The sequence below is a fragment of the Amphibalanus amphitrite genome, unplaced genomic scaffold (assembly GCF_019059575.1).
Source record: "Amphibalanus amphitrite isolate SeventyFive unplaced genomic scaffold, NRLGWU_Aamphi_draft 000131F_arrow, whole genome shotgun sequence".
Lineage (NCBI taxonomy): Eukaryota > Metazoa > Arthropoda > Thecostraca > Balanomorpha > Balanidae > Amphibalanus > Amphibalanus amphitrite.
This window is the reverse complement of record NW_024881626.1, coordinates 25,848-275,648: the sequence shown is the minus strand read 5'-3', so window position 1 is coordinate 275,648 and position 249,801 is coordinate 25,848. Positions and strand designations below refer to the sequence as shown.

General features: G+C 47.9%; 6 protein-coding genes across 14 annotated transcripts; 4 read left to right on the top strand and 2 right to left on the bottom strand.

The window, feature by feature from the left end:
- The first annotated feature begins 38,622 nt into the window (after window positions 1-38,622).
- On the top strand, window positions 38,623-39,970 carry LOC122381987 (probable G-protein coupled receptor No18). Its single transcript, XM_043366811.1, has one exon. It carries the CDS (start codon window positions 38,633-38,635, stop codon window positions 39,770-39,772), a length of 1,140 nt encoding a protein of 379 aa, XP_043222746.1. The 5' UTR covers window positions 38,623-38,632; the 3' UTR covers window positions 39,773-39,970.
- A 25,957-nt stretch (window positions 39,971-65,927) lies between these two features.
- Window positions 65,928-117,355, top strand: LOC122381975 (acetylcholine receptor subunit alpha-type acr-16-like). The gene is made up of 9 exons (XM_043366783.1): window positions 65,928-66,241; window positions 74,881-75,011; window positions 75,756-75,800; window positions 76,771-76,880; window positions 78,109-78,319; window positions 80,859-81,045; window positions 105,148-105,303; window positions 107,889-108,052; window positions 115,409-117,355. Exons 1-9 carry the CDS (start codon window positions 66,166-66,168, stop codon window positions 115,580-115,582), a joined length of 1,254 nt encoding a protein of 417 aa, XP_043222718.1. The 5' UTR covers window positions 65,928-66,165; the 3' UTR covers window positions 115,583-117,355.
- Window positions 117,356-127,868: 10,513 nt separating this feature from the next.
- Window positions 127,869-201,280, bottom strand: LOC122381969 (26S proteasome non-ATPase regulatory subunit 4-like). The gene is made up of 9 exons (XM_043366767.1): window positions 201,099-201,280; window positions 200,257-200,397; window positions 197,645-197,756; window positions 178,926-179,081; window positions 178,408-178,539; window positions 177,474-177,719; window positions 172,386-172,497; window positions 154,056-154,114; window positions 127,869-128,305 (listed from the first exon to the last, which is right to left on the bottom strand). The coding sequence occupies exons 1-9, from the start codon at window positions 201,122-201,124 to the stop codon at window positions 128,135-128,137; spliced, it is 1,155 nt and encodes a 384-aa protein (XP_043222702.1). The 5' UTR covers window positions 201,125-201,280; the 3' UTR covers window positions 127,869-128,134.
- A 3,401-nt stretch (window positions 201,281-204,681) lies between these two features.
- Window positions 204,682-216,991, top strand: LOC122381970 (very-long-chain 3-oxoacyl-CoA reductase-like). 6 transcript variants are annotated; one of them, XM_043366773.1, is made up of 8 exons: window positions 204,682-204,782; window positions 213,014-213,186; window positions 213,542-213,588; window positions 214,034-214,109; window positions 214,388-214,559; window positions 214,868-215,030; window positions 215,663-215,878; window positions 216,224-216,991. In XM_043366773.1, the coding sequence occupies exons 2-8, from the start codon at window positions 213,036-213,038 to the stop codon at window positions 216,344-216,346; spliced, it is 948 nt and encodes a 315-aa protein (XP_043222708.1). In that variant the 5' UTR covers window positions 204,682-204,782; window positions 213,014-213,035; the 3' UTR covers window positions 216,347-216,991. The 6 variants fall into 6 exon arrangements, with proteins under 6 accessions (XP_043222708.1, XP_043222707.1, XP_043222706.1 ...); XM_043366772.1 differs by lacking the exon at window positions 204,682-204,782 and adding an exon at window positions 205,174-205,192; XM_043366771.1 differs by lacking the exon at window positions 204,682-204,782 and adding an exon at window positions 205,795-205,832.
- Window positions 216,992-217,224: 233 nt separating this feature from the next.
- On the top strand, window positions 217,225-239,433 carry LOC122381978 (probable E3 ubiquitin-protein ligase HECTD2). 2 transcript variants are annotated; one of them, XM_043366786.1, is made up of 18 exons: window positions 217,225-217,381; window positions 221,932-222,013; window positions 222,345-222,475; window positions 223,281-223,397; window positions 224,363-224,520; window positions 226,668-226,770; window positions 228,404-228,493; window positions 228,810-228,874; window positions 229,077-229,232; window positions 229,523-229,671; window positions 230,257-230,444; window positions 233,048-233,188; window positions 233,505-233,627; window positions 234,421-234,584; window positions 236,281-236,377; window positions 236,818-237,087; window positions 237,313-237,428; window positions 237,750-239,433. In XM_043366786.1, the coding sequence occupies exons 1-18, from the start codon at window positions 217,280-217,282 to the stop codon at window positions 238,012-238,014; spliced, it is 2,517 nt and encodes an 838-aa protein (XP_043222721.1). In that variant the 5' UTR covers window positions 217,225-217,279; the 3' UTR covers window positions 238,015-239,433. The 2 variants fall into 2 exon arrangements, with proteins under 2 accessions (XP_043222721.1, XP_043222722.1); XM_043366787.1 differs by lacking the exon at window positions 217,225-217,381 and adding an exon at window positions 221,739-221,846 and having other exon boundaries at window positions 237,750-239,426.
- Window positions 239,434-239,470: 37 nt separating this feature from the next.
- On the bottom strand, window positions 239,471-249,067 carry LOC122381979 (protein PBDC1-like). Of its 3 annotated transcripts, none has more exons than XM_043366790.1 (5): window positions 249,046-249,067; window positions 248,672-248,878; window positions 242,228-242,287; window positions 240,970-241,110; window positions 239,471-240,142 (listed from the first exon to the last, which is right to left on the bottom strand). In XM_043366790.1, exons 2-5 carry the CDS (start codon window positions 248,768-248,770, stop codon window positions 239,924-239,926), a joined length of 519 nt encoding a protein of 172 aa, XP_043222725.1. In that variant the 5' UTR covers window positions 248,771-248,878; window positions 249,046-249,067; the 3' UTR covers window positions 239,471-239,923. The 3 variants fall into 3 exon arrangements, with proteins under 3 accessions (XP_043222725.1, XP_043222724.1, XP_043222723.1); XM_043366789.1 differs by lacking the exon at window positions 249,046-249,067 and adding an exon at window positions 248,981-249,036; XM_043366788.1 differs by lacking the exon at window positions 249,046-249,067 and adding an exon at window positions 248,996-249,036.
- Window positions 249,068-249,801: the final 734 nt, after the last annotated feature.

The following is a 249,801-nucleotide window of genomic DNA, read 5'->3' as shown; positions in this document are numbered from 1 at the left end:
ATTTACCCGCACGAAACCGATACCAAGTGGTACTTGGCAAGTTCTAATTATTATCTTATTGATGTTTCGTTGGTATTGTGGATCCTTGCTAATGCATTAGACGATTTAAATTTGGCAAGGAGTTGGCATTTCCTTCAATTTCCCAAGGTGGTTTGGTTTTTGGTATTTTTCAATGATTTTGTTTGGTATTTGATTTGGTATCGGTTTCTCAATTGCCTGCAATTGACACCACTGCTCTCGATATACAGCATGGTGATGCATACGCTCCTTTCGAGTAGCAGATGTGACAATGGGTACAACTACAAACCACTTTCTAGTTATAAGCTACACCAGTAGTTATATAGTTACATGACAACAGTATAAGGTTATTAACTATCCCTAACTAACTCATTTTCACAGCGAATGTATTCCACGAACAAATGGAAACAAGAAAATAGGATCTTCTGGAGAGCATCCGCCTTCTGGCTAGGAGTCAACTTAATAGGGATATAGTCGGTCTGACTGTTTTCTGGACGAGTGAAACTTAATGCCTTTCTTTTTTCGTTAACCCTCGCACGACCAGGCCATTTCTCATAACACGAACGACCAGGGGGGGGGGGTTGTTACGACCCCCCCCTGTCGTTTCGAAACGGAAGGTCGTAGAGCTTAGCGGAAAAAACCAACGGATTGCTCTCAACGAGATCTCGCGATTGGTGGTATATTTTCTGGTCCTAGGTCAACATTTGACCTACTTTTGACCGGTCAAAGGTCAAATTTTCGGAAAAATAGACTTTTTCAACTTTCCGCGGCGATTGCGGCAAAACGGTGAGAGATATCGACTTGAAACCTTCACTATCGTGTTCCTTGATCAATTCTCTATCGTTTGGTATGTATTTCGTTTCCCTAGCTCTAAAAATGGCGCGTTGGGAGCGCCGGAAGTCGGCAAGGTCACAGTCGGCGGCAGAAATTCGAAAAATCAAAATTTAATTTTTTGAAATCTGCTTGTATTTTCGGATTTGGGAGGTCCATTTGCTCCCTATAGAAGCTAATATTGCTGCATATTCCCATTGAGGTGACAAGAATTAGCAAAATAGTGGTTCGGGCGCTTTTCAAAAATAGTACCGGACGCTGTTCCTCTTGTGACGTCATAGCTCCGTGACCTGACCTGACCCGGTCAATTTTCTTGCACCACACGATAGCCAATGCTTGCCCCAACATGCATGGGAAGTTTCATCATGATCCATCAAACAATGTGGGTATCACCGGCAGAAAACCTAGGGATTCGGCGCACACGTTTGGTAACTGTCGGCCGGAGGCTGTACCTCTTATGACGTCATAACTCCGTGACCTGACATGACCCGATCAATTTTTTTCGGCAAAAGATGCGCAAAGGTTGCCCCAGAGGGTATTGAAAATTTCAGCCCGCTACGACAAGCCGTTTAGCGTGCACTTCGAAAAAAAACCTCAGGGGGGGGGGGGGTGATACAACCCCCCCCCCTAGGCGTTTTAGGGTTAACATACCCAGCTTATCACCGGGGGCAGAGATGGAATTTTGAGCGTGTTTTAACTCGCGCCGTGCTGGTGGCCTGAACTTTCCGCCTTGTGCTGGGGGGGGGGGGGTGAGGGCTGTTCTCACCCCCCCCCGTCTAACTCGGCTCCTGGGCCATTTAACGACACGCGGTAAGCGGCAATCGAAAGAGCGTCAAAAATAAGGAGGAAAACACCTCAGTCATTCTTTACGTCAGGTCAAAGGTCAGGTCCTCAAAGGTCATCAAAGGTCAAATTTAGTCAATTTCAATAGTTTGAGCCACGACATTACTTTTGGCAGCGTCGTGTTTCTCGTCGAGACGCGTCGAATGAGCTATTTGTTCACCTTGAAAGGTCATTTTGAAAATTTGACCTCAGTTCAAGGTCATGACCTGACCGGAAAGGGTCATGCTGCATATCAGTCGATCCGTATCATCGAGCTGAACACATCTGACGTGTTTTTACCGCTCTAGCACGTCTCTATCAAAAGGTACAGTAAAAAAAAAATGGTGGTGACCCTTCATGACCTGAGATGACCTCAAGGGCATACAGAAGGGTAACAGGTGCATTTTTCCGGTTCAGTGTGTCATGTTTACCTGTGAACCGATGTTTGAGAGCGTTTTGAACGACATTTGTCCAAAAGAGGCGCGTTTCAATTTTCTCCCATTATTGGTCGCAAAGTTGACATGACCTCAGGTCACAGATAAAAAAATCCGAGATATGCATTTTATACATACTGTTACTAATATCAACCGCTGAAAGTTTCAAAGTGATCGTTCAGCCGGTGTAGCTAAAGCGAGCCTTTGAACTTTATCTGAGGAAAGGTCACTTGACGTGACCTGGTGACCTGGCCTTGAACGACCTGGGTCTGATACAGTGGTCGATAAAACTTCCAACGTGCCAACGCTCGTTGGAGCAAGATATCAGCAATTAGTGATGTCAATTTCAGAAAACATATGTCCAATGTCTGTCCAATGTCCAATACTTACGTCGACCGTCCGTCCAAAAATTTCCAAGCCAGCCATTTGTCCAAAGATGTCCGACATCTACGCAGTAATTTACACTCAAAGTCAACACCGTCATTTAATTTGCTTTTAATGTATCGTTACCAGCTCAAAAGTGGTAATCATATCGAAAGCTGAGCTTTCTAATAGCCAATCAATGATAAACACGATTCCTTTATAAAAATGTTGAGGTGTAGCAAGCGATTGTCCAAAGTTGTCCAAAGCCTGCTGTCATTGTCCAACCGAATTCCGAATTGGACATTGGACAAAATCGGAATTCCGAAGATTCAAGTTCCGATTGACACCACTATTAGCAATACTTGGAAGAGCTGGAGACAGTCCGCCCGTCTACATGGATGCTTCCTTACGCCTAAAATACAGCATTGACTTATGACTTTCATAATCGTCCGGTGCTGTTATCGGCTGCTCGGTACCGCGTGTATGCTCCCTCATTCACTCCTGGTCACCCTTCGGTCACCCCTCGCTGGGTCGGGCCAGTCGGCTATTTTTATCCTCTTTCCGGCTAGGCCACCCGCTGAGCTCCCGCCGTGCCGCGCCGTCTGCGAGGGACCTGACCCTTCTGCCGGCAGAGGTTTCTCCAGGTGTCTCCAAGGAGCCATCGTAGCGCTAAGTTGATTTTCGCCCTTACTAGCAGGGCCGCTGGCACGCGTTGGCAGCGCCCTGCGGGCATTTTTTCGCTTAGGGTCATTTTGTGGTAAGGAGGATCAGAAAATCACCCTTCCAACTTTCTCCAGGCATGGGTGTTTTATCGAGCGCGCCTGAAAACGCACAGTGGACCGGAATCACACTTCGATTGCGTTACTTCGTATTAGGTAATACGATCAAAAGTGCGCTCTTTGTTCAATCAATAAGGACAAGTGCGTTAAAGTACACATATAAACGTTTAAATTAAAAGCTTTAAAATCCTAAATTTCAACATCTCTACGCTGATGATAATCGTTAGTTGTTTCAGACTTTGGCGCGAAAACGTAGGCATTCAGATCCACCGTGTGACCGGTCACCGTATGCAGTAGTGTGATGGTGTGAGTTGGGGAGTCAAGGCCGTGTGGGGAGAAGGTGAGGAGATACCGGTGTGCCGACGCGGCGGATGGCAGTGATTAGACAGTTGTGCATGTAGCATATTATTTGCTTGGGCGAATCTATAGGCATGGCGCCTGTTTATCCGTCTAACTCAAAGGAAAGGTGTGAGTACCAATAGGTACTGGTCGTACTTTTCATAGTCTCAAAGAGAGCCTGAAGAAACACACGGAAGGATTACATAAGGACCGGCCTATTCGGAAAGAAAAATGCTGGCGTCGGCATTGTTGGGGCACTAGCCAATATCAGTCTGGGATACAACCATCAGGTAAGAAGGACGTTTAAATCATCGTTGGTTGTATACGTGCATTCTTGCATTGTTGTGTTTTGTAATGATGATCATGCATGTTAGTGTAGTTGTGATGCTTGTATGCTGCTCCAGAACGCATCGGTACCCAAGTAGATATCTTGGTCGAAACGGCACCATCATTCAGGAATTAGTCATGTCTTAATTAACCCTCGCACTTAGAGAGGTGGGGCCTGAGGGGTGTGTCGAAAGCCCCCCCCCCCCCCTCGTTTTTTCGCGAATAACTCGTGCAAACAGTGGCTGATCGCGACAAAACTTACAACATCTACAAGTGAATTCATTTTGTACATACCATAAATATGTCATGACCATGACCCAAATGACCTTTGACCAGTCACCTGCTTCTTCAGATTATTCAGGCCGGAATCGAGATTAGCGCATATGTCAGCAAGCACATTCCGTGTGTTTTCTGTCTTTTTGTAGCTATTAACGTTTTAACATGTGAGATGCTGTTTGTGCCATGGGTCACTTGAAGGTCAGGTCAAAGTCATTGACCATAGTTGACTTAGATTACTTTTCGATGTTTGTAAGTTAGTTTTTGGAGCTGATTTCGAATGAATCGCCCATTCGAACATTTAGGAAGTAATTGTGGTGCCTATGTAACATGTCACTATAAAGTTTGAGCCCGATATCGTTGAAAATAGCTAAGGTATACGCGTCATAGTCAACATTTCACTATAATTAACTTTTCAAATCAATTTGTTCGTACGTTTTTGACATCGTACACCAATATAAAAAGGTACTGGCGTGTTACTGAGCATAAATACCATCCAATAGACATCCTTTTTGTTGAAAATTTTCAACTGTAAAATTTGACCTTTTTAGCCGAAAGTGACCTGACCTCAGCTATACCTATTAAGCTGAAGATGACCTCCAATGACACAAACGACACTTATTTCAAAATCTATGGCCTGAATGAGCCATATAACATGTGTCCCGTGACCGAGTCATGATTCGACAATCGACAGTCGACCTCCGTCGACCTCAGTTGACCCGACCTTAGTGTTCTTGCAGCATGCAAACACCAACTTGATGAATACTAAGGATCACAACACAAAAACGTTGAAATCGAGCATATGTCTCTCATGTTTTTACGATTGGAGCCATTCGGGAAAATTTCTTTAGACTTCGTCATGACCTCTATATGACCTCAAGTCAACCGAATCAAGAAAAAAACGGGATGTATGTGATGGTACGCGGTGAGCTTAGCATATCCTGCAAGTTGGAATACATCGATGAACAACTCTAGATTTTATGGAAAGAAATAGTGTTTTTTTTTCGCAGGCATTTTGACAATGGACCGGTTTTTACCTTGGGATTTGACCTGAGGTCACCGGAGCTCAATGCTCCCAGGACACGTGTCAAAGGAATGCTTCAAATTGTGTCTGATATTTGGTAGCGCTACGTTCCACGGCACTCACGTCGAAAAGCTCTTCATTCGGTTTCCGCTCAATATGTCCAATTTTAACCCTCGCCGGCACATGCCATTTTGAGTCCTTCGACGGCACGGGGGGGGGGGGGTTGGTACGACCCCCCTCGCGTTTGGCCCCTGAGTGAGCTAGAGCTTCGCGGAAAAAACGAGCGCGTTGCCCGTCACGAGAGAAAGCCAATGATACCCAATTTTAAGGTCCTAGGTCATCGGTTGACCTTCCAGGTCAGGTCAATGACCCAAAAATCGGGAATATCGGGACCTGTTAGAAAGTCGTAAAGCGTGGCTGCTAAGGGGTTTTCCGGGGTGCTGATCACGAATATCGTGTTAGTTTTGATCACAGATGATGCCGTCAAGCGTTTAGACCAGGTCGGGTCAGGTCAGGTCAGGTCAACCGGTAGGGGTCGTGACGGGTATTCGTAGTACCTGTCATCCGCCTCTGACAGCTTCGTAACATGTTACGAAGGCACCAAAACTACTTCGTAAATGTTCAAATGGTTGCTAAATTCGACTTCAGCTCCAAAAACTAGCCTAGAAACATCTAAAACTCGAAAAAGTGAACCGAGGTCACAACAGGTCAATGACCTGACCTGACCTTCAGGTGACCTTGACACCCACCCTAATGCATGGGAGCAACATTAAATCACATGTTTGAACGTTTGAAACGACGAAAAGCTTACAAACGCGCGGCTAATGCGAGCCGACATACGCCGAATCGCGATTTCGGCCAAACATGGTCACGGAAAAGAGGTCACAGGTCAAAGGTCATTGGGGTCAGGGTCATGAAATTTTCAGGGTAGGTATAAAATTGATCAATGCGAGGGTACTGCAAGTTTCGTCGCGATCAACCGCTTTTTACGCGAGTTATTCGCGAAAAAACTTAGGGGGGTTGCATCAGCCCCCCCCCCCTGTGCCGGCGAGGGTTAACCTGACCTTGTACCGATTTGTACCGGTTTTTGTGACCTGGTGCCCTGAGCTGAAATGACTGACACCTGAAATTTTCAGGATAGGTGGCAAAAGGCTCATTCCCAGACGTTGTGCCAAATTTTGCGGCGCTACGCGACACCAACTTTTACGCTATTCGCGAAAAAAAAACTTAGGGAGGCTGCTTCCCCCCCCCCCGCCATGCGACGGCTAAGTTGGAGACAGTGATGGGACTAAGATGTTCGTTGGAGCAACTCCAAGCATTTTATCGACCTCTGGTCTGATATTTTCACAACATGTGCGAAAATGATGTATGAACACGTGGCCGCCATTTTTGAGATATTTGCGAAAAACTCCCCTTCCCCAGCACGGCGCGGTAACTAAGTAGCAGTATCATGTATTGAAAACCTTCCACAAAGTGGAAGGTTGGTCGATATTAGCCGTTTTCACGACGACCATCTGGTACACATTTGGTGCACCCTTGGTGCAGATTGGGTGCAGATTTGGTCAAATAAGGTGCATTCGCCGGATAGCCCGTCGTGAAAACGGCTATTATAACCAATTTAGATCAGTCGGTACCTTGCTTTCCACCCTTTCTTAACCCTCGCCGGACCTACTAGTTTTCTACATACGCACCGGCCGAGGGGGTTGGCAGTTATGACTAGAGGTGGAAATGACTAACGTTTTCCAAAATCTTGACTAATGACTGACTAATGACTAATGACAATTTTGGTTGACTGACTTTTGACTGACTAATCTTTGGTCTCAAAAGGCTTGATTGACTAATGAATGACTAACGCCATTTTTCTTGATTTTGATTAATATTTGACTAAATTTCGGAATTTGTTAGCACTGCGTAAATAATTCCGATCGACACCGGAAAAACACAAATCGATCCCAAATTTTCTCCCTAATCATTTTATGGCCAACGCGATGCGAAGCCACCGCAAGATATCTTGTCGGCCGCTACGACGCCTGGTTAGGGAGATAACAGGCGGGGAGGAGGGGGGGGGGTAAAATTTATCCCCCCAGCCGAGCGCATTCGGCCGGCGACCCCCAGTGGGGCGCGGGTTAACCCTCGCCCGGCCCTGGCAGGGCATTTTTCGTAACGCGGCCTGGCGGGGGGGGGGGGGGTCGATGCGATCCTTCTGGCGTTTCGAAACTAAGCGTCGTGGCGTTTCGCAACAAAGACCAGTCGATTGGTCTCAACGAGTACTCGCGATTGGTGGTATATTTTTACCATGGGTCAATATTTGACCCAGTTATGACAGGTCATTGGTCAAAGGTCAAATTTCGTGGAAAAACTATAATTTTCCAAATTACTTAGCCAATATTGGCGAATTTATGAAAGATAGCGTCATGAAACTTTCACGACCGCGTTTCGCAACGAATTAGCAACAAAATGAGGAATAGTTGACTGCATTTCAGTCATTACTGGCGTGACGTATTCCCCGGGAACATTGGAGGCCACGCCCGCCGCTGGCGAGGACGTTTGCGAATATCGAGAGCTTTCCAACTAATCGAGTCAACATTGGTGCGTCTATGAAAGATAGAGACTTGCAACTTCGAAGAGCGTATTCCTCAGAAGAGCGTATTCCTCAGCTGCAAAATTACATATTGTTGACTTTTTATGACTTTTTATGGTGATAAAAAAGGTTTTCAATGACGTCACGTACCACGGTACCTGGCCCAAAAAGCCGCAAGGCTATGCTCGCTGACCGGCAGCAGCAGCGGCCGCCCGTCAACCGGAGACCTGGGAAGTGGGGAGTTCACTGCCACTTGTAGGAACAGTTTTGAAGGCGTTTAGGTGGAAATTGAACCGCAGATTCGGATTCAGGACCTCAAGAAACCCCACTACGGACACTAAACACAGCTCATATCACGGAGGTCAGCGTGTGAACATGCGAGATCATCTTGGTTGACCTTAGAAAGGTCAATATACGATGTAAAGATCATGTCCAGTCAAATTCTGACATAAACCACACGGAATAGCTTCGTTCTTGTCGATGAGATCACGTCCAGTTACGGTATGTACGATTTTGTCAAAAACGGTCGGAGGTTGTACTTATTATGACGTCATAGCTCGGTGAACTGACATGACCCGATTTTTTTTTGTCTAGCAAAAGTTGTGCAAACTGCAAAGGATACCCCAGAGGCTATTGAAAATTTCAGCACGATCCGACTAATAGTTCAGCGCGCATCGCAAAAAAAAACTCAGGGGGGGTCGCATCCCCCTGTCAGGGCGAGGGTTAAGTCACCTCACGAATCACGACAAATTAGTCGACTAATATGCAACAAAATCATTGACTAATGACTGACTAATGACTAACAAACATTTTGGTTGACTGACTTTTGACTGACTAAAAAAGTGCTTGACTAACGTTAGTCGACTAATTTTTGACTAATGACTAATATTCATTTCCACCTCTAGTTATGACCCCTCGCCGTTTCGCCCCTGATGGAGCTAGATCGTCACGGAAAAAACAAGCGTACCTATGCGCTGTTACAAGACGCAGTGACTGGTATCCGATTTTAAGGTATCAGTTCAATCGGTCACCTCTGAGGTCAGGTCAAGTGGCCTAATGCACGTGTTCAGTTCTTTATTACGGAGCGAGCGAAGCTAGCGGAGCCTTTCCCATATATAACGGTAATCCCATAAATATCAGTACCTATGAGCGGCCCGGCCTGGCCCGGCCCGGCCTTTAACGCTTTTGCGAGGCTTATATCTAAGCAACCACTTGACCGATTTATATGTGGTAATTTTTGTATAGGGTAGCTTTATTCCTTCTACCAAGTACTGGACTGCTCCCGATGTATGTGGGTGACGCCTTATGCACGTGCCACGTGCAAAACGAAGAGGTGTCAGTTTTGTAACAATTGCAATATCTCGGGACGGTAACTACTGCGCCGATTGCGCTGGAAATCGGCATGTACGTAGGCACCCACTAGGCAGTGCGTATCCATGTGCCGCAGTTGGGGTGCTGCTGCACGTGTGCACGTGCAGGGGTCGATTCCAGATCTCTAGAACGGCTGAGCCGATTGGGCTGAATTTTGGTATATGGTTAGGGACCGGTTAGTAGCGTGCTGTGCAAAAGTCAGTTGGGGCCCATTTTGCACGTGCGCACGTGCAGGGTGCCACTTCCAGATCTCAAAAACGGCTAGGCCGATTGCGCTCAAATTTGGCACATTGCTAGAGACCGGCTAGAAGGGTGCCGTGCACAAGCCAGTTGGAGGTACCCCCTCACAATTTCGCAGGTGCAAGGTTCACCCTCTCGCTCGCTCCGTTTGTCGCCCTATAAGACGTTTTACTGGTTAATAACTTTGCAACAACAACAACAACAACAACAACAACAACAACAAAAAAAAAACGATTGCAGCGCCGCGATTTTAGCGTCACCGTCTTTGCCTCGCCCAGTCGCGTCGAAAGGTATAGTTTTTGTTTGGGTGAGGTCAACTTGAGGTGTTGACTTCAGGTCAAGGTCAGGTCTGAGCCCCCCCCAGGCCACGAAGCTGGTCGAAGGAGATCATATTGCATATCATTCGATTCGGTAGGTCTTCCTGAGTCCATTGGTGGCCTTCCCGACTCGCTAGCTCACTTTGATCGGGAGTTATTGACGAACAACTTATGACCCAAGTGACGTCATAAATGACGTCACGCAAGGTCAACAATGCTAAAGTGAAGCAACTGACCTTGCAAGGAGTGCATGAAATCACGATTCCGTGTGCTTGAGATACTTTGAGATTGTTAACCCGGCGCTAAAATAGCATGGTTTTCACTTTTACGCATTGATTTAATGATCAGGTCACTTGACCGACCTGACCTCATGTGAATTTAAGGAAAAAATCTGAGACATTTAAGTTGTGAGACTTCTCAGGAGGACACTACGTCCTGTAAGTTTCATCCCCCTGTGAAAGTTCCTCTGGCACTGAGGGCGTTGCAAAGTTGCAACAGCTGAGGTCCTAGCAGAGGTTCAATTATGACGTCATAGGTCAATGGAAATCCATTATCGGCAAAGGAGCGTTCATACCAGTTCATACAGCATTTTTGGCTGGTCACAGGGCGCTTGTCGGAGCACCTGCTGTAAGCATTCACGTAGGGCTATTACCGGACCATTGCCATGTTTCCTAACGGCGTATCGCGGCACATAGAATACGGCATCAAGCATGGCGCTTCCAAACAGTACGGTAGATGAATGGAAACATGCCTCAGGATTCGTATAGGCTTTTTCAGCATAAATCATCAGAAATCTCCCCTAAGGGATTTTTTTCCATACGAAATTTTTACATGTGTTGTTCGAATCTCTCACAATTCACAGGGTCTTACAGGAATCCTTCATAGCGTCTGCGAAGGATCTTGCAGTGCGTATCCACAAACCACACCACAAACACCACAAACTGCAACCACTTAAGATCAGAACTGCGTCAGACTGCAGGTTCTGTACATATTTTATGCAGATTTCGTTGCCCTTACAAATAATTTTCTGAAAACTTTGCATAATCCTGAAAGAGGGACTTTTTGGCCCTCACAAATAGTTACACGACTGTCAAGTCCTCAAGAACAATCGACGAAATCGGACACAGACGAAGGACCCCTTCACGTAAACCCTTGAGGGCGTGAGATGCACAGGATCCTAAAGGACTTTAACCCTCGCCCGCACATGGGGGGGGGGTTGCCATCCCCCCCCCAGGTAGTCTTTCTGCTCTGCACTCAACATTTTTAGAGCTAGAAGGCTGATTTTTCGTTTATTGCTCTTCTATCCTTTCTTGATGTCCACTGAAAATTTCAAGTTTCTGTGATTTTTGGTTTCGGAGATATGACCTTGTTTTTCAGGTCATGTCATGACCCAAATGGCCATTTCTCAACATCTTGCGTTTGCCATGGGCCTTATGAGCTTTTGACACCCTGATTTCGGCTTTTTTTGCCAGTCTTACCTCCCACCTATCATGGAACATGTTGTTCGACGATGTACAGGGGTCAAGGTCAGGGTCAAGGTCAACCTAGGTCATCTAAGATAATTGCGTTTTAGGCAAGCTGAATGTACTTTTTTTGAAGTTTTTTGACTGCATTGTTGGTAAAAGCTTCTCAGATCATGATTTCATGTAATATGGACCCAAAAACAATCGGTGCACACATCAGTATACACACAGACACACACAGACATACAAACACATATAATTGACCTTGACCTAACTTGACCTGAAATGACCTCAGCAGCAAAATTCTGGTCGGGTAGTGTGACAAAGAGGTTCTAGCTGGCTTGGCACCAGAAAACAGCATCGTCATCGGTATTTGATAAGCAGCACACTTGATATCCAACGGTGACCCAAAACAGCAACATTTTTTAGTTTGACCTGACCTGGAAGGTCAATGACTGACCTGAGAAGGTAAAACTGGGTATCATTGGATTCGTCTCTTCCCAAAGAATCTTTTTGGTCTTTACAGCTAAGCTCTATCTCCAACAGGAACGAAATGGCGCGGGGGGGGGTGGCAACCACCCCCCCCCATGTGCGTTCTAGGATGGGAAAATGGCATGTGCGGGCGAGGGTTAAAGTTTTGTAGTCCTACAGAGCTTCTTCATCATTGTGATCCTTTCTGAGCATTATAAGCATGTACTGTGTAGTGTGTACCTATATACTATGTACAGTCTGTCTTAAAAGTACCGCGCAAAGTGACGGTGGATCCATCAAGCCTAACCGAGGTAGGGCCTGCTATAATTTGAAAGTCACCGAACCAATTGACTTGGGAATGGATAAGGATGTCAATTGCTACGGTGACTCAACTTTAGCAGGCCCTTCCTCGGTCAGGCTTGATGGATCCGCCGTCACTTTGCGCGGTACTTTTAAGACAGACTGTACACCTCGTATGTAGGGGAGACCCGGGAGGAATGGGCCGGTTTTGTAAAAAGTCAATTTTCTTCCAGTGGGCAGTGGCTAGACCCGGTTTTTCACTCTGTGCACGTGAAATTGCCTTTCGCCTGCAAAGTGTGCCTGATATTAGGCATCTGGGATCAACTATTTTGTCTCGAGATAACTTTCAATAAATAATGTGCTTTTTGGATCCATCAAAATACACCGGGAGGCATGGACCATGGCCCGGGAGGTATGAGCCGGTGCCATGTTTCATATTCTTTTCTCGACAATGAGAACAATACTCGTCGTTGGTATCTACCTTGATATCTCTTAGAGCCCAGGAACCGCATAAGCAGCCAACAGCTTACTTCATGAAGGTCACTTGGGCACATATGTATTTTGATAAACTCAATCATGCCCCATGAAATAAAATAAATAATTTTTTTTTCTGTTCGAATGAAATTTGAAGTTAAATTTTCAACTTTGCGCGACAAAAATAAAACTTATTGAAGATGACACTCAATGAAAGCATCTTTTTCTTGATTTAGAATCAACGGGGTTTGGTGGCCCGAACCTCCCGGCTAGGACTCCAGAATTTGCATAGCATCTCAGCTCATAATCTTGCAAGAAAGCTTCAAATTGTCTATCCAGTCTTACTTTTCATGCTTTAAACTTTATGCTAGCATTGGTCTGACATCATAAAACGAGTCTGGTTCAAATTTACCACGAATTTTCTGTAGTACAGTATTTCTGTATTTTACTCGAAGATGGCAAAAAAGCGCTTTATCATCGCTCATTGCCAAAGAAGACTGACGGAGTTTTTTTTTTAATCACGTGGGTTGTAGGTATTTATTCCGTTATAACGGAATGGCTGCTACCAGTTTACGCGGTCAAATGTGTAAAAATACGCAATACTTCTTCAAAACTCCGATGGCTCCAGGGGGCCCATACCTCCCGGGTCTCCCCTATAGGTACCTGCAAAATAGGTATGTATTTAACTATACGAGCTAAGCCAGGATGTACTCTAGTCTCTACCTAATACTTTTTGTGTGTTTTGGCAGTTTTAGATCTTATTTTATTGTGAAATATTTTGTTTCCACACTTTTTGCCCGGCAGCTATAGCACAGTTGAGCACCGATCAATATGTAGAAGCGAGGCGTAGGTACTGCCGCTCTTACATAATACAATACGCGTCCACAACAGTCCATGGAAAACTGTCAGCAGATGAATATCGACATCAGAGCGCATGGACGGTTGCCCTGAGGCCAGCGCCGATGAGCTATATACTGACAGTCGATCATCAGCCGCTGAAAGTTTACTGAAGGCAAGGCTCTGCGGATATATAGATTGATATTGAGCTGAACTTATGGATTCATTACGCGTCGATAAGGAACCGAACATTCTCCCATAGTGTATCCGCGTGTAGCCGACTTCCTTTAACCCGCGCACCGACGGGGGGGCGGATATCCGCCCCCCCCTGAGGTTTTTCGCGAATAGCGGAAAAACCGCGGCGCGTAGCGCCGCGAAATTTGGTATGACTATAACCTCATCAATTTTACACATGGTGTGCAAGTTTGAACTTCCCACCTTTTAAGGTCAGGTCACCAGGTCACTTTGAATGACCCAACCTCAAGTCACTTTTTTGCAACTTTGTCACCGTGCCACAGCTACAGTAGATGTCGGAGGCCTTTGAAAGTCGCAGGATATTATTAGGTCATTAGTAGCTACAATTTGTTTATCTCGGAATTTTGATATCGGTGACCTAAGGTCAGGTCAATTTCGCGACCTCCCCATTATAAGTCAATGGGGGAAAAATCAACTCCCTGTTTTTACCACTAAAACGGGTCGGAATGGCCCCATATACTTTACATGACTTCATATACGATCAACCTTCACTACCTTGAGGTCTGTTTTGCTGTTGGGCAGCTGTGAGGTCATGTGACGTCATCAAAGGTCACCAAAGGTTTTTGGCCAATAACTCCGTACAGGAACAAGATACAGACGCGTGGATGGTCTCATTGTGTTCAGCTCGTCAAGACGCATCGAATGATATACATGATGACCTCGAGGTCACGTGACCTGAGGTCAACCTTTGACCTTGACCTTTCGAGGTCAACATATATATCATTCGATGCGGATTGACGAGCTGAACACAATGATGCCCTTAGTTTGTTCCTATCTTGACTAATTCGAAAGTTATTCGAGAAAAAAATCTCTCCATATCTAGCGCCGCCATTTTGACTTTTTCGACCCCTGTGACGTCATCTTTGACCTGACCTGAAAATGACCTTAGTAAAAATTGTGGATCTTGGCCGTGCGTATCCGATGCCGTTTACCGCTTGTCGCTATGTTGCTTCGTTCTCGAGATCTCAGGGGGGGGCGGTCATCCGCCCCCCCCCCGTCGGTGCGAAGTTGGCGCAGACCCCCGTCGGTGCGCGGGTTAACCCGCGCCCTGCTGGGGGGGGGGGGTGTTTGAACACCCCCCTTGTGGTTTTTCGCGAATATCTCAAAAATGGCGGCGCGGAGCGCCACCGTTTTTGGTACACTTTATCATACATCAATTCAACACATGTTGTGAAAATTTCAGACCAAGGTCATTCAAGGTCAGGTCACCAGGTCACTTGAAGTGACCTCACCTCATAAAAAGTTTCAATGTCTGTCATAGCTACACCGAGTGACCGATCGCTTTGAAACTTTCAGCGATTGCCAAGAGCAATAGCATGTACAAAATGTATATCTCAGAATTTTAATATCGATGACCTAAGGTCAGGTCAATTTTGCGACCTCCCCATTATAAGTCAATGGGAAAAAATTGAAATGCGCCTCTTTTGGACGAAAGACATTATAAACACTCCTAAACACTGAATTACAAGTGGTTTAGACACACTAAACATGAAAATGGTGTCCGTGACCCCTGTTTATGCCCTGAGGTCATCTTAGGTCACGAATGGTATCTAACAGTTTTTCGCATATAACTTTTGATAGAGGCATGCTAGAGCGATGAAAACGCCTTAGATGTGTTCAGCTCGACGATACGGATCGACTGATATGCAACATGACCCTTTCCGGTCAGGTCATGACCTTGACCTGAGGTCAAATTTTCAAGTTGACCTTCCAAGGTCAAGTTATAGTTCATTCGATGCGTCTTGACGAGAGGAACACGATGCCGGTAAAAGTAAGCTCGTACAAGGCTTGGGTCAAAAGTTATTGCAGGAAAACTGTTTCCGAAAAAAAATCTGCTATTTTTGCAGTTTTTGCCCCCTGCAGGCAAAACCGTTGACGTTAGGTCAAATCTGAGAAAATTACTCAGAAAGGGCGTTAATAGGGCTATCGAATGCGCTTTTCCGCGGCGCTGTAGCTCTATTGGTTCCCGAGTTATGCGTTGGCTTCTTGGAAATTGTCGACATTCGACCTGGAAATCGGCGAAATTTTGCCTTCAATGACCTATGGTGACCTGACCTTTGACCTGACCAAAAAATTGACCGAAATGATTTCCTCATTATTTTTGACGCTCTTTCGAACGCCGCCTTCCGCGTATCGCTACGTGGCCCAGGAGCCGAGTTAGAAGGGGGGGGGGGGTGTTCAAACACTCCCCCCCCCCCCCACTAGCAGGGCGTGGAAATCCAGGACCCCCAGCCGGGCGCGGGTTAAGTTGCAAAAATGTCGAGCAGTGAAACTCGAGCTCATTTCCATTCGAATCATTATACGAGATTTGTTATTCGGTTTTCCTCTTGATCAGAGCATAGCACGCTGCTGGTCTAGCATCCGCGTGGGCTGTTTGTGGGCTACCAAATCTGGGCTACCAAAGTTGACCCCCAGCTGGGCGCCCATCACACACCCATCTGGGTCCCAACATGGTGCACTTTTGGGGCTCATATGGGATGAAAGCTGGCATGAATGACATATTGGATCAACCGCAGTTTCGTGCATTACATTAAATTTGATAGCTACCTGTAAATGTAGTTGTTTGTTTGCTTTGTTTGCTTGACTAAAAAAAAGTCATAGATTTTCATGTTCGTCTTCGAACAAAAAGCTATGTTACTATCTCTCATTGATAAGACTCTGTGGAGTTTTGATTTTCACATGGCATTTGCGGTTAGACATTTCGTGGTTACCTAGTTGGAAGTTCAACGACAAAAAAACTGATGTTTTAATTAAATAGCTTCATTATAAGACTACAAAAAAACACCATACACTTACTTAGCTCAACGAAGGATGCCATCTTTTAACCCGCGCCCGGCTGGGGGTCCTGGATTTCCACGCCCTGCTGGGGGGGGGGGGTGTTTGAACACCCCCCCTTCTAACTCGGCTCCTGGGCCACGTAGCGATACGCAGAAGGCGGCGTTCGAAAGAGCGTAAAAAATAATGACGAAATCACTTCGGTCAATTTTTTGGTCAGGTCACCAGAGGTCATTGAAGGCAAAATTTCGCCGATTTCCAGGTCGAATGTCGACAGTTTCCAAGAAGCCAACGCATAACTCGGGAACCAATAGAGCTACGGCGCCGCGGAAAAGCGCATTCGATAGCCCTATTAACCCCCTTTCTGAGTGATTTTCTAAGATTTGACCTAACGTCAACGGTTTTGCCTGCAGGGGGCAAAAACTGCAAAAATAGCCGATTTTTTTAAAACAGTTTTTCTGCAATAACTTTTGACCCAAGCCTTGTACGAGCTTACTTTTACCGGTATCGTGTTCCTCTCGTCAAGACGCATCGAATGAACTAGAACTTGACCTTGAAAGGTCAACCTGAAAATGTGACCTCAGGTCAAGGTCATGACCTGACCGGAAAGGGTCATGTTGCATATCAGTCGATCCGTATCGTCGATCTGAACACAGCTAAGGCGTTTTCATCGCTCTAGCATGCCTCTATCAAAAGTTATTTGCGAAAAACTGTTAGATACCATTCGTGACCTAAGATGACCTCAGGGCATAAACAGGGGTCATTGACACTATTTTCATGTTCAGTGTGTCTAAACCACTTGAAATTCAGTGTTTGAGAGTGTTTATAATGTCTTTCATCCAAAAGAGGCACATTTCAATTTTCTCCCATTGACTTATAATGGGGAGGTCGCAAAATTGACCTGACCTTAGGTCATCGATATCAAAATTCTGAGATATACATTTTGTACATGCTATTACTTTTAGCAATCGCTGAAAGTTTCAAAGCGATCGGTCACTCGGTGTAGCTATGACAGACATTGAAACTTTTTATGAGGTGAGGTCACTTCAAGTGACCTGGTGACCTGATCTTGAATGATCTTGGTCTGAAATTTTTACAACATGTGTAGAATTTATGTATGATAAGGTGTACCAAAAACGGCGGCGCTCCGCGCCGCCGTTTTTGAGATATTCGCGAAAAACCACAAGGGGGGTGTTCAAACACCCCCCCCCCCAGCAGGGCGCGGGTTAATCGCGACGTCTGTTTTTCAACCAAAGAGTAAAAAGGTGTGCTCTTTTCAGAATTCAGATGCGCTGTTCCCTAGAAAATAGGCACGCTTTGCTGTGGCTTCCACATGTAATCTTTTGTGCTAATCAACCAGAGATAATGCTCTGTGACAAGCTCTGTGACGTGTGTCCGTAGCTGATGGCATCCGTCTGCGCCACGGGACGGCGCGTGATCGTCGCGGCCGGTGTCCTTTAGATGACGGGTGACACCGATCGGGACCGCCGGTGTCACTGACGGTGACACCGGTCGCCGAGGCGCGGGTGTTCGAGTAGGACAGGTGGTCCGGGTCGGTGGCCACGTCGGTGCGCCTGTTGCAGAGGCGCCGAGGAGCGGCCGCGCTGCGCGAGTCGCTCCCCGCCAGGTCGGCCGGTTGGTGGGTGCCGGGCCGGGGTCAGTCGTGTCAGGAGACGGCGCGGTGCGTCCACGGCCGCCAGCCGTCTGAGCACCTGCCGCCCGCCCTCTGAGCCTCCCTGCCGCCAGCCGTCAGCCACGGCCAGAGGTGAGCCAGCCCAGCCGAAACAGCTTGGCCCGTTTAGCCGCGGCCATCGACAATGCTATGCTGTGTGCCACTGCTCACTGGCACGTTGGGGAGAGTTGTGTGAACTGACTGCCTAAGAAAATGATGCACTTAAAAATTTACTGTATATTTCAGCTCCATTTTTCCATGGCTTGTCTTGCATTCATTGCCCCCAGAGCAGTGAGGATTCAACATAGAATAACTAGGCATTCGTGATAGAATTATGATGCGCTACCAAATTCAGCAAGGCGACCAAAGCACCTCAACAGAAGGCCAAATTGGCCGTTGTTAGTTGGATGCCGTACTCCCTAATATCGTCCTCACCTCCACCGCCATCAATGGTGAATATTTCACACGAATTTTCCAGGTTGATTCATTGTCAGACTTTCTTTGTGACTATGTCTTTAACCCGGGGCTGGTTCAAGTGATTTTAAAATTTCGCCCAAGTCTCAGGGATCTATTTCTGCATCCTTTTGTAAACTAATGAAATCGCTTCATCTTTCTGCAACGATTTTTTAAAACCCATTAAGTATACTGAGTTACGATTGATGAAATGACCTTGCTTTAAAAGCTTTAATTATTTAATATAAAGCTTGATCAAGCCAACTAAGTTGAACGCTAGTTACTGTTTACATTGCTGTAAAATGTGAATGCCATATATCTCTCATGGAAAATCCAAAAAGGCCTTCCCACTACTCACATAAAGCCTTCCGGTTACCTTCCCATTCCCACCACCATGGATTTCGCTCTTAGGCAACTCGTTTTGAAAATGGCAGTGGTCTGCTGAGATTATGGTACGTAGACTTATTCCCTTGAAGATAGGCTATGTCACAGTGGTATTGCCCCAGCTAGATCGGCACCACAAACTTAGCAACTCAGCATTTGCAGCGAAGGCTCTGAACGTATACCGGCCAAGTCATCCCGCTTGGCTTGGTAAAATAATCCCGTGGTGACATTAGCCGTTTTCACGACGGCCATCTGGTACACGTTTGGTGCACGTCTGGTGCAGATCAGGTGCAGATTTGGTCAAATCAGGTTCAGTGTGTCTCTTAGCAGCTATCAGCTAGGGTTGCACTAATTGCTTATATGCCTGCTTTGTCATATTATCAGAGAGCATCATCGATTAAAACACTGAAATAAATTCAAAAAAAAAATGAAGATATTTGCTGTAAAAGAAATTAGGTGCAGATTTGGTCAAATCAGGTGCATTCGCCGGAAAGCCCGTCGTGAAAACGGCTATTATGGGTCATTTAGCCTATGAAGCCGCCACAATAAAATAAGGGATGCATATCCTGTTTGATACTTGTTTTGTTAGCAATACATGATGATGATGATGATGATGATGATGATGATGATGATGATGATGATGATGATGAAGGGACATAAAATCCCTCTCAGAGTCTCCGAATCCACCTGCACATGATGGACCATTTGTGCGGTTTGTTTTCAACTATGATATCTATGTCGTGCAGCTTTTTGTTGCAATAGGAAACTCGAAATGCTGTTGTTCGTCGAAATTCATGCTTATTATTCTTTAATAAAGATACGAGAGGCAGCGTTCACATAACAGAGTACTTTTTCACGTGGTAGGCACTACCACTTACTGGTAACGACAAATCATCTGATAAATAGTTGAAGAGAATATTCCGCCTCCCAGAGATTATTTTGTAACTATGATATAAATCAAGCCCGCACTAGCAATTGTGGAATCATTTTCTATATTTTACGATTAAAGAACTGAACGCAAATAGACGAGCAACCAATCAGCTTCAAACACCACTACTCATGTATCGATAAGGCGCTCTTATAAGTTTAAGTAATGTTCTGCCACGGCTAACAATCCCCGATAAGGTAGTTCAAAACTTCAGGTTAGAAGTGAAATAATCCCTTTAGTCCACTTTCGTTGGGTATCGCACAGGTAAAGACAGCCAATGTACCACGACGGCAAAACCATCCAACTCTCCGTTACATGCATCTAAGTGATTATTACCAAGGATATTTGTTGATTGTTGGAGTCTGCAGCTTCCCTTTTTCGTAGACATTATCTTATTGGGCTATAAATAGTAATAAGTGAAATTTTTCTCTCTGAATGGCCAGCCATGGCAGGTGTGTGAATGGACTGTTATCCTGCTTTGTCATGCCTTCTCATTGCAGTTGCTCCTATTCTTAAAAAAAGCGCTAGATGCTCGACATTACGCATTCAGCTGCCGAGTTCATAAGGCTCAGTGGTATTTTATGTACATCAAGGTGCATTTTACGCCTTTAGAAACTACACCCTCTAGAAATGAGCGGCTTTGTTAGGATCGAGGGGCTTATCATGTGCCATTTGTTATCTATGTTTTTGTTTGTTTTGGACTGTAGGCATTTGAGTACATCGTCGACTACTAATATCATAATAAGTGACATTTATTATTATATCGTTGGACGCGCAATTCCTCTTTGAAACGATTTGGGCGTGAAATGCGGCAAAAGCTGTGGAGAATTGCGTCAGTCGTAATTTACACCCTTTTATTAAATCAGCCGCAGTTTGCGAGGCCATGGCAACATAGCTTGCTAGTCCGCTAGCAGGTACTTGAACCTTTTTTTGCCGATTATGCACTTGAGCGGCAATCAGTCGATGATGGGAGGCGTTAAACATCGGGAAATACACCGCAAACATATGGAAAGTGACGCTATCGTCTGTTCGCGTGGAAAGCTGTAATAGTTCCGGTCACGAACAAAGGGTACCGCGTGAAAGGAATTACATTCCATCATAAGTCATGAATGTCAAGCATCGTACGACGAGCATCAGCTTCATGTTGTTCGTCGGAGTATTTCAGTTATCGTTTTTGTTTTTCGATGTCGATGTTTCATTGCTCTTATCATTTGGTGTTCGATAGTACCTTCTACGTAGTTGCAGGCATTGCCGGGAAACACGAGAACACCCAAACAGGGACACAAGCACAAACAGAGCCGGACACGAGCGGACACGGCGGACACAGGCAGGGACACGAGCGGACACGGACATGGGGACACGAGGAGGGCAAGAGTGTGAGGAGTGCTCATTCAGTACTGAAACCGGACGCGCTCGAGAGTCTCTGGCTGCGGCTCACACTCAAGTCACCGATCGTCGTCGGCGCAGTCTACCGGCCACCATCGAGTCCGATGACACCCTCCCTCGATGACATGCACAACCAGCTGACGAGCGTTCTCGGCCGTGACCTGCCAGTCTACTTGCTCGGAGACACCAACATCGACGTCTCTCGGCCGGAGAAGCAGGGTGTGACGTCATACCTGCAGCAGCTGAGTGACCTGTCGCTGACACAGCTCATCACCGCACCAACTCGCCCCGGACAGAATCCTACGCTGATAGACCACTTCATCACGAACAAGCCAGAACTAACTTCAAACGCGCGAGTCGTGTCGTGCAACATCAGCGACCACGACCTCATCGCCGCGACGGTCTCTGTCGTCAAGACGCGCCACGTGGTGAACACCATCAACGTGCGGTCCACCAGGCGCGTCAACACAGACGCCCTGTGTCTGGACCTGCTCCAAGCAGACTGGTCACCGCTGTACGGTGCCAACTCCACGTCTGACAAGTGGAGCTGCTTCCTGAGCACATGGAGCCCCATTATCGACGCCCATATGCCGATGCGTGTAATCAAGCTGAAGCACAGACCGTACCCGTGGTTGCAAGACGACGACGTCAGAGAGGCGATGGCTGCGCGTGACCAGGCGCGTGTGGACCGCCAGCTGACTCCATGTGACGCCACCGAGGCCGAGTTTCGGTTACGCCGGAACGCCGTCAAGGTGGTGCTAAACCGGGCGTGCGCTTCATACTTCCAGACATCATTCAGGAACTCGAGATCGAAGACATGGCGTGATATCCGTCAATTTCTCGTCTCGTCAGGGAAGGCAGCGCCCCGGGCAAGCACCGAATCGGGCAAAGACTCGGAATGGAACAGCCGTCTTAACAGCTTCTTCGCGTCAGTGGGGGGAGACGTGGCGAGGTCGCTGGCGGCCGCCGACACCGGGGAGCCGCTGCCGCCGCGCCCGCCGCGGGTTTGCAGTGACGCGTTCTCGCCGCGGCCTGCCCAGCTACCGGAACTGTCTGCCGCGCTGCGACAGATGAGCTCGTCCCGCGCGAGTGGCCCCGACGGCATAACTGTCGATATGCTGAGGAAGACGTTTGCTGTTGTGGGGCCCCATCTGCTACACCTGATTAACTCTTGCGTCACTAAATGCGACATGCCTGACCAGTGGAAGTCTGCCGTCATCATCCCACTGTATAAGAAGGGCGACCGGCAGGACCCGAGCAACTACCGGCCGATATCTATCATTCCTGTTGTTGCCAAGTTGTGTGAGCGCGTGGTATGTTCCCAGTTGACGTCGTACCTAGACCGCAACGCTCTGCTCTGCCCGCAGCAGTATGGCTTCAGGCCCGGCAGGTCCACGGGGGCGGCTATGCTTGACGTTGTCACGTATGTCACTGACAATATCGACAAAGGCCTCGTGACGTCACTCGTGACAGCCGATACGTCCAAGGCGTTCGACAGCGTCGAGCATGGCCGCCTCCTGGACAAGCTGGGCTGGTACGGGATTCGAACTGACTGGTTTTCTGACTGGTTGAGTGGGCGCAGTCAGGCTATCGGGTCGTGTCCGCTGAGCGTGACGCACGGCGTGATACAGGGGTCCATTTTGGGACCGAGCCTGTATTTGCTTTTCACCAACGACCTGGCCCAACATCTGTCAAATGTCAAACTAGTGATGTACGCTGATGATGTCCAGATCCTTGACGCTGACACTCCCAGTAACGTCTTGGCTATCAAAAACCGCATCGAAAGTGACCTATCTGTACTCGTGCAGTGGTTCACTCAGAATCGGCTGAAAATTAACCCATCCAAAACTGAAATGACCATTTTGAAATCCAGTCGTCAAAAAACTAACACCAGTTTCTCGATCCACTTTGGCGGTGACGTAGTTTCACCTTCACCGAGCGTCAAGGTTCTGGGCATCACCATCGACTCTCACCTGACGTGGGATTCACATGTCACGTCTGTCGTCCAGCGCTGCAACATGATACTTGTTAGCCTAGCGAGAATGCGGAACAGGCTGCCGACGGAGACTAAGCGCCTGCTTATCGAAGCGTTAGTGTTTCCGCACATACAATACTGTATAAGCGTATGGGGTGCCTGCTGCATCGCTCAGAGGAAACGCATCCAAAAGGTGCTGAATTTCGGCGCACGTGTCGTGTCTGGCCTCAACCGAAGAGATCACGTGACTCCTGTGCTTAACGAGCTGGGTTGGAAGTGTGTGGACGACTTGATTCGTGACAGTGACGTAGCTGTGGTTAGTCGCCTACTTACTTCGGACAGTGCACCACAAATCCTGCGGAGCAAGTTGGTGCTCAGCTCCGACGAGTCAGCTCGCACCACGCGTGCGACCGAGCGGGGACAGCTGCGTCTGCCCCGGGTCCGAACCGAGTTCGGCCGTCGTGGATTTTTGTTTCGCGCCAGCCAGCACTGGAACGAGTCCTCAGGAGCGCGTCAACAGTAGGTGTGGTCGACTGGTTAGTGTACCGGAAGATGTCTTAGATGTGTATTTTACTCTGTGGTTTCACTTCTATCCGGTTTTACTGCAGTGTTTTATCCAGATGTGTTTTCGCATGTATGTATACGACGTGGTCACCACAAAACCCATGTAATGGAGGGACCTAATAAAATTGTATTGTATTGTATTGCTCGGTCGCACTGCCCTCGGACCGCTTTAGCGTCGCACAGACCATCGGTGGCGACCGCGACCGCTTCCGTCGAAACGGCCAACGCCTGAGGCCAAAACATGTTTTGATTGCACGCGGCGTCGTTGGCGCGTTGCGATGTGAGTGTGTGTGTTTCGCACCCTCGTGCCAGTCGTCATTTCCCTGGCCAGACCACAGGCCCGACGACACGGAAAAACACGAACGGCGCGTGGCACGTCCGGTGCTAGGCAAAGCCTGGCGCATCGACAGACGGTGCACTACACGGTGAATGGCACGGGCGTCAATGTTGTTCTACTTAGCGCACGATTTGTGTGCGCCGACTGATTGGTGATGCGACTGCGGATATTTTATTACGCAATACGCATATGGGTAAATGGTTCATGTTCATCAATTATCTTTTCATTTTGAATCAATGGTATCCTCTCCAGCTCATGCTGGTGAAATTGCTGAGTTGTTGGTATCTATGGCCTTTAGAACTAGGCAGCTTTTATCGTTGCCAGTTTTAGCACTGCTGGAATCAGACGGTGGTAGTATGTACCTGCGCGATTCGGGGGTGGATACTGCAACACTCATCCCAGATTAGCAGTTTACAGGGCAACTAGCATTGTGACATCGTCTATTAGAACTGAGGTCACGGCTACCCCTTAGATCGATGCTCTGTCTAGGATGGCTGAAAACATTTTATTACTGATTAACAGTTGCTGTTGAACGAAACGAACGGTCCAAACTCAGTATTGTAACATGCAATGATCGAAATGATGTTTTGTAACTGTTGTACATATACCTATTCACTTCACTACCTAGCATAATATAAAACTAAACATAAGTCCTTCTCACTACTAATGAATGGAGGACCAAACTATTTTTATCCCGTCTGGCAATACCATTAGTTTATTGGCATTCCTGATTTAAAGGAGCATTGTGTCCCATAGAGTACAACGTTGGCATGCCGATAGCGAGCTCATAAAGCGTCTAGCTACATAGATAAACGATAGATGCGATCACTGTGGCATCAATTGATAGCTCGGCATCAATAATCTCACGTAACAGGCAAGCTGATCTTGATCTAACAGAATGCAGCTGATAATCGTTTGACTGTCTCAGATAGAATCTTTTCTGGATTCAATAAATATGTGCACAGATAACAGTAGTACTACTGTTATCTGTGATATGTGTATAAAAAATAGGTACCGAGAGTTCCCGAAAAAAACAAACGGATTTGGAAGACCAAAGTCACACCAAACGATGCTATTTTGTGGTGTAGTACTCAATTGCGTGCTCGGTGCCGACTGCCGTCCACACTGCACAATTTTCATGAGGTTACCAAACTCTCCGGGTACAAAGACGCGCGTTGCGTCACTTACGCCACCAGCAGATTCCGGTCACATGCCCCAAATCGAGCACTTAACAAACACTTTCAGATCATTGCTGATTTCCCTTTTCATCTGGTGCACTTCTGCTAACGTCCACACCCTACACACCCTAGGGTGCATCTGGTTCGCTCTATAGGGTGTGAAGTCCGAGTAATGCGCGGGCCATGTATTCATATCCAGCTGAGAAAAGGGGTGCTCCCCGAAGCGCATCGCAGCCAGTTACGGGCTGCGGCGGCGGCGTTTGTGCGGTTGTTCCGTCCTGCTGCGTCCCCTATCAGCTGGATGTCACGTCCCAGTTTCTTATTGAGCGCCGTCTAAAACCTGGACAGCCTGTCAGGCGTTGATTGCCTCACTCCTGACCTTCTCATGCTCAAACTAAGGCAGTCCAAAACTCTTGTCCTCCCAGCTGTTCTGTGCATTCGCTATCGACAACTCTTTGCGTTGTAAATATTACGTTGCTTCCCTTCATTAAAATGAAATGTCTACACCAGGCACATAACTGCACTTGATAGTGGTGCTACTGGTGCTTTATACAAATTACAAAGTTTTTGTTCTTCTAATTTTCCAGTCGGCTGTCACAATATATTTCGCCTCGAAGTATAAAGTGTCTTGGTCTTACGCGTTTCTTTGTAAGGCTTCATTAGTGAAAGTGATTAAAAGTAGCAGCAAACAAAATAGCATTGCACTGCCTTTCAGTTGATGTAATAATTTTATCGAATCGTACTTCAAAGAGATTTTAGGGGGTAAGGAAAAGCGTCTGTTTTTCCCAGAATCTTACTTTTGGTGTGCGTTTTTCTTGAGGCAAAATTGTCGATGCTCCTTTTCCCATGTAGAGGTTTTCAAAAAGCATGCATCTATATCCTTGTTCCTTAGCATAAACATATAAGTATAATTGTAATTTGATAATAAGAAGACGAAGTTTATGAAAAAGGATGGTATGCTCTACTTCGCCTATTTCTCATGCTTTCTCAAGACTGGATGGCACATTCCTAGCAACTGGGACGTTATTCTCTGGATTCTGCGGCGTCCGGCTCAACAACGTCGTAACGATGTCCACACAACGATGCCGTAAAAACAGATCTGGCAGTCGTAAATGAGGTTCTCATTTAAAAACACGAGACACCACTGGTATCTCATGTCGGCAGCACTGCAGAATTGGGAAGTGTTCCATGGAAGACGTCTCTCAATCACGACACGTTCCTATATGGGTCAGTGCGGCGGCGGTGGCGGCTCAGTCGCGCGGGTGGCATTTGGTGGCCGCTCGGCCCACTCCATCATGTTCCGGGGGATGGGGGGGGGGGGCGAGGCGGCCCATTTCCCGCCTCACCTCCCGGCGTCATAGCCAGCGACAGCCGGCCCGCTCGTCCATCGCTCGTCCGTGCGCCGCGGCATCCATCCGCATTCAGCATACCTCATCTGAGCCGCGGCGGACTGCCCGCGGCGCGCCGGCGCCGGCTCCGGAGTGATATTACTACACGGCCGGCACCGCGGCACCGCGGAGCGCCCGCTGGACAGCGCGTGATAGCTCCTGTCATGGCGTCATACCACCTAATCTACTAGCGGCCGATGTCCGCTAATAGATGACTTAGAGACGCTGCCCAGGGCGAGACGCCGCAGTTTGTGTGACTGTGACAGAGACTTTAGCGTTGGTATTTACGAATGCGCATGGCTATGGCCAAGCAAATGCTTGTCTCTATAAATACCTACTCGATATAAATACTTTCTACTTATTACAGACGTAGGCATGCGCGGCTCGTCGTCTAGAAATTCTCGCTTCCTTTTAACAGCTTCTGCACGTTGATGAGAATAGGTATAGTCGACTACAGAATGATGTTCCACTTTTCACAGGTAATTATTTGCCTGGAGTGGCAGGCTGTGCCGCATCACACGGGCTGAGTTCACAAATTATAGCTTTGTCCGAATGCTCACAATCGACACGCTTAATTGCGTAATAAACGGCACAACTTAGCGCTCCGGTCAACTGATAGCTTCTGAGGAGTGGAACATCATTCTGTAGTCGACTACACAAAGATTACTGCCCGATTTAGCCCTCGCCCGCACATGCCATTTTCCCATCCTAGAACGCACATGGGGGGGGGGGGGTGGTTGCCACCCCCCGCGCCATTTCGTTCCTGTTGGAGATAGAGCTTAGCAGTAAAGACCAAAAAGATTCTTTGGGAAGAGACGAATCCAATGATGCCCAGTTTTACCTTCTCAGGTCAGTCATTGACCTTCCAGGTCAGGTCAAACTAAAAAATGTTGCTGTTTTGGGTCACCGTTGGATATCAAGTGCGCTGCTTATCAAATACCGATGACGATGCTGTTTTCTGGTGCCAAGCCAGCTAGAACCTCTTTGTCACACTATCCGACCAGAATTTTGCTGCTGAGGTCATTTCAGGTCAAGTTAGGTCAAGGTCAATTATATGTGTTTGTATGTCTGTGTGTGTCTGTGTGTATACTGATGTGTGCACCGATTGTTTTTGGGTCCATATCACATGAAATCATGATCTGAGAAGCTTTTACCAAAAATGCAGTCAAAAAACTTCACAAAAAGTAAATTCAGCTTGCCTAAAACGCAATTATCTTAGATGACCTAGGTTGACCTTGACCCTGACCTTGACCCCTGTACATCGTCGAACAACATGTTCCATGATAGGTGGGAGGTAAGACTGGCAAAAAAGGCCGAAATCAGGGTGTCAAAAGCTCACAAGGCCCATGGCAAACGCAAGATGTTGAGAATTGGCCATTTGGGTCATGACATGACCTGAAAAACAAGGTCATATCTCCGAAACCAAAAATCACAGAAACTTGAAATTTTCAGTGGACATCAAGAAAGGATAGACGAGCAGCTATACGAAAAATCAGCCTTCTAGCTCTAAAAATGTTGAGTGCAGAGCAGAAAGACTGCCTGGGGGGGGGGGGGGGTGGCAACCACCCCCCCATGTGCGGGCGAGGGTTAAGAGCTGTCGTCTGTTATTCGGGCCTCTACCAGCCATCAATGGGCGACAACTTTGCTTTAAAAACCTTAGGAACGGTGTTGGCTTATGTAATATGCCAACACCGAATCCCAATATATTTGTAAGGAATCCCTCAGGCTTTATTATATAAAAAAGCTGATCGCTCAAACAGGCTCCGGCTCCGGTGGCAATATCCGGACATTGATGCCCACATATCACCTGGCTCGCTGCCAGAACATATAATGATGCTTTGATAAAAACGCTGGGTCCAAATATTCGTCATGCTGAACATGACTTTCCTTAGATATAATAATGCATAATTCTATATAATAATATAATAATAATAATAATTCATGTTATCTATGAATAATGGTTTTCGATGCATTATATTGGTATGTGTGCACTGTGCATGCATATGCCATTTGCACATGCCAGGTATGAAATTTATCCATGTCCGTATGTCTGCCTAGCTCTTCCTATCTTTCTCTCCCTCCCTCCCTTCCTCCCTCTCTCCCTGTCACTCTCTCTCCCTCTCTCTCTTTCTCTCTCTCTCTCTCTCTCTCTCTCTCTCTCTCTCTCTCTCTCTCTTCTCTCTCTCTCTCTCTCTCTCTCTCTCTCTCTTTCTCTCTCTCTCTCTTTTCCGCTCATATACTCGCCATGGCTATTCCCTCAAAAGCGATATGCAGTAGCAGCGAGCCGCGCTGCACGCGCCACTGACCTGGTGACGTGGGCATCGCTGAGTGCCTGGACAGCCGTGGTTATCATGGCCGGCCGCGTCCGCCGCAGTTAGGCGAGGGGACAGTGGACGGAAATGGCGATCCTTTCTTATACTGATATCTCAACGTCACAACATCTGACTGACACCAGCGTCACATCCACGCCTCCTCACCGACGCCAGAGCCACGCCCACGCCCCTCTGAAGGACACCAGGGTTTCGTTTTTCTTACAGTAATATTATGCTTTTTTTAGGTTGATTCTACTTTCGCAATCATCCATGTCTTCGTAATCGATTTGCTTGTGAACGATATGCTCACGGCTGTGCGAGCGAAGGGTTCAAACAAAAGTCCAGGGAATGCAATGAGGAAAAAGATGGCCTGAAATATTGTATTGTACTTACACATACATAAACTGTGTTCCAAAGAATAGATTTATGAGTTGTTCGCTTTTGAAAGGACAAAAAAACGTCAAAATGAACGGAACGTACGTTATGCTGGTAGTATTTATGCAGTGTTGACAACTGCTGTACGGTGTCCAATTTTGCCATGTTGTACTTCCCAACATGACATTTCTTAAAAAACGAAGTGAGCCGTCTGATTCGACCTCCTTGGTAAACTTCATTTTTGGATGCTGACCATTCAAAAAATCGAGGAACTTATCCACATGTGAAATGTCATTGAAAATCAAAAAGCAATCATCCACATACCTCTTGTAGTACTCGTATGATGGACGAAATTCTGACGGGCACGTACTTAACCATTTTTTCTCATGGAAACAAAGGAAGATGTTAGCAAACGTTGGACCTAAGGGTAGACCCATACCCACACCATCAGTCTGTCTGTACAGTTTACTGTTGAACAGAAAGTAAGAGTTTGACACAGCTAAGTCAAGCATAGCACGGAAAAGCTTTTTAGGGATGCCACCTATGCTATCGCAACCACTCATCAAGGAATTGACAGCTATATCTATGGTCTCCTGGACGGGTATGCTTGTAAATAGTTAGACTTTCAACATCAAAACTTGCCATTATCATGCTACTGGACAGCTTCATATCATTTATGTTTCGAGCGAATTCATGACTGTTCTTTACAGTGTACTCGTTTTCAGTGATAGGTGCCAAAAGTGGGACGAGAAACTTCGCCAGAGAGTATGTGGCGGTTCCACACGCTCTAAATATGGGACGAAAAGGCAGGTTTGGCTTATGGACTTTGGGAAGACCATAAAGAACACCAGGCGCTGATCCAGATACATGTAGTCTACTGTACGTTTCTTCTGAAATGATTGCATCTTTTTTAAGTTTGTTTAATAGTCTGTTTACTTTATCTTCCACTTTGAGCAAAAGCTTGTGAAGAGGTTCAGTTACAATAGAGAACTTAGAACGGTCTGCCAGAATTGTCTCGACTTTATCAACATATTGGTCTCGATCTACGATAACTACGCCCTTACCTTTATCAGGACGAGTTACAACAATTGATTGGTCAGAGGCAAACCTCTTCAATAATACTACATCTGACTTGGAGAAAATGGGAGAAAACTCTTTGGAAGGTCTAAAACCATTGTAAAATCGAAAGGCTACTGATCGTAAGTTTTGTTTGACTTCTTGAAAGGTGAATCTTGCGGCGAGCGGGAGGTGAGCGATCGACTGAGCCAGAGTTTCAAAATGTAGAAAATATTTGTAGAAGCTCAGCCTCCAAACAGGCAGTCTGAAATCCAGCCCAAACGCCAGCAGTGTCTTGATGCGTGAGGGAATGGATTTTGAAGAGAAGTTGAAGATGACCTTGTTTGGATCACAAGGTTGAAGCGAGTTCTCAATTCCGAGCCGAGCGAGCTTTCTTGCGTGGATTGATTCATGTTTTCTTTTGAAGGTGGCCAGAACATCTTTACTGACGTTGATAGGCCAGTAAAACTTGAAAAAAGATAGAACTTGATAAATGCTTTTCCGAGTTTCTGTACATTTCTTCTCAATATCGGCATGTCGTCGTTTCTTAAACTTGATTTCGTGGTTGCGATCAAGGCCCTAAATACAGCATAGGTGGCATCCCTAAAAAGCTTTTCCGTGCTATGCTTGACTTAGCTGTGTCAAACTCTTACTTTCTGTTCAACAGTAAACTGTACAGACAGACTGATGGTGTGGGTATGGGTCTACCCTTAGGTCCAACGTTTGCTAACATCTTCCTTTGTTTCCATGAGAAAAAATGGTTAAGTACGTGCCCGTCAGAATTTCGTCCATCATACTACAAGAGGTATGTGGATGATTGCTTTTTGATTTTCAATGACATTTCACATGTGGATAAGTTCCTCGATTTTTTGAATGGTCAGCATCCAAAAATGAAGTTTACCAAGGAGGTCGAATCAGACGGCTCACTTCCTTTTTTAGATGTCCGGATAAGACGATCTGGAAACTCGCTAGTGACATTTCTTATTCTAAGATAACAACTCCTGGCAAAGGACGTGGTAAACAGTGTGTGATGATTTACTCTGTGAGAGACTGAAAGGTCGCACACGGCTGCCTTTTTGTGTGTCGCACGGCATCCGGCAGCCCGCCGGAAGGGCTGATGGTGCCATACTGGCGCCCTTCCACAGCAAGTCATTGTTCTAATGCGACTGCGAGCGCCGCCCATAACGTCGACGTGTCAGCGCGTCAGGGAGGTGGTCTGCGGGCGAAGCACGTGTCTGAGGAGTACAACCAGTATAACGCCTTATGGGGCGACTAACGGAGCGAGCGAGAGGGTGGGCCTTGCACGTGCGAAATTTCGAGGAGGTACCTCCAACTGACTTGTGCACGGCATCCTACTAACCGGTCTCTAGTGATGTGCCAAATTTGAGCACAATCGGCCCAGCCGTTCTCGAGATCTGGAAGCGGCACCCTGCACGTGCGCACGTGCAAAATGGGTCCCAACTGACTTGTGCACGGCACCCTACTAACTGGTCCCTAACCGTGTACCAAATTTGAGCGCCATCGGTCCAGCCGTTCTCGAGATCTGGAAACGACCCCTGCACGTGCGCACGTGCAGCAGCACCCCAACCTTAACACATGCAGATGAATTATCTGATGGAGACCTAACTGTGTACCGAGTTTCAATTCAATCGGCCCAGCCGTTGTGCCGTTATTGAGGTTGCAATTTTGGGGGTTCTTAAAAAATGTCCAACTTTACCACGCGCCACGTGCGGTGGTTGGCAAGAACGCATGGTGGCCATCACACACAGAACTTTTACGTCCAAGTGACATTCAGTAAAGAAGACCGCTTGTCAATCGGATGTCCCGTTCCTAAGATATTAGCTTTTGAAGAGCGTCCCCACGGCCGGCCGGCCGGCCGGCCGCTCATACTCAGGATTTTCCCTTAATTCAGTATGAGACTCCGCTCGCTTCGCTCGCTCCGTAACAACGCACAATAGCTCCCCCAATGCTGCGCTTATTGATAAGGTGAATTCCGTAGTCCTTCCTAAACGGATGGTCATGGATGATTTCGGAATGAACAACCTCCAGTTTTGATTCCTATAGCTTTTTGAATGGTGAATGGTACATACTACATACATATGTGTTCTCAAATTTGATATACCTATGTCATATGTGAGTACCTATTAGGAATAAAACCAATAGGTACTGAGAGCCTGCTGCAACACACAACATCCTACCATCCAGCCCATTCTCATTTCTCACTCATAAAGTTATGATTAAAATTTACTGAAACATAGGTACATTGCAGACATAATACATATTTTGGTTGGATCGCATTCGGACCGCGGACCAATGGTAATGCTCACTGGTACGGCACAATGGTGGTCTGCTGTTTGCAAGCGGAGCCGTGTTTTCATCCACCGTTTTGCCGTGTGGTGTTCATATTACATTCTCTTATTATTTAGTTGATTACAGGGGAGACAAGATACTACGCAATGTATGCATGAGTCGTTTTGTAATTGTTAAGTGTACGCTTTGTAAACACGATACCATAACCGACTCTGGAACACGGTAAGATTTTATGTGGACTCACCAACAGCAGGAAACCTCTCACACGGCTTAGCCGATGCTTTCAGACGTCTGATACGCCGCAGAGTAAAAGAAAAACACTGAACGTAATAAACATTTGGCAATATTATCCAGTGAACGCCAATTCAACGCCCGGCGCACAGATGCCTTTGCAAGGGTATTGTCCGGCATGGTGGTTTTACAGTTTTACTGACAATACGGAGGACTCTCAACTCGAAATCCTGGCCATAGATAAAACCGAGTCTCGTCGTTAGCTCGCACACCGAATGTGATCAGAACTACCAGTGGGAATAACACAGTATCAGTTATTAGCGAGGACTTCAGTGGTGTTACAAGGGATGGCATAACGGTGACGGTCTGTTACAGGGCACCATCCCCTGCCCGGTTCAAGTATGCGTATATGGCACGTGGCCGTTCTGTGGCAACCTAAACATGCTCCAAACAAAAGAAGCTTTTCTTTACGACACAACCTAGAAACTATTCTTGTCTATAGACCGTGCTTTCATGACAAGACGGTATCTCCTAATATCATGACAATGAGCTTCGTTAATTATTGCTCGGTGGTTGCGCTGTACGTCTTTTTCTGTATTTCATGGTAAATGCAATCAATCGTTTGCCTTCAGGCGGCGTCTGTTCTACCGTGACATCTTCTTTATTGCTGAGCCATGCTGGCGTCACTTCATTAAGGGTATTGAGCCCATTGATCTGCGGAGGGCATCGCAGCTGCAGGGGGCCGCCCCTGTTCTGTGAGCGTGCCATCCCGGGTCTGAATGGGAAAACTTATGGCTTTCCTAAGTTACTAAGAATTTGTATTTAAGAATAATATAATTTTAAGAAGAATAATATAATTATAATAGGAAAAAGAAGAATTTTCTTGGTACGTTCTAAGAACTACATTGAATAAAAGAATAGTAATAGAATTGTAATGGGAAATAGAATAATTTTTTGGTACGTTCTATTCTAAGACCTACATTGAACGTAAAAACGAAAATCTTTTAACCGGCGGCCGCTGGGACTACCCCCGACCGCTGGGGGGGGGGGGCATACTCGTATAGCTGCCCCTCACTTTTTCGACGATATCGTCGCAACGTGAAAAGATAGAGAAACGAAACTTTGCACACATGCTCCTGAATATCTAGCTGAGGTTTTGTTGGTGTCGATCCCAATTGAAATTACGTCACAGTGGTGTTAGAAGTCAAATTATAGATTTGCGATTCTCAGTTTCCTCACGATATATCCGATATATGACACCGAATATTAAGGACCAATTATAATGGGTCATTAACCAATAATTATTGGTCTTGACCAATAATTATTGGTCAGGAACTAGTTGCAAGCATACTTAGATGTTTAAGGATGACAGCAGGTGCTGTCTAGTTCATTAACAGTTGAGTTTCATGCTCAGCGACATCAGGAACGGTTCATATCGGAAAACGACAAAAACTTATAACGTCGCTGTGACGTCATCTCAAGTGCTACAAGCACCAAACTTCTCAAACATTGCCTCGGTATTCATTTGAAGCTATGCCAAGTTTCACGTTCGTGACTTTTCAGGTCTCGGAGATATTCCCCAAAACGTAAAGGGGGCAACTAGTTATATGTCCCTCCCCAGCGGCTCGTGGGTTAAAATATTGTGATATATACTTATAAAACTCGTGCACTATTTGCAATCATAAAATAATATGCATGGTAAGTTATGCCCTTCCTGCTGTTGCTACCAACTAGAACTGTGTTTCGCAGCGTGGGCGACTTTGAAACGTTTAGTAAAACTGTAAGGAACGCTACAAGTGCGAATACTGTGCCTATCCTGCGCTCGCCATGCTTGAGGCTAGTGTTAGGCTATGCTAGTTCACAAAAGTCATCACAGGGAATCACAAGAGATGTGTTTCATATATACATGTTTTCCCCATTCCGGTCATGGAATCAAAAAATAGCGTCTGTCTCTGCCGTCCGAGACAGTTTGTGGTCAATTGCACTGATGGCCAATGGCTAGGTCGGGTTCAGGTTAAAAATATCCAGTTTTGAACTGAAAAATCTATTAAAAAAAAGGTTGGTGACAGATGTGAACTGAGCCAAAGCATCCAATGGTGTATTATTGTTAAACAACATCAAGAAGCTGCGAAAAAAATGCATGTGAATGCTGGTCTTCGTAAGTGCCTGAATACAGCAAAATGAGAACAGGAAGGCTTAATATTTTCCCGTTTCATTAAAACGAATAGTTTATATCAGTTTTTTTTTCACAATCAGACACAACGGTAGATATGGTACCCTCTTTTTCTGGGTTATGTCATGCAAAAATGCGTCCCATGGTAAGAATTGCTACGTGACCGCGACTACCTATTTTTTTCTAAGAATCGCAAAGGGAGGGGGTTCTATTCAGTCCAAAAGTCTCGCGAATCGAGCCTTTCAGCAGGTCCTTAGTAACCATTCTTGATGTCAGTCTCTGTCGAATCGTGCTACTCGCTGGGCCCGCCCATATTCGCAGTAAATCATATTCTTTCATTGCCTTTTATGAGGCGTCACGGGCTGCTGGCGACTGGTTGGCAGTGGTCCAGGCAGCTTTTCTGGCTAGCCGCGGAACCGTATCAACACAACACCAAATATCTTTACCTATTCGGCAGCCACAAGCTGTGACTATGATGCATAATGCTGCATTAGCGTTTTATCCATAACATTGTACCTCCTATTTTTACACCTATAGTTAGATAAAGACAATCAGCAATGAAATTAAAGTAAAACTGCAAATGAAGAACAGTTGTGTCATGTTACACGACTTGTTTGCCATGCACTCGTTTATTTGTGTCCCCATTTTCGAAACAAAAACGTTTGATCTGCGTGTGGAGGCAAATACATAGAAGCTGGATAAATCCGGATCTCTGAGCGATGTATCTCGCTGATCATTCGTAGCACAATGGGCGACGTAGCTGTCTGGAGAAGCTAACTAAGGTTAGAGTGTCTTCTTAAACATACATGAATAACGCACTGCACATTGAATAACAGGGTCTAATGCGGATAAGCGTTTTAGCTAACAGGGCGTTTCAGTTAGGTCATCTCGCTCAGATCACCATCTGTCGCAGGGGGTGCGTATACTTTGTTCATCTGTGGGCCACACTGGGCCACCCATAAGGCGACAGCTTCTGTCTCTAACCCCCATCACGCAAGGGCGCACACAAGGGGGGGGGCACACGGGCCCGTGCCCCCCCCCATTCGAGTTGGGGGGGCCCAACTCGAAGGAAGGGGCCCATTTGAGGCGGCCGAAGGCCGCCTCAAATGGGCCTCTAACTAATCCTTAGACCACCGAAGACCGTGTACAAAGGGCCCTCAAATGGCCTTAAAGGGCCCTCAGATGGTCTCAAAAAGCCCTCAGATGGCCTCGAAGGACCCTCAGTTAGCGCCATAGGACCCTCATCTGGTGTCAAAGGGCCCTTAGATGGTGTCAAAGGGCCCTCTGATGGCCTTAAGGAGCCCTCAGATGACCTCAAAGGACTCTCAGATGGCCTTAAAGGGCCCTCAGATAGCCTCAAAGGGCCCTCAGCTAACGTCAAACGGACGTCAGAAGGCCTTAAAGGGTGTAAAAGGTCCCTGAGCTGGCGTCAGAGGGCCATGCCCTTGCGTCGAACGGCTCTCCGAAGGCTCTAAAGAGTCCTTTGCTGATGACAGAGGGCCCCCAGCTGGTGCCAGATGGCCCCCAGCTGGCGCCAAATGGCCATCAGAAGGTCTCAAACGGTCCTCAGCTGGCGTCAAGCGGCCCTCAAAAAGCCTCAATGGGCCCTTAGAAAACCTCAAGGGGCCCTTAGAAGATCTCAAGGGCCCTCAGAAGGCCTTAAAGAGCGTCAAAGGGCCTTGAGCTAGCGTCAGAGGGCCCCCAGCTAATGCCAGAGGGCCCTGAGCTAGCGTCAAACTTAAAGTGCCCTTAGCTGGTGTCAGAGGGCCCCAGTTGGTGTCAGAGGGTCATCCATTGGCGTCTAATGGCCATCAGAAGGCCCAAAAACACGATCCTCAGCTGGCGTCCAACGGTCCTCAGCTGACGTCAAGAGGCCCTCAAAAGGCCTCAAAGGCCCCTCGACTGCTCAAAGGGCCCTTAGAAGGCCTCAATGGGAACTCAAGAGACGTTAAACGGCCCTCAAAAGGCTTGAAAGGGCCCCCTGCTGATGGCAAAGGGCTCGCACCTGAGTCAATACTCGTAAGAGCCTTGTCAAAAAACGGACCTGAGAAACCTTGCCGGCCCTTCTGCGGGACTCCTACACTTACCTGAGAGGCCCCCGTTTACTGAGGGGCCCTGGTTATTGATGGGGTTCCTCGTTACTTAACGCCTGGTTACCAGAGGGGCCTATGGTTACCTGGTGGGCCCCTGATCAATTGAAAACCCCTGGTCATCTGAAACGCCCCTGATTACCTAAAGGGCCCCTAATCACTTGGATTCAGTGACATAGCAAGGGAGCGAGGGGGTACGTGCCCGTTCTCGGGTTTAGGGTTCCTTCAAAACCGAGGGGCCCTGCGGCGCCAGTTGGTAGCAGAGGGTTCGCGCTGGCCGCACTTCAACTCGGAAGGACACCACAGGGCTTGTGGGGGCACGTTATTGGCTCCTATGTAGCCACAATTATCTTCATAAAGGCCCAATGCCGGTTTCTGAGAGACCTCGCCGGCCGCTCAGGGCCCTAGTAACGGCCAACGAGGGATTGGCTGCTATGGCTCCACATCCGTCTGTGATAGACACACGGTCCACACCAGTGTTTCTAAAGGCACCCACAACGGCAACTGCGAGGCCCCTCGCCCCACCTCCAAGAGACCCCCACCAGCGCATCTTAAGGGCCTACATCGGCGGCTCTGAGAGTCCCCACACCGACGCCTCTGAGGGCCACGTACCAGTGACTCCGAGGGCCTCTTACCAGCCTCCGAGTGTCCTTGCCAGCCTATGACGGACCACTTTCCACTTGCAGGCCATTTTGCAGGGCCACACACATGCCAATGATGGCCCCACCAGTGTCTCTAAGCCCTAAGACCCCGCAACGGCGCCTGTGAGGACCCAACACCAGAGCATCTGACGGCCTTTCACTGGCACCTCTGAGCGCGCCACACACCGGTGACTCTGAGGAGCTCGCTCGCTTCGCTCGCTCGTAAAATACCATGTAAATTAGGCATTAGTGTACATTAGGCACACTCCTCGGGCATAAATGATACTTTCGCTTGCCGATTTTCCACATTTTCTCATGCAAAGACCGTTTTAAAGAGACCCGTCTGCCAGTGAGACTGGACCCACCGTGCCTTCCTCCTCCCATCGAAAGGTCCTGAATACATCCTTGCCTGAGCTGACCCCGGGCCACCGGGTGACTCGCGGTCCCGGGGTCCGCGAAAAAAAGCTAAAAAAACATGCTATAGCGTAAAAATATATATGTTTTGAAAATTAAGCTGGTACCGAAATAATTGTTTTACCTACCAAACCAATTGCTCAAGCTTCAAACCAACCGAAATATAGCCCCGTGGGCCGTATTTTTTTTTTTTGGGGGGGGGGGCCTTCGGCATGGGGGGCCCAGTTCGAAGGTCGTGCCCCCCCCCCATTCAAAAATCCTGTGTGCGCGCCTGCCATCACGCCGCCATTATCTCCCCATCTCACCGCCTCTGACCGCATCCCTGCTGTTTCTGGCCGGCGCGGGGTTTCACCGTCGGCTAACCTTTTCTAAGCCTTGTCTCGCTGTCTCTGACAGGCCTCTCGCCGCCTCTGACCCGCTGCTCGCCGCCGGTCCGTTCGCAGGTGACCCCGGCCGAGACGAGGCGTCATGTCTGGCGGCGAGGCGTCCATCACGGGCCGGACGGCGCCCGAGCTGAACGCCTCGGCCGCGCCGCTCGACGACGAGCGCGAGCTGGGCGAGACGGTGGCCGCCACGGCCCTGCTGCTGGCCATCATCCTGGTCACCATCGTCGGCAACTCGCTGGTCATCATCTCGGTGTTCACCTACCGGCCGCTGCGCTCCGTGCAGAACTTCTTCGTGGTCTCGCTGGCGGTGGCCGACCTGACGGTGGCGCTGTTCGTGCTGCCGCTAAACGTGGCCTACCGGCTGCTGAACCAGTGGCTGCTGGGCAGCTACCTGTGCCAGATGTGGCTCACCTGCGACATCCTCTGCTGCACCAGCTCCATCCTCAACCTGTGCGTCATCGCGCTGGACCGCTACTGGGCCATCACCGACCCCATCAACTACGCCCAGAAGCGCACCATCCGGCGCGTGAACACGATGATCGCGGCTGTGTGGGCGCTGAGCCTGGTCATCAGCGTGCCGCCGCTGCTCGGCTGGAACGACTGGCCGGCCCAGTTCACCGAGGACACGCCCTGCACGCTCACCCAGGAGCGGCTGTTCGTCGTCTACTCCTCCAGCGGCAGCTTCTTCATCCCGCTCATTATCATGTCGGTCGTCTACGCCAAGATCTTCTTCGCCACCAAGCGGCGACTGCGCGAGCGCACGCGCAAGCTGGGCACGCTGGCGGTGCCGGCGCCGCCGCAGCGGACCAGCTCCCGGCCGCTGGCCGAGCTCGAGTCGGTCGCTAGTCAGGAGGACGAGACCGAGCCATCTCCGGAGCCCGAGCCGCTGTCCAGCCGCGCAGACAAGCCCGCCAACGGCATCAGCGTCCACCAGTTCATCGAGGAGAAGCAGCGCATCTCGCTCTCCAAGGAGCGCAAGGCGGCGCGCGTGCTGGGCGTCATCATGGGCGTGTTTGTCGTCTGCTGGCTGCCCTTCTTCCTGATGTACGCGATCGTGCCGTTCTGCACCAACTGCGCGCCGCCCAGTCAGCGCGTGGTCGACTTCGTCACCTGGCTCGGCTACGTCAACTCCAGCCTCAATCCGATCATCTATACTATTTACAACAAGGACTTTCGCACCGCCTTCAGCAGACTGCTGCGCTGTGATCGGCGAATGAGCTGAAGAGGTTTGATGGTAACCCAAACACATGTCAGTTGACTGCTGTCAGTACTGGGCAGACGTCAACCGATAAAACTGATCGACAGACATGGGCGATGCTATGAGATACAATATTATAGTGCAATGACACTGATAGCTAGAGTTAGATGAGTTTATTCATCAGTTAGGTGAAATGACCAGGAAAGGCATGCTGGGTCCCGTGACCGACGCCAAAAGTAAGACACACACTAATTTAGCTACCAATGAAATGCCAATACGTGAAAATAAACATTGAAAGTGTTGTTATGTACTGTGCTGTTGGTGTCAAAGAGACGTCGATCCCGAGAAAGACGGACATGTGTCTCCGAGGTGTGTACTTGTGCGTGTCATTAACTCCTGCATTGCTCGGAAAGGTGAATGTACAGGGAACCGACCACATAGCTGTCCGTATAGGGCCGGCGTGTTCGGGCGAGTGTAATGAGAAGCGTACCTGAGATCACTCACGGTCAGTTATGTACGTACAGGTCTCGCGGGTTTTAGCGGTAGGTTTTGCACCTAGAAAATTTAGTGTACTTCAGGCTATATCTTCGTCGTCTTAAGCTTTTAAGTGTTGAACATGCGATCGACTTGTTGGGTAACAAGCCGGCCATGATCGTGTAAAATGGCTTCATCGTAGATCGATTAGTTTCTGAGATATAACCGGAAATGTAAAAGTGCAAAACCTACCGTTTAATCTCGCAAGACCTGTACGCTGGTGTGCACGTTGAGCACAGCACAACTGCGTCGCACATTAACCGCTGCGTACTCGGCAGCTTGCTGGTACAGTGGCATGCTGTCGTGTGTTAACAGACACACACCGGAGCTAGAAACATTCGTTTATGACTGTCAACGTGACTGTGACGCATTGTGCTCTCTGTGATATGTGATTGATCTTGGAGTGCATGTATTTAGTTTGTGCGTATCTTTTATGTTTTTATTCAAAATGCTCATTGACCACTTTGTCACCCGTGTTTTCCTGCTCTGCCCTTCCTTTTTCCCCGTCTTAGCAGGCGCCGACACATTAATTTTTGTAAATCAATAATAGCTGTTTTCTAATGCAAAAATATTTGCGTACCTTCAGCGCCGAAAAACGTTCACGGATCATATCAGTTACAGTCGATGTCGAGCTGCTTGTTTGCTTTAAGTGTTGGTATAGTGCACTCGTGATGTGTTTCAAAGTGTTAAGATGTGGTAGATATTTAAATTATAAAATTAAGGCAAGAGAATAACAATATTTTCATGTTTAAATGTATGTCTTTTATGTCCATCTGTCTCAATTGTTGGAGCAATTGTGATAGTTATACCATGTTTTAAGTGTTGCTTGTCGCTAGTGCATGTGTTTACAATTATTTCATCCTCATTTTGAAATTAGGGGACTAAATCCTGAGCCCTACTGATCCTAAATATGCCATGATATTTGATATGAGTTGGCTTTTTAGGATCAAAATAGCTTTGTGGACGGCAGACGCCTCATCACACCTTGTTGATGCTCATGAAGGCCTCCCAGTCCACAAGGTGAAGACTTAGTCCCCTACTTTCCAAATGTTATCGTATGAGCATAGGCAGGTGTATAAAGGCTCACGTGTTATGCTTTACATTAAAACGCTAGACTTCATGATTTGAATTCCGAGCTCTCGGCAATGGTTTAACTGTAAACTGCTGTAACATGCATAGGCAGTAGGCACTGTCTATTCCTATTGCATTCCATCATCGTGCATGTTACGTATTTTCGTGGTCTGGATGCTTTCGATGAAACCAGTTGCTGATGACAGGAAATACATACATTTCGTTACCTTAGGTTGGGCTTTCTCTCTGCTGGCATACCACTCACTTTTCAATGATTACGGAGCGAGCGAAGCAAGCGTAGTCTTCCGTAGATTAACCCTCGCTGGCCGAGGGGGGGAGCGGGTGCCCCCCATAGGGTTTTTTCGCGATAGCTCCAAGCACGCTGGCGATAGAGAGCTGAAACCTGGCATACCTGACCTTTTGATTCAAGCCGGATATTTTGACACCAACCCCATTTTCGGGTCAGGTCAGGTCACTGACCTATGACGTCATAAGTGAACCTCTGCACGGTCTTCAGATGTCGTAACTTCGCAACGTCCTCACTGCCAGAGGAGCTTTCACAGGGAAATGAAACTTGCAGGATCTAGTATCCATTACGAGTCTCACAATTTGTATATCTCGGATTTTTCCTAAAGGTCATATGAGGTAAGGTCATTTTCGTGACCTCACCATTATAAGTCAATGGGGAAACATAAAAACTGCTATTCTGGCGCCGGGAACGATCTCCAAACTATCTCAAGCACACAGAATCGTAATTTAATGCACTCCTTGCAAGGTTAGATGCGTCACTTTTGCAATGTTGACCTTGCGTGACGTCATTTATGACGTCAAGGTCATATTAGTTTTTCGTCAATAACTCCCGATCAAATTGAGCTAGCGAGTCGGGAAAGCCACCACTGGACTCAGGAAGACCTGCCGAATCGAATGATATGCGACATGACCTCTTTCGATTAACTTCGTGACCTGGGGGCGCTGACCTGACCGTGACCTGAGGTCAACACCCTAAGTTGGCCTGACCCAAACAAAAGGTATATCATTCGACTCGCCTGAGTGAGGCGAATACGACGCTGCCAAAATCGCGGCTCTGCGGCCGCTTTTTGCGAAGTTATTCACAAAAAAACTGAACCGTACCTTGGGGCACTTGACCTGGCCTCAGAGGTCACCGGTTAACCTAGGACCTTAAAATCGGGTACCAATCTCTGCGTCTCGTAACGGCGCATACGCTTGTTTTTTCCGCGATGCGCTAGCTTCACCAGGGGCGAAACGGCGAGGGGGGTCGCACCCCCCCCCCCGTCGGCCGGCGCGTATGTGGAAAACCAATAGGTCCGGCGAGGGTTAACGGAAATTTCTGAGTATGAGCGGCCGGCCGGCCGTGCGGACGATTATGCGAGGCTTATATCTCAGCAATCACTTGACCGTTTTACATGCGGTAATTTTTGTAGGGTAGCTATATTCCTTCTACCAAGTATTGGACTATTCCCGATACATGTGGGTGTGGGTATTATGCGCGTGCCACGTGCAAAACGAAGAGGTGTCAGTTTTGTAGCAATTGCAATATCTCGGTAACTAACACGTGACACGTGAATCCTTATCCAACCAATCCAGTTGGCCAGTGTCATACACTGTTCAATGTGTGATCCCAAATGATATTCAATTTAAACGGAACGGAACGGAACGGAACTACTGGGCCGATTGCACTGAAAAATGGCATGTAGGTAGGCACCCACTAGGCAACGCATATCCATGTGCCACAGTTGGGGTGATGCTGCACGTGCGCACATGCAGGGGTCGATTCCAGATCTCGAGAGCGGCTACGCCAATTGCGATCAGTTTGGCACATCGCTAGGGACCGGTTAGTAGGGTGCAGTGCACAAATTAGTTGGAGGTACCGTCTCGCAATGTCGCACGTGCAAGGCCCACCCTCTCGCTCGCTCCGTTGGTCGTCCCAACAGGCGCTTTAGGTACTGTTTTTAGTAAACTCGACAAAACATAAAATCAAATTGTGGCATTTTGGTTTCTTTATGTAAATTAAAAGTGTATTTAGGGCCTTGAATCAATGACGAATTACATACTTTTTCCAGCTGTATCGTTTGTTCACATTACCAGCAAATCAAATGCACTTTTCCGCGGCGCAATTGCTCTTTTCGTTCCCATGCGATGCGCCGATTTGAAGAAAAAATGACTGAACTGGCGAAATTTGACATGTGATGACATTTGGACAATGGGCATTTGAATTGACCTAAGCAACGGCAAGCGAATTTTTCACAGCCTTTTGACATTCTGTCTAGCGCTGCCTGCCGTGTATCGCTACGTGACCCAGGAGCCTTAGTTAACCCGGCAGGTGGTGGGCCTACCGGCCACCTTCCGCGGGGGGGGGGGGCATTTTTCCCCCCCCCCCCGTATCTCCGAAACTACTGAACGGATCTGGAAAATTCAAACGGTGTTCGATAGTCCTGTCAAATTTGTCGAAGGAAACCAAAGTTCATTGAACTCGGGGTCACCGATGACGTCACAGGTCAGGTCAAAGATAAAATGTTTCACCGTTCACGGGGCTTCTAGGGAAAGCGCTATAACACCGAGTAAAACGCATTTCGTCGAAAATCAGCGATAGGGCGTCAGTGGTATAGTACATATGTTGCTATTAGAGGTCACTGGTCATATCAGGACAGGTCACAGGTCAGGTCACCAAAGGTCACCAAGGGTCACCACATGAACCCAACTTTACTAAGGTTGTGCGATGCATGTTTTATGGCCAGTTTTTTATTTCCAACTCAATGGTGTTGGTTATAAGACCATCAGGTACGGTTTAGGTCACTTTCTGGTGGAGGTCAGGTCAAGGTCAGGTCAAAAAGGTCAAATCTCAAAGTTGATATGTTTGCATAAAATGGGTATTGATTCGATGCAGCTCGTCACGGGGAGTCTGGTGGCCTTTGTTTTGCGCTACGAGGTCTAGAATTGCTAAAAATTGAGTTTGAAAATTTGACGTCATCACTTTTGAACAGTTTTTTCGCTATAACTTGGCAAAAAAAGAGGTGTCGATCTCAAATTTGGTGTGTAGGGGAAGCCGGGGGAAGCCCGGCATAGTAAGCTCTTTTTCATTTTGTGACATACCTTGCGTGATGCATAAAATGTTGATATCCTGTTAGCTAGATTAGTTAATTGCCCGTGTTGTCCCAAAAACTTAGTTTTGTGGAAATAGCCATGGAAATAGTATAAGGTTGCGAAATTCAAATTTTAAAAAAGTATTAATTTTTCTGTGGTAAGCCAGTCACAGGGGTAACGCCGGCCACCTCTCCAGCGCATTACAACGAGTTGATGAAACCATTATGTGTCTTCCAAATATTGACGGAAAGTGAAATATTAACCCTCGCTGGCCGAGGGGGGGGGGGGGTGCCGCCCCCCATAGGGTTTTTCACGATAGCTCCGAACACGCTGGCGATAGATAGCTGAAACTTGGCATGCCTGACCTTTGATTCAAGCCGGATCTTTTGACACCAACCGCATTTTTGGGTCAGGTCAGGTCACTGACCTATGACGTCATAAGTGAACCTCTGCACGGTCTTCAGATGTCGCAACTTCGCAACGCCCTCACTGCCAGAGGAGATGTCACAGGGAAATGAGACTTGCAGGATCTAGTATCCATTATGATTCTCACAGCAAGTATATCTCGGATTTTTCATAAAGGTCATATGAGGTCAGTTCATTTTCGCGACCTCACCATTATAAGTCAATGGGGAAAAATGAAAACTGCTATTCTGGCGCCGGGAACGATCTCCAACTATCTCAAGCACACAGAATCGTGATTTGATGCACTCCTTGCAAGGTAAGAAGCGTCACTTTTGCCAGTGGCGGATCCAGGGGGGGGGGGGCAAAATGGGCATTTGCCCCCCCCCCCCAAACGGCATAATTTTAACCCTCGCATGTGTGCGGTGTTTGCCAGCTTCTAATGTGTAGGGGGGGGGGGGGGTCGGTTGGACCCCCCCTTGCCGTTTGGCCCCTGATCGAGCTAGAGCTTCGCGGAAAAAATGAGCGTGCTGCTCGTGACGAGAGGAAGCCGATGATACCCAATTTTAAGGTCCTAGGTCATTGGTTGACCTTCCAGTTCAGGTCAATGACCCAAAGTCGGGAAAATCGGGACCTATTAGAAAGTCGTAAAGTGTGGCTGCTAAGGGGTTTTTCGGGGTGCTGATCACGAATATCGTGTTAGTTTTGATCACAGATGATGTCTTTAAGCATTTAGACCAGGTCGGGTCAGGTCAGGTCAGGTCAACCAGTAGGGGTTGTGATGGGTATTCGTAGTACATGTCAACCGCCTCTGATAGCTTCGTAAGATGTTACGAAGGCACCAAAACTATTTCGTAAATGTTCAAATGGATGCTAAATTCGAATTCAGCTCCAAAAACTAGCCTAGAAACATGTAAAAATCGAAAAAGTGAACCGAGGTCACCCGAGGTCACCAAAGGTCAATGACCTGACCTGACCTTCAGGTGACCTTGACACCCACCCTAATGCATGGGAGCAACATCAAATCACATGTTTGAACGTTCGAAACCACGAAAAGCTTGCAAACGCGCGGCTAATGCGAGCCGACATACGCCGAATCGCGATTCCGGCCAAACATGGTCTCGGAAAAGAGGTCACAGGTCAAAGGTCTTTTGGGTCAGGGTCATGAAATTTTCAGTATAGGTGTAACATTGATCAATGCGAGGGTACTGAAAGTTTCGTCGCAATCGGCCGCTTTTTACGCGAGTTATTTGCGAAAAATCATGGGGGGGTCCATCCGACCCCCCCCCCCCTACACATGCGAGGGTTAACATTACGCCTATGGACGATGCATGGAAAGAATCGATAAATTGTTATGGTTTGCCCCCCAAAAAACTCTGAGCTGGATCCGCCTCTGACTTTTGCAATGTTGACCTTGCGTGACGTCGTTTATGACGTCATCAAGGTCATATTAGTTTTTCGTCAATAACTCTTGATCAAATTAAGCTAGCGAGTCGGGAAAGCCACCAATGGACTCAAGAAGACCTGCCGAATCGAATGATGTGCGACATGACCTCTTTTGACCAGCTTCGTGACCTGGGGGTGCTGACCTGACGTTGACCTGAGGTCAACACCCTAAGTTGACCTGACCCGAACAAAAAGTATATCATTCGACGCGCCTGAGCGAGGCAAACACGATGCTGCCAAAAGCGGCGCTCTGCGGCCGTTTTTTTTGCGAAGTTATTCACCAAAAACTGAACCGTACCTTGGGGCACTTGACCTGACCTCAGAGGTCACCGGTTGACCTAGGACCTTAAAATTGGGTACCAATCTCTACATCTTGTAACGGCGCACACGCTCGTTTTTTTCCGCGACGCGCTAGCTCCACCAGGGGCGAAACGGCGAGGGGGGGTCGTACCCGCCCCCCCCCCTCGGCCGGCGCGTATGTAGAAAACCAATAGGTCCGGCGAGGGTTAAGGTACTGTTTAGCTCTGGACATCTTAGAGCTTATGTCAATACTGGTATTTTAGCTAGCGTCTATCACATATAGAGCACAGGTCGATGAAAATCGTGATGCAAAATGGACAAAAAATGTGTATTTCAAAATTCCTTGAAATTTATTTTTTTATCTACCTAAATGCATCATATTGCATATCATTCGACTCGGCTGATGAAGAAGAACACAACGACACCATTTTTGAAGCTCTAGCTTCATTGTCTGTCGCGTTATCTGCAAAAACGTAGTTTGACCCTAGTTGACCTCAAGTGACATGACTGTTCTTGTAGCATACAAACATAAATTTAGTCACTTATTGATATAAACTGATGGAGGGTGACTAAAAACCGTTACAATGGAGCGGATATCTCCCATATGCTGCAGTAAAAACCAGGCAAGCAATCGCCCTTCGTCCATACCTGATAGCTATAGGCACTGGAATAGAGCGACAGGCCGAAGAGGCTTTGTCTATGATAACATGTTTATTTTCGAAATTTATCTTTGGGCTAGGTGGCAGGTGCAAACCAAACCTACTCAGTAAGTCAGTATATATCATCTCATATAAAATAGTGGTTTAGTAGCATTGCTCTCGGTTGGGGGTAAGCTCGCCCACTCGCCCGGGGTTACCCAAATGTGCCAATTTTAATTTAGAACAGCGATATTTGGAAACAATGTCATACTTAGGCCAGCCTGCCTCATCACCCCTCACTACAAACACTTAAACGATCCTTTCATAGCATTCGTATAAATATTAGGGTTGTATGGCATAACATAAACAGTGCAATCTCTCTATCTCAGTTTTTAGCAAAAAAAAAAAAAAAAAACCTTAACCCGCGCCGTGCTGGTGGCCTGAACTTTCCGCCGAGTGCTGGGGGGGCGTTTTCACGCCCCCCGTCTAACTCGGCTCCTGGGCCACGTAGCGACACGCGGTAAGCGGCAATCGAAAGAGCGTCAAAAATAAGGACGAAAACACTTCAGTCATTTTTTGGGTCAGGTCAAAGGTCAGGTCACCAGAGGTCACCAAAGGTAAAATGTTGACTATTTCAACATTTTGGAAACTGCCAACGGCTATCTCGGGAACCGATAGAGCTACAGCGCCGCGGAAAAGCGCATTCGATAGCCCTTTTACAGACCTTTCTGAGTAATGTTCTCAGATTTGACCTCAGGTCAACGGTTTAGCCTCCAGAGGGCAAAAACTCCAAAAATAGCCGTTTTTACGAAAAACGTTTTTTCGTCAATAACTTTTGACTCATAAGCGCCATGACATTACTTTTGCCAGCATCGTGTTCCTCTCGTCGAGACGCGTCGAATGAACTATTTGTTGACCTTGAAAGGTCATTTTGAAAATTTGACCTCAGGTCAAGGTCATGACCTGACCGAAAAGGGTCATGTTGCATATCAGTCGATCCGTATCGTCGAGCTGAACACATCTGACGTGTTTTCACCGCTCTAGCACGTCTCTATCAAAAGTTATAGCCAAAAAACTGCTGGCGACCGTTCATGACCTGAGATGACCTCAGGGGCACACAGAGGGGTCACAGGTGCATTTTTCCTATTCAGTGTGTCATGTTTACCTATGAACCGATGTTTGAGAGCGTTTTGAACGATATTCGTCCAAAAGAGGCGCATTTCAATTTTCTCCCATTGACTTATAATGGAGAGGTCGCAAAATTGACCTGACCTTAGGTCACAGGTATCAAAAATCCGAGATATACATTTTATACATACTGTTACTCATATCAATCGCTGAAAGTTTCAAAGTGATCGTTCAGTCGGTGTAGCTATAGCGAGCCTTTGAACTTTTTCTGAGGTAAGGTCACTTGACGTGACCTGGTGACCTGACCTTGAACGGCCTAGGTCTGAAATTTTCACAACATGTGCGGAAATGATGTAGGAACACGTGTACCAAAAACGGCGGCGCTGCGCGCCGCCGTTTTTGAGATATTCGCGAAAAACCTGAGGGGGGGGGGCGTAAAAACGCCCCCCCCCAAGCACGGCGCGGGTTAAAATATCATTTTTGCTCTATTACTATAACAATACCTATACAATTTTTGTTAGCCGTTACTTATACGCTGGCGTTACCTCAGCTGCCACGCTGAAGGACAAACACTTTAGCATTTTATTGTGAATAATTTAGCCGGAAACGGGGTGGCCGGGCTTCCCCCGCGCCCGGGCTTCCCCCGGCTTCCCCTAGATAGAAGACGGTAGGGACTATCACATATCTGCCGTTTTTTCGAAATTCAAAACAGTTTTTAGATTTTTCGGCTATGATATTCAAAAAATCTATTTTTGATTTTTGGGGATCTAAATCCAACAATTTTAAAAATCCGAGATAACAGTTTTGTAGTTCTCTAAATTCTACACCTTTTATGTCGAAGTATTTTTCTGTATCTCCAAAGCTGTAGGCCTGACAGCTCTTCTCGCGAAACCTTTTTTTGGGTCGAAAATGGCAGAAATGACGTCACTCTGACGTCATTAGCGTCCAACCTATCATAGCCTTTGGAAAAATTTTTGGTCACTATGTGCAATAGCTATTCACGGGAGCGTACTGAAAGTTTGGTGACGATCGGCGCAGCGGTTATCGAGATATATCGAAAAACTAAAGGGGGGGGCAAAAAAATGTCCCCCCAACCGCCTGGAAGGGTAAAAGGGAGAGAAGGGGTTTCAAACACTCAGCAGGGCGCAGAAATCCAGGAGCGCTGAGCAATCAATAATGCGCTCTACTCATTCATTTTTTTCAAGTATGTATTAACGAACGATCGTGACATATCACAGTCACTTCACCGCGACCCGAGCGGCCATCACAGCGTAGTCGTTGGCTTCATCGAAGAAAAACCGCACCCGTAAGTGACCGAGGGCGGCACCGTTGTAGAGCAGCCGTTCTGCGAAGCCAGTGAAACCACAAAGCCAGCCGAGGCAATCACGCAGGCCCACAGAAGCAACAACAGCCAGTACTTAAAAACTAAACTTACAACCTAAGGGGGCAGGGTACACACTACCTGAGCAAGAAAAAAAATGGTAAAAGGGTTAGAGAGGTAGAGGGAGAGAGTTTCTCCCCCGCTGACCAGCGGCTGCCCGCAGCCGGCGCTCCAACCAAACGACTACACGGACATCTAGCGCTCAGTCACACTGGTCGACCCAAGGCCCTAAAAACAGGTCGACCTCTCTCCCATCACCTCAGCACCGTACCCGCCATCACGGCGGCCGGGCCGACCGGCCGCGCCGCCCTGCATCACGTCTGCAGTCACAGACCGTTCGCGCTCGCTGTGGTAGACAAAACACAGGACAGCGATGTGACATGTGTCGTGACATAACAGTGACATAACAGTGACATAACAGCCGGCGCGCACAGCGGCGCGCCGCAGCAGCAGCCTGCAGCAGACGCAGCAGCGGCAGCCGCAGCCGCAGCAGCAGCAGCGGCAGCGGCGGCGGCGGTTGCGGCGGCGGCGGAGAAAAAGAGAAATAAGGTGTAGGAAATAAGGTGTAGGCTCTACTCATTCATTGTTATTCAGCCAATGTTAACGTGTAATCAGGTAATTACCACAGCCACTATACATGAGTATGATTTTGACCAATGGTATCAAATAGCGAAGTTTGTCTTTATGAGCATTGAGCATCTGGGATCACCCAGGTGAACAAACTATCTTTTGAATTTCGACTGAGCAGTTCATAATCAAAAACTAACACGCGCACCGACGGGGGGGGGGGGCGGATATCCGCCCCCTGAGGTTTTTTTGCGGATAGCAGGAAAACCGCGGCGTACGCGAAATTTGGTACGACTATTCTCTCATCAATTTTACACATGGTGTGCAAGTTTGAACCTCCTAACTTTTAAGGTCAGGTCACCAGGTCACTTTGAATGAACCAACCTCAAGTCACTTAGTCACCGTGCCAGAGCTACAGTAGATGTCGGAGGCCTTTGAAAGTCGCAGGATGTTATAAGGTCATTAGTAGCTACAATTTTTTTATCTCGGAATTTTGATGTCGGTGACCTAAGGTCAGGTCAATTTCGCGACCTCCCCATTATAAGTCAATGGGGGAAAAATCAACTCCCTGTTTTTACCACTAAAACGGGTCGGAATGGCCCCATATACCATACATGACTTCATATACGATCCACCTTCACTACCTTGAGGTCTGCTTTGCTGTTGGGCAGCTGTAAGGTCATGTGACGTCATCAAAGGTCACCAAATGTTTTTTGCCAATAACTCCGTACAGGAACAAGATACAGCCGCGCGGATGGTCTCATTGTGTTCAGCTTATCAAGACGCATCGAATGATATACAATATACATGATGACCTCGAGGTCACGTGACCTGAGGTCAACCTTTGACCTTGACCTTTCGAGGTCAACATATATATCATTCGATGCGGATTGACGAGAGGATCATGATGATGCCCTTAGTTTGTTCATATCGTGACTAATTCGAAAGTGATTCGAGAAAAACTCCATATCTAGCGCCGCCATTTTTCGACCCCTGTGACGTCATCTTTGACCTGACCTGAAAATGACCTTTGTAAAAATTGTAGATCTTGTCCGTGCGTATCCGATAACGTTTACCGCTTGTCGCTATCTTGCTTCGTTCTCGAGATCTCAGGGGGGGCGGTCATCCGCCCCCCCCGTCGGTGCGAAGTTGGCGCAGACCCCCTTCGGTGCGCGGGTCAAAAAAATATTCCTGACTAGAAGTGCATCACATGATTCATAATAATTTATCAAACGGACTTCCCATGCGTGGAGCTTTTCCAGGGAAGTTGGTGGGGCAAAAAGTCGTCAAACCTGCAATGTCCTCTATCAAGTTTAATAAAATGCGATTCTGATAATTGCAGAGATAATCTTTTGCATTACCGAGACCTTCCAAAGCTTATCAATGCGACAATAGATTGACTTGCCACAGCCACAAAGCCACAAAGTACAAATGAGCTACGAGCTACAAATGGAGCGTTGGTGGGGACAAACGCTAATTGGTGAGGCAGAATGGCAAGTTGGTGAGGCAGCCGCCCCACCAACTATAAACACACGTATGAAGCTCCGCCCCTGGGACGTCTTTTCATTTCTGTCCCTACTTTCAAGTGCTTGTGATTGTCTATGAGGCATTATTTCAAATCTGCATGTCATAACTTGACACCACTATTGCCAGGAATTCGCTGGTAGGAACTCACACACCAAGTGCCTCTTAGCCCGGCTGGGCCCGCGGGGTAATCCCAACCACCGCAGCCCGGGGAGGGGCGTTTTTCGCCACCCCCTGTCTAACTCCGTAAATAAGTGAGCTACGGAAACAAAAGTGGTACCAAATGAAAGGCCCTTACGAGACGATTCTAAAGCATCTAAAAATGTTGACCTCAGGTCAATTTTCAAGGTCAGAGGTCAAGGTCAAAGGCAGAAACCGGCACATGTGTAATAATCTCAATGTAGGCGTTCTGGAGGACGGCAGGATGCAAAAAAAAAAACGGCATAATTGGGTGTCAAACAAAACAAAAGAAGAGAATCTGAGGATTCCGAAAAAGTGCTCAAAACCAAAGGTCAAGGTCAAGGTCATACTCAAAATTGACTTCAAACTTTGCACTTTTTCGTACATCTTGCGAGCTAAATTCCAAGATGTTTTGAAATGTTATGAGGCTTATCAGGTCCCTATTTATGGTTCATCCTACGATACAAGGCTGCTCAAAGGTCAAGGTCACAAAAGAGTATCCTTGCTAGAGGCTATTTCACTGATTCAAGTTAGCAATAATAATTAAGACAATTTTGCCATCTGGAGGCTTTTAATGAAGGTTTAGAGTAAAATAGATGCCAGATTCGTGATCAGCGGCTACGAATCCATCATAAACGGCCTTTCATGTGTCAAGGTCAATCAAAGGTCATTCGAGGTCACATGAGGTCAACATAAAACTTGACCTTTTCCAAACAAAATACATATCATTAGACGCGGCTTGACAAGGCGAATGCGTTGGTACCACTGCCGTACCCTAGGACAATTTCTGTTGAAGTTAGTTGCGAAAAACTAAAACCACAGCTCAGGGTCGTTGACCTGACCTCTGAACTCAGGTCACTACAATTATTTTTCTATTTTCTCTAGATCAAACGCTACACAACCGTGCTCGTAATTAGTTTTTATCTCTAAAACTCTATTTTTAGCAGCCATTTGAAGTTCGCCTCTGTGACGCCAAAGTTTGCCGTGCAGGGGTCTAGAAAAATCAACACTGTGACGTCAGCAAAGGGGCTAGGTCCAAATTGTTCACTTCAGAAGACATTGAATTGACAGGAGAAAAGGAACTGAAAGTTTTGCTTTCCTATCCCTAAGCGTTCGGGACCTATCATTTGCCAGGGGGCTAAAAAAGCCCCCGGGCCCGCGAGGGTTGACTTACGCATTAAAGTGACCATCCCACCTTAACATTAGTTTTGAGTTGAGATAGCCTAAATGGGACCCCTTACCGGTTTGAGCACTCACAAGATCGAGAAATGTCTCAAATAGAAAATATCTCATTTCAAAGTTGCAGCACTTCGATTCAGAGGGGCTAATGCATTAGAATGCCCCCTCTGAATGTGTGACGTCAGCGCAGTTCTAACGATTTTAAATCTTTTAACTAAAACGTTTGGCAGCACGCGGTGGTATATGCTGCTTTGCGCGCAACAAGTGCTGCACTTTCAAATAAAGTCGCTAGGGACAGCGGAGATCCCAAAAAGTAAACAAAAGTTAAAGTATAATATCTTGAAAACCGGTGAACATTTTGCGACTAAATTTGGTAGATATTCGTTTTCGCCCTCTCTGAACCGAGCGACTTCAATTTCATGTCAATTCATTAGCTTTTTTGATGGTGGGAGGGTCCCTTTAAAAGAACGTATTTTTTTTTTCGTAGAGTAGGCAAAATAATGTTTTAGAAAAAGTCTAAAAAAGTCATGGGCGTTTTCGTTTTCAGTTGTTAATGGAAAATATGACGGACAGATTTCGTCTTCTGCCACAAAATGGTTAAAAACGAAAGAAAATCTGGTGTCGGAGCGCTGTAGGAGCGCTGACAGGGTGTCAGTGTCGCAGCACGGTCAGGGGTGTCAGTGTCGGGGCGATGTCCCGGGCTGGCGGAGACTGGACCGAGCCGCGGCGATTGGTTGGCGGCTCGGCGCCGGGAAAGGTGATCCGTGCCAATACCGTCGGAACAGAGTGACGCGCCACCGCCGGTAACCGAGGCGCCACGGCCAATTATACAACTGCCACACGATACGGGTGCTCTTCTATGAACGCGCCCGGGGACATGCCACCTGTTAACTAGTATAGATGAACAAGAAAATAAGCAGTACAAACGGGTTTTCTCTTGCCCGTAGAATGTTAATTCCTAAAACACATTTCCCTGCTCAAGTAATCCTGAGCACTGATTGCATTGTTGCTCTTAGTAAAAGATTTACAAATGCGCGAAAGGCGTCAATTTATCTTATTCTGTGTGCTCTGCATATGGCAGGCGGGGACTTATAATTTGTTTAAAAATATTAATTAATCGATTATCGATATCATTTTTGGCTCGGAAACTACTTTACGTAACAAGGATACGTAACAAACTGATAAACCAGAAAGAGGTTTTTTATTATTTGATTGCGGCAATGCTCTAGTGTTGATGAAGTTCAGTAAGACCAATGATTTTTCGGAATAGATAAATTTATGCAAAATAGCACCCTCATCTGTTGTTACACTTAACCCGCGCCCCACTGGGGTCTGTGTATAACACGCCCCACGGGGGGGCACATTGCCCCAAAAGACGGTACGGTAAATAGCTTGTGATTACCCATCTCCAATTTTAGTGTTTTCTGGACCAAAATTTTGCGAGGAATCTGATGGTGTGGTCCCCGAGATATGAAAAGTTTCCATTTTGGAGATAGCACCTATTTTTGTGAAAAATAAATATTCGTCAGGCATAATAGTCAAATAAATTGAAAATATAATGAGTCATTGTTTGTATAAAAACACTAGAATGTGTTGAACATGAATTAGAGATATATATTTAGCTGAGATGATACTATATCTGCGCAAACATGTTTCAGCTGTCACCCTCATCGGCCGAGAAGGGGTGGGGCGGGTGCCGCCTCATAGGGTTTTTCGCGATAACTCAAAACACGCCTAGGGTAGACAGCTGAAACTTGGCATACCTAATCTTTTATTCAAGCTTGATCGTTTGACACCAACTGCGTTTTCAGGTCAGGTCAGGTCACTGAGCTATGACGTCATAAATGAGCCTCTGCGAGGTCCTCAGATGCTGCAAATTTGCAACGGCCTCAGTGCCAGAGGAACTTTCATGCAGGAAGATAAAACTTACAGGGCGTAGTATCCTTCAGAAGTCTCACAACTTGTATATCTCGGATTTAACCTAAATGTCACATGAGGTCAGGTCGGTCACGTGAACTTACCATTATAAGTCAATGGGGAAATATGAAAACTGTTATTTTGGCGCCGGAAATGATCTAAAACTAATACCAAGCACATGGAATCGTGGTTTCATGATCGGACCTTACAATGAATGCATGAAACCACGATTTCATGTGCTTGGGACAGTTTTAGATCATTTCCGGCGCCAAAATTACAGTCTTCATATTTCCCCCATTGACTTACAATGGTGAGGTCACGTAACCGAACTGACCCCATGTGACCTTTGGGAAAATCCGAGATATACAAGTTGTGAGACCTCTGGAGGATACCTACGTACTGTAAGTTTCATCTTCCTGTGAAAGTTCCTCTGGCACTGAGGGCGTTGCAAGTTTGCAACATCTGAGGACCTCGCAGAGGCTCATTTGTGACGTCATAGGTCAGTGACCTCAGACCTGACCTGACCTGAAAGGGTGGCTGGTGTCAAAAGATCCAGCTTGAATAAAAGATTAGGTATGCCAAGTTTCAGCTGTCTATCCTCAGCGTGTTTTGAGCTATCGCGAAAAACCCTAAGAGGTGGCACCAGCCCCACCCCTTCTCGGCCGGCGAGGGTTAACCCGCGCCCCGCTGGGCTATTCAGCCATACGCGCCCTGCTGGGGGGGGGGGGCAGATTCTGCCCCCCCTGTCTAACTTCCGAACCGATGGTCGTAGAAAGACGGGGAAAACGGCAATCGAAAGCTCTCAACAAGGCGGATCTTAAGAGCCCAAATTTTTTTGCTTAAGTAGGTCAGAGGTCAGGTCAAGGTCAGGTCAAGGGTACAAAATGCAAGTTTCTACAGTATCGGCCTTGCACCGTAGTTGCCGAAGAATGGACTGAGACTGATTGCCCAAAACGTGTTCTTAGACTACCAAGACAATATTCGTTGCACACAATGTCATTCAAAGGTCAAGTTCAAGGTCAGGTCAGGTCAGGTCAGGTCACCAAAAACAAAATATAGAAAAGGGCATGTGCGACACATGTTTTATGGGTCATTTTACTCATGGAATTCAATAGGCACACTCAATAAGTAATATGGACCACCTCTGGATGAATTTCAGGTCGAGGTCAGGTCAAGGTCAGGTCAAGTGAGGTCAAATTTTGAAGTTGGTTGTTAAGGCCTAAAAAGGTGTCTATCCGATGCAGTTTTTTCACGGCGAATCGAATGGTGCTATTTTTGTTTCCGTACGAGGTCTAGAACTTCCAAAAAATCATTTTTCAAAAATTTTGTGTGTCGTGACGTCATAAAATTTTGAATAACTCCCACATTTTTGAACCGATTCCTCTAAAAATTGGTATGTAGGTGCACATAGACCTCTTCTTTGACATATATTCCGGTTTTTTCGATAACCTCAAAATTTTGGATTTTATCAATATTTTCCCAAAAAAGTCAGTTTTTTGGAAAAATTTTGGCCAAAATCCAAAATTTTCAAAAAACCGAGATAGCCATTTGATAGACAAAGTAGAATCACGTATAACCTTTTTTGTTATGTCTTGATTCCTTTAAAAATGAAGATGTTAGCGGCGTTTGAAATTTTGCCGTTTTTGAGGCGAAAATGGCGAACATGACGTCACTAAAACGTCAATTTCTCAAAAAATTTCCGACGGATTTCGCTCAAGTTTTCAGGGAACGTGTCAAAGTGATGTATGATAAGGTACTGAAAGTTTGACGTCGCTGGCGTAACGCGTTTAGAAGTTATTGGCGAAAAACGGGAGGGGGGGCAGATTCTGCCCCCCCCCCCCAGCGGGGCGCGGGTTAATGTACTATAGTTCGTTTTTCTTAAGTTTGCCCCTCACTGTAAACGTCTTTTTGAACACAGCACGAGAATTGCTAACTGAATCACTGAGAAAACTGGTTAGTGCACATTGTATTGTAGATCTGAATAATATTTTGAAAAATAAGTTTTGAACACCGACGATTTAACTTTATGCAATGCGCCTTAACTTTATGCGCCGTGCAATTCATTTATTAGCTCAGACATAACTCCTGAGAAGTCGTCTATCCCTGTGGGGCTGTAGGTATTGGCAAATACAAGCTAAGAGTCTGTGTAATAGTAAATAGTAAAATAGTAAATATAGTAAATATAGCAGGCACGTACCCAGGATTTCGCCCAGGAGGGGGCCACCTGCTTTCGAAGGGGCCCCCCACAGTGCATAGGGCCCCCAGGTTCCCCGGGGGCCCCCGGGAGTCATGAAGAACCTTTCGATGGTGGGGGGGGGGGGCATAGTGGGTCCGGTCTCTCCTGCAGACGTAGGTGAGAAAATGCCACGTGTGTGGGAAAACGCAATTCAGTTCTTTACAACCTAATGTAGCATTTGGTTGTGATTTCTCGCGTTCAACTTCATCAAAGTCAATTAAAACGGTCTCTGTAACGGTCTAAGCCTTGAGAAAATGTGGAAAATTGGAAAGTAAAAATATTTTTGCTTGAGGAGTGTGCATGAAACGCACGGCATTTTATGAGCGAGCGCTTCAATTACTGAACATCCTCCAATTCCGGATATGTAGGTAGGTATATAATATAATAGTGGGGAATAAATGTCTCGTTATAGGAATTCCACTATCTGGCAACTAGCCCTATGTAAACGCGGCTATTATATGTTTCACTAGGAATCGAGCGCAATTGTACTTTTAGCCAGAAAATAAATGTTTGGGTAATTCTGGGACACTCTGTATTAATTGGAGGAATAGGACTGGAGGAAATGCGATTGCAAATCGACCCACATCCCTGTGTTATTCAATGACGCCTTTGGGGCCAAGGTTGGAGGGTATTCAGTTCAGCCTTTTTGTTTTTCTGTGATATCTCCGGCACCGTGAAAGATATTGGCTCCTTCAGATGAGTGCCTACTCCAGTCACTACTTATATCCAGTAGCCAGTAGCCACTCAAATGATTTTGGATCAATCAGGTGATAAGCGTACTTTCAGACGACCAGGGGCCCCCAGTCGACCAGGGGTTCCCAGGCGACCAGGTCATCCAGATGACTAGGGGCCCCACTGCCCCAGGCGACCAGGGCCCTCCAGGCGACCAAGGGCCAATGCGATCAGGTCCCCAAAGCGATCAGGGGCCCCCAGGCGACCAGGGGGCCCCCATGCGACCAGGGGGCCCCATGCGACCAGGCCCCCGGCTACCAGGGGTCCCCAGGCGACCAGGGGCCCTCTAGGTGACCAGCGGCCCTCAGGCGATCAGGGGCCCCCAGGCGACCAGGGGATCCCAGGCTACCAGGGGCCCAAGGCGACCAGGGTCCCCCAGGCGACTAGGGGCGACCGGGGGCCCCAGGCAACCAGGGGCCCCCATGTGACCAGGCCCCCCGGCTACCAGGGGCCCCCTGGGCGACTAGGTACCCCCAGGCGATCAGGGGCCTCAATATCATGCAATCAGAGGCCCCCCATGCGACTAGGGCCCCCTAGGCGACTAGGGGCCACAGACTATCAGGGGCCCATGCGACCAGGCCCCGGGCTACCAGGGCCCCCTAGGCAACTAGGGGCCCCCAGTCGATCAGGGGCCTCATGCGACCAGAGGCCCCCCATGCGACCAGGGCCCCCTTGGCGACTAGGGGCCACAGGCTATCAGGGGCCCCCATGAGACCAGGCCCCCGGCTACCAGAGGCCCCCTAGGCGACCAGGGGCCCAGGAAACTGGGGGCCCTTGGATGACTGCAGGGGCCCCTCGGGTACCCAGGGCACATAAATGAAACTTTAATATCAATTTTTCTTCCGAGTAAAAGACGTTTTATCCAGTGTTTAAAAAAATATCCTGGGCCTGAGGGGCCCCCTGAGCGCCTTCGGCGCTCAGGGGGGGGCCTTGGCCCCCGTGGCCCCCCCTTGGGTACGTCACTGAAATATAGTAATAATAGTAAAATAGTAAATAAATTTGATGACATTGATCGTCTGTGAAATCTGGTCAAATCAATGTGCGCCAACCAGTTTTCTCAGTAATTCAGCTAGCAATTCTCGTGCTATGTTTAAAAAGACGTTTACAGTGAGGGGCAAACTTAAAGGTAGTGTGCCACCTTTGAAAGATTTCCCATTTTATTTTTCCTAGGATAAGAAGCTTCTGTTTTTACCTAATATCGCAAAAAAATCAAAAATGGGCCTGGAATAGTGCCTTTTTCGCCTAAAAGTTTTTCGGTTTTTAGATATGTATAACAACTGTAGTGGGCTCACCTGCAAACAGGCGTCGGGCAACAATCGCGAATGCGGCGCACTTGTGACAATAAGCAAAGGTCATTATAGTGTTACGACCATACGACGTACGGGAATGAGTTATCAGCTGTCTAATCGTAGACAACACAATGTCGAGCCTTAAACTGTAAGCCCGTATTGGTATTGTTTCTTTTATTTGGCTGTCGAACATTATTTATGGTTTGAAATATGATTTTATGTAAAATAATTGATATGAAAAAGCCGTCTTATAAGTTATGACCCCATTTCACCACACGCAAGTGGCAGAAATGACAATGATCAGCTGACGCATTTTTCTTGGCCGAAGTCAGAGCGCGCGGCCCGACGCACCACGCGTATTTGGAAATTCCGACCTCGACGAGCATCAGAAGCCACCTAACAGGCGTGTTCGAAACCGCAGGAGATGATGATGAACGGGTTTATCGAAACTTGATTGGATGAGCATATCGGTAATAGCGATTTCAGTGTGTGCATTTATTGTTCATAGTGGTGTGAAATGTGGTTGGGGTACGACCGACAACCCGTCGGGGCGAATTTCGCACTGGGGTACTCAAAATTTGAAGAATTTAAGACGTTTCCATGAGTTTTGAAGGTATGGATAAGTTCTAAAAATCCGGTTCTCCTTATCTGGGCCATTAACTCCATACGGTCCAAGAAAGCTGGCACACTACCTTTAAGAAAAACGAACTATAGTTTATGTACATGTATGAGCAGATATAGTATCATCGCAGATAAAATATACAGGGATGCGGAGCCGTGGAAATTTCAGACGGCTCCGGCTCCGGCTCCGGCTCCGGAGAAAAAAATCGGCTCCGGCTCCGGCTCCGGCTCCGGGTGAAATGTCATTGCGGCTCCGGCTCCGGCTCCGGCTCCGAGTAAAATGATCCGGCTCCGGCGGCTCCGGCTCCGGCGGCTCCGGCTCCGGCTTCTACTCAGTATATCTCCTATGCGATCAATTAAATATGGGTGGAAGAAAAAAGGCGATGGGATTGGTACACGTTGCTTCTGTATTTGTATAACAAGGCTATTTTGAATACCACATTGTTTTACGCCTTGTACTGTCAAACCGAACTAAGTAAATAATTGTTTCCTCGTAAGAAAAGGAGCCGGAGTCGCCCCCTTTTTTAACGGCTCCGGCTCCGGCTCCGGCTCCGGGCTATATTGTTTCACGGCTCCGGCTCCGGCTCCGGCTCCGGGCAAAATATGCCGGCTCCGGCTCCGGCTCCGGCTCCGGCTCCGCATCCCTAGTTATTTATGTTCGACACATTCTTTTGTTGTTACAAATAATCACTCATTATATTTTCAATTTATTTGACTTTTATGCATGACGAATATTTACTGTTAAAAAAATAGGTGCTATCTTCAAAATGGAAATTTTTCAAATTTCGGGGACCACACCATCGGATTCCTCGCAAAATTTTGGTTCAGAAAACACTAATATTGGAGATGGGTATTTTCAAAAGTTATTTACCGTCTGTTGGGGCAATGTGGGGGGGGGGGGTGCTATTCATAGCCCCCCTCCTAACTCCGAAACTACTGGGCCGATCGTCAAAATTCAAACAGCATATGATAGCCCTGGACAAACTGTAGAGCGAAACCTTATTTCATTGACCTCGAGGTCATCGATGACGTCACAGGTCAGGTCAAAGTAAAAATTATCGATATTCGGCTTGTTCACTTTTTGGGCTCTGACTGCCGTCTTACAAGTCAGATCAGGCTGATTTTTGGTTTACACAGTCATGAACAGATGCTTTAGATATCCTGAGGGTACCAAACTTGTACTTTGATTTTCAGGTCAGGGTCAGGTCATCATAGTTCACGAAAATCTTATGTCATAAGTCGGTTACGTGACATATGTTTTATGGTTCATTTAGGCCATAGATTTTGAATTCGGTGTCGCCTGTGTCATTTGAGGCCATTTTCATCTGAATATAGCTGAGGTTAGGTCACTTTCAGGTCAAAAAGGGTCAAATTTCAAACTTGAAATTTTTCAACAAAAACATGTCTTTCGGATGCAGTTTGAGCTCAGGAACACGATGGCGCTATTTATATTGTTGTACGATGTCAAAAACGTACTGAAAAATTGATTTGAAAAAATTTATAATTGTGTTTTTTTTTCAATAATGTGTATAACTTGGCCATTTTTTCAAGATATTTAGCTAAAACATGCTAAAGAAAGTCATAAGCATGTGTTCTATCACATATTCTGGTTTTTCGAAAAGTCAAAAAATAGAAACAAATATAAAAATATAAATTTTGAATTTTATTATATATAATTTTCCAAATTTTCAGAATTTTGAAAAAGAAGTTTGATAGCGCAGTCTATTCACAGTCCTCTCATGCAAAGAAATTGGATCTAGCTTAAAAACTGAGCTCTTGGGAGCGATTGCCATGGTTTAATGTTTTGCGTCGAAATCGGCCGAACATGACGTCACTCTGACGTCATTTTCGGCCGACCTATATTAGCTACGAAGTTCATATTTTGACAAAAAGTGTCAAATTGATGCAGCCGAAGGTACTGAAAGTTTGGCGTCGATAAGTCTAGCGGTTTGGAAGTTATTGCAGAAAAACGGGAGGGGGCTATGAATGCCCCCCCCCCCCCCCCAGTGGGGCGCGGGTTAAGAATTAGAGCAATTGCTTATTTTAAAGGGACAGTATCACCATTTTGATGAAATTTGACATTGCATAGGCCCCACCTTTCTGGTCCGGGAACTGAAGACCGATCCTCGAAGCTCCACACCGTTATCCCGCTATCGCCGCTCAAAGTACGAAAGGTGTACCACACTTTGAATCGTGCTTCACTATCTTCACTGTTTAAATGTTTGCGCCGTTTTGAATTGACCGCCAGTAATAAAACTTTTACCCTGGTCATTTCATCAAATTTTATAAAGCCAAAACGTTTTTCGCACTTATTCATCACCGTTAAATTCATTAAATAGTCGTAGGCAATTTCCGCTGTTTCCTTCGGATTCTAGCGGCTCAACAAAGGAATTCCTCCAGCTTGAATCACAATCTCCCTCCAATGTATGACGTTTATCACGTGATTGTCACGTGATATTTTCTCCCATTGTCAATTGTCACGTCCAATTGTCACTCCCTCCAATTGTCACGTTATATTTTTATAGGCAATACCTAAGGCTACCTCTCCCTAAGGACAACTCAATCAGAAGAACGACCGCGTAAGCGTAGCGTCAATAATGTATTATCTGCGCCAGTTCTGTAGTAATTTTGCATGCTTCCAAACTGGCGGCCATGCTTGTATAGTGGTGGTTCGCTCATGAAAATGAATCATGAAAATGAAATGTGGTTGCAATATTTTTCACCGAGTTCGGTCCTCAAACTATGTTTTTCTGATTCAGAAAAATAAGAAATGCTAGTAAAAAAAAAAATCAGCTCCATACATGGATTTTTTTTTCGATGATACTGTCCCTTTAAGAAAAAGTCATTGAACTTCGATGTCCCCCGATTGGCTTCTATGTTTTACTGGTTTATTCTTTGAAGTGCATTTGTGCGAAGGTAAGGTCGGAAAACTGTAAATAAACCTTTTTGAATTAAGCATTCATTTGAATGTTTGAGAACTATGTATGTACGAGTATGCATACATACAGGGTGACACAAAAAAAGCGGTCATCACCAAAATTCGAATAACTTCGGAAGTTGTATTCAGATCATCACCAAACTTCGGCCACTTTAGGTCACACCTATGTAGCAGACATCCACCAAGTTTCTAGTCTTCACTACGAATACTTTTAGTACAGTGTGTGTTCTACGGACGCTCCACAATGTGCTCCAGGTGAGCGCCCCGGCGCTGCAGGGCGTAGGCACACCTGCATCCGGCGGGCAAAGTTGCCGATAACCCGATAAGAATAACGTTTCAGGGGTAGCACACCCCCTGAGCACTGTCTCCAGAGGCCATTGCACTCTGTAAAGTGCACAGCCATCGGGTTATCGACAACTTTGCCCGCCGGATGCAAGTGTGCCTACGCCCTGCAGCGCCGTGGCGCTCACCTGGAGCACATTGTGGAGCGTCAGTAAAACACACACTGTACTAAAAGTATTCGTAGTGAAGACTTGAAACTTGGTGGATGTATGCTACATAGGTGTGACCTTAAGTGGCCGAAGTTTGGTGATGATCTGAATACAACTTCCGAAGTTATTCGAAATTTGGTGATGACCGTTTTTTTTGTGTCACCCTGTACTATGTATGTATTGACATCGCGTCTCATCCACTGGTGTGGCTTTTCATGAGAACAGGTAAAGATATAAAATGTTAACATGATGAGTGGGAACACAATCACATCACACTGACCAAGCACTCCATTGACACACATGATGTTCAAACATTCGGTCGATCTAGCATCCCTGCGATTGTATCAAGTGTTCTTTCAGCCGTCTTTTCGACCTCTGCGAACAGACTGGGACAGCGCATTGTTATACGCGGAGACAGTCCTGTATATAAACTGCCGCCGGCCAGCTTCTGTTCTGATCATCGGCGGTCGCAACTGTTGCCGATAACTGGCACGTGGGCTCCTGTCGTGGACCTGGCTGGTGGTCGTGATCGACTGGGCGATTGTGGCTGGCTCGCCGCTGACCAGTGCTTGACATACATATACTAGCAAGCAGACACAGCGATACATACATAGGTTGTGAGCGGAAAGCCAGCTTAACTGTGAGAGCACGTCACTGATGTGGTCATGTTTTCTGCGCCCAGATAAAACTCGGGCACAGAAATTCATAGCCTCCTGAATGCGTTGCAGAGCCTGTTTTGAAGCGCTACCATAGACGAGAATACAGAATCGAATGATGGAGAGCAGTAGCACTAATCAGTTGATGACAGTGGGCAATGGGCATGCCATCATCCGAAAGCCTATGCTTGGCGTGATGCAAACCAATCAGCAGACCGTTACAACGATTGACAAGCCCATAAACATGCGGCTGGAAAGATGGGTGTCTGTCGAAAACCACTCCTAGATTTTTGGCTGTCTCTGGCTCGGCAATGCGCGCCTTCAATGTGGACTGTGGAGCGTGACGTGGGACAGACCACGAAGCATTTCGTAGGTACCAATCACTAGAAGTGTTGTTTTGCCGGCGCTGCTTTTCATGAGGTTCTGACTAAACTATGCGAACAGATCCCTCAGGGCGTTCTCCACACGGTTCCCCAACTACTTTTATAGCCCACTTAACCCGCGCCCTGGTGGGGGGTGGGGGGCTATTTTTTGCCCCCTCCAGACTTTTCAATGTAGCTTCAGAACCGTTTCGCCGATCGTCACCAAACTTTCAGAACCATCCCGGTTATCCATTTTACACATTGTGACAAAAAAAATCACAAGGCTATGATAGGTTGGTCGGAAATGACGTCAAAGTGACGTCATGTTCTGCCGTTTTCGACAAAAAAAGGTTTCGCCCGAAGAGCTGTCAGGCTTATAGCTTTGAAGGTACAGAAAAATGACTAATACATAAAGGCTTTAAGCACCCACTGTGTCATGATTTTGCCACCACCGTGTAAAATTTTTGAGTTTTGACTCCAAAAAGTAAGAAACTAGAGTATTGGATATGTTAGCCAAAAAAAAAATCCAATTTTTTTCGAATTTCGGAAAAAAAACCGGAAACTATGTGATAGTACCTACCGTGCTCTATCTACATAGCAAATGTCAGATCGCTATCTCTTTTTTGGCCAAGTTATAGCAAAAAAAAACTGTTTAAAAATGATGACATCAAATGTTCAAAATCAGCTTTTGGCAATTCTAGACCACGTAGCGCAAAAAAAGACCACCATTAGACTCCCCCCCCCCATGTCAATCTACACCGAATCAATAGGTACCCAATACCCATTTCATTCAAAAATATCAACTTTGAAATTTGACCTAATTTGACCTGACCTTGACCTGACCTTCACCAGAACATAAGCTAAACTAGCTCCAAAGGCTTGCTGACCAACATGATCGCATTTACCATGCAAAATGGACCATAAAATATGCATCGCATGATATTTTCATATTGTGACCCTCAGACCTGACCTCTGTGACCTGACCTGGCATCAGTGACCTCAAATAGCAAAATATGTGCTTGACGAACAATTCCCCATCGATAATTTTCAATGAAATACATCTTACTCGAGTTTACAACGCATTTCTTGAAATGCCTGTAAACGGTGAAAATTCGAAATTTGACCTGACCTGTGACGTCATCGGTTTGACCTAGGTCAATAAAATTGGGTCACGAGGTAGTTCCTCGCTGGGGCTATCCAACACCGTTTGCTGCTTGTCGCTATGTTGCGTGGTTTTTCGAGATCTTAGGGGGGGGGGGGCAAATTTCCTACCCCCAACAGGGCGCGTTCGGCCCGGCAGACCCCGACGGAGCGCGGGTTAGTATTTATCGTAACGTATCTAGGCATTACGAGTGAGCAGCGGGCATTCTACAAGAATGAGTCAAGCTGCGCGCCGTAGCCTGCCCAAATCCTCAGCCCGGGGCGGCTGTGGCCACTCGACGGGCGGCGGCCTCCGACCGTGCTGCGCCGTAATCTGACCCACCAGCACTCAGGCGTCAGATTTCGGGGGCGTGACAGCTCCGCCCCGACACCACGAGGCGGAGAGCGGAGAGCGACGATCGGGTGTCGGCACCGGCCGGCCGCTCCGCCCTGCAGAGGGACGCGCGACGCGTGCCGGCACCAGCAACGGCAGCAACGGCACAACCGCGACCGGATTGCAGCGGTAGCCAGGGTGGACAGACCGTGATCTGCAGGACACGCAGGGACTGGAAGCGGGCGCAGCATGTCATCTGCCACTGGACAGCGTGTCCTTCTAGTTGCTGGTCTGGTGTTCTTCTTGGGATGCGCGGCGCAGACAGGTGGGTCCGGGGCCGGGAGGGGTGCCTGGTGTGGGCAGGATCTCGGTGGGTGCTCTTACTGGTAGTGCAGTGGCACATGAAGGTCGACGAGGTCCCGGGGAGCCTCTTCTGAGGAAGACTTGAGCCCACTTGGGAAGTTCTTAGTTTACTTAGGTAATCGTGCAAGATGTACATATTTTGTCGCTACATGCTGTCGGCCGAGATCTGTCAACCAATCTAAAATTCAGCCATGAGGATTACGCATCGCGTTTTAGAGTGTGTAAGTTCAGTGTATGTATGTATTGTATGATCGGTAGTACACTTGTATCTACTGTGTTCAATCTGCGATATTGGGCACACAAAAAGCGAAATATGGATGCGCCTCCCCATGTTTGAGGCTGGATTGTGGCACCTTTCCAATATTAACCATAAAACACTGTACCGATTGTTAGCACACATCATATCAAGGCTTCATCAATTAACCCGCGACCCGTTGGGGGGGGGGGGGGGGCAAAGGGCCCCGTGTTTTTTCGCAGATAACTCAGAAACGGCTGCGAATTTCGGCTTGAAACTTTCAGTATCTCTCCGGACATCAATTCTACACAACTCCTGAAAAAACAGGTCCCAGGTCATCTCAGGTCACGAGCTATAAAGGGTCAAACTGAGCTCATGCTCGGCGATTTTTCGTCGAAAAAGTTGTTTACGAAGAAAAATCGCAGAAAATCAGGATTTCAACTTAGCGATTCCAAAATTAAACCGTAGGTATAAAAAAGCATGGCAAACAAAATGGTTATCTGGAAATTTCCAAAATGTAAAAATTCCTAGATATAGGGATTTTTTAACTCAAAATTTATTTTTCTTAAGATTTTTTTTTGAAATTTGGGGAAATTTTCAAAAACCGGAAGAAATGTTAGAGAACCCTGACTGACCTTACACATACCAAAAATTAACAAAATATCTCTAAAACTGCCTGAGATATAGCCATTTGAAGGACTGAAAAAGTAGCGACTGTTCTTATGACGTCACAAAATTTTCGGTATTTGTGCTTGAAATCAGTCAGGAGTAGGTAATATTTATGACTCTTATCGATCTCTTGCTGACTGAATATGATCCTTTACGTGAGTAAAATCACTTTTACGTAAAAAATGTTTTTCGTTGTAAACCGATACCATTTGACCTTTTTTGACCTTCCTGAGACGTCATAGGTCGATAAAGATAGTCAAGGAGTTTTCTGTGGTTGCATATATATGACATATATTCATAAAGACTCGAATATTCACAATTTAACATGTTTTTCCTTACGATTCACGAAAGTGTTTTCTGATTGGTCGAGGCTGACCCCTGTTGTGATGTCACAGGTCATCATCCACTATCTACATGTCAGATCTATCATATAAATCATATCCAGACTCATTTTGAAAACTTCGATTTCATTTTATGACCGACTTCTCGTCATTGCAAATTGGACTGATTTGACTTTGTTTGACCTCCCTGTGACGTCACAGGTCAAATATTAATGTCATCTATATCCTATCTTGTGCATCTCGGTGACTTTTTCGAATACCGTTTGAATTTAGCCGATCTGGCTATTGGTTCCAGAGATACGACGGGTGCCCTTTGCCCCCCCCCCACCCCCCACCCCAACAGGACGTGGAACCTGCCAGACCTCAACGGGGCGCGGGTTAACTTTGAGTTGGGGCTGCGTTAGGCAGCCTCTGATGATGGTATGAGCGAGTGCATAAAAAGATTAATCTAATGGCTTCATTTAGGCAGCACCAGATAGCAAAGGATTCTAATTTGATTTGAGCGCCAAACGGTACAGCTTGGGTCAAGAAGGCAAAACGCTTGGAACAAAAAGGCGTGTGTTTATTACGGAGCGAGCGAAGCGAGCGTAGTCTTTCCTTAGATTAACGGAAATTTCTGAGTATGAGCGGCCGGCCGGCCGGCCGTGCGGACGCTTTTGCGAGGCTTATATCTCAGCAACCACTTGACCGATTTACACGCGGTAATTTTTGTAGGGTAGCTTCATTCCTTCTACCAAGTATTGGACTATTCCCGATGCATGTGGATGACCCCTTATGCACGTGCCACGTGCAAAACGAAGAGGTGTCAGTTTGGTAATTGTTGCAATATCTCCGTAACTACTTGACCGATTGCGCTGAAAGTTGGCATGTAGGTAGGCACCCACTAGGCACTGCATATCCATGTGCCAGAGTTGGGGTGCTGCTGCACGTGCGCACGTGCAGGGGTCGTTTCCAGATCTCGAGAACGGCTGGACCGATGGCGCTCAGATTTGGTACACGGTTAGGGACCAGTTAGTAGGGTGCCGTGCACAAGTCAGTTGGGACCCATTTTGCACGTGCGCACGTGCAGGGTGCCGCTCCCAAATCTCGAGAACGGCTGGGCCGATTGTGCTCAAATTTGGCACATCGCTAGAAACCGGTCAGTAGGGTGCCGTGCACAAGTCACTTGGAGGTACCCCCTCGAAATTTCGCACGTGCAAGACTCACCCCCTCGCTCGCTCCGTTAGTCGCCCCAAAAGGCGCTATACTGGTTATGTCGACGGTACCAATAATATCGGCTTTGAACGCGCAACAACTAACAAGTCGACGGCTAAGATCAAGTTCAGGCGCAACGATAATCCAGTATTGTTTGCTCTGTTCAGCGCGTAACACCTTTCAGCACCACACATCTTTCGGTCTGGATCAAAGGACCAGTTCAGGACCATGGGGATGCCAAAGGAAGGGAAAAGTACAATATTGGCCTGATTCGACCACATTCTGGCTAGTGTGCCACCGACGGCTGAGCCCGTTCCGTCGAATAAGTTGGTATATACTAGGTATAGTCTGATAGGTTAAACCACCCAGCCGCGCGAAAAGTCAATTGTCAGGGGTATTAGCCGTTTTCACGACAGCCATCTGGTACACATTTGGTGCACATCTGGTACAGATTAGGTGCAGATTTGGTCAAATCAGGTTCAGTGTGTCTCTTAGCAGCTATCAGCTAGGGTCGCACTAATTGCTTATACGCCTGCTTTGTCATATTATCAGAGAGCATCATCGATTAAAACACTGAAATAAATTCATAAAATGAAGATATTTTCTATAAAAGAAATTTGGTGGAGATTTGGTCAAATCAGGTGCATTTGCCGGATACGGGATAGCCTGTTGTGAAAACGGCTAGGTATTGTCCTGCTGGACCTGCCCTCATAGAATGTCCATAAAGAGGAAACCTGCAGCCCGCAATAGGGTCAAGCGACTAGTGACTAGTAGGGAAATGGAAAAGCAATGAACATTTATCAGTAGACATCTGGTGACTTACATAACATGCACCAGTGCGCACACAATGTTGCGCGAAGAAGCTCGAACAGTGCTAAACATTGTGTCCATGCATTTTTGCTTTGTACAGGTCGATGTGCTTGAAAATAGACCACTCATGCAATCGTTCTATATGTTTAGCAGGGTACCAGAAATTTGTTTATATGAACTGTTGTGGAGGGGGGACGCGGACTACCAGGTACGACATTGATTAGACTAGGTTGCTGTTAGCTCTACAAGGAAGCGCGGTCAAAATGAATCGGGTCTCCGTTGTACACATTCTTTGGGATTCATTGCAGTCAACGTGACCGGACCGCCAGCAAACATTAATGTGATATGTCTCTTACCGGTGAATGCCGTCTCCTGCGGGCCTGCACACTATTACCATGGATGAGATAATAATCTCATCCATGTTTTCTCATCCATGCTATCTGTTATCTCATCCATGCTATTACATAGCACTAATGCCGAATCACGGCAAAATACGTCGCATTTTTGGTTCTACGAACGATTGCGGCTATGAATGAGGTATATCCCGTGAAAGAGAAAATTCAGGAAAGGCAATGGTAAAGACTTTGTAAAGAAGGCGAATTTGCATTTTAATCAAGCATGAAGGATATGTATATTGTACCTATAGTATATCCTAATTGACACCAATGCGAGTACAACTTTCTGACGCTAAGTGGAATGAATGCATATTGCATTGGATGGATTATATGCATGTTCTCTTGTACCTAGATTATTTACACATGATATTATGTTCTGTCTGGTAAAAACGCGTTTATTCATTTGGCAATTTCGAGTCCACCGTATTTTGCGGTACATGTGAATGGTTATTCCGTAAAATTTCAGTAGGTACTTCTTATTAACTCAATCGCAGAAGGACCAAACAAAAGGCACTTGATCTTTGTGACGCACTAAAGGCGTTGGACTCCAAAATTCATGACTCCTCAATCATCCAGTTTATGAGTCACAGACTGACAGATTTGTTATACCTACCTGAGGTTATCGGTCACTTTGTCCCACTGCTCGTTGAAACCACCTTTTTCTCAAGCATCGGGGAGCCTTAGCCCTCGCCGGACCTATTGGTTTTTTACATACGCGCCGGCCGAGGGAAGGGGGCGGGTACGACCCCCTCGGTAGAGGGGGGGGGGTAGAGATTGGGACCCGATTTTAAGGTCCTACGTCAACCGGTGACCTCTGAGGTCAGGTCAAGTGTCCCAAGGTACAGTTCCGTTTTTGGTGGATAACTTCGCAAAAATTGGTCGCAGAGCCGCGATTTTGGCAGCATCATGTTCGCCTTGCTCAGGCGCGTCGAATGATATATTTTTTGTTTGGGTGAGGTCAACTTCGGGTGTTGACCTCAGGTCACGGTCAGGTCAGCACCCACAGGTCACGAAATCGGTCAAAGTAGGTCATGTCGCTATAATAATTCGATTTGGGAGGTCTTCCTGAGTCCATTGGTGGCTTTCCCGATTCGCTAGCTCAATTTGATCGGAAGTTATTGACGAAAAACTAATATGGCCCTTACGACGTCATAAATGACGTCACGCAAGGTCAACATTGCAAAAGTGACGCATCCAACCTTGCAAGGAGTGCATCAAATCACGATTCTGTGTGCTTGAGATAGTTGGAGATCGTTCCCGGCGCCAGAATAGCAGTTTTCATTTTTCCCCATTGACTTATAAAGGTGAGGTCACGAAGCTGACCTGACCTCATATGACTTTTAGGAAAAATCCGAGATATACAAGTTGTGAGACTCGTCAGGGATATTAGATCCTGCAAGTTTCATTTCCCTGTGAAAGCTACTCTGGCAGTGAGGGCGTTGCGAAGTTGCGACATCTGAAGAACGTGCAGAGGTTCACTTATGACGTCATAGGTCAGTGACCTGACCTGACCCGAAAATGCGGTTGGTGTCAAAAGATCCGGCTTGAATCAAAGGTCAGGTATGCAAAGTTTCATCTCTCTAGCTCCAGCGTGTTCCGAGCATCGCGAAAAAAAAAACCTATGGGGGGCGGCATCCGCCCCCCCCCCTCGGCCGGCGAGGGTTAACCCGCGCCCCGTTGGGGTCTGCCGAGCAACGTTGGCGTCTTCCTGCTGAGTGGGGGGGGGGGCAATTTGCCCCCTCCCCCTAAGATCTCGAGAACCACGCAACATAGCGACAAGCGGCAAACGGTGTTGGATAGCCCTACCTTGTTACTCAATTTCATTGACCTAGGTCCACTGAACTCTATAATGCCAAGGTCAAACCAATGACGTCAAAGGTCAAGTCAAAGGTCGAATTTTCACCGTTTACAGGCATTTCAAGAAATGCGTTGTGAAATCGAGTAAAATGCATTTCATTGAAAATCATCGATGGGGAAATGCTGGTCAAACACATATTCCAGAATTGGAGGATCAAAAGCATGCGATAGCATGCTTTTGCATCCGGAAATTCCCATTGGTGGGTCGCTGAAAAAAAGTTCGGCTGAACCTGTTTGTCAGTGAGTGAGTATGTGAGTGAGTTTGTCCAAGCTTTTTTGGACCTGGAGTCAAAATGGGTGGACCGATCGGGACGAAAGTGGGACCGTTTGATTCGTCTCCGGCGAGGTAAACTTTTGGTGCTGGCCTCGGTTCGCTCGGTGCTTCGTGGCACATGCTATTCCGCTTCAAAGTTTCGGTGACACGAATTTTTTTTGTCAAGGTTTCAGGTCAACCCGAGGTCACGGGCAAAGCCATACTGGCGGGACACATCGGTAACACCTTGAACCAGTTTCCAGGGGGGTCACCGTCTGCGAGGGGTGCAGGCTGCACGTGCTGGGGTCGGAAAACCGTTTTGACGTGAGGTCCTCTGGCTCAAATAAATTTTAAGCTATCAACCTCAAAATCGGTTCAATGGTAGTCCCAGGCAAGGCCTCCAAAATAATGCACATTTCATTGGGCTATGAATCCTCCAATTCTGGCCCAAGGCAACGCACGAGCGCTGCCGGCATCTAGTTTGCTATTTGAGGTCACTGATAGGGGAGAGTGGGGCTATTTGTTACAGGGGTAAGTTGTTAAAAAGCAAATATCATTGAAGTTAGTTAACCCGCGCCCCGTAGGGGGGGCCGAAACGCCCCCCCCCTGTTCTTTTCGGTCGATATCTCCTAAACGGCTGGAGATATCGCCACCAAACTTTCAGGACCCCTCCGGGCATCGATTTTACACATTGTGACCAAAAATTTTTCCAGAGGCTATGATAGGTTGGCCACAAATGACGTCAAAATGACGTCATGTTCTGTCATTTTCGACCGAAAAAAGACCTTCGCGAGAAGACCTGTCAGGCCTACAGCTTTAAAGATACAGAAAAATGATCAAGACACAAAAGGTGTAGAATTGACAGGACTACAAAACTGCCATCTCGGATTTTTGAAATTTTTGAGTTTTGACCCCCAAAAATTAAAAATGCATTTTTTTGGATATATAAGCCGAAAAATCCAAAAAGTTTTTTGATTTTCGAAAAGCCCGGAATATATGTGATAGTACCTACCGTCTCCTATCTACATACCAAATTTCAGATCGATACCTCGTTTTTTGGCCAAGTTATAGCGAAAAAACTGTTCAAAAATGATGACGTCAAATTTTCAAACTCAATTTTTGGCAATTCTAGACCTCGTAGAGCAAAACAAAGACCACCATTGGACTCCCAGTGACAAGCTGCATCGAATCGATACCCATTTTATGCAAAAATATCAACTTTGAAATTTGACCTAATTTGACCTGACCTTGACCTGACCTTCACCAAAACGTGATCTAGGCTGGCCCCAAAGGCTACCTAACCCACATAATCGCATTTGTCATGTAAAATGGACCATAAAACATGTATCACACGACACTTTCATAATGTGACCCCCGGTGACCTGACCTCGCTGTGACCTGACCTGGTATCAGTGACCTCAGATAGCAAAGTATGTGTTTGACGAACAATGTACCATCGATGGTTTTCAATAAGTTACCAATTTACTCGATTTCACAACACATTTCTTGAAATGCCTGTGAACGGTGAAAATCTGACCTTTGACCTGACCTGTGACGTCATCGGTTTGACCTAGGTCAATGAAATTTGGTCACAAGGTAGTTCCCGGGTGGGGCTATCGAACGCCGTTTGAATTTTGAAAATCGGCCGGTAACTTTCCGAGATCTTAGGGGGGGGGGCGAAACGGCCCCCCCCCCCCCCCCTACTGGTGGTAGGGTCCGCCGGTAGCCCTACGGGGCGCGGGTTAACTGAATAGGTTGGCCGCTAAGAGCAGAAAACCAAAAAGTGTAACGCATAGCCCCACTCTCCTCTAGTAGCGCGATATCAAGAGCATTTTCAAAGATATTTGCTTTGTAACAACTTACCCCTGTAACAAATAGCCCCACTCTCCCCTACCAGGTCATGTCACAGAGGTCAGGTCACTGAGGGTCACAATATGAAAATATCATGTGATGCATGTTTTATGGTCCATTTTATATGCCAAATACAATTATGTGGGTCAGGCAGCCTTTGGGGTCAGGTTAGATTATGTTCTGGTGAAGGTCAGGTCAAGGTCAGGTCAAATTAGGTCAAATTTCAAAGTTGATATTTTTGCATAAAATGGGTATCGATTCGATGCAGCTCATCACGAGGAGTTCAATGGTGGTCTTTGTTTGGCGTTACGTGGTCTAGAATTGCTAAAAATTGAGTTAAAAATTTGACGTCATCAATTTTGAACAGTTTTTTTTTCGCTATAACTTGGCCAAAAAAAGAGGTATTAATCTAAAATTTGGTATGTATATAGAAGAGCGCAGGGACTATCACATTTATTCCGGTTTTTTCGAAATTCGGAAAAATTGGGATTTTTTTCGCGTTTTTCTAATAAAATCAAGTTTTTGAATTTTTGGGAGTCAAAATCCCATATACTTAAGAAAATCCGAGATAACAATTTTGTAGCGCCGCCTTTTGGCTACATGACCATGAAAACTTTGAAATTGCTTGGTAACTGTAGCGTTTTTGGGCGTTTCAAGATTCCACGTTTTTTGCTCATTTTTGCTTGAACATGACCTCAGGTTGACCTCAATAACTTCTGGCCTAAGGTCTCCTTAGGCCAGAAGTTATTGAGAAATGCTGTGGTGTAAAATTTCAATTCTTAGACTTGAAATTTTGTGTGAAGGTGTCAAATTGATTCCCGGGAAGGTACTGAAAATTTGGCGCCGAACAGTATTCTTGCTATTCAGGAAAAAAACTACAGGGGGGGGGGGCAAATTGCACCCCCCCCCCCCGACGGGGCGAGGGTTAATTCAAGTAAAGCGATAACTTTCAATGTGATAGCTTGCTAAACGTTCATTCATTGCCTGCCGTTTCAGATGACAATGAAGCCGCTATCAAGAAGGCCATTCTGCGCGATCGGCACTATGACGTCACGACCCGGCCACCCAACAATCGACAGGGTCCCACGGCCACCTTCATCACGCTCATGATGCGCAGCTTTCAAATTGTAAGCTAAGTACTCGACGGTCGTCTGCCAGGTCTTGTCATCCCTGGGAGCTGGTGCTTCTGTCACATCAAATGTCACAGTGTTTATATGGAACAGCAACGTAATGGACGGTCGAGGTCAACTACGAAACGGGAGATGCTGAAAAACAGACGTTTTTGGAGTGCTCCGTAATCTGTATCATTGTAATAGTTTCAACATTCAAGGTAACGACATGCAATTTAAGAAGCATGGATTGAATTTGACGAGTGGTAGTGTTAAATGCAATGCGAGTGGCAGTTAAATGCAATCCAATTCAATGGAACTCGTCAGTAATGGCAAATGTCAATCAGGCTAAACTTTGACGAAACATGTCACCTGAGAAATTGGTTAAAAGACGCTTTTTCGCAAGCCTAAAATTTGGCACAATACCCACCAAAATGTTCATTGTTCATTATCTCGTTAAATTTCACCCAGCAAACTCAGCCCGTTCATTCATCACACGAATGCAGAGACCAGCCAGCGTGAAATCAAATGCCCGCCCTACACCAGTTCTATCGTTGAAGCTTTGTAACTCATAAGCATAGGCACACACAAGCACTTTATAAGATACACTCCCAGCGCCCCAGTGGATGACCCTAAGTTCTGCAGCCGATCGGGCTGGTTCTGTGAGAATTTGCCACGAATATAAGCGGTCTTTTCGTTCTTAAATTATATCTGGGCGTTACTGGACATTCCTTTCACGTCGGCCCCGTTTGTGTTTCCTAGGACGAATATCAGCTGACCGCAACCATCAACGCCTGGACTGTTATGGTGAGTAGCAGGACGTCGGGGAACAACGGCGACCGAGAATGGGGACCACCTGATGCGATCCGCGGGACTGCTTTTACTCTCCGCATGTAAAGCCATGTCGACCTCACGGACCCATACACCACAGCATTTCCAAGAATAATTCTTGGATAAAAATGAAACGATGGTCTATAGATTTTAACTTCGTTGCTAGATTAGGTCAATAAACCCGCCAAGCACAGTTACCTTTTTTATTCATTTCACATGAAGCTTGTTGTCGATTTCTCATAGGCATTTAACAGCTTTCTACTTTCAACGAAATACATTTGTATCTTACGAGCATTAAATATGTGTCGTCCTCCGTGGCCGGACGGCGGAGTGTGTTTCACGGTCCGGTGACTTTTCTGTTCCGCGCGGCCGGCTGGGCAGGAACCGTGGCCGGTCCGGCTGGCTCATTGAGCCCAGAGCGCCCCGCCGACCGGCTCACCGAGCCCCCATCGCTCTGCCGTCACTGAGCCCAGAGCACCCCGCCGACCGGCTCACTGAGCCCAGAGCGCCCCGCCGACCGGCTTACTGAGCTCACATCGTTCTGCCGACCGTCTCACTGAGCCCCCATCGCGCCGCCGACCGGCTCACTGAGCCCCACTGAGCCTCCATCGCGCCGCCGACCGGCTCAGTGAACTCACATCGGCTGGCTGAGAGCTCTGCCGAGTGGCAGAGACTGTCCCCAGCCCTGCTCTGTCATAGATCCACATGTTCCCTAGGTCATCAGGACTGTTCTGTCAAACGAGTAGAACCACATCTGCCCCTGGTCCCGAGCAACGCTATATCATAGAGCTATACACACAGCTTCGTGACTCCTTCCATCAGCCCTGGTACTACCATAAATCATAACGACATGAACAGTGACTGTTGGGTGTGTCACACGTCCTTTCTGTGTTGATATCCAGGACATATCTCCAACGTAGATTTTGACTCTTTGTTTTTCTCACAGGTTTGGATGGATCGTCGACTCACTTGGCAGCCAAGTGACTACGGAAACACCAGAGTGGTTCTCATGTACAGCTCACAGATATGGCTGCCCGACATCTATCTCATGAACGGGTGAGACCTGACAGATGACCGCACACATTGGACTGAAAGGCAAACAGATGCTCTTGTGTCAACTTAGATAGGCATTTTCAGTATTATTTCCACAAAGACGTAGTTCAATTCTAATCACATCACTCCTGTGCTGTGATGAATACTACGAGTATGTCCAAAAAAACTTTTTCTTACTCTTAACCCGGCAGTTGCTGGGGTATTTCGCCACCCACCGTTTGCTGGGGGGGGGGGGGGGCGTTAAACGCCCCCAGCCGATAACTCGAGAACCAATAGGCGCAGCGAAACGCACGAGGCGGCAAACGAAAGAACGCGACGAGACGCTTCAGATGAGTACTTTAAAGTTGAATTTTGAGGTCACAGGTCGGGTCAAGGTCAGGTCAAACACCTGAAATCGGCCTTTCAGTAGCATGGACTTCAGGACCTCGCAATGGGCGCCTCTCGTCATAAACTCTGTCAAAACGGTGCACAATCCATCATATAAGGCCTACAAGAGTGTCAACTCCATGTAGGGGTCAGTCAAGCATAGGTCAGGGTCAAGGTCAGGTCAACCGGGTAGGCACATATCCCCGAAAATCAAAACTGATATTCGCAGCCTGTGACACATGTTTTATGGGTAATTTGAGGCGTAGAACACGATGATGACATTCATTTTATCATATGTGTACGTGTTTGGCTAAAAAAGTTCAATTTAAGAAATTCATGTATATAATGGTCATGAAGTAGTCACGAGAAATTGTCTAGATTCAGTTCAAGATTTTGGAAAATGTGGAACGATAATCAATAATCGAAGATAGCCATTTGATTGTTCATGGTATTGGCAGTCTAATGGCGGTTACGGCATGTCTGTATGTCTATTCTGTGATTTTATATGATTTTTTGAACATATGCCGTTTTTGGTCGAAAACTCAGAAATCATGACGTCACTAAAACCTCGATACCTCAAAAATTTTCCGACCGATTTTTTTTTTTTTTTGAAACTTTGTCACAATAAACTTCAATCAATTCCCTACAGGTACCCGAAATTTGGCGCGCCTGCGGCGCGCCGTTTTTTTGCTATGGCCCGGCGAAAAAAAGTGGGGGCGTTTAACGCCCCCCCCCCAGCAATTCGCGGGTTAAATATGACTTGGACCCGGGCCCGAGCGACCGTTTGCAGCTGACGCGCCGGTGGCCGGAGCGTCCTGACGCCCTGCTGACCCCTGCTGACCCCTGCTGACCGCCTCTGCCGTAGTGTGACCCACCTGGAGCCGATCTACATGCACGCGCCGGTGCCGGTCAACAGCACCGGCCTGGTGGTGTGGGTGACACCGTCCACCTTTCGCGTGCGCTGTCAGAAGGAGATGGCCAACTGGCCGTACGACCAGCAGAAGTGCACCGTGATACTCTCCTCGTGGTCGCTGGACAGAGACACGCACGAAGTTATACCGGCTACCCACGACGGGGTAAGTCGGCCAAAAGCGCGGCGCGGTATCGGAATACTGCCTGCTAGTAGAGAAGCGGCAAAAACAAGTTGTTTGTCTCGATATCTTTTGATTGAACTTGATGTTTGATCAGCAGATGACTTTCAGGCTCGGTCTTTTTTTAGTGATGCTTGGATTTGGCTTTCAGTTCACAGCAAAGGCTTAAACATCTGTTTCTAAGAACAGCCACAAGAAGCCTTGACAAAGTTTTGCGGGCTGCGGCCATTTGAAATTAGATGACATCGATGTAAACATTGCTTCAATTCCATTCCAACCGTCTCAAACTGGGCTGTTAGGTCCTGATAAATAGCGTTATTGAACTTACGGTGAACTTGGATTGACATTAACCCGCGCCCCGTTGGGCTCTGCCGAGCAACGCGCCCGGTTGGGGGGGGGGGGCATTTTGGCCCCCCCCCCCCTAAGATCTCGAGAACCACGCAACATAGCGACAAGCGGTAAACGGCGTTGGATAGCCCCAACGGGGAACTACCTTGTGACCCAATTTTATTGACCTAGGTAAAACCGATGACGTCACAGGTCAGGTCAAAGGTCCAATTTTCACCGTTTACAGGCACTTCAAGAAATGCGTTGTAAAATCGAGTAAAATGCATTTCATTGAAAATCATCGATGGGGAAATGTTCTTCAAACACATATTTTGCTATTTGAGGTCACTGATACCAGGTCAGGTCACAGAGGTCAGGTCACGGGGGGTCACAATTAGTGGTGTCAATTTCAGAAAACGTATTTCCGAAGTCCGTCCAATGTCCAATGCTTACGTCGACTGTCCGTCCAAAAATGTCCAAGCCAGCCATTTGTCCAAAGATGTCCGACACCTACGTAATAGTTTACACTCAACACTGTTATTTAATTTGCTTTTCATGTACCGTTACCAGCTCAAAAGTGTTAATCATATTGAAAGCTGAGCTGTCTAACAGCCAATCAATGTTAAACACGATTACTTTTTTTTAAATGTTGAGGTGTGGTAAGCGATTGTCCAAAGTTGTCCAAAGCCTGCTGCCATTGTCCAACCGAATTCCGAATTGGACATTGGACAAAATCGGAATTCCGAAGATTCAAGTTCCGATTGACACCACTAGTCACAATATGAAAGTGTCGTGTGATACATGTTTTATGGTCCATTTTACATGACAAATGCGATTATATGGGTCAGGCAGCCTTTGGGGCCAGCTTAGATCACGTTTTGGTCAAAGTCAGGTCAAGATCAGGTCAAGGTCAGGTCAAATTAGGTCAAATTTCAAAGTTAATATTTTTGCATAAAATGGGTATCAAATCGATGCAGCTCGTCACGGGGAGTTCAATGGTGGTCTTTGTTTTGCCGTACGAGGTCTAGAATTGCTAAAAATTGAGTTCAAAAATTTGACGTCATCATTTTTGAAGTTTTTTTCGCTATAACTTGGCCAAAAAACGAGATATCGATCTGAAATTTGGTATGTATATAGAAGAGCACTGGGACTATCACATGTTTTCCGGTGTTGTCGAAATTCGGAAAAATTTTGGATTTTTTCAAAGTTTTTCTAAAAAATCATTTTTTTGATTATTTTTGGGTCAAAAACCAAAAATTTTGAAACTCTGAGATAGCAGTTTTGTAGCGCCACCTTTTGTCTACTAGACCATATAAAGAACTTTGAAATTGCTTGATAACTGTAGATTTGGTGAGCGTTTCAAGATTGCATGTTTTTTGCTCATTTTTGCTCGAACATGACCTCAGTTTGACCTCAATAACTCCTGACCTAAGGTGATCTAAGACTTGAAATTTGGTGTGAAGGTGTCAAATTGATGCCCGGGAAGGTACTAAAAATTTGGCGGCGCTGCGCGCCGCCGTTTTCTTGCTATTCAGGAAAAACCACAGGGGGGGGGGCCAAAATGCCCCCCCAACGGGGCGAGGGTTAACATAGATAACATGAATCGTTAAAAGACGTTAAAGACGTTAAATTACGTTATTAAAAAGATGTTAAATCGTTAAAATGATAACCTGATTCATGTTATCTATGGCATTAACTATATGCGTGTAATTACTAATGCAAGTCGCCATAGATATTAGGAACGCATCTACTTTGCTCGTAGATTGCGATAATAGGAAACTTGTAAGTCGTAGGTCTCATTCTCTGGATGTTGTGTAACTGATGCTCTAGGTACTGGCATCTAATATCTAGTCCTGCCCCTTTGGTCGCTAGGTTGTACTGATCTCCCATCTATCAGGCGCCCTGTTGTACTGATCTCCCATTCACCAGGTGACCTCTTGTGCTGATCCAGCACTGTCGCACTGATGTCCATCCCCTTGGTTATCATGTTGTACTGACGCCACCCTAGGGTACCCTGTCGTTCTGATATCAAGCCCATAGAGCTATGGCCACTTTTAACTGATACTTTATTCCGCAGTCCCTGCCCCGTAGTGCTGATGTCTCATCCCGCTGATGCCCTGTTCGGTTGAGATTCCACTGCACCGAGCCCTATCCGGTGCACCGATATACCCAGCCCGCCGGTGCCCCCTTGCCTCAGAAACTGGTGCTCAGTAACGACATGGTCAAGACGGACTCACACTGGCGCGTCACCTCGGTCGACGGCTCGCTGGTGAACACCACCTACAACTGCTGTCCCGGCTCCGTGTGGCACGAGCTGCACGTGGAGATGCACGTGGCCAGAGTGTCGCTGCTCTATGCCATGTCTTTCATCCTGCCGTGCCTCGGTAAGTAGGTATCGCCACGGTTCACTGACTGGGCGCAGCGCGGTTTTCTCTCGTCTTGCTCTGGTGTTTCGCCACTAAATTGGCAAGCAGCATTGTAAGTACACTGTATGTAGTATGTAGAGTGTTGTGGATTCGGGATTAACTCTAAGGCGAATTTTGCACAGTAAAGTAAAGATGTGACAGGTGTTTATCTATTATTTATTTATTCAATTATTATCATTTATTCGTTTAGTTGTATTAAAGGGACTATCCCACTTTTAACATGGGGTTTGAGTTGAGATAGCCAAGTTTGCGGCGAGGTTCAGAAACCACTATCTATCTAGGTTGGAACCCCCGCGGCCTCTTGGTGTTGAAGAAATTCGTTCCCTTCATTTGAAAATGGGCCTTGTACAAGGCCCTAACTTCAACATGGAGCGACCGTTAGTGTGACGTCACCTCGTTTAGTCATTCTGATTTAAATGGGCTTGTTCGTTGAAAAATCGCTTAAAACTTGGTCTGAACTTTGTTGTGGTGCCTACAGAGTAAAAAGAATCAGCTTTATGACAGTAATGTGGCCTGAGGAAGGAGGTAATTTTGGGCTGTGACGTCACATATTTGAAAGTTTGTGTTTGGAATATGGGAAGCCTAAGATCAGGGGTGTCGATTTTTCAAAATGGTTGGGGGTGCTCAACCCCTGCACCGGGTGAAAGATTGTAGCTTTGCCATGGGGCACAACCGTACCTACAAGGCATGGTTGTGTATCCCCATAAGGTACTGATAATCCCGGGATTTCCACTAATATTTCCCAAAGGTTGAACGTTCTTCAAAATCATTCTGCTCGTCCTAGTACTTGGCTACCTCATTACATAAACATCTTTCCGAAAAAAAACGCGTACATTTGCCGGCAGCTCGGCAGCAGCCCCGGCACCTCTGTAATAAGGTGACAGAAACCGATGACCGCGATTAGCACCGGTGCAGCAGCCCCTGCGGTCCGCAGGGGCGGACATTGCGCGGGAGGCAACGGTATAGCTACGAGGCTCTGGCGTTTATCAGACGATCACAATAATCGCTGGAAAAAAATAACAGGTGATTGCATTTCGATATTTATGGGTTTACGATTTTCCTCAGTGGCGTAGCCAGGTGGGCCCGTGAGCCCCCCCCCCCCGCCCCATCAGGTTCAGGGGCCCATCGGATTATTCGGGTCTGAGGGGCACTGCGGCGCCAATTGGCCATTGAGGGTCCACGTTGGCTATATTTGGACTCAGAAGGGCCCCACAGGGCTCGTAAGAACACCTCATGGGCCCACAAGTACTAACATTAAGACCTCCATAAGGGCCCCAAGCCAGCCTCTGAGGGCCACTTGCCGGCCTCTGGGGGTCTTAACCGGCCTCTAGGGGGCCAGCTCTAGGAGCTGCACACCCGCCTGTAATGGCCCCACAGTCCACACCCATTTCTCTGAGGGCCCCTATAACGGCGACTGTGAGGGCCCTCACCGCCACACCGGCGTCTCTGAGGGCCCCACACCCCTAACTCTGAGGCCCTATACCAATGCCTTTAAAAACCCTACATGTGCGGTTCTGAGGGCCCTTGACAGTTACCAGCGACCCTGACGGCCCCACACAGGTGACACGGAGGGAGGGTCCCAGCGGCGTCTGAGCGCACCATGCCAGTCTCTGAGAACCCCACAAGGCTCCTGAAGGCACCGGTGACCTCTTGATATCTTCTTGTCGGCCTATGAAGGATCCGTTCCGTAGCAGCAGTTCTGAGGGCCCAACGCGCGCCTGTGATGGCCCTAAACCAGTGTCTCTGAGAGCTCCCACACCGGCGCCTCCAGTCCGAGGGCCCCACATTGCCATATCTGAGGGCCCCACACTAGTGCCTCTTAAGGCCCTATATCGGCGGCTCTGAGGGCCCAACATCGTAGCTTCTGAAGGCCCCACAAGTGCGCATGTGACGGCCACCCTGCCACCGGTGACATTTGAAGGCCCCACACCGGCGACTCTGAGGGCCCCATCAGCGCCTGAGCCCGTTCCGGTCTCTAAAGATGACCCCACAGGGTTTCTGAAGGTACCACCGGCCTCTGATGACCCTTTGCCGGCCTCTGAGGGCCCGTCGCCGGTCTCTGGAGCCCCCTGCCGGCTTGTAAAGGGTACGCGCCAGCAGCTCTAAGGGTCCGACACCCGTGTACGACGGACCCACACCATCTTTGCAACTTAACGTCTTTTTTCGCCCTTCTTCTTAAATCTAACTTTTCTTTTCTTTACATCTTTATTTCATGCCTTGTAAATTGCGTAATTGTTTTATTTTTAGTAGTGAACTACTGCAGAACAATTATTTTCCTCAAGCAGAGTTAGTGGGAGTTATTGAGGGACAAAATCATTGGGGGTGCCCGGAAAACCATTGGGGGTGCTCATTTGAGCATTGGGGGTGCTGCAGCACCCCCAAAGGTATACAAATCGACACCCATGCCTAAGATGTTTAATGAAAAATAAATGCCAGAACCGTGTTCCTGGTCATCCAATCTATAAAGTCGGGCACAATTTAACTGGTTTTAACAACATTTTAGAAGGTGGGATAGTCCCTTTAACCCGCGCCCGGCTGGGGGTCCTGGATTTCCACGCCCTGCTCCGGGGGGGGGGGGGGTGTTTGAACACCCCCCTTCAAACTCGGCTCCTGGGCCACGTAGCGATACGCAGAAGGCGGCGTTCGAAAGAGAGCCAAAAATAATGACGAAATCACTTTGGTCACTTTTTTGGTCAGGTCAAAGGTCAGGTCACCAGAAATCATTGAAGGCAAAATTTCGCCGATTTTCAGATCGAATGTCGACAATTTCCAGGAAGCCAACGCATAACTCGGGAACCAATAGAGCTACAGCGCCGCGGAAAAGCGCATTCGATAGCCCGTTTACAGACCTTTCTGAGTAATGTTCTGAGATTTGACCATAACGTCAACGGTTTTGCCTGCAGGGGGCAAAAACTGCAAAAATAGCCGATATTTTCGGAAACAGTTTTTTTTGCAATACCTTTTGACCCAAGGCTTGTACGAGCTTACTTTTACCGGCATCGTGTTCCTGTCGTCAAGACGTATCGAATGAACTATAATTTGGCCTTGAAAGGTCAACTTGAAAATTTGACCTCAGGTCAAGGTCATGACCTTACCGGAAAGGGTAATGTTGCGTATCAGTCGATCCGTATCGTCGAGCTGAACACAACTAAGGCGTTTTCACCGCTCTAGCATGCCTCTATCAAAAGTTATTTGCGAAAAACTGTTAGACACCATTCGTGACCTGAGATGACCTCAGGGGCATAAATAGGGGTCACGGACACCGTTTTCATGTTCAGTGTGTCTAAACCACTTGTAATTCAGTGCTTGGGAGTGTTTATAATGTCTGTCGTCCAAAAGAGGCGCATTTCAATTTTCCCCCATTGATTTATAATGGGGAGGTCGCAAAATTGACCTGACCTTAGGTCACCGATATAAAAATTCCGAGATATAATTTTTATAGATACTGTTCCCCTTATCAATCGCTAAAAGTTTCAAAGCGATCGGTCACTCGGTGTAGCTATGGCAGACATTGAAACATTTTATGAGGTGAGGTCACTTCAAGTGACCTGGTGACCTGACCTTGAATGACCTTGGTCTGAAATTTTCACAACATGTGTAGAGTTGATGCATGATAAGGTGTACCAAAAAACGGCGGCGCTCCGCGCCGCCGTTTTTGAGATATTCGCGAAAAACCACAATGGGGGTGTTCAAACACCCCCCCCCCCCCAGCAGCGCGCGGGTTAACAGCGTGTCAATTGGCATGAACAATTTGCTTTAATTTGTGTTTATACTATATAATATGCTAATATATCAGTAACATGCATGTTGCATACATATTGCATAAATGCATACATAGCGCTAGTTGACAGTAATCCAGTCATAGTGAATATATTAAGTCATGAGTGTTTACCTTAGTGTTCTTATATAGTGTGTGAGGGACACATTCCCCACAGCAACCAGCAAACAAGTGCGCAGAATAAACATGCAAGCGTCCTTCCCCAATACTTCAAAACATTTCAAGCAATGTAATCAAATCATCATTTTATTACAAATCTGAGAGGCTCGTTGTATGCGTCGTGTGAGCGCGAGCAGCTGCAATTTTCCGCATGAACGCTGTTGGGTCGCTTCTGTGAAAGCCGTCCCCCCCCCCCAAATAGGCTCAGTGACTAGGTGCTACGTCAGTCGGCGGCTGACCGTGGCCGAGGTCGGGTCGCCCGTCCGCGGCTCCAGTCATGGCAGTGGCGTGAGCGCTGCTCAGTGCACGCCCGGGCAGCGGCCAGTGTTAAGTGAGGTTGGCGGCAGAGCGACTTTTTGTGAATTGCTACCGAGTGCTGTGTGCTCGTACATAAGAGGTGAGGAAATATCTATTGCGCTGTTCACCGGATCCAGTCGTCTTCAAACACCATGGCTTCAGATTCGGACAGTGAGGGAGCCTTTTCCACCGACTGTGCTACTTCCGGCACAGAAAGTGGTCGTCGCAAGCGTCGATCTTCCGTTTCTGACATGGTGAGACGCGTCGAAGAACGTAACGCAAAACGTGCGGCCCGGGGCAGCAGCCCTCCCGTCCCGGCGGCGCTGGACGGCCGGTCGTTGCCCCGGGCTACAGGGCTGGCCGCCCCGGCGTCCGGTCCGGCCGGGGTGGGGCTGAACACCGAGACGCTGAGCGCCATACAGCAAATGATCGGCGACGGCATACAAAAGGTTATTTCTGCGTTTGAGGCCAAATTTGATCGGCTTGAAAAGAGGATCTCCATTCTTGAGGGTGAAGAAATGAATCGCGACATAGAAATCAGAAGATTATCTGAACAATTAGAGATGCAAGTTCACGTCAATATTGAGCTGCAGAAGCAGGTAGAATCCATGGACATGAACGGGCGGATGACTTCGCTGATTTTCACCTGCTCGGACTTCGGGAAGCGTCGGCCAAATGAAGAGATCGAACAACAAGTCGTTGATGTTATCAACAAACGCGACCCGGACATCCGCTTGACCGCTGCGGACTTACAGACCGCACATCGCCTTCAGGGCGACGACAAAGTGATCGTGAAGTTCGCGAAACAGCGGGTACGTGACTCTATTTATGAACGCCGCTTCTCCATGAACTCCGGCAGTGCTCACTCAGCGCGCAAGGAAAGGCTGTCACCTCTTTATGTAAATGAGAGCCTGACCCCGAGCAACAGAGCAATTTATAATGAACTCCTCGAGGCTCGTAAGCCCTGTAACGGTGCGAAAATCGCGTCGGTGTTCACTCGACGTGGCGTTGTGTTCTGTCGGCGTGTGAAACGTGGCGACAATATCATGGTTGCTGATCAAGCCGCCCTCCGGCGAGTCTTGGACGGCTCCCGTTTCCCGACTCGGCACCGTGGCCGTCCGCCGCCGCCCTCTGTTCACTCGTGCGTCCTCCCTGCGGTGGGTGCCTCCGGCGGAAAAGCGGCGTCATCGCCGTATGTACGTTCGGCCGGGCCCGGTAAGGGAACATCAACGCCTTCGTCTTCATCCGGTGCCCCACAGCCGGGTTCTACTGCAGCGCAATCCTGTGCCGCGTCAAACTCCGAGCCGGTGTCGGCCGCGAGGCCGTCGACGGAGTCGCGCGGTGAGGTGCCGAACAGTCCGGCGGTCGCCGCTTCTGGAGACCCGGTGACGTCAGTCGTCTGAGCCCGGTGAGACCGGTGCGCGGTCACCGGAAACCGTTTCCGGTGCAGGTCTTCGTCACCGGGTTCGGTCCGTTTACTGGTCGTTGAAGTAAGTGCTCCTAAATAGCGCCTTGATGATTCTTGGTAGATGTTTGTCTTCTAGCATTAACGTACAGCTAACCAATGACGCCTGTATTAGACGAATTTCTTGTGTCTTGTATTAGTGAACCCTGCAAGATAATATAGAAATGCTTTTTTCATAAGATATTCATTTTTATTATTCATTTATTTATGTATTTAGTTGTTTACGTGTCATCTCAATTTTCTACGTATATTCTCGTTTGGAAAAGTTTTCTGATCTGTAACAGATAGCTTAGACGTATCAGACTTTTGACTAGACGCATTTAACCTGTTGTGAGAAGTTATCTGCCATTATGCGTCGATAATTGCTGCCCGGAGCGGCACGCTCGTGCACTGCTGTGTCTGTAGAAGGTCCATATGACTAGCCTGCGGACGGCCGTAATGTTAGGGGAATGGGAAGTGTGGGGTCTAGAGGTATTGAGTTCTTTTTTCATTGTAAATGATGGTTTTACTGGTGATATACGTGTTAGGTTTCCTTTGGCGTGCATATACTGCCATATTTGTCTGTGCCGCGCGGTGGTGCCGGTACAACCAAGACCTCTTAAAACATATAGCCTTGCTGTAAATCTACCGGCTGGTTCATGAAGGAAGTTTCGGTGGTTTCCTTTAATACGAGAGGCTTACGCAATCGCACCAAAAGACGATCCATTTTTCGTCATCTTCGAATAAAGTACAAAAAATGTATCGTTGTTCTTCAAGAGACACACTCTAGACCGTCGATGGAAAACACATGGAAGAATGAATGGAAGGGACAAATTTTCTTCTCACATGGTTCAGAGTCAGGACAAGCAGGTGTTGCTGTGTTGGTTCCGGGTGGATTTGAGTATAGCGTCAATGAATTACTTGCTGATCATGAAGGAAGATTAGTCTGTGTGGAAATTGGATCTATACCGAATAAAGTAGTGTTGTTAGGGGTATATGCACCTGCCGTTGACGATCAAAACGTAAAATGCGATTTCTTAAATGAACTGAGACAAGTCTTGACTGATTTCAGTTGTGCTAAAATAGTTATGGCGGGAGACTTTAATATTAGATTAAGTTCACTCGACACTGACAGTCATTCCTTCCGGGAAAGCAGAGCTAGTAAAAAACTAGGAGAGTTGATAGGAGAATTTTCTCTGGAAGATGCTTGGAGAACACTGCACCCAACGGAGAAAAAATTTACTTGGAGGAGAATAAACCCTCTGCAGCAGTCTCGAATTGATATGATTTTTGTAAGCAGCTGGATAATCAACAACAATGTAGTAAAAGCCCATATCGATACCGGCATCCTGAGTGACCACAGCTTTATTACGTTAACATTTTGTTTTTCGGATGAACCCCGAGGGCCCGGTCTGTGGCGCTTCAATAATTCCCTTCTTTTAGATGATGAATTCATTAACGCAGCTAAGTCTGAAATAAATAAAGCTTTGATAAAAACTGAACCTTATCATCAAAACATTCAGAAAGGAGTGATAATCGATATGCTATTAAGCAACATAAGAGTGCTTGCGATAAAAAGAAGTAAGAAAATTGCGTACGAGCTACGTCGCACAGAAAATCTTTTATATGACGCATTAAGTAAATGCGAGTCAAAGCTCGCCAGTTCGCCGACAGAGGAACTGGTCAAAGAGTACGAAAATACCAGACAAAGATTAGATGAGATCAAAATTAACCGTGGCAAGGCAGCAATTTTGAGATCTCAAACAGTATGGACAGAAGAAGGGGAAAAGCCAACAAGGTATTTCATGAGAACTGCACAACAGAGAGCGATGCAAAAAACGATAAGCACCCTCCAAACTGATGACGGATCGCTAATACAAGGTAATCGACCTATTCTCAACATGTGCGTTGAACACTTTCAATCGCTTTATTCAAAACAATTAACTAACGAAGAATATCTAGATGAGTTTGCCTTGAGCGATGAAGACCCAAGATTAACGGAGGAAGAGAAAAATAGATGTGAAGGGTATATAACGAAAGAGGAATGCAGTGCGGCATTACTTGGCATGGCTAAAAATAAAGCAGCAGGAATCTCAGGATTTTCTGCCGAATTTTTCTCTTTCTTCTGGAATGAGATTGGGGACATAGTTGTGAGCTATTTTAACGATGCCAAAGATAACGGTCAATTATTCATAACTCATAGAAGAGGGATTTTGACGCTAATACCTAAGAAAGGTGATCAAAAGTTGCTGTCAAATAAGAGACCCATTTGTCTCCTAGATGTTATTTATAAATTGATTGCCAAAGTGATTGCGATAAGAATAAAGAAAGTTGCTGACAAATTGGTAAACAAAGATCAAAGTGGGTTCTTGAAAGGGAGGTATATTGGTGAGAATTCGAGACTCATAGCAGATGTAATAAACTATTGTGAGTCAGATGACTTAGGAGGTGCAGTATTAGCGGTAGATTACAAAAATGCCTTCGATTCAATCAACCACGAGTTTATTTGGCACACATTGAAAGCATTTAATTTTGGTCCTGAATTGATAGCATGGATAAAGCTTTTATATAACGGCTCACTTCTGGCTGTTTGCAATAACGGTTTTACGTCAAATTGGTTTGCGTGCGGTCGCGGTACTTTTCAAGGTTCTCCGCTGAGTGGTTTACTGTTCAACTTAGTAGGAGAAATACTAGCGAACAAGATAAGAAGAGATAGGCTAATCAAGGGAATTACCATTGCTGGCATCGAAGTAAAATTGAGCATGTATGCCGATGATACAACGGTATTCTTGAACTCTGAAGCGTCGGTGCATAGAGTATTAGAAGTATTAGACAAATTCAGAAAAGTTTCTGGACTTGAAATAAACAGAACGAAAACGAAATTGATGTGGGTAGGATCAGCTAAATTTAGGAAGGAGGCCGTGGAAGGAATTGAAGCTGTCTCGAAGTTGAAAATCCTTGGCATCACCCACAGCGCCGTCGCTGACTGTGCGGAAGAAAACGTAGCACCTGTTATTACAAGGATTAGGAATGTGCTGAACAATTGGTCTCAGAGGCACTTAACGTTAAAGGGACGCATAACCATTTCAAAGACGCTTGTCGCATCCCAACTAGTGTATCTAGCTTCCTCTGTGAGCATCCCTAAGGTAGACCTACAAACGATTCAAGGTTTGATTATGAAGTTTTTATGGAGGGGAAGACCCCCGAAAGTTGCCGCCAGTGTCTTGTGCCTAGGTATTAGAGAGGGTGGCTTAAAAGCGCCGGATACATTGAAGTTTTATGATGCATTAAGGTTGCAATGGGTTAAACGAATGTACACAAATGTGGACTCGCAGTGGAGAAAGATTATTCAGGCTCGCATAGGAAAGTATAGCATTGATGATTTGCTAAGGAACCGTAACGCTAGGCACTTAGTTAAAAAGTCGAACATTCCTGATTTTTATAAACAAGTGGTCGGCCAGTATCAAGAGTTATTTTATAAAGAACCTTGCGAAGCCCTCCAAGCAAGAGCTGAATCGATTTGGTATAATGACACGGTATTAATTGGAGGGAAGCCTGCCTTTCAAAAGGAAATGTATGAAGCTGGCATTAAAATAGTAGATGACTTAGTTGGGCCCGATGGAAGTATGCTAAGCTTCAGTCAACTGAAGGAAAAAATGCCACAATTAAGAGTTGACTTCCTCACACTGCAGAGCATAAAAAATGCAATACCGTCCAAATGGAAACAAATGGTTAGGCTAAACACCAGGGCTATGCTGGACCCAGATGATAGAAAATGTTGCCTTATTAATGTGAGTGCCACTTTGAAAGTTTGTTTGAGGGCACTCATGTGTAATCACATATACAGAAAGTTGTTAACGATTAAAACACCTACCGCTCAATGCAAATGGGAACAAGAGGGCATTTCTTTTGATTGTTGGGGAGATATGTACGAGATACCGTACAAAGTAACAACGTCTACTAAATTACAATCATTGCATTTTCGCATTATACACAGATATATTCCAACACGTAAATTCCTATGTTCACGAAACATTATTGGTAGCAGATTATGCCTGAAATGTTTTGAGGTAGATACGCTCGAACATTTCTTCTATCGCTGCACTGATGTTCGCGAAATCTGGGATAAGGTGCTAGGTAAGATAACGGCGGCCTTTCGACTTCCAAACAGTTTCGTAAACGCCAAAACGGTGCTTCTCGGTAGTGCGTCCAGTCCAAATATAATTAACTTAGTAATTTTATTGTGCAAGCAGTATATCGTAGCATGTAAATTACAAAACAATTCTACTCAACAACCAAGTGTAGAAGGTGCGATAAAAATGGTCATGAACCAACACGAAATTGAAAAAGCGATTGCCAAAAAAGATGATAAGCTCGACCAATTTTGGGAAAAGTGGGAAAAAGTCGTATACAGGAACCACGGAGGCTTGTTTCAGTGAATATTGTCCGCAAATAAATTCACATGGTCGTTGTGCCGGCACTTGGACGTCGCGTGCATACTTTATGGCATGTGTACGCAGTGCGGCGCTACACTGTGCGCAGAGAAATCAGCCTCGACGCACGAAGCGTCGACGCGCGACGCGCGCGTCCGTTATCCGCCGGCCATCGGTCGTGACCTGCCGCCCAAAGCCTGTGTGGTTGGTGTCGTGAATGTGGGCCAGTGTCATGTTTATGTCCTTCTTTGATTGTGATTCGTGTAGCTTGTGTGTGTTGCATAAGTGATTTGTACGTCCTTGTGTTTCGTTAAATTTAATAATAAAGAGGTGAGAGGAGAAAAAAAAAAAAAAACTAGGTGCTACGTAAGTTAGTTCGCCAATGACACGCAAGAACCGCGCAATTCACCATGAGAAAATAGTACAAGTAAGTAGGTTCTATATATGGCAGTACCGGAAGCATGCTGCTAATGACGGAAGATCATCGTACAAACCCCTGGAGCGCTCAGTGTGGCGTAGCCGGACCTTACCTTATTTGTCGGCAGTTTCTCTGAAGGTGACTAAAGGGAATTTGCCATTCATCCGCCTATATAGTACCTATGTATAGTACCTAATATTGCATGTCTGGATAAATTCCAGCTAAAAGGTTGATGTAGCGATGTTTTTAATTGACTTTCTTAGTATTGAAATGGTTACCAAAATACCAACAGTAAAACGAATCAAATGGTAGTTAGCAATGACCTCCTTTGATCAATTCTGGGACCTGAGTGACTTACACCTGACCTTAGCCTGAGGTCAACATCTTAAATTGACTTCAGCGAAACAACAATGTGCGTGACCTTGACAAACACGACAGCGCCAAAATCGGGGCTCTGCAACCATTTGTGGTAAAGTAATTCAAACAAAAAACCGTACCGTAGGGCACCTGGTCCTGAGCTGACCTCAGCGGTCACCGGCTGACCCAGATGAGGAGAACTTGAAATTGTGTACCGCCGCTGCGCCTCGTACCAGCACGCAATCTTGTTTCTTCCGGGAGTCTCTAGTATGATTGGGGCGAATCGGGGGTGGTCTCTACTCGCCCTCCTCGCCGTATGGGCCGTATGTAGAAAATCGATAGGCCCGGTGCGGGCCAAGTGAGAATATATATTACTGACCGGGCCGACGAAATTATTTGGAAACGAGGTTTGCAAAATTGACGGAGGCCCGAGTGCGGAGCACGAGGGCTGGAGTCAAACTCGGCTTGCTAAATCTGACTCCAGCCCTCGTGCTCCGCACTCGGGCCTCCGTCAATTTTGCAAACCTCGTTTCCAAATAATTTCGTACGGCTTAGGTCAGTAAGATTTTTCCTACATGCCGCATGCCTATTAAAACGTTTTGACAGGTTTTGGTGACACTTATACAATTGTTTTGTCCATAAATTCCTAACAATGATTGGGCTACTGCTGTAGATAAAGCTTTGAAGGAAATTCATAGAAGAAAATGCATCAAAATACCTTACTTCAAACGGAATCGTCTCTGAAAATATTACCTCAGAATGGCATAACAACTGGATATCCAAATTCCAAGGAACATAATACATGAATAATTTGCCACGACATAAGAACAAGAAGAAAGCATAATATTTCTAGTGATTAAACGTTGAATTTTCCAGTGCTCTTGCAAGAATCTTTTCTTTATTTATGTAATCGTACTTTTTTGATGCCCTATGGCTAAACTTTCGTGAAATACATTATATTTTCCATATTTTACATGTTTGTTTCGAGGAAAGGACTACAACTGTCAAATAATACCGCAATAACTTAGGCCCAAGGTATCAGAGGACATATCAAACGAAGATCAGACAACAAGCGATAAACGGATTTCGATTATAGGCGCATATCTTACCATAATTTCGGCTTTGTAGCCAATACAAAATATTTCAAAACCCTTGATAAGCAGAGCAGATATTTTTATCAAAAAATGTTAATTTTCTAATTTTACGCGGCAAATATCATGCATTAATGATGTCAATTATACATTCCCTGTCAATTATACCTCTGGGCTAATGCGATACACTGTAGTTTAGAGGTCATTGCCCTGGGCAGTAAACCCGGGCAGGAAACTTTTGTTTCCTGCCCGGCCTATCAACTAACATGGCATTTTGACACCGACAGTTTCTTGGTCATAGTTTTACTGCCCGGCTCGTGCTTTGCTTTTCCCATACCTGCTACATTGCATGATTAAATCGAAACATCCAGGCATTTTAATGGCACGTGCACTGTACCACACTTTTCAAAGTTTAATGCAGTGCTTTAATATTGTCAGCCGTGTGGTTCAAGGGGTGTGGTTAAACGCGTTGAACCACACGGCTGCTGACGTCACTATCAATTATAGTTGTGAGCTTTTTGGCAGGTATGGGAAACACCTTCCAGCCCTAAGGCCGGGAATTCAATAAATGTCACCTCGCTTTTTTAGCGAAAAGCACCTCAAGCCTAACGGCCCTCGGAGTTTTCGCTGAAAAACCTCGGTGACATTTATTGAATCATCCCGGCCCCGGGCAGGAATATATCAAGACATACCCCGGCATGTAGGAAAGCTTCTTCATCCAGTATCAATCCACCTCGTTTTTTTTTAATTTAGTTCGAATGTTTGAATGGACGGATTGACAGAGCCGAGGCCCACGCTAAGCAGAGCTTGTTGCGTAGACCCCGACTCCTACCGCCCGATCGCGCAATTCCTGGTAACGGGAGAATTTAGATGCCAAAGTTTAACGTGCCCTTCAAAGCCGGACACGGCCTGTCCCACTCAACTGACTTCAACTGGCTGCGGATGCTCCCACCAACCGCAGACCATCCCCGTCAGGAGTCTAAAGTCAGGAGTCCGTCAGGAGTCAGGAGTCTAAAGGAGCCGTTTGAAAAGGTGTCAAGGCTATGTATTCTAGGCTAGCCCGACTAAACCTCGTGCCGCAAATAATGATTAAAGGAGACTTTGTTACGAAGAAGGTTCTTCTTCTTTTGATGTTTTTATATCAAGATAATTTACATTCTGATGCACACGCCAATAAACAGCACTCATTTGCATTCCTCTCGCTGTGGCCTTTGTCAGCCCAGCTTCGCTGAGTGAATACGAAGGAGCCTGAGGCGACCTTTCGATAGTGATCAGCATGAGTGCCATTCTTTATTTGTCGTCATTAGGTAATTTTCCAATGATATGCACCAGTTTTTACTCATTTTTATGCCAAATCGTTTCCGTAATAATTTGATATAACTATTTATAAGTAACTAAAATGGAATTTAGTATATTTGGGCAGAAAAACCTGCAGCAATTTGAACAATGGCTTTTGGTTTCGAGCGATATCTATGCAACCGTTTCAACATAAAACGCAGTTGAAATTATATGTCTATGAAAAAAGGAGTCAGTTTGTCATTTATATGGTTTAAAAATGAACATGTCAACGGAAAAGCATTAGCCATTAACCAACAATGAGGAGTGATGTAGATACGAACGCCTAAATATTGACTACCGGCTGGACTACGTCAAACACCATATTCTCACGAAAATGCGATCGGAAACAAGTTCCCTTTTCGGTGAACTCTTTCCGGTGTTAGGACTTCTAAACCTAAATTTCTAAACTAAAATGTGCATCGTTAAGGCTCCCTTATACCAAAATGCCACGTTATACTTAAACCCTCACCCATCTTGGCGTTTTTTACAAGGAGGGCTTCTGCGGCATTTTTGTATTTCACAAATTATGAGTTTTTGCGTTTCGGAGAGGTCGGGTAACGTCAGGTCAGGTCGATTATTAGGCGTCCTACCGGTTATGCGTAAGGCGAGTCTTACCTTTGTTTCTATCGATTCAGAGCGCAATGAGCATATTATTTCAAACTATTGTATCAGGATTCAGGTATACCTATATTTATTTATATTAGTATGATTTTCAAACTTTTGTCCGTTTGTTAGTAGATAAATGGAAACACGACATCCATCATTGCTCAATGTTCATGCGTACCCGTCGTAGTCAGCCTTGGGGCCTATACTGTCCGGCACCTCGCCAGAGTGCTGTGACCTTGACCTGACCTCGTCGGGGAGACCGTGGCGTGCCTGGCGTCGGTCGAGCGCCGAGTGAGCGAGTCTGGGTTCAGGCAGACCTCGCGGGCGGCGAGCGACGGCTGGGGCTTTGTGCCGCCGCGCCGCGCCGCGCCGGTGAGCCGTGAGCGTGTCTCAGCCTTCCACTCCAGTCAGCCATCGGCTTCCCTCTTCATTTTACCTCCCTCCCAGGTTCCATACCATCGCCCTGAAGTCGCTCTTTAATCGCCATTTAGGTAAATGAAAATGTACGGGAGGATAACATCGTGAAACTAAGGAACTCAAATGTTGGATTTAATAACGCGTGAAATTGATGAGGTAATCAAGATTGATTAAATCATTTCGCAGCAGTATACTGAATGCTTTCACCTAATAGCGAGCGCCATATATGGAATCGCATCACTTTCCTGTTATCGTTAACGCAGCTTTTTAGGATCACTCACTCAGAATATTCATGAGGGCTAATCTTCTCATGATGAAATGACCCAGTTATATGAAATAGCCGGAAACAAGTCAGGATTTGACTACCATTGTTTCATTAATTTAACGATGCATTAAAATGACAACGGTGCTAAGTCGTCCTTGATAAAAATGACACATTACACACTTCATAGTAACAATAGCTTATGGCGGACTAAAAGAACAGAATCTAGTCTGAAAAAAGGAAACAACACCAGCTCAAAATAAATGCTGGGCTTCAGAATGCAGACGATGACACCTCTCAGCAGCTCAGAAACTTTAATATGAGATTATGTTTACGGGGAACTGAGCTGGAACCCCACGATAAACACGTTCCGAAGAAAGAACATCAGAGCTGGGATGAAAGCCAGCGTAACAAAAAGACGTCTGCTTTCATTTGGTTAGCATTTTAAAGACGAATAAGATGGACGCAGGCTTGAGCGGCCATACTGTAGGAAACTGTCCAGCCAAAGCAGGCTAATTAAGGGTGCGTTAACTTCGGAGGTGGCTCCGCTCAGCGTTGGTGTCCGAGCACTACTACTCCGATTCTCAGCCAGTAGATGTCACCAGGGTAGAACGCTTTTTTCCCACGTTAATGACCTTCTCCCCCTCCTCATTTCACGGCCCTTACGATAACGACGTTTGGTTACTGCGCCGGCGCGGCGGGCGGCGCCGACTGAGGGAGATCATGGTGTGTAAACACCGCGCGGAAGGAACACGTCTCTCGACAGGCCTTCCCGGCGCCGTCCTTAGCCTGGTGTAGGTACGTCCTACCCAGTTAGAACGAAACTGATTATTTGATATGGATACATGTTATCGAATATTGAGTCTGCCGCAGCTCTAGTCACAAGAATGCGTCTGATATCCTCACATGATTGACCTGACGGCATTGTTTTAGTGAAATGCAGTGCTAGATTCCCATTGCTACACATACTACCAGTAAAACGCCTTATAGGACAACAAACGGAGCGAGCGAGAGGGTGGGCCTTGCACGTGGGAAATTGTGAGGGGATACCTACCTCCAACTGACTTGTGCACGGTACCCTACTAACCGGTCTCTAGCAATGTGCCATATTTGAGCGCAATCGACCCAGCCGTTCTCGAGATCTAGAAGCGGCACCCTGCACGTGCGCACGTGCAAAATGGGTCCTTACTGACTTTTGCACGGCACCCTACTAACGGATCCCTAACCGCTAACCAAATCTGAGCGCAATCGGTCCAGCCGTTCTCGAGATCTGGAATCGACCCCTGCACGTGCGCACGTGCAGCAGCACCCCACATGAACTGTGGGACATGAAAATGCATTGCCTAGTGGGTGCCTACTGCCTACCTACATGCAAAGTTTCAGCGCAATCGGCCCAGTAAGTACCGAGATATTACAATTGTTACAAAAATGACCCCTCTTCGTTTTGCACGTGGCACGTGCATAGGGGGTCACCCACATGCATCGAAAGAAGTCAAATACTTGGTAGAAGGAATCAAGCTACCCTACAAAAATTACCGCAAGTAAATCGGCCCATCGGTTGCTGAGTTTTTTTTTTTTAGCCTTTCAAAAGCGTTACAGCCCGGGCCTGGTCGGGCCGGGCCGCTCTTACTGAGATTTATCCGTTATATGTATTGAAATGACTTCGCTTGCTTCGCTCGCTCCGTAACAACAACGGGAAGTTCAGCATCTATTTTCTCATTTGAAGCTAAGCCCCATGCGCACAATCTTATTTTAGATGGAGCAGACTATGAGCTGGAAGATTCGTATTCCATTTCTCATCTATTTCTCATTTGAAAGCATGTCGTTTGAAGCTAAGCCCCATGCGCATATCAAGTAGACTCTGGACTGGAAGTAGGTACAAACTACCTACAAATATTACAAAATATCAATTTTACCTATAGGTAAACGGGGCATTGGTATGCTTGCTTGCTTTTATAGCAAGCTGTATTTTATTGACTGCTAGCAACCATGTAATATGTTCCTTGGGAACTTCACAGATGGAGCAATTATCTATACCTACCAACCATCCACCTTTTTTCAAACGGCTGCTATACTTATGGAAGGGATGATTATTTAACTTGCTTCTCCGGTGCCACTGCCAGTGCTCTACCTCCTCCCCCTCCCCTCCCGGACGCCATCCACTCCGTCCATTCCATAACTGACTACCTCCAACTGGTCAAGCAGACAATGGATCCTATCGTCAATATTTGGAGTCGGCTTACGCCGCCCGTGACCTCAGTCACAGAGTGCACAACAGCATACAGTGTCCTAAATACCAGGGTTTCGGGGTTGGAATCGTCCGGGGTCGTGGCAACAACTGGGGAGTCAAAGTCGGAGTCGTCCAAACTCTATCGACGTCGACTCTGGAGCATGTAGTACGTATGTATTCTATGTAGTCTAAGAGCATGATTTGCCCATGCAGTCGATAATCAACACTTCCGTCTTGGAAATAAATGTTGCATATGACTTACCTTTGTCCTATCTGGTTTGCATGACAACCCAGCCCTGTGCAACAAAAGTATAGAAGTCTTGTCGTTTACAACGCTACCAGCAACCTAGCCGAAAACTTGATGTCGCAGGTGGCAAAAACCCTCGGCGGTAAACGGGTAAACCACTACCAGAAACGTGGGTACCATGACCGCTGTGCCGCAGCAGCTTTAGCCTTCCAGTCCGGCAGCCAGATGCACATCGATGTTTTCAAACAAAAATATCAAAAAAGTCCAACAAAGATCATGAAAAAATATGTCAATGTCGCTCAAAAGAAACGTCTCCAACGTCCCAACGATCCGGCCAAAAGGGTTAGCAGATACGTCCGGCGTTCTCTCGCGGGGACAGATGGGGACTACGGACCCGGCTGTGCAGCACCCGAGAGGACCGCGATATTCAGCAATATCAGCTCAAAACAAAGGAGTTCTTAGACAGCCTTGGAAGCACTGCTGTGGAGCGTGCCCAAATCGCTGAGAACACTGCTGATGACAAGGAAGAGTGGCACCACGAGCGACGCAAACGCGTCACTGCGACAACCTTTCACCAAATAGCGAATATGCGAGACTCAACGTCAAACAAAAACATCATGAACAGACTTCTTAACGATACAACAAAAGATTTAGATACACCTGCTCTGCAGTATGGCCGCGTCAACGAGGAGCTAGCTATACAAGCATATGAAAAGCAAACAAACACTGAAGTGAAAAGACCAATTGGGCTGGTAGTGCACCCGAAGCATCCATTTTTGGCCGCCACTCCTGATGGAATCGTTTCTAAGTAGAAGTGAAATTCCCAAAAGTGCAGAGAACACTTCACTGGAAAGACTGGCTGCGTCTTCTAGTAGACCAACTAGTTTTTTTCTTGACGACAAACTTGAGCTAAAAAAGTCACCAATATTACACCCAAGTTCAGTGCCAGTTTGCTTGCACTGGTGCAAGGTTCTATGACTTTTTTGTCTGGACACCAAACGAAACGTCATGTCAGCGCATAGCTGCTAACGAAACGTTCATCGCAAACAAACAGACTGGAAAAAGTGAAGGCATTTTATGATGAGTGCATCGTGCCTGAAATGATAGATCCCCGCAAAGCACGATAGGTACATGCCGTTCCGTGAGCGGTCAAGGTATAGGGAGCCCAAGGGCAAAGACGTGAAGAGAAAAAGCATGTTACAGGATGAGGCGACTAGCCCTGCCATACATCTAACAAGCTGAAACTGTTTTTGTCACTCATCCCATCATGGCAAAAAGGGTAAAAAAGGGAGCGACTCACAACAGTGCATGAGACTTCGATGTAACATATCATTGGCTCAGATGTCGACCACGCATCGGCTAAGGTAATTTCAGCAATCGTGTCAAAACTGAAGCATTCGCTCAGCATCATGCCGATCTCATTTTGTGCTCCTTGTTCTGTGTCAGTTTCGTGTCATGTACGAATGCAATATGTCAATGCATGCCATGGATGCAATATTATGTACCGGTTATACTGGTATGTTTTCATTGGCTTCGCCTCTGCACTGTGTCAGCAGAGCAGACGCCATACTGGGGATATACATGTGTGATGCATCGCTGATATATAACTACTGATGCACTGTTTTATTATTTTCCGTGAGTATTACAATACATAGTAGAACTGGTTCTTCCTTCTTGGTCTTGAGCTTCACCATGTGGTTGCTATATACCGATACCACATTATTTGCCGACGTGTTGTGAATTGTGATCGCTATACAAATGCAGCTTCAGAGTAGGTACTATGCGATTGTAATATTACTGACGTATGAAGACAGACTGGCCACAATCAAATTCAAGCATGCCATCACAGTTCACATGCAATACCCATGTTTATTTAGGGGAGAAGGTAAAGTATAGGCGCCATGGTTGGTAGTTGGTAACCTGTGTATCGATATACTACTTATATAAAATCCACTTATCTCATTCAATCCACCCACCATCCGTATTTTCCTCCGACAACCCCGAGTTCGCTTCTGTTCCGGCAGAGTTTCACGGCCACCGGCACACGCGGGAACCCCAGACCGTAAATCACCGTGTGTTGACAGTCCCTTCCCGCCGCGCCGGTCGGCGCGACTCGCGGGTTTTATTACATGGGGGAACGGCAGGGACCGAGGCGGAGACCCATACGACATCTAGCGGCACTCCCTTGAACCAACAAAACCGTCAAAAAGTGGATATGAATCGGGCTTAATTCCAGTCACAGTTCAGATATTTCTGAAAAGTAAACTTCATTTTCGTGTGAAGAAATGTTCTGTGCACATTTCTATGTAGCCGGTTTTTTATTTTATGCCTCACACAAAAAATGAAAGATGAGCAAAGTTTTGCTTTCATTTTTTGCAACATTGCAAAAAGAAAATGGAAAATCGGAGTACATAGAATTGTTGTCCACTTTGAGGAGATGCGGGTGCCATTCATTTTTTGCGCCTAGTTTGAATGACATTTAATGAATTTCGGCTCAAACTTTTCAGTTTTTCCACCTTTATCGTGCAATATCAACGTGAATATTGCACGGAATCAAACAACTTGTCCAAAGTAGGCTTTGTATACCCATGGAGCAGGTACATGCCAAATTTGAGGCTAATATCTCTATCGGTTTTCAAGATATTGCGGTTTTTCACCTCCCATTGACTTAACATTAACATAATTGTCACTTTCATGTGCTAATATTACCTAACTTACTATTTATTTCTGATCAATTGATACGCATGCGATTTAGCCAGCTAAGGTGATGTAAGTTCCTACACTTTTCTTTTGTCATGTTTTCTTTTGTTACACATGTTATGCAACGTGCATATCATTGCAGGCGTTAGGAAAACGAATTTTGAAGAAAAGCTGGGATCAGGTGGTGCTGTATAACTCGTATCTTATGTTGCGGTGCTGCGCGTATCTGTATCTATTTCTCAGACCCAGACCACATTAGTATGTGATTGTGTGAAACAATACCTACTGAGTGCTTTTCTTTTGTTTGTGTTGTGTAACTACATGTTCTTTGTACTCGTTCTATGCCATTGCGCCTCCCTGCATGCATCCCTAGGAAATTGAAAGCAAAGCTATCATAATAATGTGAGCATCGGTTGTTCTCCGTCAGGCAAACGGGAGATATACCCAGTGGAGATGTCAATCGGATACCAACTTTTTGGTGTACCGATGCCAAACCGATACCAACTTGGCATTTGGTATTTCAAGGCTGGTGTATTTTGGTGTTCTGCTGGTATTTCATGAATCCTCAGTTATGTAAAAGAGGCTGTGAATTTGGTAAAAAGTTGGTATTTACCTGATTTTCCCGAGATGGTTTGGTTTCAGTATTTTCCCATGGTTATTGTTGGTAGGTATTTGGTTTGGTATCGGTATCACGGTTTTCCGAAACTGACATCACTAATTGCCATCGTAGTAGCGCATATCAGCCCAAAGTCGCCGGGTTCGCATTACCGAACTTAGAATCGACGAGCAGCTGTCGTCCTCCTTACCTCCCTCCCCCTCTCTCTCTCTCTCTCTCTCTCTCTCTCTCTCTCTCTCTCTCTTTCTCTCTCTCTCTCTCTCTCTTTCTCTCTCTCTCTCTCTCTAACTCCCTATTTTCATCGTTTCATTTTCAATCATCGATGATCGAAATACCCTTCGAAGAAATATAAGAAATATATTTTTGGACGGAGCGCGTTAAGCACTTAACCCGCGCCGGGCCGGTGCTCTGAGATTCCGCGCCGGGCCGGGGGGGGGGGGTGTGTCTGAACACCCCCCCCTTCTAACTCGGCTCCCGGGCCACGTAGCGACACGGGGTAAGCGGCAATCGAAAGAACGTCCAAAATAAGGACGAAAACACTTCGGTCATTTTTTGGGTCAGGTCAAAGGTCAGGTCACCAGAGGTCACCAAAGGTCAAATGTCCACTATTTCAACATTTTGGAAACTGCCAACGGCTATCTCGGGAACCGATGGAGCTACAGCACCGCAGAAAAGCGCATTCGATAGGCCTTTTACAGACCTTTCTGAGTAATGTTCTCAGATTTGACCTCAGGTCAACGGTTTAGCCTCCAGAGGGCAAAAACTCCAAAAATAGCCGGTTTTACGAAAAACGTTTTTTCGGCAATTACTTTTGACTCAAAAGAGCCACGACATTACTTTTGCCACCATCGTGTTCCTCTCGTCGAGATGCGTCGAATGAACTATAATTTGACCTTGAAAGGTCAACTTGAAAATTTGACCTCAGGTCAAGGTCATGACCTGACCGGAAAAGGTCATGTTGCATATCAGTCGATCCGCAACGTCGAGCCGAACACATCTAAGGCGTTTTCAGCGCTCTAGCACGTCTCTATCAGAAGTTATTAGCGAAAAACTGTTAGATTCTGTTCGTGACCTGAGATGACCTCGGGGACATAACGAAGGGTCACAGTTGCCATTTTCCGGTTCAGTGTGTCCATTTTACCTACATCTCGATGTTTGAGAGTGTCTAGAATAGCGTTCGTGCAAAACAGACGCTTTTCAATTTTCTCCCATTGACTTATAATGGAGAGGTCGCAAAATTGACCTGACCTTAGGTCACCGATATCAAAATTCCGAGATACACATTTTGTAGATAATGTTGCTCTTATCAATCGCTGAAAGTTTCAAGGCAATCGATCAATCGGTGTAGCTATGACGAGCATTCTTATTTTGTCTGAGGTGAGGTCACTTGGCGTGACCTGGTGACCTGACCTAAGGTGACCTGGGTCTGAAATTTTCACAACATGTGCGGAAAAGATGGAAGAACAGGTGTGCCAAAAACGGCGGCGCTTCGCGCCGCCGTTTTTGAGATATATGCGAAAAACCGCAGGGGGGGTGTTCAAACACCCCCCCCCCGGCCCGGCGCGGGTTAAATAAGCGGCCCAAACCAATAAGGTGCAGCTGTGTGCATAAGAGCTATGCTGATTGAGTATATGATAAATAGTAGCATAGATAACATGAATCATGCTATCTATGATAGTACGCCTCTTCAATTATCTGTATTTTATTGTGACGGCCCTATTACGGATCCTATTACTCCGGCCGCGCCTGATGCGGCAGTTCTTTCACGACCCTGTGGTCCGCGGGACAAACTTCTCTTCTTAGACAGTAACAAGCAAGAATACTCTTGAAATAAACGGTAACTCGGTGAAAGAGAGACTCATCTCTATCACAGCAGACGGCGAAATAACCAATTTCGCGTCAAACGGAACGAACTATATTGCAATCCTTTTGATGAAGCCTATTGAGAAAAGAGCCAGTCCCCCGCCTACCGCCTATACATCCCATAGACGAGCACAGAAATCCAAAGTAAGCAGCAAGGATGTCCATTGTTTAACCCGCGCCCCAGTGGCGGTCTCAGCCAACTTCGCCCTAGTGGGGGGGGGGGGGGGGCATATGTTACCACCCACCTCTAACTCAAAAACTAAGAGGGCTAGAAAGACGCGGTAAAAAGCAGTCGATAGCTCTCAATGCGTACGTTTGAAAGTATTTCGGCCATTTTTCACCTTAGAGCAATAGTGGGGTCACCAGGGGTCATCAAAGGTCAAAATTTGCCAATTGTCATTATATTTTTCAGAAAACATGCCGCTATCTCAGGAACTATGGTAGCTAGAAAAACGCATGCAAGAGCAATCGATAGCTTTTGATCTCTTTCTTTGAAAAGGTCATAATCAATATTGACCTCAGGTCAACGGTTTAGCCTCCAGTGGGCAAAAACTCCAAAAATAGCTGTTTTTACGAAAAGTGTTTTTCGACAATAACTTTCGACTACAAAAAGCCACGACATTTCTATTGCCAGAATCGTGTTCCCCTCGCCGAGACGCGTCGAATGAACTATAATTTGACCTTGAAAGGTCAACTTGAAAATTTGACCTCAGGTCAAGGTCATGACCTGACCGGAAAAGGTCATGTCGCATATCAGTCGATGCGTCTCAACAAGACAAACACAATGCGACCATCCCCAGCGTTCTATCTCTTTCCAATCGCGAGTTATTGGCAAAAAAACTGTTTGTAGCCTCAAATGACCTCGGATGACCTTTCTAGAGGCTATTAGCAAAAATGACACCTTGTTCATCACGAGTGGACTAAATCATTGTGATTCTGAAATATTTGGACTGTTCCTATGCGTAAACACGGATCTAGAGGCATATTCATTTTTCTCCATTGACTTGTAATGGAAAGGTCACGCCACTGACCTGACCTTAGGTCACGGATATAAAAATCCGAGATATACAAATTGTAGGCGCCCATAACAGCATGCAATCCACCAAGTTAAAAACCTTTCTGACAAACACTGCAGGCTGGACATGATTGCAAACTTTTTTAGGCTTGGTCAGTTAACTTGACCTGGTGACCTGACCTGGCATGACCTGGGGTCAAAAATTTCACACATTGTCCAAAATTGCTGTACCAAATTGATGTACCGCGGTTTTTTATTCATACGCAAAAAACGCGACAGGGTGGTCACATATGCCCCCCCCCCCACTGGGGCGAAGGTTAATGTTCATATCTGGGTGAGTGAGTTTCAATTTGTCTCCCAGCAACATTTCAGACTCTCGCTGGAGATCGATTTGATCTCGGAGGAAGTCTGAAGAGAGATATTACCTGCCGGAAGTAGCAATCATTGGCATTGAGCGGCCCTAAATCGACTTGACCTGCGTTCCATACATCAGTGAGAGAAACTCGCTCAATGCCTTTGCATGCATTGCAGCACTTATGTAGACATCACTTCTGTGCATTGGGACTATTGCTGACAAACTGATATTTTCAAACATTTTGTGCTTTTACGGAGCGCATGGTCATAGAAAACGAGTAGCTTTCGAACAGGAGTTGAATTAACAATACGTGTCATGCGTTATGCGTATGTGTTAAACCAGCGACGAATGCAATGACAAAGCCCTTTGTCAAAGTAGGTAATAGGTATCCCTGGATGTCTGCGATGATAGATGACCGTTATTCCCTTTTTCAGGGCTGACTGTCCACGTGCTGCTGGTGTTCTGGATACCCCCGGACTCGCCCGCCAAGGTGAAAGTGGCCACCATCCACTCGGTGGCGCTAATATTCTTCCTGTTCAACCTCTTCTGGTGGATGCCTCCTGTTGGTGGAACCTCTGTACCAAAACTCGGTAAGTGCCTCACAGGAATAGCGCGTATGCATTGACATTTCTGTTCACTTTAACCTCTTCTCAGTGATTTCAAGGTAGCTTTCGAGTTAGATTAGCAGTTTTCACGACGGCTATCTGGTACACATTTGGCACACATTTGGTCAGATTTGGTGCAGGTTTGGTCAGATTGGGTTCAGTGTGCTTTTTTCGTAGCTATTATCTACGGTTGCACTAATTGCTTATATGCCTTCCTTGTCATACTATCAGACATTATCATCGACTAAGACACTGAAATGAGTTTATAATTTACAGATATTTGCTATAAAAGAAATTTGGTACAAATTTGGTCAAATAAGGTGCATTCGCCAGATAGCCTGTGGTGAAAACGGCTACTATCTACATTATGACTGCACCGGTAGTCACTATGACCATAATCAACTGAACACACTCGTTGTCCAGGCATTACATGGAATGCCCAAGTGACGACCGGCTTTTTTGCAACGATTACTGCAGATGTGCGCAGGGCTGGAGTCGACGAATTTTCTGTGACTCCGATTCCGACTCCGGCTGTCAATAACCAGATCCGACTCCGACTCCGACTCAAGACAGAACTTTCGAATCCGGCTGACTCCAACTCCAGGTCCGACCTCGCAGCCTTGCCAGATCTGCGGAGTCGATAAGATTTTCGGTGACTCTGACTCCGGTTGCGAAAATCGACTCCGACTCTGACTCCGGTTATAGCTGTCGACTTTACCGGCTCTGATTCCGACTCCGCAACCCTGGATGTGCGAGTCCCCGCGCCTTTTACATATTCAAGTGTCACCGGTGGAACGGGATGGTGGTGCATGATATTGGACGTTGAACTCCGTGGCGATATGGCGGGTTCAAATAACGTCTGGCCAAATTCATTTCTAACTCAAACATAATCTAACCTAACCTAGCCTAACATATTGCGTAAAAACTACTTTCAACTACATAACAAACGCCTATAATCAACCATCACCTGACGTGTTATGTGAAAAGTAGACAACTTAGGTTAGATTAGGGTTGGGCTGGGTTAGCTGTGTTGGTTAGGTTTGTGCTGAGCCAGGGACAAACAGCTCGTACATCTGCAGTAATCGTTCCAAAAAGTGCCGGTAGTCACGTGGGCATTTCATGTAATGCATAGGAAATGGCTATGCTCGGATAATCTCGACCATAGTTCAGCGACTGCCGGGTCTCCACCTGGCATTCCATGAACTATGACTAAAAGTTTCAGGCATTCGCTGTAACGCGCGTATTTCTACGAATAGTTCAGCCTTTGCCGGCATTCCACGTAATGCCTAGACATTGCATGAAATTCCGGATTTCACCCGATGCCTTCGACATATACACTGGTGCTAGATACCGTATGTATAATATAGAGATCTTCAGGCAGGCAAATAGGCCAGATAGTCTGTGGTACACATTTACATAGGTACGGTATCTATCAGTGTATGTATGTAAAGTGATGGTACACGCCTAAACTGGTTCGCTCGTGTGACGGATCCGCTGTAGTGACGAACCCGCTCGTATGACGGACCCGCTCGCACTGAGCCGCTCGTGTGACGGACCCGCTTGCACTGACCCGCTCGTGTGACGGACCCGCTCGTACTGACCCGCTCGTGTGACGGACCCGCTCGTACTGACCCGCTCGTGTGACGGATCCGCTCGCACTGACCCGCTCGTGTGACGGACCCGCTCGTACTGACCCGCTCGTGTGACGGATCCGCTCGTACTGACCCGCTCGTGTGACGGACCCGCTCGCACTGACCCGCTCGTGTGACGGACCCGCTCGCACTGACCCGCTCGTGTAACGGACCCGCTCGTGTGACGGACCCGCTCGTGTGACGGACCCGCTCGCACTGACCCGCTCGTGTGACGGACCCGCTCGTGTGACGGACCCGCTCGTTAGACCCGCTCGTGTGACGGACCCGTTCGTGTGACGGACCCGCTCGTGTGACGGACCCGCTCGCACTGACCCGCTCGTGTGACGGACCCGCTCGCACTGACCCGCTCGTGTGACAGACCCGCTCGTGTGACGGACCCGCTCGCACTGACCCGCTCGTGTGACGGACCCGCTCGCACTGACCCGCTCGTGTAACGGACCCGCTCGTGTGACGGACCCGCTCGTGTGACGGACCCGCTCGCACTGACCCGCTCGTGTGACGGACCCGCTCGTGTGACGGACCCGCTCGCACTGACCCGCTCGTGTGACGGACCCGCTCGCACTGACCCGCTCGTGTGACGGACCCGCTCGTGTGACGGACCCGCTCGCACTGACCCGCTCGTGTGACGGATCCGCTCGTCAGACCCGCTCGTGTGACGGGCCCGCTCGTACTGACCCGCTCGTGTGACGGACCCGCTCGCACTGACCCGCTCGTGTGACGGACCCGCTCGTGTGACGGACCCGCTCGCACTGACCCGCTCGTGTGACGGATCCGCTCGTCAGACCCGCTCGTGTGACGGACCCGCTCATGTGACGGGCCCGCTCGTTAGACCCGCTCGTGTGACGGACCCGCTCGTGTGACGGGCCCGCTCGTTAGACCCGCTCGTGTGACGGACCCGCTCGTGTGTGCCGGCTGCAGTGTCGTTCGTCAGCGCCAGCCTGTCGCTGAGCGTCGTGTCGGCCGTGGCGGCTGTGGTCGCCTCCAACCTGGTGACTCGGTGCCAGCCGCCTCCGGCACCGGTGCTCGCCGTCTTCACTGGACTCGTCGGCACCGTGCTGCGGCTCGGCGACCTCAACCAACAGGTAATGCATCCTCAACGAACAGCAGAGGCCCCACTAGGACCTCACCCAGCAGGTAATGGCACACAAGGATCCCAAACAGCCGGTAGAGGCCTCACGGACCTCAACCAGCAGGTAATGAAGCAGCGGCACCCCAACCAGAATGGAATGACCATTGAAAGACCCAGGACTAGAAAATGCGTAGCTACAGAGGATGCTGAGCATACTGTCTGCAAAATACATCTAAAATAAAAGACAATAAAATGACTGATATTATACATTACCAGCGATATCAATTTAAGAAGCGACATGGCTGATGCTGCTGCCGACTAGACTATGGTTGAGAATTGAGATGCTAAATATGAAATCACATTTTTCTGGGACTGGTGAAAACCTGCGATGAAAAACGTCTACCGTGCGAACAGAGTTCAGGAACCTGCTGCATTGATGGAGTATCCTCATAAATATGCTCGACTTTACAGTGCTCACCCTGGCATAGGGAACATGAAACAGCACTTGGTTTTGCAGAGCTCGAGGAGTAGCAGCAAGTAAAATAATTCTAGTAAAGCAGGCTCATCTCTAAATAGTAGAGGATGTTTCGAATGAAGATAAGGTCGTACTGCCGTCTCCTCGCAGCGATACATGTTAGACCGAAATGACAAGGGAGATTTTCGCATTGGAGAGGTCGTGGCACCATGGCAGCGTGCTCTAAGCCAAATAAGAGGTTTATGTTGAAGTTTGTCGGTTTTGATCAAATGGGTTTTGGCATCCCCTCCTCCCATAACGCAGCTGTGCTGTGTGCAGTACTCCAAGATCGAGCGTACGTTCGCACAATAAGTGAATGTAATGGCTTTGGGGTTAGCATACAATGATCGACCATTCATCCCCGTGATGAATGATCGGTCTTGGTTTAACATTTAGTTTATAATGAAAATATCAGAATTGGACCCCGCATTAGTTTGGAAACGGTAGGATAGCAATAAAGCTGGTATCCAATTTACATCTAGTTGGCACTCACCGGCCACCGCATATTGTTGGTTGTTGTGGCAATGTTTACAGCTGGCAACGAAACAAGGTTTTTCAACAAAGCCCGCTTCAAATTAAGAACCGGCCTACACAGGACGCCATCTTTCCAAGCAGAAAAGGGAAAATTACTGTGTGCACGATGTAAGTTTCTCGTCAGACATCTGAGCTATGTGTTTCTTTGCAGTTTGCAGTGGGTCACTGTTCGTTGACGCACTGGTTAGTCTGGACTAATAGAGTCGATTAGTCTGGACGAGAAGAGCCATTAAGTCTGGACTAATAGGGTCAATCCTGAAAAGCAAGAGCTCTCAAGTGTCCAGTCCTGCCTTGACCGTATGCCTGGCGAAGATCAAGTCACATACGGGTACCATACAGTGCAGTGATTGGAACGCCCGACGCCAGCCCGACGCACATTCACAGAAGATGGGCTGTGGACAAGGTGTACTAATATTTGAACCACGCGTGTCCTGTTATGCAGTGATAACCTAATTACCTGATAATATTGACACTGCTTACTCTGAAGACATTTCAAAGGAAAAGCAAGGCTGCAAGCGAACAATCTGATTGATCGGAAACTAAATGGGAGAGCTCTGGTACACCGATCCGCTGCTGTATCAGGTAAAAGAAAATTCAACTCGTTTTTGAACAGTCTTCTTATACCAAATATACCTATTACCTATTTGGGTTTCAAGCTATGCTTTTCCTTTCTCATGATCAATATTTATTGTGTTTAACTATACCCAAGATCAGTGGACACTGATCCCTCCTATCAGAGGCCTGTTTGGTGAGCGAATGTTTGCTACATTGTTCTCAAACAAAATGCTGTTCTTCCTCAGCGGCACGCCATCCCTCAATGGACTGCGCCCCTCGGATGTTCGATGACGACGGCTCATTGACACGTCAATTTGTGTCAACTTCTGTGCAGTATCAGCCGTGACGCGTAGGAACACCGCACTCACACGGGTGCCGTATTGTGTTACCGGCGGCACACACACGCGTCGGATTGTGGGCGGGACCGCCGCCGCGACCGCCCCACGCCACGCCAGTGTGATAGATTTCGTGACCGATAGTCCACTGGGGGAATCGATGACATGTTGTTCGAACTCCGCCACCCCGAGATCGCAACTGAACAGAGAAAACCATGCAGCCTCATATTGGTCGGCACGCTGGACCAGCGATCCAGGAGATAGCTGGTATACCTAGGTCTCTATCAGTACGACTTGAGGGTTGAAAGTATGTAAGAAACTGGGAATGAGCTAAATTGTAAATGTTTGTCGGGATATGTTGGACGTACCTAACTTGATGAAATTTCGTTGAGCATGATGGAATTTCGGTTTTCATGCAATGTAGAATGTATACTTATTTTGTATAAATTGCGCATGCTCTACCTACATAGAATCTCGGCATGCGGCTTGTTCTCGCTTTCGACATTTTGTTGTCACTCTCGCCATTTTGTTCCTATTTCTCACCTCTCGTCATTTGATCTCACTCCTCGCCAGTTTACCCTCACTCTCGTGACTATATCGTCGTTATCCTTGCGAAATAAGTTTGAACTTATAGTCGGAGCTTCGCGCTTAGTAACCATAAAGGCAGGTGAAAGTGACCGTGCCTTTATGAGATCATGTATAAAACAGCAATTTTAAATGCCATATGAGAACGAAAATATTGTATTAGCGAACATATGTATTGTTTATGTGGACGTGACAGATTACTGTAGTTTCTAAGCGGTACATCACCATCTGCACGTTTGCAGCTGGACTCAGCGGTCGCCATTAAACCACTGGGGCCACTGGGTTGAGCCTGTAGCCTGTGATTTACGGTCTCACACTTAGGACACGTGATTGAGTTCCCCCTGCCACGTGCGTGAGTCGGATGGACGTGAGGCGGCGTCTCTTGTCTGTCGTTTCTGGCGTCGGTGAGCAGAACGAGCCAAGTTATGGGCTGCCGCTGGCCTAACGAGCGCCGCCGGCACTTGGCGTCGGTGCCGTCCCACGCTCGGACGTCGGTGCCGTCTCACGCTCGGACGCCGGTATAACCGTCCCACGCTCGGACGCCGCCTCCACTCTGGGACGCGGCCGGTACCGCCCCAGCGCTATACCGCCGCCGATAGGTATACTGTCCCAGCGCCTGGACGCTGCGACCGTCAGCGGTGGTGTTACTATACCTCAATACCGCTGAAAAGATCACCTTAACCAGCAACGAACCAGAACGCCCGCCATGTCAACGGATGCCTGAGACCCGTTCCGATGGAAGGACGACCGAGTTTCTGCGGCGGGACACACTGTCACCGCAGTGTCACTGTACGTACCATCAGCCACTGCAGTGTCCGTACAGTGACGGTCCAGCATCACTGAGGAGCTAATGGAGTGCCATAGCGTGACGAGCGTGACATTCCATTGTCAATTAAAGTGTGGTAGCTATAAATGTCACTGCAATGGAAGGCCCTCGGTATCAGTACCGAGGGCCTTCAACTGGACGTAAGTGCCCGAAGTGACGCTGCAGCCACCGCGCTGGGAGTCGAAGACCGACACCAGCTGCCTGCCGGCGATCCATAAACTGCCTTAGGCCGACAGTGGACCGTCAGCCGGCAGCGCCGCAGACTGGTGGCGACATACGCCCCGACCGAGGAGCTTTTCTTAATAAATCAAATTAGTTAGGCAGCAGACGAGGTTTTGTGCAGTCACACGGCCAAATCTAGGAACAGTTCACTGTTGAATTGCTATTTTGAAACTGAAAAATGCTTTTATCAAAAGTCTCATTCTGCAAACGTATCTCATACTTATTGAAAATTCATGATTGAACATAAGGACATGTAATGCATCTTATGAGCTTATTAAGCTCAAACAAGTTTTTGTGGTGTTTTTCTACTAAGCTCATAAATATGAGTTTAATAGAAAAGCAAACCACAAACATGCCCACACAAACATGCACACACTGGCGGGTGACTGAGCAAACAGTCGTGGTCAATAGCCGGTAGCCCCACTGTCCTCGGCGGGATGTTTGGATGCACAATATCTACCATTTGTTTGACAAATAGAGCAGTGTTGGTCACAACGAAGCCTATGACCAATGTTGGTGCTGCTGGTAGATAATTCGTCTTGAATAATGACCCTTGTTCTGTGTAATAGGTACCTATGTGTTTTTGTGGCAGCAAACCGTCTTTTGCTATTATTTTCCAGGGGACTATAATTTGCCAAGGGGTTCTTGGATTGCTAAAAGCTTGCGGAACTCGCCTTATCCACGTCATAGTGCGTGACAGCGAAGTAGTGAGGACAGCGTAGCATCTAATAGGCTTGTCAAAGAAATGAGTTAGCCTAGTCTGTCCGTTATTAATAGTCTCCAAACGTTTGGTCGCACTTATGGAATTCCGCTGGCTGAAAGAGGTGGGAACGATTTGTTACGACAGCGTTTTAGGGAGCGACTTATCACTCTCTGATTAATGGATGGAACTGATCATAAAACTGATGATAAAAGATATGTGACGTGTAATATTTTCTTTAAGAAATCCTTTAGTTCATTGTGGAGAAACATCAAAGGAAGCGGGAAAGTTCTGCATCATTTCTAGCTCAGCAGACTAAGACAAACAATTTTTGCTGTATCTTTTTGTGGCACTTCCTGAGTAAAAGCGTTCAAATGTTTCAAGGTTGGCATCTGGTCATAAAGCCACATCAATGTAATTGATTTCTGAATAACCCAGGAGCCGAGTTAGAAGGGGGGCGGGGGGGGGGGGGGTGTTCAACCCCTCCCCCCAAGCAGGGCGTGGACTTCCAGGACCCCCAGTGGGGCGCGGGGGTGAGTGGAACTCCTGCCAAAATTTCCGATAGATATGCATTATAGTCCATAGTCATACTGAATACTAAAGCCGAAGACAGCAATATCAGTGGAGATCATTGTCCGAAATAGTCTCCGTATGGCTTGAAAAAATTCATCTGACGGAAATTGCCCTAATCGCTTGACCCCTTTGACGTGCCATTACTCCGTGCCGTGAATGAAGATCCCAAGCTTGACCCAGTTTCTTTCATCTTCACCATAAGGGTGATTCCACATGATTGCACCATTCAATTTGAGTCGATGGGTGGGCACCTTTAGAAAGGTAAGGCGGGATAATTCGTTTGGTTTTGAACACGGTGTAAGGGAGTTCCGTATCAATATAATAACGTCAAACGTTGGCAATTGGAAACTGTTGAAGAAAAGAAGGAAGCGGACAGTTCTAGCAGTCAAATTTGCGATAGCAAAGCGTTGGTATGTTACAAATTTGTTTTACATGCCTGATTATATCAAACGCCGTTCAAATAATGTATGTACCTACCTATTTGCCGCTTACGGAGCTGACCCTTTTGACATTTTAACCGTCGTCATTTGACCTCTCCCAGTAGTCTCCCTGCTGTTAGGTGAGTTTACATGGCTGCTTGTGATGGCAAGCTGAGGAATGTTTGACGACGCATCATTCAGCTCACTCGATTATCATGGAGCGGTCTGTGTTCAGCGTTCTTCAGTCAAGCTGAAACAGCACACGACCAATCTGTACTCGGCGACAGCCTCGCCAGCAGTGCAGCAGTGACTTTGTGATAGGACAATGTATTCCGGTACAGTATACCCGTTTCCCATAAGCGCGAACCACCAGAGCCATCTAGCGGCAGCAGTCTGCGGACGAGGAGCGCTGCGGCACAGCATACCTATTCAGGCACTGACAGCCAGCGCCACCTAGCGACGGGACGATAAGTAAGCATTTGCATGACGGTTGCGAGCCTACCGCTTGATATAGGCTGTTGGGAACGATCTGAAGTTCTTTTTTATTTCATGGAGCAGATACAGAAGCACAAATCATTCTCAGCATCTCATCCCCCTGTTCAGGGCGGTATGGTCCCCATCATCCAACTCGAGTGGCTCCCATCCGGAGCACGCTCACTGGCGGTCAGGTGGCCGCTTGTGCGGCTGAGTAACTTGTCCCTGGGGACGGGCTCGGCCTCGGCGGCGCACTATGATGGCCTCCCAAACCAATGCCACCCTGGTGGTCTCCTTAAATCGAGAGGGCATTGCCCAACAAAATAGAATAAACCCTGTTGAAGGTAGGTACTCAGGATTTGGCATAGGCGCGGGAGCCGGGGGGGGGGGGGGAGGCAGTGGGGGCAGCTTGCCCCCCAACTCTGGGGCCGTGAGGGCGTTGCCCCCACAGCTTTGAGACGGGGCCCGGACACCTGGTGACTATGCCCGGAGGGCTGCTCGGCGGGCTGCTGGCGGGGCCGTCGTGACCTGTGGCCAGGTGGTTTTATTTTGCACTTAATTTTCGTGTTAATATTTCCTTTTTTGTGTGTTTATTTGTGTTTATGTTTTGTGGGAAAGGCGCTTTGATTTAAGCATTTTGCTTTTGCGCCGATCCGCGATTATTCTCTCCGATGTTCTTTTGTTCTTGGTAACCAAAATACACAACTGAACTGAACTGAACGGAATACCACACTTTTTTTGCAAATGTTTTCTTTTTTGTTGAAAAAGCCAAGGGATGAAAAATATGTGGCCTAAAACCGGTGAGAAAACTAGATTTGGGGGTACCCTAGGTTGATCTCTATTATGGTGTGCCCCCCCCCCCCCAGTCTGAACGTAGTTCCCGCGCCCCTGGGATTTAGAGAAAATGCTGACTGACGATCAAACGGCAAGTTTCTAATAATTTTCACGGGACAGACAGGCAAGGAGCGCTGATGCAGCTCTCTCTCCGAGTGCTGCCCAGGAATTATGGAGTGTTTTCCGGTGGTGCGGGCGGTGCAGTGGTATATCGACCACCGACGGTCGGCACTGGCGGCACATCGGGCGCCAAGGACGCCGCTCAACTCGGCCCATTGTTGTCTCTCGCTGCCGTCGCGGCCTATGGCCCACGGAGAATGGCACCGATTGGCCTCCCACTCCGGAACCGAGTCGCTCAGCGCGGCGGCCGCGCCGTCTGTCAGCAGTTCCGAAAGCCAGACCGCCAGCTCTGAATGTCACGCCGTCGGTACCCAATGCCAAACCATCGACTGTCACCGGTACCGAATGTCAAACCGCCGCCTGTTATCGGTACCAAATGCATAGGAAGTTATGACCGGGAGACCGCCGCCCTTCACCAGGGCCTTTTCGGCAACTAGGCCAGACCATGGACTTTCCCTGACCGATAACGTCATTACAGGCTCTGACGGGTGATGACGTCTTTACAGGTTCTGACAGCCGCTGACGCAACTACAGACTCTCGCCATGTTTACAGTAGCTGACACTCACGTTACATACCGTAATATATCAACGATTGCGTCCAGTGTTGCAGACCTCTGTGCCTGTCGCCAGTGGCGCCCTGTTCCGACAGTCGCACCCGCCCCGTTCCTGTGCCGGCAGTTGCAGAGCACGCGCGCGCCCTTCGCCGAGGACGGGGCGCCCGTACAGGACAAGGAGGCCACGGCGGCGGTGCGCCGCGCCGAGTGGCGACTGGTGGCCGCCGGCGCCGACCGCTGCCTCTGCCTGCTCCAGCTGGCCGTCTTTGTGTTCCTCTCGCTCGCCTGTTTGACGTAGACGGCGCGTGGCCGCCAACTCCGCTACCTGCTACATAGACGGCGTGTGCACGGTCCTCCAAACAGGCGGAGCTGCGTCTCTCTCACCCAGGCGGACGCTTAATTACAACCAATTTGTGTACTTGATGAATGATTGACACTTACCAGTACGTACTGTGTACACCTCGAAAGTTAGAGCAGAACTAGTTACTTGACCTATGAGTGTATGGAGATACAGCCCCGTCCCACTGCACGGTACACATTCCAATTTTGGCAAAACGGAGAATAACTCTCAGGATAATTAGCATTAATTCGGAAATACCAACCTCAAGATGTACGATAATTTGTGCCCCAGATTGAGCCCATCATTGACTTAACTTTCCTCGGTTTGGCAGCAATATCCAAAACTCTGCAATCTGCATTCTGGCGAAACACAAACTTCGGCCTGTTGCAGCCAAACAGTGCAAGAAACTAAGTCGACTTGGGATGGAGCTTAGGTGTGGAGCATCACACCTCCGCATTATGTCTTCCGAGCGGCCGATAAATTGGCCGCTGAGCTGTGCTCCGCTTTGCAGAAACATGGATCGCTAGCGGCAGTGTGACGGAGCCTGAATATTGCACCATGGCACATGTGCTCCATGTGAATACCTATTTAAGAAATACTACTTACATAACTAAGCCATGACACATCTTGCTGTCTCTTGTATACGTTGACATAATTGTATCTGTCCTACTTACCAATAAACTGGAATACATGTAGCGTAGGTATCCACTTAAAAACGTTGCATCTTTTGTAAATATGTTTCTAGTATTTGCAACGATAAAACCCATCACTTTTATCTCATTATAAAGTAAGGATGGTCTATCATTACTCTTCGCAGTCCATGTTTCAATGATTACAAAAAAACGACCGAGGAAACGATAAGTTGCGCTTCTTATCCATAAACTAAATGATGTTCAGCACACAGTTCATATATGTACTCTAACTACAATGATGGACTCAAAGAGAGCGATAGAGATAGAGATGGATAGATAGAGAGATAGAGAGAGAGAAAGACAGATAGATAGAAAGACGAAAGGATAGAGAGAGAGCGAGAGGGGGAGGAAGAGAGAGGGAGAGAGAGAGAGAGAGAGAGAGAGAGAGAGAGAGAGAGAGAGAGAGAGAGAGAGAGAGAGAGAGAGAGAGAGAGAGAGAGAGAGAGAGAGAGAGAGAGAGAGAGAGAAAAGAGACAGAACCAAAGCATAGAGTCCAATCGGAGTCAAAACATAGAAGATTGTCAAAGCAACAGAAACGTTTTTCCTTCCTATGTCCAAGTCCTTAGGCCTGTTGTCCGATGTCGCCTTGAAATTATTGCGTAGTGAAGTAACGCGTTTCCCTACAGCTCTGCAACTATCTGCTCTCTGGCATCCATATGAACATGGGCCAGCTTGACAAGTAAGCACAGCACCCACTAGAACAATAGGCATCATGTGATGTGACCTATTGAATCTCAGAGACTGTATGTACTATGAAGCCATTGCTCAAGCAGCCTCAAAATCCCTGATTACCGGTCCTGAGCTGCGTTCATACTGCATGATCGAAGCCGTGTCTAACATCTACTTCGTACCTACCGTGGACTCTGAACCTTCTGTGTAATCTGAAACTGTCCTTGCTATTTTGGTCGGTGCAAACGATGTTAGATGAATGGCTCGTGCACGCCATTGCCAGCTTGATTCAGCAGCGCGCCCCTTTCAACAGTAACACATCTGGTGTAAGTTACATGTTCACTTCTATAATACATTATGCTGAATTATTTCAACTATTTAAGTCTGTTGGTCGGCGTTGAATAATTACTTTTTATTTGCATTGCATGCGAATAAAAACAATGCGAATGGCATTGTTATTATGATGGTCCCTGATGGAGAAACCACAGGCATCGCAGCGTACCTATACCCGTCAACGTTTATCGTCAGTGTTCACAAACGCGACGCTGATGTGCACGCGAACGGAGGGGGAGGGGCGGATCGAGGGCCCTTTAAATAAGGTACAACTGACCCGTCCTTGAGTGGACACATTGAAAATTGTGATCTCGTATTTGAAAAGATGATGTTACCAACGGCCGATTTCATAACAGAGCGTATGTACACTAACGTAGTTTGTCACCCATTCGGTTGCAATTTGCGCCCAAACGGTTTCACAAAGAAATTGCGGACGCAATCGTTTCATGTTATTAACTACACAAGTGAAGGGGAAAACGAAAACATACAACCAGCAAATAACACAGCCATAGATCATTATCGAACCATCCAATACAAAGAGGGTGTGGTTTCAAAGGCCGTAAAATACACCTTGCTTTAAAATACCTGCTGACGCTGTATACTACCACACTTTATTGAATGGGCCGCAGGTCACGTGTAATCATCTGATTTAAATTGGTTAACTTCTACTCATAGTAAGATACCGACTTGAAGTGACGCAAGTGCTGACCCCTCACCGCGACTGTTCGTTTTCAGCATACCGAGAGACTGGCAACACCCCTATAGGTACAGTCACCAGCAGTTGCTACCCATCACCCCCGGACGGCGGGGGAGCAAGCTACCACCGCCCCTGCGAGACTAGCGCCGCCATGCGCCAAGAAGTGGAAACACCACGTGACTGAGGCCACGTGAGGGCAGGGTCACGTGATGGAGGGGCGGAGCATAGTAGCTTTTGCGCCCGACACTAACTGAAATGCGGCGCTGTGATTGGGCGCCTTAGCATGAATGAAGCCCCGGCGCCAGAATCAGCCGTTCGCCTTATATGGAAAGTGAGCCTGTGCGTCTCACTGCTCTGTGTTGGTTTGAGAGCCACGGCACCATACGAATTGTGAGCCCCTTTGAACGGGTCACCGCCCGAGGCACTGAGGCGACGGCTGTGCCGAGCAGTCTAGCCTGGCTGGAGAGGTGGGCCAGGGCTCAGGAAAATTGCGATCGAGCAGCCACTGGGACTTGGATTGGTATTTGGTATTATTATCTAATCGCGACAAACGATGTCAGCAGCCTCTACTCTTGTCATAGACAGACAACGTGGGCAGTGCCCAATCAAAAGCTCATAAACGATTCAGTCAAGAAGTTGGCGAGGTAACCAGACCCAATAAAAAAATTAATTCCATTTTGGTTGACAAATGACATACAAGCCCGCTGTGATGGACCAAACAAGGAGCTGAACAGTTCATACAACTTCTAAAAAGCTCAACGGTTTGAAAAGTGTAAAGTTTAATGTTAAAATTCAGCCTGAATGTTTGAACTCTGGTCCGGCGCTGGCAGGAAGCTTATATCGCCACTTGCAATTCCACTGCGTTGTAATATAACCAAGAGTTCTGTGAGAGCAGCAACTGAAAGCCTCGAGCCTCGTTGGGGGGGGGGGGGGCGCAAAACGGCCCCCTCTCTCCTTTTCAGTCGATATCTCCTAAAGTGTAGCAAAAGTCGCCACCAAACTTTCAAAACCCCTCCGGGCATCATTTTTACACCTTGTGACCAAATTTTTCCAGAGCTCTTAAAAGGTTAGTCACAAATGACGTCAGAGTGATGTCATGTTCTGTCATTTTCGACCCAATAAAAGGTTTAGCGGGAAGAGCTGTCACGCTTACAGTTTTGAAGATAACGAAACCTATTCAGAGTCAAAAAGATGCAAAATAAACAGCGCTACAAAACTGCTAAGTCTGATTTCTGAACAAAAATTGATTTTGACCATCAAACTATAGAAGTAGGTATAACACCCCGAAAATACAAAAAAAAACTTCAAAATTTGAACTGCATTATATGTTATAGAACTATCCGCTCTAGCTATGCCAAACTTAAACTCGATAGCTCCATTTTTAGCAAAGTTATTGCAATAAAAAACTACTCAATTTATTACGTAAAATTTTCAAATTCAATATTTAGCCGTTACAGAACACACAGACCAAGCCGAAGACCACCATTGGATTTCCCGTGATGAGCAGCATCGAATAGATACCTACCCCCTTTATGCAGAATATCAACTTTAAAATTTAACCTTATTTGACCTGACCTTGACCTGACCTCCACCAGAACGTAATCTAAACCGGCCCCAATGGCCGTCTAACCCACACCATTGAATTTTAAATGTAAAATTGGTCATAAAGCATGTATCACACGACCCTAGCATAGTTGGATTCATATTTTGACCCTTAGTGACCTGACCTCTGTGACCTGACCTGGCCTCAGTGACCACTTTAGGCAACATATGTATTAGGCAACCAACGCTCCATCGATGTTTTTCGATAGCATGCCTTTTATTTGATGTGTTAACTGACTGTAACGCATTCCTTAGACTAAATCGGTGAAAAATGCTACCTTTGACCTGACTTGTGACGTCATGGGTTGCACCTAGGTCAACGAAACCTGGTAACAAGGTAGTTCCCTGGTGGGGCTATCGAACGCTCTTTGAATTTTCAAAATCGATCGGTAACTTTCCGAGATCTCAGGTGGAGGGCGAAACGGCTGCACCACCCCATCAGGTGGTAGAGTCCGCCAATAGCCCAAGGGGGCGCGGATTATTTATTCACTCATACTGTGTCATTTATTTTGAGAACACTTTTCTCAAGCCATGACATGGTCCTCTTGTAATAGATCGAGATGAGGAGAGTGTTTTCACGCCTCCTTATGCACGGCTCTAGTGTCATTGAGCTATCAACTGTCGGCGGTTTTCGGACAATGAAGGAAGGCTTTGGGTCGTTTTTAGGTCAGATCTTGGGTCAGATCATTTTGCACCCATCTCAATTCGAATCCTTCAATAAATTTTGGTTAAGTGTGTTATTACAATTTCACGTCTTATTTTTTCACATCCGAGGCGCACTTTTCGTGAAAGAACCATGCTGCTCATCATCTGATCTGTAACGATGATATGAGCACATCAGATGTCTTTTCATATGCCTTTTTATACATTGGATAAAGAGCTTATAATATGCTTTGAACACGAATCTGGCGTATGTATTTAAAATTGCAGTATAAACAATCGCTCATGATCTTTCCTGACATTAGATGACCTAGGATGTAAAATAGGTCTCTCTCTCTCTCTCTCTCTCTCTCTCTCTCTCTCTCTCTCTCTCTCTCTCTCTCTCTCTCTCTCTCTCTCTCTCTCTCTCTCTCTCCCTCTCTCCCTCTCTCCCTCTCTCTCCCTCTCTCTCTATCTCTCTCCCTCTCTCTCTATCTCTCTCCCTCTCTCTCTATCTCTCTCCCTCTCTCTCTATCTCTCTCCCTCTCTCTCTCTATCTCTCTCTCTCTATCTCTCCCTCTCTCTCTCCCCCTCTCTCTCTCTCCCTCTCTCTCTCTCTCTCCTTTCCTCACAATATTCTCGACTGCCACGCCACAGCGTTGTAGAACTTGTTTCCAGACAGGTCCAGGCGCTCCCCACTCCGCAGGCCGAAGCCCAACCGCCCAAATACCCTCCAGCGGATGACCTCTGACCTCGGTGACCTGACCCCAACCGACCGATCGCGTCCCTCTCCACGCCTCCGCCCCGCTTCCCCCACTACAGCTGCGTAGTAATTGTAGCGTGTGCAAAAGTCACGTGACATTATTTACTTCTGCGGTTTGTTCGGCTGACAAGAGATGGCACTAGTGGTCTGTGGATCAGAGGCGGGGCTAGGTTCTACGACTTCTTGGGGCACACTTTAGGGCAGAAAAGAGGTTTTTTGGCTCCTCATCCCAAAATGCTTCGAATGTACAAAAACAAGTTAGATATTCGAAAATCAGAGGACCAAACCGATCGTTTGACGCATCTTGCTCGACTGAGAATTGATCGGTCTTCAAACTACTGAACAAAAACGAGGTGATTAGTAGCAAGTGCTGGTGACTGTACACCGTTTTGTTCCTCACTGAGCTAAAATTCCGTGGAAAGAAAGGAGCTGGTGCAACGTTACGAGAGGCAACGATTGGTCAGTAATTTTAAGGTCTCAGGTCACACGACCTCTGAGGTCATGCCAAAGAACCCAAAGTAGGTAGAGGGTCCGGTGTTTGCTAAGTCACTTCGCTAAAAATGGTCGCAGAACTAGGATTCCGGCACCATTGTATTTGTCATGCTCAGTCGTGCCGAATGCTGGACAGCTTATGCATATTAGTAGCTCAGCAGGCAGCGGCAAGAATTCCGAGAGGACCGCCTACATTGCTATTTCTCTAAGTGCTGTAGGTGCCATATGTCTAACGATGAAAGTTGAAAGCAAACCAAATGCGAATGTCCGTCTTTCGAAGGCTTGATATTGAAAGCATGCTACGTGTTACATCTTGACATATTCGCGCAACATAATAACCAGTAAAACGCCTTTTGGGCGAAGAACGAGCGAGCGAGATAGTGAGCCCTGCACGTGTGGAAGGGCGAGAGGGTGCTTCCAACGGGCTTGTGCAAAGCACCCTTCTAACCGGTCGCTAGCGGTGTGCCAAATTTGAACGCAATCGGCCCAGCCGTTCCTGAGATCTGGAAGCGGCATTCTGCACGTGCGCACGTGCAAACGGGGTCCAAAATGACTTTTGCACGGCACCCTACTAACTGGTCCCCAACCGTGTACCAAATTTGAGCGCAATCGGCCCAGCCGTTCTCGAGATCTGGAAACGCCCCCTGCACGTGCGCACGTGCAGTAGCACCCTAACCGCAACACATGGGAATGCATTGCCTGGTGGGTGCCTACCTGTATGCCAAGTTTCAGCGAAATCGCCCCAGTAATTACCGAGTTACTGAAATGGGAACAAAGTTGGCACCTCTTATTGTTGTATTTTGCACGTGCACTGGGGGTGACCCACATACATCGAGAGTATCCTATTTTGGGTAGAAGGGATGCTGCTACCCTACAAAAATTACCGCAAGTCAATCGCCCAAGCGGCTGCTGAGATATGAGCCTCTTAAAATCACTACTTTTGCAAAACAGCTTGAACACCCTTCACTTTTCACGTGGCACGTGCCACCACGGTCACTGAGATGTATCAAAAGTAGTCAATTACGGGGTAGAAGGGATGGGGCTACCCAACAAAAAAGACCGCAGGCCAATCGGTCCAGCGGTTGCTGAGATATAAGCGTCTCAAAAGCGTTACAGGCCGGGCCGGGCCGGGCCGGGCCGCTCATACTGGGATTTTTCAGTTATATTGAAAAGACTCACTTCGCTCGCTGCGCTCGCTCGCTCGTAACAACATAATAACCAGTATAACGCCTTTTGGGGCGACTAACGGAGCGAGCGAGAGGATGAGCCTTGCACGTGCGAAATTTCGAGGGGGTACCTCCAGCTGACTTGTGCACGGCACCCTACTAACCGGTCTCTAGCGATGTGCCAAATTTGAGCACAATCGGCCCAGCCGTTCTCGAGATCTGGAAGCGGCACCCTGCACGTGCGCACGTGCAAAATGGGTCCCAACTGACTTTTGCACGGCACCCTACTAGCCGGTCCCTAGCCATGTACCAAATTTGAGCGCCATCGGTCCAGCCGTTCTCGAGATCTGGAATCGACCCCTGCACGTGCGCACGTGCAGCAGCACCCCAACTCTGGCACATGGATATGCAGTGCCTAGTGGGTGCCTACCTTCATGCCAACTTTCATCGCAATCGGCCAAGTAGTTACCGAGATATTGCAACAATTACAAAAGTGACACCTCTTCGTTTTGCACGTGGCACGTGCATAAGGGGTCACCCACATGCATCGGGAATAGTCCAATACTTGGTAGAAGGAATGAAGCTACCCTACAAAAATTACCGCATGTAAATCGGTCAAGTGGTTGCTGAGATATAAGCGTCGCAGAAGCGTGACCACGGCCGGCCGGCCGGCCGGCCGCTCATACTCAGAAATTTCCGTTATTCTACAGGGTGACACAAAAAAAGCGGTCATCACCAAAATTCGAATAACTTCGGAAGTTTTATTCAGATCATCGCCAAACTTCGGCCACTTTAGGTCACACCTATGTAGCAGACATCCACCAAGTTTCAAGTCTTCACTACGAATACTTTTAGTACAGTGTGTGTTTTACGGACGCTCCACAATGTGCTCCAGGTGAGCGCCCCGGCGCTGCAGGGCGTAGGCACACCTGCATCCGGCGGGCAAAGTTGCCAATAACCCGATAAGAATAACGTTTCAGGGGTAGCACACCCCCTGAGCACTGTCTCCAGAGGCAATTGCACTCTGTAAAGTGCACAGCCATCGGGTTATCGACAACTTTGCCCGCCGGATGCAAGTGTGCCTACACCCTGCAGCGCCGTGGCGCTCACCTGGAGCACTTTGTGGAGCGTCAGTAAAACACACACTGTACTAAAAGTATTCGTAGTGAAGACTTAAAACTTGGTGGATGTATGCTACATAGGTGTGACCTTAAGTGGCCGAAGTTTGATGATGATCTGAATAAAACTTCCGAAGTTATTCGAAATTTGGTGATGACCGTTTTTTTTTGTGTCACCCTGTACGTAAGACTCCGCTCGCTTCGCTCGCTCCGTAACCAGTAAAACGCCTTTTGGGCGAAGAACGAGCGAGCGAGATAGTGAGCCCTGCACGTGCGGAAGGGCGAGAGGATGCTTCCAACGGGCTTGCGCAAAGCACCCTTCTAAACGGTCGCTAGCGGTGTGCAAAAATTTGAACGCAATCGGCCCAGCCGTTCCTGAGATCTGGAAGCGGCATTCTGCACGTGCGCACGTGCAAACGGGGTCCAAAATGACTTTTGCACGGCACCCTACTAACTGGTCCCCAACCGTGTACCAAATTTGAGCGCAATCGGCCCAGCCGTTCTCGAGATCTGGAAACGCCCCCTGCACGTGCGCACGTGCAGCAGCACCCTAACCGCAACACATGGGAATGCATTGCCTGGTGGGTGCCTACCTGTATGCCAAGTTTCAGCGAAATCGCCCCAGTAATTACCGAGTTACTGAAATGGGAACAATTTTTTCACCTCTTATTGTTGTATTTTGCACGTGCACTGGGGGTGACCCACATGCATCGAGAGTATCCTATTTTGGGTAGAAGGGATGCTGCTACCCTACAAAAATTACCGCAAGTCAATCGCCCAAGCGGATGCTGAGATATGAGCCTCTCAAAATCACTACTTTTGCAAAACAGCTTGAACACCCTTGACTTTTCACGTGGCACGTGCCACGACGGTCACTGAGATGTATCAAAAGTAGTCAATTACGGGGTAGAAGGGATGGGGCTACCCAACAAAAAAGACCGCAGGCAAATCGGTCCAGCGGTTGCTGAGATATAAGCCTCTCAAAAGCGTTACAGGCCGGGCCGGGCCGGGCCGGGCCGCTCATACTGAGATTTTTCCGTTATATTGAAAAGACTCACTTCGCTCGCTGCGCTCGCTCGCTCGTAACAACATAATAACAAATGCGTGCACTGAATACTGTAGGTATTCAGTGCACGTATTTGCTATAAACACAGTATAAATAACATGGTGAATTCAGATGGTGAGGTTATATAGGAATATAGGCCCAATGTTGAGTGTTTTCTGCGGAGATGAAGGCAGACGGGCGGCGATGGAGCAGCGCATGGACCGCAGGCTGACCGGGCCCGGGGACAGTCGCTGCTGTCCGAGCCGTGCTCCCCGCCCTTGTCCTCAATACCACGCCGACGAGCCCGGTCAGGTCGCCGCGCCGCTCCACCGTCCATCCTCGGGCGCCGCTGGGGCTCGCTCATTAAGGTCATTAGAGCGGTAATCAAAGCTGAGGCCGGTGGGGCTGGCGGCAGCAGTGAGCTGCCCGTGACGTGCGCTGCCGTCCAGCTCACTCGCCCAGACAGGCGGAGAAGGGCGCCAGCGCTATGACCGCCTGGAACCAGCCGCGTCTGTTTACCAGTTCCAAAGAGCTGTGACCAGTTCCAAGAAAATCGTCATTGAGCCATCTCAGATTTCAGTTCAGCAGCTCATTAGCGAAATGGCCGGGCGGCGATAACGCAGGCTCCAGTGATCCCGAAACAAACCTGCCCGCGCGACGGGCATGGCAGTAGTTGTTAAATTCAGTCGCTGTGCGTCATTAAAGTCATTCAAAACGAGATTTGTTATACATTAGCCTGATCACACTAAAGAGCTCGAACGCCAGCAACACCGCCTTGGGAAGCATGCTTCAAAGTTCTTGGAAGAATAATCTGTGCAATGTGCATCTTTCTGGATGGGGATTAAAAGCAATTCGCAACAGTTGGTCTCGTATGGAAAATGGGAAAGTTTTAGCTTCTCTGCTGGGCGCAGTTTTTATTGTTTATGTTTAATTGTTTACCTATCACTTTCTCTCTTTTAAAGGGACCCTCCCACCTTAACATTAGTTTTGAGTTGAGATAGCCAAATTGGTGGCCATGACCTGCAAATACCGATTTGGACACTCACAACATCGAAAAATGCTTTAATTCGAAGATATGGAATTTCAAACTTGCAGTTTTCGGATTCTAAGGGGCTAATGCATTGGAATGCCCCTTAGAATTTGTGACGTCAGCGGAGATCTAACGATTTTTAAATCTTAGACTAAAAACATCGTTAACACGTGGTGGTATACGCTGCTTTGCGCGCAACGTCTGCCGCACTTTAGGGCTGCCAAATTATTGCTTCCAAATAAAGTCGCTAGTAACAGGGGAGATCCCAAAAAGTAAACAAAAGTAAAATAATATCTTGAAAACCAGTGAATATTTTTCGGTGAAATTTGGTAGATATTCGTTTTTGCTCTTTCTGAACCAAGGGACATCACTTTCATGCCAATTCATTAACTTTTTTGAAGGTGGGAGGGTCCCTTTAAAACTCCTTATCTAATTATATCTATTTATATCTTTATCTATTCCGATATCACCAGTATAGCGCCTTTTGGGGCGACTAACGGAGCGAGCGAGGGGGTGAGTCTTGCACGTGCGAAATTTCGAGGGGGTACCTCCAACTGACTTGTGCACGGCACCCTACTGACTGGTCTCTAGCGATGTGCCAAATTTGGGCACAATCGGCCCAGCCGTTCTCGAGATCTGGAAGCGGCACCCTGCACGTGCGCACGTGCAAAATGGGTCCCAACTGACTTGTGCACGGCACCCTAGTAACCGGTCCCTAACTGTGTACCAAATTTGAGCGCAATCGGTCGAGCCGTTCTCGAGATCTGGAAACGACCCCTGCACGTGCGCACGTGCAGCGGCCCCCCAACTCTGGCACATGGATATGCAGTGCCTAGTGGGTGCCTACCTACATGCCAACTTTCAGCGCAATCGGCCAAGTAGTTACCAAGATATTGCAACAATTACAAAAGTGACACCTCTTCGTTTTGCACGTGGCACGTGCATAAGGAGTCACCCACATGCATCGGGAATAGTCCAATACTTGGTAGAAGGAATGAAGCTACCCTACAAAAATTACCGCATGTAAATCGGTCAAGTGGTTGCTGAGATATAAGCCTCGCAAAAGCGTCCGCACGGCCGGCCGGCCGCTCATACTCAGAAATTTCCGTTATTCTACGTAAGACTCCGCTCGCTTCGCTCGCTCCGTAATAACATAATTATTTCCGCCATCATAATAACGATGTAGTGCATTCTGAGATTGACATGTGACTCACCACTTCACTGAAATCGTGCGTCTGGCATTTGCTGCACACATTAAATGCTCCCACAGAGTGCGCTTTTATATCGGACTGAAAACAAACGAGCACAATTTACCTGGAAGCTTTGATAAAATAAAGAAGCAAAATCGTCGAGAAATCACTCCGCGTAATTACAGCTCGGATGTTAAACTACCTACCATCGACTAGTAATGAATAAAAATTCCCAGGGCGGGTACAAAATTAAGGCACTTGCGATGGCTCTCAGAACCGCCTGAAGAGGGTTGTGTGGTACTGACTACTGCCATACTACATAGTCGCCCCGCAGTCTTCGTGGGTTCTGCCCAAGGTACGTACACGCCTGCCCAGACGCTCACCAGCCGACAGCCGTACACGCAGTCAGGAAACGCATTAGGCGAGTGACTGAGCCGCGCTCGACCGTCGCGTGGTCCCTGCACAGACGATGGGCGACACATAACGGCACCTGTCGTAGGTCAATTGTCACACGGAAGGCGGCCGATGAGAAATAAATGTAACATTGACCAAGAAACAGAACAATGAGTGTGATGCTTGCCAGATCGATGCATGAGGCGGACTGTGGTTAGCTTACCCGCCACACTAGGGATAGGTGGCTGCTATGGGGATACGCCTGTTTGCATTTGCATGCGCATTACTAACGCCCAAGCTTCAGCACACAGCAACCAGATAGCAACCGCTTACTGTATTGAATTCCGCGTGCCTCTATTCATAAGCATGTTATCGCTTTAGTCTGAGCTTCCACTATATGTATAAAGCCTTTTAGTGCCAATAATAACCGTGTATTGTCTCGATCAAATTCTCCTCGGCTTCGGCCGTTCCCCGTTCGGTGAGACAGAGGTCACACATCTCCAAAGAAGGACCACGAGAAAGAACAGCGAGAAAGTCACCGGCTGTGATGCGCTAGGGAGAGCTGTTGATCAGTGCCGCGCCACTCTGCCGTATTGGGGAGCGGCAGAGACCACCGAGACAGACCGGGGGCGCGCGGTGGGGGCCGGGGCGCGCGCCGCGCAGTGGACCGGGGCGGCGCGCCTACTTTTGTTTGTCCTTGTCGTCCTCTTTGGGCGGCGGCTGCTGGCGGGCGATGTTGCCCATGGCGCGTCGGACGTCTTCCGACTGCGGGTCCACGCCGGGCAGGTTCTCCAGCACCGACTGCAGGAACGCCGGATCGGACACCACCTCTAGGTAGTCGTCGTCGCCACCCTGCCGCGCACAGAGCACAGGGCGTCAGCAGGCGCCGAGCTCCCCAGCGCAGCATTGTCCGGGCGTCTGCGGCCGTGATTGAGTGGTGGTGCATCACGCACGGGAAGAATCGCTATTACAGACTGCACAGTGGTCGTAACATCCGCAGCAGAGCGGATAGCACCGACGGCACAGACCAAGCACGGCGCAGCCACGACCACAGTGCTGCCACGTATAGCAATAACACAATAAAAAGCGTACTGGGAGCACGCCGACCAGCAATATTGTCAATTATGCATTAATATGGCTGGAAAAATCGTGGAAAGCCACAATTCATAGCTCAATCAATCCAATGATTGCCAACGAGTCAATTTGTGTCAATTACGTTATTATTGGGCTGATTACTCCACGTTTTCTGTGAACATTACTCATAACATAGCGTGGAAGACGTAATACGCGCCCCGCTGGGGTATTGAGACGAGCGTGCCCTGCTGGGGAGGGCGGGGGGGGGGGCAGATTCTGGCCACTGTCTAACTTCGGATCAGATAATCGTAGAAAGACTGGGAAAAGAGCAATCGAAAGCTCTCAACAACACAGATAGTTGAGGCAAATTTTTGCCTAACTGGAGTCACAGGTCAAGTCAAGGTCAGATCAGAGCCCAGAGGGGTGTTCACGGGCAACGCAAACTGCTGAGTGCGGTGTGTGCGGTGTGTGCAGCAGGCGTGGGGGTAGGGGATGGGTAGGCGGTACTGACGTCACGGCTGCGTGCGGTGGACGGTTCCCTGTGGCCGGTCCCGACCGACCACAGCGGTCGCTGTGTGCGGTGACGGAAGGCTTACGTAGGGACGCATGGACGGAGCTTACAGCCTGTGTACGGTCCGACCGCACACAGGGCCCGCGAACAGCCCTCAGGTCAAGAGTAAAAATACAACTTTCTACACTATTGACTTGGGAGCGCAGTTAGCGAAGAGTAGATTCAGATTGATCACCCAGAACGCGTCATCTACTATACTATTTGTGAAATGAAACTCTGTCTGTCTGTCTGTTTGCACCGTGCAGAGGTGTGCTTTGACGCCGTGCGCAGGTCAAACGGTACGGTCGAGGGGGCTGAAATTTTCGCAGCGTGTTGATGACGTCACGCGCACGTGCAGTGTCGAGGTTCGAGTCTCGAGGGGTGGATGGTTCGCACGTGGCACGCCCTAGAAAAAGGTGCATTTTCTCACAAATTTGCTCGGTCTTCAAGGCATCGGCAGCCGGGTTCGATGGGTTCGATGGACTTTGCAACTAAAATGCATGGCAAGCGGAGGCAGGTGCTTCTGATTTGCGGACTGCAGCTTATTTATTTTGATAAACAGATGCGAATGAAGGCGTTGATTTTCATTGAATGGGGACAGTTTTCAATGCGCTAACACAAATGCACCGGGTTTGCCGCAATGCGCCACATTTGTCGAAAGGCGCCATTTTTGCCGGAAATTGCACAACTTTGTCAAATATAGTCCGATAAAGGTGCAATTCGGTGAAAGGATGCATGGCAAAAGGACTGGCATAAATGCGCCACTTTTGCCGCAATGCGCCACATTTGTCTCAAGGCCCCATTTTTACCAAATGCGATAAAGCATAATGGAGTGAAACGTGTAGGAGCAGTTTTAAGAACTCTTTTTTTAGTTTATCAGTTTGTCTGATAGTCTGTGACCTCACTTGACCCAGTGGTAGTGGTAGGTGTAGTGGTTACGAGCGAGCGAGCGCAGCGAGCGAAGCGAAGTCTTTTCAATATAACGGAAAAATCTCAGTATGAGCGGCCCGGCCCGGCCCGGCCCGGCCCGGCCCGGCCCGGCCCGGCCTGTAACGCTTTTGAGAGGCTTATATCTCAGCAACCGCTGGATCGAATGGCCTGCGGTCTTTTTTGCTGGGTAGCCCCATCCCTTCTACCCCGTAATTGACTACTTTTGATACATCTCAGTGACCGCCGTGGCACGTGCCACGTGAAAAGTCAAGGATGTTCAAGCAGTTTTGCAAAAGTAATGATTTTGAGAGGCCCATATCTCAGCAACGGCTTGAGCGATTGTCTTGCGGTCATTTTTATAGGGTAGCTGCATCCCTTCTACCAAAGGTCGGATACTCTTCATCTATGTGAGTGACCCCCACTGCACGTGCAAAATACAACAATAAGAGGTGCCAAATTTGTTCCCATTTCAGTAACTCGGTAATTACTGGGGCGATTTCGCTGAAACTTGGCATACAGGTAGGCACCCACCAGGCAATGCATTCTCATGTGTTGCGGGTAGCGTGCTACTGCACGTGCGCACGTGCAGGGGGCGTTTCCAGATCTCGAGAACGGCTGGGCCGATTGCGCTCAAATTTGGTACACGGTTGGGGACCGGTTAGTAGGGTGCCGTGCAAAAGTCATTTTGGACCCCGTTTGCACGTGCGCACGTGCAGAATGCCGCTTCCAGATCTCAGGAACTGCTGGGCCGATTGCGTTCAAATTTGGTACACCGCTAGCGACCGGTTAGAAGGGTGCTTTGCACAAGCCCGTTGGAAGTACCCTCTCGCCCTTCTGCACGTGCAGGGCTCACTATCTCGCTCGCTCGTTCTTCGCCGAAAAGGCGTTTTACTGGTAGTAGTATTGGTAGGAGTAGCGGTAGGGGTAGTGGTAGGGGCAGTGTTAGGGGTAGTAGTAGGGGTAGTGGTAGGGGTAGGGGTAGTGGTAGTGGTAGGGGTAGTAGTAGGGGTAGGGGTAGGGGTAGTGGTAGTGGTAGTGGTAGGGGTAGGGGTAGGGGTAGAGGTAGTGGTAGGGGTAGTGGTAGACTGGTAGGGGTAGTGGTAGGGGTAGGGGTAGTAGTAGGGGTAGTGGTAGCGGTAGTAGTAGGGGTAGTGGTAGGGGTAGTAGTAGGGTTAGTGGTAGGGGTAGGGGTAGTGTTAGGGTAGTGGTAGGGTAGTAGTAGGGGTAGTGGTAGGGGTAGTGGTAGGGGTAGTGGTAGGGGTAGTGGTAGTAGAAGTGTGGTCCAGGCCGATTCAATGTGACGAGGTGACCTATACGACCTGGCCTGACCGAAGGTGACCTGGCCTGACCCAGTGTGACCAGGGATGACCACCTTGACCTGACTTGACTCCGTATGACCCAAATGTCATACAACTAAGCCCTCAGAATAGGAAAATGCACGTTTCCGTCCATATCTCTGCTTCCAGACGACCGATCAGTTTAAATCAAACACCATTCGAAAGCAAATTGGCTGCTGCCGCATTTTATGGCTACGCCGCGAAGCAAGTGGCGCAGCCGCTTGTCTATATTACTATTTGAGGAAGGCGTAGTTTCTGTCTATTACGAAGGTCGCGACATGGTGCTACGTAGCGCGGGTTACAGATCACACCGTTGCACCTACCGCGCTGAAATTTGCGCAAGTTATAGAACAAGGATGGACAACGTGCCTTTGAGCGGTCTCGGCTCGATCGGATCGATAGCGAGCGCGTGGCGCGTGCCCAAAAAGTGCAAATTCGCGTCATAGACTTTACATGTATAAATCGGCTGGCAAAAACGGGCGAAAATGGCTAAATTTGCCCGACACGGGTCCGTTCCCCGTGCAATATCTCGGTAGCCGTGCGCCCGATCGGCACGGGGAAAACAGCATCGTGTAGAGAATCGAACGGGCAATCGAATAGTGTGCGGTGCAGGGGTGGCACGCGCCACGTGCAAGTGTGAGGGCAATTTCATTTCAAAAAGTGCCATTTTAAACGGATTTTGGATTTTATTTTATTTTCCCGTGACCATCAGACTGAGAGAGTTGAAACAACGTCAATTGGCAAGAGAAATGTACCGCCTCTCATGGAAAAATTGTGAACAGCTAATTGATCAAAAACAATGTGGAAAAAATCGCTGAATTAAATGGTATTTGTCCATAATGTGCCACTAAAAAGTTACACGGGATTTGCTGCTTAACCTGATACGCTTGACAATTGAAAATGCTATCATTAGAAAGAGCATTCAATTCTCTCCAAGATCCAATCATCACGTTTGGATGACAAGCAACAGTATTCTTAAAAATATAAATGTTTTAAACCTCTGCAAAACGATTTTTAGCGAAAATTATCTACGCCTTTCATTTGTCTTAAAACTACGCACCTCAATTATAAAGCACATTTGACAGATTCTGAAGTGGAAAGCATGCTTATCAGACACGGGCACCTCGATGCGGTGGATATTTTTTCCACAAACCAAAACGTTTAGCAGTCAAAAAACAATCGACCGAAATGGATAGATAACCCAACCGACACAAGAACAACCGAACACCCGCCGATCGAAAATATCCCTTTTCGCGTTGCGGAGCACGCGGGTCACCCTAGTTAGTCTACTAAGACAATAGGTATGCATTGCATATAATCCAATGCAAAGGTTAAGGTCAAAGTCAGGTCAGGTAACCAAATACGAATTCTGAATAGGATATGCGCGACACGTGATTTGTGGGTTATTTTACTAAGAAAACTAAATGGGAGTGCTCAATTAGCAATACAATTGGTACGAGCGAGCGAGCGCAGCGAGCGAAGCGAAGTCTTTTCAATATAACGGAAAAATCTCAGTATGAGCGGCCCGGCCCGGCCTGTAACGCTTTTGAGAGGCTTATATCTCAGCAACCGCTGGACCGAATGGCCTGCGGTCTTTTTTGCTGGGTAGCCCCATCCCTTCTACCCCGTAATTGACTACTCTTGATACATCTCAGTGACCGCCGTGGCACGTGCCACGTGAAAAGTCAAGGGTGTTCAAGCAGTTTTGCAAAAGTAATGATTTTGAGAGGCCCATATCTCAGCAGCGGCTTGAGCGATTGTCTTGAGGTCATTTTTATAGGGTAGCTGCATCCCTTCTACTAAAGGTCGGATACTCTTCATCTATGTGAGTGACCCCCACTGCACGTGCAAAATACAACAATAAGAGGTGCCAAATTTGTTCCCATTTCAGTAACTCGGTAATTACTGGGGCGATTTCGCTGAAACTTGGCATACATGTAGGCACCCACCAGGCAATGCATTCCCATGTGTTGCGGTTAGGGTGCTACTGCACGTGCGCACGTGCAGGGGGCGTTTCCAGATGTCGAGAACGGCTGGGCCGATTGCGCTCAAATTTGGTACACGGTTGGGGACCGGTTAGTAGGGTGCCGTGCGAAAGTCATTTTGGACCCCGTTTGCACGTGCGCACGTGCAGAATGCCGCTTCCAGATCTCAGGAACGGCTGGGCCGATTGCGTTCAAATTTGGTACACCGCTAGCGACCGGTTAGAAGGGTGCTTTGCACAAGCCCGTTGGAAGTACCCTCTCGCCCTTCTGCACGTCAGGGCTCACTATCTCGCTCGCTCGTTCTTCGCCCAAAAGGCGTTTTACTGGTATTATGTACGTTATTTGGTTAACCCTCGCCCTGGCAGGGCATTTTTCATAACACGGCCTGGCAGGGGGGGGGGGGGTCGATGCGACCCCCCTCGCGATTGGCTCCTATGGCACCTAGAAACACCAAATTTGGTAGGTTAGGTGGACCCCCTGGAGTTCTCGCCCCTGTGCAAATTTGGTTGCTTTATGTCAATATTTAGGGGGGTTTTGGGGGGTATAAATGTAAAAATTTCGCTAAAAACAGGTCAAACGTTTTTCTCTTATAACTTTTGATCTGATTAAGATAGAGAAAAAAGAAACGCACCAGTGAACTCAGCACGTCAAAGCGCGTCGAATGATTACGAGCGAGCGAGCGCAGCGAGCGAAGCGAAGTCTTTTCAATATAACGGAAAAATCTCAGTATGAGCGGAGCGGCCCGGCCCGGCCCGGCCCGGCCTCTAACGCTTTTGAGAGGCTTATATCTCAGCAACCGCTGAACCGATTGGCCTGCGGTCTTTTTTGCTGGGTAGCCCCATCCCTTCTACCCCGTAATTGACTACTTTTGATACAACTGAGTGACCGTCGTGGCACGTGCCACGTGAAAAGTCAAGGGTGCTCAGGCTGTTTTGCAAAAGTCGTGATTTTGAAAGGCTTATATCTCAGCAGCCGCTTGGGCGATTGTCTCGCGGTAATTTTTGTAGTGCAGCTGCATCCCTTCTACCAAAGGTCGGATACTCTTGATCTATGTGAGTGACCCCCACTGTACGTGCAAAATACAAAAAGAAGAGGTGCCAAATTTGTTCCCATTTCAATAACTCGGTAATTACTCGGGCGATTTCGCTGAAACTTGGCATACATGTAGGCACCCACCAGGCAATGCATTCCCATTTGTTGCGGTTAGGGTGCTACTGCACGTGCGCACGTGCAGGGGGCGTTTCCAGATCTCGAGAACGGCTCGGCCGATTGCGCTCAATATTGGTACACGGTTGGGGACCGGTTAGTAGGGTGCCGTGCAAAAGTCATTTTAGACCCCGTTTGCACGTGCGCACGTGCAGAATGCCGCTTCCAGATCTCAGGAACGGCTGGGCCGATTGCGTTCAAATTTGGCACACCGCTAGCGACCGGTTAGAAGGGTGCTTTGCACAAGCCCGTTGAAAGTACTCTCTCGCCCTTCCGCACGTGCAGGGCTCACTATCGCGCTCGCTCGTTGTTCGCCCAAAAGGCGTTTTCCTGGTTTATTAAGTTCAATTTAACCAAATTGCATCATATCGCATATCATTCGATTCGGCTGATCACCAGGAAGACATTGACACATTTTTTTTAAGCTCTAGCATCATTATGTGCCAAGTTATTGGCAAAAACGTCATTTGACCTCAGTTGACCTCATTTGACCTGACCCATGGATAAGTACACCAAACAAAGAAGCAACAAGTGTCCTGCTGTTAAGCAGGGCCTCGTCTAAGGAATTTTCACTGGGGGGACCAGAGACTGAAGGAGCCAAACCTAGGGTACCCCCAAATCCTGTTTTCTCAACGGATTTAGACCACTTATTTTTCATCACAGCCCTGACACCATGAATATTTTTTTTTTTAACAAAAAAAGTAGTAGGCCATCCGACTCATGCTTGTATATTAGTTTATAGCCTCCTCACATTGCCCCATGAGACAATAATAATCCCACTTCTCGTTGTTGAGCGTGTGTTTGAGTGGCAGTGCCTTGTCTAAAGAATTTGCATGCCGAGCCTTATGTCGAGGGCCCACACGCATATATATTTTTTTTTTTTGCGAACCACATCGGTTTCTGATGGGCCCCTCTGAGCGCTCGATGCCGATCTCTGAGGGCTAATGCCAGCTTCTGGACCTACGTCGGCCTCTATGGTAGCCCACACCGGTTTTATATGATCCATACCAGGCTTTAAGGGTCAATCTTAGTGGAGACCGTATTTTCCCACTAGGGCCCTCTCAGACCAGTGTAATGCCTGTGTATCAACTTGGAGACTGATGGCTTCTCAGGTGGATTCTCCGTAATCGCCGTGGATCTTCGACAGAGGCTATACCTAAACTAAACAAAAATGAAGATAGTAGTGCTTTGAGGCCCGTTGGGACCCCAAGTGGCTGGCATTTGCCCTCCAGGACTCCATGCCGACTTTTTTTTTTAGATAATCCAGCTGTCAGAGTTCCCGTCCCCACAGACAGACCACCAATCTGGCATCTGCGCCTACGTACGACCACCCAAAACGGGAGCCTGCTTCATTACGATTAGGAGCTACTCTAGCCGCGCACCGGTGACCGTCCAGCCAGAAGCTGGACGCCGCATAGCGAGGTCGACGATAGGCCAAAGCAAGAGATTGACGCCCCGAGGACAGAAACAACAGATTGATACCTAAAGGAGAAATTTTTGCCGGTAGAGCCTTGGACTCCGCGTGGTGAGGGCACGCGTCCCGGTTATAACAGTCCGGGTTCGAAGCACGACACCGCTCGATCTTTATGAGCCTCCGTTACGGTTGGTGGCAGGCCGTAGCCATTCGAAGTGAGGGGACCGGCCGTGCGCGGCTATGTGCATACGTTAAACTTTGGGCTCTAAATTCTGCCATAGATCACGAATTGCGCGATCGGAGGGTAGAGGGCAGGGCCAACGCAAAGCTCTGCTTAGCGGGGGCTCTGTACTTGTGAATCCTTCCATTCAAAAGGTTCAGACTAAATTAATGAAAAAAGAATATCCGGGACACGGAGTTGGGCGCCTGAAAAGACGAAATATAACGTATTGCTGAGCGAAAAAAAAATGGTTCAGGTAAACGAAATAAACACATAACGGCCCTAGGTAATGGGGTATTTCAATGTGCTCACATTGCATCGTTTCGTTTACGCATTTGTTTTTATGTGCACTGACGCCTCGAAATAAAAATTCGTTTCCCTCTTGGCTATTGCCGCCCCCCCCCAGTAGTGACTTTTTGCCCTGACTGGGGGGGGGGGCCAGGTCGATGACTGCGGGGGTTTGGCCCCCCCCCCCAGTTAACATGTTAGACGAGGCCTTGCTGTTAAGTACTGTGGTTTTAAAGCACAAAACTGTGATAGAACGAAGCGGATATCTCCAGAATTTTCCGAATTTAGTATTTTCCCATAGGCTTAAACCTCGCCGGACCTATTGGTTTTCTACATACGCGCCGGCCGAGGGGTGGGGGGGGGGGGCGGGTACGACCCCCCTCGCCGTTTTGCCCCTGGTGGAGCTAGCGCGTCGCCGAAAAAACGAGCGAGTGCGCCGTTACGAGACACAGAGAATGGTACTCCATTTTAAGGTCCTAGGTCAACCGGTGACCTCTGAGGTCAGGTCAAGTGCCCAAGGTACGGTTCAGTTTTTGGTGAATAACTTCTAAAAACGGCCGCAGAGCCGCAATTTTGGCAGCATCGTGTTCGCCTCGCTCAGGCGCGTCGAATGGTATACTTTTTGTTCGGGTCAGGTCAACTTGGAGTGTTGACCTCAGGTCAAGATCAGGTCAGCACCCCCGGGTTACGAAGCTGGTCGAAAGAGGTCATGTTGCATATCATTCGATTCGGCAGGTCTTCCTGAGTCCATTGGTGGCTTTCCCGACTCGCTAGCTCAATTTGATCAAGAGTTATTGACGAAAAACTAATATGACCTTGATGACGTCATAAATGACGTCACGCAAGGTCAACATTGCAAAAGTGACGCATCTAGCCTTGCAAGGAGTGCATCAAATCACGATTCTGTGTGCTTGAGATAGTTGGAGATCGTTCCCGGCGCCAGAATAGCAGTTTTCATTTTTCCCCATTGACTTAGGTTCAAGGTTCACTTATGACGTCATAGGTCAGTGACCTGACCTGACCCAAAGATGCAGTTGGTGTCAAAAGATCCGGCTTGAATCAAAGGTCAGAGCCCTCTATCGCATCGTGTTAGGAGCTATCGCGAAAAAAACCCTATGGGGGGGGGGGGGCGGCACCCGCGCCCCTCCTCGGCCGGCGAGGGTTAACATTACGACGTAATGACCTCTAACTGACCTCAGGTCAGTGACATAAAAAACCCGAACTATATGTTATACAACTCAGTGAACTTAGCACATCCTGAAAGTTTGAAGGAAATCAGTCCAAAACTGTGAGTTGGACAGGTGCAAAAAGAAAATTGAAATTTGACCATGACCTTGTACCGGCTTTTCTGACCTGGTGACCTGACCCAAGGTCACCAGGACCTGAAATTTTCAGGATATATGTAAAAAGGTTGCCCCATAGGCTGTGCCAAATTTGGCGGCGCTGCGCGCCGCCGGCAGCGCCGCCGTTTTTACGCTATCTTTGAAAACCTTAGCGGGGTTGCATCGACTCCCCTGCCAGGGAGAGGGTTAAAGTTCAGGTCGAGGTTAGGTCAATGCCAGGTCCAATGAGGTAAAAATTTGAAGCTAGTTCGTAAGAAAATTGACCAAAAAAGTTTATATCTGAAGCAGTTTTTCACGACCAATCGAATGTTGTTATCTTCATGCTTCTACAATGTCTAGAACAAATATTTATGGAAAATTAAATGTGTCGTGATGTCTTGATACTGCCATTTGAAAAAAAACGTAGAATCGCAAACATGTTTTAAATATGTACCTACGTCTTGTTTCATTAATAATTGAGGGTTGTAGACAAATCTCAAGTTTTCGAGTTTTTTTTAAGCGAAATTTGCGCGACATAACGTCACTATAGTTCGTTTTTTTCAAAAGGACTCTGGCACCTATTATGTTTTTCGAACAAGCACGTGTTTTAGCGACCAAAATGGGCATAAACTGAGCCTGAGAAACTCGAACGTCGCCTTGTTTTAACATGTGAATTATCCCCGATAAATTACATAGGTACATGCGTTTTGGAACTTTACCACATGCCGAGATATCCCTTTAACATTAGCACGTGCATTTGGGAAATGGCTTCGGCCCGCCTCGGCTAATGTTGAAGGTATTTGGGAAACGATTCGGCCCTAGGGCTTTTTGATTTTCCCAAAGTTTTACTGAATATTCTGAGCGGAAGAACCAAATCCAAAGAAGATATTTTCGGATTGTGTGTTCACTAACAGCAACAGCAGAAGTGAGCAAAATTAAGTGACGGCGTTCTCACTTACTTTTGCTGTCAACGTAATTCAACTAAACAAGGGTAGGTATCGTTCCAATGCCAATGTATTTATTGCCAGGGCCTCCTCTAAGGATTTTTCACTGGGTGGGCAAAATTTTCGCCACTTCCCCGCCCAAGGGCGGATCCAGCCACTTGTTTTGGGGTTCAACCAATTTCAAAACCTGTTACCGGGGGGGGGGGGGGGGTGCGGGGATGAGACGAAATAAGCTGTGCCATTATTGGAAATAAGATGATAGTTAACGTTTGTCGTATGTTTTATGGTTAGCGATGTTCGAGCGATTCGTTCCAGATTACATGTACAGCCCTCAGCAGACTGCGTGGTAGGTAGGTATTCTTTTTCCGACAAAGCTGATTATAATTCAAAAGTCATGTTATCAGTCGGTCGAAGCTCACTGCAAATAGATGCGCCATGCTCCACTCCTTCGATAGGGCCTATCAATAAACAAAGCATACCTACGCCTTGTGTGGCAACAAAATGTTTAAGTTCGTTTTGGGGGCAAATATAAACTTTTGGGTTTTGTTGCCAAACTGGATGGAAAATGCATACGATGATAATGCCAATCTAAGCTGCGGAGTCTCGCGCATCTTTCTGTTACGATTTCCGAGTGCCCGATAGCATAGTATTCGCGTTATTCTCGGTTTTGTCGAAAAAAAAGGATACCTACCACGCAGTCTGCAGAGGGCTGTACTTGCAGCCCTCCGCAAAAACTGCGTGGTAGGTATTCTTATTTCGACAAAACCGATACCTAATATCTCAAAGGTTATGATAATCAGTCGGTCGGAACACATTGCATAGGTATAGATGCGCCATGCTCCACCCCTTCGATTAATTCAGTCACTGAACAATGTGTACTCTTACCGTAGCAAAAAAGCAAAAGTTTGTTTTGGGGGGAAATATAAACTCTTGTGTGTTGTTGTCAAACTAGATGGAAAATGTATACCAAAATAAGCCCAATCTAAGGTGCGGAGTCTCGCGCGTCTTGCTGTTACGATTTCCGAATGACCGTTAGCGTATTCGCGTTATTCTCGGTTTTGTCGAAAAAAGATACCTACCACGCAGCTTGCAGAGGGTTGTACCTTTATTGTACGTGCCTTTTCACTTACGAGACAATTACTTGATAACTCCAATATCGGCAGGGGCGTGGCCAAAGGGAGGGGCCACGGGGGCAATGGCCCCCTCCCTTGAGCGCAGAAGGCGCCATGGGGGCCCCACAGGCCCCGGGATATTTTTTCTAACACTGGATAAAACGTATTTTACTCGGAAGCAAATTTATATCAATTCAAGTTTCATTTCTGTGGCCCTGGTTACCCGAGGTGCCCCTGATTACCCAATGGGCCCCTGCACTCATCCGAGGACCCCCGGTTTCCTGGGGCCTCTGGTCGCCCAGGGGGCCCCTGGTCGCTTGGGGGGAGCTAGACGCCTGGGGGCCCCTGGTCACCTGGGGTTCTGGTCGCCTGGGCCCCTGCCCCCTGGTCGTCTGAAAGAACGTTTGTCACCTGCAGTGGCATAGCCAAGGAGGGGGCCAAAGGGACCATGGCCCCTCCTGGAAGCCAGGGGTCCTTATTCCATAGGGGCCCCTGACTGACACAGTGGGCCCTTGGCGACGCAAAGGCCCTGAGGCAGATCCTTTGACACAGCTGAGTAGTTATTCTTTGGCCAAGAGAGACCCAATTTTAGAGCCTTGGGGCCCTATTGAAACCAGGGGGCCAGTTGGATGGGATGGGTCCAACTTGGGTCCAACGGTGTGTAAACAGAATCAATGCGTTCCGACTGTTGGTCTGACCCTATATCGGTTTGAGGGAGCTCGGATCGGATCCACTGTCGATTTGAGGGGCCCTTATCGGTTTGAGGAGGCCCTCAAATGACCTGAACGGGCCCTTAGTTTGTCTGAGAGGGCCCTACGTCGGCCTGACTGGGCCTCTGCAAGTGCAAGGGGCCTTTTGTCGGTCTGAGTGGCCCTAGACGGCTTATATGACCCTCAGACGGCTTACGAGGCTCTCATGGGCTATAGGGGCCTGTGACGGTCTGAAGAACCCTCATCCGACCTACGGGTCCTCAGACCGCCATCAGAACCGGCTGGCGACTCTATGAAGCTATTCGTGGGCCTGTCTAACAGGGGCCCATATATTGCTTACCCCCTCAGTTCTAACATTGTTTGTTAATGAATATTTTTTCCATTTATTTGGGCCCCATCCAAAAAAATATTGGATGCAACCCGATGGCTTTTTGGATTTTGAGGGGGTTATCTTGCGCCCTTGTGCGTTTAGCCCCCTCCTTGAGGAAATCCTGGCTACGCTCCTGAATATCGAGCAACCGGAAAACTTTTTTTGACCTTCAAACAGCATCCAGTTTGCTTAAGACCGGAAAGGTAGTACCGGACGTCCGGCCGGACCTTTATTTTTGCATTTGCTTCTGGGTGGGCAAATCGACGCCACTGGGTGGGCAATTGTGGCGACTGGGTGGGCATTTGCCCACCCAGTGGGTATGTTAGAGGAGGCCCTGTTTATTGCTGCAGAACATGGTCAGAGTACCTAGGGGAGAGTGGGGTAATTTGGCCGGTGGTGTAAATTGGCCGCCCCCACCTGTACGATGTCTAATAAAAGTGAGTGAAATAACTCTAGTCTCTATTCATTTGTCATGGGTAGAAATAACTGGAGGACAAATGTCAAAACTTTGCCCCTCGTAGTTTTATTCAAAATTAATAAAACGTTAATTTCATTAGAAAATGGTAACTTTTACTTCTGTTTACAAAGTTGTATAACATGTAGCATTTGGGCTAAAAACGAATTCAGACATTATAGCGCCATTCTTGGGGGTGTTCAGCGGTTCCAAGAGCAATTTTATTTAATTCCGTAAAGCCGCGATGACTTTATAGACAAAAAATTTCAGAATGGCAATATGGGGTAATTTGGCCGGGACTAGCGGGGCAACTTGGCCGGTGCGCTCATGGTCGTTATGCTGGGAGGGCCGAGTTTCCATGGTCAATTGTACCATAACTGACATGATTCATGACCAGCTTTGACTACTTTGATGCCTTACTTCCGATTGGTCAACTGTAAGAGCATGTGACGTCATCAAAGGTTACCAAACGTTTTTTGCTAATAAATCCTTACATAAAAATGGTACAGCCGCACAAATGGTCTCATTCTGTTCAGCTCGCCAAGGCGCATCGAATGATATGCATGATGACCTTGAAATCACGTGACCTTGAGGTAAAGCGACCTGATGCAACGTGACCTGAGGTCAACCTTTGACCTTGACTTCTCAAGGTCAACACATATATCTTTCGATGCGGACTGACGAGAGAATTACGATGGTACTCGAAGTTTTGGCTTAGCTTGATTACTTCAAAAGTTATTCGTAAAAAACTGTGATCGCATCTAGAGCCGCTAATTTGGCTATTTTGACCCCTGTGACCCCTGAGCCAACCTCCAAAATGCGGCAAATGCGTCATAGGACACACGTCATTGCTGAATCTGAAGCTGACTCGCAATATAAAAGAAAATCCCGACTGCAAACTAACACCGGCCAAATTGCCCCACACCCCCGGCCAAATAACCCTGCTAGTGGGGCAATTTGGCCGCCTTGCAGACCTTTGTAATACGTCACAATTTCAATATAAGTAATTACTCTGTCATTTCAAGTTCACTGTCCAGTAAAGTAAAATGAATGCGACACCTGCCAGCGTTGAGAAAATGCAGAAATGTGTCGTCAATTTTAACCCGCGCCCTGGTGGGGGGGGGGGGGGGGGCTATTTTTTGCCCCCCCCCTCCAGATTTTTCGATATATCTCCAGAACCGCTGCGCCGATCGTCACCAAACTTTCAGTACCCTCCCGGACATCAATTTTACAGATTGTGACCAAAAATTTTTCCAAAGGCTATGACAGGTTGGCCGGAAATGACGTCAGAGTGACGTCATGTTCTGCCGTTTTCGACCCAAAAAAGGGTTTCGCGGGAAGAGCTGTCAGGCCTATAGCTTTGCAAATACAGAAAAACGATAAAGACATAAAAGCTGTAGAATTAAGAGGGCTACAAAACTGCTATCTCGGAATTTTGAAATTTTTGGATTTTGAGCCCCAACAATCAAAAAATAGATTTTTTTTATTATAATAACCGTAAAATCCAATTTTTTTTTGAATTTCGATGAAACCGGAATATATGTGATAGCCCCTACCACCCTCTATCTACATACCAAATTTGAGATCGATACCTCTTTTTTTGGCCAAGTTATAGCGAAAAAACTGTTCAAAATTGATGACGTCAAATTTTCAAACTCAATTTTTAGCAATTATAGACCTCGTAGCGCAAAACAAAGACCACCATTAGACTCCCCGTGACGAGCTGCATCGAATCAATACCCATTTTATGCAAAATATCAACTTTGAAATTTGACCTTTTTTGACCTGACCTTGACCTGACCTCCACCAGAAAGTGACCTAAGCCGTACCTGATAGTCTTATAACCAACACCATTGAGTTGGAAATGAAAAATTGGCCATAAAACATGCATCGCACAACCTTAGTATCTAAAGTTGGTTCATGTGACCTGACCTGTGACCCTTGGTGACCTGACCTGTGACCTGACCTGGTAATGTCAGTGACCTCTTATAGCAACATATGTACTAGGCAACCGACGCCCTATCGCTGATTCTCGACAAAATGCGTTTTCTTCGGTGTTATAGCGCATTCCCTAGATGACCCGTGAACGGTGAAACATTTCATCTTTGACCTGACCTGTGACGTCATCGGTGACTCCGAGGTCAATGAAATTTGGTTCCCCTCGACAAATTTGACAGGCCTTTCGAACGCCGTTTGAATTTTGCGGATCCGTCCAGTAGTTTCGGAGATACGAGGGGGGGGGGCAAAAAATAGCCCCCCCCCCACCAGGTCGCGTTATAAACAGACCCCACCAGGGCGCGGGTTAAGTTATATCGTTTTCTAAAAAAAGCGGCCAAATTACCCCACTCTCCCCTACTCATTATTACAACATAATGCACGCAAAAAACGAACACTTTAAATGCGCGAAGCATCTTAACGAGCCACAATGAAACATTTGGATATTGTTCCAGCTGGGATCTAAGACGCGTTTGATTCAGCGTTTCACCCAATTTTCGGTTTTCTTCACGGTTTCCTCACTCCTGCTGGAAGTGGACTCCATATCTTTATTCTAACTTCTGACGCTTCACAATCTTCATCCTCAGCCTTTTCAAACCCTAAATAAGGGGGAAGTAGGAAATTTCATCTTTCATACTCAACGCAGCCCAATAATGAAAAACACAAAATGATCACGGTGACTATAAATATGATCATAGTATTAATATAATATTAACACAATATTAAGAATATAATAATATATATCAAATGAATATAATATTAACTGTTGCGCGGGTACGGCATGTGGTAAATCTCTTCCCAACCTTGGGCTGTGAAAATGCAATTTTATTCACCTCGGTTTTTGGCTACGGACCTCGTGCCTACCGGCACTCGGTCCTCCGCACAAAAACCTCGGTGAATAAAACGCATTTTCCCAGCCCCGGTCGGGAATATATAATATACTGACATGAGAATAGTGGTGACGTCATGCTGTGGAACTTGCATTGCAATGTAATGCAATAATGCAGCATAATACTACCATCACGGAAGTGCATTAGGTTGTGTACTGTGTATCTTTCTGGCCTTTGGATGTCAAAAGTGTCAAAAAGATGACCGGGAGTCAAATTTGCTGCCTAAGCACGGTCCATGTCATAGCTGGGGCATTCCACGATAGATCGTACCAGGCCGGTCACCCTCATCTCTCAGATTTTAATGAAAATCGGTCCTAGTATCATAGGCCCCAAAGACGCCTGCCAAAATATCAGACTTCTCAGATCAAAACTTTTTTAGTTATATTGCATTACATTTTTTTTAACTTCGGTATGTAACGGTGAGTTTGATGGCCTATAACTCAAGAACGGGTTAAGCAACCAACAAAAAGTAAACAACACTAAGCTTGCGATGAATCAAAAACTAATATTACTATTTAAAAATTCCAAAGAAAAATTTCATTATTGAACAAAAACCATAATCTTTTTTCATTTGCCTCTAATGACTTTTGGGACCAAAATTTTTCACATTTTTTTTTTTCAAAATAAACTTCATGTCATTGCAAATCGACATGCGAAAAATTAAAAAGGTGTTCTTTCTATAAGTTCCTCATTTTCCCGCAAACAAAATGGGTTTCGGAGGGGTTGATACGACCCCAGCACGCCGTTTCGCTTCTAATAGAGCTAGAGCCTCGCGGAAAAAACAAGCGTGTGTGCCGTTACAAGTCGCAGCGATTGGTACCCGATTTTAAGGTCTCAGGTTAACCGGTAGCGTCTGAGGTCAGGTCACGTGACTGAAGTTACGGGTTCGGTTTTTAGTAAATAACTTCGCAAAAAATGGCCGCAGAGCCGCGATTTTGGCATCATTGTGCTCGCCTAGCTCAGGTGCATCGAATGGTATACTTTTTGCTAGGATGAGGTCAACTTAAGTAGCTGACCTCGGGTCAAGGTCAGGTCAGAGCCCCTCAGGTCACGAAGCTGGGCAAAGGGTATCATATGGCATATCATTCGATTCGGAAGGTCTTCCCGAGTCCATTGGTGGCTTTCCCGACCCTCTTGCTCCATTTGATCGGGAGTTATTGACGAAAAACTCGTACGACCCTAGTGACGTCATAAATGACGTCACGCAAGGTTAACAATGCAAAAGTAAAGCATTGAACTTTGCAAGGAGTGCATGAAATCACGATACCATGTACGTGGGATAGTTTTAGATCATTCTCGGCGCCAAAATAACAGTTTTTTATATTTCCCCATTGATTTATAACAGTGATGTCACGTGACCGACCTGACCTCATGTAACCTTGAAAAATTCCCAGATATACAAGTTGGGAGACCTCTGGAGGACACCATGTATGCGTCCTGTAACTTTCATCTCGGACAGCTATGGTCATTGGCGTCCAAAACAATGTCAGAACCAAACAGCCTTTTTCACCCTCGCGCTTATAGGAAAGAGGGTTGGATGAACCCTCTTTTCACTTTTTCAGATGACTCAGACTTAAATTGAAATTTCGGTAATCCGTGATGTCACTAGGCGGCTTTACCACGCCATTTGTAAGCTCCCCTCCCGAAATCACTATTCGAAACCGTTATCGTGACGTAAAATAAATACATTTATAGAAAGAACACCTTTAATGTTTATGTTTTTCAGAGTTGTTCAAGAGGACAAGTACAAATATTACATTTATTCAGATATTTCGGTACTCGTTGTGGTACCTTCATCGGTGAAATGGCGCACAAAGTTTCGGTTCGTAGTTCGACAATCACATACAATACAAAACACGCGACAACGTCATCTAAAAACCTACACTTTAAATATGCCTGAGAAGACCTAATTACCTAAACCCAATTTAGCACCAAGCATATTACAGGCAATCTACCAACTGTTGGTGACTTCTTTTTTATAATAAAACTACAACTGTTGGGGACAACTTGTAATGTAAGGTTCACAATGGGCGTAATTGTAGGACAAAATATACGAAAAAACGATATGAGAAAAGATGGCGGCCGCTGGGTAAATACTAGAGGTTTTATAAGCTAGCGGTTTGAAGACGACGATACTATGTATGCTGCGGGTCTATGTTAACCCGCGTCCCGTTGGGCTCTGCCGAGCAACGCGCCCGGTTGGGGGGGGGGCATTTTGGCCCCCCCTAAGATCTCGAGAACCACGCAACATAGCGACAAGCGGTAAACGGCGTTGGATAGCCCCAACGGGGAACTACCTTGTGACCCAATTTTATTGACCTAGGTCAAACCGATGACGTCACAGGTCAGGTCAAAGGTCCAATTTTCACCGTTTACAGGCACTTCAAGAAATGCGTTGTAAAATCGAGTAAAATGCATTTCATTGAAAATCATCGATGGGGAAATGTTCTTCAAACACATATTTTGCTATTTGAGGTCACTGATACCAGGTCAGGTCACAGAGGTCAGGTCACGGGGGGGTCACAATATGAAAGTGTCGTGTGATACATGTTTTATGGTCCATTTTACATGACAAATGCGATTATATGGGTCAGGCAGCCTTTGGGGCCAGCTTATATCATGTTTTGGTCAAGGTCAGGTCAAGGTCAGGTCAAATTAGGTCAAATTTCAAAGTTGATATTTTTGCATAAAATGGGTATCGAATCGATGCAGCTCGTCACGGGGAGTTCAATGGTGGTCTTTGTTTTGCCGTACGTGGTCTAGAATCGCTAAAAATTGAGTTCAAAAATTTGACGTCATCATTTTTGAACAGTTTTTTCGCTATAACTTGGCCAAAAAACGAGATATCGATCTGAAATTTGGTATGTATATAGAAGAGCGCTGGGACTATCACATATATTCCAGATTTTTCGAAATTCGGAAAAATTTTGGATTTTTTCAAAGTTTTTCTAAAAAAATCAATTTTTTGAATTTTTTTTTGGTCAAAAACCAAAAATTTTGAAAATCCGAGATAGCAGTTTTGTAGCACCGCTTTTTGTCTACTAGACCATATAAAGAACTTTGAAATTGCTTGATAACTCTATATTTGGTGAGCGTTTCAAGATTGCATGTTTTTTGCTCATTTTTGCTCGAACATGACCTCAGTTTGACCTCAATAACTCCTGACCTAAGGTGACCTAAGACTTGAAATTTGGTGTGAAGGTGTCAAATTGATGCCCGGGAAGGTACTGAAAATTTGGCGGCGCTGCGCGCCGCCGTTTTCTTGCTATTCAGGAAAAACCACGGGGGGGGGCAAAATGCCCCCCCCCCCCCAACGGGGCGAGGGCTAAGAGAATGTCCCATATGGGGCTCAAACGGACGCCGCCCTCGTCAAGGTTCATAGTGGCCTGTGGCGTTAGCTTGACCTCTATGGCTTCTCGGCCCTTGCGCCTCTTCCAGTGACCTTCAGTGGCTAGCGTCTTGGCGGTGAGTGGGTTCAAGTCATCCCTGCAGGTGCTGAAGTGTCTTGCTGTAGCAGACTTGTCCAGCCGTACGTGCTTGATGTCCGCGACATGTTCTTTGAGTCGGACATCCTTTGGCCTTCCCGATTCGCCGATGTAGACTGAGCCACAGGAACAGGATATCTGGTAGACTACTCCTTTTTCTTTTCGGATTTGGGGGCGTCTTTGGCTTTGACTAGGCGGCTTCTTAGGCGGTTCGATGAGTGTGCCACTTGGATTCCAATGGGACGGAGGACTTTAGCTAGTTTTTCACTAACGCCCCTCACGTATGGTAGCTTGACGAATGTTTTTTCTTGCGCGTTATCTTCAGCTTGCTGCCCTAATACGTGAGGGGCGTTAGTGAAAAACTAGCTTAAGTCCTCCGTCCCATTGGAATCCAAGTGGCACACTCATCGAAACGCCTAAGAAGCCGCCTAGTCAAAGCCAAAGACGCCCCCAAATCCGAAAAGAAAAAAGGAGTAGTCTACCAGATATCCTGTTCCTGTGGCTCAGTCTACATCGGCGAATCGGGAAGGCCAAAGGATGTCCGACTCAAAGAACATGTCGCGGACATCAAGCACGCACGGCTGGACAAGTCTGCTACAGCAAGACACTTCAGCACCTGCAGGGGTGACTTGAACCCACTCACCGCCAAGACGCTAGCCACTGAAGGTCACTGGAAGAGGCGCAAGGTCCGAGAAGCCATGGAGGTGCTAACGCCACAGGCCACTATGAACCTTGACGAGGGCGGCGTCCGTTTGAGCCCCATATGGGACATTCTCTTAACATAGACCCGCAGCATACATATTACATAGTATCGTCGTCTTCAAACCGCTAGCTTATAGAACCTCTAGTATTTACCCAGCGGCCGCCATCTTTTCTCATATCGTTTTTTCGTATAATTTGTCCTACAATTACGCCCATTGTGAACCTTACATTACAAGTTGTCCCCAACAGTTGTAGTTTTATTATAAAAAAGAAATCACCAACAGCTGGTAGATTGCCTGTAATATGCTTGGTGCTAAATTAGGTTTAGGTAATTAGGTCTTCTCAGGCATATTTAAAGTGTAGGTTTTTAGATGACGTTGTCGCGTGTTTTGTATTGTATGTGATTGTCGGACTACGAACCGAAACTTTGTGCGCCATTTCACCGATGAAGGTACCACAACGAGTACCGAAATATCTGAATAAATGTAAGATTTGTACTTATCCTCTTGAACAACTCCGAAAAAAACATAAACATTAATTACATATAGTCCTGAGGAAAAGCTTTTTAATCATGACACTCAAGTCATATCTCAAAGAACACCTTCCTAATTTTTTGCATGCTTCTTAACAATGAGCCAAATGTTTTTTTTTAAAGAAATAAAAATTCCAAAAAAATTGGTCCCAAAGTCCAAAAAATACAAATGAAAGAAAACTCGATATGTCATATATCAAAAAAGCGTATTTTTCGAAATTTCAAAAATACATATTAATCTCTGTTTCATTGCATGTTCAATGTTATATAACATTTGGCATTTGAATAATCCGTCTTAGAGTTACAGCCCGCCAAACTTAGCGCTGCAAAGCAAGATCGAAAAAATGTTATACACCATAACTCAAAAAATACTTATCTGATAAGCCCGAAATTGTTACAGGTGGATTCAGAGCCCCTGATTACCCCTGAGACCAATTCTCGTCAAATTCCGAGAGATGAGGGTGTCAAATTGGAAAAAAGTGGTACGATCTATCGTGGAATGCCCCAGCTGCTTAACATCTAGCCTGCATTGGCGAACCATTCTGACACTCGGAACACACCAGATAAGTGATTATTTGGATTAAACGGGTGCATTATTTTGATAACGTACATGCTTTCGACAAGCTTTCGATTACCTCAACCACCGCTAGTTAAATTGACCTGAGGCACATTTCAAGAATTGTTTGGCACAGCCCTTAGAGCATCCTGGACGACGAAACTGAAGGCTTCCAACGAACACGGCCGTTGCCTAGAAACATCTGACAGTGAAACTGCCACAGACGTCATACATGGTCGCGTACTAAGCTGAAAAGTGTTTTTACAGCAATCAAGTAATACTAATTCCAAGTAAAATTGTGCGGAGATGTGCAAGACGAAAATCTTGTCGCAATTTTCATAACGCTATTGTATATATCTAACAATACAAGTAGGATTTCAGCATTTTACCAAGGTTTCGAAACAAATGTCCTCTCAAAAATTATAGAATAGCACAATGTCGGACATTGGCACATACGGACACATGTGGACGGACACATGCACATACGGGCAGCGATACCGTAGTCATTGGCAGAGCATATCAGATGATGGGAGGCTTTACGGAGTCGTGTGCCCTTGATCGTACTCTCAATGCAATCACGGTGAGCACAACTGTTGGATAACATCGCGAACAAAGCTGCGAAACTATCGTCACAGAATGGCCGCCGTTTGGTGAGGCGGCCCAGAGAGCAGCGTGTTTGTCTGAACTCGAATCCCTCGCGTTCAGCAATATTGTGCTCTTCTTCCAGACAAATAGTGCACGTAATGGAATCCTCCACTATTGCAATGGCGCTTGCGACATTCCCTTCCACAAACTAGGTCCATTTCAAGCTTACGTGTGGTGAATAGGGTGTGCTGTTCCAGAGATGCAGCACTTATACCAGATCCTGATTTGCCCAGCCTCGAGCACAATCTAAACCATCTCCGTCAATCAGTTACGTATATCCCTCAATCGTAAAAAGAAATGACTCTAATCGGCCGGAAAGTGGCGTCTGCCCGGAATGGCGGCCGGTCTTTGTGGCGCGGCGGCCGTCGCGAGCTCGGCCACCAGCTGCGCCCCCCACCCTACAATAGTGCGGGGACGGCCCGGCCGGCCGGCGCAACACCGCTCACTCTCGGTCACATTGATTTCCAGTGGCAATGGCCCGCCGCTAATGCTGTGGCAGAGGTTAGGTCAGCCGCGCGCCGCAGTAATTCCATAATACCATTATTTACTTGTTCAATGACCAATAGGCGCTTTGCTGCAGAAAAACATGCTCCTTGAGAAGAGAGAGATGATTTGTTCAGTGTTGATAACAAAAAGTCGTGGAAGCCCGCAATGATTTTACCGTTTAGCCAGTGGGACAAACAGTTCCAGCAAGCTTATAGATTGTTTAGTGGAAAGTCATATTAAATTGCTCCTGATGAGCATTAACCCTATTCCTGGCGGGGGGGGGGCCTCAGGAGCCCCCCCTGAGGTTTTTTGGTTATATCTCCCAAACGCGTTGAGCTAGGAAGCTCAAATTTTCTGACTTTTCCTAAAAGGCTTCTACGCAACATGTCTGAAAATTTTGAGTTGATCTGACCTCAGGTCAGGTCACCAGAGGCGGTTTGGTGACGCTACCTCAGAAAAGTTTGCAATCACGCCAGAGCTAGAGTTTTTGACCGATCAATTTCTTCTCTTCAGGGTTTAGTTAGGGTACCAGTATGTGCAATTTGTATATCTCGGAATTTTGATATCGGTGACCTAAGGTCAGGTCAATTTCGCGACCTCCCCATTATAAGTCAATGGGGGAAAAATCAACTCCCTGTTTTTACCACTAAAACGGGTCGGAATGGCCCCATATACCATACATGACTTCATATACGATCAACCTTCACTACCTTGAGGTCTGTTTTGCTGTTGGGCAGCTGTGAGGTCATGTGACGTCATCAAAGGTCACCAAAGGTTTTTGGCCAATAACTCCGTACAGGAACAAGATACAGACGCGTGGATGGTCTCATTGTGTTCAGCTCGTCAAGACGCATCGAATGATATACATGATGACCTCGAGGTCACGTGACCTGAGGTCAACCTTTGACCTTGACCTTTCGAGGTCAACATATATATCATTCGATGCGGATTGACGAGAGGATCACGATGATGCCCTTAGTTTGTTCCTATCTTGACTAATTCGAAAGTTATTCGAGAAAAACTCTCTCCATATCTAGTGCCGCCATTTTGACTTTTTCGACCCCTGTGACGTCATCTTTGACCTGACCTGAAAATGACCTTGGTAAAAATTGTAGATCTTGGCCGTGCGTATCCGATGCCGTTTACCGCTTGTCGCTATCTTGCTTCGTTCTCGAGATCTCAGGGGGGGGGGCCGAATCGGCCCCCCCCCCCCCGCCAGTTTCTTGTCCCGGCGGAGCCCGCCAGGAATAGGGTTAAATGCTATTTGATACTAAAATGGCTTTTTCGGAGTGCTGAATACGAATTCCATGTTAGTTTTGATCGCAGACGATGTCCTCATAAATTTAGGCTACGTCGGGTCAGGTCACCCAGTAGGGGTCCTGCCGGGTATGTATAGTAGGTGTCAACCACCACTAAATGCTTCGTAGTTCGTAACATGTTACGAACAACGAAAGCACCAAAGCTACTTCGTAACGAAAAATGTTCAAATGGTTGCTAAATTCGAAAAAGCAGCAAAAACTAGCTTAGAAACACGTAAAACTCGATAATGAGAAACGAGGTCATCAAAGGCAAATGACCTGACCTGACCTTCAGGTGACCTTGACACCCTTCATAATGCGTAGGACCAACGTCATATCACATGTTGGAACGTTTGAAACCACAAAAAGACTGCAGACGCGCGGCTAATGCGAGCAGACATCGCGAGTCCGGCCAAACATGGTCTCGAGAAATATGTCACGGGTCAAAGGTCATTTGGGTTAGGGTCATGTAATTTTCAGGGTTGGTGTAAAATTGATTAAGTGTAGGGTACTGAAAGTTTCTTCGCGACCTGACGCTTTTTCCGCGAGTTATTTGCGAAAAGCCGAGGGGAGGGGGTCAGTTCGCCCCCCCCCCCTATACGGGCAAGGGTTAACCCTCGCCGGCCGAGGGGGGGGGGGGGGCGGGTGCCGCCCTGAAACTTGGCATACTTGACCTTTGATTCAAGCCGGATCTTTTGACACCAACCGCATTTTTGGGTCAGGTCAGGTCACTGACCTATGACGTCATAAGTGAACCTCTGCATGGTCTTCAGATGTTGCAACTTCGCAACGCCCTCACTGCCAGAGGAGATGTCACAGGGAAATGGTACTTGCAGGATCTAGTATCCATTATGAGTCTCACAACTTGTATATCTCGGATTTTTCCTAAAGGTCATATGAGGTCAGGTCATTTTCGTGACCTCACCATTATAAGTCAATGGGGAAAAATGAAAACTGGTATTCTGGCGCCCGGAACGATCTCCAACTATCTCAAGCACACAGAATCGTGATTTAATGCACTCCATGCAAGGTTAGATGCGCCACTTTTGCAATGTGTCCTTGCGTGACGTCATTTATGACGTCATCCAGGTCATATTAGTATTCCATCAATAACTCCCGATCAAATTGAGCTAGCGAGTCGGGAAGCCACCAATGGACTCAGGAAGACCTGCCGAATCGAATAATATGCAACATGGCCTCTTTCGACCATCTTCGTGACCTGGGGGTGCTGACCTGACCTTGACCTGAGGTCAACACTCTAAGTTGACCTGACCCGAACAAAAAGTATATCATTCGACGCGCCTCAGCGAGGCGAACACGATGCTGCCAAAATCGCGGCTCTGCGGCCGTTTTTTGCGAAGTTATTCACCAAAAACTGAACCGTACCTTGGGGCACTTGACCTGACCTCAGAGGTCACCGGTTGACCTAGGACCATAAAATCGGGTACCAATCTCTGCGTCTCGTAACGGCGCACACGCTCGTTTTTTTTTCGCGACGCGCTAGCTCCACCAGGGGCGAAATGGCGAGGGGAGTCGTACCCGCCCCCCCCCCTCGGCCGGCGCGTATGTAAAAAACCAATAGGTCCGGCGAGGGTTAAGCGGGTCGGTGCTGAGAAGGAAGGGTACCGATCAGATGGGTCGGCCTCGGGTAGTGGGTTAAAGCTGGGTGGGCCCCGAGAACTGGGTAATGAGTCGTAGCTGAGTAGCGGGTCGGAGCTGGGTGGTGGGTTAGTGCTGAGTGAAGGGTCGGCCCACGGCTGGGTCAGTGCTGGGTAGTGGGTCGGCTAGGTCGGCGCCGGGTACCCGTAAGGTGTGTCCGTGCTGCGTGGTGGGTTGGCGCTAGGTGGTGGGTCGGCTGGGTCGAAGCTGGGTGTGGGGTCTGCGCAAGGTAGCGGGAAGGAGCTGGGTAGTGGGTCGGTGCCGAGTGGTGGGCTGGCGCTGGGTACAGGTCCACTGGCTCGGTGCTGGGTAGCGGGTGGAGCTGGGTATTGGGTTGGCTGGGTGGGCCCGGTGCCGGTTAGCGGCTCGGCGCTGGGTACCGGTAAGATGGGTCGGCTCCAGGTACCGGTCCGGAGGGCGGGCGCCCGCGCCACTCACCTTCTTCTTCTCCTCGCCCTGGTCAGTCTCCATCGGCGTGGGCGTCTCCTCGGCAGCCTCTGTGGGCGGGGGCGGGGGCGGGGGCGGGGGCGGGCGTCAGAGCGGCCATCCATCGCCGCCGGCCGCACCGACAGGCGGCGGCCGGCCTACCGGCGCGGCGGGCATCGGCCGCCCGCCCTCTACACACCGTGCCGCCGCAAGGCTCGCTCAGTGCTGGGTAGTGGCCACACACGCAGTCACACACTGGCGCAATATTCGGGGTAAAACAGAGGGGCTCGGTCCACTGCAGCACCGCAATACTCGGACCAAACGTAAACGCCATGTCATCACGATTTTCTCACAAACATTTGCCTGTTGCCATCATCAAGGCTCATTAAAATACGACAGCTTTTAATGCCAAAGGATAGGTGACTTGTTGGCCCACTCGACGTTGGGCCGGTGCTCAAAGAACGCTCCGGTTCGAGTTAAACATCTGACTGACTCGTGGTGACGAGCAAGGTGGCAAGTCTGATTAAATACTGTGATTTTCCGATTTCCAAGAAAACCGATGCCGATGCGCGTTTGGGAGAACGCACTGGTCTGCTGGCAGAAACGAACACGAGAAGCGCCCCGCTCCCTTGGGGAGCTGCTCTTATAACTAGCCTCGCATCTCATTAGCATCTCGCTAACAGGCCAAGACAATGCACACTGCACAGTCCTGCTTGCAGGGATATGTTAGTATCACAATATTGCAATGGTGGGAATGCATTCCTTCTTTCGGCTATCAACAGACACAAAAAACAGCTAAGATTACTACAGGTCAACCGCGGCTGAAATTCAGTCAGAAACAGGGAGCGTAGCGACTGCACTAAAGAAGAAGAAGAAGAAATCCTTTTATCGCTAACAAAGAACGCCACCACGGAGTCTGCTGGTGGTGGAAACTAAGTGCGGTTCCCATTTCAATTTTACTCCTGCGTTCTCCACTTTTTATCTGACAGTGCGTCTGAAAGCAGTGCTACTGCTTAATAGAGGCACTGCAACCAGCGTAGCACTTTGCATTATGGATATCGACGTGAAAACGCACTAGTGCCTTTCAAAGGTCCTTTGATATTCTTGGACATTACTTTGCGCACATTTGCGTAAATCCCCCGCGACATATCCGTTGTCATAATGGTAAAACTTCCGAAATTCCTAGAGCACCAATGCGGGTTTACAGAATGCAGAGTCAATGTCCTGATGTAGAAGAGAAAAGAAGTAAGAAGTACTGACTACTGAGGTAACGCAAAACAATATTGAAGAAGAATGCATGCATATGCATTATCTCAAAATTACGAAGGCCAACAATTTTCAATAATAGCTATCATGACATCGACTCCACATTTTGTTCAGTGACTGTGAAATCGGTGACTATGCAGTAAATTGGCGGGACGTCAGAGATGAGCAATATGTGTCTATAAAAACGCCATCAGTTTCCGGAGCGATGGTAGGTCCGGCAGCTGAAGCTCCGCGCCAGGACGAGCACCAAGTGCCTCCAGCCGCTCGCGTCGTGACCCAGAGCGCGCCGCCGGACGCTCGCTCCTATCTCGTCACCGCAGCACACACTGACAGTAACAGCGCGCACACCGCGTCCCGTCACCCCGGCACAACTAGTACTGACGGGCGCTCCCATCCCCGTCACGTCAGCGCCAGGGCACCCCGTCCTTCACATCTACACCCGACGGCTAGCGGACACCGCGGCCGGTCAGTGTCAGCACCAGCGGCTCTCCGCGACACAGCCGGTTCTGCCGGGCGCGCCCATCCCATCCCGTCAGTGTCAGCAGCAGCCCGTTTATCACAGCTACGCCCGGCGTCTAGTGGACACCACGGCCCGCCATCCACAGAGAGTCGGTGGTTTAACCTGCGCCCCGCTGGGGGTGTCAGAATCCACCCCTCCCGTTTTTCGTCAATAGCGTCCAAACGCATTTAATCAGCGACGTCAAACTTCCATTACCTTATCATACATCACTTTGTCATGCTCCCTGAATATTTGAGCGAAACTTGTTCGAAGCTTTTTGCGAAAAGGACGTTTTAGTGACGTCATGTCACGCCATTTTCCCTTCAAAAGAGCAAAATTTCAAACTACTCTAACATCATCAGTTCTAATGGACTTAAGACGTAACAAAAAAATATGTACGTGGTTCTACTTTGTCTTTAAAATGGCTATCTCGTTTTTTAAATTTAAGATTTTGATCCAAACTTTTTCCAAAAATTGATATTTTTTGGGGAAATCATTAACAAATCCAAAATTTTAAGTAAATCGAAAAAACCGAATCTATGTTTAAGAAATTGTATCTGTGCACCTACATTCCAGGTCTTAGAAGAATAAGTTCAAAAATGTAGGAGTTATTCAAGCTTTTATGACGTCACGACACACAAAATTTCCAAAAAATGAAATTTTGTGTTAGACCTCGTATAAGAACAAAAATAGGACCATTCAATTTGTCGTGAAAACTGCATCAGATAGACACATTATTAGGTCTAAGCAATCAACTTCAAAATTTGACCTTAGTTTTTTTAGTTGACCTGAATTTGACCTGACCTCGACCTTAAACTCATCCAAATGTGTTACGTATCACTAATTGAGTGTGCCCATTGAGTTCTATGAGTAGAATGACCCATATAACATGTGCCGAAGATGTCCTATTCTATAGGTATTTCGCTCTTGGTGACCTGACCTGACATTGACCTTGACATGACATTTTATGCAACGAATCTCGTCTTGGTAGCCTAAGTACATGTTTTGGATGAACAATCGTAGTCCATTCTTCGCCAGCTTGACTCCAAAGACGATAATGTACTAACTTGCATTTTGAGCCCTTGACATCACCTTGAACTGACCTCTGACCTACTAAGGCAAAAATATTTTGGCCCTAAGGATTCGTATTGTTGAGAGCTTTCGATTGCTGCCTTTTCCATCTTTCTACGACTATCAGTTTGGAAGTAAGACGGGGGGGGGGCAGAATCTGCTCTCCCCTCTCCCTCCCCCCAGCGGGGCGCTTATGGCTAAAAGTGACCATCCCACCTTAACCCGCGCAACGACGGGGGTCTGCGCCAACTTCGTACCGACGGGGGGGGGGGCGGATGACCGCCCCCCCCCCGAGATCTCGAGAACGAAGCAAGATAGCGACAAGCGGTAAATGGCATGAGATACGCACGGACAAGGTCTACAATTTTTACTAAGGTCATTTTCAGGTCAGGTCAAAGATGACGTCACAGGGGTCAAAAAGTCAAAATGGCGGCACTAAATATGGATAGTTTTTCTCGAATAACTTTCGAACTAGTCAAGGTAGGAACAAACTAAGGGCATCATCGTGATCCTCTCTTCAATCCGCATCGAATGATATATATGTTGAACTCGAAAGGTCAAGGTCAAAGGTTGACCTCAGGTCACGTGACCTCGAGGTCATCTTGTATATCATTCGATGCGCCTTGACGAGCTGAACACAATGAGACCATCCGCGCGGCTGTATCTTGTTCCTGTACGGAGTTATTGGCAAAAAACCGCTGGTGACCTTTGATGACGTCACATGACCTTACAGCTGCCCAACAGCAATACAGACCTCAAGGTAGTGAAGGTTGATCGTATATGACGTCATGTATGGCTTATGGGGCCATTCCGACCCGTTTTAGTGGTAAAAACAGGGAGTTGATTTTTCCCCCATTGACTTATAATGGGGAGGTCGAGAAATTGACCTGACCTTAGGTCATCGATAGCAAAATTCCGAGATAAACAAAGTGTAGCTACTAATGACCTTATAACATCCTGCAACTTTCAAAGGCCTCCGACATCTACTGTAGCTCTGGTACGGTGACAAAGTTGCAAAAAGTGACTTGAGGTTGGGTCATTCAAAGTGACCTGGTGACCTGACCTTAAAAGTTAGGAGGTTCAAACTTGCACACCATGTGTAAAATTGATGAGAGAATAGTCGTACCAAATTTCGCGGGGAGGGGGGCGGATATCCGTCCCCCCGTCGGTGCACGTGTTAACATTAGTTTTGAGTTGAGATAGCCTGTAAGTGCAGACGGCTCCTTCCAATCAATTTCCCTTCTGTTCTATCTCTCATCCCATGTCCAACATGTCCAGCTGGTGGCGACCTCTACATTGTAGCCACGAGCTGTTGGTTGGTTCTGGTTGCTAGTTTACTTTCTAGATGGCGCTGCTAGTAACGTTGTGGAATGGATAGTGGTGAACGGTGTAGAGTGAATTTTCGGACATGTTTTCATTCGGTCATCTCTAAGTCGCTGATGTGTCAAGAAGGATGAGAGGGACACGTGAGAGAGCATTGTTGTTTCGCATTCTCGTAGTTGGAAAGGAAACAGATCTCGGTAAGCATTATGTTTATCATTTTGCATGTATAATTATACCGTCGGCGTGCCTTAGATGAGCCAGATGAATGTTAAACATGTCAAAGGCCGTGCTGAAATACCATAATTATTTTTGTGGCGTATATGGCGCACTTGCCAGATATTATTGTGAAGTGGAAATTAGTTTTATCTGTTATTATGCGAAAACATATGATATATTCGTTGTGGTGGGGGCGCTACTGGCTCGTTGTTGGTTGAGGCGAGCCACTGATTGTTTTTTGTTTGCGTGTTCGGTACAGATACAGAGCGTCTGACCACCGAGTGAAGCTGAGACAAATACATCACCGATGGCGGACCGGTCATGAGACTGTTATACACTGGAGGAGGCTACGAGGACGTGGGGCAACAATAGTATCGAGATCTTCTTCAGAAAGCTGACAGCTGCGGCAGTTCTGCATGGGCTGTGAAAGCATCCATGGCCTCTCGGAACCTGCTTGCGGGTGCAGTCTGCACATCTTGGGACGGAGCAGCAGCGCCAGCTGAGGCCTGAGAGAGCTGCTGTCGGAGTCTGGTGTTCATCTCCAGTAACAGATGAGTTGATGAGTTGATGAACACTGATCAACGAGTGATCTAGTCGACCTTTTAATGCTGAGAAACATTGTTTGTGTGCTGTCCCAGTAGAGTCAGCTGATTGGATATTGTCTTGGTGCAGTTTTAAGGATCCCATTGTGCTGCATTTGTGTTTGCATTTGTTACTTTAAGGTCTCAGAGTGCAAATGCTGTGGTAGAAGCTAGTTGTGCTGAGATTCTGCACACTACCCAGACGACTGTTTGAAATCGCCTCCCTAATTTGTCCCTTGCCGAACTTTGATTGTTTCCCATCATCTTGTGTGATAACCCAGCCCCTTTTGACCGGCATAACCCTGACATTCATTGACCTGAGCTCACTGATACCCCTGCCGTCTCTCCCTGGGTTACTGATACCAGCCTTGATACCCTCACCTCGGAGATGAACATTGACGAGCTGCAAAAGGAAGAGCTCAAGAGTGAACTGAGCAAGAGAGGAGAGGACGTTAGAGGAACCAAAGCTGTCCTGAAGGAAAGGTTACAGCAAGTCCTGAAAGAAGAAGCCATGGATGGTGGGAAGCCCCCAGAAATCGAGAAAAAGAAGGAAGACATCAAAGAGGACGATGAAAACTCCACAAGCTCAAGCTCAAAACCAGCATCAAGTGCGCGGACTTCAGCGAGCATACGCTCAGAGAGAGCAATAGAAAAAGCCAAGCACGCGGGTCTGCTGGCGAAGAAGCGGGCTCTGCTGAAGAAGCACCAAATAGAAGCTCAAGAGGCGCAACTGAGAAAAATGAAAGAGGAACTCGAACTTCAGGCAGAGATCGATGAGTGTGCAGCAAAGGAAGAAGTTCTTGGCCAGTACGAAGATGCAGTGATTGAAGATGACAATAAAGTAATGTCTGTACAAGAAGACCTCAAGGACAAGGAACGCAGAGATGCGGTTACAGCTACAGGTGAAGAGACAAGGTGGCCAAGAGCGACCAAGAAGAAAAACAGAGAGCCCGGAGTAGCTGCAGACGAAGATGAAAACGGTTCAACGCCAGGTGCGGAGCCTCATGTTGAGGTCAGAGCTTCATCGGCCAGTGCAGATCTACAGCTCATGAAAAGGATAAATCTGCCCGAACTGAAGTTGAGTACGTTTGATGGTAAGGCTGAAGCTTTCAAACCCTTCATGAGAGCGTTTGAAACCAATATCGCGTCGAAACTAAATGATGAGTTTGAAAAACTGATGTACCTCATGCAAATGACAAGTGGTAAGGTGCGTGAGATTGTATCCACGTGTGTCCATCTGCCTCCAGACAGGGGATACCAGGAAGCGGTCAATCTGTTGAACCGAAGGTACAGCAACAACACGCAGACTGTGTCGAGTCTGATTGAAGGCCTGGTAAATCACCCAAGTATCAAGCCTGATGATGTTGATGCGTTGGACATGTTCAGCATCCATCTCCGTGGGGCGTACAACGCTCTGCAGTCCATCCCAGGTGGCATCTCCGATGTTGGTCCGAAGACCATTGGACGAATAGTAGAGAAACTTCCATTCGGAATGATGGACAAATGGCGCAGGGAAGCTGATCGCATTGAACATGACGAGAAGAGAACAGCAGAGCTCAAGAACTTGGTTGATCTAGTCGAACAAGAGGCTAGAGTCGCAAGGCATGCAGTCTATGGCAGGCAAGCGTTGAGCACACAGAGAAAAGATGCGAAGGTGACACCTACGAAGCACCTGAAAACTATGACTGGAAGTGTCAGGACTGATGCTGCTCTGGCCAAGAGGTGCAGGTACTGTAACGGGGACCACACGACCGACGTCTGTAAGGAACTGGCTCGGAAGTCCGATCACGAAAAGAAGACGTTCGTCATGCAGAAGGGCCTCTGTTTCTCATGCCTCGAGTTCGGTCACAGGGCAAATGACTGCAAGCTCAGGGCGACGTGTCAGACCTGTAAGAAACGACATCCAACAGCTCTACACAGGATCACAAGCTCGACATCAAGCTCTACCGAGACCGTCACTACTGGCCACATCGCCTCCAATCGTGTCGCTGGTGGCGCTAAGCTTCAGGCTGTACGGGTCACGGTCAAATACAAAGGAGCCGCTACATCAACACTAGCTTTCCTCGACTCCGGAAGCACCCATTCGTTTGTTTCACAGGATCTGGTGAGAAAACTCGGCATGACACCACAGCAGAAGACTTCAGTCATCCTCTCTACAGTAAGAGATGAGTCGAAGCTGGAGAGCAGCCTGGTGACACAGGTGTGCATCGAGGACCTTCAAGGCGAGCACACCATGGAGCTGCCTCCGATGTACATGCTGAACAAGATATCGATCAGCCCGGAAGATCTCCCATCTGAAGAAGATTTGCAGATGTGGTCTTACCTATCAGAAAATGGAGTGAAGTTGGAGAAAGTTGACCCTGACTGTGAAGTGGGCCTCCTGATCGGGAACAACGCAGCAGCTGTTATGGAACCCATGCAAGTAGTTCAAGCTGTAGATGGTGGACCATATGCCGTACTGACGAGATACGGCTGGATACTGGGAGGAGTGAAGAAGGAGGGCAGGACGTGCCATCTGAATCGCATCAGTGTGCACATGGACACAGACAACTGGTTTGAGAACCAAGCCGACACGAGGAAAGGACTGTCCGTAGAGGATATCCAATGGTGTGCCCTGATGGAAACAGGCTGTGTGAAAAAACCTCATGGATATGAAATCAAAATGCCTTTCCGAGAGAACGGAACGCTGCTGGGTAACAACCGAGAGCAATCAGAGAAGCGACTGGAGTCGCTGAAGAAGAGGTTTGAGAAGGAAGAAGTGTACGCCGCGGAGTACACAGCCCAGATGGCGGACTTGCTACAACGAGGGTACATCGAGGAAGCTCCGGAAACATCGGAAGAAACCGGCAAGTGGTACCTACCACACTTCGGTGTTCGAAACCCGGCAAAGAAGAAGGTGAGAGTGGTCTTCGACTGTGCAGCGAAACACAACGGGATATCGCTAAACGACAACCTGCTGCAGGGCCCCGACCTTACGAATTCCGTCTTTGATGTCCTTGTACGTTTTCGTGAACATCCGTATGCCTTTACCGGTGACATAGAGGCTATGTTCATGCAGGTGGAAGTTCCAGAGTACCAGAGAGACTACCTACGCTTCCTGTGGTGGGCAGACGGGGACGTGTCGGCGCCACCGAAGGAATACCGAAACACACGGCATCTCTTCGGTGCGAAGTCCTCCCCGAGTTGTGCGAATTTGGCGCTCCACATGACAGCCGACGACCATGGTGGCGGAAAACCGGAGGCTTGCAACACCATCCGACAGAACTTTTACGTCGACGACGTATTGAGATCGGTCAGGAGCGAAGAGGCCGCCGTCAGCCTGGTGAAGGACTTGAAGGACGTGTGCGCATCAGGAGGTTTTAACCTCACCAAGTTCAACAGCAACAGCGCAAGGGTGCTGGAGTCTGTTGCCAGTGAAGACCGAGCCAGAGAGGTGAAGAAGTTTGAGCTGGACGCAGATGTTCATCCTGTTGAGCGCGCCCTTGGAGTCCTCTGGGACACGAGGTCGGACACCTTCGGGTTTCAGATCGACGTGGACAAATTGAAGAGGAAGCCGGTTACGAAGCGAGGCATGCTATCAGTAGCAGCTTCATGCTACGATCCCCTGGGCCTGGTGGCGCCGTGCATCGTAAAAGGAAGAGCATTCATTCAGGAGCTGTTCCGCCTGAAGGTCCCCTGGGACGCACGTGTGCCTGACATGATCAGAGAGCGATGGGAGCGTTGGCTCCATGGTCTGAGACATCTCAAAGACTTCGGTGTCCCGAGATGTTTGTCTCCCAGAGGTGCAGAGCGAGCTCAGATCGAACTTCATCATTTTGCAGACGCCAGCACGAAGGCCTACGGCACCGCTTCGTACATGCGCACCGTTTACATGGACGGAAGTATCCACTGTGCACTTCTGACGAGTAAGGCACGCCTCGTTCCTCTGAAGTCAATCAGTGTCCCCCGGTTGGAACTGACTGCTGCTAAGTTGGCCGTGCAGGTCGGTCAAGAGCTGAGCCGGGCCCTGAGCGTCGAAGTCGCCAACTTCTACTGGACGGATAGCACCACGGTGCTAAAGTATATCCAGAACGTGACAACGAGGTTTCACGTGTTTGTGTCAAACAGGCTCGCGGTCATCCACGACGGTTCATCGGTGGAGCAATGGAAGTACGTGCCAACAGAGTTGAATCCGGCCGACCTCGTGTCCCGCGGCACTGATGCTTCCAGCCTGTCTGACAGTGAGCTCTGGAAGCAGGGTCCTGCCTACCTGTGGCGCACCAGTGATGAATGGCCGACGTGTCCCGAAAATATAAGACTCGAGAAGACAGACCCAGAGGTGAAGACAAGTGCATCAGCTGTCTTCTCGGCTGCGACGACAGCTAACACTGGGACGAGAGACGCGACACCGAGAGAAACAACCGCTTCAGCAACAGTCTCTGAATGCTCAGAGGCACCAAGGAAATCTCCTGTGGAAAAACTGGTGGATCACTACGGATCTGGGAAGCGCCTAGTGCGCGCGGTGGCGCTGCTGCGCCGAGTGTTCGCCGTACTCAAGGAGAAGTCTCGAGAAAAGGCAGCACGAGATGACAGGGAATGCCATTCATCGGCCTCACGAACGGCCCTGACTCCGGGTGACCTGAGTGAGGCTGTACTGTGCATCGTGAGAGACGCACAGAGGAGACACTTCGGTACAGAACTCTGTGAACTTCGCGCAGGAAAAGAGGTTCGTCCGTCAAGCCGTCTGATACGTTTGAGCCCTTTCTTGAAAGATGATGTCGTAAGAGTAGGAGGCCGGCTTAGAAACTCACACCTGTGCAGAGCAACGAAGCACCCTCCGATACTCCCGAATAGGGACCGGCTGGTGGAACTTCTGATTCAAGACGTGCACCAGAGAGCTGGGCATGAGGGTAGGCAGCATGTTCTAGCCGATCTTGGTCGGGAGTACTGGATACTGGGCGCCAACTCTGCCGTTCGTCGAACCCTGAGTCGCTGCGTCAGCTGCCGTCGGCGACAGAGGCCTCCTGAGAGTCAGCGCATGGCAGATCTGCCTGAAGACCGAGTGCGGGAGGGCGAGAAGCCGTTCAGCAGTACCGGCGTGGACTATTTCGGTCCCTTCTTTGTGAAGAGAGGGAGGGGACAGATCAAGAAGTACGGCGTAATCTTTACCTGTCTCGTCGTGCGAGCCATTCACATAGAGGTCGCTGAAAGTCTGACCACAGACTCCTTCTTGTGCGCGCTGCGAAGATTCGTAGCTCGCAGGGGCACTGTGCGCCTTCTGCGCTCTGACCAAGGCACAAATTTCATAGGAGCCGAGCGAGAGCTGCGAGACGAGCTCTCGAAACTCTTGCAGAAGGGAGAAGAGATCAGAAGAGCGGCTCTGGAAATGAACATCGAATGGCGTTTTAATCCCCCTCACGCATCGCACTGCGGAGGCCCGTGGGAACGACAGATACGTACTGTAAGGAAGATCCTCGGAGCTCTGCTGACACAGCAGTCATTCACTGATGAAACCCTTCACACTCTGCTGTGCGAGGCAGAATGTATCATGAATAACCGTCCCTTGTTTCCAGTCAGCGCTGATCCCAGAGATGATCTGCCGATCACGCCAAACCATCTGCTTCACACGAGTTGTGTGACACTCCCTCCCTCTGACTCACCTGTCGAGTGCGACCTTGTGGGTAAGAAGCAGTGGAAGCAGGCGGCTTACCTGGCTGAGATATTCTGGCGCCGGTGGCGCAGAGAGTATTTACCGTTCCTGCAGCAGAGACCTGGGCCCAACACGCGGAGCAAAGCCAACGTGAAGAGAGGAGACGTAGTACTCCTAGTAGACGAGTCTGTGCCTCGGGGAGTTTGGCCAATGGGACGAGTAGAAGAAGCCATACCGAGCACCGACGGACGGGTGCGCTCGGTGCGGGTCCTCGCGCGCGGCACCATCTACCACCGGCCAGTCAACAAGATCGTCAAGATCGTTGGAGGAGAAGAGTGAAGTGAAGTGCTGTTTGAAGCGATAGAAGAGCATTGGAAGAGCGCGTGCATGAACTGGTGTCAAGCAAGCTGCTTTTTTCGTTTGAAATAGAAATAAGAGTTTTGATGCGCAGATGGCGTCATCAAAAAGGGGAGGGTGTAAGTGCAGACGGCTCCTTCCAATCCATTTCCCTTCTGTTCTATCTCTCATCCCATGTCCAACATGTCCAGCTGGTGGCGACCTCTACATTGTAGCCACGAGCTGTTGGTTGGTTCTGGTTGCTAGTTTACTTTCTAGATGGCGCTGCTAGTAACGTTGTGGAATGGATAGTGGTGAACGGTGTAGAGTGAATTTTCGGACATGTTTTCATTCGGTCATCTCTAAGTCGCTGATGTGTCAAGAAGGATGAGAGGGACACGTGAGAGAGCATTGTTGTTTCGCATTCTCGTAGTTGGAAAGGAAACAGATCTCGGTAAGCATTATGTTTATCATTTTGCATGTATAATTACTCGTATACCGTCGGCGTGCCTTAGATGAGCCAGATGAATGTTAAACATGTCAAAGGCCGTGCTGAAATACCATAATTATTTTTGTGGCGTATATGGCGCACTTGCCAGATATTATTGTGAAGTGGAAATTAGTTTTATCTGTTATTATGCGAAAACATATGATATATTCGTTGTGGTGGGGGCGCTACTGGCTCGTTGTTGGTTGAGGCGAGCCACTGATTGTTTTTTGTTTGCGTGTTCGGTACAGATACAGAGCGTCTGACCACCGAGTGAAGCTGAGACAAATACATCACCGATGGCGGACCGGTCATGAGACTGTTATACACTGGAGGAGGCTACGAGGACGTGGGGCAACAATATAGCCAAAATGGGGTCCGTGGCTTGCCTTACCGGTTTGAGCACTCACAAGATCGAGAAATGCCTCAAATCGAAAATATTTAATTTCAAAGTTGCAGCACTTGGATTCAGAGGGGCTAATGCATTAGAATGTGTGACGTCAGCGCAGATCTAACGATTTTAAATCTTTTACTAAAACGTTTGATAACACGCGGTAGTATATGCTGCTTTGCGCGCAACAAGTGCCGCACTTTTAAATAAATTCGCTAGGAACAGCGGAGATTCCAAAAAGTAAACAAAAGTAAAAGTCTGATGTCTTGAAAACCCGGTGAATATTTTTCGATGAAATTTGGTAGATATTCGTTTTCGCCCTTTCTGAACCGAGCGACATCACGTTCATGCCAATTCATTAACTTTTTTGAAGGTGGGAGGGCCCTCTAATAGCGCGGCGGGGCGCGGGTTAATAGCCAGAGATCGTATCGCGCCCAACGGCGGTGACCTGCCATCAGCGTCCCTGGAGCGACTCACACTCTTGAGCCGACCATCCAAGGTATCACCAACGGAAGACATTACTATAATAAACCAATTAATTCGCTACCATTTCAATGTTTCGTTTGAGCAGCAACATAACATTTTGATTTGGGTGCGTTGCCGCAGCAGAATAGCCTTGAGCCTTGAATAGCCGCAGCCTTGAGAAACAAGTTTCGAAGTGAATGTCGAACAGGAATGAATTACGTGAACCCATCGTCTCAGGTAGGTACAACTACACGATCGTAGGATCTGTAGGTGGAGTTACGTATGACCAGAGCTACTGGTGAAGCGGCGTTGCTTGACAGTTGTTGTAGCATACCGTCTCCACAGTTTTGCGCATTGCGCAAAGCTGACCGGCCACGAGGTTCAGCTGAACTGGATGAGTTACATGACAACTGCGTCTACCCACCCTCCTCCGGTCTCCAGGTCACCCTCCGACCGCCCCAGACCGTGGTCAGCAGGACTTTGACCGGCTGCCAACTCGCCAGGGCTGGAGACACCACACTACAATTACCATTCTTGGCATCGGCCGTGTATAGTCGACTACAGAATGATGTTCCACTCCTCAGAAGCTATCAGTTGACCGGAGCGCTAAGTTGTGCCGTTTATCACGCAATTAAGCGTGTCGATTGTGAGCATTGGGACAAAGCTATAATTTGTGAGCTCAGCCCGTGTGATGCGGCACAGCCTACCACTCCAGGCAAGAAGTTGCCTGTGAAAAGTGGAACATCATTATGTAGTCGACTATACAGCAATTAATGCCCTAAGTAATCCAGATAATGACTCAGCAAGGGTTTCCATATCAAGGCAATATTCCTTCACAACGCGCTCTGCTATGATATCGAAATACGTAATTAACCTTAGATTCCACAGCTTTGTTGCAATGCTATTCATTTGGATAACTATCTAACTGACGTTGAGCTAGATAATTGGTTGAAAAGTGAACATCCAAGACCCAGAGCTAGCCAAAGGATATCTTCTTCTATCTTCTATCTTCTTATATATTCAATTTCTATCAGTACAAAAAGCTGGAATGTTTGAATGGACGGATTGACACAGCCGGAGCCCGCGCTAAGCAGAACTTGGTACGCACCCGCGCCTCACGTCCGATGGGGCAATATCGGGCAGCGGGGGGGATTCAGAAGTCACAAATAAGCGTGCCCACCAAAGCTGAGCACGGCCCATCCCACCCAACTCAAAGGCCACTTTACTATAGCTTTAACTGGCTGCAGTCAACCACATACCATCCCTGTCAGGAGTATCATATATCGAGCGTCGGAGCGACTCGAGCCCAGAATCTCACCACCGAGAGTCAAACGCCCTACCAACTGAACTACGGGACAGGCTTTTACAAACGCACTAATTCGGCTCGCCGACTAATTCGGATACCCCAGTACCGGCGGTACCTCAACGAATTAGTGACACTAACACTCGGTAGACCATGGCATAAACCGGGGTCAGAATTTGCAAGCAACTCGGGAAATCTGTCTTACCGACTACCAGGCATACTGAGTTGGAAACAAGAGGTGCGTTTGAGGCCCCATCGTCTTTGAAGCCATTGCGAACCCCAATAGTTTCAACTACCCTCGTTGCCTTCGTAGCACGGAATATATAGTCTACGACATGTCGTAGACTATATATTCCGTGCTTCGTAGTCATTCCGTCACCGAAGAAATCACTGGGACGGGAGAGGGAGAAACGCATGCATAATGCATACCACTTTCCGACGTCAGTAAAGGGGCAAACTGATGTGGAACCCTGATGCAGGCATCACTCAGACTACCACCGTTGGTTCGACACGAGGCAAACTGCCACTTTTCCGCGAAAGCGACGCGACTGAGCTCCGGATTCACAATTCACATATAGCCTTCACGATGCTGTCGCACAAGAAAAAAAAAAAAACTGGCTCCTGTCTTCTCGTAACCATTAACATGCGATAGAGCCGGAACCTTACTTCTGATTACTGTTCCACCATAAAATAGTGCGAAAGAGCATTACTTTGGAAACCAGTGGAAAAGCAATATCCGATTACAGAAAGATCCGATCAGTCGGACGCATACGTAGGTACGAGTAGCTTGATTACTCATTGCTGACAATGACGGTCCGCGCATGCCAGATGCAAATAAAGGCGCAACCACTGAACACAATCGTACTCGTTTGAAGGATAATATATACCCATGTCATGACACTGTATGTCCTCTTTGCAAAAGTGACGTCCTTACCTGCTTGTTACGCGGCATCCAGAACTCACTAGACGAGGGTTTCGCTGAAGCTCGATTCGTAAGTACGAAGCTGCAGGGCGTCCGAAAAGTTGGTCGAGTTTTCCAATACCAATAAATATATTAAAGCCTAACACGTAAGGGTATCATATTTTGCAATCAAATACTTGGTTGACAGCCACTTAGGACGCCGTCCTCTTTGGCGTCATCTACCCGAGTGCCGTCCACTACTCGCGGAGTAACACCGAAATCTGTCCGATCCTGACAGGGACCGAGGTCGCATTTGTACCACTGAGCGGTTTCGGAAAGCCAGCACGTCTGTTCGTGGTGACGAGGATGACGTCCTCGATGACGCACGCTGTGCACCTGTGGCCGCCCATGTCGCCGCGGCCACCGCCGTCGGGTTACACCGGGGCGACGACAGCCGCTGGCAGAATGGCGGCGGAGGCTTACCTCTGCCACCGCCATTAAAGGTAATGGACACAACTACTGTACAGGGTGTCCCAGAATTACCCGGACATTTATTTTCTGGCTAAAAGTGCGACTGCGCTCGCTTCTAATGATATACAAGCATCATACTTTTATAAGATATCCCTAAACTATCGAGATTGGAGACTGTGTGCTTTTGGTGGCCGGTAACGACTCGAATCAATTATTATCCAGAGTCAAGTAAGAGGAGTCCTTTTCCGTTTTCAGCTTAAGCCACTAATAGGCAACCATGGTGAATCAACTCCCGTTTTCAACTTTGTAAACGGACTTTCGGCATGGTCTTTGCTGGAGAGCTTCAGCAGCTCATCTGCAAGCAGTTAAGATTGAGCAAAGCGCAATTATATCAGCTAACGAAGCCAGAGAGAGCAAGAGATAAACCTGATTGACAAGCTTGGGCTCGGCCAAAAAGGGCCATGCACCAGTTGTCAAACAAGGGGTTGCTTGTCATAGACAACAAACGTCACCGATCTAGCTAAAAACTAGCTAAACAATAGATCAGGATTATCTACAAAACATCAGTCTACTTTGCACCACTATCTTCGACAAAATTTTGGAATTAGGGGTCCTTCGCCAGAAAAATATGCGAAAACTACGGGGAAAGGAGCGCAAATCACTACAACTCATCCCAAAAACATAACATATACAATTAAACAGTATATTGAGACACACTTTGTGGTCTAACGAAGTTATTATGTCCTTTGAACCGCCCGAAAAAGGCTTGTGTGAACGTCAGATGGCTACAACGCCCCAACAGCAGAGACGGCCAGGCACCCGTCGAAAATCAAATTGTGAGACATCTTGAGCCACCGTACACTCATTGGGCTTGATATGATGGCCCAAAGACAACCGTTAGCACAGGGTACTACTGCGGTAATATTCTACCAGTGCGAAAACTGGATGCCGTGAACCAAATGGCCATGAACGGGTTTGTTTTGGAAACCAAATCTGTTGGAAGCCAAAGGTTGCGCAATGTTCAGACATGGAGCTTCTCCACTCCAGATGTAAAAAAACGCAGCAAAAGTGGCGTAGGCAGAAATTTTTGTTTTGGGGGATAATACCTTATGGCCTGGGAACACTTTGATGTCAAGTTTATCTTATATGATCGTATTATCCTCCGGCAAGAGGTCAAAGAAAACAGGCCTACACCCAGTTTCGGGAGACCCGTAAAACAACTGAGACCAGCAATGGCTGGCATTTTCCATCATTGTCGGCTGATCTTGTAACAAGCGTATCTATTGCATGTGCTATTTCACAGCCACCCTAGTTGACTATATAAGACGGTAAAAAGAAAAAAGCGCAATCATGTTTGCCTTATTTTATATACTAATTAACAATGTCCGGGTAATTATGGGACACCCTGTAGGCTTGGAACGCTTGGTTGGTGCTTAACCTGCTATTTACTTATTAGGTAATTATGAAACGATGAAGCTCATTGATACTATAAAATACTCGTATTTCAGCCTCAGATCGCCACCACCAGGCGCGGAGTTTATGCGAATAGAGAATAGAAATGAGTCATTCAGCCATGTTTGCTGTGCACCAACAACATGTCCTGGTAGTAACAGCCAGTGGAACATATATTACTTATCTATGCAGTCCACTTAAGAAAATGCTACCAAAAAGTCACTTAATAACATACTTTCTCAACTGTTTCCAAGCCTTCAAGGTAAATAATAATATACTCAACACTGAATCAATGAAGTCAACATTCGATTTAATGTTGGCGAGAAGGGGAAATACGTGTTAATCCCAGACGCATATAGCGAAAGCTATTTCCGGCTGGCCATTCGCAGAGCGGATAATATGCGGTACCCGCTGTACGCTATAGCTCTGAAGTTTGTCCAGTGAAGTCCCCACTGAGGCCCGACAATTAGCCGACATTGATAGCTCAGAACCTTCAATGGTCGGGACAGGTAGTTTCACATGTCATTGAGCTGCACTCCAGGCGCATAACTGAGATTATCACAACGCTGCTTTTCTTTTACCACACCCTCGGTCACATATCCCGCTTACGCTCTCCGGGCCTGGATCAATGCCACTATACGCCGGTGGAAAAATCCTGCCAGAATTTCCGTGGCACTGCTTCCAGATAAAAGCCCATCTGTTAGCAGGAATTGAACTGTCGCCCGCCCACTTCATTTGTCTCTTCCATGCAAGTCCGCTGCTAGGCAAGACACCGTTTAAATTGTTTGGACAATGTTATCGATTAAATATTAGCTTATTAATTAGGTGCCAACTGTTACTGACGGGCAAACTGAAGAGAAATGTTGGTCTCGCACAGAATAGTGATTTAAACATGACATTTGTTGGCCCCAAAACATATTGTCTTTGTTCAATATCAAATAAGATGCACGGGTACGCCAAGGGTTCGTTAACTAAGACCCCATAAATCCCCATCAATCTTCTTGCAATCAGCGATAGTGTACTATTAGCCTCACATCAATATTGATGGTGACACTGGCAGACGCTGGGAGGCAGAGCGCCACGGTCCGGCTCACGGCTATCCCGGCTCGCGCTGTCAGATGCCGGACAAATGCCGAGTAAAATTACAGAAAATCCGTGCAAAAGCCTGTATCCACGTAGTCAGCCAGTAGGATTAACCCACATAGATACATCAATGATCGACAGGCACGGCTCAGAAATGATGATATTATTTACACTCTAAAGGTAAATTGAGAAAACGCGCCCGACAATTTGACGACAAAATCTAGCAGGAGCTAAAACTACCGACAGTTTTCATAGGTCGTTCTGTTTATATGGGTAAACTGTCTCACTGGATAAGACATTCAAAGTAAACCATACGTCGTCCTACTCCCAGAGAACATAACATACGCTCACTGTTCCATGTCTCTCTGTGACATCTCCCCTCCGCTCTAGGCGCTCCGGTCCCACAGGCCGCTCCCCACAGTCCCACAGGCCGCTCCCCACAGTCCCACAAGTCGCTCCCCGGTCCGACACGCCGCTCCCCACGGTCCCACAGGCCGCTCCCCACAGTCCCAAACGCCGCTCCCCACAGTCCCACACGCCGCTCCCCACGGTCCCACAGGCCGCTCCCCACAGTCCCAAACGCCGCTCCCCACGGTCCCACACGCCGCTCCCCGGTCCCACAGACCACTCCCCGGTCCCACAAGTCGCTCCCCGGTCCCACAAGTCGCTCCCCGGTCCCACAGACCGCTCCCCGGTCCCACAGGCCACTCCTCACGGTCCCACAGACCACTCCCCGGTCCCACAGGCCGCTCCCCACGGTCCCACAGACCGCTCCCCGGTCCCACAGGCCGCTCCGATGGCCCCTTCCCCAGGTCACCACCAGGCCTGCTCTACCTCCCGCGGGGCCGACCGCCGCCGCAGTACTCACGGTCGGCCATCGACATCTGCATGGCGTAAGCAATCTGCTCCTCTTCGGTCATGGAGGCAAAGTCGGGCGCCGCCGGAGTGCCGCCGCCGCCTCCCATCGACATGGCCAGCGCCTGGGGCAGGGAGTGGGGGTCAGATGGCATCAGAGACCAGCGAGGGTCAGACCACACCCGGGACCAGCGCCCGGGGCCGGTCAGCAGGGGCCACCGCCAGACGGCACCTGGGTCCGATCACGCGGGGAGGAGAGGCGGGGGGTCAGGCGGGGCTGGCCACGCGGGTAGCGGAGGGCTCCGACAGCCCAGCAGGCGAGGGAAGGGTCTTCCATCGGACCAGTACGTCTTGACCGTAGATAGAAATGGTAGGCGCTCCGGAGATCTCGCCACATGCCTTGGCAATAAACAGAAAAGATATGCGCTCCAGTGAGCTCACCACATCCATTGCTGGAATAGGTGACTTACATGAGACGCTGCAAGCGTCAATAGCGTCGATATATATATTATTCGCTGCAAAGCACGTGAAGTGTGCTCTGGAGCCACGGCGCGATCCCGGTATTCATACATTGGAGTGTTCATCTCAAAATGCGCAACATCCCGAGCCCGAGTCAATAGACTGGCTACCGGGCGCTCAAACGAGTCCCGTGGTGTGCTCGCTCTATTGTCTGCTCAAACGAGTCCCGTGGTGTGCTCGCTCTATTGTCTGCTCAAACGAGTCCCGTGGTGTGCTCGCTCTATTGTCTGCTCAAACGAGTCCCGTGGTGTGCTCGCTCTATTGTCTGCTCAAACGAGTCCCGTGGTGTGCTCGCTCTATTGTCTGCTCAAACGAGTCCCGTGGTGTGCTCGCTCTATTGTCTGCTCAAACGAGTCCCGTGGTGTGCTCGCTCTATTGTCTGCTCAAACGAGTCCCGTGGTGTGCTCGCTCTATTGTCTGCTCAAACGAGTCCCGTGGTGTGCTCGCTCTATTGTCTGCTCAAACGAGTCCCGTGGTGTGCTCGCTCTATTGTCTGCTCAAACGAGTCCCGTGGTGTGCTCGCTCTATTGTCTGCGGGCTCCTCGTCACCTGACTCATATTGGCGCACGGTTCACAGCTACATGTGAAGATACTTCTCAGCTTCCCCGGTAGATTCACGTCATGACGCTGGCACTTGCCAGACTCTACCAGCTCGCTTAAGAATAATGACAAACCGACTATACAAAAAGATAGCGGCGTTTTTTTCGACGCATCAGCCGGCGCCCCTTCCTACACAAAAATGAGCGACAGTAGCCATACAAGGCTGTAAGGGAACTTCGGGTGACCCAAACACCCGATAAATATTAACCCGCGCCCTGCTGGGGGGGGGGGTGTTTGAACACCCCCCCTTGTGGTTTTTCGCGAATATCTCAAAAACGGCGGCGCGGAGCGCCGCCGTTTTTGGTACACCTTATCATACATCAATTCTACACATGTTGTGAAAATTTCAGACCAAGGTCATTCAAGGTCAGGTCACCAGGTCACTTGAAGTGACCTCACCTCATAAAAAGTTTCAATGTCTGTCATAGCTACACTGAGTGACCGATCGCTTTGAAACTTTCAGCGATTGCTAAGAGCAATAGCATGTACAAAATGTATATCTAAGAATTTTGATATCGATGACCTAAGGTCAGGTCAATTTTGCGACCTCCCCATTATAAGTCAATGGGAGAAAATTGAAATGCGCCTCTTTTGAACGAAAGACATTATAAACACTCCCAAACACTGATTTACAAGTGGTTTAGACACACTGAACATGAAAATGGTGTCCGTGACCCCTGTTTATGCCCTGAGGTCATCTTAGGTCACGAATGGTATCTAGCAGTTTTTCGCAAATAACTTTTGATAGAGACATGCTAGAGCGATGAAAACGCTTTAGATGTGTTCAGCTCGACGATACGGATCGACTGATATGCAACATGACCCTTTCCGGTCAGGTCATGACCTTGACCTGAGGTCAAATTTTCAAGTTGACCTTTCAAGGTCAAGTTATAGTTCATTCGATGCGTCTTGACGAGAGAAACACGATGCCGGTAAAAGTAAGCTCGTACAAGGCTTGGGTCAAAAGTTATTGCAGAAAAACCGTTTCCGAAAAAATCGGCTATTTTTGCCGTTTTTGCCCCCTGCAGGCAAAACCGTTGACGTTAGGTCAAATCTGAGAGAATTACTCAGAAAGGGCGTTAATAGGGCTATCGAATGCGCTTTTCCGCGGCGCTGTAGCTCTATTGGTTCCCGAGTTACGCGTTGGCTTCTTGGAAATTGTCGACATTCGACCTGGAAATCGGCGAAATTTTGCCTTCAATGACCTCTGGTGACCTGACCTTTGACCTGACCAAAAAATTGACTGAAGTGATTTCCTCATTATTTTTGACGCTCTTTCGAACGCCGCCTTCCGCGTATCGCTACGTGGCCCAGGAGCCGAGTTAGAAGGGGGGGTGTTCAAACACCCCCCCCCCCCCCAGCAGGGCGTGGAAATCCAGGACCCCCAGCCGGGCGCGGGTTAACTTTTTGAAAGTCCTCCGAAGAAATGGCGCCCGGTCATCGGTAACCACTCCTAGATCCTGTTCGCTTCAGGGACAGAGGGTGGCCCAAACATGTAACTGCCATGCTGAGTGGTGAGCTGGCCTGACAAAAATAGAAAACCCACTGACGACTCGGCCAGAGGCAGACTGGTCACACTACGTCATGCTCTATAGGCGAGTGGGGACTTATGGCTATGATCTCGTACAATGCCCTGGATTCAACTTGTATTAAATGGATGCTCAATTCTGTCGGGAGGTCACCACTCAGAACGACACGGATATTGGACATTCCGGCCATACCGAATGCTCGCTAAAAAACCGCAGGCTTCCAGAGCCCATAGCGCAAGAGGATTCATCGGAGTTCTATAGCCTTGGGTTCATCATCTAACCAAGAAAGACAGAGAGAGGAGGAGGGGAGAGTGTGTGTGAAGCAGCTTCCGAATACTTCTTTTTATATACCACCAGTAGCTGATTGCTTTTAACCCGCGCACTGACGGGGGTCTGAGCCAACTTCGTACCGACGGGGGGGGGGGGGCGGAACGAAGCAAGATAGCGACAAGCGGTAAACGGCATCGGATACGCACGGACAAGGGCTACAATTTTTACTAAGGTCATTTTCAGGTCAGGTCAAAGATGACGTCACAGGGGTCAAAAAAGTAAAAATGGCGGCGCTAGATATGGAGAGAGTTTTTCTCGAATAACTTTCGAATTAGTCAAGATAGGAACAAACTAAGTGCATCATCGTGATCCTCTCGCCAATCCGCATCGAATGATATATATGTTGACCTCGAAAGGTCAAGGTCAAAGGTTGACCTCAGGTCACGTGACCTCGAGGTCATCATGTATATCATTCGATGCGTCTTGACGAGCTGAACACAATGAGACCATCCGCGCGGCTGTATCTTGTTCCTGTACGGAGTTATTGGCAAAAAACCTTTGGTGACCTTTGATGACGTCACATGACCTTACAGCTGCCCAACAGCAAAACTGACCTCAAGGTAGTGAAGGTTGATCGTATATGAAGTCATGTATGGTATATGGGGCCATTACGACACGTTTTAGTGGTAAAAACAGGGAGTTGATTTTTCCCCCATTGACTTATAATGGGGAGGTCGAGAAATTGACCTGACCTTAGGTCACCGATATCAAAATTCCGAGAGATAAAAATTGTAGCTACTAATGACCTGATAACATCATGCGACTTTCAAAGGTCTCCGACATCTACTGTAGCTCTGGCACGGTGACAAAGTTGCAAAAAAGTGACTTGAGGTTGGGTCATTCAAAGTGACCTGGTGACCTGACCTTAAAAGTTAGGAGGTTCAAACTTGCACACCATGTGTAAAATTGATGCGAGAATAGTCGTACCAAATTTCGCGCCGCGGTTTTCCCGCTATTCGCGAAAAACCTCAGGGGGGGGGGGGGGCGGATATCCCGTCGGTGCGCGGGTTAAGCAATGGACATGGGTCTGGTGGTCACACAAGCTCCTATCGCTTTGAAGTCATCTCGCCATCAACTCCCTTATTCAACACAGGTCGTCGTTGAATCACAAATTCCAGACTGCATCAACAACTATGGGAGTGCACTATTTGACTCAGACTTGGGTAAAAGAGGCTTCATCTCAGAGCGCAGGCGAGCTGTTATGGGGTCACGTTCCGTAGTTGAGCGGCCATTCGGCGCCGTGCCGCTGTCGGCTAGTTAGCTCTAATGTGAGATACAGTAGCCAGTTCCGCTTCGTGTGGAGGTCCAGGAGACTTCTGTCGACCCGGCGTCAGACCAGGTCGGGCTACGTAACTGGCAGTGGCCGCGCTGGGTCAGCACGCGGAGACGGCGCGGACCCGGCAGAAGGCCGACATACACGAGTCAGCCGCGCATGCTGTAATGGCGATGTTTGGGCCAAGGGGTACCTGATGGGCGCCCAATGCAATGTAAACGTTCGCAGTCTAAGGTCTTGGGGGACCCCATGGTATCGGATGCTGAAAAATCGACGCTATACATTGTAGATAGATTACGCCCATTTGGGTCGGCCGTGATCGAGCATTGCTGGGCGGCGGTAGTGTATTCTGGGCCCTAAGGGGCAGCCAATAATCCACCATTACGAGCTAATCCCGAACGCCGGCGATCGTAGCGGCATCCCGACAGCGTTCTTAACAGACAGCTGAGGCACAGTGTACAGTGAACACTATGAGGGAGCACAGGTAACAATATGAGGGAGCATTAATGGGGAACAATATGAGGGAGCAAAGGTTATGATGAGACATATAGAGAAAAGGATACAAAATAAGGACTGAAGGAAGCACCGGACATAAGGACATAAGGAAATTCAAAGAGCACACCAAAGAGCGTAGATATAAAACTATGAAGTAATAAGAAAAACACGCCACAGCGATAGATGACAAAGCAAAACCGAGTAAACTATGTCATCCACAAATTGTACCGAAAAAAGTCAGTAAAACTCATTTTCTCGAAGAATAGAGACCAGGTAGTTTAAAAAATCACCCAGTGACAATATCATTCAGCCATCACGCCATCATTTGTCGACCCGTGTTGCTGCAGCGGCTCACCTGTTCCAGCATAGCTTCCTCGGATCCGGCGGCGGCAGCGGGCCGGCCGGCGGGCGCCGCGCCGGCCGCGCCGCCGGTGCCGGCCGCCGGCGCCGGCTCGCGGCTCTCCTGCTGCTGCTGCAGCGCGCGCTGCTCGTCCATGGAGACACGCAGCGCCAGCGCCAGCTCCGGGTCCTCGTTCGGGTCGACGCCGAACTCGAAGCCCGACCCGCCGCCGATGCCGGGCGCGCCGGCGCCATCCTCGCCCTGCCGGACGGACGGTGGGAGACGGTGGGGGACGGTGAGAGCGGACAGGTGTCCCGCGCGGCACTGCCGCCACCGACCCGTCAGCTAGAGCACATCGCGCCGCTAAGAACAACACTGCCGAGCTAAAACCGTCCATGGTACCTAAGCATTACGGTCAGCAAGCACAGCTAACCAACATTGCACATTGTAAGTACATGGAAATGCTTTCCGGACCAGCGCTCTGGATACGGCCAACTACGTACGAGAGACGTATGTTCGGCGTACGTACCTCCGTCGCGGGCTCGCCACCCGCTCCCCCGCTGTCCGTCCCCACCCGACCCGGGAGACGCCGACACGGCGAGGTGACGGCGCACAGAGATACTACGAGCGCCCAGGGACCGCCGGCCGGCGCGAAACACAGCGGTACCAGCTGGGCAGCGCCCCGCCGCAGTAATAGCAGCGCAGAGACCGGCGGGCCGAACCGAGAGCCAAATGTCGCCCGAACTGTGGCCGGTCACAGCCGACACCAGCCCTGCCAAAGGCACTAACTCCGCGCCGGAGAGCTCAGCGCTGACATCGTCACTTTTCACGGCATCCATCAAAAGAGAACACTAAACGAACTAATGAAACGAAAGGGCTCTCCGCTGGGCGCACGGACCCAGCCTGAGCGGCCGCCGCGACCTGCGACCTGCGACGCGACGCGACTGACCTGCAGAATGGGTGACGAGACGAGCGCGTCGGAGAGGTGCGGCCCCGTCGGCACCGTCACCAGGTGGCTGCCGGTGCCGTCCTTGCCGTTGATGGTGTTGATGAACTGGCTCAGCAGGTTTGTGTTGGCCGCCTGGCAACGCACGCCCACATCACAGTACGTCAGAGCACGGCGCGGCGCATAGGGCGACGCCGGTCACACGCGGGCTGACGGAGTCCAGCGCACACACCCGGGGAAGGCCCCTCACTAGAAATACAGATATAGCATCGAACATTTGTAAAGACTGCGCTGTACCATTAGGCACGAACAGATCAGAACACAAAGCCCGGCCCAAGAGTGTGACCCGGGAGAGGCACTGACTGTTCAGATACCTTGGAACACTCATCAATCATATGCAATCGGATTAAGTTAAGTGGCAGCACTAATGGCATGGCTATGAGGGTAATCAATATACCAACAAACTGAGACATTGTGCTAGATCAAGCCAGAATGATAATGATGAGCACTAAACGACTGACCTCCTCTCCAAAGCTGACGATGTCCACGTTGACCTTTTCTTTCTTGAGCCGCTTGGCGACTTTGATCACCTCCTTTTCGTCACAGTCGATCGGCGAGCCGACGAAAAAGATGATTCTGGTCTTGTGGTTCTTGCTCTGACGGTGCTTGAGGGCCAGCTGAAACGAACCGTTGGCCGATGAGTGTGACAGTGAAGTGTGCGCCTCTCGTCTGCGACAGCGGTGATGGGCCCATCGGTCGCCGCTGGAGCGGAGCGACGCCGCCGGTCAGAAAAACCGGCCCCTTCCGCCCCTCCCTCAGCCAGCCAGCCTCAGACGGAAACCACTCAGGCGCCGGGCGGGCCAAAAATCAGACAAAATGGGAGCGGTGATGCAAAGGGATGGATTCACACAACACGCACAACGCTGGGATGGATTTTAAATCCTGAATTATCCAAGCGATGACATGCGAAATGCGATATTCAGCCGGGCGTAACAGATGTGATAACTTCAATGCGAAACGTCCCAGACGTTTCAGGGGAATGACCTTCCATTCAACTCAAAGTGCGTGATGAAGAACGGGAGATTTAATATGAATCTCATGAAATGCTGCTTTATACTCAGAACCGGACAGAAGAAACTGCTGAGAAACTGTAGCACTTACACGATGCCTCATTAATCAAATATCCATAAAAATGTGAAGTTTTCGTATTCACTGCGATGTTGACAAAATGTACAATCTCAAAGTGGTCGAACTTGTATTGCCTTCATTCCTGAAACCAGCGCTGCGAGCAAACGTAGAAACTCATCAGCTTAACAGTGGCAGGCAATGAAATTAGAACTAGTCTTCATCGGCATTGCCAAAGATGCCACAACCACAGACCGGTAGGCAAGTTATAGGTACGCTGGCTCAGAGCGGTATGTGGAATCAATTCGTTCGTTAGATGTGCTGATGCCCGGCACCCGGCCGCCATCAGGCCTCCGGCAGTGACCAGCGTGTCGGCGCCGCGGCGATCATCGATTGATCGCCGCACCGAGCCTGGCCGCCGGGCCGGCTCGGACCGCGCCTCGTGTCGTGAAGGGGCTCAGTGCGGCGGCAGCGTTAACGCGTCGCGCTGCTGACCGCCCAGACTGGCAGTGTGGTCAGTGCAGCCGGTCCCAGTGTCGGCAGCACAGGCTCCCGGGCAGGGCACAGGTGTCCGCAGTCGTGATGATAGACGAGGCAAAGTAACCTGACAGGGCTGATGGATAGGCGCCCCAACTTCAGATAGGAAAGACATCCGCTGTCGAAGACCTGCGAAAAATACGAAGTTGCGATGGTAATTTTTCGATCATATTATAGTTTGGAGAATAAAAAGTACAAAAATGCTAAGTCGACTACTTCTGCATTCACTGAACAACATACAAATATTAAACTACGGATATTGAGTCCAAGCCTTAGTAGGAAATACGTTGGCCTCATCACTTGTTGAGGTGCGTCCACCTCTCCTTGCTGCGGGCATTGCGCGCTGTCGCACGACTCGCGCCCACCGCGCCAGCACGGCACGGATCGGCGCCGCCCCGATCGGATCCAATGACGCCCTAACGGCGGCGATCACATGACGGCCGCGGTCGTTGGGCCAGACCAGAGACCATCAGGCGGGGCCCGTCCGCCGCCGGAAAACGGTGCAGGCCCGCGGCGCCGGCCGCCCCACAGGACAGGTCCTGGCTAGGAGCTAAAAGGTGGCTACGACCCGACCGATCCCCTGAGGCCGCAGACGGGTCGGTCGGCTCCGGACATTGAGAACCAGCCCCACGGGTCAGTGGTCAACCAACGGCATTAGGCGACCATCAGCGTCTGTGTGCCGGACGGCGAGAGGGACAGGTCAGAGCTCACACAGTCGGAAGGGACAGGTCAGAGGTCAGAAACACGGTCGTAACGGACGGATCATGGACACACCCGACAGGCTGGAGGGGCGGTTCACTCCGAACGGGTCAGGACTACCAACCGCTACGGTCCCTCGCGATGAGCCCAGCCGTAACGGCCCCTCGCTGCAGCCCCTCCGCCCACTGGGGACAGGGTAAGAGTTGGACACACATTGCACGCACGCCTACGATTTGCTAGGCGCTGGTCGGTACAGTACCAACCGACGCCCAGCCAACGGCGGACGCCCACCGCAGTATACAGGGCTAATCGCATCGCAATCTAGCCGCATTCACATCGAAAAAGCGAGTCACCAACCAGGCGGTGACGCAGTGAGATCCAGAAGGGAATCAGTTCACTTGGTGTGAAACGTAAATAGCAAGCAATAAATTACACGAGACGAAAAAGCAGCGCGAAAGATTTGGAAAACTTGGAAGCTTTCAGTGGCGAAACTTTTCTGATTTGAAATAGACATGCTGAGATTCAATTGGTTCAGTTCAATCACAAAATCGGACGGGTGGGATGATGAGGTGGCACGTCCCAACTGGCGAGTAGAAACTCTCTCGCAAGAAAGACCAGTGTACGCCGATAACATGTTTTAGCCAAACAACGGTGGCTGAATAGGGCATGTGCTAATGAATTTAATGACGTTCAATTCCAGGAGCAGAGCTTTGGCTCGTTTGGACAAGCTCTGAGCAGGCTTTAGCAAAGAGACAAGACAAGGTATTAGGTTTTGACGGCTAAAAAGCCGCCGCCAGTAAACCTTAATCATTCAAGAATGGAACATTATTTCAATTTTTTAGTATAAATGTACATACTTATTTTTATTCATGCCGACAAATATCCATTCAAATTTGCTGATGAAATAATGCAAGTGTGGTGATATGATGACATGATGATACTTTCAAATGTTAAAAGTAAGGTCTAAGCAGAAATGCATATGAAGAAAAACAAAAATAGAATGATTCACTGATCCATTCAAGAGACAGTTCTTTTTGGCAATGTGTGCCCCTTAGCACCACGAAATTTGAGAAGAAACATTTGAGCAGTACATTGATCTTCAGGGCAAACAAAAACGGCTTTCAATTTACGTGCGCCTGCACCTAAAATCATTCCAGCCTTGCGGCTGCCATATGACCCAACTTGTCGCCACGTTATCGAAGTTGGCACCGTTGCGAGTCTCATCAAACGCCTGTGGGCCGGTGGACTGCACAAAATTGCACGCAGCCGGCGTGGGCCATGCTCGGGTCCGGTCCGCGGTATCCGGCCAGCGCGCGGTGGGCAGCGCCGCACCGTTTAATTAACTCGCCGGCTAACTGGGCGATCCACGTCGACCGAGAGGCCAACTTTGCGCGCCCGCCGCCGCCCGACGACCGACGTCTGAGGCGCTGCTATAAAAGGCCGGTCAGCGACGCCAGCCGGCGACCGACCAGCCCGCAGCTCTCCGGGCTTGAGTGGTGTAAGTGCTCCTCACCTGACCAGACAGTGCGCTCGTGATGGAGGGAACGCGACACCCTGAGAAATAGCATCCAAGGTATCAAGACCAAGGATGACTGATGATGATGGTGATGACTGTGCCGCGATAGTAAAAATTATGATGCTAATGATAAATATTGTCAGCGACATTCAGGAGGCGTAGCCATAGACCTATTCTGTTACACTCACGTGATCCACGCGCGAGGTGCTTTTAAGGAAATGCTGCTCTACCTTGTAAAAATGTACGGCCTTCCAGTATTAAGTGGTTGGTTGCCAACATCACAATAATCGATCTACATTGATGAATACGTCTAATGGCTGTTGAAAACCACTGCCGAAATGTGTGCACGAGCCCTCTCCTCATTTATATTGAGTCATTTTACAGGAGTGTCTCCGTAATTTAAAGCTATTACACCAAAAGCACATAGGCTAACCAACCACTCTTTTGCTGGAGGGCCGTACTTCGTGTGTGTGTGTGTGTGTGTGAGGGGGGGGGGGGGGGGACTGAGGGAGGGAGGTGTCATGGTATGGACAATGTCCGTACCATGACATATTGGACATTGCTCATGTCGGTGATAGTGGCTAAAGGACGGCCCCCAACACAATCCAGACGGCGGGCAATCTGTGCGACGGCTTGGGCCACTGAAGGATGCATTGCATTATATTTGAGAGACAGTTAAGACAATAGAACGTGATGGAACTAAGGCAACACTGCCCATAGCTTTAGGCAATTGCATCAGAAGAGAGATGTCGCAGCCAGCGATGTAAGTAAATTTATGAGTTGCTCCGTAACAAACGACCGAAGTTATTTTTAAAACTTCAGACACTGTTGCATTGCAGTAAGGGATATTCAAAATGGGAGAATGGTGCCATCCTTTCGGAACAAACTAATGCATTTCAGATTTCTTGACATCAGCATTAACTGAAACGTCAAAAAAGCACGTCAAGTTGTTAAATGGGAAATACCAATGTTTGAAAGTAAAGGCATAATACCTGTAATAAAAACAGCATAACTAATCTGACCATCTGACATGAAATAATCTAACAGACGTATGGCAGGCAATGCTGCCGATTCTAATAAAAAAAAATGTACAAGAAGGCACACATTCAGGACACGATCATCGTCGATAGAGTTGCCCGGTACGTGGAAAGTACAGCCGGTAAAGTAACGATCTCTTCAATAGGCAATCTCCGGCGCCTGGTAAGTCAACAGCATGCAAATTGAACTTGAACTAAGCCCACTGCATTGGGAGATATCCCCTTTAACGAGATACGGATGTGAGCTTATTTCAGTTTCAACGTAACAACATTCATTAAAGTATTTTGATGTTGGGCTTCTGGAGGAAATTGCCTCCGGGCCGGCTGCTGTGCCCCCAGAACGTCCCATATTCAGTGTGCCAAGGGTGTCGGACGGCGACACGTGCGGGCGACGGAGCCATCGCCACTCGGCCGGCCATTTCCGGACGACAGGAGCCATTCCAGACACACCGACAGCCGGAACGGCCGGGCTGACAACAGCGCCGACCCCGTCATGAAACGGTGACTGCCGTCCATTCACGGGCACATCAGGCTCTCACTAGTCCGGAGCGCATCCATCACAGCCAACTGCCACCCTCTGACCTTTATCAAAACGGCGCGCAATGGAAATGGACCTGATAAATCTCCATGAAGAGCGTTTAGCTGCTCACCTCGCAAGGAGCGGCTGAGATGCCCAGCAATAGAGCGATCTACGCGAACACTATATTTTGATGCGTCATTAAGATGCCTTGGCAGTTCTGAAGCACAAAAGCCAGTACATCTCAATAAATGCAATACCTAGTATTCTCACTCAACAGTGAGCTGATAACTATTTCCCGACAAAGTGGCCACTGGCCGGCAAGTGAGTTTGCGAAAATGGGTCCTAATAACCTGATGTTACACGGGAGTTATTTTCAAGCAGCATGCTCCCTGGCAGTTTTGTTTCAGAGCTGCTGTGTGTTGATTACGAAACCACTGCGCTTTATTGCAGCATCAAACACAAAGCTTTGTCTGCCAGGCGAGCCGAGAATATGATGCTCTCGAGGGAGCTACTGGAGTGATATCCCATTCGCCTTGTTATAACCCTGGCCAAGGAGCCGCAAAATATTGCATGACTTACACTTATAAGAAAAAGAGAATCAGTCTAAACCGTGACATTTCTGGAAAATGATCAATATATCAACATCATGGACAAACCATTAAATCTTATCAATATTAATTGATACATTCTAAAAAAGAGATGCAAAAATGATACTCTTAGTTATCCGACGCAAAGACTGACATTTACTGAATAACGAAAACCCTATTTTGTTTAACCTACATTTCGCTTGACGATTTCATCCCTATACCTATTGTCCACAGTCTAGGACACACTAAATCATGCAAATGAATTGCGACAGTGAGCCTTCAGCGCTCGTTTGACAGGGCCTCGCTGGGGGATCACCAGACTGATGGGCGGTCAGACGGTGCGCCCGACGGACGGCCCGCCGCGGCACACACCATTAAAATCACGACCTCGCTGAGTCAGCCTTCAGGAGTTTGACGTCCCTCGCCGCACCAACTTACCTGCAGGAGGCAAGCTCGCCCGCGAACCAAACTTAATCAAAACATCATTGAACAAGATGCACCGTTCGAGACGTGCTGGAGAGGAGATGGGGGTAGATTATTTAATCACATCAAGACGAGCCTGCTGCGGTAGCCAAAACTTAGCTCCTGAAAATAGCAGTTGACATCTGCCGACGCTGTGATTAAATTATATTTTCCAACTAGAAACGGAGATAGATGTGCCTGACCCCTTGCGTCCCCGGCGCCGCGACATAAGGCAAGAGTTGGGCGTCCCACCTACAAGCTTCGCTACCCAGGAACGCGAAATACCCGCTAGACAAATAAAAAGGCTTGACCCCGAGTGGTTAAGTATTCATAAGTGACATCTTTTACATGGGCCAAAAGTCGATTAAACGAAGTCATGAAAATGCTGTCATTCTCACTAAGGCAGTAACGCGGCCTGGATTAGGTAATGATGTCAGACTGAGTGTAAGCAATCACTCAGTGTAATTGATTGTTGCCCAACGACCTGTCACAGAAGCTGTGTACCAAAACTCGTATCGTTGCCCACCGACCACCACCGCCCGTTTCTGAAATAAACATACGAAAAGAAGTGGAAGTCTCAGGTAAGATGATAATGTGTGCTGGGGAATGCCGCCTACGACATGACAAGGGTGCAATGAAATGTTTCATTACATACCACGACATTTGAAATGAGGTGGTTACCTTGAAGAGCTCGTCTCAATTTATCACATTCACCATTTACCGTTTGCAAGTTCTCGAATCTACGCTGAATACGCCTTTAACTATCACATTTTTCGCTCATCGACTGCTTAACTTTAGCCAATCGTTCCTTTTTACGACTAGCCAGAACGCCGTTTGAAAAAGAAATTACACCATCAAGTACGATAGCATGAACGTCAGCGAAATCTTTTCACAATTGTTTGCCGTTTTCGTTCAGAAATGCGTAGTAAGTAGTAAAATACAGCTGATGGTAACTACAAGGGACCTAATGATGTAAAAATGTTAGTTTTCGGGATGGGCAGGCACCGTACCCGAACACTCATTTATCGGACGCTCTAGCTCCGAGGATTGACCTCGTGACGTCAGGCGCGCGACCGCAGCGGCCGGGGCGAGGCCCGAGGCTCTTTCGCTCACTGGACGGCGCGCCGAGCGGTCGCGACCAGCATCCCACCCCCACCCCGACTGCCACCTGTGTATTCTGTATATAATGTATAGCGCGATGCTGTAAATGTACGTTATGCCATGTTTTATGAAGACTGTATCTGTATATGGAATGCAGTCCCATGCGGGTACGCTCGTCTGCATACGTTTCAGCGATTTCAGCGTTATCTGTCATTTGCTGAAAATGGATTCCTGTTTGGTCCGTCATTTTCGGAAGGTATTCGCCAAGGCAGAGTGTTGTATCTTCTGGGCGGGTCACCTCGCAAAGGCTGGCTTTGTGACTGACCATTGTGTTGCCTGACGAATACAATCCCTGAACACGCGCCAGCCTTTTCCTCGGGAGCGAGACGGAGGATAAATACAGATAATAGAAACAAAACAAAATAAATGTAGCTGGCTCCAGACACGTTAGGCAAAGAAAACGTGTAAAACGTAGACACAATTTCGGTTAAGGGTGCGCTAACTTCGGAGGTGGCTCCGCTCAGCGTTGGTGTCCGAGCACTACTACTCCGATTCTCAGCCAGTAGATGTCACCAGGGTAGAGCGTTTTTTCCCACGTTAATGACCTTCTCCCCCTCCTCATTTCACGGCCCTTACGATAACGACGTTTGGTTACTGCGCCGGCGCGGCGGGCGGCGTGAGTGAGTGAAAATGAGGTTTTAAGGCGTCCCTGTCCATTGGACATTCGGCCGCCTGTAAAGAATCTGTTTGCTAGAAAAATATCGAATTGCTTGAATTTTGATATTGCAAGTGCTCATTTACTTCAATTAAGTGTGTGAGTTCTAAAATTTTGACCTTTAAAGTGCTTGGTAACGCGTTGTGGGTTTCTTGGGAGGTGAGTGGGATCCTGGGACTTACTTTACCTACTGTTAGAATTAGTTTTACGTTATAGTTACTTTAAAGGGTTGTTAAGATACCATTTTGTCCTCCATCAAGACAATAAATTCGATTTGGGATTAATTTTGCCATGGTGCCGGCACATGGCCTACTCTTCACGAACTACACCATGGGTTCTTTATCGTGCGGGTTAGGAGGCAATCCCCACACCCCCTCTCACGCCGGGTGTCGCGTTCACCCTACAATGCCGGGTGGTGCATGGGCCTAAATAATTATTGTCTGAAGGACAAGACTGCATGGCCATTTAACAACTTTGAAGAGGTGAAGACCAGTTGGCCTCTCTTAATTTTGAATCTCTCCTGTCTGCGCGCGACTGGCACCAAGCTTGGACCAGCGCACGGCTGAGTGGTGTGGTGAATGTCGGCCGGCGTAACTGGCACCAAGCTTGGACTAGCGCCCGGCTGAGTGGTGTAGTGAGTATCAGCCGGCGTATCTAGCACCAAGCTTGGACCAGCGCACGGTTGAGTGGTGTACTGGGTGTCAGCCGGCGTAACTGGCACCAAGCTTGGACCAGCGCACAGCGGAGCCAGGAGAATTCTCGAGTGTGATTACTGGCGCCGACTGAGGGAGATCATGGTGTGTAAACACCGCGCGGACGGAACACGTCTCTCGACAGGCCTTCCCGGCGCCGTCCTTAGCCTGGTGTAGGTACGCCCTACCCAGTTAGAACAAAACTGATTATTTGATATGGATACATGTTATCGAATATTGAGTCTGCCGCAGCTCTAGTTACAAGAATGCGTCTGATATCCTCACATGATTGACCTGACGGCATTGTTTTAGTGAAATGCAGTGCTAGATTCACAATGCTACACATACTACCAGTAAAACGCCTTATAGGACGACAAACGGAGCGAGCGAGAGGGTGGGCCTTGCACGTGGGAAATTGTGAGGGGGTACCTCCAACTGACTTGTGCACGGTACCCTACTATCCGCTCTCTAGCAATGTGCCATATTTGAGCGCAATCGACCCAGCCGTTCTCGAGATCTAGAAGCGGCACCCTGCAGGTGCGCACGTGCAAAATGGGTCCCAACTGACTTTTGCACGGCACCCTACTAACGGATCCCTAACCGCTAACCAAATCTGAGCGCAATCGGTCCAGCCGTTCTCGAGATCTGGAATCGACCCCTGCACGTGCGCACGTGCAGCAGCACCCCACATGAACTGTGGGACATGAAAATGCATTGCCTAGTGGGTGCCTACTGCCTACCTACATGCAAAGTTTCAGCGCAATCGGCCCAGTAACTACCGAGATATTGCAATTGTTACAAAAATGACTCCTCTTCGTTTTGCACGTGGCACGTGCATAGGGGGTCACCCACATCCATCGAAAGAAGTCAAATACTTGGTAGAAGGAATCAAGCTACCCTACAAAAATTACCGCAAGTAAATCGGCCCAGCGGTTGCTGAGTTTTTTTTTTAGCCTTTCAAAAGCGTTACAGCCCGGGCCGGGTCGGGCCGGGCCGCTCTTACTGAGATTTATCCGTTATATTGAAACGACTTCGCTTGCTTCGCTCGCTGCGTAACAACAACGGGAAGTTGGGCATCTATTTTCTCATTTAAAGCTAAGCCCCATGCGCACAATCTTATTTTAATGGAGCAGACTATGAGCTGGAAGATTCGTATTCCATTTCTCATCTATTTCTCATTTGAAAGCATGTCGTTTGAAGCTAAGCCCCATGCGCATAACTTCATTATATCAAGTAGACTCTGGACTGGAAGTAGGTACAAACTACAAATATTACAAAATATCAATTTTACGTATAGGTAAACGAGGCATTGGTATGCTTGCTTGCTTTTATAGCAAGCTGCATTTGATTGACTGCTAGCAACCATGTAATATGTTCCTTGGGGACTTCACAGAAATATCTATGCTTACCAACCATCCACCTTTTTTCAAACGGCTGCTATACGTCTTATGGAAGGGATGATTGATTATTTAACTTGCTTCTCCAGTGCCACTGCCAGTGCTCTACCTCCTCCCCCTCCCCTCCCGGACGCCATCCACTCCGTCCATTCCATAACTGACTCCCTCCAACTGGTCAAGCAGAAAATGGATCCTATCGTCAATATTTGGAGTCGGCTTACGCCGCCCGTGACCTCAGTCACAGAGTGCACAACAGCATACAGTGTCCTATATACCAGGGTTTCGGAGTTGGAATCGTCCGGGGTCGTGGTTTGCATGACAATTCGGTACCCAGCCCTAGTGATTACGAGCGAGCGAGCGCAGCGAGCGAAGCGAAGTCTTTTCAATATAACGGAAAAATATCAGTATGAGCGGCCCGGCCCGGCCCGGCCTGTAACGCTTTTGAGAGGCTTATATCTCAGCAACCGCTGGACCGATTGGCATGGGGTCTTTTTTGCTGGGTAGCCCCATCCCTTCTACCCCGTAATTGACTACTTTTGATACATCTCAGTGACCGTCGTGGCACGTGCCACGTGCAAAGTCAAGGGTGTTCAAGCTGTTTTGCAAAAGTAGTAATTTTGAGAGGCTCATATCTCAGCAGCCACTTGGGCGATTGTCTTGCGGTAATTTTTGTAGGGTAGCTGCATCCTTTCTACCAAAGGTCGGATACTCTTAACCTATGTGAGTGACCTCCACTGCACGTGCAAAATGCAAAAAGAAGAGGTGCCAAATTTGTTCCCATTTCAATAACTCTGTAATTACTGGGGCGATTTCGCTGAAACTTGACATACAGGTAGGCACCCACCAGGCAATTCATTCCCATGTGTTGCGGTTAGGGTGCTACTGCACGTGCGCACGTGCAGGGCCCAGGGGGCGCTCCCAGATCTCGAGAACGGCTGGGCCGATTGCGCTCAAATTTGGTACACGGTTGGGGACCGGTTAGAAGGGTGCCGTGCAAAAGTCAGTTTGGACCCCGTTTGCACGTGCGCACGTGCAGAATGCCGCTTCCAGATCTCAAGAACGGCTGGGCCGATTGCGTTCAAATTTGGCACACCGCTAGCGACCGGTTAGAAGGGTGCTTTGCACTAGCCCGTTGGAAGTACCCTCACGCCCTTCCGCACTTGCAGGGCTCACTATCTCGCTCGCTCGTTCTTCGCCCAAAAGGCGTTTTACTGGTACTATGATTTGCTTGCCCAGGAGCCGAGCAACTTTTCTCCTTCGATCTGCGGTCTCGGGATGTGACGAGTTACCGTCGGGGCGACTCTTGCTTCGAACGAATGAGTGAAAGTGACTTGGGAGTTGTTGAGCAGTAGCAAGTATCCGACTAACTTCAGGTTGCTTGATAAACACTCGCCTTTACATTCTGACAACTTAGAGCGGCACCCGATTTAGAGTCGTTGGGCTGGAGCTGACGGACGCCGGAGAGTGGGATAGAGGAAGAGAGGAAGGGTGGGAGATAGATAACGGAGAGGGCGGGGAGCGCGGGGGAGGCACGAAGGGAGCGCGGGGAGCGACGCGGGAGGGGGGGGGGGGGGCAGTCGGCGACGCGCCGGCCTAGGACGGACCGTCGGTCACGGTTTCAGCGTTTGTTTTTTGTTCTTGCTCTTTTTTTTCGTCGTGACCCCACTGCGGCGGGTGGTTCCAGGAGCAGGAACTGCCACCATGGTGGCCTTTGCTCTGCTAATGGAGTGTTAGTTTACTTAGGCTTCAGGCACGAATTCAATGTATTTTTCAACATTCCCTGGTCTGAGGTGCCGTGTGGAAGTTAGTATGCATCCATCGCAAAAGATAAACTTAGATTTAAGCGCCTCTCCAAAATCAAAACGAAACTGACAACAATCGCGCAACTGGGGTCAGCCAGCACCGACCCCGCCAGGAGCCCGCCGAGCAACCCCCTGGACCGGAGGGTTCCTGGACTCCGGGCGGCCCCAGCCCGTGGTGTCAGCCGGTGGTGATCCATTAGCTGCCCCGTTCGGTCCACCACTTGGGTGGGTCACACAGATCCGCTCTTGTTCGGAAACGAGCTGTCCAAATCACCGCGTCGCGCTCGGAGTCGCGTGTTGACACAGAGGGTGACGCTGCGGGTGGTGGATTCCAGCAAACAGGTGCGAGCCCCGTCTGAGGAGGGGCTGCCATGGTAAACGAATGGGGCCTAGGGAAGTCAACTTAAATATAAACAAGCTTTGTAGCTAACATTCCGCTGGAGTTCTCGGCATCATACCAGGTAATATCCACAAGGCTAGGGAATGGAGATAAGCTCATGTGATCCTTTGTTTTTACAAAAGAATACTTGGCAGAAGAAAAGATTAGTACCTACTGACACCTAAGAACAAGAAAGCATTGAGCTGGCTACACCTACATTCATTCTACACCTTACTAAGAATGGCGAGAAAATATGGAATGTGACGTGTAGTTAGTCCAGGGAGGGATGGCCTTCCGCAATACCTCGCTCATTGATATTACCCCTGTTTAGTCGCCACATCTTTGCGAGAGTAGGTCCCCTTACATTCATTCTACCACAGCCCGCGGCCGAAGCACCCGGGGGGAACGGTGAACTGGCGCTGGCCAATGTCTGTTCTGGTTTTAGCCCGGCTCCGGGCCGACACCACGGTCCGTGTCCCAATGTGGCCGCTGGGAGTTCCGAGACTGTGCGCCACACGGGGCCATCGACTGCCGTCCCTGCTCACAGCTGGACGTCCAAAACAATCTGTGCGCCCTGCAGATAAGGACGGAGGCGCCCGGCGCCGTCCGTCCATCTCTTTCTGCCGGAGCAATGTGATACGTCATGCGACAGGATCACCGCCACACGACACCATCACGGCCGCCGGCCGCGGTGATGCATCACAAGCGAGGCAGTCTGGCGAAAACCATACAAATGGACATATTTCACAGCCCAAGATCCGCTATATTATCCCGCCACCCAGTAAATATTGACCATAAGCCGACGGCTCCGGGGACTCTGAGATCGCAGCCGCCACCCATCATGGCGACCGCGTTAAGTTCGCCGCGCTCTCCATGGCGACGGAAGCTCGGCAGCCGTGACTCAGCGGACCGGGGCGCCGGCTCCCTGACGGACAACCGACCGGGGCCGTCGGCAGCCGATATATGGCGCCGGATCAGCGCCGGACGTGTGCAGACGTCGCCGGAATTCAGAGGTCGGGTCGACTGTCTAATCATCGAAACAGCCGCCTGGTGGCCCGTCAGCTCGACAACCAGACTATGTGACAGAATTGGATGGGAGGAGTTGACGAATATTTGCAACGAGGTGGCGGCAGGAAGGAGGGATTACGAGCGAGCGCCTAGTCTTTCGTAGATTAATGGAAATAAGCCGCCCGCCAGCCTGCCAGGCGTGATCAGGCTTCTGCGACTTATACCTCGGCGACTGCTGCTGAGCCGATTGACCAGTGATCTTTTTGTCGGGTAGCCTTACATTCGATCGATGTAGGTGGCCACCACGGCACGTGCCAAGTGGAAAACCAAGAGGTGTCAAAATTGCTCTCCTTGTCTTTACAAACGCCTCCTCCCCAATAACAGGGCCGATTGCATTGAAACTTGGCCTATTGGAAGACACCAAACGGGCAATGCAATCCATGCATCACGGTTGGGGTGCTTTTGCATGTGCAGGGGGCCGCTTCTAAATCTAACCATTGCATTTATATTCGATACACCGTTGGAAACCGGTTACAAAGGTGTCCAACAAATGTCACTTGGGGCTCAGTTCGCACGTGTGTACGTGCGAGGGACCGCTTCCGCATCTCAAGACCAACTGGGTGGACTGCGTTCAAATACGGTGCGCCGCGAGTGATCGGCCAGGCGGCTGAGCCACGCAGTCAGTTGAGAATCAGCATTGCACTTGCTCGCGTGCAGTGTTAACTATGGCCATTGTCCTCAAAAGATGTTTTGCTGGTTTCGAAAGTTCAGATCACGTGGAGCCTGTTTAAACCAAATGGCCCCGAGCCCCATCTTGAACCGAATAGCATGCAAACTAGGTACATTAACTCGATTTAATCGATGCATACAAATGGAATACTGTAAAGAAAGGCACGCGCAAATCAAATGACCGTAAATTAGCATTGTGTCTTATAGGCCCTAGCCCTAGCCTTAAAACCACCCGCGAGAGCTTCATAGTAAATATACAATGGAACAGATGTCATAAGATGAAGTGTTCTGACAAAAAAGCCAGCCAAAATATATCAATGAATATTTATAGTAATTTAATAATTGCATTGAAACATCATGATTCTTCTTCAAAATGGTTTTATGATTGTTTATGTTCTAACATGATGTCACGCTCTCAATTTGTACAGTGTACACAATGGGTTAACGGTAGAAAAAAAATGAGTAAACTAGATTTGTCAGTTTGAAGCTGTGCAGCGTGCGCAATGAACAGTGCACAGCATGTGGTAGGAATGAGGTCACCAGTTACATACAAAGTATCAAATATATCCAATGGCTGTCAATATTCAGCATCGCCACTAGCCCCATCCACATGAAGCTTGGCGCCAGCCCGTCTCTAATGAGCTTCCATAAATTCCGCAGATGTCAGTGCCGACTATTTTATGCAGCATCTCCTGTCACCAGGCCATTATTCACTGCTGGCCTGGCACAAATGAGTGACTGATTGCCCCGCAAAGGCCAAAACTACTGATAATAACCACACAATCATCAACTCTACTGACGCCGTAGATTAACAGCCAATCAAGCACATCAGCGGTCTCGTCCATCACACGCGCTCGCTCAGGAGGACGCGCCGATACCAGTGTCTAAAAGGTGCAGCAGACGACCGTGAAGCTGTTGGTGCGTGCCGGCGCAGCACCGAAAACATAGACATGTGACCGATGAGGCCAGGCAGCGGCGGCCGCCGAAAATCCGGTTCCCCTGGGCTAGACAAAACCCGGAGAACTCCAGCAAAAGAGCTTACATATTGTTCTTTCATCGTTCTGCTGGCGAAAATCTGCTTGAGGAACGCAAAATACCGCAGGCCCACCCAGCGCACCACTACAGAGTGTCCCAGAATTACCCTAACATTTCTTTGCTGGCTAAAAGTACGATTGCGCTCGATTCTAATGATATACAAGCATCATACTTTTATAAGATATCCCTTAGCTATAGAGCCTGGGGACTGTGTGCTTTTGGTGACCGATAACGACTCGAGTCAATTATTATCCAGTCAAGCAAGAGTAGTCCCTTCCCGTTTTCAGCACAAGCCACTAATATGCAACCATGGTGAATCAACTCCCGTTCTCAACTTTGTAAACGGACTTTCGGCATGGTTTTTGCTGGAGAGCTTCAGCAGCTCATCTGCAAGCAGTTAGGATTGAGCAAAGCGCAATTATATCAGCTAACGAAGCCAGAGAGAGCAAGAGATAAACCTGATTGACAAGCTTGGGCTCGGCCAAAAAGGGTCATGCACCAGTTGTCAAACGGGTGGTTGCTTGTTATGGACAACAAACGTCACCGATCTAGCTAAAAACTAGCTAAACGATTGATCAGGATTATCTACAAAACATCAGTCTACTTTGCACCACTATCTTCAACAAAATTTTGGAATTTGGGGTCCTTCGCCTGAAAAATATGCGAAAACTACGGGAAAAGCAGCGCAAATCACTACAATTCATCCCAAAAACATCACCTATTGTGTTTTATGTGTTTTAACACATACATTCATCCCAAAAACAAATACAACAGAAAAAGCACATTGAAGCACACTTTGTGGTCTAGCGAAGGTATTCTGTCATTTGAACCGCCCGAAAAAGGCGTGTGTGAACGTCCGATGGCTACAACGCCCCAACAGCAGAGACGGCCAGGCACCCGTCGAAAATCAAATTGTGAGACATTTTGAGCCACCGTGCACTCATTCGGCTTGATATGATGGCCCAAAGACAACTGTTAACACAGAGTACTACTGTAGTAATATTTTACGAGTACAAAAACTGGATGCCGTGAACCAACTGGGCATGAACGGGTTTGTTTTGGAAACCAAATCTGTTGGAAGCCAAAGGTCGCGCCATGTTCAGACATGGAGCTTCTCCACTTCAGATGTAAAAAACGCGGCAAAAGTGGTGTAGGCAGAAATTTTTGATTTGGGGGATAATGCCTTATGGCCTGGGAAAACTTTGATGTTAAGTTTATCTTATATGATCGCATTATCCTCCGGCAAGCTAGAGGTCAAAGAAAACAGGCCTACACCCAGTTTCGGGAGACCCGTAAAACAACTGAGACCAGCAATGCCGCTGGCATTTCCCATCATTGTCGGCTGATCTTGTAACAAGCGTATCTATTGCATGTTATATAGTAAGACCCATAAAACAACTGAGACCAGCAATGCCGCTGGCATTTTCCATCACTGACGGGCGACGGGTGATCTTGTAACAAGCGTATCTATTGCATGTGCTATTTCACAGCCACCCTAGTTGAATGACGAGAAAAAGGAAAAAAAAAAGCGCAATCATGTTTGCCTTATTTTATACGCTTATTAACAATGTTCGGGTAATTCTGGTAATTCACCCTGTAAGTTCGCATATAACAAATAGAAACGTGCGCACATCAACTGTGATAGATCATAGAGTGATGTGAAATGTCACATCAAATGTGGTGGAGTCGAGCCTTTCAAAACGATAATTAGTTACATACCCTCGATAGGTAACCTATTTAACTTGATCCCGTAAATGAAAAGCTAAGACAGGCTGACTTGCTGGAGAGACCTGCGATACGCAGGCACGGAATCGGGAAGCCAACGAATAACGATTTCTGTTTTCTGCCGTCACGGGCCACAATGATCTGCCGCCGAGCCTGCGCAACATGGGACCGCGAAAGGCTCCGCAGATACCTTCCCGCAAAACAGCAAAACGAGTAGTGTGATGCACTAATGTGATGTGAACCGGGTGTGTGCTTGCGTGAATGTGTGCGTGAGTTGTGTATCCATTCCGAATCCCGATGTTCCGTCTTTATGACATGCCAATCATAATAGCCATGTGTTCATGGACCGATTGCACGATGCAAATGCATACATACATACATACATACATACATGCAAATACATACATACATACATACATACATACATACAAATACATACATACAATTTTAACTGTAAAATATGTTTCACTTAATTTCTAGTTTCTAATTGAATTACTGAATTATTGAATTAGTGGTCCCGTTTAGTTGAAACAGAATAGGTGTACCAATGCTTTGCTAATTAAGGACTGAAGTCTGAAAAACATCGTAAAGAAAAATGTATATATGAATTAACCATATAAAAAAGCTTGACAGGCATTCTGTTCCACATTTTCGCTACATCTTATTTTGGGCAGGTGAGATTTTGGAAAGGATGGGACAAATCCAGGATGCTTGAAAACACAAGAAAATCCACATGCAAGGGATATATTTTAGAGCATTCGTCTTTGAAACGAGGCCATGGAAACACAACAACTTCAAGCTGCCGGAAAAGAACAACCTAAATATTATAGCACATTACAGCCATAACTGATATCATTCTTTCGCGTCGCCTGAGCTATTCCCACACCCCATAGCACTGATATCGAGCACGAAAAAGTCGTCCCGCTGATGACCGTTTATCCGCTGGGAGGCTAGGACATCCCCGGGCGGAGGACGAAGTTGGCTCTGGGAGCCAACGGTATCAGCCCGTCAGCAACCTATCAATAGTCTGTCACTAACCTCACAACAGTCTGCCTCCATCCCAGACGGCAGGCATGGCGGGCTACATTCACTCAGAGGCGCGGGGCGATCACAGCTCTCCAGTAGTTTATCAAAAGACTAGGTCTCAAATATCAACCATCGCCCCTATTGTGCTTCTCACAGCCGCAAAGCCAAGAACGTATGGGACAAAGGGAAAGATCGGACCCCTTCAAAGTTCAATGCACATCGACTATTCTATTGAGTACACCAGTGTCATAAAAAATGTCCCACTGCGGAGTTATTTGTACTTTCGCTAGAGTTATGTGGGGGGGGGGGGAATGGGGGAGGTCATCCCTTAACAGCCCCGCACTCCCAATGAATTGGAAGACTTCCCACGCATGCCCTCCTCCTAAACTCCCGTCCAGGCGGAGTCGCCGGCCCGGCCGCCGATCTTCACCGTCAGCAGCGGCACAGACAGCGTGCCAGCAGCCGTCCCGCCCCAGTCGGAGGCGCCGCTGACTGCTGGGTGACCGAGCTGGACGCCCACCAGCCAATGCTGACGTCAGCAGAGGGGACGGGTCCTCCAGGAAACCCGGACACAGCTCGGTCCCGTTCACTACCTCTAGTCCTGCTCGCTGGCGCAAACGGATCCCATCAGCTCGAACCTAATGCCACTGAGCGGTACACTGACTGCGGCAGCTTCTCGAGATCGGGCGACAAAAGACGGGAGATATTTGTGAGCTCGGGACGATTATTACATATTTTTAGAGGCATCTGCGTGGCTGTTGGCTGACAGCGCTCGATCAAACGGTTCCATTATCACTGTGACTGGCAGTAATATAACTGTGCCCTCACTGAGCGCACACTGCCAGGCAATAGACTTTTTCTCCGGTAGCTTGAAATGTTATTAAGGCGGCTAGGAACGTCAATCAGAACTTAGTTTAACTGGATAATGGAGAGCTGCGGTGTAGGTAGTTACCGCAGCAGAGAAATAAGACGAGTTTGGGAATTTCAAAGTTGTTCTTAGTTAGGTACTTTTCTCTCCCACTCTGACACCACCGTTCACCCTCTCTCCCACCAGGGGCCCGCCGCCAGACCGCCACCTGCGCTCCTCGACACTCGGGCACTCGTGCGAGCACTTCCCATCTTCCAGTGAGAGACTCCCCAACACTCACGTGAGCGATGCGCAGACTGCTGAGGAAGTTGGACTCTCCGTTGGGCGTGACCTCGTGCAGTTTGGAGAGAATGCGTCCGGCATCTGTGGTGAGGGTGGTCAGCACCTGACCCCTGCGGCGAGAAAGGCCGTCAGACACAGTGGTGGGGTGTGACGCTCGAGCGCAGCGCCGCCAGGGGCGGGTGAGTCACCCGACGATGGAAAAGTCCGAGCGATAGACCGAACAGATTATACACGGGCATCTACAACTTTAGCTGATCCCGGTACAACATGTAAAGTATGCACGCTCCACGCTCCGCACATCCTGTCACTTAAATCCATTGACAGTTTGAGACGCATGCTGCTTATGTGTAACAGGGGAAAACCATACTTTTTCACAGAGGTACGGTCACTTGATGTGACCTGGTGACCGTTTTTTACCTGAAGCTTAACCCTCGCACGACCAGGCCATTTCTCATAACACGAACGACCAGGGGGGGGGGGGTTGTTACGACCCCCCCCCCCTGGCGTTTCGAAACGGAAGGTCGTAGAGCTTAGCGGAAAAAACCAACGGATTGCTCTCAACGAGATCTCGCGATTGGTGGTATATTTTTTGGTCCTAGGTCAACATTTGACCTACTTTTGACCGGTCAAAGGTCAAATTTTCGGAAAAATAGACTTTTTTCAACTTTCCGCGGCGATTGCGGCAAAACGGTGGGAGATATCGACTTGAAACCTTCACTATCGTGTTCCTTGATCGATTCTCTATCGTTTGGTATGTCTTTCGTTTCTCTAGCTCTAAAAATGGCGCGTTGGGAGCGCCGGAAGTCGGCAAGGTCACAGTCGGCGGCAGAAATTCGAAAAATCAAAATTTAAATTTTTGAAATCTGATTGTATTTTTGGATTTGGGAGGTCCATTTGCTCCCTATAGAAGCTAATATTGCTGCATATTCCCATTGAGGTGACAAGAATTAGCAAAATAGTGGTTCGGGCGCTTTTCAAAAATAGTACCGGACGCTGTTCCTCTTGTGACGTCATAGCTCCGTGACCTGACCTGACCCGGTCACATTTCTTATACCATATGATAGCCAATACTTGCCCCAACATGCATGGGAAGTTTCATCACGATCCATCAACCGATGTCCGTACCACCGGCAGGAAACCTCGGGCGTTGGCACTCAGTTTGTGAAAATCCGGCCGGAGGCTGTACCTCTTATGACGTCATAACTCCGTGACCTGACATGACCCGATCAATTTTTTTTCAGCAAAAGATGCGTAAAGGTTGCCCCAGAGGGTATTGAAAATTTCAGCCCGCTACGACAAGCCGTTTAGCGTGCACTTCGAAAAAAACCTCAGGGGGGGGGGGTTGATACACCCCCCCCCCCTAGGCGTTCTAGGGCTAACGTTTTCATGTCCGAAAAAGATGCGTTTGGGAAAGGAATGAAGTCCCGATAAAAAAAATAGAGGTTGGTGTAAGAGCACTCTTCCTACAACATGGTACGTGGGATGAAATTACAAAGTCGACATGTGTTTGTCAAAACATATTCATTCGTTAATACATATATATATATTTTTTTTAATCAAAGATCTAGCACCACCATGGGCTATTCGTCGTCGAGTACAATCATAGTAGCCCGTCGGTGATGTGCTGCCACCTGTTCCGGTGCACAACACCATACGAGCGCACATGATCCCGCAGGTGGCAGCAGAGTCGACAGCTAACATCCTGGGAACAAATCTACAGCAACTTGCCACGAGCGAGCGCGAAGGCCGGAGCGCCAAATGAAGTTCTTCGTAAATTACCGGAAAATTCTGAGCGTCAGCGGCCGACCCGCCGTGGTCAGGCTTTCAGGGGCTGATGGCTCAACAGTCATTGGACCGATTTCCATGCGGTCTTTTTTTTGTAGGGTCACTCAATCTCTTTGACTAAGATTGGACTCGTCCCGATGTCTGTAATGGGGATAGTCCCTATTCCCTTACTGCACATGTCTCGGGCAAAATGAAGAGGTGTTAATTTTCTTTCCATTACGATGGCTCGGTAACTATTGGGCCGATTGCGCTGAAACATGACATACTGGCGGGTAGTCGCCAGACAATGTATTATATGAATCATAGTTGGGGTGCTACTGCGCGTGCGAATGTGCTGATGCAGGGGTCGCTTCCAGACCTTGAGAACACATAGGCCGATTGCACTCACATCTTACTTAATGAATTTGATATAAAGTTAGGGATAACTCAGCCAAGTGAGTACAGTGCCGGGCACACGTCACTCGGGACCCAGTCTGCATGTGCACATGAAAGCCGCTTACACATCTTGAGAATGGCTGAGCAGGACACACTCAAAGTTGGTACAAAATCAGGGACTAGATAGAAGCATCATAGCATGACACACAAAAGTTATCTGCAGGTCTCACTTAATTAGTTAATTCTTCTGCATATGCAAAACTCAATCTCACACTCACTCACTAATTAGTCAGCTCAAAAGTCAAAAGGCTCCTTACTGGTGCATTTCAATTGAGTTTTTTCATTGAATCACTTTTATAAGGGTTGTGTGGTCCCAACTGGTTATGCTCACAGCAGTCAGCTGCAAGTATGTGGCCATCATGTCACTGGTCTGGACTGCTGCTCACTCACCCGGCGGAGGTAATGAGGCCACAGTTGTTCTCCGGATTGGAGCGCGTCTTGGCATGGCACACCATACCGACGGCATCTTGCTGGGCCTGAATGCGCGATGGCACAAAATCGCCATTGCGCATGTAGTCACTATTATCAATGCTGTAGGTAAAAATACGATGGGTTAATGATTGTAAGTGTGGTTGCCTACCAGGGCCTGCATTTTTACTGGAAGAAATATGGTTTTGCCATTTGCTGGTTTGAATCAGTGTTACAATGTTAGTGTCAGTGTTACAAGAAGCAAAAAACTGGCAAAAAATATAAATTATACCAAATATTTTGCTTAGGAGTGCCATTGAACAGCTAACATGTTAGGGAGGATTCAAATATGCTATGAGAAAACCAGCAACATGCTGAAAAAAATGATATAGAACAGCACTCATAAGTATATGTCTTGGGTTTGACTTATTATCCGTCTGAATCCGGGCTATTGTGCTCTTTCCATTCCTGAACAGGTATGACACTGAAGAGGGTTTGTGAGCATATTCTAGACAGTACAATGAAGTGAGTAATGTGCGTATGTATGTACCTATGTATTAACGATCATGGGTGATCCACACATTGACATTGACATGGCGCGGCAATTACCCAATTCATAGAGTACCTATCATAGAACAACCCTTGGTTAGGCAAGCTCAGAGACAAAATAGAATGGATAGAATGTTTGTATGCAAATGTAGAAAATGATGAAAATGAACTTATAAACTGAGTCACGAGAAAAAAGTAAATTCAAATTGAAAAAGAAGGCACGACAATAATACCGGCACGATGTACGAAAGAAAGTGGTAAAGAAACTGGCTTACCATATCATAGTACTTTCAAGTACCATGATTTTCAATTCTCCCTCTCTCCTGGTGCTTGAATAATCCACAAAGAATCCTCCAAAGCCTAAATATACCGAAATTATTACGGATTTTCACTCCGGCGCCCTTCTGCCGTTTTTATCTCTTTCTCTTATTTGCCCGTCATGTTTCAAGGATCCAGAAATAGCTGTTAAATAATGGTAATAGCTGTTCAATGACGTCATTGAATACAAATTGTAAAATCAAGCAAAACTAAAGAAAAACGCAAAAACAGAGAGTCATGCAGACAAAGTGTTCCAAAAAGTACAACACATTTGTTTATGGTTTAAAATCCCCACTTTAAATGCTTAATGCTTATTTCTTACATGGGAACTTGAAGACAAGACCTTTGGAGCGATGACGTAAGATGATCAAGTTTTGTAAATCTTATTGGAAATATATTTTGTTCCAAATATGAATCAAAGGTGCTCGTGAAATGAGAACTCTTTGGTAATTGGCTAGTTTCTGCTCGTTCTTCCGTTGCTGCGTCAGCGTCAGCCGCAAACCCTTCAATAGAAAAGCCACAAGATCTGAAAAGACCAGAAAAGACACGGTCGTCAAGTTAGATGTAAGTGAATCCTAATCTATAATCTAAGATTCGGAATCAGGTGAGCCCCTACGATTTGGACCAAACTTGGTCAGTGCATAGTACGTAACGTCCTGATTACGATGCACCCAAAATCTAAGCTCGGCCCGCCATATTTACGAAGTTACGGATGTTTGAATTTCAAGGTCATTCGGGAGAGCCCCTGCGATTTCCGTCAAAATTTGTGTACGGACACTCTAGATATTCCTCATTACGAATATCACAAAATTTAAGCTCGGCCCGCCATATTTACGAAGTTACGGAGGTTTGAATTTCAAGGTCATTTGGGTGAGCCCCTGCGATTTCCGTCAAAATTGGTATACGAGCATATTACATCCTCCTCATTACAAATATCATAAAAGTTAAGCTCGTCCCGCCATATTTTTCAAGCTACGGAGTCACAAAGTTACGGAATTTCAAGGTCATTCGGAGAGCCCCTCCGATTTTCGTCAAAATTTGTATGCGGACACATTACATGCTCCTCATTACGAATATCGTAAAAGCTAAGCTCGGCCCGCACTATTTCAAAAGTTACTGACGTTTGAAACTCACTGAAATTCAAACATCTCTAACTTTTGAAATAGTGCGGGCCGAGCTTAGCTTTTACCATGGATTAGAGATTCCTGGATCGGCAACTCTCCGTCGGCGCCTTTGATGTAAGCGACCACGGCTGGCCACCTAGCGGCGGAGTGGTGAAGCTTGGTGAGATAGGACGGCGGAGGGTTGGGCGCTAAACCCTATGGTAAACTGCGGGCCAAGCTCAATCGAATTTAGGGATTGAACGGCTGGGTGCGGTGTGTTAAAACGAAGTTATGGTGTCGGAAACGTCCAGTAAGTCCATATTTGTCCTCAACGAAGTAATCGGAGCATTGGGGTAAGACATTTTGCCTCGGTAGAGGACATGCGTGTGCAGTCGCCAGGCTCTTATGCCGGCGTAAAATGCACGCATCGCCATCTTTTGAAAACACACTGTTCCATCTTTTCCATCCTCAGGATAGTCAAATCCTATTCCTCCACGCCTCAACCCCCTGATCCAGGCTGGACGGGCAACTTAATCCCATGCGGGCAGCCGTCTACTGGAGCACACCCGTAGCCGGATGTAGTGAGTAGTCAGTAGTGGGGGGGGGAGGGGCTGGTCGACCCGTCCATTCGGACGGGCTCAGCCCCGGCGACTCACTAGAGTGCCTGCCAAGACCAATGTCCCAATGTAAGGTCAAATCGGGTGTTGACATCAGGTCAAGGTCAGATCAAAGTCACTTGGGTCAAGAAGTTGATTGAAGGAGGCTGTGTTGCATACCTTTTATTCGATTCAATAGGTCTTCCTGAGTCCAATCCATTGATGACTTTCGCGACTCGCTAAGCTAACTCGATTTGATAGGGAGTAATTGACGAAGAACTTTGATTACCTTGTTGACGTCACGCAAGGTTAAATAGATAGTGCAAAAGTTAAACATCGTACCTCGCACGGAGCGTACAGTTACGATTTCATGCGATTCGCATGCGAGATACCTAGTCTTAGATCATTTTCGGCGCCAAAATAACAGTTTCCATAGTTCCCCGCATTGACTTAGAGGCTTATGATGGTGAGGTCCTGTAAGCGACCTGACCTCAGGTGCCCTTTAAGAAAAATCAAATATATACAAGTGAAGAGGTCTAGGGAGCAGGGCTGCGGAGTCGGAGTCGGTCGAAGTCGACAGTCCTGACCGGAGCCGGAGTCGGAGTCGATTTTGCGAACCGGAGTCTAGCCGCCGAAAATCCAGAGACTCCGCAGACCTGGCAAGGCTGCAGAGTCGGAGTCGAAGTTGAAGTCGGTCGGAGTCGACAGATCTGCCCGGAGTGGGAGTAGAAGTCGGAGTCGGAGTCATCGAAAATCCATCGACTCTGCAGCCCTGCTAAGTTTCATCTTCAAGTGAAAATCGTCTGGCACTGAGGGCGTTGCGAAGTTGCAGCATTGAACTATTTTAGGACCGTGCAGAACGGCAGAGGTTTACGTATGACGTCATAGGTCAGTGACCTGACCTGACCTGAAAATGTGGTTGATGTCACAAGGTCCGGCTTGAATCAAAGGCCTGGTGTTCCAAGTTTCAGCTCTTTATCACCAGCGCAATCCGACCAATCGCGAAAAAACCGTCAGGGTGGGGCGACGCCTGAGTGACCCGCCCCCCTTCCCGTCGGCCGGAGAGGGTTAAGATGTTGAAGCTAAATGCTTCTCAACACATAAAGATCATGAAAAACAGTCCCGTTATCCTTTATGAGTTGAACTTCGAAGATAAACTGCTCAAAAACCACCCAACCAACCCGTCCCATCATTGGAACGCATAGCCGCCAAACACCGGCGTCCTATCTGGAGTTGGCGCATGCGCACTGCGATATTTGGTCGCGAATCGAGGGAGAGTTGCCAATCCAGTAAATACTTCATCCATGGCTTTTACGATATTCGTAATGAGGAGCATGTAATGTGTCCGCATACAAATTTTGACGAAAATCGGAGGGGCTCTCCGAATGACCTTGAAATTCCGTAACTTGGTGACTCCGTAACTTGAAAAATATGGCGGGCCGAGCTTAACTTTTATGATATTTGTAATGAGGAGGATGTAATATGTCCGCATACCAACTTTGACGGAAATCGCAGAGGCTCACTCAAATGACCTTGAAATTCAAACCTCCGTAACTTCGTAAATATGGCGGGCCGAGCTTAAATTTTGTGATATTCGTAGTGAGAAGCATCTAGAGTGTCCGTACACAAATTTTGACGGAAATCGCAGGGGCTCTCCCGAATGACCTTGAAATTCAAACATCCGTAACTTCGTAAATATGGCGGGCCGAGCTTAGATTTTGGGTGCATCGTAATCAGGACGCTACGTACTATCCACTGACCAAGTTTGGTCCAAATCGTAGGGGCTCACCTGATTCCGAATCTTAGATTATAGATTAGGATTCACTTACATCTAACTTGACGACCGTAGAAAAGACGAATGCGCTCCGTCATGCATCGTGCATATGTCGTCAAGCTGTGTCAAGCATTGCTGCACGCGGGTTGCGGGGCGCATCAAGTTACGGTAATTTGCATTGCAGCTGTATGAATTGGTGTGATTCTAGGCCGTGAATAGGGTGTGATTGTTATAGGGTGAAGACTTCCGCTGGCGTCTAACGAACTGAGTAGACGACGTCCAAGTTGGCGTCTAACGTCAACGTGGTCACCACGTCGTGGTGTCTAACTCAGTCGGGGGAGGTTTGGTCAATCGTTGTCATTTTTAGCACGTGCTATTTTTGTCACACGTGCTAAAAATGACAACGATTCTGCTATTTTTGACAACGATGAGGCCGATTTCACTCCTCAGCGAGGAAATGAAGATTTTGGAAAGATAAACACTGATTTTGGAAAAGAAGTGCTGCCACCTGGTGCAAGACGAAGAATCCAGCTTTAATATGCCTGTTATTTGTATGGTAGTTTGTTTTGTGGCCTGAAGTTGGAACTTAAAATTGAAGCATCCGAAAATGATCGATATTGATTGAAAACATGATGTTGATGAAAAAAATAATATTTTAAGTTGAGAGAGGAGGCCATTTTATCCAGATGCAGTAGTTTACTTCTTGAAATTATTTTTGCTAATGACGGCTGCTAATTATCCCTCATTACATGGCAGTCGTCGTAAGCAAAAATAATTTCAAGAAGTAAACCACCGCATCTGGATAAAATGGCCTCCTCTCTCAACTTAACATATTATTTTTTTCATCAACATCATGATTTCGATCAATATCGATCATTTTCGGATGCTTCAATTTAAAGTTCCAACTTCGGGCCACAAAAAAGGGTATACTTCAACGTTGGACTACCATACAAACAACGGCCATATTAAAGCTGGTTTCTTCTTCTTGCACCAGGTGGCAGCACTTCTTTTCCAAAATCAGTGCTTGTATTTCCAAAATCGTGATTTCCTCGCTGAGGAGTGAAATCGGCTTCATCGTTGCTAAAAATAGCTGATAGCGTTGTCATTTTTAGCACATGGTTGCCAAAAATGGCATGTGCTAAAAATGACAACCATTGACCAAACCTCCCCCAACTGAACTGTTGGACAGAGACTTCCAAGGGTGGACGTTCGGGGGAGGTAAATCAAAAAAGAGGGCAGGTATCTTGAAACTGCAACACATATTGTAGCACTTTTTAATAATATTATCTCTAATTATTGTAGGGTGTTAATGATTACATTCTGTAAGCTATATGTTTCTAAACTTGTATTGCTAATTTTTCTGGTAATTCAGGGACCATTACCGCTGCATGCCCCGCAGTCACCTCTACAGAATGGCCCCACTTCCAAGCTAGATGCATCTAAAGTTAGCCGTCGCCATATAGATGCAGCCCTCATCCAGCTCAAGCTAGATGCGTCTAAGACTTAAACGTGTCCAGCTAGACGCGAAATGGAAGTTTCCACCAATAATCTTTTTTTTACAGAAAACAACAATTTTTCCATCGGTTAGACATGTTAATCCACGTGCATGTGTTGACACATGGTCCCCCTAGGTACTTAAAGAAACACCTAAGGAAAGGAAGGGGAATGCGAACTGATTAAGCATGTGGTGCCAGGATGAGCTGAAAGCTACATGGTTGGAGTATGGGAGAAGCAAATGACCGGATTTCCTACAGGTCCTTTGTTGACCGTCCTAAAAATCCGTAACCACTATATACTATACTATCTTGGAAGGGTTCAGGGCCCAGGGGAGCGAAACTAAACTCATTCCTGGACTTGCCCACATGCCATACAGAGACAGACTGACCCAGCCCATAGTCACTAGCATACCTGTAACGTGTTCGGTTTCTGGGAAGTCATGACCCAGTAAACATGCTGACGTCGGCCCGACGTCGGGCCGAGGCTCGGCCCGACGTCTGCCCAAAGTCGGTTCAACATCGGTCCGACATCGGCTGGACGTCGGGTACGCCCGCATGTACCCACGTCCAGCCGAAGTCCAGCCGACGTCGAGCTGACGTCGGGCCGAGGTCGTTTGCCGAGGTTGACGAGATGGTTTGTCGTTGGACCGACGGGGCCGACGTCGGCATGTTTACTGGGACAACGCGCCAAAAATATCAACCGGCGGCGGGACCCCCCAGTCGCCGACGTCGGCATGTTTACTGGGACAACGCGCCAAAAGCATCAGCCGGCGACAGGATTCGGACCCTGTGTCATTTGAACGCCAGGATACTGCGCTAACCACTAAACCACGCAGCCAGATGGCGAATTCAGTTTGTTTTGTTGGGTTATGCCCTTTCGGTCTGACAAGACAATTTCAGAGTCGGAAGGATGATAGGATGGAGACATTGGTCTTGGCGAGCACCCTGGGTCCAGTTCATAAAGAGTCCCATTGCTGTTACGTGACACTTATTGGAAAGGGCGACCCCACAAATGTATTCATATAGCCACCCTTACACACACCTGCACCAACGTTTCCAAAAGTGTCCCTTTGATAAGTGGCACTCTGGCAAAGTGACACTTGCCGACTGGCCTTTCTATATGAACTGGGCCCGGCCCTGGTGAGTTGCCGGGGCTGAGCCTAACCAAAGGATAGGCCGAGCAGCCCCCAAGCACTCGCCGCACCCGGCTACGGGCGAGCTCGGCTTACGGGCAATCCCAAATGGGATAAAGTTTCCCGTCCAGTCCGGATCAGGGGGTTGCGGCGTGGAGGAGGATTTGACTTTCCTTAGGATATTTTGAATACAGAAGCTTTTTATGGAACATGAAACATGCATTTTATATTATTTTAACGGTCAAAACAGCGGCCGATGTCGGTCCGACGTCCCCGACGTCGGCTGGACCTCAGCAATTGATCTCGGTCCGACGTCGGCCCGACGCCGGCTGGACCTCGGCTGGACGTCGGTACATGCGGGCGTACCCGACATCCAGCCGACGTCGTGCCGAGGTCGGACCGACGTCGGCATGTTTACTGGGGATGTGAATAGTGCACCTGTTCTGAGGAAACCTCTTGAATAGATATGTTGTTTTAGGATACTTGTGTAAGATTCGAGAGAACTTTGATGAAAAAGTATTATAACTATGTCTAATACTATTTCATAAATGCTTTTTAACTTCCGAAAGTGTTCCCAAATCACACCATGACGCCAGCAGGCCTACACCGATTCCTCGTGACGTCACCTGGTACCTATTTATCGCCTTGGAGTTGGACTGACCTGTTTGAACCTTGCCACCCTGGAGGAAAGAAGGAGAGGTGACCTTATTGAAGTTAACAAGATCTGAGGTTTTGACAAGATCAGTGCTGATGTTAAGTTTCTGCTACAAGACAGAACAAGAAGTGCAGGTCATTACCAGAGAACAAGGGGACACAGCCTGAAGCTTGCCAAACCACAACACAGAACTTGGAAACGATGCCTATTTTTCTCAACCGGGGTAGTCAACCTGTGGAATCGACTACCACAAAGAGTTGTTAATACACTGAAAAAAATAATGACACCTAAAAGGGGTGTTTTTTGAAGCGTACCAAAAACGCGCAGTTTTCTGGAGTCCGATTACACCCGGAATCAGACACTTTCTAGGGTATTATGACACTGGTTGAGGGTGTATTTTTACACCGTACGTCGTCAAATGATTCCCGGAATCATTAGCCTTATGGAATAAAAATACACCCCAAATCAGAGTCATAATACTCTAGGAAGTGTCTGAAGTGTCTGATTCCGGGTGTAATCTGACTCCTGGAAACTGCGCGTTTTTGGTACGCTTCAAAAAACACCCCTTTTAGGTGTCACTTCAGGGAGTAATCGGATCTTGAGGGTGTATTTTGATCCCACACGGTGTATGATTCCGGGAATCATTTGACGACATGTGGTATAAAATACACCCCAAATCAGAGTCATAATACTCTAGGAAGTGTCTGAAGTGTCTGATTCCGGGTGTAATCTGACTCCTGGAAACTGCGCGTTTTTGGTACGCTTCAAAAAACACCCCTTTTAGGTGTCACTTCAGGGAGTAATCGGATCTTGAGGGTGTATTTTGATCCCACACGGTGTATGATTCCGGGAATCATTTGACGACATGTGGTATAAAATACACCCCAAATCAGAGTCATAATACTCTAGGAAGTGTCTGATTCCATGGGTATGTACTGCTTCTGAAGCTTATAGGAACGATTAGCCAGACTGCAACGAGACTTTAAATGTAGCTTACAATTGTCTTCACCCTTGCAGCTACAATTTTATCTATTGACGATGACGTCTTCTTTTCAATCAGTCTTTATACCAGATATTGTCAAATGATTCTCGGAATCATACACCTTATGGGATCAAAATACACTCTCCAACAGAGTCATAATTGCAGTTGTTAACCACGTGACGCAAATTAACAATACATGATGTCATTCTTTATTTTATATGCAACAATAAATTCCAAAACATTTGGGCACGAAATGTATGGCGAAATCTAATGAAAACTTATCGTAAGACTCATGGGTCCGTGACTCAATTCACCGTAAGGAATTACTCACATTTCAACAATGTTCCATCAACCGGTGATTATTGCTACTTACTTAGGTAGAGTTATTCTGCAGCTTAATGACATAAGAACTTACCTCAGTCTCCATGGTGCGTTGCTATCTTGTCCTACTTCAAAATTTCGCCGAGTGCAGGGCGCCTCGTTGTTTAAATACGCATGTTGAGCGAAGTACAAATAATATCTGAAGTTTATCGTTAAAGCACTATTACTTGAAGTAAATCTACACTTTAAACAACGTTTGGCGACATGAAAAGCGCGTTAATTCAAATAAGTTCCTCTCCCCGCTCACACCACACGCACCCACGTGGGCACACTTCCGGCAACTGAAGTCAACGGCTTTCCTAACGGTTTTCCTGCAAGGTCGAGCTATTTCATCTTCGTGGCGGACCGCCATGGCTAGGACACAAATGACGTCGCACGACAATGCAGCTTGCTGATTGGCCGAGCATTGACTCAAACCACTGGACCTGAGCTGTGGTTCGCACCAGGGTTACAGAGTCAGAGTCAGAGTCGGGTGGAGTTGACAGTTGTGGCCGGAGTCAGAGTCGGAGTCGACGGCGACTTTGGAAGCCGGAGCTGGAGTCGGAGTCTGGGTCATCGAAAATCAATTGATACTGCAGCGTATCCGGACAAATCTTTGCATGGCATTTCTTCGTCGCGCAATTCTTCGTCCGCAAAACTTCGTCCGCGCATTTCTTCGTCTCCGCCTTTCTTCGTCTTGCATTTCTTCGTCTCGCTTTTCTTCGTCCGAGCATTTCTTCGTCCCCGCATTTCTTCGTCCGCGCATTTCTTTGTCTCGCATTTCTTCGTTTCGCATTTCTTCGTCTCGCATTTCTTCGCCTCGCATGTCTTCGTCTTGCATGTCTTCGTCTTGCATGTCTTCGTCTCGCATTTCTTCGTCTCGCATTTTTTCGTCTCCGTATTTTTTCGTCTCGCATTTCTTCGTCCGCACATTTCTTCGTCTCCGCATTTCTTCGTCTCGCATTTTTTCGCAAATCTTCGTCCACAAATTGACAGTGCAGCCTGCTGATTGGGCTATTGCCTATTTCATCTTCGTAGCGGACCAGCCATGGCTAGCTCACACATGACGTCTTTCGGGGCATTGATTCAAACCACTGAACCTACACCAGGGTTACGGAGTCAGAGTCGGAGTCCGTTGGAGTCGACAGTTCTGGCCGTAGTCGCGGTCGGTTGGAAACGACAGTTCTGGCCGTAGTCGGAGTCGGAGTCTATATTGGAAGCCGGAGCTGGATTCGGAGTCTGATTCACCGAAAATCTCTTGACTCTGCAGTGTTGGTTCCTACCACCAGTGACGTCAAAACAATTTCTGTAATAATTTAGTGTTTTTTGATACTAGTTGGTGTAATTTCACTCAGATGAGCGTTTTCGTAATCCGTGACTCGCTTATTAGGTGTAATTTGACCCTCAGTGGTGCCATAATATTCCGGTGTCATTTGAACCCAATGGGGCTCAAATGACACCGGAATATTATGACACTACCGTTGGTCAAATTACACTCAATAAGTCATTTGAACGGAATATTATGACACCACTGAGGATCAAATTACACCTAATAAGGGAGTCACGGATTGCGAAAACGCTCAACTGTGTGAAATGACACCTATAGGATATAAGAACTCCTCATGATAGCGTCAAAAAACGCTTAGATGTGTTATTTTACACTGACACCGTGCAGGGTCCTTTGACACGACACCTAAAATGGGAGTCAAAATTTTGGGAGTCAAATGACCCTTGGGTATGTGATTCTGACCGAGATCAATTTACACTAAAAAACGGTGTATGGACACTGTTTTTCAGAATCGGATTACACCATGGGTGTCAGTTGATTCCCAAATAGGGGATCGTGATTCCCGGGGGGAGTAATTATTTTTCTCCGTGTAGTCAAAGTGTCAGCGTGGTCAAACACAGCTATGACCAGAACCTAACATGACCAGGAGGCAGCCTTTATACCTTACCTACCTTACCCTTACCTTACCTTGAAGGTCATCGCGATAGAAATGCCACTTGGCCTATAGGTCCCGTTCTCACCGAGTTACTTTACAGTGACATTCAGGTCATCGCCAAGGGGCTGTCCATGTCGGAAAAAGTTAGCCGTCCAGCCCGGATCAGGGGTCGGAGGCATAGGGGAGAAGGATTTGACGCCCGAGTATGGAACATGACGTGACAATGTGGCGCCGACGAATGGTCATCGCGGTATTTACCTACCGGCTCCGTGGCGCGATCGGGGTTCAAAGTCCGTGCCGGCTCCCCGTTTGCGGGCACGTCAGTCGGGGTCAGAGGTCAACAGTCGGAGCTGGTCCCTGGCTCGGACGTGTCCGGCTCACACGGGGCGGCGAGACCGGGCCAGACCGGGCGGAGAGGCTGGCTTCCGCTGACCGACTCAGTTGTGCGCGCCGCGTCCGGTTTTAAGCCGTCCGGCCGCATTCCTCCGGCCCGCATCGTCTGCCGAGTGAGCCCCGTTGATCGTATAACTGTTCTCGCGAGGACCGAGACCATCCGCAGCTAAGGTACGTTACCTTCGACGGAGGAACAAATTAACTTTCTAAGCAGTGCGTCACCTTTGCTGTAACTTATGACGAAAGCTGATACTAACTCCTGTAAGGCAAGAGTTTGGAAGTAGTTCTTTGGGATTTACCGAAATAATTTGTTTCTTTGTAATTATGAGCCGTTTATATATCTCTGGCCAGTCCGTTCAGCGTTTGTTGCCTCCGTTCATGGACGCTGCACGGCCCGCAGTTGGCCACGAAGCTGTCTGTTTTTGTGTCCGGTTTTTGCGCCGCCGGTGGTGGTGCTGGGACAACTAGTGCCGGTGCGCGGCCGAGCCGACCGGCCGGCGCCGACCCACTGCCCGCCGCACGGTCAGCCGCGTCCGGTTCCCCGGCGCATTAGCATGCCCGTCCGTCCAGTATTCACACTGTGCGACGGTGCGGGCGCGAACGACGTTTAGGGTGTGTTTACTGAGGCGGGTGCTTCCGGGTGGTATTGTCGGTGAGTGGCCGCGAAGAGGGTACGTTTTCTCTTCAGATTTACGTATGTGTTCTTTCGTTTGTGGACTGGTCTGTGTCTATCGTCTCGACTATGTTGCCCTTGACCAGAGTACAAGTACAGGTTGTCATTGCATCAGCGCTCATCCATCCCGATCATATGCCCGTCATAACGCCTTGAAACTCATCTTAATTAATTGTCACCGGTGTAGTTCATCATCATGTGTTATCTGGAATCTTTGTTTTCCCTGTTTGTGCTCGCCGCTCGTCCTGGTCAGTATCCCTATCGTTTGCGTCCACCCCATCGTCCCTCCTCGCATCGGCCATTGTTTTGCTGGCCCATCCTTTGTCCGTATCTCCCACCGTATGGGCGTCCCTGTCCCTTGTCCATGCCTTCATTTGCCTGTGCGTTTGTGTTCCGACCGTGTCTGCTGCTGTGGTTCTTCATCCGTTCGCCCCGGCCCAGGTCTAGAACTGTGTCATCCGAGACCAGTTTTTGACATTGGTCCGTTTCATACCCATGTCCGAGCCGAGTTGTTAAGGTGTGGCGACACCGCTTCAGTGTCAGACGGCCATGTGTCCTAAGCTCAGCGCTAACATGTAATCTGCCGAACATGTGCTGATTCAGCGCGGCCGAGGAGTGCTGGGAATCGCGATTTTTATCGGGATTATTCCAGAGCTCCGTCTGGATTGGACAAAAATATGCCTGTCCCCGCAGAATTCAGCGAGTTGCTTGAACGGTCCGGCTTTTTCTCATTTGCTCATGATTCCCTATTGTGTCCGTTGCAGAATCAGCATTTAGAGAGCAGCCATGGTGTGCGTTATCGAACTGCTGGGCTATGCTGCCGCCCTCTTCTTGGTATCCAAGATAGCCCTCGCGGTGTATAGATTCGTCTACATCTTTTTCCTGGGAGATATGCTGGGCCACACGCCAAACTACAAGAAGCTTGGCGAATGGGCAGGTAAGCTGAAGCTGGACACCATTAACTGGTAGTTTAGACTCCTGCAGTAAATTTTGTTCAGCCAACATTATTCCATTGCTGCCAGCTAGATTTAATCGGATAGCTACCATTTTCTTCATAATACAATCGGTAAATGAAGCACACAGTAACTGCTGCTATCAAGTAGTTCACATGCGTCGTTTCGTAGGAGTAAATATGCTGTTGTCTTGAAAGAACCTAAACTTGATCGACTATTCTCTCGCAACGTATGAATGCAAAAATACGTTTTAATGAATTTCAACCGTATTAAGCGCCCTATTATAGCATCATCCTAGCGTTCATCGTTTGTTAGTAACAGCTGACGTTTGCTTTTCAGTTATCACTGGTGCCACCGATGGAATCGGCAAGGCCTACGCGATGGAGGTTGGTGTGATCAGCGATTTGTCTTATAACACTGCCGAAGGACATAGCCGAGTTTGTTCTAACAAACAACTTGACTATTCATATTATGTGTTAAGGTTTTGCTGCTCGTTTGTTTTCACTCTTTACCTATCCTTGTTCGCTCAATTGGTTTGATTTTTTTTTTTAATGATTTGACATTCATTTTGCAGTGTTTCTAACCACAACGAAACTGATCTGCTGGAACATTCACTTTCTTACCTTGCAATCACTGCGTAAGATTGCATTAGGCCTTGCGTCATATTCATGGCATTCCCTTCTTGTGTGTCGGTGGGCTGTGTCAGTTATCTTATTCTTCAACATGGTTAGCATCGTCAGCTGTGTTGAAAATGGCCGTGCCAGCTACCGGGATCCGTGCTGGATCTGCGCCTGCCAGCTCGGCTCACCGTGTGTGTCTGTCCGCCCTCAGTTCGCCCGGCGCGGCCTGAACGTCCTGCTCATCAGCCGCACGCAGTCCAAGCTCGACCAGGTCGCCAAGGAGATTGGTAAGTTGCTGTGCCGGCTGCGTGCCTGCACCCTACTTTGAAGTGCTATACAGATGGAATGGGTCTTATACGAATAGCTGTAACGATATCTTTGTGTGACATTTTGGAGCAGACAATAGATTGCAGTTGCCGCAACTTTGGTAAAGAGGCTATTTTTAATGGTACTGAATCAAAAACCAATATGAATAAACGCGTGCCCAAGAAGATACGTAAGAGTACTCTCCAATCCAATGTGTCGTGTGGATTTGGATTGAGCCTTTTCACCACTCTTGCCGCAGAAACCAAACACGGTGTGAAGACGAAGACGGTGGCGATGGACTTCACCCAGGGTCTGTCGGCGTATGGCCCGGTCAAACAAGGTCTGGAGGGTCTGGACATCGCCGTGCTGGTCAACAACGTGGGCATGAACTACGACCACCCGGAGTACTTCACCGAAATTCCCGACGACAAGTAAGTGGCGTTCGCCGGTCGTTTATCTGCTGATCCGTGACTGGCTTTTCTTGCGCCGGGCTCTTGGGTCCACTGCGAAAGGCTTGACTGAAGGGAGAGCGGAGGCCAATTCGTACGAATAAACGTCTTTAAGGCCACGAGGAGAATAGAGAGCTTGTCTTTTATCACCCCTCGGTTTTTGTTGGTTATCGCTGTACTTAACGCAATTCGATCAATTAAAGATTCTTTTTTCCGGTGGTGGTGGTCGACATGGCCGAAGCTCCGAACCCTCGCGCCCCTCCGGTGACACCCTCCCGCCCCGTGCCCAGGTTCACCGAGAACATCCTCAACTGTAACGCGCTCTCGGTGACGGCCATGACGCGGTTCGTGCTGCCGCACATGCTGGAAAAGAAGAAGGGCGTCATCATCAACCTGTCGTCGTTCTCCGCCGTGATGCCGACCGCGCTCCTCACCCAGTACTCGGCCACCAAGGTAACCATTAGGGTAATCGGACCGGCACAAGGTAACCGACCGCGCTCTTCACCCAGTACTCGCCCACCAAGGTAACCATTAGGGTAACCGGACCGGCACAAGGTAACCGACCGCGCTCTTCACCCAGTACTCGCCCACCAAGGTAACCATTAGGGTAACCGGACCGGCACAAGGTAACCGACCGCGCTTCTCACCCAGTACTCGGCTACCAAGGTAACCACCAGGGTAACCGGCTGGGAGGGTAACCACCAGGGTAACTGGACCAGGGTAAGCTCCCAGGTAACCGGGCCGGGATAACTGTTGGGTAATCTCTGTTGGGTAGCTTCTCAACGCCGCTCATAGAACCATGTTATGTGCACGTTGAGTAGAGCTGCTTGAGTGCTAGGCAGAGGAAACACAGCAAATACCCATGATGTTTGTTGCAATGCTGCAATACCAAGGCTTCCAATTCAATAGAACCAGGTGTTGTGTTCGTCAAAGCAGGCTCTGTATGTTTTGGCGAGACAGTGTTATAACACCATAGCTACGAGTCACTGCTGACCTCGGAGATCCCAGGCGGGAGTCCCCCACACCACCACCTACGACACTGCCTGTGCCGTTCGCTGTATGACCGTCCGTCCACTCTCCGCCAGGCGTACGTGGCCCAGCTGAGCTCCGGTCTGGCCACCGAGGTACGCGCCCGCGGCGTCATCGTGCAGAGCACCACGCCGGCCTTCGTGTGCTCCAACATGTCCAAGTACACGTCTCCACGCCTGTTCGTGCCGTCGGCCGAGCAGTTTGTCCGCGCCCAGCTGCGCACGGTCGGCCTGGAGACGGAGACGTTCGGCTGCCCATCGCACAAGATCCAGGTGAGGAGTAGACAGGGATGCGGTGCGCACGGGAACTGGTGAAATGGCTCAGTGATTGGTGCACTGCCTTCCTAGTTCCTTATTTAAGTGTTTATGTCTTAGAGTAGAGCAACTGAGACCAATGTGTTTTTAAAACAATGTGGAGCTGTTTTGGTCATTATTTTGATTTTCGTCTGTACTTTTTTTTTGTCCTATAAATAGTTCGCTGTCACGTCACCTCAATCAAGTTGACTCCAGCATGGCTCAGAAAGTTGATCCAGGACTTATTTCCATGTATGATTATTGTGCCCGCTGAACATTAAGTTGCGTTGACGGACGGCCCCTGACCTGTGCCACTGTTTCCAGGGCATGGCGGCTGGCTTCGGCAACCGTAACCTGCCCGAATCTGTCATGGTCAACTACTACTACGAGCGGATGCTGGGGGTGCGCAGCCGCGCCCTCCGCCGCAAGGCGCAGAAGAAGGACTAACGCCGACGCTCACTAGGTGGCAGTGGCATCGCTCGACTCGAGGTCCGTCCCGACTCGCCAAGACAGGGTGCGATCTCGGGCGACTCGAGAGCTGCAGCAGCGGCTGGATTTCGGCGGTAGACGGGGGGTGGGCGCAGCCTTGTTGTCTTTCGTCTCGTCTCACCCTCAGCGTTGTAACGAACATGGCTCCGCGGTAGCGTAATCTCGACACGGTCGTTTTTATTTCCATCACGTTGCTCAAGGTTTGGTTCGTGCGTGAGTGGTCTGTTGTTTAATTTGAGGTCAGTGCTGAACGCTATTTTCAATCGTGTCTGATACTTTTTGTTTGTGTACGTGTCGCTGGCTTGTTGGCTTTTCGAGTGGCGGATATTTCTGTTGAATGCGTTGGAAAAATGGCACCGCTGCACTGGTTAGTTGAGCACTGTATGCCTGCGCGGCTGAACATTCCTGTGTTTGTGCCAGCCGTGTTTGGCTGTGCGCTGGTACCGGTCGTAAACTGTAGGGGGCGAGGCGAGGGTCGGGGCGTCCCGGCACCGGACGGTGGCGGGGTCACTGGTGGAAGAGGCGTCCTTAGGAACCTCTGGGGATTGCGGCCTCTGCCGTTTTGGGCATCTGTAAGCGCATTCAATACAGTACAACACCGCACTCTGCCGTGTCTCCGGGTTGTTGGGGTTGTGATCTGGGTGGGACCGGAGGATGTCGCTCGGACGGGGCAGTGTGACCGGTCCTGACCGAGTCGGGTCAGGCCGGGGACGGCCGCAGACGGCGGCGCGCTGTAGGTCGGCCGTGGCTCCGATTCATAATGCAGTCGTGCCGGGCGGTGAGTCCGGTGTGTGCCGGCCGTTGCCACAGAGACGGGTGCCGGTCGATGGCCGGCGGTGGGCGGCGCGCCAGTCGCGCGCGCCGGGCCGGCCGCCCGCCACCGCGCGCCGCATGAGCCGGCTGTGGGAGCGGCTGCGGCGCCGTCCGGAGCTCGTCACTGTCTGCCTGGAGCCGCCGCCGCCAGCCGCACCAGATGCGAGTCCGGGAGTGCCGGTGAGTGGAGGAACAGACACCGGGGGCCGGGACCGGCGGGCGGCCCATATGGAACGCTCCCTTGGCGCCGCACTCTGCTGGGATCGCATTGGTTTGTATCCTTTGTAAAGCTTCCCATTATCCGTCTTTCTTTTCCCCTGATCATACCGTATTCACTATCGGTTGATTTTGGACGTAATCTGAAAAGGCATCCAAAAGGTGATAGGTACTTTCTACTGCAAGCGTACCGAAAACCTGCAAGCGTCTACTTTGCCGCTTACTTTTCAAATTGAAACTGCATTGTCGATGGTTGTTATACTCATTACTCTGATGTCATTTTCGCTCTGAACCTAAGAGTTATTCTACGCAACTAAATCCTCGCCGGGCATATTAGTTTTCTACGTGCGTCCCGACCGAAGCTAAGGAGGGGGGGGGGGGGGAGTCACGACCCCTCGCCGTTTCGCCCCCTAATTGAGCTAGTGGCTCGTACAAAAAAAAAAAAACGAGCTGTGCGCCGTTACGAGACGCCGCGGCTGGTACCCCACTTTATGGTACCTATCAGGTCAACCGGTGACCTCTGAGGTCAGGTTAACCCGGCAGTTGCTGGGGTATTTCGCCACCCACCGTTTGCTGGGGGGGGGGGGGGGGGGCGTTAAACGCCCCCAGCCGATAACTCGAGAACCAATAGGCACAGCGAAACGCACGAGGCGGCAAACGAAAGAGCGCGACCAGACGCTTCAGATGAGTACTTTAAAGTTGAATTTTGAGGTCACAGGTCGGGTCAAGGTCAGGTCAAACACCTGAAATCGGGCTTTCAGTAGCATGGGCTTCAGGACTTCGCAATGGGCGCCTCTCGCCATAAACTCTGTCAAAACGGTGCACAATCCACCCTATAAGGCCTACAAGAGTGTCAGCTCGATATAGGGGTCTGTCAAGCATAGGTCAGGGTCAAGGTCAGGTCAACCGGGTAGGCACATATCCCCGAAAATCAAAACTGATATTCGCAGCCTGTGACACATGTTTTATAGGTAATTTGGGGCGTAGAACACGATGGTGACATTCATTTTATCATATGTGTACGTGTTTGCCTCAAAAACTTCAATTTAAGAAATTCATGTATCATGGTCGTGAAGTAGTCACGAAAAATTGCCAAGATTCAGTTCAAGATTTTGGAAAATGCGGAACAATAATCAATAATCGAAGATAGCCATTTGATTGATCATGGTATTGGCAGTCTAATGGCGTTTACGGCATGTCTGTATGTCTATTCTGTGATTTTATATGATTTTTTGAACATATGCCGTTTTTGGTCGAAAACTCAAAAATCATGACGTCACTAAAACCTCGATCTCAAAAATTTTCCGACCGATTTTTTCGAAACTTTGTCACAATAAACTTCAATCAATTCCCTACAGGTACCCAAAATTTGGCGCGCCTGCGGCGCGCCGTTTTTATGCTATGGCCCGGCGAAAAAAGTGGGGGCGTTTAACGCCCCCCCCCCCCCCCAGCAACTCGCGGGTTAAGTGACCCAAGTCACGGGTTCGGTTTTTGGTAAATAACTTCGCCGCAAAGACGGCCGCAGAGCTGCGATTTTGGCATTATCGTGTTCTCCATGTTCAGGCGCGTCGAAAGGCATATTTTTTTGCTTAGGTGAGGTCAACTTAAGGTGTCAACCTCCGGTCAAGGTCAGGTCAGAGCCACTCAGGTCACGAGGCTTGTCAAAGGAGGTCATATTTCATATCATTCGATTCGGCAGGTCTTCCGAGTCCATTGGTGGCTTTCCCGACTCGCTATCTGAATTTGCTCGGGTTTACTCAAGAAAAACTCCCATGACCTTAGTGACATCATAAATGATGTCATGCGAGGACAATGATGCAAAATTGAAGCATCGTCCCTTGCTACGAGTGCGTGAAATCAGGATTCAACTTGCTGGAGGTAGTTTTAGGTCATTCGCGGCGTCAAAATAACCGTTTCCATATTTTCCCAGTGCCCTATACCTACATACCTAATGGTGAGGTCACAAGAGTGACTTAACCTCAAGTGACCTTAAAAAGGGAGATATACAAGTTGTGCTACCTCTGGATGATGCTACAAAGGTCCTGTAAGGTTCATCTCCCCCTGTGGAAAGCTCCTCTGGCATTGCGAAGTTGCGACATTCTAGAACCTGCTTCTTATCGCTCTATAACGTCACGTCTTTACCCAAGAAATTGTTGCGAAAAAAGTGCTGGAGTGGTAACATATATCATGAACTAACACTCGCCGGAACTATAGGTTTTTTACCTAGGTACTCGGCACGCGCCGGCCGATGGGGGGGGTGGGTACGACCCCCCTCGCCGTTTCGCTCCTGGTGGAGCTAGCGCATCGCGGAAAAAACGAGCGTGTGCGCCGTTACGAGACGCAGAGATTGATACCCAATTTTAAGGTCCTAGGTCACCCGGTGACCTCTGAGGTCAGGTCAAATTCCCTAAGGTACGGTTCCGTTTTTGGTGAATAATGAGATATTTATTCACTTTCGATGATAACACAAAAGCAAATATTCTAAATAGCCAGACGTTTCAGCCTCAGGGTGCCTTCGTCAGTGACAATACCGAGATACTAATACATTAATAAATTAATCAATATAATCTTTTACACTTTCAAAATACACATGACCTGGACATTTTTCGTCCAGGTCATGTGTATTTTGAAAAATGTCCAGGTCATGTGTATTTTGAAAGTGTAAAAGATTATATTGATTAATTTATTAATGTATTAGTATCTCGGTATTGTCACTGACGAAGGCACCCTGAGGCCGAAACGTCTGGCTATTTAGAATATTTGCTTTTGTGTTATCATCGAAAGTGAATAAATATCACAATGTCTGACACGATACATTTGGTGAATAACTTATGTGGCATATAAAAAGCAACATAAGTTTCACCATTTACATATTGTGAGTTGTTCGACACTCATGGTTCTTTCGCTAACTAGTAACAAAGTGACTGTCTCGACTGTTTGGCTTTGGATTGCTATAATAAAGGTTTCATGGAATTTCAGGAGGTATGCACCAGTGAAGGGCATTTCGATAACTCCCATCGATAACGACTATCAAAGTCGTTATCGACGATAACGTTTTTCAAGTTTATCGTTATTGATTATCGTTATCGGAGTAGCGCTATCGAACTCCCCGTTTCGGCCAATCGATAATGATAACTTCATTAAATACGACACGAGCGTACCAAATTTCACCTTCAACATTGGGTTTTGAATGGGGTTTTGAAGTGTGATAGGAGTTTCGTAGATTGAGCACTGAGAAATGTGTGTTTTTCATGTCTTTCAACCCAACAAGCTCTGTCGCCAAATATATTCAAATTTTTGCTTGTACGTTTGCTTGTTTGTTTATACGAGAAAATACTAACATTTTGACTGCCCTAAGCCTTCCTTTTTGTGTAAATAGCTGGGTAGGTAATAATGGTGTTGTATGAGCGAATGGGTTAAACATTAATTAGAAACTTATTCCTTTCAAATTTTTCATCCTTTCGATTTATTTCTTTTTTGAAGTTATCGTTATCGTTATCGCGTTGTCGAAGTGACCGATTGGATTACCGAGTAATCGTTATCGAAGTCGCTGAACTCGAAAATGGTTATCGAATTATCGCTATCGAAGTCCGGGTCAAATTACGAGTGCCCACCACTGTATGCACCTACACAGTTATATCTGGTGTCGCCTTTGAACTGTGCGTGAGTACCTACATCATCGTACGAAATGACGCAAAAGGTGCGCATAAATGGCGTAGTAATTAACAGATGTCGTGTGGCTGGCCCATGCATTTCCACGCAATCGCCTTTTCTCGATGAGACCTGGGTCACTTTACTAATTGCAATCGATAAGTGTGACGTGCAGACATGTGCAGAGCCTAATATGGAGTTCAGTTTGGCAGTGCTTTCTGAACCTGACTCGACGTTTTGTTCTATCGGTAGTTACAAACTTAAGTTTTTTTTTGTAATATCGGGTTGTCTAAATGTGTTGTTCTGGGATGTTCGTGAGTTTATTACGGTCAATACCCATGGATAGGGAGAGAAGACCACTGTTGTCCAAACATTATGTTTTAGACCAATTGATCACTGACGGATCGAAAGAAAGGGACATATTCCATATTTGTCCCTTCCACAGCAAGCGCAAGTGACGAAATTATAGCTGTTTAACCCGCATGGATTGGCATGTTATCAGAAGCATAAACTGTACCGACCGCTGCATCTGTGAATCAGCCACTAAACTGAACTTCCCGTGAGGCTGTTTCACTTTCGAGAAATGTGCGTAAAACGCCTTCTCTGGCTCTCTGGCTCTCTGCATTGAGCAATTGATGCGGAAAGAAACTTTCGCTTTTTCAGTACAATCGGATGACTCAGCTGAAAATCACTGTGTATAAATTTGAAGGATGGCGAATGTGCTGCAAAACGATTGCAGACGTGTTAGGTCAGTTGACTCGTCGACTGCAGTTCCATGGTAAGCGGAGTGTGCCATTTTATTCAGGTGTCGTTTCAGGAAGTGGATCGCGTCACATGACTCGCCGTCGACTCTGCCGTTTCAGGTAGCGGAGCGGGAGGTGGAGCCTGTAATGGAACCGCTGTCCCGACCTCTGCCAGACAGCCTCACCTGCCCATCCTGCAAAGGTAAACCGGGACCAGCGCACAGCTGTCCTCGACCGGCACAGACTGTCGAGCGTCGCTCTCTTTCGCAGCATACTCAAATATCTATTGTCCGATTGTTCCTGGAATTAGTTTGATTGTTCTATGCTATAGGCGTCATGGATTTTGCAACACATAATTACCGTTTATTTCAACTTACCTTCAACATCACCTTTCACCATGATAAATACGCAGAAAGTACCGATGTTCTTTGGGTAAAACAACGGAGGCATGACGATTGGCTATTGTGACATCTTCCGTGCGTCCCAGGAGGAGCCGGTGACACCCGTCTCCATGTGCCCCTCCACTGTTTCAGTTACGGTGCCGGTGACGGGCGCCCGAGTGCGCCAGATTTGTCAGTACTGCGGTAACTTCTACAACGCCGAGGCCAACACCAATGTCGCTCTCCGACGGCCCCAGAACGGCGGCGTCTCGCTCCCCCTCATCGTGAGTAGCTCCGCTGGTGTGCCCGCTGGGATGTCTGACCGCGCGTCGAGCCGGTCTGAGGGACGGCCCCCAACACACCGGCACAACTTGCAGCGTGTGCCGTGTGCTTGATGTGACTGTCAGCCTGTAAATGGCTTTACTTAGCCAGGAATTAGCGCCTCCTGTGTTTATTTTGTGTCTCGGCTTTTGATGCTAATCCTAGCTTACGGCTTAATTGAATGATAGCTATCAAACTGATGCCTAGACAGTAGACACAGTCGGTGAGAACTGAGAGAGTTCTAACGGAGCTTTCGCCACCGAAAGCTTTTCACAATTCACCACATGCTTTCATGTCAAGTGTCAACCTCCGTGAATTTTGTAACATTGTCCAGATAAGCGTTCTGTAATACACATATCCGCCCATTTGATGATGCAAATAAGATCCGCAATTAAGAAGGACATGAAAGAATGGCTTTGCACAGTCAACAACAGTACCGTGATGGTCATCCTCCGGTTAAATTACTGTTTTTATATAGAAAAAAATGAGCCCTTTACCTTTTAAATTGAGATGCTGTGAGAGATCGAAACGGTTTCATTAATTCCGTGAAGACCAAATCGACTCTACGTAAACGCTGTGAAAGTGATTTAAATCTAAAACGTTTATGGCCTTACGCTATTGCAAAAATAGCGCAGCAAAAATATTTATTTTCCAATTAGTCAATGGTAGCTAATCGTGGACCGCCTGCCATAGGACGTATAGAGCAGATACGTTGCCTGCGTGTGACTGCACGTGCGTGTGCGTGTGCGCGTGTGCGGCTGTCAACAGGCGCAGGTGGGGCGCGGCCCCACGGCCATCAGCGCTGCCCTGCTCTCCCACCTCGGCGTCAACCTGTCACCGCTGGCCATGGCCAGTGTCATCTACACCCCCGCACTGCCACCCATTGTAAGTCGCTCTTTGCATCATCACTGCCGCCCATTAAAAGCCGCTCATCTACATCCCCGCACTGCCATTCGTTCTAAGTCGCTCTTTGCATCATCACTGCCGCCCATTGTAAGCCGCTCATCTACATCCCCGCACTGCCACCCATTGTAAGTCGCTCTTTGCATCATCACTGCCGCCCATTGTAAGCCGCTCATCACATCTCGCACTGCCGCGCATTATAAAGTCGCTCTCTACAGTCCTGTGCTGCCGCCCATTCTAAGTCGCGCTCTACATTCCCGTACTGCCGCCCATTGTAAGTCGCTCTCTACCTCCTTTGGCGCTGCCGCCCATTGTTATGTTGTCTCTGCACCACCGACCAGTCAAAGTCGCTCCTGACACTACCACCATGTCTTCAAAGTCGCTCCGCACACTCCGCACCGCTGCCCATTACAAGTCTCTAGGACCCCACACTGTCGCCCATTATATGCTGATTCAAGTTTCTACAACCCACTCTGCCGCCCATTGTGAGTCGCTCTTGAAACCCGCACTGCTGTCCATTATCAAGTCCGTTTCTACGCTTGCATTGCCGCTCGATGTTTGCAAGGTTATACACCCCGCATCATCGCCCATTGTAAGTCCTTCTCTGTAATACACTCTTTCTAGACGAAGGGTGAACTGTTTGATTCGCAACTAAGATCTAAGTCGGGCAGGAGTATTCAAAATATTATTATTATTATTATTATTATTACTTCGTTTATTTCCACTAACCACCAGATGGTGGGCATTACATCCCATTGTCTTGTCAGGTCTGGCTACAGACTGAGCATACCTATCAAGCCGAGTCTCTTCTGCCCCCAGCGGCACCCTGCTGAGTTTGTGCCGCCCCCAGCGGCACCCTGCTGAGTTTGTGCCGCCCCCAGCGGCACCCTGCTGAGTTAATGCCGCCCCCAGCGGCGCCCCGCTGAGTGTATGGTACCCGTTTTCAGCCGACCACCCCGCCGCGCACCTCCAGCAGCCGTCTCAGCACGGCCAACTCGATCCGCTCGTCCCGCAGCATCGAGTCGCTGCTCAGCTCGTCAACAGGCAGCCAGAGCCTGCGCCGACCAGTCTACCCGGTTCATCAGAAGCGCCGCGAGGAGTTCCTGTGAGTGCCGCTCAGAAGGGGGGGGGGGGCAGGGGGAGATGGGGTCCTTACTGGGGGTTTGAGAGGAGGGCTCTTACTGGCGTCCACCGGGAAAGGAATGGAGTCTCTGTGTATGAGTGCTGCCGAAGAAGGAAGTGGGTACTGCAAGCGCCTCCAGGAGGAGAGCATGTTTTAATAACTTTTCAGAGGTACGATCCGAAAATGGTTTTTGTGCGTGAAAGCGAAAGACGAAACGAGAAATTTAAAAATAACAGATAAAACAGCAAATATGATGAAAAAGATGCCCACCTATTTCAAAATAGTTATAACCATTCTTATTAAAATATTTGTGATAAGTGGAGAATGGAAACAGATAGTGAATAGATAGATAATAGTAAATAGATAGTGAATGAAAATAGATAAGCGACCATGGCCTGCGCATTCCAGATTTCTAGCTATCCGACCCATCAGCATCATCAATGAAGATAGATGACAGCCCCTTAACAACGGTTCATTTAATCATCATCCTAATCATGTAACCCCATCACGTTTCCCCATTATTGCCGCCACACTTCGTCAGCCACATTAGTACCTAACCCTGCCGATAGCCTCGTGTAGGCATGCTGACACATCCAAGTGAATAGCAACACTCAATATCTCGCCTTTGCACGACCCATAAGCTTTCCGTCTTGCCTTCAAAGGCGTTGCTGCATTTACCCTGTCCGCCACCGTTGATGCAGTACCAAGCCGTCGATCGGTACAGCGGCACCTGTGTAATAGGTGAGGAGGTAGCACCATTCAGGCTGCTGTGGGGCCTGTCTTTTCGGTGCCACCCGGTTCAGCCCGGCGCGGCGGCGCCGCCAATGGCCAGGTCAGGTGCCGCGCCTGCCCGTTCAAGGCGAGGTGGATACGAGAACCAACCGCCGGTGCCGGCGCACCCGGCGGTCACCCATGCCGCCATTCGCGCGGGTCCTGTTGAACCGGGTGTAACCAGTGTCAGCTGCCCCCGGCCGACGGTACACACGCCGACAAAGGACAGGTCTGAGCCGGCGCCACGCGCCCATACCCAGCGGCCTGGCAACAGAAGTAACAGCACTGAACAGACTCTCACCTGGCTCCATCGAGCCTCATTGTTACCCGCACATGAATAATGACGTGGAATCGGCCCATGAAGCACATGACAAAGAACTTTCACTGCTCTGTTGCCGGGTCGTGAATCCAAATGACAAATGTTTGAGCTGACAGGAATGAGCTAACTACTTGCAGAGGCGGATCCAGCTCAGAGTTTTTTTTTTTGGGGGGGGGGGCAAACCATAACAATTTATCGACTCTTTCCATGCCTCGTCCATAGGCGTAATGTTAAAATTATGCCGTTTGGGGGGGGGGGCAAAGGCCCATTTTGCCCCCCCCCCCCGGATCCGCCACTGACTACTTGTGAATTTACATTCTCAGCTAAGGTTTTCTTAATTTTGGATACAAGATCTGGATGGCCTCTTAATCTCGAAAGTAGATTGTAAGTAGCACTAGCGTTACAGATAACTGAGTAATGCATTCCGAGCAGCCATTGCTGACTAACGCTTTGAGCTGTCACTCAGACAGGGCCTCCTGCCTAATGATCGATAAAAGTATGTCTGACCATGGCCATGTTCCGCTGTTACCTGCACTTATGGCCATTGCTGTTTTTTGTTTGTGTGTGCATACTTGTGCATATCGACCGCGGGCGTTTCGTAGCCAAGTGAACCAGCGTGACGTTACAATGCTTTTGGAGGCACAAACATTGGACATGAATGCTCTGAACAATGACCAGACCAATGCTATATCATAGGTAGGGGACAGCGTTTAGAGTGCATGATAGATGGTAAAGTTCTAAAACTTGTATTAATAACGATAAATTATCAATCATTGAGTAGACACATTATAACGAAAGTAAATGGACGCTGGTCGCTGGTGAATGATTCTCATCATTGTCTTTTCTTCTCCTTCTCATTTATGTCTTTCCTTCTCTCATTTATGTTCTTCTATCCTTCTCTCATTTATGTCTTTCCTTCCTTCCTTCCTTTCTTCCTTTGTCTTTCCTTGTGTAGAACCATCACCATGGGATGTAACTCAGGATGATCGTTGTGGCGAATGACCCATGCCCCTCACAATTTCCCACTGCATCTCTGCAGCACGGACGTGCAGAAGGCTCGCGAAAGCGACAATTACGCCGACATATCCGTCTACCTGCGGACCATCTTCGAAAGTTTCGCCGACATTTGTGCCGCTTTCAAGGTCAGTGCGAATGCGAATATCTGCTGCGTAAATAGAGCATCAATGCTCCTTTGTCATGTGCCGCGCTGGACTTGGGAGCTGTAGTTAGAAGGCTTTTAGCAATAAGGGTGTGCAGGTGATCTAAAGGCGAAATACCTATTCATGGACCTAATCGCACTCTGTCCCAGAGCTCCAATGATACACATATCCTCAGATGACTACCTCGTCAGTCTGTTATCAACTGCATTACGATTACGCAACGGTTCAGTGGCTACATACCGACCAACTCTGATCGATCGACCTGCTCTGTGTGACGTGTGTGCCGGACGTCCCGGGGCCTGGTCGCTGACCTCAATAAGGTCACAGGCACCTCACTGCTCCACCAGCACTCCGCTAACACTTATGTCAGCTGTATGTCCTTTACAGGGCTCGTTTTTCGCCTCACTTAAATTGTACTGTATGCATTATGTTGTGATTTGAAATGCCCTTACTTGCTATTGACCCATTAGCAAGCGACTGCTGTCCTAAGCCGACCAGTAAAGTAAAATCCTGGTAGGAACATTTCATTTCAGTTTCTGACTGTGATTCAGTGTAGGATGATGAGCATGAGCGCTTGTGTACGACCAGCGAGTACACGAGACAAGGTGGTCAGACCTGCGAGTGCGGGCGGCATGTCGTCGTATCTCAGATGGGGAATGGTAGACTGCACCGCACGACACCGGAGAGCTGCGGCACAGCCGACCCGCGCGAGGCGGCAGTTTCTCAATGGTTCCTGCTCGCAGCGTTGGACTCGAATGCTTATCCTGCACATTATGTTAAATCCCCTGTAGTTCTGATCGACTTAAAAATGTCGAAAAATAATTATGTGAAGGCATTTACTTTCTATCAACTATTATTAGCTAAAAATGCTGCAGTGCCACTGCCACGGCTATCGAAGGCTCCGGAGTCACGTTGGCCGACTGGTGCCGCCAGTACCGGTCAGCTGGCGATTAGGGTCGGCAGTGCGGCACCACCCGACAATAGCACCCATCGACCGGCGACCCCTCCCTCCCTGCCCCAGTCAGTCACCTGACCTCACATTCCTGAGCCACGCCGGACACATCAACACCTGGACAAGGCCGCCAGAGCCCGCGGCGACGCACACGCACGCACACACGGCCGGAACCGGAACATACACACAAACAGAAACGGAAGGATAGGCGTGGGTGGATGAGTCAAGCTCTGTGATAGCCTGCGAACAGTTCGATATGCTTACCAACTATTGCATTGGATCCCTATTCCCATATTTTTTTTCTAGGAAGGTTTATTGGATTGAAACCCCGATATGAAACATGAAAGCCGATACCGTTCCTTCTACCTCTTTGAGTGTATACAAGTGTTTCCATGTGCGTTTATCACGAAGACGCTTTTACGCTGTCAACATCTGGTTGACATACGAGCCATCGTTTGTCTTTGCCTGGCTGTCGCTGTACGTACGTACGACACAGTACTTGCAATGTACATAAGCATTTCATCTATCACCACCGTTCCAATATCCCCGGACACTCTGCGACCGAGCGGTCCACTTGTGGACCTTCGCACATCACGAACTGACAGAAGTTGAGCTCCAGGGCGCCCTTTAGTGAATGTCACATCGACCGGTCGGTGTTTTCAGGAGGATCCAGAGCGGGACGGGGCCAATGTGGACAGCCCCGAACTGAAGATGGAGTTTCTGTACGCCGTCCATGACGCCCTGCAGTCGATGGTGAGTGTCGAACAGGAGCTGTTTCCGCGCAACCGCCGAATACTGTCTGGGCGGAGGCAGGTGGCACCAGGCATCGGGCCGAATGTCCGTGTGTGACAGCCTGAGCAGGTGTCACGTAACCGGAGCTGAATGAAATGTCTCGCTCATGGCGTTAACCATTGATGATTCTAAGACCAGGTGCAAGCGGAAAAGAAACGCGTGTTAATGATGAGTGAATACATGGAAAGGACGATTCTGTTGAAGTTTGATTATGGGTATGATTTCAATCACCTCAGTTTTCCACATGATCGAGCGTTTTCGTTTCTTGTGCTGGCAGCCGTCCATTGTGCAGAAATCTGTTCTCAAGTCAATCATCAACTCTCTTCTTCAAGAAAAGAGAAGGTAAGTTATGTACTTACCTAGCATCTACAGTATTCAGGCACTCACAACCTGGTTGTGTCGGTGTGGCGTGAATCGCAATAAGCAATCCTTTTCTAAACTCATTCGGAATGTATTCGGATCATACCATTGATCTGTTCGTGCAGTTTTTATGACCGTGTGTTCATAATTTGTCTGACCCGACGTTTTCCACCCCCGTCGACAGGCTGTTTCACAAGGACGAGGTGCGAGCGCTGTTCATCCTGGTGCAGTCGCCGCTGTTCGCGCCACAGAGCTCGTACACGGTGTTTGCGCACCTGCTGAGGCAGCTGACCACGCTCTCCAACGGCGACCACCAGATCCTGATGCGCTGGTTCAGATGGTGAGATGAGGCTTAGTGCCGACCCAGCGCCGACTCAGTGCCGGCTCACACCGACAAGTGCCGGCTCAGTCAACTGAGGATTAATATTGGCCTGCCGCCTCCAGCTTTTTGAAGCCGAATCGGCTCATATAACTAGGCATACGTGATATAGTTAGCACATAATTCACGCATTATACCTACCGAACAATTTTTGAATAGACATGTAATTCAATTCATTTTCAATATTATTGTATTTATCTCCGTGTGACGGTAGAAGATTAAACCCTGTCTTCTTTGTGCGCCTGCGGCAGTCTGGAGGCGAAGCGCCTGAAGATGATCGTCTCGCACATCATCCAGTTCATCACGATCCGTCAGTTCCCGCCGGCGGACGCGTCTCTGCCGCCGCTCAACAAGTCGCGCTGGTGGATCCCCACCGCCATCAAAGTGCTGGCGCTCATCAGTGAGTGGAGGCCGGGGTCAGGTCACCGCGCAGACGCATAAAAACGGGGCGGGGTTGGTCGTTCGATGAATGCGGTCACATCACAGCAAAGCCACTGCGCTGGAGGGTACGCGTTGGTCACTTCACAGCTAAGTCCATTGCCCTGAAGGTTACGCGCTGAAGTCCGGTATTGACCGCGGCGGTGACGGCGGGCGACTGGATCAGTCGTCTTTGTAATGACGACGCTGACCTTTTCCGCGGCGATCGTCGATGTTCACCACGCCAGTAAATCGTTATTTCGCATGGCGGCGCGTTGGGTGCAGGCAGGACTAGTGTTATTTTTTTTTTCTCGACAGAGGAGTCCGAACATGAACATGGGGTAATGGGCATGATGTAACAGAATCAATATACATTGCCAGTGTACGAACATCAATAAAATCTGGTAAAAAAAAATTAATGCCCTTTTATCTTCCACTAATATCACATTGTACAAACTGAAGCCTGAAAAGTCATCCCAAGCATTTAACTTTCGTCTACGATACATAGCGTGACTGCCAGCAGTAGTGGGTAGGTGAAACTCAGCGTGTGTCTTCGTTCGGTTCTCAGACGCGGCCAACAACGCTGCCAGTCCGGCGCTGATCTCGTACACCGAGTTCTACAACCACGCGCTGGACCACGTGGACCTGATGCAGGAGTACGCCAACTGGCAGACGCCCGACCGGCCCGACCGCTTCTCTTACTGCCAGTACCCGTTCATACTCAGCATCGTGGCCAAGCGCACCATCCTCACAAAGGTGAGAACGGAGCGTTCAACCCTGCATCTTTTGGTCTTTGTTTCATAGGATGAATGCATAAAGGCATAGGTCTCTCGTTATACATAGTTAACGGTTTGTAATTTCATTCAGACACGACGAGCATATTTCCAGTAACATATCGGTCAATGCTTTGCTATGTGTAAAGAAATCCTAGCATCTTTCTTATCGCATATAGCATACTGCATATAGCATCTTGCATCGTGCCTAAGATGAAGCACAATGAACCCTTTTCTGTTGTTTCAGCAGCCGTGCTGACAGCTATATAAGAGCACCTATTCAATATAATTATCCTCCGGGCATCCATTCTCACCATCGTCAGGACAAAGCCATCCGCATTCCCTCACGTTTCCTTTCCGGGCTGGCGCCCCCCCCCCCCCCAGACAGCCAGTAGTTGAGGTCTCAGGTCGAGTCCACACCAGGACACGTTAGCATCCTCTCCGGGGTGACCGTATGAGCGACGGGCGGACTGTCCCATCGGAGCAATCCGATCTCACCGGGTCGGTCTCTGCCGCCTCGGCTCACTGTCGTTGTCCCGCAAAGCCTCGTGTCTACGCCCTATCCTAATATCCCATAGCTTTGCAATGGCCTTTAAAGCTGGAGGAGCTCGCTCCAAACAAAACAAACAAATATCCACCGTGAACGTGTACACGTATGTTGAACCAATCGCGCCAGGTAACCACACCTAACTTTAATCGAAATCCAGACTATTCACGGTCATGACTTGATGCCTATTTTATTCATGAACACCATGCATGCAATCTGCTGCCACGAGCGTACCACACCAGTTCATACCGGTTACCAAATGCCGATGTTGATAGACCACTTGTACTACCTAAAACTGGTTCTTGGCGAGAATAATTTCTGATGATAAAATACGATGAAGCGATCCACATTCACGATGTAATGCTGTGGCTAAATGAATAATCGCTACTGATTGAATCACGCATTGGTCGTCAGCTTTACCGATCGGCTGCAGCACTGCAGTGAATTAACGACGGGTCATCTGAAGTTCATATCGCGAGGAGTGACGTCACACCTTGACCGCAATGAACAATAAATCGAAGCGATAATAGCCCAAATATATGGCCATGTTACGCTGTGCGTTCAGGTATTGCCATCATCGATTAAATAACTACACCTTTTTACGCCCACTTTAGGCGGCAGTGCACACTTTTCAGTAATAGTACAGGCGATTTCGACAGTACGGCATATGTAGTCTGTCTATGGCGAACTGTCGAAATCGCTTGCACTATTACTGAACTGTGTGCACTATATTTATATTTAGCCGTAAAAAGGCGGATTGCTGGGGAACCGGAGCTATGACAGCTTCCAAATGTTTGCTCATTTCTAACATATTTTAAGATGCTTTGCAGCGTGCAAGCGATAAACAGGATGATGTACTACCTTTTCATCTCACATTTCTTTCGAATGATCATTGGAAGACCCGGAAAGGTCGGTTGGGCCACTAGAAGTAAGAGGGGGCATGCCTTCTACCTTAACCCTCGCCGGCCGAGGGGGGGGGGCCGGTGCCGCCCCCCATAGGTTTTTTTTTCGCCATAGCTCCGAACACGCTGGCGATAGAGAGCTGGAACTTGGCATACCTGACCTTTCATTCAAGCCGGATCTTTTGACACCAACCGCATTTTTGGGCACTGACCTATGACGTCATAAGTGAACCTCTGCACGGTATTCAGATGTCGTAACTTCGCAACGCCCTCACTGCCAGAGGAGATGTCACAGGGAAATGAAACTTGCAGGATCTAATATCCATTATGAGTCTCACAACTTGTATATCTCGGATTTTTCCTAAAGGTCATATGAGGTCAGGTCATTTTCGTGACCTCACCATTATAAGTCAATGGGGAAAAATGAAAACTGCTATTCTGTCGCCGGGAACGATCTCCAACTATCTCAAGCACACAGAATCGTGATTTGATGCACTCCTTGCAAGGTTAGATGCGTCACTTTTGCAATGTTGACCTTGCGTGACGTCATTTATGACGTCATCAAGGTCATATTAGTTTTTCGTCAATAACTCTTGATCAAATTGAGCTAGCGAGTCGGGAAAGCCACCAATGGACTCAGGAAGACCTGCCGATTCGAATGATATGCGACATGACCTCTTTCGACCAACTTCGTGACCTGGGGGTGCTGACCTGACCTTGACCTGAGGTCAACACCCAAAGTTGACCTGACCCGAACAAAAAGTATATCATTCGACGCGCCTGAGCGAGGCGAACACGATGCTGCCAAAATCGCGGCTCTGCGGCCGTTTTTTGCGAAGTTATTCACCAAAAACTGAACCGTACCTTGGGGCACTTGACCTGACCTCAGAGGTCACCAGTTGACCTAGGACCTTAAAATCGGGTACCAATCTCTGCGTCTCGTAACGGCGCACACGCTCGTTTTTTCCGCGACGCGCTAGCTCCTTCAGGGGCGAAACGGCAAGGGGGGTCGTACCCGCCCCCCCCCCCCTCGGCCTGCGCGTATGTATGTAGAAAACCAATAGGTCCGGCGAGGGTTAACGAATGTGTGACGAATTCGAAGAGCGGAGCTAATCTGAGTGCCCGCATCCCCTGCAGGACTCTGAGCAGCAGATGATTCTGACGGCGCGCCGGTCGCTCGTGGCCAAGGTGTCGCGCCACCAGCCACCGCAGATCGACGTCTTCTTCCTCAACATCCACGTCAGGAGATCGCGGCTCCTGGAGGACTCGCTCAAAGAGGTGTGGCAGTGCGTCCCATTTATAAATTATCGATGCGCTGACATTCCCATGCCTTCAGTCCGTGCTATACTGGCTAGCTATATGAAAAGGTAAGATTTTGGTCTTAACATCGGCAATGCAATGCAGCCAAAAATATTTCATCTGAAATCGTGGACACTACTGAAATATTGCTGGTTTTCAGTTATCAATGAGACATTTTACCTTGTCGGTGAATGAATATCGTGTTATCGATGTGCACATCACGTTCAGAATATACACCAAACACTAAGCGAATCAGTACAGCGTTCCCATCACCCTCCCGTTTCCACTCGGGCAGATCGCTAACAAGCAGCGCGACCTCAAGAAGAAGCTGAAGGTGACCTTCTCGGGCGAGCCGGGCCTCGACATGGGCGGCCTCACCAAGGAGTGGTTCATGCTCATCATTCGTAAGGTGTTCGACGTGAGTATACAAACTATTCACTTTATTGTAATGGGTCGACACATGGCCACAAAACCAAAAGACAAAGTCCGCCATCGAACAGTGTCCTCGGTTGTTGTGATGGAAAAATATGCATATATCAGAACAATCTCTTATGAAGAAACATTTACTGAAATATTTGAAACTTTCGTACTTTGATAGGTTTATGCATTCTGTTCTGACTACACTCTGCCACCTATGCCTACTGCCCAATGTACTCAAAGCGCATCCGATAGTTATGCCCATTCAATTTTTCACTCCCACGTTCAGCAATATTCCGGAGGAAATGGCAGTAAATTACGGAAATTAACACACCGAGTCATTGATATCGCCGCGGCACTGAATGTCTCTCTGGGGACCGCACCAAGTCACGCGGTCCGGCGCCTTGCGGGGACGGGCCCAGACACTGGCAGTCTGCCAGGACAACTGCCTGGGACTAACAGGGTTCTGTAATAGCCCCGACAGTGTCCGAGGTCTGTGTTCGGTACGGTAGGGCGATGGCTGCGATTGGCTGAAACATTAACACCAAAATGAAGATTATCAAGATAATATAAACTCCAGGATAGGAGTCAGTCTTATCTTTGTACACTATCTTTGTACGGTCCTATATTTGTTCAGTTGATTAGCGGCGGCCGGCCGACTGTCGGGTCACATAGGATGTGCAGCCGGCGACCGGACCATCTTAAAAATGAGAATTAACGGTTATATGCCCACTGGATAGGAAACGATTTCCCCTGCAGTCGAAGCTCACGGTGCGTGCCCCTTCTGTCGTCAGTCCAGCTACGGGATGTTCGTGTACCACAACAAGTCTCGCTGCTACTGGTTCTCGACGACCCACTCGGGCTCGCTGAGAGAGTATAACCTGATCGGGGTGCTGATGGGACTGGCCGTCTACAACGGCATCATCCTCGACCTGCGCTTCCCGCACATCTGCTACAAGTGAGTCATAGTCACTGGGGTATACTGGTCAGTGTTTCAGGACGGAGTCAGCGACACGAGAAAGGCATTCAGACATGTAACTATATCCTGTACTGATGCGCAAGTATTCCGTGGATTCAGCTGATCCAATTTAGTGATTTTAATATGGCTGACAGAATGAAAAGGGCATCGCTTTCACGGATGTTAAAATGCAGGCAGCAATTAGCATCGCGCCTATTTTGGACGTTTTCAAGCGCAAATGCATTGCACCATTGAAGGAAAAGGGCCACCTTTAACATGGGGATTGAAACTGAGATAGCCATCTTGTAGCCCGTGTCCGAAAACCTATCTGTCTACCTCCTTACGGCCGATTTCGGCCTCCATTCGTAGTTATCGGCAATTTTAAAAGAACATATGCCAGGAATGCGTCCTTATCCCAGGAATGCGTTCTTATCCGACAATACAGCCACCCGCGGCGAGGCTTTGGTTTTCTACCAATCAGCTCCAACCAGCTCAGCTCCAACCAGCTCAGCTTTAACCAATCAGCTTATCTGACACAATCCGACGAGTCTGTCTTCTGAACGCTGATTGGCTTGAGTGTGACGTCATCGCTATGCCATCATACAGTAGGTGCCATATAGAGTGTATCAACATAGTACCAATATGTTAAATAGTTTTAAATACTTTTTCGCGAATTGTGCACTTCTGGCACCAGTTTTAAAAAGAAAATGAAAAATAATAATGTCAAAATGAAAAACAACGATATCTTCATATTTCACGAAGGTGGCCCTTTTCCTTTAATCTCTACTACCGTCCCACAAGGTTTCCGTTTTCCACAATAGCTGCTTGGCCTCGCCTGCTACATGCTGTGCCGCATAGCTTACTTGCATCCATGCTGGTTTCCAATCTCTTCACTAGATGGCTCTGATAAGAGTGCCTGCTGCATGCTGTATCGCATGGCTCAGTCGAAGCCTGTTGGTTTCCGCTCTCTCCACTAGATGGCTCTGAGGAGAGCGCCTGCCGCATGCTGTACCGCATGGCTCAGTCGGGCGCTTGTTAGTTTCCTCTCTCTCCGCTAGATGGCACTGTCATGAGCGCCTGCCGCATGCTGTACCGCATGGCTCAGATGCTTGTTAATTCTCGCTCTCTCCACAAGATGGCACTTACGAGAGCGCCTGATGCATGCTGTGCCGCATAGCCCAGCCACATGCTGGCAGGCCGTGTTGCGCAGCGATATGTAGGTACCAGAATTTATATTTCCCTCGTTGTATAACGATTTTGACTTTTGAGTGCGGAATGCTACACCGCGTGACGGATGCTACCTGGAAGCTCTGATTAGCGATGTTTTAAGGGAAATTTTCAGGAAAAACAAGCTTAAGAGTATTGTGATAATCCTAATATACTAACTAGGTATATGGTACAATCCCAATACACATTACTACACTTGTTTCGCTGCTTTGTGATTGGAGTGTCGATGGATAATAATCCATACGCCACAACCCATTTCAGAGATCTTGGCGCTTGTCATATGTCGACTCCACAATTCCAAAGATTCCCACTACGTCCCGCCGGTTTACCACAGCTGTATCGTCTCATATTTCCTCGCTGTGTGTGCCGTCTGCCTCTTGTGACATAGCTGTTTATGCCACCTGTTCGCTGTCTCATATCAGCTACCTATTTGTGGCGTCTGACTTGTGTTCGTTGTCTGTGCCGGCAGGAAGCTGCTGAGCCCGCCCGTGGTGCCCACCATGGAGCACGTGGCCGTGGGCATCGCCAAACACCCCACACTAGAAGACCTGGCCCAGATCATGCCGGTTAGTAAAAATACGGCCATCTGTGGTTTGTGCCAGGCCGTGCGGCGTGCCTATATTTCCAAACCTATGCAAGTATCTATGGGTGTCCTATCGGCTATCCTCAAATATTGAGGATCTATTTCGCTACCTGATGTCGACCTCTAAAGAACGGCAGTCCCCATGCTTTTATTGGTAAACATGCTCGTAATTAACACTGCTCCCTTTACATCTCAAAACGTTCTCCATCAACTTCATATTAATACGGAGACTGTGTCGATCAACGAATGTTGAATATAAACAAGCGAATTAACCGACGAAAATGGTACCAAGTAATGACAAAATGCGTCTGGCCTCACAGAACTTATCATATTCTTTTGTCAAATCCTCTTCCGCCGGTATCAGCGCATTTATTCATGCCATGCCTTTCAAGTGTTTCTCTCACACATCTCTGGGCCGTGTAGGAGGTAGCAAGAGGGCTGAAGGAGCTGCTGGCCTACGAGGGTAACGTCGAGGAGGACCTGTGCCTCAACTTCCACGTCTCGATCGAGGAGTTTGGGAAGGTGATCACGGTGAACCTGCGAGAGAACGGCGAGGAGGTTCCGGTGACCAACGAGAACCGGGACGAGTACGTGCGTCTCTACCTGGACTGGATCCTCAACACGGCCATCTACGAGCAGGTGCGCGCCTTCTACCTCGGCTTCCACACGCTCGGCGCCTCCAACGCCCTGCTGGTGAGTACGAACGCGCGCGCGAGCAGACGTCATTGGGGCGTCAAACGCCGGGACGTCAGGCTTCGGACGTATCGGAGCTAAAAGAAAAACTATTGAATAGAAAGAGGGAAGATTAGTGAAAAGATTAGGAGGCAGGAGCTCTGGTGTTCACTCGTCATGTTGGTTGACCACAAACAAATCGCACCGTTTTCGTCACAACCGCTCCTGTCCTATCGACTTTGGCAGATGTTTCGGCCGGAGGAGGTGGAGATGGTGGTCTGCGGCTGTCCCACCATCAACCTGTCAGAGCTGAAAAAGGTCACCGAGTACGACGGCTACACACCCAACCACGAGGTCATACAGTGAGTATACGACGGCTACACACCAAACCACGAGGTCATACAGTGAGTATACGACGGCTACACACCCAACCAAGTCATACAGTATAATGTGCGATGACCACACACCTAACCAAGTGGTCATACAGTGAGTGAAAACAAAAATGGCCAGACGACACAATACCAGTCTCACGGGTAGAAGCTGCGGGTGGCAATAGGCAATAAGTGCATTGACACTCCACTAAAGAAGAACTTGTTAGTACAGTGTTGTTCATCCCCCCCCCCCCCCAACTGCCGTCCTAAATTGTGAAGTATCCGTGACACCTACGGCTGCCTACTCTGCAGGAACCTGTGGGCGACACTGGAGGAGTTCAGCACCGAAGACAAGAAGCGGTTCCTGCTGTTCGTCACGGGCAGCGACCGTGTGCCCGTGGGCGGCATGGGCGAAATGACCTTCAAGGTGAGCCTGTACCCGAACAAGGAGGAGATGCTGCCGCTGGCACACACCTGCTTCAACCAGCTGGTGCTGCCGGCCTACCGCGACCGCGCCACGCTCAAACAGAAACTCTCCGTGGCCATCTGCAACGCCGAGGGGTTCGGCCTGGAGTGAGGTGGTGCGGCGGACTGGCGCCCCGGACGGCGCTGGGGACTCGAGTCGTATGGAGACGGATGCGGCCATGCGTGAGGCCGGAAGATGTCGAATGCCGCCCGCCTTACCCTGTGTGAAGGTCGGGGTTACCTTTATCTCACGGCCCGGCCGGTTCGGCCGGTTATCGTCTGTGATATGTGATGCGTGTGCGGTGCCGGCACGGCCCGGTTCTGAGTGGATGCAATCTATTTTCTAATGCCGGTAACGCTTCGGTGCTCCAACTGTTCATGTATGCAAGGTCAGAGCACACCGTCCGTGTCCATATGGTGAACTCTAATGCACTGTGGATTGTACCATGTTCCCACTAAATATCATAACAATTTATTTTTGACTTTGACGTGGCCTTACCTCGTGAGCGTAACAAGCAAACCCCGACAGCTAAGTTCGAATCCATGCATTGCATATCCAGTTGTCGAAGAATGTCTCCGGTCGAGCCATTTCATGACTGTTATCGCTTATGGATGGGAGTGACAATACTGCGTTACCAGTGAGCGTCCGAGTTTTGCGGCGAGAAAAGCCGGTTTTGGGGCAATAACATCAATTGGGAAATAAGATTTCGGTTGTTACTTATAGAGCAAAGCTTATTTAGAATAATTCAGTGCCGAAAACGATTGTAAATTAGGGTACCTACCTATCTCTAATATTTACATACGTTAAGAAAATGTTCTAATTAACATTCGGGGATGTGATCGTTTTCAGAACCTCGCAGCTACCGGCTATCATAATGATATTGTTGTGGGCGCGATAAGCATCCAGCATGCTTTATCTTTGACTGGGCCGTATAGTATGCAAGTGTGGACGTGGTGATGACCGCTGACCGCTGAATTCCTATTTCATATACAACGGGAACCAGGAGACACTGTTGCACAATACTTTTTCCCTTTTTCTTACAACATTCCAAAACTCTGAAGAAATACGAACAAAATAGTGATGCTCTTTGCTTGTTGCTTTTCTCTTGTCACGGTTAAACGTTTATGGCATAATAGACGTTAATCGGCGTTGATTAACTGGGAAAACTTTTCACAAAAACAATATAATAGCACAAAATACATTACACCACCGACATAAATAACTTCTCAGTACCTATTCTTTTACCGAACACAGTACCTCCTGGGTCTCAAAATCCTGACCAGTCTGTACGGTATAATCGTAATATTTCCGTCACCTCCGCCCTTACTTACGACACACATGGCCACCCTCTCTGTCCGTTCCAAAATACCCATCCGTCAGTTCGCCTGACCGTGACCCCGAACCACCATCCGAGATGTCATCCCGCCATGAAAAGCTGTTTAACTAAATGCACAGAAAGAAAAGTTGTTGGCGCCTTGTGAGTGTTAACGGTGTGAGCATCTCTTTCGCTGTCGAGAAAGACAAACTTGTCATGTGGACATAAATACTGGTGTAAGATAATACACAATTGTTTGCAAAGATGGGTATATTTTGTAGAATTTCATCCACTCTGACCTGGGTGGGGTAAACCAGCTTAATGCCACAAAGCTGAACTAAATGGCTTATCTCGAGCAACATTTGGATGCATAGTTATGTTACGAACGGTGGTATTCGCAAGCTCCCATGCTCTTGTGAAAGAGGCGTGTCAAAATGCAGATGTCTCTTCGCAAAACCCTCCACGGAAGGATCAATGAAGTCAAAGTTCGATCTTGAAACCACAATGTAAACAGACCGAATAGACTGCGCCCACAACGGAGCAGATCCAGTGTCCAAACAGATAGAATCGATCCTTCCCGTACACATAAACACCTCAATATCGAGTCTCAGTCACGTTCCCACTTTTCGCGGCACAATGTCCGCAGAGCACTGCACCACCAGCACTGTGTCAAGCCGTGTCCTCAGCCCGCGTCCGACCACTGGACTACCGGGCCTTGGTGCGCGGCTGCGGCTTGAACTTGTCCTTGAGCTGGTCGTTGTGACCCTCGCGGTTGCGCGCCAGCTCGATGGCGTAGAACTGGACGCGCGGCACCACCACCGTGTTCGACTGCGAGTACTCGTCGCCGCTGTCCAGCCGGAGCAGCGTGGCAAAGCTGAAGTCCTCCACCTTGCCCTCGAACGTGTTGCAGAACTCGCGCCACTCCTACCGAATGGAGGACGCGCCAATCAGTGTCAAGGAGAAGAGGCGCGCCTCTTGTTTGAGACACGTCTGAGTCAAGACCTTCCTGGTACGGTCGGGGGGCATTACTACAACCAAGGCCCAAAGCAGTTCTTTAGTTAGTGAGTACGGTTGTCTGTTGAATTTCCGGTTTTCTGGACTGAGCTTTTCGTCAGAACTCCCAAGCTGTGATGATACACTGCTAAAAAAGAAACGCTCTTAAGGTTTATCCTGAATTGACGCCAAGCAGCGACGTTTCTAAAACGTGCATTCCAGCGGTTTACTATTTCTCGTAGAGCTAGCTACTTGACTGGCTTCCAAACTTCCGTTACTCAATCGTGCTTGGCACGATTGAGTAACGTAAGACTCAAAACATGGAAAACATGGATAATAACACGAAAACTCGCCCGTAGTATCGGAATGATAGCAGTCACGATGGGCATAAAAACAGCAAACCCGATTAGGCGGTAGGTCGGTTAAACGAAATGCAGGTGATCAGCTGTGTGGGATCGGTCATTCAACCTGCCGATCAGGAAATGCCAGTGCAAAATAATATGGCACCCCCACCAGCATGTGTGGCTTGCTGATACCTATGCAGCTCTGTCAGATAAGAACCCATATCAAGAGACAGAATACAGATCACATTTCAGGACTTTATATGATATCCGTAATTATTTTTTGAATGTCTGAGTCAAGAAAATGAAGGCGCGAAGTATTTTAGAAAATGAAATTTTTGTTCTGTCTGAAATTCAAGGGCCCATCCATTATGCATGAGGCCATTCACTTTTTGTATACACAAAGATATCACCTACCTTCTTGGCTTCTTCATTCTTGATGAGATCCTCAGTGAGAAGCTGCACAGTGAGGTCTGGGAATTGCTTCCTGAACAGAGTGTATATCTCTTCATCGTGAGGAGTCAGGCGCAGCAGTCTTGGTGACACAGAACACACTATCTGCAGTCCAGAAAAGAGCAGGTTGGGTGCCGCCACTAAATGGTATTGTACATGGTATGCTCCATGTTCATTACTCAGCAGCAAAGCCCAGGCATCAAAGCAACAGAATAGGTTATACACTAATGAGTAGGTACAAAATAATCTAGCATAATAATGATTGAGATGGTAAGATGGCACATAAGGGGTGGAGACTTCCATTTCCTGTATGTTTGATGCAGTCTTGCAATGCAATCCAGCCATCCAAGAAACTTTGCGCGAGACGTTTTCTTGGATGGTTTTCTTGGATAGCTTGATTTCATCGAGGGCTTCTGTTTTAAAGAAAATTTGTAAGCTTTGCTGCACTGTTAAGTAATAAGAACTGCCAGTATTTCAGTACCTAACGTGTAGTTAATGTTACTGTATTTTATTTATGCATATTTCGGCCTTTTTTAAGCAGATAACGAGCGATATTAAGAAACATACAGGAAATAATATCTAGGACTCTACCGCGACGAAATATTTCTATCTCGAGTTTTCAAAGAATTTCATGCACTCGGCCAAGGCCTCGTGCATGAAATCCTTTGAAAACTCTCGATAGAAATATTTCGTTTTCGCGGTATCGTCCAAGAATGTATATTCGAGTCTAGCTAGACGCGTCTAAGTCTTAGACGCGTCTAGCTGGACGGCGGCTGCGTCTATCTGGCGACAGCTAACTTTAGACGCGCCTTGCTTGGAAGTCTCCGTCCAACAGTTAGACGCCAAGTTAGACGCCAACTTGGACGTCTGCTCAGTCAGACGCCAGTTGGACGCCAGTGGAAGCCTCCACCCAAGAATACACATTGAATTAGATCCCGCATATAGAAGGGTGAATGAACAAACACCAGTCAGTTGAGTCTTCCAAAATAAAAATCAATTCCTTCAATCAAGCATAAAAATTATCGCATCCCCATGGTAAACCAATGAATGGTAAACCAACCCAATATTTTTCGCTTGACATTAAGTACTGGCCTAAAATTGTTTTCATTATTTAAGTTTTGAACAAAATAAATATGCATTCATTAGACGTAATTGGTCCTACCTAATGCCAGCACTGGCATAGTTATTAGGTACTTAAAATATTCCCCATTGACACACTTACATTGAAGTAAACATCAGCATGCTCTGAAGCTTTTACAGCCCAAGCAGCCTCCAGTGATGCCTGAAAAGACAGACAACTAAAGTTACATACAGTATGGGTAAGCAAATCAGGCTCAAGTGTTATAGGTACCGCAAATAAATTACTTTTAGCTCAGTGGATGAAAGGTCATCTTACAAATCTATAGTAGCTAACCAGCAGTGCACTGTGCCAACAACCAAATGTCACTTACTGGAGCATCTTAAAAGCAGGCTAACTTGCTTAGAAATAACATCATATCATAGTAATATGGGTCATAGTAAAAAGGGATTTATAAATTGGAATGAGTCTCCCTTTGATATGAAGCACTCCTTTATTTGTATATTAGGGTGAAGTGTCAAGGAAATGAGATATCTGTCGGGCACAGTGTGGTATGATCGATCCATTCATGGAAACGTTTCCATTTTTGGAACATTCTTCCAAAAATGGATACGCTGTTTCCAAAAATGGATACGCTGTTTCCAAAAATAGACACGGTCCGTTTCATAAATCGAGACGTTGCGTGCATTGCTACCTTTGAAGCAAACTGGATATTGCTTGGTGCAACTTGGCATGTGCAGGATGCCACCAATCGACAGCCAGCATTCTAGTTTATGTTCCTGTTCTCCGACTTCCCGATCAGAAAACCGAAAGTTGACGAACGAGGCGATGCTTATAACATGTTGATGTGATAAAAAGTCAGCACGTTTTTTCTTAAAAAAAAAACATACAAAAATAGCGTATTTAAAAGACTACTGAAAGATTGGCCCATTGATTTGAACAACCGCATCACCGGGAACGCCGGGAACTTTTGTTTTCCATTCTTTTTCACGTTGCATTTTCCGGTGTACCAGCCGCCTGGTGGTCGTCAGTCTTTAATTTAATCATATGTAAGTTGTTGAAAAGCCATGTGTGGAGACTTAACCCTCGCCGACCGAGAAGGGGGGGGGCGGGTGCCGCCACCCCCCCCCATAGGTTTTTTTACGAGTCTCACAACTTGCATATCTCGGATTTTTCCTAAAGGTCATATGAGGTCAGGTCATTTTCGTGACCTCACCATTGTAAGTCAATGGGGAAAAATAAAAACTGCTATTCTGGCGCCGGGAACGATCTCCAACTATCTCAAGCACAGAGAATCGTGATTTGATGCACTCCTTGCAAGGTTAGATGCGTCACTTTTGCAATGCTGCCCTTGCGTGACGTCATTTATGACGTCATCAAGGTCATATCAGTTTTTCGTAAAAATAACTCCCGATCAAATTGTGCTAGCGAGTCGGGAAAGCCACCAATGGACTCAGGAAGACCTACCGAATCGAATGATATGCGACATGACCTCTTTCGACCAACTTCGTGACCTGGGGGCGCTGACCTGACCGTGACCTGAGGTCAACACCCCAAGTTGACCTGACCCAAACGAAAAGTATATCATTCGATGCGCCTGAGCGAGGCGAACACAATGCTGCCAAAATCGCGGTTCTGTGGCCGTTTTTTGCGAAATTATTCACCAAAAGCTGACCCGTACATTGGGACACTTGACCTGACCTCAGAGGTCACCGGTTGACCTAGGACCTTAAAATCGGGTACCAATCGCTGCGTCTCGTAATGGCGCACACGCTCGTTTTTCCGCGACGCGCTAGTTGCACCAGGGGCGAAACGGCGACAGGGGGGTCGTACCTGCCCCCCCCCCTCGGTGTAGAAAACGAATAGGTCCGGCGAGAGTTAAGTGGGCGTTTTATGATATTTCAAATGTGCTGAATATAATCGTAGGCTGCAATCCATGTAAACCTTAGTGCAAACACGTGAAAAAGCAGGATGGAAATAACGTCTGCGCCGTCGTCACACCAAATACCGTCATATTCTGTGGATGAATTTTATCATTCTTGCTCACGTGTAACATTTATTTCAATTTTATGTATTGAAATGATAGCTACTCTTTATGCATTGCCCACTTACACTTTGGACCACATTTCTCTAATAATTTCTGGGAAATCTTAGTTTTAGTTGACTTTTCAGTGTACCCAAGTTGCGGTGCGGCGCTTAACCCGCGCCCCGCTGGGGGGGAGGGGGGCAGAATCTGCCCCCCCCTCCCGTTTTACGCCAATAACTTCTAAACGCGTTAAGCCAGCGACGTCAAACTTTCAGTACCTTATCATATATCAATTTGACACGTTCCCTGAAAATTTGAGCGAAATCCGTCGGATTTTTTTTTATAGAAAATGCCATTTTAGTGACGTCATGTTCGCCATTTTCACCTCAAAAACGGCAAAATATCAAACGCCACTAACATCTTCATTTTTAAAGGAATCAAGACGTAAAAAAAGGTTATACGTGATTTTACTTTTCTATCAAATGGGCATCTCGGTTTTTTGAAAAAGTTTGGATTTTGGCCCAATTTTTTCCTTCAAAAAACTGACTTTTTCAGAAAATAATCATAAAATTCAAAATTTTGAGTGTATCGAAAAAAAACAATATGTCAGAGAAGTGGTGTATGTGCACCTACATACCAATTTTTAGAAAAATCGGTTAAAAAATGTGGGAGTGATTCAAAATTTTATGATGTCATGACACACACAATTTTTAAAAAATGAATTTTTTTGGAAGTTCTACACCTCGTACCTACGGAAAGAAAAATAGCACCATTCGATTCGCCGTGAAACACTGCATCAGATAGACACCTTTATAGGCCTGAACAACAAACTTCAAAATTTGACCTCACTTGACCTGACCTCGACCTGAAATTCATCCAGATGTGGTCCATATCACTTATTGAGTGTGCCTATTGAATTCTATGAATAAAATGACCCATAAAACATGTCACACATGCCCTTTTCTATATTTTGTTTTTGGTGACCTGACCTGACCTGACCTGATCTTGACCTTAACCTTTGAATGATATTTTATGCAACGAATATTGTCCTGGAAGCCTATGAACACGTTTTGGGCAATCAGTCTCCATCCATTCTTCAGCAACTACTATGCATTTCAGACCCCCTGGAACAGTCCTTTTTGGCTCTTTCTCGTTACCTATACGCTTGCTTTCAACCAAACTTTGACACAATGAGTTTCAAGGGCCTACCTAATTTTTACTAATATGGTCTTTTAACAAATTGTCAAGATGAAAGGCACTTGTCATTGACTTGTAATGGTAAAAAATGATCGGAAAACTCTGCGCCGTGGTAGAGGCTAGCATGGCGTAGCAGCGTCAGCTGTTGCGCCGCGGCTAAGCTCCGCCCACTGCGCCGCGACACCGAGACCGGTCATTCGCCTCTCGGGGTCGGGGAGGTGCGGAGCTCTGGCGGACTGGAACAAGACGCACGCTAACGCAGGTGTCCTTGCGTGAATGTGTCGTATCTCGCGCGGAGAGAACGAGGATGAAGAATGCAATGCAATGCAGATCGGTGCATGTATAAAGTGATAAGCACTCCTTCAACTACAGAGTAAGCTCCATAATGTTATTGCCTACAAAATTAAAAGAATCTTACTTTCAATAATTTACAACGAGCTTCTCCGCTGCCCTGTTTTCCTACAGGCTATGGTGCATTTAAGGAGCAACGAAACAGAATCTACTGGATTGTCTTTAGATACGTATTTGCTATGGAATGTGACATTCAACGGTCTTATTTGAGATATACACATATGTACTTGCATTTCGTTTTTTTTCAAATAAAATTGTTATTTTTTGGTGTAAAAATATTCAATTTTCCATAATAGTTCCGCAATGCTTTGAGGATATCGTTGATAGATCTTATGGCTGAAAAAAAAAAACATTAAAACAGAGAAAGATGTCTTTCGTCTACCGTTTTTGCCTCGGGTCTCCTTTCTCTGCCCTAGCGTTTATGCACATTGTTTGCTGTCCACTAGCCACCGTCTACCGTTAGTCTGATTGTCACTTTGTCTCATCTTCCTTTTTCTTTCTCCCTCCGTCCTTATTTGTCGTAGAACACCTTAATAATACAAGTTCATGACGTTCAAGCAAGTGCTCCACTCCGCTGCGCTGCGCTGGGCGCGCGGCCCGCACGCCGGCCGGCCAAACTGCGACTGCCGCCGACATGACCCGAGGCTGGACCGCAAGTGGGCGGAGCCAAGCCGCAGTGACGACCAATCAGAGGGGAGACAGCGCCCAGCCTGTGCCAGCCTCTAAGCAGGGCTCTGACGACCTTAACATTATCAGTCAATGACAAGTGCCTTAATTAGTTAATTTTTGTTAATAGACCATATTGATAAAAATTAGGTAGGGCTCTCAAACTACCAATGCCAAAATTTGGTTAAGATCAAACGCATATACAACGAGAAATAGCCGAAAAGGACTGTTCCACAGGGTCTGAAATACATAATACGGTGCAAGGCCGATACTGTAGAAACTTGCATTTGTACCCTTGACCTGACCTTGACCTGACCTCTGACCTACTTAAGCAAAAAATATGCTCTTAAGATCCCCCTTGTTGAGAGCTTTCGATTGCCATTTCCCCGTGTTTCTACGACCATCGCGTCGGTTCGGAAGTTAGACAGGGGGGCAGAATCTGCCCCCCCCATCAGGGCGCGTATGGCTGAATAGCCCAGCGGGGCGCGGGTTAAAGGAAACAGTCCACTTTCCTGAAATCAGTATTTTGCTACCTATTGATTAATGATTTTTTATGCTCAAAATAATCATGAAATAAAATAAAACCTTTTTGTAAAAAAAAAACTATTTTCTATATTTTAATATAGGACGAACTATATTCTATGTAAAAAAATGTTTGACGCGGAAGCTTATTACGCATTGACCAATCATATTGCGTAGCTCAAACCTACGCATACTGCATTGGCTGTAAGCAGCACGCTGATTGGCTGACGATGACGTGGCTGCATTCCTCTGCAAGGCACGCATTCCTCTACAAGGCACTCTTTTCGGAACGAGAAATGGAATATCTTCGTCTAGGATGATCGTTGAGCCGTAAAAGCTCCTGATTTGTGCTAGTCTCAGCTCAAGCTACGAAACTGCTATTCCAGCTCAAAACCCCATGTTAAAAGTGAACTATTTCCTTTAACCCTCGCCGGCACAGGCCATTTTGCGTCCTTCGACGGCACAAGGGGGGGGGGGGGTGGTACGACCCCCCCGCGTTTGGCCCCTGATCGAGCTAGAGCTTCGCGGAAAAAACGAGCGTGTTGCTCGTCACGAGAGGAAGCCGATGATACCCAATTTTAAGGTCCTAGGTCATCAGGTGACCTTCCAGGTCAGGTCAATGACCCGAAAACCGGGAAAATCGGGACCTGTTAGAAAGTCGTTACGTGTGGCTGCTATGTGGTTTTCCGGGGTGCTGATCACGAATATCGTGTTAGTTTTGATCAGAGATGATGTTTTTAAGCATTTAGACCAGGTCGGGTCAGGTCAGGTCAGGTCAACCAGTAGGGGTTGTGACGGGTATTCGTAATACGTGTCAACCGCCTCTGACAGCTTCGTAGCATGTTACGAAGGTACCGAAACTACTTCGTAAATGTTCAAATGGTTGCTAAATTCGAATTCAGCTCCAAAAATTAGCCTAGAAACATGTAAAACTCGAAAAAGTGAACCGAGGTCACCCGAGGTCAACAAAGGTCAATGACCTGACCTGACCTTCAGGTGACCTTGACACCCACCCTAATGTATGGGAGCAACATCAAATCACTATTTGAACGTTTGAAACCACGAAAAGCTTGCAAACTCGCGGCTAATGCGAGCCGACATACGCCGAATCGCGATTTCGGCCAAACATGGTCACGGAAAAGAGGTCACAGGTCAAAGGTCATTGGGGTCAGGGTCATGAAATTTTCAGGGAACGTGTAAAATTGATCAATGCGAGGGTACTGAACGTTTCGTCGCGATCGGACGCTTTTTACGCGAGTTATTCGCGAAAAACCTTAGGGGGGTTGCATCAACCCCCCCCCCCCTGTGCCGGCGAGGGTCAACGTTTCAGTAACTATGTTGACATCCAAGGTAAATGCCGAGAGCCTATTGTTAAACTAGTTCTAAAACATCAAATGTTTAGTTGAATGTAAATTTTAAAAACACATTTGAGCTCCGTTATCCACACATTTTAGTTTCTGCGTTTCTATTTTTGGAACATCAGCATCTCCATTTTTGGAAACAGTCTCCATAAATGGATACGATTCAGGAGCATATTAAGTGGTGACTTTGAATGCATAAGAGTAAGATGGCTTTTCATGCAAAAAGACAAGTGCTTTTGTTGTATCCCGTATCCATGCTTGTTTAAAGCGCAAAAGTGGTTATACATGAAATCCAGTCACCCTTCCCAAACAATTTGTGCGAGGATGTTAGCATTTCCATTTTGGGAACAGATGAGTTGTCAAAATTGGAAATGTTTCCAATCATTGTATCAGTGACAATTACTGCAACCATTATTCATTTGTACATTCCTCAATATTATCACATAAAAACAAAACAAGACTTACATCATTTCCGAATTCTTCAGCAGGTCTGCTTAACACTGATGCAGCATTTCCCATTCCCTGGATCCCAATTGCTTGGGCAATCTCATCAGGGAGGGCCATGATTTAATTTTAGTACTCAAATGAAAAATAAAACCCTTACACCATTACAGAGAAGATATTACGAGAATCGCTCCCCGCGGCCTGCCGTTAGGGATTTAAGGGATTTCACTGCAAAAAAACCACGAGCATTCAAATACAAATAATGCAGAATGACAGCACGGTATATAGAGAACTAGTGGAACTAGTGACAGTAAACTCAAAGCCGTATACTGATATCTCTTATACGGCCTTGATTGATATTGATATAGCCGTCAAAGCCGTGTATCTTTACACACACGCGCGCGTGCTGTTATGTCTTTTTTCGTCGGTTCTGTCGACGAAAGACGTGCTACCAAATCGCTACCATATTCATAAAATTTCAGTCGCATAAAGTTTATAAAGTAATCTTGACACTAATCAAGTTTCCCGATACGGTAGAATCCCGCACATGGAATCCCGAATCCCGCACTTCGCCCGCACATGGGGGGGGGGGGGGGGTTGCCACCCCCTAGGTAGTTTTTCTGCCCTGCACTCAACATTTTTGGAGCTAGAAGCCTGATTTTTCGTATAGCTGCTCAGCTCTTCAATCCTTTCTTGACGTTCACTGAAATTTTAAAGTTTCTGTGGTTTTTGCTTTAGGAGATATGACCTTGTTCCAGGTCATGTCATGACCCAAATGACAAATATCCAATATCTTGCGTTGGCTATGGGTCTTGTGAGCTTTGACACCTTGATTTCGGCCTTTTTGCCAGTCTTACCTCCCACCTGTCATGGAACATGTTGTTCGACGATGTAGGTACAGATGTCAAGGTCAGGGTCAAGGTCAACCTAGGTCACCTAAAAACATTGCGTTTTAGGCAAGCTGAATTTACTTTTCGTGAAGTTTCTTTGACTGATATTTGATAAAAGCTTCTCATTTCATTATCTCATGTAATATGGACACATAGACAATCGGTGCACACATCAGTATACACACAGACACACACAGACATACAAACATATATCATTGACCTTGACCTAACTTGACCTGAAATGACCTCAGCAATCAGCAG

What these genes read in the sequence shown, in the direction of transcription:
- LOC122381987 (XM_043366811.1), top strand. Translation starts at nt 38,633, where the DNA reads ATGTCTGGCGGCGAGGCGTCCATCACGGGCCGGACGGCGCCCGAGCTG.
- LOC122381975 (XM_043366783.1), top strand. Translation starts at nt 66,166, where the DNA reads ATGTCATCTGCCACTGGACAGCGTGTCCTTCTAGTTGCTGGTCTGGTG. An exon ending in GGGATGCGCGGCGCAGACAG is followed by an intron (nt 66,242 to 74,880) that starts GTGGGTCCGGGG and finishes CTGCCGTTTCAG; the next exon opens with ATGACAATGAAGCCGCTATC. An exon ending in TGATGCGCAGCTTTCAAATT is followed by an intron (nt 75,012 to 75,755) that starts GTAAGCTAAGTA and finishes TGTGTTTCCTAG; the next exon opens with GACGAATATCAGCTGACCGC.
- LOC122381969 (XM_043366767.1), bottom strand. Translation starts at nt 201,124, where the DNA reads ATGGTACTTGAAAGTACTATGATATG. An exon ending in CTTGAAAGTACTATGATATG is followed by an intron (nt 200,398 to 201,098) that starts GTAAGCCAGTTT and finishes TTTTACCTACAG; the next exon opens with CATTGATAATAGTGACTACA. An exon ending in AGGGCGAGGAGAAGAAGAAG is followed by an intron (nt 128,306 to 154,055) that starts GTGAGTGGCGCG and finishes TGTGCGCGGCAG; the next exon opens with GGTGGCGACGACGACTACCT.
- LOC122381970 (XM_043366773.1), top strand. Translation starts at nt 213,036, where the DNA reads ATGGTGTGCGTTATCGAACTGCTGGGCTATGCTGCCGCCCTCTTCTTG. An exon ending in GAAGCTTGGCGAATGGGCAG is followed by an intron (nt 213,187 to 213,541) that starts GTAAGCTGAAGC and finishes TTTGCTTTTCAG; the next exon opens with TTATCACTGGTGCCACCGAT. An exon ending in GCAAGGCCTACGCGATGGAG is followed by an intron (nt 213,589 to 214,033) that starts GTTGGTGTGATC and finishes GTCCGCCCTCAG; the next exon opens with TTCGCCCGGCGCGGCCTGAA.
- LOC122381978 (XM_043366786.1), top strand. Translation starts at nt 217,280, where the DNA reads ATGAGCCGGCTGTGGGAGCGGCTGCGGCGCCGTCCGGAGCTCGTCACT. An exon ending in GCGTCTCGCTCCCCCTCATC is followed by an intron (nt 222,476 to 223,280) that starts GTGAGTAGCTCC and finishes GGCTGTCAACAG; the next exon opens with GCGCAGGTGGGGCGCGGCCC. An exon ending in AGCGCACCATCCTCACAAAG is followed by an intron (nt 230,445 to 233,047) that starts GTGAGAACGGAG and finishes CATCCCCTGCAG; the next exon opens with GACTCTGAGCAGCAGATGAT.
- LOC122381979 (XM_043366790.1), bottom strand. Translation starts at nt 248,770, where the DNA reads ATGGCCCTCCCTGATGAGATTGCCCAAGCAATTGGGATCCAGGGAATG. An exon ending in CTGAAGAATTCGGAAATGAT is followed by an intron (nt 242,288 to 248,671) that starts GTAAGTCTTGTT and finishes CTGTCTTTTCAG; the next exon opens with GCATCACTGGAGGCTGCTTG. An exon ending in AGAATGAAGAAGCCAAGAAG is followed by an intron (nt 240,143 to 240,969) that starts GTAGGTGATATC and finishes TCCATTCGGTAG; the next exon opens with GAGTGGCGCGAGTTCTGCAA.